Source organism: Paramormyrops kingsleyae, chromosome 5, assembly GCF_048594095.1.
Source record: "Paramormyrops kingsleyae isolate MSU_618 chromosome 5, PKINGS_0.4, whole genome shotgun sequence".
NCBI classification, from domain to species: domain Eukaryota; kingdom Metazoa; phylum Chordata; class Actinopteri; order Osteoglossiformes; family Mormyridae; genus Paramormyrops; species Paramormyrops kingsleyae.
The window spans coordinates 3,858,712-4,147,069 of record NC_132801.1 but is presented as its reverse complement, the minus strand read 5'-3'; the positions used below and the strand labels follow the sequence as shown (position 1 = coordinate 4,147,069).

Here is a 288,358-nt window from a genome sequence, read left to right as displayed (position 1 = left end):
GTTGTTTAGATGTAATCGGTTGGTTTATCTACGATGGATGGAGCGACCTTTTGAGAAAGCGAGCCTCTTCTCTCTCTCTACCCCGTATTCTGCTCTTGTGTATGCAGTCCTTGTCGCCCATATCCTTGTTTTTCCACTTCCTGACGAACGAAATGGGGACCGGGGTTGACAGCACATAATTTAAAAACCATTAAAAAGCGGATCTTCTATAGCCGGAGTTCATTTAGTTTCATGCCAAGCGGTAGGAATCGATGTATAAAATTTTAAAGGTATTCTTCACTATCTGCAGTCTCGCCGTAAGAGGAGCGTTAACTCAATTTATCGTTAGCTAAGTAAATACATGTGAATTAGCTGTACATACAGAAAAGCTTAATTAGAAACGAACTTGCTTTTCGGGTCGACGCTCTTTTGCATCTTTTATTCGTTATTTGGCAAACCTCTGTCTGCAAGGTACAGTGCGGTCTGGTCCGGTCGCCGTAAGCTACTGCGATGTTTCTCGTCCCCTTCGCTTCCCCAAAGTGCTCTTTATGTCCATAGGATTTATACAGTACATATATTCCAGTGACGTAATATGCATGTAAAATACTTCTGAAACGCTTCCAATATACAGGTATGCAACTTACTGCTTTAATGAGCGCTTTTGTTAATTTGATTCTTTCGCATGCCATTTATTTTTCTTTTTTTTAGTCTACGTAAAAAGCCTTTATCGTTTCATGAGTCCATTATAACTTTCCTCTAGAGTAGTACCTTTTTATCTATTACATTGTGTTCAGTTGTTTAATTGTTTAATGGCGTGACTCCGTAGGGTGGAAATTAATTACCGGGTGCACCTGTTCTGGATGAAGGCGGGTGTGTGAGAGCGGGAGGGGGGTGGGCAGGCTGAGGATGCCGTGAGAGCGGGAGGCGGGTGGGCAGGCTGAGGATGCCGTGAGAGCGGGAGGGGGGTGGGCAGGCTGAGGATGCTGCTTGTTTGTCTGCCGTGATTCGCCGGTCCCCCAACGTTATTTTTAAACTTCGCTAACGGAAGGCTGGTGCAGACCTCGTGTCTCTCTCTGCCTCACTCTCTCAAACTGATGTATTTGCAGTATTTAAGAATCAAATTTATGTGTGTTTATAGACATGTGAATATGCACTTGTGTGTATTATATATACATGTATGCGTGCCTGGACATGTGTAGCTGCTCCCCAGCTGGTCTGTATCCTGGTAGCTCAGTCAGAGAATAACCACTGTGGTTCTGGGCCTGGGGGGAGACTTATAAGGAGGATCCGGAAAAAGCAAATTGAAGTTCCTGTCTCGATGGCCCCTTTGGCAACCAGATGGTGGCTCTATGAGAGCCACCTCAGCGGAGGAAGTGGAGGGTGAGACAGTGTGTGCACCCTGGGGGAAGCGGCACATCTCACCCTCCGTGCCGGTCCCTGTGCTCCTGAGCCATGGAGAGCCCAGAGAAGAACCAGAGGATGTGTGATGTCATCAGCCTGGAATGTGAGAAACAATCCCTCGCGATTCTCCTCATCTCCTCCTCAGTACTGCCGTGCATTTTTCTGGCCCTCCCCCATCTCTATTCTCATCTGGTCATTTAGACCTGAGAACTAAAGCCTCATAGAGGAAACCCTCCCCCCACTCTTCCTGTCCGTCTCATTCATTTTTAAGTGCAAACTGGAAGCCTCCCAGTGTACTCAGGATGTTCCCCAGTGCAAGGACTCACTGCCGAAGCTGTCTCGTTACACAAGACTGCCCCAGATATCCCAGCATCCACAAGCCAGACTCTGTGGGCTGAATGGGGGGTGGGTGGCTTGGAGACTGGGGGAGAGTTTAGAGTGGCACCTGCGGATGGGGAGGCGGAGTTAAGTGGAAGGGATCGGATGTTCTGGGTACTGCAGTGGTGGCCAGAGAAAATGCCAAGCAGTATCACCAGGTAAGGGAATCATCTAGTTAATTTACAGCTGTATACCTGCCACTGCTTTATTGTGTGTTTAGTATGAACTACTGCAGGGCTGTGATTGGCTGTATGTCTGTGTGCAGGTAGAAAACAAAGGGTGTGTGTAGAAGACGCTGTGTGTTTGCTCGTGTGTGTAGAAGATGCTGTCTGTACTACACATACCGTTAAGGTCTCTCTGAAAGTGTGTCTTCAGGCAGATGGCAGTCTTAGTGCAAAGTTGACCAGCAGCTTATCTGTAAGACAGAGAGCAAAGAAGCATTTTCTGCCAACTAAAATATTTTCTTAGCAACTTTAGCAGTCAACAATCCAGAAATCCAAAGATATTTTCAAAACTGTAATCTTCAGTGATTTAGTGTACAAAACTGTAATCTGCAGTGCATCAGTCTACAGGACAGTACTCTCCAGGGCATCAGTCTGTAGGACAGTAATCCGCAGGACGTCACTCTACAGGACAATAATCTACAAGGAATCAGTATGCAGGACAGTAATCTGCAGGACATCAAACTACAGGACAGTAATCTGCAGGACATCAAACTACAGGACAGTAATCTGCAGGCCATTAGTCTACAGGACAGTAATCTGCAGGACATCAAACTACAGGACAGTAATCTGCAGGCCATTAGTCTACAGGACAGTAATCTGCAGGACATCAAACTACAGGACAGTAATCTGCAGGCCATTAGTCTACAGGACAGTAATCTGCAGGACATCAAACTACAGGACAGTAATCTGCAGGCCATTAGTCTACAGGACAGTAATCTGCAGGACATCAAACTACAGGACAGTAATCTGCAGGCCATTAGTCTACAGGACAGTAATCTGCAGGACATCAAACTACAGGACAGTAATCTGCAGGCCATTAGTCTACAGGACAGTAACCTACAGGACAGGAATCTTTGAAGGTTTGTCATTTCTTGTGTTTTTTATGTGCATCAGTTCATAGTCTATGGTTATTGCTTTTTAAAAAGGTAGTCTTGAGGATTCTTTGTGGTTTAATTTTTCTATATTAATAAATGCACTGCGGAAATATGTTTGAACCTGATTGTTTGTGTGGTGGGCTACAGGGACAGCTGTGTCCTTTGAAGATGAACTCGATGGTTGTTTGTGGGGCAGGCTGTAGGGACAGCTGTGTCCTTTGAAGATGAATTCTATGGCTGTTTGTGTAATGACCTATAGGAATGGTTCCTGTTGTGGGGAAGTATTTATGCTGTATGGCTGTTTGTGTGATTAGTCGTAGGGACAAGGCATTATAGTGTGTGTTCTGTGGCGTGTTGTCTGCTGTTGGCTGAGTGAAAACACATGTCACTGAGAGGCCGTGTGAAGGTCTTGGCCTGTAAGGAACCTTCTCAAGACACCGGATGCATGGGGTTTAAGCATTTAAAGGCAGCCTGGTGGGGGAGGCAGTACGGGGGGGATACTTCCTATTCTCAGAGCCCAGCTCTGTTGCAGGAGGTAAAGGCAATATATTATATATTAAAGCGCTATTAGCTTCCAAACAGCTGTTTCAGGTCATGCATTCCTTGCCATGAGTGATGGCTCACTGCTGCTGTTTCTTGTCTCACATCTCTCCTCTGCTGCTGTTTCTCGTCTCACATCTCTCCTCAGCTGCTGTTTCTCATTTCACATCTCTCCTCTGCTGCTGTTTCTCGTTTCACATCTCTCCTCCACTGCTGTTTCTCGTCTCTCATCTCTCCTCTGCTGTGCCTGGTCATTTCTGTCAAGTTAATGTCTCACTGTCAGTGCTTAATGTTGTCTGTGTTTTCCATAAACAGTTTAAAAATTCAAGTGGACTATAAAGCACACAGTGAATGACAAATGATGCCCAGTTAAAGCAGCTACAAAGCAGACACCCGCCTGCCCCCTGCTCTTGCGTGATCCTCAGGAATATAAACATGGTGTGCCATAGCTGAGACCCCCCACCCTGTGTGCGTGGAGTTTGCCTGTTCTTCTCTCTGGGAGCTCTGGCTTCCTCCCACAGTGCAAGGACGTGTGGTTATGTGAATGCAATAGTTCTAAGCTCCCATTGTGTGTGTGTCCTTTGATGGACAGATAGCCCCGGCAGGGTGTTCCCCTGCTTTGCACCCTGTGCTGTGTAGTTGGAAGATGGATGGATGAAATGCTGTTCAAGCACAATCACCCTTGGTGGCTTAAGTAATGTTTTCTTTCTAATGTCTGCTCTGTCGATGCAGCCTGGGGGTTATATATTGATACAGCCTCTCAATGTCGTTACTCTGTGTATTACTTCTGTTACTCCACCCTCAGTATTGATACAGTACAGCCACTCTCAGTGGTGTTACTCTGTCTATTACTCCTGTTACTCCGCCTTCAGTATTGATACAGCCACTCTCAGTGGTGTTACTCTGTCTTTTACTCCTGTTACTCCGCCTTCAGTATTGATACAGCCACTCTCAGTGGTGTTATTCTGTCTATTACTCCTGTTACTCCGCCTTCAGTATTGATACAGCCGCTCTCAGTGGTGTTACTCTGTCTTTTACTCCTGTTACTCCACTCTCAGTATTGATACAGCCACTCTCAGTGGTGTTACTCTGTCTTTTACTCCTGTTACTCCGCCTTCAGTATTGATACAGCCACTCTCAGTGGTGTTACTCTGTCTTTTACTCCTGTTACTCCACTCTCAGTATTGATACAGCCACTCTCAGTGCTGTTATTGTATTATACCTGTTACTATATTTCTCAACATTGATAAAGACACTATTACTTTATTTCACCTGTTTCTCTGTCTGTCTGTATTCATACAGCCTCTCAGTGCTGTTATTCTGTCTGTTACTCCTGTTACTCTGTCTCTCAGTACTGAAACAGCCTCTCGTTGTTGTTGCTCTGTCCATTAGTCCTATTATTCTATTTCTCGGCATTGATAGAGACTCTCGGTGTTGGTACTCTTTTATTTCTGTCTCAATGTTAATACTGCATCTCGGTGCTGATATTCTCTCGCTCTGTTGATGTTGTTACCAGGGTAACCACTGCTTGCCTAGTAGGCATGTACCAGGGCTCTAAAAGATGAATTTCATATGGCTGCACCGGTGCTCTACCCTCCCAAAGATTAAAGGCATCGGAAAATAATGTGTGCAAAGCAGTTTTTCCGGACTCTCATCTCCAGCAGATCTTCAAAAAATGTTGAACTGAACCTCTCAATATTAGACCTGTTAATTTTCAGCTGGCTCGTCAAATCAGTTATCAGCAGATGACAGGTGACTCTGTTGGTCACTCATCTCTGCATGACCGCTACTCTTGTATCTGTGTCTGCAGTGAATGTGGCTGTCTTCCTTTTTTCATGTGTGAGTTTGTGTTTTTCCTGTGAGAGTTAAATCTCTCTTTGTTCAGGAAGTCCGGCCGTTGCAGAGATTATCAGCTGGTGACAAATTGTGTGAGAGTTAACTGGCTGATCCCCTGCCACCCCCATTAACACCCCCTACAGGAGTTTGAAAACGCAGAGGGTGAGGAGTACCAGGCCGACCTCTCCACCCTGGCCTCCCCCGCCTCACAGACCAGCCCAGAGGTCTACATCCTGCCCCTGACAGAGGTCTCGCTTCCTGTCTCCAAGCAACCAGGCAGATCAGGTAGGAAAGCTGTGGCAACCAATCATGGCGTAAATCTCGCACATGTCCTTGCCAGGCAGGCATCTGCAGTGACGGTTGTTTACCGCCTCTTACTCAATCGTCTCATTATCGGCACTCGGTTTTGCCGCGAATGACCTCAGTGAGTGATGGAGAATGGAACGTAGGTGTCATGATGTCATGTGATTGCTCTCCTGCTCCAGTAACGTGAGAGAGCCCTGTCTGTAAAGCCTTGAACTACCAGTACCATCTCGTAGCCTGTCTGTCAGTTGTAGCCCTTTAAGGCCTCTAAACTGCACCTGGTTGGCCGGCGCGGACGCGCTCTTTCCATCCATCCAAGTACTTGTAGCGTGACGTTAGAGAGACAGGACGTGCCGTGTGGCCTTGGCTCCCAGGTCCTTTCATGTCACAACAAAACAGCCAAAACAACAATGACGGATCAGAGCTGAGAAAAATGCAGTTTCCACGTCGATCCCCTTATCAGGTTTCCTTCCGCGGAAGCCCCGTCATCACCAGCAGGAAGTATGGAAAAACCCCCGCTCTCCATCCTACCTGTGACGCTCCGGACTTGTTCTTATCCCTGCGGGAGGCGGAGTTCCCTGGCATCCGAGAGGCTTCGCGGTTCTTTGGCAGTCGTCCCGACCTTTGAGCCAATCAGCTTTGCCATTGCGCTCTAGCCTTTGAGGCAGAGCTGCTGGATTTGGCAGCACAGTCATTGTCGTTAGCCCCCCCCCCCCCCCCCGTGTGTGTTTGTGGGAGTGTCCAGGTGATCCCCCGGCTGGCATGTCTTTACACCCCCCCCAGCTGCTGACACCCAGAGTCAAACTCTTAAATCAAATTAAATTACTTTTACTTTTTTAAGTCATGTCACTTGACACTTGGTATGGTATAGGTGAGTGAAAATCCTGTTTGCACAGTTCCACTACAGCAGGCGAAATAGAGCAAATATTGGAAAATACACAAACATAATAGTAATAAATATAGTGTGCTAAAAAGAAAATAACTACAATCAACAGTAATACAGTAATTACTATTATTGGATGCAGTGGCAGTTACACAATGATCAATGTAGTATGGTGACAGCCATATGAGTATGGATGTGAGTATGAATGTGAGTATGGATGTGATGTGAATATGGAGGGCAGTGTGAATGGGGTCATAGACCAGATTTTGGCATGATGGTCTGGTGGAAGAATCAGTCCTGGAGCCTGCTGATCCCTGTGATTTCCTTGGCTGTCCACCCCCCCCGAGTGACAGCTTCGAGGGATGATTTTTGTCTTTCAGTATTGGAATCTTGGGTTTTCCTGTAACAATTTACATGTGAAAATGATACTTTTTCCTAAATGAATGAGGTGTTGATGTCCGTGGATGGCAGTGTCTGAGCTCTTGGCGCATCTCTGCCTGTCTGCCACCCCCACGGAGTCTCTGGTGGAGACAATGCCTCTGTTGTCCTTCAGTACATGGCACCCCCACATTCTGGTGACCGAGCCACCCAGACACTACACCTGAGTTCTTTATGCGTGCATCGTTGCCGTGGTGACTGTCCCAAAGGTGCCGTTGGGGCCAGGCTGTCTTCCGTAGTTTGGAGGTCAGCAATGTGACTCAGTCCTGGTCTGTGGGGTTTCACTCTCTTTGTCTCCATCCCGCCCCCTAGAGGCTGATATGTGAATAGAGGCAAGGATTGGCCTGGCCGTAACTGGGGTGTAAGAGAGGAGCAGAGCGAGGGAGGGTGAAGCTGCGTGTTTTGGGGGGGGTTTGTTTTATTCCTGAAACCCTCCCGGACGCCTCAGATCAGGGTCACTGATTTCCATTCTGAGGGAAATGGGCCCAGCTGTGCACACGCTACATCTGGGCTGATGTGAGCCAGACATGAGTTTGATCTCCTTCTCCCTTCATAGTCATCGGCAGGAAAAGACACAAGCAGCATCTGCACAGTTATTGGCAGTTAGAAGGAAGCAGAGCATTTCACCGACATGTGGCAGAGACAGCAGTGACAATGACCGCTGGTCTCTGGCCGCTGGTACTTGCTAACCACTGGTCACGGTCTGGCCTACATCTTAAAGGGACAAGGGCACAATTCTTGTCAGGCAAACAGGGAAACTGCTCGCTATGTTGGGATGGACTAAAAAAAGGTTCATTGACCACCCTATGATGTATGATATCAGATTACAGTTTCCTCCACTTGTTCAGTCTTTGTCAGACCTAGTTGGACATTTCATTGCACTAGTTTGCCATTTTGGCATTGTAGTTGAACAAGAACTTTTACTAGTCACTCTTTTTCAGCAACTAATTAACTAGTAACCTATTATTTTCTAATTTCTATACCAGTTAACTAATGAGAGCCAAAACACTCACTAGTTAACTAGTGAAGACCAAAATTCTCTCTAATTAACTAGTTGAAGCCTCTTTTGACTTAATTAATTACTCAAGCTCAAAAAGTTTATTGGTTAACTAGTGAGGTCTAAAACATCCACTAGCTACACTAATGAAAGACATTTTGACTAAAGTAGTCAACTAGTTGAACTACTGAAAATAAAAACGCTCATTAGTTCATGGATAAAAGCCTCTAATTACTAGTTAACTAGTGAGGCTCAGCATGTTTGCTAGTTAACTATTCAGGTATAATATATCCACTAGTTACACTAGTTGGGGTCTTTTTGACCTTACTAGTTAACTAGTTACACACATTCCCTTACTGGTAAACTAGTTAGGTCTAAAAATTCACTTGTGAACACTTGCGTGCATTAGATGATTTTTCATCAAAGTAATTAATGTTAATCTTCCTAGTTCCACAACACTGCTCACTAGTCAAACATGTACATGCAGCTAGTTCATGCAACTAGAAGCTTCAACTATTTAACTAGTGAGCATTTTGGAACTAGTGAAGGAAACTGACGTCTGATATCAAAGATACAAGGATATTAAATACATGCTGAGATGGCTTTCCATACACTATGACCAATGTCTACTACTACTATAAGTAGTTATCATGGTAATAGTAGTAGTATAATAATAACGTGCATCCAACTTTGAATCATATTAACTCATTCTGGCCACACTGCTTCTGCCCCCCCTCCCCGCCCGCAAGGGAAATATCTTCTTACCCGGCCTACACTATGGTGACCTCAGCCAGGTGACCTTTATGCACCCATGGGACCTTCTGGGAAGGGAGGGGGGTTTCAGCAAGCGGGAAACAGGAATACTTGATGTGAATTCCAGACAAAATGGGAAACAGTAATATAAGAGGTGCATTGTGGAGGGACAGTAGCAGAGAGGGAGGGACACAAACATGAGCAGAGATACCCCAGCTTGGGGGGCGGACTGGGGGCTGAGGTATTAGCTCAGCTGATAGAGTAGGGGCTTAGGGCTTAGTGTGCCAGCTGGGTGCCTGTACCATGCCGTGCCAAACGGCGGGACAAAGGGTTCGATTCTCCCCGTGATATGAGAGGAGGTCTGGAATGGCTGGCCTCAGGGACAGCACAGAGGCGTAAGAGTATGGGAATAATCCAGGACAGGGGCAGGAGGGGCGGAGCCTATGGTGGAGATGGAGGATCCATACTTGGGGGTGGATAGCTGCATGATAGAGGTCCTATTGCTCAACACAGAGCTCTGTTTGTTCAACCCATCGCTCGTAAAATGCGAGGAGACGGAGCGTGATGATGCCATCGTACTGCCCTCTCCGCCCCTCGGGGGTGCTTCAGCATGAGACCCCGGAGCCTGTCGGGTGTCTCTCTCAGGTCCTCATCTCCGTGGTTGACCATGGGTCTTGCCTCTCTAACTTCCTGGTCCGGCCCGTGACCAGTCTAAAACCAGTTTAAGAACGAGAGACGGTGAATATCTCAAACCTGATACTGGTATTACATCTCATCCGATTTAATCGCGTGGCGATGAGTCTTTGCACATGACGTCTACACCGAACATCTCCAGAGGACGTCATCTGAGGGCAGTTCTGGGATCATGCCGAGCTGGAGCATGCCCTCCCTATCCCCCAGGAAGAGGACCCTTCCATCTTCAGACAGACTGTTCTGTCTCTGTGCAGTTCTCGAAGACGAATGACCAATCACTCGCGGCATTATGAAGATTGGGTGGGGCAAACGTGAAGGTGACCTTAACTTGAGTTCTTTTTTTGCAGCGCATGTTTCATGCTCATTTTTCGAAGCCAGTCCAGTTTTGTTCGCGGTCAAAGTGGGGGGGTTAAATTGTGCTTTTAGCTCTGGAGGTTTGCGGGTCAAAGCTCCAAAAGTGCACTTGTGTTGGACTTTAAAACGAATCCAATCACACATAATGGTGAAAAGTTTAAATTTTATTGAGCTGTCTAGTTATGTAATATGATCTCTGAATATTTAATGGCCATTTAATTGAGCTGTCTTTCCAAGGATTGTAGAAACGTTGAATTAAATTACTGCACATTAAATGTACATGGAGATTGTCGGCCTTATGCTTAGGTACTTAAAGAGAAGATTGTCTTCTCTTAAAAGGCTCTCATTAAGTATCTAGTGCTTCTGCTCTTAGGACATTATTAGTTGTTTCTTTGGATTTTGAGAAGGTCCATTAAAGATGGTCTACAGACGTCATGAACGGTATCGTCTGTGCAAAGGGAGCTTGGACTGATCAAGGAAATCAAAGTGAAGATTACATTTATAGTTTTTCTACCATCATAGGATAATTTTAGATGTGTTTTTAGAAGGCAGAGCTGCTTTTTGGTTAGTTGAAAAAGCTCACTTTTTCACCTCAACAATTGAGGTTTTTTTTCCTGAATTGTGACCTGCCTTGACAGTCCATAAAGAGCAGGCTTTGTGCACTCTGCGACCTTCCAGCACTGCCGCGGTCTCAGCGTGACGCGGGGATCCTTTAAAAGGCTTCTCCTGCTCTGGGTTAATGTTCAATGGGGCAGTCTCTCTGTCACAGCGGCTCGTCCGCGGTGCGCTGAAAGGGAGCCGTTCTGGTGAAAGGTTTCCCAGGGACCGCAGAACCACGTAATTCTGCTGATCCAAGGAAACGGGCCACGAGTGAGCTTGTTTTATTCATTTCAGAAACCAAATGTAGGCAAAAATAGCATGGCTAAGCAAGGGATCATGTAAAAAAGTGGACCACATTTCTGCAGACCGGATACCAAAGACTCATTGCTCTGATACCTGCAGCCTAAATGTGTGGACTTACCCTGTCTTTGCATTGATTTGAAAAAAGATTCAGATTAAGATTCAGATTAAGATTCAGATTAAGATTTCTTCTTATGAATGTTGTTCTTATAGTGAGTGTCTAAGGCCAGCAAGTGAGACGATGTCCTCTGTCACGATGCTTCCTGTTGGGCCTGAGGCTGACTTACTGTCTGTGCCTGTCTCTCACCAGTCCAGCTGCTCAAGTCCACTGATCTGGGTCGTCACAGCCTGCTCTACTTGAAGGAAATCGGACATGGCTGGTTTGGAAAGGTGAGCTTGTCTCCTGACACACGTGCTTTGGGATTGGTCCGGATGTAGGTGGAAACAGCGGGACCCTCGGGATGAGAGGAGTATGGTTGTGCACCGGCAGTGTTTCTCATTGAAGCGGTGAGATCTAGAAGCTTCCGTGAGATCTGCCCTTTGTCTGCCTCCCTGCGTTACGGGTGCTGAGGAATGCACTCTTAATGACTGTCTTCTTCTCTGTCTCTCCCCTCGTCTTCCCTCGCTCTCTCGCCTGTCCGTCTGGCACCTGCATCCCGCGACTGGGGCGACCCAGGTTCTGCTGGGGGAGGTGAATTCGGGGCTTAGCGCCATGCAGGTGGTTGTGAAGGAACTAAAGGCCAGCGCCAGTGTGCAGGACCAGACGCAGTTCCTTGAGGAGGCCCAGCCTTATCGGTCAGCCCCCCCCCCCCAAGACAAACGTTCCTCATTGTTTTTGTCTGTCCATCTGTTTCCATTTGGACCCCCCCGCCTCACCCCCCACCCTCACCATCGGAGTACAGGCCTCATCTACTGACATCATTCAGCCCCGCTATTTTAAAATCTGTTCCCTATTTGACTGCCAGCCGTTCTCCATTCCCGTTTCACAGCTTAACAAAGCCGGCTTGGTTCTTGTTCTTCCTTTGGAATCTGGTCCTGTTTCGAAAGTGTTCAGAAACTGGGATTAATAACGAACAGTGATCCCGGGTATATTCCTCTCTTTTTGCTGTATATCTTCATTCCACCTAAACGTGCTGCCATCTTCAGCTCTGTGATCTGCATTATTATTATTATGTGCGTGTGTCTATGTGTGGAGATAATGAGAGCTGCCTGGGGGGTGGGTGGCAGTGTGGGCGGGCACTTTTGGGTGGTAACACTGCCTCGCTTCACCCCCCAGCACCCTGCAGCACCCAGCTCTCCTACAGTGTTTGGCCCAGTGCACCGAGGTCACACCCTACCTGGTGGTAATGGAGTTCTGCCCACTGGTAAGCACATCATGGCGGGGAAACCACAGCAGCAATGCCGCCTGTCAGCTTTGTTGTTGAATGTGTCAGAGAAAAAAAACAGCACCATCTGCTGTACAGGATGAGGGATTGCATGACAAAATAGTGAAAATGATATACTTCAGTGCCTCATGACTGTATCTGTTCCTTGGTTTACACCTGGTGAAGGAGCTGGATTATGGTTATTACAACAACCAAACCCACAGTAGGTGAAGTTACAGTGTGCTGTCAATCATTGGTTGTTTTGATTCAAAGGGAAACAATAGAACAACCAATGGGAATAGAGGGATAATTTTGTTGGTGAGCAACATGATACCCCTACCCACTGCAGGCTGCCTGTTTTCTGGATTTCAGTGTGATACCTGGTGCATTGATGACATCAACTGTATTATGTAATAGGTCTGTTTGGTCTTTCCTAAGCCTAACCCTATAGTTAAGAAGTATGAGGTTGCCCTCTGGTGTTCAGATGTTGTACCATCAGTTTCATATGAATGAATCAGACTTTATTTAGTATGAGGCATTTCAGAAGAATGTTTTACACCATAAAATGATTTATAGTCATATTGCAGAAGGCAAATATCCTTAGCTAAGATCTCAACATAGAGATTTGACCTGAGGCTTCTGACAGACATATATCTGTTGTGTTCCCATAATTCCAGTGGGGGAAGGCATAATGCTAAACTGAAGTTCTTGGTTTCCTGTGGTCTGTTGTTATCACTTCCTGTTACATGTCACTTCCTGTCACATGTCACTTCCTGTTCCCCCAAACTCAGGGCGACCTGAAAGGCTACCTCCTCAGTTGCCGGGCTGCTGACTCCATGACCCCGGAGCCCTTGATGCTCCAGCGGATGGCATGTGAGATTACATCTGGACTTCTGCATCTCCACAAACACAATTTCATCCATAGGTAGGACACTGTCTATGTACAGCTTTTTCATATTGTTGGTACGTTTTATTTTTATGGTGCATTACTGAGAATTTAATATGACCTGGTACTGCGTAATGCTTCCAAAGGCTAAATGTTTATTAGCCTCGCACACTGGTGACCATTAGTTCTTCCTTAATAGGACATGTCCTCTTCATTGCTGTGGGGTGTCGTGATATAGGGTGGGGGGTGTGGTACTTATCTGCGGGCTGCCCACTGGTATCTCCTGGCAACAATATCCTGGTGCTGCCTGAGTGTGCCTCACAGACTCCAGCATCAGTGATTTTGTTGCCAGGGGGGTTACCCCTCATCTGCAGATAAAAAAAATGTGGTTGCTACGGGTGCCTGTTACCATAGTGACATGATAACAAGAGAACAGGCTCGCGCTGCGAATCATTCTGTGACACCTCAGGGGCAGGATTCAGGGTGTTTGTGTGTCTGATGAGAGTCTAGATGTGGACCATCACACATTACTGGGGAATGAGTGTCTTGTGATTATATGTGTGCATACCGCTCTTCAGCCGTGTATAATAGTGGGTGTAGCACTGGTGGGTGGGAGCCGGATGGTCTCTTTAAAGTCAGGAGGACGGGGTGGTTGCTGGTGATGAAGGACTGTCTGTACCCAGGTTCACAGGTATGTTTAAACTGGGAAGATGTGCTTCTACCCTAAAGAGTGGTGGTGGGGGGGGGGTGTGGAGCCCTCTTTGCCCAGAGACGCTGACAAGGGTTAATTGTGGGCGGTGAGACAGTAGCTCGGGTCATGCCCAGGTAACTATGCCAGAGATGTAGGGCAGTGTTACCCAAGCCGGTCCTCTGGGACTGTCTGTGTGTCCCCGAGGACCGGATTGGCAAACACAGGTGTAAGGGGGTGTCAGGACTCCCAGAGGAGGCTCACAGTGTCTCTTGTATTTTGCCTAAACCCCACCCTCCCAGTGACCTTGCCCTGAGGAATTGTCTGCTAACTGCCGAGGCGACCGTGAAGATCGGAGATTATGGGCTCTCGCAGAACAAGTACAAGGTGTGTGGCATTTTTGATTCCTGTACGCTTTCCATGGTACTCGATACCAAAATGTGGTTCCTTAAGGGAGAGTAGCCAGTGGGTAAATTTATTGACCCCCCAGCCCTGTTTTTCCTCATGCTGCCCAACCCACGCCATGCAGGAAGACTACTTCGTAACGTCGGACCAGCTGTGGGTGCCTCTGCGCTGGATCGCTCCCGAGCTTGTCGACGAGGTCCATGGCAACCTGCTGGTTGTAGATCAGACCAAGCCTGGCAACATATGGTAAGCAGTGTGAGGTCTGCTTCCAGGACACTTACTCCAAGTTGCTTTTATGAATTCCTGATTATAACAGCAGTTCCCTGCTGTAGCCAGGACCTAATCAGTGTGCCCCCTGCTGTTAACACTAATCTGCTGAACACAAATCAGGCTTAAAAAAAAACAGACACATTCTCTGCCCATGTGAGAGAAAACAGGCCTTAGGGTTGGAACAATTATGGCATTTTCAGGCATCTGCATGTGTTTTTGTGACAGTTCTGCACCCCCGTAGTATAGAGAACCACAGTTTAGCATACTTTAGTAGCATATTTCCTACTTTCCAACAGCCTATTTTTTCACCCTAAGGCCCCAAATTAGGGTTAGGGTTAGCAATCTGAGGCTAGGGTTGGGGTTAGAAAAAGTATGGCATTTTCAGGCATCAATATGCGTTTTTATGACAGTTCTGCTCCCCTGTAGGATAGAGAACCACAGTTTAGCATGCTTTAGTAGCATATTTCCTACTTTGCAGTAGCCTGACCCATGGGTTGGAATGCTTGAGGTCCCTCTGGCCCTGTTTCAGGTCCCTGGGGGTGACGGTCTGGGAGCTGTTTGAGCTGGGGAACCAGCCGTACCGGCAGTACTCGGACAGGCAGGTGCTCACCTATGCCGTGAAGGAGCAGCAGCTGAAGCTGACCAAGCCTCTGCTAAAGGTGCCCCTTTCTGATCGCTGGTGAGTCATCAGTCTCCTGACCAATCAATGCACGTTTGGAACCATGTGCCACCCAGTCACCATCATCCATGGGTGTTGTTTAGGGAGACGGCCACCTATTCACCAGAGATCCATATTGCCTGGATCAAGTGACCAGTATTATGGCCAATAACCCATTGATTCACATTTTGTTTTGAGTTGTTCCCATAAGAGTGTTTCTAAAATGAGGGGCGCATGCGCGAGTGCTGACCCTCAGCAGTGGCATTTAAATCTCTCACTTGGAGTAAACTGGAATGATTTTATAACATATTTTACTTATATTTAGTTGCATTGACGTATGTTTATTGTGTATAGTGTTGTTTGTATTGTGTGTTCAATTACGTCACTGTCAAAGATGAATTTCCAACTGATGTAAATTTGATGGACATTCAAGAAATATTCTATTCTATTCTAAATTTTTCTGCATCTTTCCTGACCTTGTTTCTTCATGCCCAGGTACGAGGTGATGCAGTTCTGCTGGTTGCAGCCAGATCAGAGGCCTACAGCAGAGGAGGTACACCTGCTGCTCAGCTACCTGTGCGCCAAAGGCGCGAGTGAAGCCGAGGAAGACTTCGAAAAGCGCTGGAACTCCATGCGACCCAACAACAGTCATTGTGCCGGCCTCGCTGGGGGCCTGCCTCCATCCTGCTCCTCATCCTCCTTCCCACTGCTGGAACGATTCTCATTGGCTGACAGCTACCAGCCCGAGCCTGGTGATGATGTCCTGACAGTTACCGAGACCCGTCACGGACTCAACTTTGAGTACAAGTGGGAGCAGGCTCGGCATGAGCCGCCCTACCGCTCATCCTCCACCAGCGGACCCCTAGGTCAGGGTGATCCTCACTACCAGGACATCTACTATCCTTCTGTTGGCAGCTGTGGGGCAGATGGGCTCACACTTGGGGTCTCACCATCCTACTACGACTCGAAGCAGCTACACACTCCTGGAGTGGTTCCTGTGCTGAGTGCACACAGCCCATCAATGAGCAGCGAGTATTATATTCGCATTGAGGAGCCTGTGGACTGCCACATTGACAGAAACTATTCCGTATGCCCCTATAGCCCTGGATTTGAGGGCAGTGCTGATGGGGGCTTTGTGGTTGGGAGTGGTGAGCCAGTAGGCTGCATGAATTGCCCCTCAGAGGCTCAGCCCAGCTCCTTTTGGTCAACAGACGTTCACAAAGCCAGCGCTTATGACTCAGACAATAGTCCAGCCATCTCCCTGACCATGGAACCCCTTTTAGGCCAGGTGTGCAGCCCCATGCAACCATGGGAGTCAGGCCACTATGTGTCCTACAAGGATAGGGATGGTGGATACTACTATGACCATTCTCCCGCCATGGAGATGGACCACTATTTAATGGAGGACAACATGGAGCCCCAGGAGGAGAGCTGGGGATCCCGAAGCCTCCGTCAGGCATTGGGTGAGCTGGAGAATCCACTCGGTATCTCACCTTCTCTTAGTGACCCTAGGCAGGGGTACGGTGACCCCTGCATGGCAGGTGAGTGCTACTATGACATGATGGGCTCCCTGAGGAAGACCATGCCCCGGCCGCACTCAGTCAGTATTGGTCCAGAGGGCCCCCTTTTCAGGGACAGACGAGATAGTGACCTGGAAGAAGACGACCTGTTTGTAGAGAGGGAGGCCAGAAGCTGGGCCTCGAACCACTCCGCTAACAACAACAGCTTGAACTTCTCCCGGAGGCCAGTGAGGTGCAGCCAGGACACCTACGTGGATTACCATTATACCATGCCTTCTACAGATGTGGAGGATTTGTGGCCGCAGATGGACGTCAAAGAGAAGTCAATGTTCCGATCCAATAATCCTCTCTGCTACCCAGAGCCTATGAGAAATAATGCTGGTTGCCTCACCCTCAGCAAACACCACTCACTTATCAATCCCAGGGAGTGTAATACTTGTGTATACCCGTGCCACAAAGGCAGGGAGGATCCAGTATCACCAGTCAGGTACTGCCAGACTATGGATGGTCCACAGTCCGTCGATCCCCTGTCTGGTACACTTGTCAGAAACTATGGCATCAATAACTACTTCAGAGAGAAGAAAACTGAACCACTCCATGCAGACAAAGCCAAGAATCTGTCTACCTTACCCACATCCCTTATTGGAGAATGTGTTTTATCAAAATCCCAGATGTCAGATATGAACAGAACCCCTATTCTTCTGGAGCACTCAGAGCACCAAACCAGTCTTGGTGGGGAAATTTTGGGGAAAAAAGGTAAGGAGCAAGAAGCGTCATCTACGACAGATGTTAAATTCATGATTCCGACTGTCCATATTGGGACAGAGAAGGCCACCTCGCCAGATCCAGTTTCAGACAGCAGTCAGCTTGCGGACAGCGGTGTTGAGAGGGGATGCTCCAGCATCAGCCTTGTGGACATAGATGACTGCAGTGATGAAGATATCACAGACGTTACCTCAGGAATCTTTGTAGATTTTATAATGGATTATGCAGATTCGGGAAATGCTCCAGCCGCCTTAAAAAATCCCCAAGACCCGGCGGAAACCCCAGATTCTGTTGATTCCATTGATTTACCGTCTACTGCTGGCTCATGCGATGCCTTAAGCCCTGCTTCTTTTGATACCTCCAGCCCACCTAAAGCCCACGACAGTGGCTATGACACTGAGAACAATGAATCCCCAGAGTTTGTTATGAAGGAACCTCTTGAGCCACGGGACCCTGAAGGGTTTTCCCAGTGTCTAGGGAAGACATCTTTGTGTGGAAACCTAGCCCCAGGAGTCACTGAAGCCAAAGTGGTCCTACAGGCTGGAATGGATGATAGTGCAATTCCAGTTGTCTCAATGACTAACAGCACAGAGCTTGACCTTACAAGCCTATGTGAGAAAAACCCATATCGGGATTCTGCCTATTTCTCTGACTATGATGCAGAAAATGAGCGATTTTCCCAGGATAAGGAAGACAACCTTCTGGACAAACTAGATTCCGATGACTTGGTACAAAAGGAAGATGGTAATAAGTCCCCAACAAAGCCTATGGAGAAAGAGAGCTTGAAAACTCTGCAATTAGAAAAGGAAGAAGGAGATTGGAAGAATAATGAAGAGGATCACAGTGAAATTGATGTGGATGTTAAGAAGCTTTCCCCCCAACGAGAGTTCTCAGAGACCAAAGTATGTGTCTCCTCCACAGGACCCATGTTCTCCATGCTCTCCCCTTCTCCACCTGAAATGGGGGGTTGCCTGACAAAGGAATCTTCCCAAGATGAAGGCTTAGGGTTGGATTCTGAAAATCCTGGGGAGGAAGCATCCTCTGAGTCCTCTTCCTCCACAGTTTCTGAAGCAACATCTGTCCAACAACAGCCCTCAACTTCAGGAGATGGATGTAAAGAATCTGGGGGTGCTGACGACTCCCCGGCAGAACCTCTCATCTCTGATTCTGCCAGCACAGACAGCAATACGGAGATGCCCGCAGAGTCCAACGATGACAAGACGGACCCAGTAGAGTGTGAGCATCTCCAGGAGGAGGAAAATGGGCAAGATAACGTCTGTTCCAGATCCATAAGTGAAGATCAGGAAGCCCAGGCTACAGACACAGTGTCAGATGGTCTGATGAATATTACTAAATGTCCCTCATCTCCTCCTCCTCCACCCCTGCCTCCAATCGAAAGCAGGATATCACCAGGTGATGGGGAGGAAGCCGATTCAGAGGACAGCGAGGAATCAGATGAGGAGCTGCGCTGCTACAATGTCCAGGAGCAGAGTGAGGAGAGCGAGGAGGAGTCCTCAACTGTGCCCGTTGTGGTGAGCGACTGCAGCGATGCTTGCCACCTTCGCAGCCTCCTCAAGATGCCCACCCTGCTCCCAGAGTCCTTCAGTGACGAATTTGACCGCAAGAAGAAGGCCGTTTCCTTCTTTGATGATGTCACAGTGTTCCTTTTCGACCAGGTATGCCTACTCTACTTTTTACTTTCTTACACATACAAGATGTGTTTTTCAACCAAGACTTATGATGCTCTGAAGAGCTCTAATCTCTAATCTCTTCTCGGTGTTGTCTAGGAGAGCCCGACACGGGAGCTGGCAGAGGATGGCTTCCCCCCTGGGGCGGAGTCCTGCGGGCAGGGCTCAGGAGCCACGGAGCCACACCCCCAGGAGAAGGTCAATGCCACCTCTGATGAATCCTCAGATGGAAACATCTCAGAAGAGAGTAAGTCTGGTGACTGGTTTTTATTGCCAACAGCTACAACACACTGGGGGCGGGTTTCTTGTTTCCGGAGCTCCATCCAAAAAGTCAGACTATCACCCAAGTGAATATTGGCGGCCAACAGGGGCCCCCCAAACCTCCATGGGGGTTCAGTTATAGGCTTAACTGCCTTATAGCAGTCAAAAATATACTTATGATACTCAAAGAGAAATGACTGCATCAATACTCCAACATTATCTGTCTCTGTCTCGGGGTAGGTGCAGGTTTTGAGTGGGAAGATGATTTCCCCTTGTTGCCCAATGCCTCTTCTGTGGTGGCCACAAGAAGCACCCCAGAGAAGCCATCAGCCCCCAGGCAGTCTGCTGATCCTCCAGGGCCCAAGCCAGCATTGCAGTTCTCGCGCTTCACTGTCTCCCCATCCTTGGTCTCCCGCTTCTCCATCACGCATGTATCCGACTCCGACATCGAATCTGCAGGAGGTCTGTCTCCTTTTCACTCTTCACATTGACAAAGAGACAAGCCAGTCATGCTACCAAAATTTATGTGCATAACAATTTCAGGGTGTTGATTTAAACGAACGTTGTTATTTGACATGAGGCTGGTCAATGTTAGCATGCTAGCATCCCTATGATTTCATGTACTTTTGTAAGTTTTGAATCAAGAACATATACAGGATAGAATGATAATCATCCTTCATTCATTTACCAGTATCATTTTTTATAAAGAAAATAATCACATATTTGATTAGCATTGTTGGCCATGCCTGACTGTGTATCCTCTGTCCCACAGGGAGCAGTGAGGACGGTGAGAGAGAGTGAGGCATGGAAGTAAACCCCTCTGCTGGTCTACGTGTTAGGGACTCTGTCTCTTTTATTTGATGTTTTTGGAACATGGACAGCCACCCTAAGATGGCACGTCCTGGTGATTGGACACCATCAGTTGAAAAGGAGGCTTGAGTGAAGTCAGCAAAGAAAGAGACAAAATTAAATTTCTATATACATATTTATATATATAAATATATATAAACATGCAGATTATGACATCACCTTTTCATCTCTTCAAATTTGTGAAATGAGACCGAACAAAAAAAACACACAAAGGACACTTGCTAGATATCACTACTGTTTTTATTCACTGGCTCTTCATTTGCAGTTTGTTCACACAGTTACAGCAAGATTTTGACAAGTATGAATATTTTGCAAGTATTTATAGTTCTGGGAACCAGAATGATTTTATTGCGGGAAGGGAAAACCAATTTCTTTTCATTCATTTGTTAAAAGTACCTTTTCTTCATCATGGACATGAAATGGCGCAGATTTCCTCCTTTCACAGTGGTGACTGGATCCTGTGTCACAACCTCTCAAGGGACACCTTTATGTACACCTGGGCACACATCTGGCCCAGCGAGCTGAAAGACACCTAGGTGTGCACCTCGTTCCACACTAAGTCCATATGAAAAACAGACACACATCCGGCCTCACACTTGATTAAGAGATCTGACTGATCCTTTAATGGACAACCACAGAGGATCTTTTGTGTGGTTTCCTTTATGTGGACATCCTTTCCCAGAAGCATGGCTCGTGTGCAGCTTGTCGTATGGGTGCCAGTCCGAGGATAAAGGTCATAAGTGTTGACAGGCCGCATTCCCACCAGATCAGGCTGAGGGAGTTTTGTTCTGTTTGATCGTTTGTTTCTTTGTTGGTTTAAAGTGAATGTTATATGCCAAAAAGATGGGGGCCAAGACAACCTGCCTACCCCACCCACCCAAAGCCCTAGGATTTACAGGCATAAAACAGATGCACTATGGTAAAGAGTAGCAGAATTTAGAAATGATCTGTCACATCATGAAGTTTATAGGAAGATAATGATCTGTGAGCTGGCATGTTTTATGTTTAGCAGGCAGGATAAGAGAGTTGGACATGTGACCCCTGTACTATCCTTCAGTTTGAAATAAAAACAAGATGCAATTTGAAGGACACACGAAACTACAAACTTTTGTGGAAAAATAAGAGTATGTAAGCATGTCTACAACCCAGTGTTGGAGATCACAGTACAGATAATTCTGAGTCATTAAAGTTATCTTTCTGAGATATTTATAATATGTAATGATCATGCGGTATGTTCAGTGTTAACATTTTTTTGTATTTTTCTTTTCAGTTGTCTGTAGAACCTTTTAAAAAGTATGAAATGCTATGTGTTATATGAAGATGTTACTTTAGGTTCTGAAGGGAATTCCCACACAGAAGCTGCTGTGGGCAGGAGCAGAGTCCCTCTTGTCAGGACATCCTCTGGAGCTGTTTGCCACTGGCCTTGAAGACACCGAGTTCTCCGTTTCGAGCCGAGTGTTTTGTGTTACATTCGCCGTTCGGGTTCAATATTCTGTATCTGTTTGGCATAGATCTAGTTAGACTGCAGTCTGTACTATTTTTGTAACTGAAAAGGCTTTAAAAATATAAAAATTCATAAAGACTAAAACAAAATGTTGCCAAAGATATGAAATAATCTCTTGTGAAGGCATGGTGGATTGTGATTAGTTGAACCTGTTTAGGCGATGTGCCCTGCGATGGGTTGGCGCCCCGTCCTGGGATCTTCCTGCCTTGCGCCTGTAGCCTTCGGGATAGACCCCCCGCGACCGTGAATAGGACAAGCAGTTACAGAAGATGGATGGATGAATGGATGGATGTTTTGGCCATGAAACAAACGGGACCTTCCTTACACAGCTTCACTTTTAAATGGATTTAAAACAACAAAGAGTTTAAATGTGGATGCTGCTTACAAGATATGTACCTCGGTACATCACAACACAACCACATTCTCATCCACCCAGTAGGTTTGTGGGGCCTGGAGCCTATCCCAGTGAGCGTGATGGGTATGTCCTGGCCGCGATGCCAGTCCATCACAGAGAACACACACACTCAGACTTACGTGCACAGTCACAGACTATGGGCAATTTATAGACGACATCTACTATATACAAAAGATGTAAAAATACAGAGCTAGACTTGAAGCACAGGAGTTTTCCAGTTTTAAAGTAGTTTGTAAAGTGGCAGCTCATAGTGTCCCTCCTTTCCTGGATTAGGGGTCACCCTACCCTTAACGCCCAGCTCCATGGACACTGCTACAGGTGGCTGCCCTTCGTTGCCTTACATATGTGTCTTTGGGTCATGAAGAGGAAGGATGGGGTAGGTGAAAAGAGATTTCAATGAAGTGTCATCATTGATTGATTCATTCATAAACACTCAGACACAAAGCAGAAGCACTGGGTGGGTCAGCTGTCAATCACTACCTGGTTGAACCAATGGGAAACCTGCCAATAACTGATGGTCCATAATAATGAGCCATACAAATTTAAAGCTTAACAGTCACATGACCACATGATGTCTGTTTCCCATGAAAACTGCATCGATACTCTACATGCTATCAAATGCACAATTGAGAGTTTGGGGGAGCTATGTGCAGCACAGACTGGCGTCAGTGAGTCTCCAATCCAGACACTGTACCTTGGTACCACTGATAATCAATGATGACAACCACAGCCAGTAGCTCTCAGCAGTGCTTCTTAATTTATTGACATTTATTTCATATAAGTCATGTATTCTTGATTACAGCAAAGATAGTGACAATGTGAAACAAGTGGAGGACAGTGAATTTACATAGAAAACAGTAAAAAAAAAAAAGTTCAATTATTTGTTTACAAATCCGGCACTTGGCCAATAGGGCTGGGACCTCTTGCTCTCTCTCTCACACACATAAATATATGCATCCTGGGAATAGGATTTTGTGAATCTTGACTGATAATAATGCAGAAATATTGTATTTCTTCAGACCCAGTGTGTGTCGGTGAGGCTTTCAGTGTTACATTGCAAAGGGACATTGTCTTCACAACATTTTCTACCCATCATAAGCAAACACACATACTGAGGGGACCCTCAAACTTTGAGTCCATGTAAACAGCTGTGCACTGCGACACCTACGTGAACAGAGCAGTGTTTTCAGACATCGGCTGCTCCATTATATTCAACTGGTTTCTTTGTTCCGTTCCCAGCAGCTTGTTATGACTGAAAACACAAACAGCCTTGTTCATCACGCCACATTTTTGGCCTCCAAAATCGACTTAAACACAAAAATTTATTGCAATACTTTGGACACAAAATATTGCGCAGAAAATAAACAATTCCCTTATTTTGCGTTAAGACAATGATCTAGGCTTACGAAAATGTGCCATTATTTACAATTGGGTTATAAAAAGCATCTGACAGTTTTATCTACAAACATACAAGCATCTTTCAGTAATAATATAAACTATTTCCTCTAATATTTTACAACTGCTTCCGTTTACAAGAACACATAACCTCAACGGCTATATCTGAAATTCCACCTAATTACACGGAAAAAAACGAACTAAAACACGCTACAAAGAGAATGACCATGAGGAGTTCTGCATTAATGACCAGAACAGCCTTCAGTGTCCGTCACCGAGCACAGCGACACAGAGATGGTGGCTTGGCCATTTTTTGAAGCCTCCTAACATTTATACAGCAGCACGTTTCTCACAGAACACTAGTACTTCGGCTTATATAACTTGCCAAAAGATCCACCAGCAGGGCCCACCAGGGACCTTTCGTCACAAACACTGTTCTTTTAAACCCAGCGCTGGTCATGTACAAAGCATGTGTGTCCCTCCCTTTAACATCAATCCAAGCGATCCAACCGTTAGTTGTCTTTTATGGCACCCCCACGAGAACCTAAACGCGCCAGTTACACGGAGGAGAAGGAAATATGTATAATAATACATTATATCTGAATCCAGGCTTGGTTTTCGCACATCGCACAAGTGGCTGAGCTGTGTGTAATTTATCCCCTACCCTGATTAAAAACGCTTACAAAACGAGTCAACTCAAACAAACTTAACACCTTGAGGGGAAAAATCATAAGAGGCAACGAAATAAATGAAGTATGCGGACTTTGCATTGCGTGGACTTGTACAAGTTAAGCTCACGGCCCCTTCAGACGACTAATATTATTCGTCAAAGGCAAGACATGAAGGACGAGTGTCTGGTACCGTTACATCTAGCTGAACAGGTTTGACAAACATAATTACAGCGGCTCTTTCCATCGTGATCAGCGGTAAATCAATACCTAAAGTGCTGCAGCTCCAAACCACCTAATACACTTGTAAAACAAGATTAAACAATATTTCGTATCCTTTGCCAGGACCCATTGATGAAGGAGAATTACCTTCATCCACGCAAGGGATTAGTTGAGATCAAAATGCAAAATAAATGCGATTAAATAACAAGGTGAATCGTGTCTTTAAAGATAAGAGCGCAGTCGTGGTGGGGGAAGGGCGCCCAAACCGGCGGTGAGTGTCATTGCCGTGCGGAGCCGTGGAACCGGTCGATCGGACACAGCAATCCCATCCCATGAGCACCACTGAGCCCCAGTCTCCTGGTAGGTTGGTGCAAACGCGGGTTTTGGAAAGCACCAGTGCAGTGGGAAATTGTAACGGTTCGGTGGCAGCCAGTATCGTTACAAAAACTTCACTGCAACCCGGAGTAAAGCTACTTCAAAACATATAGATAATGTTTTAAACAATCATAATTCATAGTGAATGAACTCAAAAAAGACAGCTTTATAGAGCCGGTGGACAGACAGTTTCAAACCCACAGCTAAATGACAGTGATACGAACAGCGAGTTACTTGCATAGCAGTTGCGCTCACAGAACAGGCTATTGCGGTTCCATGGAGTCAAGGCCGGGCACAGAGATCGTAACTAAAGCGCCCACATCGGGCATGAACGTGTCTGTGAGGTCGGGGAGACTTAAGCTTCGGCTAAAGAGCCATCATCGCCGCAAACGACAGCTTTGCGAAGTACTAGCCAACTTCAATGGCTCCCATGAAGTCGTTAGTCAGGTACATACAGTAATTTCTAATTTATATAGTTACATTAATGCGTTTCCATCATAGCATAATCAACTAAGTCAAACAGCAACAGCAGCTACCCCCTTTATCAATTATATTCCTGTACATACTGTAGCAATAATCGACCATTACTTAAATTATGGCTTAAAACGCATTTGAATAAGCTAGCTACAAGTAAAGTGAACCTTTTAAAAAAAAAAACCTGATTTGTTTTTCACTTTCGTGCATGCCTAGACTACTCTAGATGTCTTTATACACACAATATTGATAAATACACATTGGTAGGATAATAAGCTAATAGGGAAGGACAGTTAATGTCAATCTGTTTCCATGAACGGAGGATTGTTAGGGTTTGAAAAGGAAGAAAATCCTTCAAGTTGAAGTACATTGTGGTTTCATACATGCTAAGGAGTTTGCTGGGGAACCCCCAGACTGAAGTGGTATGCCATTTTACTTTATAATAGTTATTAAGAAACAAAGACAGTCCCTATCAGTCCATACCGATCTGCAGCCTACCAATGCAGTGAACTGAATATTGAGTTGAGATCTGCCCTCGAAAAGCACAGAAATAAGAGCACAATGATAACATTTGAATTCCAGAGTAAAAACTTGAACATCTTAAATATATTTACATAGTTCTGTAGGAAAACTAAACTGCCTGATTGAAGAGACCCCTTCAACCTGCATCTCCTGCTCTTGACCGATGGGAACGTAAGAGGAAAGAGTGATGGGCTGCGACTGGGGTGGTCTGCAAGCCCCAAGGTTAATCGCTGCCAAAGTATCCGTTATGGGAATTCCCCCTCCCCTTGAGGAAGGAGAAGCACAAAGCCTGGTGGGAGAAGGACCGGCAGTGGTATCAAAGGACGACGCGTGTGAGATGGGCGGTGACGTCCCCGGCCATTCTGCTCTCACATCAGTGTGCCCGTTTCGGCTGCAGGACTCGCCCAATATTTTGCTTGGAACCCGTCTTCCAGCTCTGACCGCTCTGTTGTGCTGTTGATAGTAGTTTTACAAGGGAATTACAATTGACCTCTGAGCGGGCTTCTCTTAATAATAAGCCTGTCCAGATGCTATCAAGGAGACTATAAAACAAGAACAAAAATTGCACAGGTTAATGTTTCTGCCACGCTTCCTCCTGGGATTGTTCTATGGATTTGTTTGTTCGCCTTTGAAGTCTCATATTGTCAGTGGTAGATGCTGCACCCTTCGGGCTTACATGTGGTGGATTAAGAAGATGGGATGAATGATTCCTGGGAAGCCAAAGATTCGGTCAACGAGCGGAAGCGTGATCCGGTACAGGAGAGAGATGCTGAGACTGCTGGCCGTCTGCTCCCCCCACCCCCCACCACCACCTTCAAACTACCTCCCAAAGCTCCCCCCCCCCCTTGTGATAGAGGCCCCCGGCCGTTGGCAAGATGAGCTGGACGTCCTGGAGATGCTAATAGAGGATAGAAGCGGATCTTTCATAGCTGATGGCTGGCCTGATGCTATCTCCCACGACTTCTCTGCAGCAGGAGGGAGGGAAGTAGCTGTTAGAATGTGCAAACACAGCCCCAAAACACAAGGGGGCGCCAGGTAGCTGGTACCTTGGGGACTCCCACCGCAAAAAGTTCTACTGGTTTCTACAGACACTGACCCTTTTGGACTACCTCTAAGCAGTCATGCAGTGAGTACTGGATTCGAAGGAGTCAGCGATCGCTCTGAGCTGGCAGGATAACGTGGACATGCCAGGCCGGTTCGTGTGACTCAGGCTTTACCAACCAACAATCTCTTTGGATTCGTTGGTTGGCAAAAATGACATCTCAGCACAACGAATATCCGTCCTGAGATGCCACAGGGTGAAAATAACGAGCAGCTAAGCCACGCCCCCTTGATGGAGACACATAGCGTAACAGCCAAGTACAACAAAGAGAGGAAGAGTGAGAGAGACAAAGGAAAGAGAAGGAATGTGATTGGTTGGCTGGATGGCAAGGAAGGCCAATCACTTACGGGATGTTCTGCTCTTTCAAAACCGGGCAAACTCTGGACCCACACTGTAAAGAGATCCCAGGGATTTGTACTTTATTGTTCAACGCAAACAAGTGGTTTTATGTCATTTTATTTGGCATAATGGCTAAAAGACCCAAGCTATGCCTTGGAGTATAAAATAGCAAAACAAAAACTAATTTATATTATTTATAATGCTACACAAATGTCTTTGGTTGAAATACCCCGCATGATACACTAATAATTGCTGTTTTTACACTAAAAAAATTCATAAGTTTTGTCAGTTTTTGCACGGTGAATCCTACGAATTTTCTGTTATTGAGAATATTACAACCCTCAGCTCTAGTATACCGGTGAACATGGGTGAACATTCTCTGAACATTTCAGTTTTGGCAGCTTAAACATTAACCACATCTGCTAGCATACCTAACAGTTTGGTCAAATGAAACAAGCTAAAGCAGAGAATCTTCAAATTACAATAGTCAAATGCACCAAATGGTGTTTCATGTTCTAACAGGCATATTTAATTCTCTAATTTCACATTAGGAGGTGACAACCCTCCTTCAGCCTCAAAATAACATTACCACTTTGGCTATGTGAAGTCCTCAAAGAGTCTCTCTGACTTCTTAAGCAACTTCAGAAATACTGACTATGTACCACATTTAGGGAATGCTAAGTATTAAATGCTACGTACCACATTTAGGGAGTGTGAAGTAATAAATGCTACGTATTACATTTAAGGAGTGCTAAGTAATAAATGCTACGTACTACATTTAGGGAATGCTAAGTAATAAATGCTACATACCACATTTAGGGAGTGCGAAGTAATAAATGCTATGTACCACATTTACGGAGTGCAAAGTAATAAATGCTACGTACTACATTTAGGGAGTGCTAAGTAATAAATGCTATATACTACATTTACATACTACAGTATGCTTCACTCCATACTGTTATTGCACCACCCTCCTTTTTAAAAACAATAAACGAGTTTTAACCTTCATCGTTTACAAATGTAGCATATGCTTTTATTCAAAGCAACATGCAACTGAGAAAGCAGGGTCCTGGGAGCAACTGGGGTTAAGTGCCTTACTCAAGGACCTAACAGTGACATCACCCTGGCAACCACGATATTGAAACAGCCACCTGATCTGATCACGACACAGTGTCCTAACCCACTTAGCCACACACTGCCCATCCATCTATAGGCAGGCTTCATGCACAGACTCCTAGGCTAACATACTGCACCCTTTCTCAATTTCCATGGAGCACAAGTGCAGAGACTCCACAAAGACATGTCCTCCACAGAAGATGTCGCTTTGCTGCTCACAGTTATCTGCTAGGAAGAGGCTTTCATCTAAAGCAGCTTATATAGTTTCCTGTGTAAATGTTTTACCCATTCATGCATCTGTTACTGCTTTAATGGCAGGTAATTCCCTGTATTTTGTACAAATCCACTTCCATAGCTATCACAGCATTAGATACAAAGTGTTGAGTACACACAGGCATGGTTTTCCTGGAAAAATAAAACACCAAAATAAAAAAACATACAGAAATAAAAGGAGAGCCAGGCAAGCAGGCAACAAACACACACACACACACACACACACTGCTACACCATTGTACACACCAGTACACAAGCACACACTCACGGATCTGTAATCGCAAACACACATACTGGCCTGTGTAGCATTCACATCAGTCCATGCAGTTAAAGAAAGGTCCAGAAGCCTTGTGTGCTAGACTGTGACAATGGTGGGAAAGTGGGGAGGAGGGATGGGGGCCGCGGGTCAGGGTAGATGTCTTACTGCCTACCAGACACATGCAACATGGCCATAAATGGCAGGGCACCCTATTGTGCCATAAGGAAGCAGAAAAGGGGACACCAACTGTGTTTGGGAGCGGTGATTGGACAGCTTTCAGTTAGGGGTGGAGCTGAAGAAGGACGAGAGGCTCCACCCTAGTTCACAAATGAGAGTATGATAGTAGGAAGGGGTGATGGTGTCTTACACCACTACACGTCATGACAGGTGGCTGACAAACTTCTCTACTGTAGGCTACAGGAAAGCAACGTGGAGGGCTTCACTTCAGCTTCCTTTTTTGCTTTAATTCAGACGCATTTTTATTCCCACCAGAAGTCTTTGTAATCAACTGTGCTTTGGTGAGGTTTTGCCGAAAAGCCAATTGGAAGGACATATGGCCAAACCCAGGTTCATTCAGTTCATCGAACGGCAAAAAAGGACATGGCAGACACCAGTTCATCTATGGCTTCAATCAATGGGAAGCATAGACAAACAGGTCCAGCCTAGTTTATTCAATGGCTTCAGCCAATAGGATACACTGACAGCAGAGTCAGTGTGGGTACTGGCAATGGCTTTAGCCAATGGGAAACCCTAACAACAGGGTCAGGGCAGGTTCCAACAATGGCTTTAGCCAATGGCAAGCACAGACATCATGGTCAAGTTGATTTCAATCCTGGCTTCAGACTGAGGATTAATTTAGAGACAAAGTTCTTATGCAACCCAGGTGTCCCTGCTACCTCCATGGGAAATTAATCTTCTTAGTGTTTTATTTAGAAAAAAAAGACTAGAGGTGAAAATTGGTTTGGTAAGTTGTGGTAAGGCACCTTTACCAACAGAACATTACACAGCTTTGGTGTCCCTCCCAAAAGCATGCAAAATGAAGTTCTTCACATCATTTACATTTAGCCTGTTTTGACAATCAAAAATGTAACGTTTCAAAAGCAAAGGAAAACGCACACCAAGAGCTGACGAAGAGGTAGGTCCTGGGTCTGCAGACCTGGCATCATACCTTGGAGTTATTTTAGTGGAGAAAGAAGAAACACTGGCAGCTTCCTGTTGTCCCCATTCTACTGCTTTTGTCTCTAAATTTATCAAAACAGAGATGGACAGTGTTGGCAACATACAGCGAAGACTTGAGTGTCAGTCACAGGGAGAGCGAGAGAGAGAGCGAGAGAGAGAGAGAGATCCCCTTTGTGACTTCACGGAGGATGGTCTCTTGATATCCTTTCCTCAGAAATTTTCATTTTCTCATCAATGAATCTCTGCCTTTAAGTCTCCTTTTTCTTTAATAGTAAATTTTGGTGAAAAGCCATGAAATCAGTCATGACTTTTCCGCTTATTTGGTTTGACCCCTTCGGAAAGTGAGAATCAAGTGAATGCACTTCATTTTCAAGGGAATCTCTCCTTAAGTTACCATGAGCTAATCAAGTGGAATGACAATGAGACCCTCGACCCAAAAATGGTAGACAAACCGATAACATTCTTCATTTTGACAGAAGGTAACCCGACGCACAACTCCTTCAGCCGTGGACTCCAGAGGTCTGGCTCCCTCTGACCGTGACTGGCGTCAGCTGACCGCCATGGCCAATCCCACAAAAACAGACACACTTCTCATCATTCTCAATGCTCATTGCGGTCTTTCTTTTATTTAAGCCCATACTTTACAAAGACACTGGTTTCAGATGACAAGACAAAAACGAGCTGATGGGCTTCAGAGAGAATTCAAATCCCAGTCTCTTTTCAGGTGATGTATTTATTATTGTCTTTATAAAATGTGACCCAGAAGATGGACTGCTTTGGTTAAGTTGGCACACAGTAGCTTTCAAAGGGATTATAAATAAAATTGGCCAGAAAAGGCACCGCAGTCATCCACTGGTCCACCGGCTGAACACAAAAACTCTTTTGCAAGTCATTTAGCTAGTTAATCAGTTAGCAGGTTAGCGAGGTTTTTGATTAAATAATAGACAGAAACACTTTTGTTACTCATGGTCCTCAAAGCCAAAAAGTTGTGTATTTACAGCCTACAGAATGTGTAAAGCTATGTACAAGTGTGGTAAACTTTACACAGTGTTTCCAACTTGGTGGACCTGGTCTCCAGATCTAGAACCAAATGAGAACATCAGTGAAAGATCTGCGTCATTTGTCTCCTTAATATGTAGCTGGATTCTACTTCTGAGTCCAGGTGGTTATGGGACCACGGAGTGATTAATACAACCCGGACAGATCCAGCAGAATTGTTGGTGCCGAGTGGCCCAGATAAGCAGCAGACGTTCCCTTCATTAGTTGGGCACAGCTACAGTGGTTGCTGCAGTACACGTGAGGTACCGGTTGTCCGTCCTTTAACGGACGAGGTGAACAGCGACGGTTTAGAGCAGTGCTGTGGCGTTGAATCTTTGTGGGATGACAGCCTGTTTGTCAGAAGCAGAATCTGGGGGTGGGTGGGTTTTGGTGACAAGGGTATCAGGAAAACGTGTGACCAGAAGATCGTATGAAAGATGACATGTGGCTGTGCACGTCACAGTCTTCATGTCACGAGGAAGGTGATAATTTTTAGGTCATGGTCTCTTAGAGATTTAATTTCAAGCACTGGTTAGTCAAAATCTGACCTTTGATTAATAATGTATTTCCTAGGTGCAAGAAAAAAACTATTAAAAGATGCAGTTTCCATCAGGATAATATTTAAAAGTGGACAGCTTTGTTACAAGATCCAAAAAGCTGCCATCTAAGCAGCTTCAGAAGCACATAAAAATATGCTGACTGTCCAGGTTCCCAGAGTCATTCTTCATATTAATGGGCTCCAGTAAGAATCCCCGAACCCTTGGCTCGACTGCACACCTGAGACAGGTGATGTGTCTATTCCACCACCTGAAAGAAAAACTCCACCCCCTTCTATAAAGAGTTCACGTTCCTGGCAAATGCCCCCCCCCCATTTCAGAATGGGCAGGGAAATTTTGTCTTTCTTTTTCATGGCTTAATTTACAGGAGAGTGTTGGTAGTACTTACATGAGACTCAGAGGAACCTACTGAAATAATTATATTAAGTCCATAAGAGGCTAGCCGGTCCAGCAGGTCCTGCGTTCTGGTTCCCTTCAGCACACTACCTCCAAAGCCTCACAGCCCTCAAGTCTTAGAGCCCAAGTACTGGTGCTGCCCGATAAGAGAGAGTGAAAAAGCAGCGGGAGAATGGCCTCTTGCACGGGCAGGCTTGTTCACGTGGAAATGACTTGTATGCGGGGTAGGGGGTGGTGCTGTTGCACAGGGGAGGCGGGGCAAAGGAGAGCCACGGAGGCAGTGGCTGCCTGTCCTATTTCGCGGCTGGCTGACTGCCTGTGTGCCTGTCTGTCCTCACACTGTGGAGATCAGTTTGCCTTCGGAACTGTGGAACAGAGAGAGGGAGAAGCTGCCAGGGTGGACGGACTCAGACGGACAATGTGACATCAGACCACAAGGGGGCGGCATGGAGATGCGGGAGGAGGCCACCTCTCCCTCCCATCACTCCCAACATCACATCAGACAATCCTCCCCCATCCCCCCGACCCCACTGGACAACACCCCAGATATAGCTAATTCATCAACCAGCAGGACTGTTCATTAATTGTTCCCAAGAATATTTGAAAATATAGAAGTACATTTCAGAAACAGCATTGACTTGATGATTTTTCAAGAACGCACATATATCAGACACATTTTTATGAAATGAATAGATTATTCATACATATTTCAGAATAATTATGGAATAGTTGTGATGTGACCATTTTATATACATAGTAGATAATTTTCTGGCTCTCCATTAATACAGAGAGTTTTATCAAAGATTCTTGGGAAAAATGAATCGGTCAACATGATGCCGTATGCAAGTTATGGGGTAAACAAAGCCATGTAATTAGCAGGGTGTCTGTAACGACAATGACAGCATTATGGAATGAGGCGAGTAGCCAGCTGTCATGAGAGCGAGGGAAGGCCTCACTTTGGGCTCCCGCTTTCATCATCGGTGATGTCACATGGTGTCATGGGGCTGCTCACACGACAGAAAGCTGCTGTGGGGTGGCAGACAGGCCCAGGGAACACGGCGTGTCACGCCTTCGCCTCAAGCCCTGTCTAGTCAACCCCTAGTCACCTTCACGCCCTCAGCCTGCTGTTCCCGCTGAAGGAACGGCGTCACTTCCTTCTCAGACGCGGCACCGGGAGGTGCAGCCAGCAATCCCACGCACCCACATAACTGGGCTAACGTTAGCGAGGAGCGGTGCCCTGACGGCCCGGCCCGGCCCGGCCCGGCCACTACCCGCAGGCTGCTAGCGGGCAGCTGTCGGGCTTAAGCGGCTGCCTTTCCCTACGTGTGTGTCAGGATGCTGTCTGACGAAAACCAACACAGGGCAGAATCAGGGAGGGTGCAAACGTAGGAGAACATATACAGAAATCAAAGAATAAATAACAAAACCACGAACTGAATTACTTAAAACGCTAAAGTGAAATACTGAAAATGCTCAAAAAGGTATCAATTTGGCTAATGTGGACAAAGTGTTACTTAATTCCTTACTGCTTGCTAAACAAACACTGGCTAAACAAAACAATTAATAAGCGTATCAAACATAAAGTAAAAAAAGAGGAGTTTGTGAAGAGTGTGAGCAGTCACGGTATGTGATTGATTAGCTGTTTGCTTGTCACTCCCTTTAACATAAATTCCTGCCACTGGGACGGCTTCCTGCTGCTGAGGATTCTGGGACAGCAGTGCAGCAGCCGCCATCCCCACAGGCAGAGATGTTCTCCTAACTGGGACAGATACGCCTGCTCTCATCAACCACCACCTATGGTCACTCCCTGGCAGCATGCAGGAAGGGGGTAGGTGGTCCCCCAGCTGGCTCAGCCTGACCCCTGGACATCCCAGAAATCACCATGTCCTGTATTTATTTACATATTGCACCCCTGCCTTTCTCTGTGTCAGGGGCCCAGCCCAGTAACACGCAGAAGAAAGATGATAATTACCATGTGAGGTAAGGATGAGAAGCTTACCTGGTAGGAAACCGTGACTCGTAATCTGCCATTCCCTGCTGGAAGACAAAAAAAACAATGTCATTCACTTCACGGGAGAGGAAGGAGGTCCAGCTGTGCTTCTGCAGTCCTCTGAGGGGTGTTTGGTTTGATAGGTGATTTGAGTGAAATAACAACAGCTGTATGTCACTCCGTCACTGATAATCATGGAGGGAACTCGTAGACTATGACAACACTACACTAATACTAAGTGGACGAAGTTCATACCAAAACATCTGATCCATTACTATTGTCTGTCTTAAGCATTGTTAGACATCACATCGAACTCATCCAGTGCGGGATATAATATAAAATGAACAGCAGGTGGCAGTAAGGAACCAGCATCAGGGGACCTAAACAGTAACGTCTGGTGACTGGAAACCCTGAGGACCAGTCTGTTAGCCCCCCCCCCCCTTCCCACCAACCCACTTTATACCTTATTATCGTTTTTTCTCATACCAAACAGTCGCTCAGCTACACAAGGTTCACACGGCCTGCATGCCCCCAGCTGACTGTCACCAAACCCCCCCATGCGTCCCACCTACCCATTGCCATTCTGCTTTGCCTATCATGCCTAGCTGTGACCTTCCTCTTCTCATGTTAAAAGACATGGGGGGGGGGCAGGGACAGAGTGGGCCCATGGCCGGACGCCCACCTGAGAGAAGCCAGGCATGGCCATGCTGTAGGGCCGCTGTCGGCTATGGGCTGTGGGCTGTGCCAGCTGCCGGCTGGGCATGCCGTAGTCAGGGGGGGGCAGGGTCAGGTCGTCCCGCTCCAGCAGGTTTCCCGTGCTGCTGCTCCTCCCATGATGCAGACTGCAGGCAGGAGGGGGCAGTTTCAGTAAAAACAAAGGTACAGCGACCCACACACACCTACCCGAAAAACGTGTGCATGCACATGATGAGGCCGAGTGGTAACACACACCCACATGGCGACACCTGCTACACACACAGGCACGGTGATGACCCTCCCTCATGAAATATTCCCAAAGAGAAAAACAGATCTATTCAAATCAGCCCAGTACCATCCATACTGCCAGATAATGATTCCTCCTCTGCATAAATCGTTTCTCTTGTGGCGGGGGGGGGGGGCGGGAGGCATTAAGAGTAAGATTTGACCGAAGCCAATCAGACTTTCCCGCTTCGGTCAGAAAAAGTTTTTTTTTCAAGACCAGAGATTAAAAGCGGGTGAGAGGAGCAGAAAGAGCCCCCTACTGCTTCCTGCCAGTGGCGAATCCACATTTCCATTTTGAAGGATAAAGTGCCAACCAGCACATTAATATTAATATTAATACTGAGGCGGTATAAAGTATTTTTAAATGGAGCTGCTCACTGTGTCCCTCACTGCAGTAATTGGTGCCATTTGTCTCTGCCTTGAAAACAGCCAGTCATCCCTCATGCAAGTCTACCTCAGGGGGGGACCCATCACAGGACACACACACAAACATGCTCACGCCGGGCAGGCACCGGTCCCATGGAGTCTGTCATGCCGGACAGACATCACACACACACACACACAGAACACACACACACTCACTTGACATGGAGCCGGTCGCTTTCATTGGTTTCGGGGAGGACTCGCGTGTAGGAGAACGGGAACCATCCACGCCTGCAGCACAATGACAACCAATAAAAGACTAAGGCTGCTAATCAGAGGGCAGGGGGTGTAAATGCAGTACGCTGGCCAGTAGAAAGTCTTATGAATAATGAGACTGAGCAAGCAGATTGACCTCAGGTCTATCTGCATAACTATATTGTGTTTTCTTTCTGGGTCAGAGGTCACTCACATCTTGGTTTTTTCGCTCTCCCCATAGTGCCAGCCATCCCGTGCCTCGGGCACTAGCAGGGTGATGATGTCACCCTCGATGAAGCTCAGCAATGTGCTATTGTCACCAGCTGCATGGGAGAAGATGGCCTGGACCCGGGTTCGACCGTTGCGCTCCAGCCCTGCTGCCATGGAACTGGACCTTGGCAGTGTCCGGTTCTCAGCTGGAGTGGAGAGAAGCTGCATCAAAGACTGATACACCGTGGTATGAATCACACAACCCACACTGATATTAGACACCTAATCCTCAATAAAATCAAACACACAGTATTCACTGATATCAAATAAAACCCACACTGATATTAGACACCTAATCCTCAGTAATTTCAGACACTGTAATCACTGATAGCAAATAAAACCTACACAGATATTAGACACACATTTCTCGCTGATATCAGCCATTTCCTCCTCCCCAGCGTTCCATCAGCCTCTATTACATAATGTACAGTATGATGTGACTTTGCACACGTTTACTCTCCTCTTTCGGGAGACATTGTCCTTCTCCTCTGTCCTTCTCTGCCTCTTCCTCCCACTTCTCTTAGTCCTGTCTTGTTTTCATTAAACACCTCGCTCCTGGTTTAGCATCCTTTATGTGAAGCTAGGAATAGGTGGCTGAGGGTTCCCTTGCATGGTGGGGTTGGCGGGGTGGCTCGTACCCACGGCAGCCTTGCTCTTAGACGGAGTGGGCCTGCGCACTGGGAGAGTGTTGGAGTACACTTCACCAGCCTGCCGCTGCACCTGCGGAGAGGCCGGCTTCACCTGGGCCACCTGCTCCTCCGCCCAGTGTGCGTAGTCAGCTCCATGGAGGCCGGCTGTACCGTTCACCAGGGGCATCGCATCTTGGCTCATCAACCTCTGTACACACGCACACACACATACACACACATTAGGGCACCCACCTCGCACTTCTAACAGAGCTGACACTATCACCCCAAGTGACAGGCAGAGTTTAGAAGTTTGCAATTATTCAGTAAGCATTTGCACAGCTGAGAGGACACTGGAGCAATCGCAGACACAGACTCACACACACCTGGCAGTTTTAAATTATGCTGTTAGTGATAACTGGGCGTCACTGTAGGGAATTTAGTATCACAGACATGGATGTCACGGTTGACTAATTAGGTCACGTAAACACACGCCCACTAAGAGATTCCAAAGCTTCTCTCAGACGCATTACCCTGTAATAAAAGTCTTTGGCAGAGAAGTAGTGTAACACTGGGGTATCATCAGAGCCGGTACTGAACACTCATGGTAACTGACCCGTGTATGACAGCATCTGAAAAGCTCCAGGAGCCCAGGACCCCCCATTCTGGAAGACGGTACAGGAACAGCGGGTGTGTACACCTATTGAAGAGGCTGTGTCTGTATTTGTATATCTGTGGGTGTGTCCATCGGCGTGTCCTTATGACAGGTGACACCAGTAAACTTCAGCCGTCCATAACAACCAACTCTGGGGTTGGTATGTAAGTGGGTGGCGTAATGGTTAAGAGGCTCGACTCGAAACCAAAGGTTGCAGGGTCACATATGTGATCTATCTGCCTGCTACTTGAGCTAAAGCTGTAAGTAGACCCCACATAAAACAGCCATCTGCGTTCCCCCCCCCCCCCCCCACACACACACCCACACACCCGGCGGCGATGGTGACAGGGGGTGACACTCACCGTCTGCTGCCCCAGGCTACCCAAGTGTCCAGCCAGCTCAGGCGGCACCGGCAGTGGCTTGGACCCTGGCATGGGCTCAGCGATGTGCAGGCTGCCCTTGGAGGAATGCCGGGGGCTGGCCATGAGTGTGCCCCCACCCCCACACGACATCTGCTGGGCCAGGATCAGGGCCCTCTCCGGCAGCTTGGTGGGGTCTGAGCAGGCCTGTTGCCATATGGGCACCTTCTGAGTCAGCAGGTCTTTGCCCTAGACACACACACACACTGCAGATTATCACACATCCATACATCCATCAATCCCCGAGGCTGGCTCTCAAATATGCACCCCCCCTCCTCAGCCAAACTTAAAACTAATGAGCTTTTAAAATTTGCTTAAAGGGCTGATTAGATTTCTTACTTTATTACAATATTCATTATCAGGAAAATATGCCAACAACAAGCTCTTTATATTTGCAATATTTACAGAAAAATGCTCTTGGGATTAATTATGCTTTATCATCACTAATTAAGGGGTGGATTAACCTTGAATTCATATTATGCCAAAAGCAGAAGAACCAAGCATGAGCTGGATCACGACGGGCAGGAGGTCACAGCGCCTCCAACCACGCCTCATGTCGTTTTAAACTTTCCTCTTGAAGCTCCGCCCCATTTTACCATGAGCTGGACACCGTGTGTGATTCCAAGACAGAAACACCGAAAAGCAGGAGACCAGGACGTTCCGTCAGCACAGATGTTATTAGTAACGTGTTAAAGAAGGAGTTATAACGATAAGGATTTCGAACGTACACAGAACACAATATGGGAAAGCATTAACGTGTATGCACACACACAAAGGCACCCGGGCAGGATAGCTGAGCTGACATGGAGACATCTGGACAGGTGACCCATGGCAAAGGATGTCTAAGTGTGATCTTCTGGGAGGAGGTGCTAGTGATGCCCAGGACCCAGGAGGGTGAGTAGGGGCTCATCTCCGGTGACTCCCCTGGACCCAATAATCCCTGAAAGTGCGTGGCCCCAATCACGCCCCACCACCCCTCCATGTTAAGGGACAGATCAAATGCAAGGAAAGATTAGTAGCCTGGGCTCCCTTTTTGGGATGTGGTTGTACCGCTAGTGCGTTACACCCCCAGGAGGCTGATCCCTGGAGGTGCGCATGAGTTCCGGAGCATTCCATGGGGTGCACTTCATCTCCAGCAAAGGGGCCCTCCACTGGTGATTCATGCAACAGGTAGGAAAGAAGGCCGTGGTCTGCAACACCCCTCACCTCTCCCACAGATGCAGCTCTCACTCCACTTTCTCCTCCGCATGACTCATACCATCCGCCCCCCATCTCCCCGCCCCCCCACACACTCAGCATCTATGTCACTCGCTTCCCCGGCTCTCAGAGAGCACTTCAGTGATCTTTGAGAAAACACCTCCCACACACACACACACACACACACACACACACACACACACACACACACATACACGCTCCATTCTGGAAATCCACTCAGCCCTGACGAGTGGACCCATCACTCTCGGCCCCAGTCCCCCCCTCCCCCAGGGTTATTATAGTTGCTAAATTTACATTAGTTTTCATTTTTATTTAGGTTTCCATTGTGGTTTTCAGTTTTACTTCAGTTTCAGTTTCTTTTAAGTGTACAAATAGTTTTAGTGTCGTTTTTATTTCACGCACATTTCTAGTTTTAGTTCAGTTTTTATTTAGCTTCAGTATCATTTTAGTTTTCAAATACCGAGTTTGATATCACACTGGAAGGGACTTGCATGCTTTTACCTTGCACATGAAACAGCTAAGGAGAAAGTGAGAAGCATTTCGGTTTCCTGCCTTAACATTGACTTCCAAACCCCTCACCTCTGTCCTATAACACCATCATGTTTTTATAGCCATGAAGGACCTGGTGTATTGATGCTCCCAGTCCCCGGTTACAATATGCAAACAGGAATAACATATGATTTGGCACTTTTGGAGAAAGTAAAGTCTATCTGGGTGTCCCCGGTGAAAACCCCTAGGGGAGTCGTGGTTAAAGAGTGAGGAATTATTCCTAGAAATATTAAAGTAAAGCAATCAGACAATCATTGTACAAAGCTTAAGAAAATGCTGAAACAAAGATTAATACAACAATTTCAAACACTCAAAATGCCAAAATGAATAACATTTCATTCAACACTGATTGTGTGAAAGATTCTAACAGTAATCTGCAATGGCACCAGCCCTGTTTTAACCTTGACAATAGGGATAGGAATATGAAGAAATAAGTATAACTAATAAACATGAATCAAATGGCAAACCATTAAACAAAGCTTGGTAACTGGTGTCCATTTACCAGTAATCATATTTTAACAAAATATTAGCCTAGCAAAGCACATTTTCAATTACATAAACCACTGCACAGCACATTATGCGTGTGTCTATAAGACAGAGAGAAAGGAAGGAATGTGCTGCTTTGCTCAATAGAAAAAATTAATTTCTTCTCTCTGGATCGCGTTTTTTACAACTATTTTTGGATCCTAAAGAATCCTTTACCTTTGTCGCGAACACTGTTGTTATTCCTGTCAAAAACAGCACACCCAACCTTGACGAACACAGAAAAACACTATACATGAATAACTCAACCAAACGAGAAACGCCCTAACAATCATTGCTTCCTGTGGGCGTTACGATGAAACGTAAATTGCAGCCCACAATCACAGTATAAATCGAGGGAGTAAAAATTAAGCTGATTTTACCTGCAGTTATATTTTGTTTTAGTTCCTGTTGCGTTATTGTCATTTTTTTTAGTTTTCAATTTTTTTGAAAACCGTCCTTTGTACTTTTATTGCAGTTAACAAATAATTTTTACGCTCACTTTAATTTTAGTCTTAGTTTTCGTTAACTATAATAACCCTCGCCAGCAGGGGGTAGCTGAACACTTGTACCACAGAGGCAGAAGCTCAGTTTGAGTGACGGCAGAGATGCTACCCCCCTGCTCTGAATCCAAAAGCCCCCGCCAACTGATATGACTGCCGTATGACACTCAGCTCTCAAGGCAGCCCTGCTCTATGCAACACGGATTGAAAGCATGGTAGCCCATGGTTAGCATATGAATGCAAGCATGAATTGATGGAGGGGAAGGATTATATGTATAGGTGTAGATGATTGGCTGCCTGTGGGGAGAAAGCACCAGATACAAATACTGTGGCGTGATTGGGTGGTGCCGGTCACATGGGACACCACAGTTCCTGGCCTGTGGGCCCTCCTCACCTTGCCATGGTAAGCGATGCTGTTCTTGGCCACAGCACACTGCCGCTCCACCAGGAAGCAGTACCTCCTCCTCTCCTCTGAGAGCGCTGTCTTGTAGCCCTCGGCAATGTAGTTGTCCAGGTCACTCTGCTTGCTGCTGATGTTCTCCACGTACTGGAGGGAAGGGGGGGGGGGCATGGAGGGGGCACAGAGATGGCCAACAAGGCGGGATAGCGTTCAGCATCTGCAAGCCAGAATTTCTTAGGCGATACACTGACACATTCGTATCTGTTGGTTTCCCCTTGCTGAAAGAAAGGCCGCACTGCACATTGGGCCAGATGGACTGCGGATGAACAACGTCTCTGTTGATTATGGAAAAGGATCAGCCTGGCATTTATGATGCTTACATTTCACAAGCGTCATATTTGATGACAGATTAGAAAAATTTGCCTTTTCCCTGGCCCTGGGCAAGTTGCTGCTACACACAGGAAACCTGTGGTCTTCAAGTGCATATTCCAGTAGTCTTATTGTCCAGGAACGTTTGTCTGTGTTACTGAACCTCTACTATAACTGCCGAAACTAGCAGGCAGAATACAGCATAAACAACAGTTAAAGACCCAGATTGGTCAGCTGGTTCACTTCCCAGGGATTAACGGTTTCAATAAAACATTTAGCCGTGTACGTTGTTAAAGATGAAAGAGTCCCCTGAGGTCCAAATGAAGGGAAATTCTGCTTGTTGCGCCCACAAGGCACAAATGAAAGTCAGCATCGCTGGGAATACTTAGTCATTTTCGCTTGGACCTCAGCTCAGTCTCCGTCAGTGTCACTGAACAGCCACAGATTGCCAAGTCACAGCAAATGCTCTATAAATAACGGCAAGTTTGCTTGTGGCAAGACAAAACAGTTACGTATTTGCTGAGGCTGCCTTGTAACTTTGCTCTGACTCCTTCCATATAAAGTGTATTCACTGGAAAAGAAAAGTTTCAATATTATAAATATTTGATGCTGACCACACTACTGGAGTTTCCTCCAGTAAGGACAGAGTAAGAGGACAACATTACAACTGTAAGCACCATAATCTGCCTGGACTGTCCCATCCCTGGGGTCAATGAATAAAAGCATATGAATCAAACCTATACAAAGCAGACAGTCATTCACAGAAATTGGCAGTTACTGAAGAACTGGGCTGTAATGCTTCTTCAGATACTGTGGACAAGAGATTGCACTGGAGACTAATCTGAGACTCATTCAGAGTTACTGGAGACCAAACCTGAGACTCATTCAGAGTTACAGGAGACTAATGCTGAGACTTATTCAGAGTTACTGAAGATCAATGCTGAGACTACTTCAGAGTTACTGGAGGCCAACACTGAGACTCATTCAGTGATACTGGAGACCAATGCTAAGACTCATTCAGGGTTACTGAAGACCAATGCTGAGACTCCTTCGGTTACTTGAGACCAATGCTGAGACTCATTCAGAGTTACTGGAGACCAATCCTAAGAATCATTCAGAGTTAATGGAGACCAATGCAGAGACTCATTCAGGGTTAATGGAGACCAATGCTGAGACTCATTCACAGTTACTAGAGACCAATGCTGAAACTCCTTCAAAGTTGCTGGAGACCAAAGCTGAAACTCATTCAGAGTTATTGAAGACCAGTGCTGGGACTCATTCACAGTTACTGGAAACTCTGACACTCATTCATAGTTACTGGAGACCAATGCTAAGACTCTTTCAGAGTTACTGGAGACCAGATTTAGACTCTTTCAGAGTTATTGGAGACCAACACTGAGACTCATTCAGGGTTAATGGAGACCAAATCTGAGAATCATTCAGAGTTATTAGAGGCCGATGCTGAGACCCATTCATAGTTACTGGAGACCAATGCTGAGACTCATTCAGAGTTACTAGAGACCAATGCAAAGACTCATTCAGGGTTACTGAAGACCAATGCTGATACTTCTTCGGTTACTTGAGACCAATGCTGAGACTCATTCAGAGTTACTGGAGACCAATCCTAAGAATCATTCAGAGTTACTGAAGACCAATGATAAGACTCCTTCAGAGTTACTGGAGACCAATGCTGAAATTCATTCAGAGGTACTGGAGACCAATCCTGAAATTCATTCAGAGATACTGGATATCAAGCCTGAGACACCTTCAGAGTTACCGGAGACCAGTGCTGAGACTCATTCAGAGTTACTGGAGACTAATGCTGAGACTCATTCAGAGTTACTGGAGATCAATGCTGAGACTACTTCAGTTACTGGAGATCAATGCTGAGACTACTTCAGTTACTGGAGATCATGAGACTTATTCAGAGTTACTGGAGGCCGATGCTCAGACCCATCCATTCAGAGTTAATGGAGACCAATGCTAAGACTCCTTCAGACGTACTGGAGGCCAATGCTGAGACTCCAGCAGAGTTTCTGGAGACCAATACTGAGACTCATTCAGAGTTACTGGAGACCAACGCGGAGATTCATTCAGAGTTACTGGAGACAAATGCTGAAGCTCATTCAGAGTTACTGGAGACCAATCCTGAGACTCATTCAGAGTTACTGAAGACCAGTGCTGACACTCACTCAGAGTTACTGGAGACCAGCATTGAGACTCTTTCAGAGTTACTGGAGACCAGCACTGAGACTCATTCAGAGTTAATGGAGACCAATGCAGAGACTCATTCAGGGTTAATGGAGACCAATGCTGAGACTCATTCACAGTTACTAGAGACCAATGCTGAAACTCCTTCAAAGTTGCTGGAAACCAAAGCTGAAACTCATTCAGAGTTACGGAAGACCAGTGCTGAGACTCATTCAGAGTTATTAGAGGCCAATGCTGAGACCCATTCATAGTTACTGGAGACCAATGCTGAGACTCATTCAGAGTTACTAGAGACCAATGCTGAGACTCATTCAGAGTTACTGGAGACCAATGTTAAGACTCATTCAGATTTACTGGAGACCAGCACTAAGACTCATATAGATACAGTAGACAAACACTGAGACTCATTCAGTCAGCATAGATAGATGGAGGAATTCATTCACAAATACAGTAGACAAATGCTAAGACTCATTCAGCCAGTGAAGATAAATGCAGAGACTCATTCACTGTCATTGCATTTATAGTTACTATAGATCACTAGAGAAATCCAGTTTTTGCTGATCAGCACTGGGATTCACATTTACTGCACAAAAATGCTGTAACTGATTCACAGCTGCTATAGACTAACAATGAGATTCCTTGTACTGTACAGCAACCCAGCGATTCACATTTGTGTAGATGAATGCCTGATGTCTTGACTAACACTAAAATTTATTCAGTGCTGAAATTCATCCAGTTATCACAGACCAACACTGACCCTGACACATACTGCACAGAAGTACTGAAACTGATTTCCAGTTACTGAAGTCAAAGTGTGCGGCATACTCAGTTGGTGCTGATCAACACTGGGAGTATTTCACTGTTCGTGTAGATCAGTAATGGGACTTCTACAGTATTACTGGGAGACTCAGTAACAGGACAGGGGCTCTTGGCACACACAGGTAATGTATGGGCCTCACTTTCCAGAAGGATGCTACACTCATTACTTCACACCAAGCCACCGGACTGTGAAGATCTAAAACTAGCTAAGGAGCACTGGGGAATGGAGTGGATCAGATGAGGGTATACTTCAGTGTCTGGTCAGAGGGGCTTTGCTGTGACTCAAAAATGTGCAGGTGATAGTACACCCCTTAGAGAAGTTGCTCCCCTGTTCCACGATCCAACCATCTAAAACACCCAGGCCTCCATTCACCTTCAGTCTAATGTCAGACATATTTCTGTACTCATGTACGAGGGTCATTCACCTTGGCAGGAAGGTCATGGAAACCCTCCTCATGAATTCACCAGGGACACAGGCTTGTAAGCAGATGATTGCCTGTTCAAATCTCAGGAGGGTTTCTGACGCTGGTTAAGTCAAGGAGTCTCTTATTCCTGGCATGCATAATTCAACCATTACATTCTCAAGACATTAAATCTGTTTTGACCTTGTTCAGGATGCAAAACCAGTGGCTACATTCCAAGGGGTCTTCTTTGTGGGCAACAGGCAGAATTCCACAGAGCTCTGGATAAAAAAGAGCCTATGCCGGGTCCCACCACTAGAGGGAGACACTGTTTCGTGCCAGACATATTGATTGGAAAAAATTAGATCCCAGTTTGTTTTTCATCATGATTAAAACTGGCATGGTTTTTAGGTCACATGACTGGGTCCATAAAATCCATGCAACCCATACAGACAGTGGAAAAACCAGGGCGTGGGCAGGAAAAAAAACATGAATTTTTAATGTTGACCGGACGCGTGCATGCCCTGGCTCCTTCCTCTGGGGTTGCTAGGTCAAAAAAAAGACTGTCCGACAATAGCCAATCAGCAACAAATTCCTACCTGGGCATGTGGTCCCATGGTTTACTGAGACATATTGCCGTGGCAGAGTGATGGGACAAAGATGGCAGAGTGGAAAAAGATATAGGAAACAGGTTCATCCCAACCTTGCGGTTTGCGTCACAGAAAAGATGGGGCAACTCCACCAGCTTTTAAGCACCAAAAAACATATTATTATTATTACGGTCTCCATGGCATTTTAATACAGAAATGTCCTTGTCACGAAGTAATGAGTGAGAATAAGAGAAATGGCAAAAACGAAAGCGAACTTTCAGCCATGACATGCTGTAGACAAGTTAAATGCCTGATGCATTATGAGTCATCAGAAACTGATGGACAGAATAATTACACATCAGGAGCAAGCTGTGCAAATCCTTTACAATTCCTGCTTTAGAGGCTAGAAATGATCTCAAATGAGATCAAAATTCCCAAATACATGAAAACCGTAAGGTGGGCTCAGCTTTTGGGGGTGTAGATTCTACATTGCTTTCATAACAAGGTAGTTATGAGTCCTACAAAGACTCCTTATAATTGTCCTTCTGATACCAGTGTGAGTTTGACTGATCTGTTGACCTGGAATACCACTGCGGGGGTACAGACTGGTGGCCAAGAGGAGCTCATGCATTTGGTCATAGCGGAGAAGAGAATGGACCGGACATTCCTCAAGACTATATGCCACTTTCAGCTATGGGGCGGGGGGAATGAAGCTGTTGTTCCAGTCAAAGAGACGTCAGCAGACATTTAAGGTTCTTCTCCACTGGTAAACTCGAGTTACCAGAAATGTGATGGACGGCTCTAACCCCCCCACCCAGCCCTGGACACAGTGACATCACTGACAGGCTTCAGGGACAAATTGTGTGTGCAAAACCCATCCTCGTGATTTTTCTTTGACATCATATGTCTTCCATATCTGTGTGTGTGTGAGTGTGTATGAGAGGGAGAGCATACAGGGTATACAGGCAAATGCTGATGAATACTGTACGTGCATCCTATGCATATGAACACCCCACTGCTGCATTCTGTTGTTTTCCCTTGGGGGGGGGGGGTGTTTGCATTGTCACGCCCGTACAGTCTCAGCATTGCGGAGCGATAATGGAGTGTGGAGTGTTTGCAAGCACCCTGCGGCTCTGTCACCACCACCCCTCCTCCACTAAAGTTTCTGTTATATAGAAACTGCCACAGTAACACGGGAGTCTGGGTTGCCTATTGCAGGCACTGGGGGGGCAGGTGTTTACACAACCTACCCATGTTCATCTCCCACATCACCTAACTTCACCCTGATGCATTAAACAGCCATATTAATATGTTACTTTAGCTAGAGAGTTTATCCCACACCTCCAGTCCCTAGGAGCAAACACTCAATTAGGATCCAGTAGACAGGATGATGGGGATGATTTAAAAATTGTCCAGTGTTAGATTAAAGGGTAATTCAGCTCATTTTCATGTGACATAGGACACACTCGAACAAAGCAAAAAGCCCCACCGCTGTGCTATGCTGTCAAGTTTTCATATTACCTCAAAAGCACACAATGCAAAATTTTAATAAAAATCAATGTGAGCCAATGGGGATAGCACTTTCCAAACATGGTCTACCAGGTAAGGCTCCAACTATTGGAGGTGGACGTGTTGCGACATTACACACCGCCCCCTCCAGGCCCCTCTCATGCATGGCTAATTCACACATTACGCTGCCAATGTAAATGAATGAACATGCAATACCAGTTAACAAACCTGGCAAGGCCACGTTCAGTTGGCTGATATTTTGCTGTGGCTTTAATATTAATACCCTTGTCAGATGGACTGTAAATGGTAAGAAAATGACTTTTATCAATGAATCATCTCTCCAGAATGAGGGACAGTACCCCGGTAAGGGACATATAACATTGGCTAGGTGTCGACTTTCAGCACTGGGATCCACTGCCTGTGCATTTGCTGGGTCAGGCTAAATAATTGCCCCTGGCTTTCATTTTACACAACCCCCCTCTGAGAGTCTAAAATTAAACTCAACCTTGAGTGACTTGAATGTGTTTGACACCTGAAGTGTGTTCGTATAACACCAAATACTCATATCAAGTATGGTATGTTAAGTCATATTATTTCTAATAATCCTGATCCATCCCAGGCAAAATCAGACAGCATCTTGCTGGAACAAACCATTTAACCTGAGCCAGGGGGTTAAACACACTAGGGAATCTACCTTGATAGACGGCATACACACACACACAAACACACACACAGTCGTGTAATCATATCTTTTTGGGGACCACTCATTCTTTTACATGAGAAAAATGCTGATGCTAACTATGACAACCTTAACCCCTACCCTGCCCTAACCATAACCATAAGTGACCAAACAAAATACAAGTTTTTGCATTTTTAGTTTTTTCATTGCAGTCATGGATTTTTATAAAATAGAGTTTTATAAAAGGAGGAAACTGGTCCCCATAAGGTAAAAAAAATGAGTATTCATCATGATGTGGGAACATTTGGTCCCCACAAGGTAAGGTACAGTATACCTGGACCACACACACACACACACACAAACACACATATCCTCCAGAAAGCTAAAGACTTGCCTTCTATTCACAGTCCTCCCCCCACAGCACAAACAAAGCTCCCACAATCCCCTCCCATCATTACAGCATAAACAGAGTTGTGGATAATACTCTAAAGACTCCTACAAGGTCAACTGGAATGACTCGCCAGGACCGGTGAGAAAGACTGGTGCAGAGTGAGCTGTCAGGATTTCAGCTCTTCTGCCTGGGTTCCGTAGTGGTCCTCTGGATTACTGCTGTGCGGCATTAAATTCAATTATCCCAAAATTACCCACAGATACACATATATACATAAAGCTGGTCAGCTGATTACTGTTATGTTTTCAGGATAAACACGTCGGCCGTCCCACACGTCTGATTGATGTTTTCATGGAATTTGCTAAGAAACTATTCTCCAATTGTGGATGTTATCTCTCCAAAGAAATTATGCCTGAACTGACCAATGACAGCTCCTATCAGTAAAGAATAATGCAAATCAACAGAAAAATATCAAGCTCCAACCACAGCCAATACGTCAGGTTTGAGTGCAGTCCTCTGTTCGTTTGTGATAGTTTCACACACAAAGTACTGGGAAACCTGAGAATACCCCCCTCCCCCCCTCCGCCCCCACCAACAACACAACACCTCCTACGTCCAGCCTTCCCCCCACCTTCTGGCTCGATTAGCATGCTGTTGATTCTGCCAAACGCCTCGTACTTCTGACGCGCTCGTTAATAACCCCACATTGCGGATTCTAGCACAGCGCATGTACCTTCACCTACACGCGGGACAGAAAGCGGAGGCTTTAGCAATAATATCTGAGGCTGACCCCAATAGCAAAGCCCGCTCCAAACCAGCTGGAGAGTTTCCAAAGCAGCACCTCCTGGCTCCACATTAGGTTCTTCAGAGTGCCGACACCCTCTAGCAGGATAGCAAAAGATGCTGTCGACCCCCAGCCTCTTTACAGCCCTGGAGGGGAAGCGTCTCAGGTAGCTTCAACCACGCCCATACCCTCCATAATCCATGTAGCCCAGCTCACCTGCATCTCCTTGTCGCTGTACTTGGATGGGTTCTTGCTACCCTGGCTCTTTCGCCGAAGCCTCTTCAGCTCCGCCTGGCACTTCTCCAGACTCTCGCCTTTGCTCCTGTGCTCCATCTGATACTTCTTCAGAGCGGCCTGAAAAGGGGCGAGGGCAGAGGATGACTCCTGAATGGGACACGTCACCGAGTAGGGGAGGGGCACCCTACTGGCATTATGGGACAAACACAGGTGGTGCAGTGCTCTGTCCAGTTCAGGACATCCCAATCCCAAAATGGCAGCCATAGTGACTACAGTATTACGATTTTTTGCATAATTTCATTGTATGTGATTTTTTATTATTAATGTCTATGACAGTAGTTAGAGTAATGTCAGGGAACCATTTGGTTGCAAGTCCCAGGATTCCAGTGTTTGCCTAAAATAGCTAACCTGAATTTGTCTGGAAAAAAAATATGTCCAGCCCAGCTGGAAGTTCATGGGAGAAGCTGCAGCTCTGAAGCTTGTTAATAATCCAACCGTTTATTTGTTAGAGTCGAAGTAACTGACAAATCTGGACACACTCCTTCCCCATAGAGCCTCATGCAGAGGAAACTGCAAGGTCAGAATATAGGGCTGAACGATTTTTTCGTTTTCAAATTGGAATTGCGATTTGAAGCAATGCGATTAGCAAATTGCAAAGGCTGTGATTTAGGATATGTGTTATACAGCACGCTTGGCACAGCATTTAAAACTGTGGCGAGGATAGTTTTACAGATTCATGCCATCCTCCTTGTATGGCAGTCATTCTCACCAATCAGAAGTGCCATGCTTCTTGCATGCCAGTCATGCTCACCAATGTGAAGTGGCCCAAGGCAACTGCGTATATGCCCACAGACAACAAATATGTGAATCCAGAGGAAAACATTATATTCGTGGTGCGAAAAAGCTACTGAGCTATAAATGAATTGCTTACCTATTTCAAGGTCTGAGTAGCTGCAGGATCCCATTGTTTTTTTTTTCATACCAGAATTTTATTATTATTATTATTATTATTAGTAATAGTAGTAGTATTAATGTAACATTAATGTCACAACTTTTAGGATAATTGATTTATGTTTGATTGTTCTCTGCTCATTTAAAAAAGTGATATATACGCTTTGGAAGCAATTCATATCTTTAAGTTCTCATCCTTGCATTACAATATAAAGTTAATATTTTGATGGTATCTCATATCATGGTATCTCCTATCATCTACGTCATATGTTTTAAATCTATTACACACTGAATACTGAAATGAAGCTTGATTTTTAATAAATATCACAAATCAAATCTCAATCACGATATCTGTCAGAAAAATGAAGATGAGATATTTTCCCCAAATCGTTGGGCCCTGTCGGAATACCAGCCCACTCTGGGTTAGACAGGCCCTCCCATTAGGAGCTGATTTAAATTCAGTCGAATTGCTCCTTACTCTCAGTGTAAGAAAGAAATGGAGAGAAAATAACATGCAATTTCCTTAGAGTTTGTTTTAGCGGGTCGGTACTGAACCCGTGTGGGAAATTAGATTGACGTAGAAACAGGCCCTCGGACTCTCACAGCAGAAAGTAGAACTCTCTGCACTGCCACCGCCCAATCAGACAGCAGTATGCGCCACCGCCCAATCAGACAGCAGTATGCACGACACGAGGGCCCTGATCTATAAATACCCTACATGTGGAGATGTGCTTCATTCATCTGACATTAGGTGGCGCAGCAGTTAAGGGGCTGGAGGTTTGCAGGTTTAAACCTGTGGAGTGAAGCAGATATGGGAAGGAACAAAGCAAGGTAATAACCATCACTTTAGCTGAAGGAAATAAAGTCACTCAAAGCCTTGTTGGTCAAGTACGGAGGAAGCAAGTGGTGGTCAAGGAAGCAGGTTTGAGACCAGGGCCAATATTTTTATAAGATGCTCAGAATTACTCCTGGGAGGGGAACTAAAAACCAATTTGGGAAAGTGGGGGCCTTTGGGGGGAGGGAGGGGGGTTGGCAGATTCTCCTACAGCTCCTCATTACCCTAAGCACAGGGAAGGTTGATTCATGTCAGGTTCATTTTATAATATCTATTATTCCTTTTCCCATTTTCTGCAAAACTGTATGACACCAAATGGGAAACTATTTGAACAGAGAAACATGATTTTTGGCAAAAATACAATGATAATAAATAATAACACTTCATTGATCCCCATGGGGAAATTCTCCTTCTGCTACCCCATCTGGATCTCCATGACACACATGCAGGTGAGAGACAGCTTGGCAGAGAAGCGCATGGAGCTGGGGGTTAAGGGCCTTACTCAAGGGCCCACTGACATGTGACTATTCTGTCGAGGCCGGGTTTAAACCGGCAGCCTTCCGATCACAGGGACAGAGAGCCACATGCTGCCCCCTCAAGAAGAGCATGTCAATCAATTTTCAGAGAAATAGTTCTTATCAAATCCTTAACATACATGTAATGTTAATTATCTGAGGAACATGATTTCCCTGGGCTGACCTCCACAAGTGTGTTAGCAAATTCTCCCATTACATGAATCAAGTGTTATTTCTGCCAAATTATATAAGAAATTTACTTTATAATCTGCCATTTCAATTCATTATGACTGTGATCTATCTCTGCTCTATACACTTAATCGCAATAAGTCTGCATTCCTTCAACTATAAATAAAGTGAATAAAACGTCCCTCCTGGAATGGACCTCTCTGCGCGCTCTCCCAAACACAGGTCAGGGTTAGGAGGACGTGTGACGGATATGGGAACTTTAACAGTCGCCTTCCTCCTTAACTGGAGAAACTAGGGCCTCGCTTACGTCACTCTCTGAGAGAACAGCCACTCAGGACCAGTTTCCTATTCTGTACTACTTTATGAATACCGGCCCAGATTGCAAATTTATCTCCCGGAGGGGGGGTGGGGGGTGGCTGCAGCTGCTGTTGTCCCCTTTGGAGAAGGTACTCAACCTGAATTACAACAGCGAAACACCCCACTGTGGGTAAAGGAAAACTCAAAGCTCTGCTTTCTGTGCATGTGTCTTTTTCGTAGCTGGAATTTTCAGGAGATACAGATATATCAGTATGGACAAATTTAATGAGGGTGGGTCCTGGTTGTCTGGCACTGCCTGGTCACATGACCCTCCCCTGACTGAAGGGGGGCACCGGAGGCTGTGCTGCCAGCCTGACAGACACCGACTGGTTGGCGTGTGTTTTCTCATGCTCACCTACGCGAATCGCACTGCCCGCCAGCTGGCAGTGGACGACTTCGAGCAACATCAGAGGAGATTAATGTGTTTGTCTTGTTTTCTCTTTCTTGTCCTTCTCCGCTTGTGAGGATTCTAAGAGTGTGCACCCTGAATGGTTTCCTTCATCAAAGGTAAAGGTGACCAGGACAGCTGAGCTACAACAGCCTTGGCATAGTCTGACCATCGAATGACCTTCGACCCGGAAATGCATATTTTAATAATGATCAAATATCATATTTTAATAATGATCAAAGCTATCCAATTGTAGCTGACTTACTTAAAGATTTAGGTGGGAAGAGACCATAAAAACACCATTTCTTTACTGTTTTCCATAAGGCCCAGCGGCAGATATATAATTGGTAGATGACATTGGATGTGTAACCATGTGGGCGGAGCCTCCAAGAGTGGCCCTGCTGCCATGCCTGATATAAGTAGGTCAGGTGGTTTGGTACATATCTAGGACACAGACAGAGCACTGGGGACTCGGGACAGGCCGTCCGCCCCAGAGTAGAGGCATTTCAGGAAGAGCCAAAAGCTGTTACCCTTCCTGCTATGTGACAAGCAAAGTGACACATTGAAATACGGTGAAACAGAAACTGTCACCCGATGGAAAAAGGGCAGCTGAGGTATTACGTGGGGTGGGGGCATGTAGCCTCCCAAGGGTCTTCGGGGTGGGGTGGGGGGATTGGGGGGTACTCACGTTGAGATAGCGGGCGTCAAGCTCAACTTTCTTCTCCAGTTCTGTTAGCAGCTCATTGTGGAATGACTTCAACTGGAAGACAGGGGGTAGCGGTGGGGGTTAACAGGCACACGAATCGAGGCACCCTGCCCACCCTCCAGAGTACACCCGTGAGGCGCAGCGATGCACCGACGCAGCCATGCGCCGACGCAGCTATCCATTGTCTTCTTGCCGCTCGATTGTTTGTTTTCACTGCACTGGAGCTGCTATTTTTGGCTAGAAAGCTAGAGGTCTGGCAGGGGGCCATGGTCACTTCTGACAAGTGCAAACAAAACAAGCCAGTCATCCAAGAAATCAGTGTTTTGTTTTGTTTTTTTAAATGAACAATGGCAAGCACACGCTCAGGGAGGAACGACATCCTCATGTGTACGCTCACGTGTGCCTCTGTTTGTATACGGAACAATGAGCCAGCCGGGTTTATCCTGACTCACAGGCCGGAAATGTCACAGGAAACGAGCTGCCGTTACAAAGTGTTTTCTAAGGTTTGGAGCACTGTGGTCTTCATATGACTGACAGCATGACTGCAGAGTGCCCTCTAAGGATTAAATAACAAAAACAACAACTAAACGATTGATATTTGCTAAACATGGAGAAGGTTTAACATCCCAACTCAATTCTTCCAACCACTTTTCATTATTTTGATCATTCTCTTTTCACCTAATGATGTTTAGCACAAAGATGTTAGGGGCCTTGGGTCTCAATCCACTGAGGCCCCGAAGACTAGCGTGTCCCACAGAGGAGACAAACATCTCACAGTAATGACACCTTCTAAGCTTGGAGAGCTGGGCTTTGGCTTTCAGATGTAGCTAATATGCTTCTTTTTTCTTTGTGACACTGGGAAATAGACCTTCAAGGTCAACATCTTGACCATACACAATCCTGATACATTTTTTCAGGATGGGACAGTCATTTTAGGAGAAAAAAACACAAGCTGAGTAAAAAGACATCTGCTGTGTATAATAATACTTAGAAATGAAGTACACAGTGAAATATTTCTAACATTTACCTCTTTGAAGCTGTATGTATGACTCAGCTTAGCAACCTGCATGCTGCTCCATCAGCAGCGAATTGATCACAAAGGCTCTGAGTCTCTGGGGTGCAGCACTAAACGTACCTGAAAACTCAACCTCCATTGTCATGGTTTCAACAGAAAGGCCAGCCGTGACCAGAATGTATAGCTGTATTCTTTTGGGGGACTCATGCAAGGGGCAGAATGAAGTGCTTACAGGCTAAGCTGTATTTAAAGCTGCCGCATATTCATCTTGTCACTCTTGACTAAACGGCACACGAGTGTCAAATAAGATGAAAGGGTGGAAACTTCCTAGGGAAGTGCCAAGTTCTGATTAGTCCAGAATGTAGACTTCCTTTTCCTGCTCAGATGTGATTGGACAAGAGACACTATGTGATGGAGGAAGGATCTTTGATAGAGCAGGACATGTGCACGGTCTGGTTTAGGGAAAAGGCATCTTGGAATGGAGCAAGATTGGAGGGTGGGGGGCAGGGGTACATACCATCTCTTCCAGTTGCACCTGGATCTGCCTGTGAACCTCAGCCATCTGAAAGAGCACATCCCCTGTGGAGACAGAAGATGGGGGCAAGGATAAACAAAGGAGGGCATAGGGAGAGAGGTGGAGAGAGAGGAAGAGAGAGATAGAAGCACAAGTCTCTCCCCCCCAAACACTGATTCAGTAGGATCACCAACGTGCAGGACAACCATGCAGCCGCACAAACACAAAAGACAGGCGTCTATAAGCGAGGAGGAGGAGGGGGGAGAGGAGGAAGGTGGGCTGGATGGAACACAGGTCAAGTCACAAAAGAGTAGAACAGACAACACTGGGGGAGGAAAAAAAAATGAAAATCACAACAACGATATGGAATAAAACAGACAAACCGAGTGAAACGAAAAACCACTAATTAGTTAACTGGGAAAAATCATAAAACTATCCAAGCTTGCATTATAATTGTCGATTATCGGAGCAAAAAAAAAGAAAAGGGTTTTGAAACTTTTAATGGATTATCCCTTTTTATTAAAATGAGGGATACTTAACACAGCAAAAGGAAGTCAACTGAAGAGAAAGAAAGAAGTCTGAAGAAAGCGAATGAAAGAAAAATGGTGAGTCATGCAGGCAGGAATGTGCGCATTGGTTTACGATACCTACATGCTGCCTCTTCTGATAATGCAATGCATTGTGAAAAAAAGGAACAAAAAGATCTAGATTGAGCAAAGAACGGAAGTAAAAAAAACGACCTGGAGAGACAGGGAGAGAAGAGCTACCCAAGAGCAATGAGACACGAGGCAGACTCCTCCACGCGACTGAACCACTTCAGTGAAGGACCCGGGAGAGGCGTCCATAAAGTGCCCGCAGGAGGCCTGTCCGGCCCCAAGGGAGGCCAGTCCGGCCCCAAGGGAGGTTGCCCCAAAATGTTAGGCTGGATGTTATACAAGAGTTTTTGACTGTGATGACCCTTTAGAAAGAGCTGTTGTTTAGCATGTTGGGTATTTGAAATGAGGACATGGTCAAATTAGTTTGGAGAGGAGGATGCAGCTGACCAGGAGTGAGAAAGCGGTTCAGAAAATAGGGGCCAAGATTCAAGGTGACATGCCCACAGTGGGCAGCAGGTGGTGCAGTGGTTAAGCCCATGAACCTGGACCTCGAAACATGCCTATAATGTAATGTTGTAAGGTGCTTCCTCTGAGGTCCCCCACTACGAAATCCAGGTGTATGAATGGATAATGTTTGTATGTGGCATCTGTTTGTATGTGGCATCTGTTTGTATGTGGCATCTGTTTGTATGTGGCATCTGTTTGTATGTGGCATCTGTTTGTATGTGGCATCTGTTTGTATGTGGCATCTGTTTGTATGTGGCATCTGTTTGTATGTGGCATCTGTTTGTATGTGGCATCTGTTTGTATGTGGCATCTGTTTGTATGTGGCATCTGTTTGTATGTGGCATCTGTTTGTATGTGGCATCTGTTTGTATGTGGCATCTGTTTGTATGTGGCATCTGTTTGTATGTGGCATCTGTTTGTATGTGGCATCTGTTTGTATGTGGCATCTGTTTGTATGTGGCATCTGTTTGTATGTGGCATCTGTTTGTATGTGGCATCTGTTTGTATGTGGCATCTGTTTGTATGTGGCATCTGTTTGTATGTGGCATCTGTTTGTATGTGGCATCTGTTTGTATGTGGCATACCTTAGGTAACAAAACGCCTGTCTGCAGACAAAAAGGTACCTGTAATATGCAGAACTGAAATATTTTGAATAGTTGTCCTGAGTGCTGAATGTAAAAAATTTGGCTGGGCAAGTCTGTACTTACAAGAGTGAAACTGACAATATCGTGGGGGTGTGACAAAGGTGGGGAGGTCTTTCATTGGCCCAGCAGTGCTGGGAGGTGGGGCGCAGAGGTCTGGCACAGACATGGAATAGCACAGTCCCGGGTCCTTACTGATGGGGTTCGACCGGACCTGAATTCATCAGAACAGCATGTAATGCAAACTGTTACACACAGATGGGGGCTTATCTGAGTTTAACACCGTTAGCCGCAAACGCTTTAGACTTTAACCATGACACACTCTCCGCTTTCCGGTGACCATCTGTTGGGGGAAACTTACGCTTCGTTGTGCCTTCCAGCACCAAGGAAACGTGCAGCTTACTTTCATTAAAAACCAGTGGATAGTTTGGTAAACTCACTGTGGGGTCACCTTGTGGAGGGGCTTAGGGGGGGGCTGCCTGAGCTGTTTTATAGACATTCCAATTACGTTGACCTCCCCCCCCAGCTGCCCCCTGATGGTGATGCCTCAGACCTTGCGCACTGTATTTTCTCTGGTGCTGGTGTAAACACTCCCCCAACAATATGCACATGTAAATACACATAACAACACACACAGAGACGTACACACCCACCAGCCCAGAACCCACCCCGTTCCAGCTTCCGCCTCCACCTTTCTCACCCACCCCAGCAAACAATAACATGATAGGGCAGCTCTCTTTCCTCCCAAGGTCACAAGGTCACGCCGGGATAGGGGACAAAGGCATTGAGCATGGCTGCCCCGCAGGATCCGGCCACCTCGCCTTTATCGGTCCTGCCCACCCGCCCACACCTATGTCGCCCATGATGGTGTGAGGGATTTTAAATTACATGCATGCGGGAGTCTGAACATAAGCGGCAGTAACCCCCCACTCCCCCCCCCGAATCATCACCGCCCGCTGCATGAATTCACGGCTACAGGTCACCTCACAGCGACCAGCCACCCACTGAAAGAAACTGATAAAAGAACAAATAAATGACTCAGCTACACGGAAAATGATGTAATATTCACTTAGCCCTGATCCTCAAGGCACAGAAAGTGTCCATGGAAATAGTGACCCCATGGCCAAGCATGCTGTGTGTGAGTGGCTGGATTTAGAGTAGGCAGGCCCAGGGAGTGGAGACGATCACCCTCCACAACCTCACTCTCAGCCCTCACTCCCAGACCTCAATCCCAGCCCTCACTCTCAGTCCTCACTCCCAGACCTCACTCTCAGCCCTAACTCTCAGCCCTCACTCTCAGACCTCACTCTCAGCCCTCACTCTCAGACCTCACTCTCAGCCCTCACTCTGTCCTCACTCCCAGACCTCACTCTCAGCCCTCACTCCCAGCCCTCGCTCTCAGCCCTCACTTTCAGCCCTCGCTCTCAGACCTCACTCTCAGCCCTCACTCCCAAACCTCGCTCTCAGCCCTCAATCCCAGCCCTCACTCTCAGTCCTCACTCCCAGACCTCACTCTCAGCCCTAACTCTCAGCCCTCACTCTCAGCCCTCGCTCTCAGCCCTCACTCCCAGCCCTCGCTCCCAGCCCTCGCTCTCAGTCCTCACTCCCAGACCTCACTCTCAGCCCTCACTCCCAGCCCTCCCTCTCAGCCCTCACTCCCAGCCCTCGCTCTCAGCCCTCGCTCTCAGCCCTCACTCCCAGCCCTCATGCTCAGCCCTCGCTCTCAGCCCTCACTCCCAGCCCTCATGCTCAGCCCTCGCTCTCAGCCCTCACGCTCAGCCCTCGCTCTCAGCCCTCACTCCCAGCCCTCGCTCTCAGCCCTCACTCTCAGACCTCACTAACAGCCCTCATGCTCAGCCCTCACTCCCAGCCCTCACGCTCAGCCCTCACTCCCAGCCCTCGCTCTCAGCCCTCACTCTCAGCCCTCGCTCTCAGTCCTCACTCCCAGACCTCACTCTCAGCCCTCACTCTCAGCCCTCACTCTCAGCCCTCACTCTCTGTCATATGATGTCTTCCACTGCTCACCCATAATCAGGACCCAAGACCCCTCAGATTGTGTCCCAGATAAAGTTAAGACAAACAAATTTGTTTTAATGAGGCTCCAAGGATCCTGTGATATGTACAGTGGTATTCATTAACAGTCTGGCTGATTTCTCTGTTCCCTACTAACAGGTTTTCCATCATAACAATACCGCTTTCTTGGAGCCCCTCCCCGTCAATGGCAATCCACTGGATCAGCAAGGTCCCCACAAGGTCCCTGCTTTTAGAGAGTTTTGGATCCTTTATCTAAAATGGCAGTCAAATGTAAGCCCCCAGAAGCATGGTTCTACAGTAGCTAACTCTGCGTGTCTGTGGACAGGTTCTGCAGATGACTGATACTCTCAACAACGACAAGCTATGAAGGGAATCTGGGGGGTTGGTATCACTTGTTCTGTGCGACTTTTTAATCTTCCTCCCTCCTTCTTTCACACAGTTGGCTATTCCAGCCTGTCACACCTTCTGTAACCTTGGCCTTTTTTGTGCTGTGTGGGTGATAGCAGGCAAATGAATGCAGACAAGTTTACATTCGTAAATAGGCAGGTTTCCATGTCGCTATCATTGTTATTGTAATATAATCAAGTTCAGCCAAAGAGAACGTGTGGGGAACCAGTTTGGTGCAGGACACAGGACAGCCCCTATATTCTGTTTTTTGTCAGACTATTTGGCACGGGGTGACCGTTTCAGAATGATGTGGCTTATAGGACTAAATCTAAGGTGCTGGTCAACATGTTGCATCTTTCTTAGTCCTACTGATGTTTGAACAAGATGCCAATCCAGTATGACAAACCCAAGGCAAGGCAGAGCAGAAACAACTATCCAACACTGTCCAATGAGTCACCACAAGTGTCAATCAGGTGAGTCCTGTTTGAACCTTTGAGATCCCCTAGCAACATTGCTTGGCCTGAGGTCACTGTGAACCACTTAAAAAGACAAAATGAGCGCCTCTTCACCAACATCTGCTCGAGGCCAACAAAAGACATTGTGGGATACTCCCGCTGCTCCAAAAAGTCTAATTCCACTTTCTCCTTCATTTACATGGCAGACGCTCTGGTTTGAAATGACTTACAAGTCCATATGTGCATTCCCTGAGATGGGGGGGGGCAGTCACATGGAGCTCTAAGAAAATTTTTAACATCCCCCGGCTGTTGGAGCTGATAATGGGAAAAGGAGATGTGTGCGAGACACTGCCTCCTACTGGGACGGGGGCACAGAGCACACCAACTATGCAGCAGTCCCTTACATCTACTGGCAGCCAGCACATGGGACTAGACTGAGCTTGAGTTTGAGGGGGGGAATGAATGGTTGTGTGCTGTGGATGGTGTTTTGTGTGCTGACATCTTCAGAAGACCTTCATATTCTGACCTCCAACACTTACACTAGCTACTATTTTGCATTTCAGGTTCAATATCCTGAATGCATTGGTCTTCTTTACTACCCTCCTGGTAAAACTGACTGAAAGACATACAGAGAGAGGGGGGAGAGGGAGAGGGAGAGGGAGGGAGAGAGAGAGCAATAGACTCCTTTTTGAGATGACTGATGAGACAGGCTAATTACCTGTTAATGAGATCTGGCCTATGCTGTTAAGAGCCTTAACTACAGCACATGGTTTTCATGAAGGGGGTGTTATTTTGTGTTTCTTTGGCGGGGGGGGGGCTTTCCCGGCACAGTGGTATTAGCAGCAGGTTTTGGATGGGATTAGAAGGCAGGGTACGCCGGGGTACACTCCGCCCACTGCGATATCAGCGACAATGTCATGTGACACAAAAAGCCAAAGCAAACATGGGCGAGAGCTTAGGAGGATGACCTCAGCGCCCTTCAGTCTCCGCTGAAACCACAGAGGGACCAGAAAGAACCCGATGACTTGTTTACAGAAGGGTCAGGGGATGACGCCATGACTCAAACTGCTGTAAATACAGCACAGGGACAGAGTGAAAGCAGCCGCTTTGGTGACAGGTAACCTTCATCTCCTCCAGGCTTCCTGTGGACAGCCCTAAACTGGCCATGCAGGATTTCACTAAGAAGTTCTTAAGATGCCTCAGGATTATGGGTCGCCAAAGAAACGGCTAAGCTTGGATGGGGTGTGGGGGATAAATTATATGTTGGAGGGTGCATAAGATTCAGGAAGCCAGATGACACACACCAGAGAGGATTCCCTGAAAGATGAAGAGAGGCCACTTACCCACACATTATAGTTCACACCCATTTCCCAGCATGCACTGTGGCCAGGTAGATGGGGCAGGTGTCAGGAGACAAGAGAGAGGGCTAAAAAATGGTTTGTGTTCTCTTTAGAACAGGGCCAGGTATTAGGGGCGAGAGAGCAGCGTTTCAGTGGGAAAAAGCACACACCTTCACACACGCACCCACGTGCCCTCACACACATGGACAATCAGTCCAATCAGCCATGGAGAACATCCAGTTTTCTTCTGCAATTAACTTCACATCTCTGCACTATGAATAAGCCATCATTGCAAGAAGAGAACTACACAACATATGTTTTTCCTGCCCTGTTTTATGTTATTTTTAAAAGCAAATTACAGAGAGGGAAAGGTTGTATTTGCCCCCCACCCACTGAAAAATGGCCTAGTCACTGTTAAAGGAGAAATTCAGGGAGAAAATGGTCAATAAAAGCTGAAAGGTGGCACTACTTCATGTTTTGGCTTTTCTGTCCATCTTTCTTACAGGATAGCTCCCCAATGGACGCATTCATTGGAGGGCAAGACACTGTCCTTGCCCAAAATTCATTATATTAAGGCTAATTGCTTCCAGAACCCCCCAATTTCACCATTTAACTTTTTACGTTTTAATGAGGAGAGTCGGTGGTAAAACGTGTCGCCCTGAGGGAGGAAGAGAGAGAAGTATCACGCCAAACATGGAAGAAGGAGCAGCTAATTAGAGCAGCAATTGGAAAGTTAATTTGAAAAGGCTTTTTTTTTGGTCTCAAATTGTTTCCCCCATGAGATTCAGTGTGACCTTTCTCAGATGTTCAGCTTTCCAAAAGGAAGCGTTATTACGCAGTGAAGTTAATTCCCAATACTCATGTAGACCAACGTGAGGACAGCACAGTGAAACCATGATTCACACAAAGACAAATGCACGCACATTGATAAAAAATGTGAGGAAGACCAAAATGAGTTTAGGCAGATTAGACTGGCCCAATCGCTAAATCTGTCTGAAATCAAAGTAAATTACGCTGTTTTGGCAATACGACGCATGATGTGTAATCACCATGGTGATCACCATTTTGGCACACTGCTTGTGCAGAGTCCCCGAGGTGAACTTTTTTTGTTTGCACTGATCCCACCCACTTGTCCATGATTGGCTGACAAATGTGACGCCACTGTATTGGTCAGCAGAACTAATTAACATTGCTGGCTTCCCTGTCTGTGCCACTGCTAGCATTAACCCAAGCGCGGCCATTAATAAAGAGAGCAACTTCCATTTTAAAACAGCTGTCATCTTCTTTATTAAAATGACTCACACACACGCCGCAATAAATGTATTTGTGCTCTTAATGTGGGTTTTCTACATTGAAAACATTTGTTTTTAGCATGCAACATTGTTGTCACATGTGTTTGATTTCGTTTTGTCCGGACATCGTGTGAAGTACACAGTCACCTTAATATTTCACAGTCCAGGAAGTGTCTGTAAGTAGCCAGTGATGGCAGCCTCTTCTCCTGAACTCATACCAGTGCAGTTCACTGGGAATGTCACTCCTCATGCTGATGCCTTTGTGCTGTGACACTGGTGAGCTTAAGGTAATGTAACTAAAACACTGAGGCTGAGGGGCAGATCCATGCTGGTTACTGGAAGCAGCATAGCTACACAAAGAAACATGGATGGGCACACAGACAGATGTGTTTTATGTCTGTTCTTATGTAACATCTCGGTGTTCTCTGCTTAATGATCAAACACCACGAAACACACACATGCATGTACACATGCACGCACACACACACACACACACACACACACAAACAGGTTTGTAATTATATCCTTGTGGGGATCATCTATTCATTTCTTTGGGAAAACTCTAATCCCAACATGATGACCTTAACTCCTACCCAGCCCTAACCTTATGTAACCAAACATTGCGGAGGACATTTGATCCCCACAATATAATATAACATGCACGCACACACACACACACACACACACACACACACACACACAGCCCTGTCTCCCTATGCCCCTTCCCTAGCCTCCCACCCCCCTTTGGCTGATTGCATCAGAGAGGGACCCTGCAACACGTTTCGAGTGTGATTTGACAGAAGAGCATGCACGTGAATGCCTGAAAATAATCTCTTTCTGCTGGTGCTCGTCGTACTCCGCCGTCATGGACTTTCCTCCCCCGGCTCTCTCTCTCTCGCAATCTTTCTCTCGCCGGAATCCCTCCCACGAAGGCATCCATTGATCTATTTTCAACCACCCCCCACGCAAATCTCTGGGCCGCCCACGTCCAAACAACAGCACAGGGGTCTCGTGGAGACAGGATGGCCACACAGAGTCAGCGCAGAATTCTTCAGAACAATTTCGTTTCAATCACTAGACGCTATCCTGTTCCATGCGCGGTGTGACTTGCTTGTTCTTACCGCGAGCGCTATATTGCGTTCACGTGTGACTTTACAGTGGGATGTGATGTGTGGAGAAGGCACCTGAGCGTCTCCTTGTGCCACCTCCTGGACGCCCTTCCCACGTCTGCGTTCGCGGAGTGCTTCCGCACGTAGGCAGGATGCCTGCGTCACCCACTTGTTTCGAGTCAGACAGAGAGAGAGTGAGGAACGGCGAGTTCCCATTGCTCCGGAAGACGTCACGCACCACGGATATCTCTGTCCGGAGGAACTCAGGTGACGGATCCCGTCTGCCCCCATGCCGGCCATGTGACAGATTATATACAGCACACCTCGGCAACAGACTGTTTTTTTACTAGAATAATATGAAAGGGAAAAATGTTATGCTCAAATCTGAACAGATTTGACGATGATGAACTAATTTTGCCCACAAATTTCCATATCAATAATAAATATATAGGTCAAATTTGAAAAAGCTTGTACAGTATGCATGTACTATTTTGAGAAAAATGGAAAACTAACAAGTCTATTATTGTAGCTTTCATGGGACACAAACAATCGTTAAAAAAGCCCCCCACCTCCCCCAACATAATAAAGCTCGGATTTGTCTTTACTAAGAACTAGTAATACTGCAGTTTGTCTGAGTCAGAAGATAACTCTATGTTATTACAGATCTTTAAAATGTTTTATTTATCTTTTAACATTTTATAAAATTGAAAATGATCCCTAAAATATGTTCCGGTACACCAGAGCGTGGCTACAGGTAGCAGGCAAAGTGCCGTGTAACCGTAATATACAGGTACGTGATGTAGCATAGTCTCTCAAATCTCTGCTGATTCCCGACAGCAGGCCCTCTGCTGTCCATCCCGTTATCCATGCTGTGTAAAGCCTGTTACTCAATAATCAATAATCATGAATCATTTTAAATTTGATAAAACAATCTCATCGTCTTTTATCCACTCATCTTCTGTAACTATTATCCAGAGCAAAGTGGGGAAGCCTGGGTATACCACAGGGGATACCCATATAGACAGGAGGTCTAGGACACCAAGGGGCAGTCCATTTCCAAGGTGAAGGCTCCTGTGGGATTCCTCGTCTGTGTAAATTCAGATCATAGAAACTGCGATTTTCCCAAGATGCTAAAGATGAGTTTAATCATGACGCAGGGAATTAATTTTCCTGAAAACTCAATTACATCTGGTAATAGGACATTTCAGAAACTGTTGACCACAAAAATTACATGCTAAATTAACCACAAGAATGCACATCAGTCATGGTCTAAGCCTGCTCAGTTACCCAGCACTGAAGCTGCAGTGTATGTGTGTGTGTGGATTATGTTTTTATTACACTGTGGGGACAACATGTTTCCCACAACGTAATAAAAGCCTGTTATTTTCATATTGTGGGGACCATTTTTCAAGTCCTCACAAAGATCTGTGAATGCAATGAAAAAAGTAAAAATGCCAAAACTCTTGAATTTTGTTTGGTTACCTATGGTTAAGGTTGGGGCTGGGTAGGGGTTAAGGTTGTCATTGATGGGATTAGAGTTTTCCCCATAGAGATGAATGGAGAGTCCACACAAAGATATAATTACAAACCTATGTGTGTGTGTGTGTGTATGTGTGTGTTTGTGTGTGTATTGACACTTGGGACCACAAGATTCAGAGACCACCTGCAGGATCCCAGAATTCAACTGAACACCAAATCTATCAAAGCATCCTGGGGAGGCTGGATTCTGCACCAAATCCTGCTACAGTTAATGCTCTGACACAATATTCCCCAAGTTCTGCCTCCAATGAATCTGTTGCACATGTAAAGTGTTATTTATTGGAATTTATTATTGGCTGCTGCACATCACGTTTTGTTGTCTTGTATTTATTCTGCAGGATATTGGTCTACAGGAAGTGTTCATGCACTATGAACACATGTCATTAGAATTAAAAATGCCTTAGCCTGGACCGAATGTCTCCCCTGCTCGTAACAAGGGATCCCAACCATCCCAGTCGCAAACACTTCCTGCACGTTTTGTTTGGTTTGACTGTATTCCTGGGCTTAAATGATTACATTGTGTACTAATTTGATTCCATGCCATAGAACAACAGAGGGAGCCAGCTTACAGGGCATTTAACCCAGGAGTTTGTCAGCAGAATCATTCATTAAGGACTTATTTTTGGAACATTCTGCTCAGCCCTCTGGTCTTTTTGCTGCCACCTCACCAGTATGGTCAGACCCCATTCCAAAGCCAATCAGATTTTACGACATTGCTGACTAACCCCCTGGGTTCCACCAATCACTGGACAGCTCGTGCCAAAAAGGACTGCAACTGCAGCCTCTGCCCTTGGTTTGGTTGATCACCATCCCACCAGGATCCTAAGTCTCAAGGGATGGTAAAGGATGTTGTTGTTGTAGCAGTTCATTATGAGCAAGAAGACTGGAACCTGATACATTACAGGATTAGAACCTTACAAGTTGTAGGACTCGAAACTTAATCATAGTAGGATTGGAATTTGATACGTCACAGAATTAGAACATTGTGCGTCGTGGTGTTGAACCTGACAGGCTGCAGAATTGGAACATTACTCCTTTTGGGTCTGAACCTGATGTGTAAGATTGGAGTCCGACATGTTGTAGGATCGGAATCTGACACAGGTTGCTTCTTAATCTGTCCCCACGTCAGCTGAAAAGAAGAGCTGGTCAATGCAAACATGATTCTTCCAGTCCATTGCAAGACCTGAAACTATGAACCAGGAAATCAAACAGACAGACACACACAGGGATACACCAAAAAAACAGAAACACTCAGAAGGCGTGGAGTGCAGCCTTTTGGACACTAAAATGTTTTCAGCTCCTTAACAAAAACATCTTCAAGCAAAATGGAGGCAAGATGAGGACAGATTCAAATAGCATATGCGTAAATAAAAAAATGAACAACGGCAGAGGTTCCAGCTGGTTGTCTGTCGGCCAAAGCGAAAAAATGAGTCATTCCAGGGTTTGGGCTGCAGGAAGTCAAGCTAGCGAAAGCAAGGATCTCCAGGCTGCTCGGTCACCTGGAAAACGAAGGACTGCAACACGGGCGGGAGGGGGAGGGAATGCAGGCGGCTGGGGAGGGGTGATGTGGGCTGCTCAACACGGCACAGATAGCAGACACACACGGATATCACCAGGGGCTGACAGCTAGCCAGGAGTTTACCCACAGTCAGTGTAAAAACACACTGTGCCTGTGAGGACTGCGTAAGAAAGTGAAAGCTATGACACACAGGAACTTATACCTCATTTAATTTGCGTATATATGTGGCTCAGCAGGTTAGGTGCCCAGAGCTGGCAGAGGGATATTACCGCTGGGCCCTTGAGCAGGGCCCTCAAACCCCAACTGCTCCAGGGACTGTCTGACCCAGCTCTCTCAAACGTACGTCGCTTTACATGAAAGCGTCTGCTAAGTAAAGATAATTATTCATTTAACGTTTTTAATTCATGCAAGACACTTTCTTATGGATGGCTAACACCCCTGGCATCAATTGTGGGAAAACAGGACACACACGCACACACACAAATACATAGACACACACAGATACACACACACATAGACAGACGGATGACTGACTGAGAGGGGACCCTTGAGACAAGCTGCCATGATGTGGCGATGCCAGGATTGGCCTTGTTTTCCTTGGTTTTTTGAGAGCCCACCACAGGCACAAGCCCAGAGACCAGCTGCCCTGAAGTTCACCATGGCCTGGACAGAGCTCAACGTAGACTGACCAGTATCTCCATTCAGACCATAGCCATGGAGGTGTGATGATGCACGACGTCAAATGAGACCCCATTCAAGATGGTGACCGAGAGACAGGCATCAGGGAAAATGGGGAGCAGGACCTCCTTTCCTGAATACAAAGCACCACAACCTCTTTTATCTCTTCCACACTCTCCAAGAAAACCTCATAAGTCTGATTCAGAGGCCAATTTCAATTCAGCTCTGTTTCTGGGTCATAGAGACATTGCTCTCCGCTGGGGAAAGAACTCCACTGGTAACGTCAGACTTTGGTCAAATGTAGCAACAGTCCTCTTAACGCCCACCCAGTCCCACCACCATGAGAGAAAAAGCAGAAAACTTCAGACATGCCCTTCAAGCATGCATGTCTGTACCATAAAATGCCTAGAGATTCTCCTTGGTTCCAGGAGGTTCTAAAGACATTAATAGTTATCAAAAAATCCAGCTAATGGATCCTTCCAGATTAGAATACACAGAACAGAGAATGCACCCACTCTAAGAAGCAAGTACTAAAAGCTGCTAAGCAGGTCCTAATGAACCTGTCAAACAGCTTAGTATGGGAATGAGAATGAACACATTGCTAGAGAATTGCTACGATAGGTGTACAAATGGATGCTACAAATGGACCCTGGCAGCATTATAGAGAGCCATGGGGTCCTTCCTGCCTTCTGGGACATCAGAGCGGCACCCTTTACATGTGCTTCCTGAACCTGCTGGGTCTTTTACTCACATACATGACCAGGTAGGAAGCTAACATGTACACGTGAGCATGTGGGATTTGGGTACAGGAAGCTGCCACTATCCCCTTCCCCCACCCAGGACTCTATCCTTAACCCATTAAGAGGGGGGGGAGGTGTTGGGGCGCAGGGGGTTGCAAGGGGGGAGTGGCTGGGGAGGGAGAAGAGTGGCACTGCAACCGGACCTGCAACTCACCAAGATCCTTAGAGCCGTGACTCTCGCTGGCCAGCTCGCCCATCCTCACCAGAGCGTCGAAGTAGCCCTTGGCTGCAAATGTGACACCTGGAAACACGGAAGCATTTGCTGTCAGAAGGGAGGCGCCGTCGATGAGAGCGTGTGGAGGGCTCCGAAGTGGTGCTTAATCGGGCTACAGAGTGTCACCGACGACAGGAGTACGGATGTCCTGGGGGGCCTACACACTCTCCAGATCTTCCTATAGAAATGGCTGTCCTCAAAATGGGTAGCTGTGCTTGGCTAAATCAGAGAGGAACTACTGAATAAGCACCAGATTCAGAATGCCCCCCCAGGGCCACCCACAACTTAAATATGTATAATAATGATAATAATAATATTAATAATAATAATAATAATAATGATAAAGCATGAATCCCAGCTGCCATTCCACAGCTTCACTCACACTAATCGAGATTTAACTGACCTAAATCATATCACCTAATGCCCCATAAATCAAATCCACCAAAGTGAATGAGCGGGGCAGTAAGTCGTCCTACCAAACGGAAGCAGTTACAGACACTCTCTGGCTTAGTGCTTGATTTCAACTGTTATGACTACATCATTTTGGAAAATTAATTTGCCTAAAGCTGGTTGGGTTGCTGGTTGCATTCAGAGCAAGACACATAATGAAACTGGCATTACTAATGGGGGTGTAGAGAACCAATACCTGCTTTGTCTCCCTGTTGGGAACAGCTAAAGCAGGTAGCAAGTTAGTGACTAATCTGAATCCACACCTCCACACAACTAGCCACCCACAGACAAGCATGAGTTGCTTGGAGCAAGAGAATGCTACAAGGCTATTAGGTAGAAGTGGTGGTGGGTGGGACCTGGACTAAATCCAGCTGTTCATACACTGAATTGGATCAAATCCTCACCTGGCTGTGAAGTCCTGAGAACACCTTTACACAATCCTTGGCAATCGTCATGGAGATCTGATGCAAGGTCAGTTCTATGTCCAAATTGACTGTCTTTGAAGCCTTTCCAATACAAGTGCGGGTTTCCTTTAGCAGTGTGCTAATGAAAGGTTGTTGATAGTTTACACAAGTACCCTTTCACATAAACCCTGCTGAAACAGACCAAAATAGCCAGCTCCATAGAACCACAGATCTTCCATTCTAGCCCCTGAAGGTAGAGCCCAGTTCCGCAGCCCAGAATCCAGACCACTCCCCTAGTGCACCCTACCAAAATTTTTCTCACTGCAATACGATGATGAGCACCATACATGGGAACTGCTGTTTATGAGCAGCTGGTGGATGCAGGTTTGGGTTGTACCTGTGAGTCTTTAACTTCAACAGCTTCAGTAGAGACATATCAAAACACCCCCAGGTGTTTAAATGAGCAAAAACTGGAAGGATCTTTCAAGGGAAGCACATTCCCAGGTTTCACATCCTGTGGGTGGACACTGTTTCTCTTTTCAGGCTTGAGGCTGATTTAACCGGTGTGCCGCTCATTGGTTGTGCTGGTGATCAGAAAAATGCAGGTTCAGATCTGGTTGGCAGAATTTCAGTGTTGGGCTCTTGAGCACGGCCCATAAACACTATTTGCTCCAGAAACTGGCTGACCCTTTTTCCTCAGATGTTTGTTGCTTTGGATAAAAGTGTCTGTTAAAATAATGTATGTTTGAAGCTACATTAGGACATACCATTTGAACATTCTTTGCCTAGAAACTGGGCTTCACCTGCTTGAGGCCGGGGGCCAGGCATGGATCCGCAAAGTGACACAGGTGAACACAGTAGCATGAACCATCATCGCCATTTGGCAATGTGACCTGCTTGTGCTACAGGGGTCGATGACAGTGGTGACTCTCGAGGTCTTTGGTGAAGATCACATCTGCTAGCGTACTCAACTAATGACAGATTAAGCAGAAGTATCACAAAAACAGGGGTAGCACTCAGCTATCTGCCCTCATTCTTTAACAGATGCATTTGCGCACAGTGACGTTAACCGTTTCTCTCTGACCCCCTTTTTGTCCCACTTGGTCTGAGCCTTTCCACTCCATGCCACCACTCTGTACAGCTGAATACTAGAGATTCACTGAAGCCATATGAGTCCATACAACAACTCACAGGCTCCTCATCTCCTCAGCAGTAAAAAGAGGATTTTACATCTAACAGATCTGCCAGTGTTAGATCATAAGAGGCAGTGCAGACAAAACCTTAAGCTTGAGTCCCCCCCCCCCCCCCCCCCCCACCCCCAGTTAGCAGAGGATGGGATTTATAGCAGCTGGCACTTCAGAGTCTTCCAACGCCGGTTTCTTCCACAGACGATTCAAACAGTATTAAACACCTTTACTGCATAACTGAATTACAGACAGCCTTGCTCTCACTTCTTGAGATGGTTTAGGTTAAAAATAGACTGTGACTCCACAGTAACTGCTCGATGTCCTCAGGGGACCAACTCTGTCCCGCTTTCTTCCTTGCATGCAGTCGGACACAGAAAGTAGGTGCTGAAATATTAATTAGCCCACACTTAGAATCTCCACACCGACACTCTCCCTCATTACCATGGGTTTACAGAAGACCTCATTCTACTAGGCAGGATAACTATGCACCTCCCAGAAACCCCCATTTTATCGAACTCCTGCTGTATTGAAAATAATCACCATTAGTGCAAGGTAGCCACAGAATCCGTGTCCAGCCATTCTCTCGCCACTCCCTTATTCACTGGCTGCTTGTCACATGACTGATGGGCCACGAAAGGAAGACATGGACTCGCGCGAGAGGATGAGAGCAGTATATTACAAACATTACTTTTTGGAATCAGATTTTTGTGAGTTCCTTGACTCACTTGGCACACCGGATGAAATTCAGGATGTGATTCCAGCAAGAACGCAGCAACTCTCCATATTCCCCCTATGGAGACTCCACCCCCTTTCATACTGTCCCGCCCATCTCCTAGATTCCCCTACCAGCCAAGCCCTGATTTGGTATATTCCCAGATCCTCTTCATGGTCCCCTCTCCCAACATGAAAATCGGCGCAAGGCTGCGACCGGCCAACAGTCCGACATGCAGATGGTATGATGGGATGTCTGGGGGATGATTGGAGGAATATGGTTGAAGTTGGGGGGGGGACGTTACATTTTTTTCTCAGCAGGGTTTCAAACCCTGCCAGAGGAAGCCAGTATCCCCATCTAGTACTCAACAAGCCTGAAAACCTCTAAAGGTTCAAAAGACAGCCAGGAAAACAGGCTCAGTCTTCTCTTAAATGACATTAACAACATAACACTGTGATCACATATACAATTGCAGTATTCATATCATTATATACATTATAGAGTAACATCTATTGACATGTCATTATTAGATACATAAAAGTCACACCCTGTAATTATATCAGAACGAAGCACCGTATGAGGAAGCTGGCTGCCTCTTTGATAGGACAGGCAATAACTTCAGATGATTATTGGCCCATATCGCTCTCTCGGGTTCCAGAGAGTGCACCGATAGCCGGCCCGTACTTACTCGAGAGCGCTTTCTCATACGTCTTCCCCATAGCGACGAAGTTCCGCAGGCACGGGTTGAACTGCTCCATGATGGACTGCAAGAGAGAAGGCAGGACGCGCAGGTCAGTGGCGGTGGGTGGGGTTGCCGGCACAAATGCAAAATCCATGAGGATTTGTTCAAATCTGAAGCGGGAAATCCCGCCTGCCAAAGACAGCAGAGACTCGGGTCAGGTATGTAAGGGGAGGCACAAAGCCACACCTCTTCTGCCAGTCTCCTCCAGGCTCCACCCCCAACCCACCCCACCCTCCAGCCAAGAAAGAGACATGCAAACAAACACACACACACACACACTAAAAACTGCAAGGGCTGAGACAGAGAGTCACAACCACACATATTAAACAAGAACACACAGATAAAGACACACACACTTCACCTCTCCAAAATGCTCCTCGGAGCTCAGAAGCGGCCCTTGCTCTCCCGCCATTGATGGAAAATGAGGTGCGGTGTGAGCTTTAAGTGCTTTTGTAGGGCCGGGTGCGGCGGGAGGGAATAGCGATGCGGGGGGTGTGGTGATTGGGCTGCTGGGAGATGGGACTCTGAGGCACTGTGTTCGGTTGGCTGGGAAAGCCTGGAGGAGGGGGACTGAGTGTATGTGAGAGAGGCTGAGAGTGTGTGTGCAAGAAAGAGAGAATCATGGGATATGTGAGCATGTGTGTGTGTGTGTGTGGGTAATAAATAGCTATAGTGCATATATGTATAAAAATGCAGGGAGTGTGTGTATCTGTGTAAGAAATACAGGAACAGAGAATGCCTGTGTGCATTTCCAAGTATGTGACTGTGTGTGTATAACAGATAGACATGGTGTGTGTGAGAAAAAGAGATTGAGTGTATGGTATGTAAAAATAAATCGACACTGTGCAATGGAGACCACTGAGGACTATTTAGGTCAGCACAAAAGCAGCACTGAAATCCGCTGAGGCAACCAAAATGACGTCCTGCTCCAGATACAGCATGAGGAGCATGAGGAACGCTGAGCTAGATACCACCTGTCCTCCTCTCAGCACCAGCAGACCCTTTAAGAAGGTGAACTAGTTACTGAACATATTCTATCGAACACCTACAGGCCCTTTAAGAAGCTGAGCTAGATACAGAACATGTCCTACGAAACACCTGCAGACACTTTAAGAACCTGAACCAGACACCAAAGATCTTCTACCAAACATCTGCAGAACATTTAAGAAGGGGAACTAGATACCAAACATCTTCTACCAAATACCAGGACACCCTTTAGAAAGATGAACCAGATAGCAAACATCTCCTACCAAACGTCTTCCTATCCTTTAACAAGGTGAACTAGATAATGAAAATCTTCTAACAAACATCTCCCTACCCTTTATAAAGGTAAACTATATAGGAAACATATTTTAGCAAACATCTACCGACCTTTTAAGAAGGTGAACTAGATACCAGGGCAATACCACCATTGTGGATGCAACATTTAGTCATATTCGCAAAAAAAAAAAAAAAAAAACCTCAGGGACAAGCTTTGATTCAATGAATTAATTTGCATGTCTTTTCATGAAACCAACTGGACTGAATATAGATAAATCCTCAAAATTCATATATTACTTAGTTGTTAGAAATACATTGTATTTTATCAGTGTTATGGATGGTGACATCAAACGGACAGACTTTTATGGGAGACTACACATTTTCTACAAACTCTGTTCATTTTAAAGAGTTGCGGAAAGCACTGTACGTGTAGCATAAGACACGTGAATGAACACGAGAGTAAAGGGATGTTTCTCAATACCAAGGATGCAAAGATCATACTTGTGGTCTTGGCAAGAACGGTCTTGCGAACTTGCTTTCCAAGAACGAACTTGGGGCGCAATAAATGATGGGGTGAATCTCAATATGAATCTCAGTACTTCACAGTGCGCATATACCCGTGTACTCGTTTTACGTAATTTTGCCAGTAGCCTACACAAAATGGACAAAACAGGTATTATTTATTGTAAATAAAGATAAACAAATCATTAGTTTAGCTATAGGCCTAAATAGTATTTAAAACTGCAAATGAAAATATTTTATTTCAGTTAGTTTCGGAAGCAGTAATTACAGATTTCATCTAGTCCTTTATTTTCGTATCTTATTTTATTTATGTGTACGAAAATGTTTGTCTTATAGTTCCGTTAATGATAATAGTCATGACGAGACTCATTTCGTTCTACTTAAGAAAGATGTTTTCCTAATGATAAGTTGTTTTATATTTTATCTTACCGTTTTTACATTTTTGTGTTATCAGGCGACTTCAGCTTTGAACGTTAGCCAGCGCGAGCGAAGGTGTGCGCGCCCGTTTCCGCGCCTAATCTGTTTCCTCGTGCGTCTCTATTAAGAAATTAGAAGTGTTATTGTTAACATATCGCGATTTTTATGTTGCCACGGTATCAGTCTTTTCTTCGCATTTTTCTCGTTGTTGTTTGAAAATATGTGAATCGCAGGTGATGTGTTAATATGTTGTTTTGATTTGTTTCGCTAGCTTTTACTCGGTATTTGTAATAAGTATGTCATTGTCCGTTGTATAGATTGTCCGTTTTCGGCCATGCATCAGGGTAAAATCCGATAAAATGGCCCACAAGTTTTGCTGATTTATTTTATACTGTAAAAATGTGAAAGCATTCACATAATTGCAGTTGTTAAAAGAAATTAAGGGACACGATTTGTACACCATATCGAAGTTAGTTAGCTTCATACAGAACGTTTGGACACCGTTGTATGTATACTGTTTGTACAACATAAACGTCCTCTAAAGCCAGCTGGAAGTGACTTAGCTGTAGAAATATGCACATTGCTCTGTCATTCCCTTGTCATTTTTAGAAAATGTCAAATGATGACCTTTTGTAAGTCTTTTTAACCCTTTCTTGAAACAGCATGACTAGGGTGGGTGGTTGGGGGGCATGGAAGGGCTTAGCTCACCCCGAGATGATTTCAAGCCCTCCCCCCACCACCTGCACCTGGCCTGTCAGATTGAAAATTTGCAAAAAAATAAATAAATGTGTAAATATTGTATTCATCGTTAAATAAATAAGCTGAACTGAGATAAATTCTTTCCATGCTGATATTAAAAGTAGTTTAATACATAATTGTAAATGAAACAGGCATGACTGTTAACTTGGAGCTGGGCAGAGACTTGGTTTTCTCACTAACTAGCATACAGTTGTGGGCGACAGAGTGAATCTGGATAAATGTGGCAAAATGGACCTTAGAAAATATTTTAAGCAACAGAGATTCCACAGCTAAGCCATCCGCATCACCAGTCACCAAGTCTACCAGACGTCAACTCTTTGGACAGGTCAGTCGAGTTTGGTTTCTCAGCTTGCTTAAGATTAGCACATTTGCCTTAAACTTAAAATTTTGTTTTTTTTAGCAGCTGCTGAGTTGTATTATATGCACATGGTCTTCTTACTTGTGCAAACTAAGGTTACGATGTTCATGTTTCATGTTGGTTGTGCTGCCCCTGGTTCTGACGTGTCAGTTTGTCATTTGCTTCACCAATCAGTTTCTGTCAGCTGTGGTTTTAACATTGTTATAGCATCATTACTCTTGGTAAGTTAAACTGTGCCCCCCAGGTATGCTGCATAGCACATCGGGCAAAATGGGTCTGGCATCTGCTTATAAAGTATATTTGGACATCGTGTAAAAATTGTACAACTGTACTAAATTTGTGATTGTGTGGAGGATGGGAGGGTGAGTCTGGTTCCTCCCAAGGTTTCTTCCTTCTAGGGAATTTTTCCTTGCCACTGTCACCTCTGGCTTGCTCACTGGGGGCTTTGGGCAGGAATAATGTAAAGCGCTTTGAGACAATGTAATGTTGTGAAAATGCGCTATTCAAATAAAATTGAATTGAAATTCAATATATGATACAAAAGGGTGCAGTTTTCTATAAAATACAATCAGAGCAGTTATATAAAGTAAAATATAGACATAAGTGAACATTTAAAAAATAAGTCTGTTCCTGTGCTCGCTATTTTATTTTTCCATGATAAAGTTGACCTTACCAAGCATCTCTACCAAACACCTACATACCCTTTAAGATGTTTGGTATCTAGTTCAGCATCTCTACCAAACACCATTCTCTAAAAAGCTTAACCAGATACCAAAAACCTGCAGATGATTTAAAAGGATGTAACTAGATAGCAGACAACTCTACCAAACACCTACAGACCCTTTCAAGCTCACGTTGAATAATAATCTGCACTCCCCCATGCTTTCTTCCAGTGAGCTTTCTCTAATTAACACTGCCTGCAGGTGCCTTGGTAATTCGCCCACAGCCAGTGGGCAACAGCACCAGCAGGAAACAGGACACCATCCCACCTGCACCACACAACCTGGAGCTTTCGTTAGGATAAACCGTCGTGAAGGTCACTCTCGTTCATTTACTAAGTAGCTGATGTATGCAAAGTGACTCTGTATTTAACAAGTATCCACTCTGCACATTTTTACAGGTTTTCAACCAGGAACGTTCTGGTAAGAAGTGTAGTCCCTTCCAACCTTGCACTGCCCTTAGATGAAGGCCAATGAGAGGCCTGGCTCGCTGCCTACCAATGCCTGGTCTGGCCCAGCTGTTTGGTCTCTAAAGGTGACAAGTGTGTTTTACTGGTCTAAGCCATGCAGTGAAACAAAGAAACCAGGTAAATTTCCTAAACGCTGATTGGCCGACACAGTGGGTAGCCTTTTCTGCTGTCTCTTTAAGACCTGTGGCCACTAACGAAAGCGGGACATTTTGGGACTTTTTGGGTACAGAGGGTTGTAGGAGGAAGTAGAAAAAATGGCCAGGATGAAATGCAGGAGAAAAGGCAAGAGAAAAGATTTGCCAAAAAGATTGTTCCTGTGCAGGGGTCTCTGTGCAGCTTGGAAAGGTGTGGAATTTGGTTCTAGTATTTTGCAAGTCTGGATAATTATGAAAGATGAAAGGAAGTATGGAAACATTTTGTTATTTCCAGACCATTGCAACAAATTGGTGTACTATGTATTCTAAAAAAAATCTACATTTACTTGTACTTTTTGATGAGATCACAGATGTGAGCTGGTTGTCAGCACCAGAATATGCATAGAGGAGTACAGGTGTGTCTTTGGTGTGTGTGCTTGGTTAATCCCCAGTAAGAAATATTGATGTAGGCTTCCTTGCAATTTACATCTCTCACAATGGGGAAGTGCAAGTTTTCACTTGCTTGGCTTGCCATTCCCAAATATTGTGATTGGTTGGCTTAGGATCCCAGATGTGAACGGAACGCATAATGCAAAGTATGCGTAAAGTTCTTCAACGTTTCAAAAATGGACGAGTTGTTGGCCAGAAGTATTGCTATCCAGTCACAGCCAACGGCAGACCCTAGCAAGAGCAAGAAGAACAGGTACTGTAAAAGGCATCATCTGAGCGGGAGGGGGGGCTGACTTAGCAAACTGCCAGTGGCAACAGAACCCCTGTCTCCCCTCACTCTGACAACTGTCACCTTCATCACCACCACCCTCCCGTACAGTCCGTAAAAGTATGGTATTTTAAATTGGAAAGTGTATAGCAACTTTGTAAAGGTAGAGTAGTAGAGTTCAGAGTGAAAAAGTATTAAAAGGTGTGACAGAGGCTTTAAAGAAATTGCTTGCATGCCACACTGGAAGTCATTGACCTAGATCAGATAATTATAAATGCCCTCGTTTGAGACCTTTTGTGTTTCCTGCAAGCGGGTGACAGTGATAACCCTCACAGCACTTGAACCTACAACCTTCTGGTCACAATCTAATCTAGGAGAATGACCTGCCTTGAGGTCACACACACGGACGCATGGCTTCTCTCCATCCACCCTGGTCTTATTTTTTTCTCTTCATATACTCTCTCCCTATACTGCACTCTCTTAATGTATACACTAAGGTACACCAGCTTACAAACGTATACCTAGAAATTCTGGGCCCTTGATAAAATGTCACCTTGGGCCCTCCTGCCCAATTTTATGTATAATTTTACGTAAAGACCCCTGTGCTAGGCCCCCTGAATCTGCCTGATACTCGGTACACACCCACCCCTGATGCTTCGACCTACTCGTTACCGGAAACATTCTGCTTCTCCAAGCAGTGAATCATGTGGCGGAAACTGAATACATACAGCACACAGATTGGGTCAAGAGGTTTACTTACTGCTCAACTAAGCATTTCAACAGCTAAGACGTGTGAACTAAGTCATTTCGAACATGGTGTGATTGCTGGTGCCAGACGTTGTGATTCCGGTATGTCAGAAACAGCCACCTTCCGGGGATTTTCACACGCTACAGTGTCTGCAGTTTACAAAGAATGGTGTGATGATCAAAAAACATCCAGTCAGTGGCAGTTATGTTGCCAAAAAACACCTGATAATGAGAGAGGTCAGAGGAAAACGGGCAGAACCATTAACAGGAAGTCCACAAGTGCAAAAATAACAGCACAGTGCACCGCAGTGTGCACAAAGACATCTCTGAACACACCATTTATCATGCTTTGAAGTGGTTCTGGTGACATAGGACCCCCTTTGTCCCCGATGTTTTGTCTTAATTCTTTCAAAAGTCAAGTCTTGGGTAAACTTGACTTAGCCCCTGATATAAAATTTTAAAGTATTGTAGTTTTACTGTAGTTTGTCAGTGTGTTCTCTTCTGATACTCTGTATACTCTCTCAGTATACTCTTTCCTGATACTCTGTATATTCTGTCAATGTGCTTTCTCCAGATGCTCTGCATACTGTCAGTGTGTTCTCTTCTGATACTCTGTATACTCTCTCAGTATACTCTTTCCTGATACTCTGTATATTCTGTCAATGTGCTTTCTCCAGATGCTCTGCATACTGTCAGTGTGTTCTCTTCTGATACTCTGTATACTCTCTCAGTATACTCTTTCCTGATACTCTGTATATTCTGTCAATGTGCTTTCTCCAGATGCTCTGCATACCGTCAGTGTGTTCTCTTCTGATACTCTACATACTCTGTCAGTGTGCTTTTTCCTAATACTCTATATATTCTGTCTGTGCTCTCTCCTGATACTCTGTCAGCGTGCTCTCTCTTGGTACTCATCAGCAAAGCAATCAGCTCAGGGGCTTCTGTTGACAATGGCAGTAATCATCCTGACAACAACCAGTCAGGGGGGAAACGGAAAGGGGTAGAACTGAATAAATAATTAACAGCGGCGTTCCGTTTGCACACACTCAGTAAAGAGCTGACAGGGCCTTTTCTGGGGTTGCTGTGTGGGCCGTGTGGAGTGTTCAGTCATGCTGAACAGGACAGTCCTCATTTTGCGCATTCATTTGGGAGGAGGACTGATGATGAAAGGTTGGGAGACACATTAGGCCACCGCGGCCCCCCACCGTGAATCGCCAAGCTACAAACTACATTATTGTTTCATTGGCTCCTCAATATATGTTTTGTAGCTGCTGCTCCGATACTCCTTACACTATACCTGGGCATTCATCAGAAGCTCAGCCTACCCACACTTATGCCTAGTTGACTACTCCACAGCTGTATGTGGGTAATGTGCAATTTGTCTCACTTGAACATCACTTTGGACAAAAGCTTCTTCTAAATGTAAATGTAATGCAGAAGGCCAGACCCACTTTTAGGGTCGGTGGGATGCCTCATTTCCACTGTAACAACACACCAGCAGGTCTTCTCCTGTCCATGGAGACATAGGACATCCCCAGCCCTCAGTGCACCTCTGCTCCTTTGCTGTATTCAGTGTCATTCATGAGAAAAGCCCATACTCAACTCTCACAGCATTAGTGGTGAACCATGTACATGCCATTTAGCAGCCTGAAGACACGGACGGGAGACAGGAAGCCGTCTGTTTGGTCGCCTGGTGTCGACACCAACTTGACATTGACGTTACAGTTCGCAGACTCTGACAGACACAGTGACATTCAACATATTCTGTAGCTGGAGAATTTAACAGAGCTGTTCAGGTTATGCGTCTTGTTCAAGGGTACAACAGCATGTTCCTTAATCCCTGCTTCTCAGCTAATCACATGATGCCATAGGGAAAATCTGGGAAAGCAGCACATCGGTTGGACGACACTGAAGTAGCCTCAGTTTCTATTTTCATCTATGCTCTTGTACCACTGCATGAGATACACTACATCCAATGTGTTTTGAACTCGGACTTGTTCAATTGGACATGGCCGGGATTGCTACAGAAGAGTGTGCGTGTGTCACTGGCTCATTGCAAGCAAGATGGGGAGCTAGAGAGTCTGTCCTGGATTTACTCACGGCTGCCAGGTCACCGATTCCACACCATGTTCCCATCAGTAGCATTGCCAATGGGTTGCTTTTCTTTTTCTTTCACTAATCCTCAGCCAATTCATCATATTCTCTCTAATTAACAGTCAGCTCCCAGTCCGTTATCTTAGTGCCTCACATTGAGGTCTCACGGCGAGGGCGGCCGCACAGGAGCGCACAGCTGTCAGGGGAACACCTCCTGCCAGGTGACATTCTCCGCAGGTCAGAACGATGGAGGTGGCTTTAAATATAGGCTGGTTATAACACCTGATTATCATTTCCCCACTGAAACAGACCCTGGGATTCAAAAGTACGTTATTACATTATTTTTCTGATGTTTTACCAGAAGCCTAAATTAAGCAAAAACATGCTCAAAGTTATAAAAGCCGTGTCCTTGGGACTTGAAGCACAAGCAAGCAAGTCCCAGTTCTACTCCTGCATTCCACATGCCCTTTCTGGATGAAGAAAACATAGAGGCTAGTATAAGCCCACCTGTCCTGTTGGTATAAGCAACAGCTACACTCACCTAAAGGATTATTAGGAACACCATACTAATACGGTGTTTGACCCCCTTTCGCCTTCAGAACTGCCTTAATTCTACGTGGCATTGATTCAACAAGGTGCTGAAAGCATTCTTTAGAAATGTTGGCCCATACTGATAGGATAGCATCTTGCAGTTGATGGAGATTTGTGGGATGCACATCCAGGGCACGAAGCTCCCGTTCCACCACATCCAAAGATGCTCTATTGGGTTGAGATCTGGTGACTGTGGGGGCCATTGTAGTACAGTGAACTCATTGTCATGTTCAAGAAACCAATTTGAAATGATTCGAGCTTTGTGACATGGTGCATTATCCTGCTGGAAGTAGCCATCAGAGGATGGGTACATGGTGATCATAAAGGGATGGACATGGTCAGAAACAATGCTCAGGTAGGCTGTGGCATTTAAACGATGCCCAATTGGCACTAAGGGGCCTAAAGTGTGCCAAGAAAACATCCCCCACACCATTACACCACCACCACCAGCCTGCACAGTGGTAACAAGGCATGATGGATCCATGTTCTCATTCTGTTTACGCCAAATTCTGACTCTACCATTTGAATGTCTCAACAGAAATCGAGACTCATCAGACCAGGCAACATTTTTCCAGTCTTCAACTGTCCAATTTTGGTGAGCTCGTGCAAATTGTAGCCTCTTTTTCCTATTTGTAGTGGAGATGAGTGGTACCCGGTGGGGTCTTCTGCTGTTGTAGCCCATCTGCCTCAAGGTTGTGCGTGTTGTGGCTTCACAAATGCTTTGCTGCATACCTCGGTTGTAACGAGTGGTTATTTCAGTCAAAGTTGCTCTTCTATCAGCTTGAATCAGTCGGCCCATTCTCCTCTGACCTCTAGCATCAACAAGGCATTTTCGCCCACAGGACTGCCGCATACTGGATGTTTTTCCCTTTGCACACCATTCTTTGTAAACCCTAGAAATGCTTGTGCGTGAAAATCCCAGTAACTGAGCAGATTGTGAAATACTCAGACCGGCCCGTCTGGCGCCAACAACCATGCCACGCTCAAAATTGCTTAAATCACCTTTCTTTCCCATTCTGACATTCAGTTTGGAGTTCAGGAGATTGTCTTGACCAGGACCACACCCCTAAATGCATTGAAGCAACTGCCATGTGATTGGTTGATTAGATAATTGCATTAATGAGAAATTGAGCAGGTGTTCCTAATAATCCTTTAGGTGAGTGTATGTTCAACTTTCCATAAGACATCACAGGTAGACAGCAGTTCCCACGCACAGAAGAAACTGCAGAGACCAGAGCAATCATCTGGGAACTTTCAGGCCCCAGTGTGGTTACTGTCCCTTTTTTGTGGGAGAACAAACGTCAATTTCAATGGCTGCTAATGGAATTCACAGGTGTTGTACAAGAAAATACATTGGAATTAAAACAAAAAAACGGTAGAAGTTTAAGCTAAAATTGGAGATCAGGAGAGTAACACACGTACTTTGGCAGCTGATGACAGACATTGGTATTTTGATAAACTTCACGGTATTGGTGGTCAGTGTCCTTTAAACTGATAATCGTAACGGATTAATGATCCCACTTCATGGCCAGAGGTGCCGTATCCTGACATTTCTAACTACATCATCGAGTCTCCAGATATTGTCAGTTTCTGTCATCTCTGACTTTTATGTCTAGAGAGTTATATGTACAGTATCTGCCTCAGTCTAAGTTGTTTACTTTGCTGCCCTTAATGTGTGGATCCAGTTTAGCAGTTTCTTTATTGTATATCCTATTGCATACAATTATTGACAATTAAAAATGGTAATTATATAATGTAGACTATTATTAGTGACAAAGTGGTTGCTGCAGACATAAATATCGAAGTTCCATAGGTTTCCTTCAGGACCCTCCCTCTGAATAGCCTGAAGCCATAAGATTAGACTTTTGCCCTCCCTATCTCTACTCAGTAGCAAGAAGAACCAAATGTGTGTTTGCAGGACACAACACAGCAAAATGTTGGCGTGCTGAAAACCTCCTATTTGCTGGCAGTCAGTTTTTTGTTTTCCCAAAAAGAGGACTACTTCCCCCAAAACTACTTCAAGCTGATATTACATTGTTTGAGTCTGTATGTTAGTCTTTGAAAACATGGATCCAGGTAGACTGTTTTGGGTGCAGCATGAATCCAGATGTTCTTCTCTCATTACAAGTAGACTGTTTGGGTGGAGCACCAATCCAGATGTTCAGCTCTCATTACAGGTAGACTTTGGGTGGAGTATAAATCCAGAGGTTCATCTCCCAATACAGATGGAATGTTTGGGTGGAGCATGAACCCAGAGGTTCATCTCCCATTATGGGTAGACCATTTGGGTGGAGCACAAATCCAGATGTTCATCTCCTGTTACAGATAGACTGTTTGGGCAGATCAGGGTTAGGTCTGCTTAGGTCATTCCTAAAGAATATGACGGGGCAACACCATGCCCTACTTCCACTGTTGTGGAACAGACCCTATCTAGATGTTCCCCCGTGGCAATCCTCACTGCACACAGAGCTCCATGCTGCAGTCTCCAGAGCCCCCTTCTTTCCAGGAACCAGGAGCTCCTCTCCCAAAATGCAGAAGGTGCATTGTGGGATGCATCATCCTATGCAGACTGCGCCAAAGTTACTTGGAGAAGAACACTGCAACCTTGCTAAGGGGTGTGGTTCTAACAGAGGGTAGCCAATGGAGGGGGAGGGGGGGCATTTACATGGGGCATTTAGGCTTAGCATTCCAGAATGAGGCTGAACCGCACAGCAGGATGAAAACGCTGAGCAAAGCCAGGTTTGTTCAGGTGAGACAGTGTGCTGAGGTGGCACGGCTGTCAGCGTGGATGCTGCTTTGGGGAACAGGGAGGAATGACACTGAAAATACCACAGATGCCTCCACAGATACACTTGTTACAAGTTGAGGGTAACCACAGGAAAGGGGACAGGAAAAAAAAACCCTGACTTAAGTAGGGGAATTTGTTTTTTTTTACCTGCCTACTTTCAGAATGTGACCTTTAAAAAGTCCCCGGAAAACACTGTGGCTTGAATCAGGACCCAAAAAGAAATGCGGATGATTTCACTGATTGCATTCAATCTGCAGCCAGCTCTGTTTTGGTTCCCAGGGCAACGGAGCGGCACCTTTTGTGTTTGAGAAGGGGGGGGGGGCATGCTCGGGGTCCTGCGGCCACAACCCCCCCAGGGCTCACCTGAGTGTAGGTAGGTGGGTGGGCATGGACGTTACTGAGCCTTTGCATACACAGCTCTGGTGGGTGTGGGTGTGTGGGGGGGAGGTGTATGAGAACCGCAGCGCCCGGATTCAACGTTTTCCATGTTTTGTCAGAACAATCGGGCTTCAAATTAATCACTGCTTCCCACGCCTGATTACTCCCCCAGCACATCAAGAGCGCACATCATCAATATCATGCTCAAGCCGTTAGCTGACTGCTGGCTGACTGAGATCTGTCTTCTATTTCAACACTTTTATTGGTTTGAATGTCAGGGAGCGATCAACTAAGGCCCCCCCCCCCCCCCCACCACTGCCCAACCACACCCCTGTTCTACACACCCAGACCTGGGGGGTAGGCAGCTGCCTCAGCTTTCCTGTAACCTGTGACCTTGTGCCAGTGATCAAGGGCAGAGTTTGACACATGACCTGGTTTTCATACACACCAGTGGTTCCCAGCAACCTGTGGGAGCTCATCACAGTGGGGCTACCGTTATGTGGAGCCATCATTGGAGACAGATGAATCTCTGCAATGGGGCTATCACCGGAGACATCACTGCAGTGGGGCTATCACCGGAGACATCACTGCAGTGGGGCTATCACTGTTACTGTTATAAAGGGCTACAAGACATAACATCTCCCTAGGGGGTGTTACTGTTCTAAATGGCTATCACTCATAACAACTCTCTGGTTGTGGTGGTTGGGGTGCGGGGGGGGGGAGTTTTATCAATGCTGTCCCTAAAAACTGTCCTGCAGGTGCTGAAAGTCACCCCAGTTTGGACAGCACCCATTCCTCACCAGCAGGCGAGTCACATAGCTGGCTCCAGTCTCCAACTTCCTAAAATAAGCACTAAATGATCATGTCTGTATGTACACACCCACACGGACACACAGAGACCCACACGGCCACGGGATTCTCCGGGATTCACCTCTCCACCCTCCCCCCACCATTGTTCTCAAGGGAGACAGCTTCAGCGAATAGGAATTACGCAGCGGGTGGGGAGGGTGGGGGCATTTTTCTTTCAGATGAGAGCTCATCTGCACTCAGACAGGACCGGCAAGCAGAACTGCCAGAGCCAGGGCTTCCGCACCCATATTTGGACATATCAGCTTCCGCTCCCCCCCCCCAGCGATATCCATACTGCTCATTTGCAGTCATGTCATGCTTGCTATGTAGCGTTAGCGATGAACGGGGGAGATCCTCTGAAGACACCCAGCACAGTGCCAGAACACGGTGCTTTAACAGAGGGCTACACAGACCCACAGCCGCCACTATTCAAAGAACCAATGGGCAATGATGGTCCCTTGTGCAAGCTCAAGGTCGATGTCAAGGTCAACGCCAAGCTTCAGTGCAGAAAACATAGCTCCTGGCCCAGTACTACTCTCCATGTGAAGAAAAATGAGGGTGGTGTGTGGTTCTATGCCTGTGATCAGAAGGTCACCAGTTCAAATTTTGAGGTCAGCAGAATGATTTCAGTGTTGAGCCCTTGAGCAAGACCTTTGACCCTTCGTATGTTGCTTTGGATACAGCATCTGCTAAATAAATATAACGTAAACTTGAGTAATAACGACAGAAAGTTTATTACTACAATGAAATTACAGCCCATGAAGTACTCGTGTGCTTTTAACATCATAGATGTGTGTGTGGTCGCAGTTGCCAGTGTCCTCGGACAGGATTTCAAGGACAGCTCCTCTGCTGTGATTTAAGGCAGCATGATTAATATAATGACAAAAAGTCTGAAGAGCCGCAGGTGTATCATTCCATCACACTGAAGCTGTCATCTCTACACCTGTCCCACCCCCACCAAGCACATCCCCCAGCCCTACGGACACAATTTTTCAGAAACGACTGATTTCCCCGCGATTCATGGAGATCACATTCAGTTGCAGAATCACCCCCCAAAATGCTGCTTCCGGCCGTCTGCCTTACAGCAGCCTGGCTCTGCCTGCTCCTCAGGCTCCTGATTCCCGGCAGACAATCAATGTAGGAATGGCCATTTGCACTGTATTAAAAACGGATATTAAAAAAGTGGTATAAATTAATTTTTTCTTTACATTGTCTACTTTATCCTTTGTTGTATTTAATCCTTCCTAAATGATCCTTTTCTGTATTTATCCCTTCTGTGATAATGGTCACAGAAATTTTCCCGAAGAGGGATTCTGTCTTGTCTCATCTCATCTTCGGTGTGCGTTCATGGTGCCATAACAGAGGGTGGTCACCCTTCTGGGGCTCGGGGATCCTCCTACGGCTGATTCTGACATTACAGTCACCTTGCAAGGACAGGAGGTTGAATCAGGGAGGGAGGGACCGCCAGAAAACAGGTTTGGGTACATATTCTCCTGACCATCTCTCTCTCTTTCTCTCTGTCTCGCTTCCTCTCCCCCCCCCCCCTCGGACAGCTGCACCCACTCCCTCACCATCTGGCCCACACTATGCCCACTCCGCCAGCGCAGAGTAGCGAAACGGCCAGACTGGAAGCGCCATCTTGAAGGGGGTCCAAATTAGCCCCAAGCTTTCGCTCTGCTGATCCGGTTTGGCTCGGCCCGGCTTGTGCCGTCCGTTATGATAAATTACATCATCACTCTCATCAGCAGCGTATCCAGGTCAGGATCGTCCTTCATTATGATCGTTATTTTTATCATGATAATTGATCAAGTTCACATTTCTTATTCATGTTATTTATTTGAGCAAACCTTGGCCCCACCTCTGTCGCTGAGACCCCCACCCCCCACCATGCCAGAGACGACTTTAACACAGGAGGCTGCGGTCTGCAAATGCAGAAGTGCAACCTGACCACCAGAGGGCAGTCACGGGAGTTCATTCTAACTGGACCTCAGAATTTTAACAGTGCTGGGCTGTGATGAGCCAGCAGGGATTACGAAGGTAAAATCACCAGATGTGACAGGAGTTACGGGCATAAGAGGTCCTTTGGATTCTTATTTCCTCACAGGAACATTTTTAGTTTAATAAAATAAACCTGTTATTCATAACAAATAAATAAAGCCACTCGAATGTGGAGCTCCCCATTGCCTCACTGACCTTTCCTGCCTTTTCACCATCACACAGTCGGGGGGCGCCACTGACACATCCTGACACATTTTGTCCTGCTTATCGTGGGCAGCAAAGTGCAGATGAGACTGCTGGACATTGAGAAGCGCGGCGGCTACCCCCATCTGCGGGGTGGGGGGGGGAGGGGGTTACGCATTTAGTGTCACATATATACCCCTGGTTTTTCAAATCAATTTCACGCTCTCTTAGGCAGAGGTAGCAGGCCAGTGCCTCTGAAATCCATCTTTTCCAGTTAGTTGATTGGTCAAGGAATGGAGCAGAAGAGCAGCTTTCATGAAACATTAAAGAGGAGAGACAGAAGCAAAGGATCACAGCGTCCTGTGCACCGAACACACACACGCCGAAACGTAAAGATACAGCAACACATGAGCTCTGTGTCGCGCCCTTTGTTCTGCCTTCTCAGCGAAAGCTGCGCCTGAGTCCCTCTCTCACACACACAGCACAACCTTTAGGTTCAATCCTCTCTCCTTAATCCACTTCCACCCCAGTTGGTAATTCTCCTGATGTTGGCCAGCTGTTTTTTCCCCTGCAGCGCACACACACACACACACAATCCCAGGCACAGCGCTAAGTCACCATCTGTTATAGCAGAGACCAAAACAAACTGAAATTGTACAAAAGGAATAACAGTTAGAATCTGCTTTTTCCACATCGAAGGACATCAATGACATGGCAGAAGGCGGCTGGGCTTAGCCCAGGTCAGGCCAGCGCCCCCTGCTGGAGCACACGGGCAGGCCTTTTACTTCGCAGAAGATAACCAGAGCAGGCAGGACCAGCCACAAGGCCTGTTGTGCTGGGGGGGCATTGAGGATGCTTGGGGGGGTGGCAGGAACAAGGAGAAAGGAGAGAACGGGGACGCGACAGGCAGAACATGTTCCTGGTGGTAGTGTAATATGACAGGAACAGAAATTCCGGAAAGTACTGGTGAGTAATGGCACTAACCCCATCCACCCCCCCCCCCCCCCGCCACACACACACACACACACACACACACACACACACCGGTATTTCACATGCCATTTGGACGTACTGTAAGAGCTTCCTACTTGTCCGGTTCTGCTCCACATAAGGTCTAGGGAAGATGCACACAAGTGTTTACACAGCAAGTCACTCTAGTGGCGACACACTGATATGCGGGCATGTCAGCTGCATGGGCGGCCGTTTCTCAAAATGTTTTAGGTAAACAGGCATATCCCTTTTTGTACGTTTGGTTTGAGGGGGGGTGACAATGAGGCTGAATCAAGAGCACTGGCCTGGAGGAGATGGAGATTTCTACTGGTCTAAGAGCATGTTGGGAGGTGTAAGCTCAACACCTGGGTGTATGCAGGGCTCCTCAGAAGGGGGGGGGGGTGCCTTGGCAGCAGGAGACCTGGGAGGTGTGGAGGTGCAGACTACTGATGTCAGACATGGATACGGCCCCTACATACCCCCCAAAAGTGCACCACAGCATCTACCAGAGCCCACAGCAATTAAACCTCACAACAGCCCCTGTCCCAGCAGCCAATTAAGGGAATTAAGGGTGATCCAGCATAACGAGCTGGATGAAAAAAGTGTGGCTTTCTGTGGTTTCGTTAGGAATTTCCCACACTGAGGTCACACTCCCGCGGTTGACAAACCAAACAACAAGGGAAAACAAACGAATCAGTTCTGCGCGGGTCATCGACGAGCCCTGCCCAGAGCATCTGAACACAGGAAGGTTCCGCTGGACGTGAACAATGAAAAATCATTGTTATTAATATAGTAATAATTATTTGGGGGCACTTCTATTTGAAATCACTAATTAACCCAATAATATATTGAAAGGTGGTTATCTACTAGGAAATAAGCACTATATTTATTTAACACAGAATGTTTAGCGGAGAACTACAGCAGACCCGCTGTCACTGCTCCTAGGGGGCGCGCTGGGACATTCTGAAAAAGTTCTGGGACACTTTACACAGGTTCAAAGGTCAGCAAGGTGAACAGCTCCTAATCACTACAAGCAGGGGAAAGCCCAAGTCAACCCTAAGACGTTCCCATAACCAAGGTGGTCAGGTGGGTGAGCCAAGGTTAAAGCACATGTCACATGCAATGTAGCTGAAGATCACACTATGTTCCACCCTGTACATCTGACTGGACAGTGGGAATGACCAATCAGAAAGAGATGTGCTTTCTGTTTTTTTCAAACAATGCACTTTGACTGCATACCATACCGTGTGCGTGACACAAAAAAGCCCCCATTCTGCTCTAGTAACGAGAGAAGGAAACTCGTTGAAACTGCCTCATGTGACCAGTGGAGGCCGGCCCCACCCCAGGGCAAGACATGGCGGTGCCTCGGAAGGTACGCTGCTGTCAGGAAGCAGTGACACCCCCACTTAAAATAAGACCTAGCATTAAAACATCTGCTCGCGGCCAGTTGGGGGAGGGGAGGGGGCAGGTACACAGACATCAGCCTTCACAGAAAATTAACCACAGAATGAGAGTTCATAAAGACTGCTTGACACGACCAGCCAGTTCAACAAGTGGAAAAGGGGAGTCACCCTTTGGGACACCTCCACTGCGACAGGATTATATTTATGCTCTGTTACACCCCCCCCCCCCTTAGGGCTGTCTGTGCTGCATGCTATGTGCAGGCAGAACACATACACACACACACACACACACATACCCTCCAGCTTGAGCTGATTACCCAACAGCTGTGAGCCCCCCCACCGATTCCCCCACATGGATTTGCTGGCTGCACTGCAACCGTCTGCTGTCTGGGACAGTTGGAGACCCAAGAACTAGCACATCAATCACATAATACACTATGACCAGGCACACACACACACACACACACACACACACACAAACACAGGTTTGTGTAATTATATATTTGTGGGGACTCTCCATTCACTTCTATGGGGAAAATTCTAATCACCACATGACGACCTTAACTCCTTACAAGTCCTAACTTTTAATCATAAGTAACCAAACAAAATATGACACGATATTGGCATTTTTAATTTTTTGATTGCGTTCACAGGACATTTGGTCCCCACAATGTAAAATAAACCTAATCCACACAAACACACACACACACAGCCTGCACCTCAGCTACCCAGAAAATAGGAACCATCAAGCCCCCTCCCTCACAGGGAACACCCAGACTGTCAGGCGTGTCCCTCTGCTCCAATACAGTAACTCTGCCCCCCGTCTGCCGGAACATCATGTCCCAGAATGTCTCCTCGGTAATGATTAGGTAAAAACCCAGCCACTCAGGTCCCTGCTCTCACACTGCAGTTACTTGTATACGCCTTGCTCTGCTAAACTGGCACATCTCTGACATCCAGATAAGGTGCTGAACCAAGGCTGTCTAAAGCATGCCTGATGAAAAATGCTCGGGGTCTTTAGAGCATTCCCTGCTCACCGGCACCATGCACTGTTCCACTAAAACACCACGGTCGCCACGGGTCCAGTGTCACATGACTGCAGATACAGAAACCCCCGTTCAGAGGCCCTCAGGGCATTGTGGGCTTTCAATGGTTGCCACACCTCTTAATGCAGTGGTATTCAAACCTTGTTTGACAGGGTCGCCCAAGGGTTCATATAGTTGTCCTACCCCCCAACAGAACGGTATTCCAGATACGCAACATCATATTTTCTGTTTCCACTCATTAGCTTTCCTTTCCATCCCATTTTCCTTAAATGCTACCAGCAGCTCGAAATTTCTCCAAGGTTCCCCCAAGTATGTCAGCATTAAATGAGCAACTTTCCCAGCATAAACTTTCATTATATCGCTAGTCATACCAGTTCAGTGTATTTGTGTGGTGCCTGTCCATTTGGTAGATTTCAATTACATTCGCTAGCATCATGTAATCTGTACAGGCATATAATGTGCTCACATCATTTTTGATATTTTGGCAATTTCCAAATATATCTGCCCCCAACTCAAGCCCCCCAACCCAATTTCTTCGTGCCCAGCAGTTTGTGCTATGTTCCATTTACCTTGGAGGTCACAAGTCGGTACTGGGAATGACATCACACCTAAATCAACCGCGTTCCAGTACAAGTCAGAAAGCCATTCAGTAATAGCAGGGACCTGTTGCAGAAAGCAGGAAGTCTTGCTTAGCCGGATAACTTGTTGGATTTAAGGTATCCCAGTTTAAATGGCCTTTATCTTCATTCACTTACATTTAACCCAGAATACCTTAAATCCGACAAGTTATCTGGCTAAGCAAGAAACCCTGCTTTCTGAAACAAGCCCCAGTTTTACCCAGGTTCATTTTTAGATACTTTTTAGCAATACCAGTCAAGAACAACACATTATGTGGTATTTTGCCGATAAAAACACCGTAGCAACATATCAACAGATAAAGGTTGGACAAAACTGTCTGTACAACGAATTTATTAAGACACAGATAAGACGTAAGTGCTAATAAGCAATTTATAACTTTAGCTTTCACGTCTGCTGATGAAGGGTGCAGCCTTCATGAATTCTGAGGTTGGGGTTGCAGAGGTTCTCCGACTTTTTGAGTCAGAACTTTGAGCTCAGGGGATGTTCCAATTAAAATTTCTGACTTGGAAAATTCTGACTTCCCAGTTCAAATGGAACGCAGCATTGAAAAAATGTCTGTCTTAATGTCTTAATACTGGATATTTTTAGTGAGGAATCACCTTCTCCTAGTGTCTAAGGTGTAAATTAAACTGCAAAAGTCTTTAAGACCAGATGTTCACCAGGGATGAGATACAAGACCTTGGAAATTTGGGTAGAAATGATCCTGGGGTCAAAGGTCAGAACCCTGTGTCACAGGATGAGAGCAAAATGTATGTCACTATCCTCTTAACAGGAAGTGCAACAAATAGGTAACAGGCAGACCTGTCCAGTTATGCCAGAAGCCCACCCCCCTCCCATCAACTCCACCTTTACTGAGGTTTCACACCCTAGATAGGTTTTATTCCGGTTCCTTTACTGCATAATGCTTTCCCTAGGGGGCGGGCATTTGGCTGTGAAGAACAGGTGGTTGTTATAATCCGACCTCCAAATCCGCCGCATGCAGGCAGAGGGGAAACCGCACGCCGTCCCGTTTTGTCGCTAATCTTATTTCTCCGCTCGCTGAAGAGCCGCGGCGTTAAAACACCCCGACAGTCAGATATCCAGCGCCGTGCCGCTAACCCTCAAACCGCCAGGGGCCATAGGAACCCAGGGGGACGTGCCCCCCCCCGTATTTAATTTGGCTTCATTCATCCCCAAATGTATTTAAATTATTAAGTTGTGTCCCTTCTCGGTTTCAAACACTCTTCTACGCCATTGCAAATCTGCGCCTCTTTAGTGTTACCCGCCGGCCGGGGACGGGTCACTACCGCCGAATGAGTCACTCCGGCGGCCCCAGGACGGACAGGAAGATCTATCCTGGGTGACAGCCATCTGCTTCACCCCCTGAGCCACCCACCCTTTCCTCTTATTCTCCCCAGTTTTTTCTCCTCCTCCTCGTCATCCAGTAGGACACCACCCCCGCCATGCCTCTGCTCGGTACATGTAACCCCCCCCCCTTCCCATCCAATGCTTACCCATCATGTCGAGGCTTATGAGCAGCGCAGTTCAGCCCAGGGGTGCGGAGGCACGCGGGCATGTGCTGCGGTGACCTCGATAGACCCACGTCGCCTTCCCGCGTTTTACATAGTTAATCGCATGATCCAAAATAAACGACTTTGCCTCGATTTACTAGGCTAATCTAAACCAGTGAAAAGACCCCGGGAGGAAACCGAAGTCTATATTCAGCCCCCTCTGAAAGAGCGCAATTCCCAATTAATTATATTTGAGAAACACCGGCGAAGCGCCTCGCCGCTCGGGGGCTGGGATCTTATCCCGCACTATAGTATTTTCCCCTATTACTAATTAGGCTTCTCCTAACAGCTATTTGATGTTTCCTAAACATATACGGATGTTTCCCTATATGTTAGTTTTCGCGCGGGGACTCCGGATTCCCTTCTCCCTGACACATCCAGCTCGGCTTTTTATGCTTAAGCCAAATAAAGTGATGTCGCAAAGGAGTGTTTTCAGTTTATAAGCAGGAAAGTATCATGAACCTCAAACCTTTATAAATTAGTTCATTTGCGGGTTTTCTTCTGAGACCGGGTTACTCGCGGCACCGCGGGGGTGGAGCGCTGTAATGTTATTTCCAAGTTATTTGTAACACAATAAACTACGAAAACGCTAAGTGCTTCACCGGGGTCACCGTGTGATGCGAGACAACCAGATTTTGTCTTACCGAACTTAATGAAAATCGGAAAACACTGCAATATAGGTCTATATAGGTAAAATACTCTATGAAATAATGTAGGCTATAATAAAGAGTAATAGAACAAAAAAGTTACCGGTAGCAATGACAGGTTAATTAACCCAAATATTTTGGCACAGCGGAATTTAGGCTATTTCATTCGAGTATGAGAAATTACTCCTGGTGAATATTTTCAGGCAGGTCTGACTCACATCTGGTCCGCGGTCGTATTGCAGGTTCACGATAATAAAAAAAAACACATGAAATAAATCACAAAAAAGTACCGCGATCATAAACTGTCGAGTCTCCTACCTTGTAGACATTTTCCGTTATACGGTGCACCTCGTCCGTACGAGACATACTGAAATCTCCAGCCAGGACCATAGACTAGATGTTTTCCCCTTTAGAGATGAAGCGCTATCCGAGCAGAGAGTACGACAATGAGACTAATGCAGCGATGTCAGACCTCGGGGAGAAGCCCAAAAACACGGACGAGGCTCGGCGATCTCGCAGCTTTTATACGGAGCTCGCCCCCAGCGCCCACTCGGACCCACGCACTCTCTCACCGTACCGGGAGAGAGGGGACTAGTCATACCGGCAGCATTTTACAATGAACCGGTCCCCGCCTCTGACCACGCCAACTCCTCCCACGGCTACGCCTCCCTGCCCGGCGCCCTGGAGCCGCCCGCCTGGCCGACCAGCCGTCATTCATTCATGTGGCCTGTATTTACAGCGCATTTTCACGCAGCATCACGGACTGATACCGATGCCAAGGCCCATGCGTCTGCATTTACGCTACACATCCGGCTCTTCCAGCTGCCATTCAAAAATAATAATAATAAAAAAACACCCCCATTGTCTTCAACCGCAGTGTTGTCATATAACAGTATAAGAGCAGTCCTTGATCTTATTTTCTTCCAGCTCAGTCAAGCGTATTTATATAGAATCAGCATATTAATCAAGATGCCCCTGCTGTGTCTCAAGTGAATATTAATCGGCTAGTTAGGCACGTTCTACGCTGTCCCCGTGGGCTATTGAACATAAGGCATGGTTATATATTAATGGAATAGTTTAATCAGTGATGCGGAGCTTCAGTTTACCCGCAACCCGACGTCGTGGGGGGGGGGGGGGGGGTGTCATTTACAATGCGATTAATCCATCGCAGTTTGTACGTGAAAGGAGTATGGATATTGAAAGTGTAGCGGTGAGATTGTTATAAATGGGGAATATAGGCAGCGGACGTGATGGCGAAGTGTGTATGTGGGTATTTGCGGGAGGGGTGCCGGAGGTGGGCTGCTTTCGCTCGGCGGCCGGTGCCGGTACACTGTGCGGCGTGGGCGGGGAATCCTGCACCTCCTCTTCGGCGAGTCACGACGTCTTCAGAAAAACGATCTTCTCGCTGCTTCTTCCTCTTTCAGTATGTACTTCCCAAAACCCATTGAAATACCAAAATATCCACCGAAAGTGATATAAAAACACACAGCATTCACTGTACACCTAGTTCTCCCGCACCCTGCTGTACGATGCGGCAGTTTAAGAGTTAATGGTCCAGACTATTAACCAAAAAGTTGCCCGGATCAAAGACTAGTAAAGGTTGGTACCTCTGCGGAAGCACCTGCATCTGAACGAGTGAATAAAACGTAGACTATAGCGTGAAATAGACTATATATACAGCTGTGTCTACATAAAGTGTCCGCTAAGCAAACCATCACAGTAATAAAAGCACTGCGGCAGACACGCATTGTTAACCTCCTGCTATTCCTGACGGCGTATCCGGATCTCCAGCCGATATCGGCTCTTTGTGATCAATACCTACGAGATTAAGCCGTAAGCACGCTGCACCATCGCTGACAGGGGCGCCTTGCGGCAGCGGATCGGAACCAGCGGTCCTTAACGCCCGCTGTCACTCAGTCCGAAGCGGATCTCTAGTCCTTAGAGCGCACCGATGGCGAGCCTTGCCCCCCCCCCCCCGCCTCCCCTCAGCGCAGTCCGGTTCCTTGTTTAAAAATATCAGCTATAGACGTCATGCTGGAAGAGGACAATCAATCAAGATAAATGAAATACGGTTTTTGATTATATAACAAGTGCTCCATTGTGGAATACGCACAGGCCCACGTGCTTGAAGGAAACAATTGGATGCTTTTAAATGCGTAGGCAGCTATTACTAAAATACAAGTGCTTATGGTTTTTAGACTGCAGAGAGGCCGGGGTCTGCTGGAATTCAACAGTTGAGAAAAAATTAATCAGTCCCACCGACAGTCGAAAAATGTCCAGGTTAAAGTCCTCGACCCGATTTGCAGCATTAAACATTAAACTAATCATGTTAGTGAAACTGTGAGCTACGCAAGGTCTAGCTTCTAAAAGCACTTATATTAAAACGTAAAAACTATTTTCGGCGTTTATTACCTAGCCTCGGCCTACGTTGCTTGCTTAAACTGTTTCCTATTGGAAATTTCAATTACAACCATGAAATGTCATCATGTAGTGTGCAGATGTGCTTATTAACCAGAGCAGGACGCAGTTAACATATTCAGTACGTACATTATGCGCCTCAGTTTAACTTCTTCGGGGACATATAGGCATATGGGAATGACACGCTACGTTACAATTTGAGGGATTCCTGCATTATGGAAAATGAGGCTAGATCAGCCAAAGGGGACGAGGTGTTCTGCTTTAGACGCAGCATTACATGGCGGCGCAGTCAGACACTAATCCCCTGCAGTGATTTGGAGACTCCTTTTCATGCACGAATTCACTTTAGGGCTGAATTTACAGCCTCCCCCTCCAGCAAAATGAAAAAGGCGAACATAACGCTGCTAGCGCCTCCTGCTGGACACTGAGGGACAATCTGATCCCCGTTCCTAAACGCACCCTCCAATCCGTGCTGGTTGGTGCGATGTTATTTTTAGAGATGAGCCGGGAAACCAGGACTGCCTGCCTAAAATTAAGGATCCCCCGGTGTATCCGGAAGAAATATCACATTTTCCCACATTCCTTACATGGGGCATAGAATTTTAAAAAACACCTCCAATCCAAGGATGCCATACTTGGGTAAATATAAAAACGAAAATGCACAATTTTGCTAACGTCCAAAATACTGCGAAATATGTCTTGCATCTATAATACATGAAAAACGCAACAGGCAGCGTCCTTGGAAAATGAGTAGGTCTACATTCTGGCTCCGTCTGCACTGAAGTTTATCACATAGCACCAATAAGTTACCCCGCGGTAATGTCATCGCCCCCGTCAATGTGTGAACGCATCACCAATGAAATGTCAAAATCTCTGTGAGTCTTAGTGATGATAAAAAAAAACATCACTATATTTTATCCCATCTAAAACGGTTGCCCTGGAAAAAAACACTGTTTTACGACACTGAGCGCAAACGAAAAAACAGAAGTTTACAACAACCTCAACACCAACCGGGATCCAATAGTAACCCCAATACTCATAATTACTATCAATATGGAATGTGGTGAGAGGTAGAAAGATGGTACTCTATTCCTCCTTGTCGGACATCGCTGTTAGCGGTACGGAGAGCGGCGTGCTGCGCATGTGCCACCAGCCCCCGGGTTTCGGACCGGAGCCGATAAACGGCAGCGGCCGGTCGGACGGCCAGGGCCGGGGAAGGCCGGCGCCATAATCATCCGGCGTGCCTTAATATAGCCCGGTTTCCGAAAAATCTCCCAGGGAAACACTTTGTACCCCCGCCCACTCGTTTCATACTTTTTTCGGTTACATTCTCATTTCGTGATTCACCGGCCCACGGTCTTTCTGTCGTTCTGGGCTCCGTATTGGCAGAAAGCGACCCGCGCCGAGTCCAGCCGCGGCCGCTTTAATTACGGCTCGTCATCTAGGTGGCGATGATTACACCGCGGGCGGCGCAGCACCGGTTTTAATTAGCGTCGTGACATAATTAGATTTACAAACGGGGGTTCTGAACGAATGGAGGGTGTGAGCCATGGACCATCAGCCCGACCATAGGCCTGTAGAATATACTGTTTGGAAGCTAAAACGGACGCATAGCTGGAGTGGAACGTGGGGGAAAAACCACCAGTTATCTACCAGAACACAAGGGTTATCTGAAAGAATTAAAAACTTTTATTGTGCAGGAGGGACTGAAAGGGGGAGCACATTCTAAAAACGCAAACTTATTTTGTAACCACCGGCAAATGTTATCAAGAGGTCCACGGGTATAATTAAATTCCAGTGAAGTGGAACAGCTAGAATGTAGCCATTCCTGCAGGACTGAATGATATCCGCAAGTCCATAACAGACAGAAAAAGCTTGGGGGGGGGGGGGGGGGGTTGCCATTTTGGGTTAAACAGTGAATTCTGCATCAGTTACAGGGGTCCACTAATACCACTAATATCCTGTTAATTTTGAGAACATGCTGGTTTAAACAAACATAACACAGACTGAGCAGTTTGCTGCCTGGGTCACCATAACCAAACCAAAGGATGCTGACCCAAAGCCCAGGGCACAGCAGGGCACAGCAGGGCACTAACCCACTTCCTGCCAGATGTGGCTGCATCATCTTCGCTGTGGGAAACCCAGCAGTGATGAGGTGATATTCAGGAGCAGAGGTAAGCTGCCGAGGACAGGATCAGCCCCCACGTGGCTGGGAAAGCGACCCAACGCGCTCACATGACCGGGAGCAGGTAGCTGGTCAAGCCAGGAATGCGTTTTGGGGGGGGGGGCAGTCAGTCTGACACAGAACAGGGGTACGACAATGGGGAAGGAGAGCGGGAAGGAGAGCAGGAAGGAGAGCGGCAGAGAGCATAACAGCACTGAGGGCATTCTCAGTAAAGTCAGGCCTCCAGCCTAACTGGCCCCTGAGCTGGGGGGGGGCGGGGGTGTTATGCCACAGGAGCCACCCGCCTGAGCTCCAAGGGGGAGTCTGGGAGCAGAGGGGGGGGGGACAGGGGACGGCAGGCAAGGGCGAGGGTCCCGCTAGGGTCCCGCTAGGCCACCAGCATCTCCGACTGGGTCTTCACCCTCTTCCTCTCTGGAAAGCAAAAATAAATAAATAAAAATAGTTCTCTCTCTCTCTCACACACACACACACACACACACACACACACACACACACATCAGTGGAACAGCATCTTCTGAGCAGCAGAAACAGCTATGCAGAGTCTCCAAAGCCCCAGCTTAGTCAGCATTTCCTCCCCAAGCATCACAGCGTCTCAATGGGCAGACTGACCTTACAGAAGAAAGCCGTCCGACTCCCGGTTCCGTGTGGGACCCCCCCCCCCCCGGCACGCCATCTTAGGTGGCCCCTGCACCCATGCACAGAATCTAACCTCGTGTCACATGGAATTTAATCCTCGTAACTGACGGTACCTATTCTGCTTTTACAGTGCCGGCTGCTATTAAATCATTTTTAGTGATAACTAAGTTAGCTTAAACTGAAGTACTGTTACTCAGGCAATAGCCGGACACCTCAGCCCAGAACGCTGTACACTATTGGTCGATGCACTGCAGATGTACAATACAGTCTGGTTACGTGACGCGGGGTGGGGGGCAGAATGTGAAATTCAGCAACCTTCACACTCTCCCCAGGTTGGGGGTACAGGGAAAGGTGGTCATACCCAGTTCTTCTGCAGGAACCTCCGGCAGTTCCTCCTTAGGAACGTCAGGGAGGGACACATCTTCTCCCTGCGGAGCCCAAGAGAGCAACAGCCACGATCAGTTTGACACTTTCATTACGCAGCTGAGCGCCGTCACTGCAGCGTCAGGATCCCAGGAGTGCCAGTGTTCACCTCAGGGAGACTGCCCAACATGCTGGGGTTACTGTCGCTGTAAGGAGGCGACGAGAGGAAGGAGAGACGGGGCGGGGGGCGCGACCCACCTGCGTGATGGCGTCCAGCTCAGCCAGCACCGCGTCCTCGTCCTCCTGGGTCAGGGAGCCCGCCAGCATGTCGTCGATTTCCTAAAATGGGCACAGGAAACGAGCGCCAATTAAGACAAAGGTGGGTGAGGGAGGAGGCCAAACTCACAATAACGGCAATGTAGAAAGCCCACCCTCTGGTACTCAATGGCATCCTGCGTCTCGTCCATGATTCGCTCCACTTCCTCTATTGACATCACCTGGAAGGTAAGGGAAGGTGGCTCAGAGGCAGCCAATCACAGCAGTCACTGTAAAAGGCAGGGCTCCCATTGGTGGGCTCCAGAGTGGGATGGCCTTCCTGGAATATAGAGGCTTAGCAGAGGCGTCCCAGGAGATTTGGGCGGTGATCCATTAATCTTACTGATCATAAACTTAGGGGGGGATGGGGGGCATGACGACACAAACAGATCCCTGCAAGGACCTGCGGCAAGAGATACGTGCCACAACTGGCACTCTAACCCCCTGTATGAACATTAATGCCATCTTCCCCTCCCACTGCGTCAGCAGTGCATTCCCCAGCGACTGGGGGGCGGATTATCACACACCGGGTTAATCCACTGCCACCAATTAGCCATTCCTACATGAAGGAAGGTTAGCAATACACAAACAGCTGACTGCAACATGAGAAAAGCTGGCTGTACCCATGACAGGTCTCTGCTTTCTGCTACACAGTCAGCGGTTATCGCAGTTAATCAGTTCATCTCGTAACATCTGAGGAGCAATTCTAGCAAGAAAGCCAGAGCTCCAAAACTGTTGCCCCGGGGCCGCCGAGATGTCGGCTCCTGTTCCATTTGCGAGCACCAGCAGTACAGCGGACGACCAGCTTCAGCATCAATACCTCATGCATCTTCTTCAGACAGTCGTTACCAATCTTCAACCCCTCGATGACCTTCATCTCAATCTGGGCAAACTCAATATCTTGGACCTATACAAGCAACACTTGTGTTAGTTTCTTTCTTTGGTAAAACTTACCACTTCACAATAAAATTGTGAATATAAAACAATAATAAATATGCAAGACTGTCTTAACTGTCACCAAGTGGAAAACAGACAGATTATACTGAGTGTGCTGGCTTTTGTGAGAGTCAGTACTTTCCCACAAAGGGTGTACAGTGGTCAGGCCTGGGGGGGGCCACGGAAGCACCTCCTCACCATCCGCTCCAGGTTGCCGATCTGGTTCTCGGTTTTCTCCAGCAGCTGCTCTTGGTATCGCTTCTTCTTGAGCAGAAGTAGGGCCTTCCTGTGTCACACCAAGAAACCAGCACACATCAAAAACCAGGCAAACTCCCTTCGTCTAGCTCTGACGAGCGAGTCTTTGGCCATTACCCTAGCACACTTCACCTCACACAGTAAATTAAAAGCAGGTGTGAGAGAAACTCCAGCAAATCCACAAAAATATAACAGACACTGAAATCCATTATATTCTGTGACTACTGTGGACTGAAGGGCTTCTGCCACAAACTATCAGGGCCTGAAAAAGTAAAAAACAAACAGCGATAATATAAATCTGAATATCATGCATGTATCCTACTACACACTAATATAAATGCACACTGGTATTCACTGTAACAGTATTTCCCAGCTGGGAGCTGGTCTATCTTCCGGTCACAGTCTAACGTTGGAACATTATGACACGAACAAAAAGACACGGCGTCTTACTCCTTCTTCCCATCCTTGAGCAGCTGCCGGGCCAGAAGCCGCTCCTTCTCCAGCTGTAGGGTGATCTTTTTCTGGTACTGCTTCAGCTTATCTCTCTGTTGCTTCAGTTGCTGGATGCCAACAAGAACAGGAACAGAAAGCGAGGAGAGCCGGGCTCGTTACACACGGACGGTTCGCCGCTACTGTCAAAGACACTATGCACGATTTATATGAACCGACTCGCCTATTGATGTATATTTAATGCCTCTGCATGGAAACACAGACAAGGCCCTCCGCAATATGCAGGCAACACATGACGAAAATATGGTAACATCGCCCAATGGGAAACCCAACAATAGGATTGTGGGGACAACCTAACTAAGCATGGATTAGTGTGTTTAAATCTGCAGTGGTCATCCTGATGGTGGGCCAGAGCAGACGGTGAACCCAGTACGAGGTGCTGCATCCGACAGTCAGAAGCTCACCAACACCGCCTTGTCCTGCTCCGTCACTCGAGTGCGTCTCTTTCGGCCGAAAACGTTTCCCATCGTGAAGCCGCATCCCCACCGCCCTGGGAGCGAGATCCGGGCCCTATGGTGTCGCACAGCAGCGCTCCCTGACTTCCATAACGGCACAGCAAGGCGAAATAAAGACGGAGCGCGTCGGCCACGGACAGCAGCAGCGCACGTTAAAAACAATCGGAATAGACCACGCCCCTGGACGCGGAGGGTTACGGCGGCCGCGAAGTGACAATCCGCACGTGTGCGTGTCTGCGGCGACTGCGGTACAAGGGGACCTGCGATATATAACGTAAAATAGTTTACGAATATATAATATACTGACAATTATTAAACATTAAATATAACAGGAAAACTACCGAGTTATTAAATTTGCATGCTTTGATTTTACAGACTAAACAGCATCGTGCAACTTACCTGAAAATACTCCAAGCAAAGTTAATAAAAAAATTCGTTCTATTTAACTTCAGGGTAAGCTTTTCGGGGACGCGGTAACGACGGACGCCCAGTGTCATGCTGCTAGGTGCAGCAGTCGGGGGAGGAGCTGCGCTTGTCTTTTCAGTAAGATTCATCAGTAATACGAACTCTATTAATATACACCTATTACAATTAAAGCAAAAACAGAAACTTTGTAGTTACATGGTTGTTAGCACTTTTGATAAGTTATCTAAACATCCAAAAATGTAAAGTTGTAGAAACTCAACTAAACCCAAAATGAAATAAATCAGATGGAGTCTGGCTAACTGGGCACGGTGAGCTCACGCTGCTTCTGCTCTTCTTCTACCCTAAGTGCCGCTGGGTCGGGCAGGACTAGGGAGGAGGAATCCATAACACAGGCTTTTGGCGACAGATTGGTGCGGCTCAAACCTCTCGGGGGATAAAATAGTTAACCATCTTAACTAGTTACATCACCTGGTCCTATTTACATTTGTTGCCGTTAACTCTTTATAAAGAACGGGAATCTACACACAGTGAGGATATTAAGATTCAAACACCACTTCCTGAGAAAGCGGTGTCTCATAAATATTAACCATTGCGACACCACAAAACCATATAGAAACGGAGTAATTCATTACACCTTAAAGTGAAGAGATTAGGCTATTTTATGCAAGAAAAACTAAAAGTCCTGAAAGAGAGGCAAAGACGAGCCAACTGTAGTTGCATTTATTAATCAAATATTTACTTTAAAGGTATTACTGTATCGCACAAAGGTTTCAAAAGGTCAGAGGTCACCAGAACAAACTGTGAGCAGATAAACAAAATATAGTACACAACTTAATAAAAGTAATCCGAAAAATATATCAGTGTACACGTTATCTAAGAGATACCATGACCGGGAAAAAAATAAAATGACAAAATCTCATACATGAAATTGATCAAGGTCAGCCAAACCACTGTTTTCCCCAGTAACAGTCCAATTTGTTTCAAAACTATTTTTTTTGTGAACTACAGAGGTTGATCATTAAGTGGGGATTTTACAGGAATATTTTGGTATTTGTTTTAAAAATGGATAGAAAAACTAAAAAGGAAAGAGGGTGTACCTCCCCGTAACATGTCGTCTACGGTCTGGACCAGAAGGGGGTGTACCTCCCCGTAACATGTCGTCTACGGTCTGGACCAGAAGGGGGTGTACCTCCCCGTAACATGTCGTCTACGGTCTGGACCAGAAGGGGGTGTACCTCCCCGTAACATGTCGTCTACGGTCTGGACCAGAAGAGGGTGTACCTCCCCGTAACATGTCGTCTACGGTCTGGACCAGAAGGGGGTGTACCTCCCCGTAACATGTCGTCTATGGTCTGGACCAGAAGGGGGTGTACCTCCCCGTAACATGTCGTCTATGGTCTGGACCAGAAGGGGGTGTACCTCCCCGTAACATGTCGTCTATGGTCTGGACCAGAAGGGGGTGTACCTCCCCGTAACATGTCGTCTATGGTCTGGACCAGAAGGGGGTGTACCTCCCCGTAACATGTCGTCTATGGTCTGGACCAGAAGAGGGTGTACCTCCCCGTAACGTACCATCTACAGTCTGGACCAGCTGATGTGGTTTGGGCAGATATCTACAGCTCCATGTACTGGGCACTGTATCGGTAACGGTCAGCCTCAGACGGTGAGGTGTGTGCGTCACTGGGTGGCATGACACACAGCACAAGTGGCAACACAGAACAAACACACTGATATTACCACAGGCTATAGCGCCGTGACAACACAAATATTATAAAACATACCGAATGTATGGAGTACACTGAGCATACAAAGCATTGAGTTTGGCTTTCCCCAAATCAACTTCACATAACTATTACAGCAAGAATTTCATGTTGGTTACATTATAGTTATGCATTTATATAAGATGCATTGCATATGTAATTATATCCATAACTTATATCCACATTTGTGAAAATAACATCAACCAAACTCAGACCAAATCTTATCCACCACCCAGGTGAAAATCAGGGTTGAACCAACCAGTTACAGATTTAAAAAATTCTTACCAATAAACCCTTAACAATTTGCTGGCTTTTTACCAATTACAAGCATCCGTAATGCATCGCCTGGTACGTAATATAGAAATAAGTAGTCATTAGCTCTACTGAAAGGCAAACATGCTTATAGAGTGTCAGAGAGAAAAGGATGTAAACCCATTGGAATTCTCTGGATCTTTTCCTGAATGTAATGTCATCTTCATCCAAGTCATGGGCATCTACAACAATCAGCACACCCAACACTGTCATATCTACATTGAATAAATGTTTTAATAAAGTGAGGACAGCAATGGGGAAAAGGTCTGTGTGCCTTCAGGATAAGTGGAGCTCAGCTGTGGGTTGATCTGCTTGGATTTATAAAATATAACAGAACTGCAGGTATCTGTTCTTTAGTGTTTGTGGCACTAGAAGAGATTTCAGGGGACCCAGAAGAAGAGCCACAGAACCCCTGGGTGATCTGTAGCTGTCGCTCACATGATAATATCCGTTTAGGCGAAAAAAAAAAAGAAAAAAAAACACACATACAACTGGAGTGGTTATCAAGGGTGATTACAACACAGGAAACCACGAAGAAGTGGCTGCCCATCTCAGGTTTGCTGAAGACCAGCTGGCTGGTCCTGGAGTGATGTTCTGTCGACATCTGAAACACAAGTTCAGCATTCTGATAAAGTTACAGAGCATTGAGTTTGGAGGGAAAAAAAAAATCACCTCGTTGCTAATAAGAAGTGTTGGGCTGGGATTATATAACAGAGAAGTTCTGCTCTACTGCCTTAGGGCATCTGAAATCAAATGTCCCGACGTCCGCCAAGGATCCAAAACTCAAAATAAGCAATATGACTGAGCCAAAAGACGGGAGACGGTAGTGTGACTGGAAACAGGCTGTCCAAGCAAGACTGCCCAGAAACAAGCACTTCTACGTTGGGCAACTAGCTAATTTGCTTCCCAGCTGCTGCAGAGGTCTCAGAAAGCATTTCATTGAGGTCACTTATTAAAGGGGGGGGGGGGTTCCACCAATTAATAAGCAACAGCTTCACACCCCACCCCTAACCTTGACTGCCGAAAGCTTTCGTTCAATAAAGATAGAGCAATGTACAATTATTCTGTAGATGATCAAAACTAGACAATTCCAATGGATTCACCAACACTCACAGAACTGCAAACATATCCACATGCAGTGAGAAAACCCAGATGGAGTAAATCAGTCACCTACTGAACATCACTGAAAAGCTTCTCATAAAGCCAGCTGACTGGGGTGACGTCACGGAAATCCATTCCCATCGAGCTACAGTTTAAATTCAGCCCTTAGAACGCAAGCAGTGTGATTAAAAAAAAATAAAACGCTGACAATTCATGGGATGAACACAGCGGGGGTTTCAAAGCCTTTCCACTGCATTGTTACCCTCAGGCGTCTTTAGATGTCTCTGATACTGAAACTATATATTTTCCAAACATTCCCAATTCACTATATCGGAGGTGTCAAGCCATATCATTGACGTGTTGAGTATATTCTTCGTGCAACTTTTAAAAAAACCCTCATTCCTCACAGCCCCCTATAAAAACAGTGTGTATTAACAAGAGCTATTTCCCAGTCCCGTTTCTCCATTTGCCAATTCCTGCACCGAGACAATTGGTTCATCTCTCAAAAGGTGGCATCAGAGAGGAAGACCATTAATGGTCATTCCAGAGACCCACATAAATAAAACGGCACCAGCACCCCCCCTAGTCATTTCACTGACGTACCATTAAAATGTCCCCACAAATCACCTCAAATGTAAAATCATCAGTTAAAATCTGGTACAAGTCACCAGTTTCCAATAAAAAAATGTAGTAATAAAGAATTAATGAGCGTAAAATGCAGTATTACAAGACAAATGTTTCCCATGTCAACCAGGTAATCCAATCACATCACACGGCCCTCATGACTGGCTTAAATGCCCCCTCCGTTAGGAAATTGGGTCAGATCTGGCAAATGATGTACATCCACATGCTAGGTGACCATCAATGACACTCGCTGCTGCCAGATTCTAAACAAATAATAAATAAAAAGGCTGCTTATTTTCTGCCAGTTCACCCCCGCAACCCCCAAGGAAGGGGAGTGTGTTAATCATCCCTAATGCCCAGCTGTACTCCCTCGCCCCCCCCCCCCCATTCCAACAATGACACCCTTTGAATACTGCATGTCAATATTGTCGTCACATCAACAACACAACACGCAACCACGCACGCGTGAAACACCAGAGCAGCCCGATATCAGGTCATGTGACTATCGGGCAGGAGGCTGCGGTGCGAGAAGCCAACCAAGGGGCAGCAGAACATCAAAAACACACCCCGCAAAGGCCATTAACGTCTTTGGCTACTACATTCGAAGCAAACCAAGCCTTAGAAAATGAACACCTGCAGAACAGAATGGCTCAGCCCAGAGGCTAGAACCCAAAGGATGTGGAGAGGATGCAAGGCCCCCCGAGCCCCCAGCCCCGAGCCCCCAGCCCCGAGCCTGCGTCAGCGTCTCTGGCTGGGGCTGCAGAATGCTACATATGCAGGAGCCTTAGCGCTGTTAGCTTTTAGCATTCGCCCACCGCGCTTCCTCAGTGGGGGGGGGGCAGGGTCACAGGCTCGCTGGCTGCATCCACACCCCTGCTCCAACTTAGCCTGCCCTCCACCCCAGGCGGATCGTGTCACGACGACGCCGCAAGGCCCAAAACCCCCGTCACTGGCATGCAGGTTCTGCGTGTGCAAGCATGCGGCACAGAGACTGCTCCCAGGGTCTGTGGGAGCTCGGATGGTGGTGGCTGCGGCCAAGCCCACCCTCCACAGTGCAAGCTGACCCCCCCAGAAGAAAAAGTGCCCACTTCCCCCCTCCCCACACCCACAGTTCACCTGGAAAGACAAAAAAGAAAACAGGCCAAAATCGCTTGAAGGCAAAGGGCTCTCAGCAACTGAAAACAGAATTCGGAGGAGCACTTCTGAACCAGATGAAGACCAGAAGTCAGACGTCCTGGTTGTTCTTTATAAGGAATCACGGCTCACTTGTCCAAGACACGAGCAAAACACTAGTGGTGGTCTTCACTGTGGTCCGACTGAGCTCCAGCATAGATGGAGTGTCCTTAATACGAGACGTCTACGTGTGTCTTCATGCGCTGTATCGCCACCTAATGGTGAGTGACTGAAGTGGCGAGACACTTTGGTCAAATCGGGCGAGGAGTACGTTCTGATGTTCTCATGGGAGGGACATGGAGCCAAAGTGCGGACTGATGACTGATCCTCAGCTCCCGAAGAGGAAGGTGGACTATGATGCACGCCATCGATCGCCTCTAGGTGTGTCTCCTGACAGGACGCCACGTTGTCGGCTAAAGGCTAAGCTAAATGCTGGTGGGCTACATGGTTAAAAGGGATTTAAAAGGAGGCCCGACGGGAACGCGGCTCCTCGGTGCAGGAGAGCGGCTCAGGCCGGATGCTCGGTGCAGGACGGGAGACGGGCCGGCGTGCCGCAACTGGTGGTGGGGGCGTCTGAAACACCAGCATGTAGACACTCCCTTGGCACTAGAGGGCGCCATGCTGCCCCACCTCACCCGCACGCAGTGCCAGTATGGCCAGCCAGCCATCTGGAGGGTTTAAATGCAGTTCAGGGTGGGAGGCAGCGGTCAGGTCGGGGGAGGCGGGGGTGGCGGATGGGGGTGGGCGGATCACAGCTGGTTCACAACGCTGTCAGGGTGACTGATCGACACGGAGCTGTCCTGCTGAAGCCGCTGCCACTGGAAGGTGGTGCTCTGGGAGCCATGTTCGTCCTCCTCATCCTCCTGCTCTTTCGTGAACTCCATGAAGACCTGGGTGGGGGGGGGGGGGGTTAGGCATGGAGGATCACGGGTGTCGGACCTCATTTGTGGCTTTGATGAGCACGCAGTCATACCTGCTCTAAGGTGGACTGAGAGAAGTTGTACTCCTCGAAATTGAAAGTCTTCTTGGCTGCAAAAACAGAGAGGTGGGGGGGGGGGGTGTGCGGGGGGACAAGAGTCAAGAGTGAGAACCACGTAGAAGGCGGTGTGGGGTATATGCCGGTAGCCCCCCCCCCCCCCCAGCTGCTGACTCACCTCTCTCCAGCTGGGCGAAGGAGTTAGCTAGAGATATCACATCCTCCATAGGGATCTTATAGACCATCAGGGTTGTGAAGCTGGTGAACAAGAGGCGACAAATTCAGGGTTCGTCACTAACCCCCCCGGAGTTCCCCCAACGGCGCGAATGACTAAACGCCGCGCCGTGAAGCTCCCACCTTTCCTGCCGCGCAGCATGTGGGAAGATGGCCCGGATCTCCTTGTGCAGCAGCGCCACCTGCTGCAGACCCATCAGCTCCTCCCGCAGTTTCACCTCCAGACTGTAGCCACGCCCGTACTTGCTTTTCAGGTGCTGGATGGACCCGATGCACCTGGCAGAAAGGTGGTCAGAGCCCGACCGTGACAGGACACTGAATGTGGAGCCCCTCTGCCAGACCAAGCGCACAGGGAAGGCATCCATCTTGTCTGGGACCCCAAGGTTTCACTTTCTCCTGTAACCCGGTCAACAGACCCTCCTCTGCCCTCAGATGGCGCTCTTACACATTTTATATACTACGTCATCCAACTCTAACCACTGATCACTAACACTGATCACTGTTACATCTGTCCATGATGCCGTTCTGAATCTGTCACAAATTTACTGGAAACTCATTTTGGGAATGACACTACACTGAAGTTAAATAAACCAAAAATATTACAGATTTTAAGAGTTGGAGCCATTGTGCGCCCTCTAGTGCCGGAAGAGGGTACTTCTCATTGCGACTCAGCCGCTCTTGGAGGCTCCTCCCTCACCTCAGCTGCCCCGACACCATGATAGCCACCCGGTCACACACTGCCTCTGCTTCTTCCATGTAGTGCGTGGTCAAGATCGCCCCCCGCTGGCTATTCATGAAAGCGGCACGAATTGCCCTCCTGTGGACGAGCATGGAAACTGCGTGAAGAACGAGTGAGCTCAAAAAACGGTATCGTTATTATCTATGATTCAAATGTATAACCAGGAAATCAGGCCGGTTCCGGTCCAACCGGCTTCTGCTTACCACATACGCTGCTTAGACTTGGGATCCATGCCAGTGGAGGGCTCGTCCAGGAGAACGATCTGCGGGTTTCCCAGCATGCTCAGGGCGAAACAGAGCTGTGGGAAGGGGCAAACAGAGCTCGGGACCTATAACCCAAGGGCTGCACCCGTGACCGGACCGCCTGGGACCGGACCCGTGACTCGAGGGCCGCCTGGGACCGGACCCGTGACTCGAGGGCCGCCTGGGACCGGACCCGTGACCCGAGGGCCGCTTGGGAAAGGACCCGTGACCCGAGGGCCGCCTGGAAAGGACCGGACCCGTGACCCGAGGGCCGCCTGGAAAGGACCGGACCCGTGACCCGAGGGCCGCCTGGGACCGGACCCGTGACCCGAGGGCCGCTTGGGAAAGGACCCGTGACCCGAGGGCCGCCTGGAAAGGTCCGGACCCGAGGGCCGCCTGGAAAGGACCGGACCCGTGACCCTAGGGCCGCCTGGAAAGGACCGGACCCGTGACCCTAGGGCCGCCTGGGACCGGACCCGTGACCCGAGGGCCGCCTGGGAAAGGACCCGTGACCCATGGGACCTGCTCTTGCACGCAAGCGTAGTGAAACACTGGTGCAGCAAACCGTACCGCTCTGTGACAGCCGGTCACGCACCTTCCGTTTGAGGCCGGCGGTGAGGTGCTTGGCCTGCTTGTGGAGGTGCTCCTTCAGCTCCAGGGCGTTCACCATCCTGCAGGAGAGGGAGAGAGCCGCCCTGTCAGTCAGAGAGCCGCCCTGTCAGTCAGAGAGCCGCCCTGTCAGTCAGAGAGCCGCCCTGTCAGTCAGAACACCCAAAAGGCATGGGGATGTCGGTGAGTCCGCGGTCGAGCGCCTACCGCTTGATGACCCCCGGGATGTCGTCCACCCGGAGCCCCTTCACGGCGGCGTAGATCTCCAGGTGCTCCTGGATGGTGATCCTGGGCCACAGCGGGTTCACCTGGGGGCAGTAGCCCACGTGCTCCAGCGGATTCTCCACGGGCTGGTACTCTGTGCTGTAATCTCCCATCAGCACCTGCAGCACCAACAGGAGCAGGTGGAATCAAAACCCAAAGATGTGTTATATCTGATTTCTGTCCTGTTGGATGTCTGAGGCTCACCTGTCCAGCCAGTGGCTCCGAGTCCCCAGCCAGCATGTGCATCATGGTGCTCTTCCCAGCCCCGTTGGGTCCCAGCAGTCCAAGGACCTCGCCTACACAGACAACACCCCTCCTTTAGTGCTGCTCTGCCACCTGCTTCCTGCAGGGGGCGCCTGTCAGACACAGACCTTTGCGGACGCAGAAGGAGACATTTTTGATGGCCACCTTCCGTCGCTTGCTGAGGACAAACTCCTCCCAGCGGGTGTGGTATTCCTTCCTCAGGCTGCTGACCACAACCACGGGTTTCTGTAGGGATCAGAGAGCATGAGTGAGCATCTGCGCGCACACACACACAGACACACACTCACAGACACACACAGACACACACTCACAGACACACACACACTCACAGACACACACACACACACACACAGACACACACACACACACACACAGACACACACACACTCACAGACACACACACACTCACAGACACCGGCACACACCTGCACAGACGCAGACACACATACACAAAAAGACATTTCATTTCCTTTGGCTAATTTTCAATTTACAAACTGCTATGTAATCTGTGTACACACATCTGATTAAACGCATTCAATGGACAGACAGTTATTCCAAAGAGAGCTCCCATGTTTTATTATATTGGTTTGTTCCTGGATTAATTAGAGCTACGATAATGCAAATCAGACAGCGCTACAATACAACTCGCCAGTCACTATTTAACTGAGGCGTGAAACACATCATTGTGTTTTACGTCACTGGTCAGCCATAACATGACCCATTTCAGGGAGCCCCCTGACCAGCTGCCTTGCAGATTTACATCCAAAGATGATGTTGTTTTCCTTCTCTGTGACAGAGTGAGGTGGAGCAGTGGGGGGGATGGGGTACAAGCCTGGGTTCGAGGCACCCACCTCCTCACAGAGCTGGCAGGTCAGGGCTTCCTTCACCCGCGCCTTTTCCACCCTGACATCCTCATCCTCGTTCTCAAACTCCTCTGGGTTCCTCTGCATTTTTCCCCTGGACTTACCAGAGATCCTGCGGGGGGGGGGGGGGCAAGAGACACACTGGCTCCTTTATGTAGCAATGTCTAAAGTTGAATGCTAATGATTGGCATTTGTCATAACCCCAGCCCAGACTCCACCCCCGATGCAGACCCCCCGGAGCAGACCTGCACAGCTGGTCGTTCTTCATGGTCCTGCCGCCGTAGCGGACCTCCAGCCAGCGGAGCAGCAGGATCAGCAGAATGCTCTGCAGGTAGGGCTGCGGACACACGGGACGCGGAGGATCATGCGGCGAATCACATGGCATGCAGCGGGGGGGGGGGGGGGGGGATGTAACTGGGAAAGCAGCTGTAGCCAGTCGTACAAGCAGTCGGGGTTACGGGCCTAAGGGTGACATCACTGACCACAAAATCTGAGCCGCCGACCTTCCGGTCACGAGTCCGAACCCACAAAGCCACACAACACCACTGGCTTATGACCAGGCTTTTAAATATGTAACGCGACCCAGAAAAGGCAGCTTGTGGTGGGGGAAGACAAGGACAAGGAGTGACACCCAGGAACACGCCAATCAAAGTCACTCAAGCAGTCCGACCCTCAGGCAAAGTCCCACCCACTTTGCACACGAGCCAATCAAACAAACTCTCTCACTGACCCGCCTGTATCCTAGACACACCCACTGCGTGCACCTGGTACGTCCCCAATCGTGCAGATTCCACACATACAACCATTTCCTGACCATCCTCGCGGGTTAAAAGCGTGCAGGCCTTCCGGCTGCCGATCGCACAGCCGGGTCTGCAGGTCCGAGGCCGAGACTCACCGCCATGACGGTGACCAGCAGATTGTTTATGAGGAAGCCGTTGTAATCGTAGCTGACGTTGGCGAAGGTGGTCTGGGGAGCAGCAGCAGCAGAGGAAGAATAAAAACACAGACGCAAGGTCAGGGACGGCAGGACCAGGCCGGCGAGCTCGGCGGGGAGGCCAGCGGCCACGCGCAACAGCGCCTCACCCTGGTGATGTAGTTGAGGCAGCCCATGAGAGGGTAGAGCGGGTTCAGTAGGCAGACGGCATTGTGCAGCAGCCGCATGACGGTCATGCCCTCGCTGAATGACGACAGCTGCACCACGAAGGCCGAGACCACGCACACCTGGCACACGCGCACACGTGTCACGCACACGTGTCACGCACACGCCCCTCACAGCAGCACCGTGTGCCGTACATGTGCCGACCGGCTGCCATTGACAGTTAACTCAGTACTGCAGCCATTAAACTCAATACAAGCTAAAATCTGTGTTCCTCCCGTTTATAGACAGCAAGATAAGACAGGAAGGTTTTACCATTTTTTACTTTCCGAAGACAAAAAATGCAGACTCACCATCATGCAGAGCACGGAGAAGAAGTCGCGGTTACTCTGGACCCGGGTGAACATGAATGACACCACGTAGGTGAAGAGCACCATGGCCAGGCAGTAGCCAATCAGGCACAGCGTCTGGGGGAGAAGGCAGCCAGTCATCTTCCTCCATGGTGTAAAGGTTACGCAGGGTTTCTTAAATTTTTTTTGAAAAGCCAACCAAGAATATAACCACTGGGAACCTTCAACGCTGACCCTCCCCCACCCACAAAATCCCTCAACAGGCCCCGCCTCCAGCACACAAACCCCACCCCCTGATACTGACCACCGAGACGAGTGCTTTGGGGTAGATCAAGTCGCTGGAGTGGAAGGCAAACAGGGTGCTGGTCATGCAGACCAGGATGAGGTAGTAGAAGGGCACGTCCACAGCGGCCTGGCCACACCAGTACGCCGAGGGGGACAGACCCGAGACCCTCAGTGTCGAGCGGCACCTTATCTGGGGGGGGGGGGGCAGTCTGTTACAGCAGGGTGACGACACCGTGCCCCAGGAAACAACACTGTACGCAGTCATCCCCGTCCCTTCACGTTCCTACTTCCTACAACCCGCTACGTAGCAGTACGACGCGGTGTCAGGTTGTGGTCTGGACCCGCGCAGCGTGGGTGGTCACCTCGCGGTCGCGCGTGTGGTCCATGGCGAAGTAGGCAGGCATCCCGGCCGCGAGCATCCCCAGCAGCATGGCTTCGATGTAGACCAGCGTGTACGAAATGGAGTCCGGCATTTGCTGGGGGGGGGGGGGGCAACACAGAGCACAAGGCGGGGGGTTATTTTACAGCTAGCACGCAGACTGCAGCTTGATCACCCCCTCCCCCACCAGGGGAATATAGCCCCACCTACAAGCCCACACTCACAAACTCAAAGGGTTTGGTCCAGGTGCTGATCTGGCCGCTTCCGTTGAAGCCCCTTAGGAGGGCATTACTGAGGATGTTCACCAGCATGGGCAGGGAGTGCACCGTGGTGCTGTTGAACGCCAGATAGTACTCGTACGCCTGTGGGCAAAACAATACCAGTGATCCCCCAAGAGCACTGGCTATAGCCATAGGGGGACTGCATTTCCCAGAATCCACTTTGTTCTCAGCACTCCACTGTCATGTGACCTTGGCCTCAGGTAGAAGGCAGGAACAAATCAGCCAATCAGCTGGTACCGGACAACATCCCAGCCCCTGCACTAACCTTGCTTGATCCCGTCACGTTGATGGCGGCGCTGTGTGGGGCAGCGGCCACATAGTCCACGTTCTTCATCAGCTCCACCTTAATGTCCTGGGATTCCAGGTTGTGAATGAACCCGGAGATATCAGAGTCTGGTGGGAAGGAAAAGATGTGCAGTCAGGGCGGGGCGGGCGCACCCAGTCAGCTCTGCACGTGTCAGGAGGCGGGAGCGGAACACGTGATCCGCTGAGCAGCAGCACGACAGACACCCCAGAGAGGCCACGGACTCACCTGACGAGTTCTGCACCAGCAGGGGGGTGGCGTACCTCCGGGCGGCCTGGTGGCGGCGAAGCAGGTAGATGGGCAGGAACTGCCGGTCCGGGGGGTGGATCTGGATGTTCCCCGTGATGAGGGACAGCGCCAGGACCGAGGCCAGGAAGATGGCGAACAGGGCCAGGCTGTTGGGGGCCACAGGAGGCGAGTGTTACAACACTAACCCCCGGCGCACGGCACATGGACCCCCGCACCATTCCCACACCCCCCCCCTGCCAGGGCTCACATGTAGATGACGGACTTCTTCTCACGCTGCAGGTTGAGGAGGTGCAGCCTGGCCACGGTGCGGAACTGCTGGTACCAGAGGGCTCGGCCGCGCAGCGCCTCCTGCTGGCCCTCCGAGAAGGTCAGCAGTCTCTGGTCTATGTCGTCCAGTGAGGAGGCGTCACCCTCACTCTCTGCGGACTCCTGGTTAAACACGCTGTAGTCTGGGGGGAGGGAGGGGGACGCTATAGCATGAAAATTTACACACTCAGCTGTGTTTGCAGGCAAGAAACCACACATGATGACCCAGTCTGCCCCCTACTGGACATACAGGGGAAAACAGCCACCGGCTCTCCTGAGATGCTACACCTGCTGCTGTCCCTACAGCTTCATCTGGAATATTCCAAGGCAAACAACAGTGTCATTTAAACAGAAAAGGGCCCCAGCCCTATAATGAGGAGGTTTCTTTATACCGAGAAGCAGTTAGTCTCACAGAGTGCAGTGTCTCACAGAGTGCAGTGTCTCACAGAGTGCAGTGTCTCACAGAGTGCAGTGTCTCACAGAGTGCAGTGTCACACAGAGTTAACGCGAGTTGAGTTCCCCCCCCACCCTCTGACCTGCTCTGTCCACCTCCGCTTCAGCTTCCGCTTCTAGCCGCAGGAAGACGTCCTCCAAAGTCGTCATGGAAACGCCATAGTTGGCAATGCCCAGGTCAGGCCGGCAGTCCAAGTCAGAGAAGAGGTCTGCAGATGGCAAGGGAGGGCGACGTGTGAGACCGCGGGCAGCCAGAAGGGGGCGACGTGGCACTGAAAAGCAGGGCCTGTCATCCCACAGACGGGCGACGGGAGCGACGCTGCACCTGGAAAGGCATCGACGCTCTCGAAGGGCAGCGTGTAGGTGAGCTCCGCCTCCTGCTGCCGTGCCAGCTGGGCCTTGGGCACGTGCTGCCTGACCAGCGGCGTGATGGCATCTGCCCGGTAGGCTTCGCTCACTGACATCCTGGAGGGAGCCAGCGTGGGGCGGGGTCAGAGGTCACCAGGGCAACAAATTTCAACAAAACTAGTGGAGGCTTTATAGGAAGAAATTAGACAGGTGACTTATACTTCCTGTGGACTGGAAACCGGCTCAGAATTTAAATATTAATTATAACAAAGACCTGAGGTGGTAGCCGACCCCACACTTGGTCTTGAGGTACAGGGAGGATCCGACGCACTTCAGCTGGCCCTGGGAGATGATGGCCTTGCGGTCTGGAGGGTCAGGGGGCGGGGGGTGGAGGGCGTAGAGAGAGAAAGCATCAAGGAGACATTCGCGCTGGACCATCAGCCACGGCTGCCTATTCCTACACTCTTAAAGAAGCGAGAGCGAGATCAGGATTTGAGCCCAGAGACTCTCCGCGTTGGGCTTGGACGCTCTGGCGGGAATGGGGGTGTTTCACCTGCCAGGATGTCCGCCTCGTCCATGTAGTGCGTGCTGAGCACGATGACCCTCCCGGCCCGCAGACTCTTCAGCAGGGACCACACCTGGTGGCGGGAGCAGGGGTCCATGTTGGCCGTCGGCTCGTCCAAGAGGAGGATCTGAGGAGGAGAAGGCGGACCTTAACCCTTAACGTCTGCCCCATGGCGTCTCCCCGGGTACCAGCTGCTCCACCTCAGGCGTGTTACCTTGGGGTCCCCGAGGATGGCGATGCCCAGCGACAGCTTCCTCTTCTGCCCCCCGCTGAGGTTCTTAGCCTGAGCATCCATGATCTTCTCCAAGTCCAGGGCCTTCAGCACCTTGCTCACCTGGAAGTGACACGCGTGTTAGGTGCTGTGCTCCGACGCAACCGATTGGTGCCTGACCGCTCATGTGCTTCCCCAGGTAACACGGGTTCACAAACACATGAGAACACACCCCCCGATGGAAGATCAGCGCATTACCAACACTCAGCAGGACTATCAGGCAGCAAAGCCATTTGGGAGAGGGGCCACTAACGTCCAGCTACCAGGAGGGACCTTGCAGATGCACCTTTAACACCTCAAAAAACAAGCCCCTGCGCCCTATGCTTAGGCTTGGGGCGGAAGCTGCCCCAGTTGCCTTTGTCCTAGGGTTGAAGCTATGGTTGCCCCACGACACCCCCAACTGTGCAAAGTAAATCTCCCCGGATGAAACGGACATCACTCACAAAGCCGCACAGATATGAGGATGGAATCACAATCTTCCCCAGGTCCAGGACTTTTGGGCCGTTGTGAGGTATGTGAGGTTCTCCTGCCCACAAGGGGGCGCCCTCACCTCACGGTCAATGTCGCTGGCCGGGATGCCTTTGATGGCAGCAAAGATGCGCAGGTGCTCCTCCACGGTGAGGACGTCGAACATGATGTTGAACTGTGGACAGACGCCCACCAGCCTGCGCATGGCCACGCCGTCCGCCATGTCCGACACTGACGAGCCGTAGATGGTGACCGAGCCTGTGACAGAGGGCAGGAGCTCTCAGCACCCGGGGGCACCCCCGCCATCGCCCGAACCCGGGTGCACCCTATCGTCTCTGGGGCATGCTCGCGTGTGGCGTGGTCCCTCACCTTCAGTGGGCGGGCAGATCCCACAGAGGATATTCATGAGGGTAGACTTCCCCGCGCCGCTGTGGCCCAGCAGAGCTGTGATCTGGCCTTCGTAGATGTCAAATGTGAAGCCTTCAGATGGGGGGGAGGGGGGGCAGAGACTTTTAGATAAGCAATTCAAGGGCATCTCAGAATGTCTTTCTGGGTAATGCCACAGTACAGCCACCCAAATCAACTAATTCGGCCAATGAGCAGTAAGAGAGGGACGCAGGCTGTTTATCATGGGAGCACGCACTCACACGGGGGGGGGGGGGGGGGGTAATCGAACCCACGACCCGAGAGGCGTGATACAAGACTGCTGCTACCACAAGCCATCTATTGTATCTCAGCACAATAACCCCGAAAGACGAGTAGTCAGTCAGGAACGATCATCTGAGCATTTACACATCCGGAGATTTAAAATGACATACATGGGAGGTGGGACACGAATGGGAATCCCCCCCCCCTCCCGACCACAAGCAAAGCAGCCTGAGGGCAGAGTGTGATGGGCAGGGGGTGGGCGGGAGGAAGCATACCGCGCAGGGCCTCCACCGTGGCGTCCTTCTCTTTATAAATCTTCTGGATGTTGTTTATCCTTGGGGGGGCGACAAAGAGAAGCGTATCCTTTGGCATCATGATATCATGTGCATTTCTTGAGCAGATACTTTAATCTAAAGCGACATACATCTGAAAGATCAGGGTCAGCCAATACTGGGATTGATAGGAGGCTAAGGGCCCAGCAGCAAAATGAGTCTGTCGATCATAGGATTTGATCCAACGACCTTCTGACCAGAAGCACGGAATCACCCCCGGCAAGGATATAGAATTACGAGAAACTGACCAGAATCACATTCCTCGGAAGTGACCCAGCAGTGTAAACCGACATGGCAGCGCTTCAGGAGAGCATGTGGGCGCGGAAGAAGCGGGCAGACGATGACGATCGCACAGACCTCACCGCTAACAGGCTAACAGTGCCTCAGACTGCTAACTGTCATGTTGCTGCTTGAACCAGCTGAGCAACACACTCCAATACAAGACAAATATACAGTAAGAGATACACACAGGTCACATGACAGCTGAGACAGGAGAAAACTACTGGAGGAGCTTTTGATAACGCTACTGCATTATTAAATGTGTTTATACTTGTATGTGTTAAAGGACTCTTCCCTCTCAATATGTGTTCTAATTCAGCAGAAGTGGTTTTGTAATCCTATAGTGTGATTGTGATCTCTATCGCAGCATTTCCTCACTAAAGAGCTCGATCTGAACAGGCTTTAAAAATTTTAAAATTAAAAATTTGACCTAGAGGTCAGACCCGGTACTACACCCTTCTCTTAACCAAAGGTGGAATCACTGGAAGCGGAGAGGGTTAGACCAGTATCACACCTGATCACTTCTTTGCCCCTGAACTCGGGGGAAACTGGCTCCACGGAGTCGCTGAGGACAGGGCCGCCATTGACCTCCCCCTCGAACACAGAGGTCAGGTCCGCGCACCGCTTCCTGCGCCTCGACCAATAGGACGGCTTCAGGAAGAAGAAGAAGGGCCGGCGCATTCCGAACTCGCCTGTAGGATGGGGGGGGGGCCGGGGGGTTAGTGTCACCAGGCAGCTTCCCATACACTTATTCAAAAACGACTCGCGGGATGGAACCGGGCCGGTCCGAACACACCAGGCAGGACCTGGTCCAGGTAGACGGCGAGCTGCAGGTAGAGGATGCAGTCCAGCAGCAGCATGAGCAGGGGCACGTAGAGCGGGTGCGGCCCGTTGGCCAGCGTGGAGAACACAGCGCCGTCGCCCTGCGCCTCCAGGTCCACCACCTGCCGGGGGGGGGGGGGGGGGCGGTTAGGTTAAAGGAGCTGCCTGGCCTGAGACCCGCGGCGAGAGCGGCCACAGCGTCACCTGGGCGACGCCGATGGAGAAGGCGGTGGGGGACAGCAGGCAGAGCAGCCAGACGGCGTCCTGAGGGAAATCCTCCATCAGCACGGTGAAGAGCGACAGGCAGCCGAAGAGCACGGTCAGCATGGAGCCCACAGTGCTGGCCAGCTTGGGCTTCTTAAACAGGGGGGTCAGCATGAAGGAGAAGAAGATCTGGGGGGGGGGTTATCGCTGTTAGGACACGTAAATGGGGGGGTGAGCCCACACCAACATGCTTTTGGGCATGATTCACATTTCACGAGAACGGGAAGCGGCCCCCACATCACTCGTGCGACAGTGTAACCCAAGATAACACGCGTCTGAAGCCTCCCCCCCCCACCAGTCCAGAAGGTTCTACATTTCCTGCTCCATCTGAGCAACCAACGCCTGCAAATTATCTGAGCCATAAAATAAAATGTGATAAGACACGAGAGTGCAGGAGCGAGTACGGCCCCCCCTCGACGGCTCAGAGCGCAAACCAACGGCCGAGCTGTGGCCGTCTATGTCCGTGAGACGATTCAGAGGGAAAGAAATAGCCAATCAGACCAACACTAGAGCCACTATTCACTATTCTGATTGGTCGATTTTGTACTTCAGCCTTAAATTTAAGTATACAATTACTTAGTGCTAATACCGCGCAATTACACTGCGAGCAGAAATATCAGGCAAGAACTATTACTGGTGATAATTTTCAGCGAAACTTAGGCAGATATGAAAGAGAATTATGAAGTTTGTTCCACCAAGTAAATTTGAGAAAAAAATGTTACATTCATCTGGCACAAAGAAAAATGAAACAAAAACACTTAGTGTGCAAAATTATTTGGCAAACTGGACTTTTCTCTTTACCACCAAATAAAATAAACTTAGTTATTCAGTCCAAATAAGGAATAACAAACTACTGGGTGTTCTATACAGTCAGCCCACTTCACCAAGCTGAATGTCCTGTATAGGACACCTTTCTAACCAGTGACCTCCATCAGCCTGTCGTCCAATGAACCAGTCAGCCTTTTGATTTGGTGACGTCCCACATCGGCTGAGGCCTCCAGGAGCCTCCCAGACGCGGCTCTGAGACGTGCACTGAGCCACACTGGTAAATGTCACACCTCAGAAAGGCCCAGTAGTTCTCAATGGGAGCAGCTCATGTTTCAATCACCTTCCAAGCCGTTCTTAGCCAATCTGTGGAATCCTTTGACGCATGGGAAGGAACATCGTGCTGCATGAACATCACAACCTTTTAGAAAACAGCTGACGACTTCATGTCTTAAAGAAATTGGCAGAAGATCCTCTAGTTAATTTTTACACCATATAGGAGTTGTAAAGGTCCGGCGGGTCATGATAACTGCAGCCTGCACCCCCACACCTTGAAGGTGTCCATTTGCTGACCCGTCCACCTGCTCCATCCAGTCACCCATCTCATACACCCATGAGAGATATGCGGCTTGAGTGCCGTCGTGTGGGGTAACGTTTCAGGTTCTCTGACCGGAGCGTCGCCACGCAGCTCCTGCACCTGGTACTTACACAGATTCCGTTCAGTTTTGAAAACATGGTGGCACTTCGATCTAACGAGTGTTTGTTGGTCACCGCTTTAATTTGACGTCCATCTTTGGTAGTTAATTTGCATCTCGCTCTCTGCTCACTTCTTCCATCGCCTTCGACTGCTGGTCACAAAACGCTCGACTGTACAGTTATCACATTAGACACGTTCTGCATCCCTCCGACTGGAACTTTAACATTTTCTTTTTGCGCTCTGTCTAAGGTCCTTTATCAGTCCACTTTAGTAGCAAGAATAATTTGCCTAATAATTCTACACAGGTAAAAAAAAATCCAGTCTCCAAAATAGCCTCAACCACCATCCATTCTAAACTGGAGAGTCGTCTGGACTGAAAAGATTGGTCTGAAGTGAAGATGCAGGCAAAATCCACACGCAGCGTAAATGTCAAAGAGACTAACTCCAGTTTAATCACCACAGCATCAGCGGCTGTCCGGAGTAACCGCTCCCCACTAACGACTAAAAGCGACGCAACATGGCAGTCAGTAAGAGGGCAGAACCACACTCACAGAGGATATCCCGTAGAGGAAGATGAGGAGGAAGACAACCAGGAAGTTGCTGTTGGGGAAGAGAGCGGTATAGGTGGCGATGATGGACATCAGGACGGACATGGCTGTGACCAGGGCTGTGTACAGGAGTCCCCAGGACAGCCTGTGTGGACGGACACACACACACACACACACACAATCCGGCACCATTAGACTGTCAACCACAACCTGGTTCCTGCTAATCCCTTTTAAATAAACTAACGAATTCAGTTAATATGTAATGGAAAAACAGCATTAATGAGCGTAACCCAGACTGACCAGAACGCAGAGTCATAGAGCCCCATCATGGTCATGGTGTCTTTGAGGCGGCGCTCCTTCTCAGCCGCCACGTTGACGATGAGGAAGGAGACGAAGGGTGTGAAGGCCAGCACCAGGTAGATGGAGATCAGCGCGTGCGGAAAGGTCTGCACCTCCACCGAGCCCGGCTGGCCCATCATGACCACCCGCAGGTCGGACATCTCCCTCCAAACCGACCTCTTCGTCTGCATCTGTGAACGCAGCCGGACGGACAAACAGAGCGGTCACACCACCAGCAAGGAGCCCGGCGAGGGAGCTCGTTTAACTAACGAGAGGCGTGATTGTTCATTACATTAAGCCTAAGTGGGGGAAAAAAAAAACCACAAAAGCCTTCCTCTGCTAGCTGATAAAGCACAGAAGCCTTCCTTCCACACTCATTATATAAGAGGTTTATGGGTAAATGTGGACAACAGGGAGGAAGGTGACCTCTGACCTGTATGATGGCCGCGTCGATGAGAGCCTGGAGGCGGACGAAGCCGGTGAACCAGTAATTTGCCGCCCGGCAGTGCGCAGTGTAGGAGAAGCAGCTGGCTGAGGAGCGACACACAAGCATTTAGTCACAACACCGTCTGCATTTTTCACAAGAAAATTATACAAACTGTTCCCCAGAAAAAATCCTGAACGACGGAGAATACACAAAGCCCCCCCCCCCACTAGTACAAAGTGGTTTTTCCCACCAAATTTCGGAGCTATATAAAGGGACTCCACTCAGAATAAACAGACTTCTGATGCCGCTCTGGGGGGGGGGGGGTTCGTTCACGGCTGGGCACCAGCTCACCGATGGACTCAGTGAAGTCGCTGGGGAGGGGCAGTTGGCTGTGATGGAAACGCAGCCGGTACGACATGTTGTCCAGGAAGACCACGCCCACCAGGTTCGACGTCTCGTGCAGGCTGGCGTTCTCCAGGTCCTCTTCGGTGGAGAACATCTCCAGGTGGTCAATTTCTGCAGGGGTGGAAAGTCAGAAAAATGTAAGTGCGAGGGACATCAATGACTCACTAGGCACATTCATGGGACTGAAGAATGTTCTGGGCCCATTGTCTGCCTGACTCATCGTAATAAGTTTCACGCTTACTCCTCTGGTCTTCATTTCCCTGCTTACTAACCCTATTCTCCAGGCACCTCTGCACAGCCGAGAGGCACAATATGAAACCAAGCCGGGCATCTGATGGTGCTCATGCAAGCCCGCGGAGATGATGTTCCTCAGACCTGATCGTCGGTGCTCAGAAGACCCGAGACGGTGCCTGCAGCTGAGGAGGAAACTCACGCAACTCGTGGGCCACGTCCTCCATGATCTGGCTGGTGACGTTGCTGATGGGAGTGTATCCCAGGCACTTAAACGTGGGGTAGAAGTGTCTGTCCAGCTCCATGGTGCTGATGTCCTCATAGTAGATGTGTGGGTTCAGGATGCTGATGAAGATCAGGAGCCCCAATAACAGCAGGGGCAGGATTAGCTCCTGAGGGGGGGGGGGGCGGGGTGGAATGGGGTGGGAGGGGCACATTGTGGGACGACATGGCCAAAAAAATGCAACAAAAATAAGAATCTGAAGATCGGAGAGGCTGCACCCACATGGGGGGGTGGAAAAAAGAAAGAAAAAACAAAACAATGGCCAGCATTTCTTGTTAAGATTCTTCACGCTACAAACTAAGGAAAGACTGAAATCGCACTTTCTGTGTCATACTGGCGCAAATTATATTAACTATTCACAGGCCGTGCAGCTCGGAGCACGGTGTGGACCAGCTTCCTCGTCGCCCAAGGTCTGTCAGGGCTCCTCCGGCACAGACCCTCCTTTGCCCCCGATACACGGAAGCGGTTCTCCTGTATAACGTCCTCATAGTGAAGGAGGACCAAAAGGAGCCCTGAGACCCAGGCTGAGACGTCACACCTGCATGACCCGCACTGCAGGAGCCCCATGGAGATGTGGACCAACAAAACTCCACATGCTGCTCTTGGCTGCGGCCTCCCTTGGCTCGAGCCCCTTTCCTCCTCCCCCCGCCGATAGTGACGGATGACTTTGCAGATGTCGGCGAGTGACGGCATTAGCCTCATCGACGACACCCCCACCTGCTGGGCACCAAGCCCCAAAGAGTCCATCAGCCCATCCACACAAACCATCAATCTGCAGCCCCACCCCTTCCTATGGGATGTACTGCCCGCTTTCAGCAGGCTCTGCATCCTCGTCCCTGGACCACACCACTACGGTGTCCCTAAAGGTGTGGTCCAGGCGTACCCATAATCCCACTCTTTGAGGAGCAGGATCCTGTAAGTTGTAGGGGTTGTTCACCAACAACAGGGTACTGACCGAGAAAATGAAGGGGATTCGAGATCCTCACAAAGACATTTGTGGAGTCGACCGACATTAAGAGGCTTAGGGCTGAGAGGACACAGATAGGGCAAGAGGAGCAGAATCTTTATGCTTTTTAAACCCTAATGCTGTCACGGGGAAGCATAAACACAAAAGATATTCAAGACCATCCAAATGCTGAATGGGAGAACCACAGGCATGTACCAACCTCACTCGATCAACAAAAAGTCAGGTAAAAGCAAGATGTTCCACTCAGCGTGCAGGTCAAGGTGTCATGATTGTCCTTCCAGGAGAAGGTCATCTCCTTAACTCGGTGGTCCCATCAGAGACCATTGTCCCCATGACCTGCCTTCCGAAGCTGTCAGTCTCCATATGGTTTCCTCAATGCCATTACCTAACCACCTAACCTAGCAGCCTAACCACCTAACCTAGCAACCTAACCACCTAACCTAGCAGCCTAACCACCTAACCTAGCTGCCTAACCACCTAACCTAGCAACCTAACCACCTAACCTAGCTGCCTAACCACCTAACCTAGCAACCTAACCACCTAACCTAGCAGCCTAACCACCTAACCTAGCTGCCTAACCACCTAACCTAGCAGCCTAACCACCTAACCTAGCTACCAACTCTGATTTTCTGTGGGCTGAAGCCACAGAACTGCTTTTACCTTGTTATAACCTAAGAGAGCATCTTGCCGCTAGGAGTGAGCACCATCTACCTCGTTACGGAAACACCAGCGGGTCACATTACCCTCGTATTACAAGTCAAAGGTTCATTACAGAAAGCAGCTACAGGCCCCGTCGCTGCTGATGCTACAAGGGAATGAAATATGGTTTTATCCCAAGCAGCGTCAGACGCTCCCTGGAGCAACTGAGGATAAGGGCCTCACTCTGGGGGCCAACGGTGACATCACTCTGCAGAGCGAGGGATCTGAACCAATGACCTTCTGATCACAGACACAGCGACCTTATTTGTTCTGGTAAATTATCCAGCTGTATAAATAGGTAAAGCTATAAGTAAACTTATGTACCAAGTTTAGCACTGTTTAGTTATTTGAGGTGTGTGTTTCTCTCTTTTGGACAAGTATGTAAAACGTAACGAAGGGGAGATAGTAATTTGTCTATTTAAAGCGGATTAGGTCAGTGCTTTGGCCTGTCCGTGCTGAGCAGCAGAATGTCTTGTGACTGACCACGGTCACGTGACAGGATTATCACGAGGGATTCATGAGACGATCACGTGCCCCGCACCCCAACGCCACTTGAACACCAATGACCCCCCAGAGGAATGGATACTCGCGCAGGACGATTAAAAATGCAACAGAACAACAAAAGGTAAAATAAAAAAGCGCAGCCCCGCTTAACAGACAAAACAAAGACACGTGTCGCGCGCTGCGCTGTGTTACGGGCTCCCAGAAATGCAGCCAATCCCAGCATCTTCCATCACAGCGGCTTGGCGGGAAAGGCGTGCCTCCGTGGACGTTCCCGACAATCCACATGGGACAGGAATTCCCTGGAAATCTGCAGGTGCGGTTTTCAGTGAGGCCCTACCCTCTGACAGCACTTACAGCATAACTAAAATTCTTCGACATTTTGAAAAGCCCAGCCTATGACTGGCTGTTACACTCTCAAAGGCAGCCATCCATCCATCCATGACTGCTTCTCCAGGGTGACGGTGAGCCTGTCCCCAGGAAGCACAGGACACCCCAGACGGGATGACAGTCCGTCACAGAATCTCCCCATCATCAAGAAACCAAAACATGACAAGGCTGCCACAGAATCCAGACATGTTTGGGGTAATATCACGCACTGTCTGCAGGTAAGTACAGTCTAAACCAGTCTCCCAGCCCAGTCCTCAGGGACACACAGACAGTCCATGTACTGGGAGCTGGGAAGGAGCAGAAAAGGTGGACCACCTGTGGACTGGGAAACACTGGTCTAGACACTTCTAGGGTCTGATGAGATTCTCCAAGGTAGAAAATGGTCACTTACCCCCCCCCCCCACCACAAAGGAAAACTAGATAAGGACTAGATAAAGCCACAGTTCCACCCCCTACAATGCCAGTTTTCACAGCGTTAGTGACAATGTCTGATAAATTCTTTTCTCAAACACAAACTACGCAACACAGAAAACCTCCCGATATAAACAAAGTGATTCACACACAGATACAGGAGGCAAATCAACATATTCAGACTGGCAGCAAATGACTGTGGGCTCTTTCAGATGGGCGGTGTCACTTCTGCACCTGCAGGCTCTGCTGCTTTGTCCTCCATTTGATCAGCAGGTTCTTGTACAGCAGGCTCCTTGTCTGATGCCACAGGCCGGCATCTCTCCGGATTACCGGCAGCATTCTGCCAGCATGCTGGGGGGGGGGGGGGGCGTGGAGGCGGAGGGGAACCATTTCAATTACTAGACAAGTAATAAGGTTCTTCAGTTCTTAAAACAATTAATTTCATTAGCATTTAGATAAAACAAAATGCATGCACACTTGTAGTAGTAATGCTAAATCGATTTCTTCGCAATAAATGAGTTCTAAGGCACTCATACATGAGTCACATTAGGATTAAATTAATAATCGACATGTTTCCAATTGACAATATCAATAATATCCAATTACAAAGTCATATTATCAAAATAATACTAAAAGACAAGGAGCGACTGATTTAGAGATATAGTCATCTAAGCCATCCCTTGATCTTCAGCTCTGTGTGCGTTTAAGGAAAGGCATCCCTTCGACATTTGCATGGTGATGCCGGTTTTTTAATGCATCATATTAAGTTTACTTAAAACGACATATCACACTTAAAAATGTGACACAGAGCCATAAAGAAATTTACAATTTCGTTACGTTTATGTGACATAAAACTGCCAAATATGGATATATATAAATAATGTAAATCAATGTCATCGCATTAATAGTTTTTTTCGATTTGTTTGCTTATTAGTCGGTTACAAATAAATAAGTTAAATTATTATTTGCATGAAACTACAGGCACAGTATTAAGTATACTTAAAATAGACACACTGAACTAGGAACTGTGTAGAAACAGTGACACTAAATATAACAACGGGTTATCAACTTATCAACTTACGGGTTTCGTATTTTATGTCCCACGCAGCAAAAAATAAAAAGTAAAAAAAAAATGTAAAAATAAATAAATAAATAAAAATCCGGTTGTGATCGTTAATCAGTTAATTACCTTCACAGCAACACCAGAAAGCTAGCTAGCGCACTTTTAAACGTGAGAAACCAACCCAGACCCCGATCACGATATTAAAATGCCGACCAAATCTGAAAAATAAATATACATAAATTGCCCCTGCTTCGGTGCTTGTAAAATATATTTATGTTAAATATCAACCCCGGACTCTTCTGCATGCTGGCCAGCCATACAAGCCAGGCACCTCACTTTACTCCGTCCTCAGAAGACGTCTTTTTGGTTTGAATGCTGAATTAATCAGAATATTGTCATTTTGCCCCTAAAAAAGCCCAAATTACAGACACTAGCGCCTCCTAATCGCCCTGGCCGTCAATGTCTTCCTCCTCTTCTTCATATAAACACAGCAAACAAACCCGTCACGCAACCCACTCCGTACGTCGCACTTCCGCTCCACATCAAGCCCCGCCCCCGGACACCGGCGGCTACGACCACTCGCCAGCCGCCAAGGAAATACTGAGAACATGATTGGTCAAGCTCAGAATGAGGGCGGCGTGAACCTATCCCCGGGTCGGGCGTCACTCATCAAACTTGACAGTCCGTATGAAAGCTGACGGGGGTCCGGCTGTTCTTCTAACGCGGTGAATACGCACGAATGCCATTTGCCACAATCCTGTAGCGCAGTAATATGGATGCCTGTATGCAGGATGATATGTAATATGTAGCAGATTGTAGCATTGCGTCATAATTAATATATATGAGTGACAGTATCCATCCTGTAACCAATCAATTATCCTGGTCTAGGTCACTAGCCATAACCCAGTAAGGTAAGGACCATGTGCTAATACAGAATACTGCCACACCATGGGCCACCTCAGGAATGAGCTGTGTGGCAGATGATAACGATCAACGCCACACTAGTTTGACTGGAATGGTGTGAATTTTTTTTCTGGTGGCTAGAGTGCTAATCTGGCCACCAACCCTCAAACTTTCCCCTTAAAAGCTGAAAGACCTGTTTGTAGGGCTGGATATATATTAACATCATACCCAGGCCAAAGCAGTTGCAGGTTGAGGGTCTTACTCAAGGGCTTAATGGAATATATCACTCCTGGCATTCACGGGACTCGAACTGGCAACCTTCCGATTACTGGCACATATCCCTAGCCTCAGGGCAGCCACTGTAACCCAGGTTGCATAATATTATATAATCCATTGCATGTCACACATAATCAGACTACTGAAGGCTGGATTTAAACACCCCAACAGTCCTTTTCACTGATCCTCAAATGGCTAATGGAGCCCCAAACTTCACTTATGTGTTTTATACAACCTCCAAGAGCTGTCAAGTGAATGACAACGCACATCCAGTAATACTTTCCAGGATAACACTGAGTACTTGGCTTCCCTGGAAGTAACGCCACACCTTGGCCCGACATTCATAATAAAAAGAAACTTGTGACAGAGCAAGAATCGTAGCCGCACACAGTCTGATTTTCAGATTTATTTGGTTACAAAACATGTACAAAACAAAGTGTAGAAAAAAGAACCAGCGAATCTCTAATTATAAAAGCAGGTGAAGATTACAGTGTCAGAATGGGAGATGGAGGAGAATGTAACGGTGGGGAAAAGCGAGCATGATGCAGAGTAAGGGCGTGACACCCAATTCCATCCAAGAGGGCAAGTCAACAGGTATCTGTCCTACAGGTATGACGTTTAAGGGTCACCAAGTCGCATCTTCAGAATGAATCTCTGCAGAAGGGATGCAGTAAGATTGACATACATTGTCATAAAATCATGGGTTAAATAATCCATTCAAACCCTTGTCACTGCTAAATCAATTCAGGTAACTATAAGCGTATGACGGAGGCGGTTTATCAGTGCACCAGGCCTCTGATGATGTTCTTTCTGCTTTTCTTTGTCTACATAACTAGTTCTTATCCCACCAGATATGAATGGCAGGTCTGAACCATCCTCATAGTTAATTAAAGTCTTAGCAAGCCCTAGATTGGACCTTTGTTTGAATGGGCTTCTGGGAGTCGGATTATATGTAGCACTGCCAGGGTGCTGCTAAGTGACCGGGGGCGGGGCTTCTGTCTGTGGTCATGTAAAGGCGGGGCTTCTGTCCGTGGTCATGTAAAGGCGGGGCTTCTGTCCGTGGTCATGTAAAGGCGGGGCTTCTGTCCGTGGTCATGTAAAGGCGGGGCTTCTGTCTGTGGTCATGTAAAGGCGGGGCTTCTGTCTGTGGTCATGTAAAGGCGGGGCTTCTGTCCGTGGTCATGTAAAGGCGGGGCTTCTGTCCGTGGTCATGTAAAGGCGGGGCTTCTGTCTGTGGTCATGTAAAGGCGGGGCTTCTGTCTGTGGTCATGTAAAGGCGGGGCTTCTGTCCGTGGTCATGTAAAGGCGGGGCTTCTGTCTGTGGTCATGTAAAGGCGGGGCTTCTGTCCGTGGTCATGTAAAGGCGGGGCTTCTGTCCGTGGTCATGTAAAGGCGGGGCTTCTGTCCGTGGTCATGTAAAGGCGGGGCTTCTGTCTGTGGTCATGTAAAGGCGGGGCTTCTGTCCGTGGTCATGTAAAGGCGGGGCTTCTGTCCGTGGTCATGTAAAGGCGGGGCTTCTGTCCGTGGTCATGTAAAGGCGGGGCTTCTGTCCGTGGTCATGTAAAGGCGGGGCTTCTGTCTGTGGTCATGTAAAGGCGGGGCTTCTGTCTGTGGTCATGTAAAGGCGGGGCTTCTGTCCGTGGTCATGTAAAGGCGGGGCTTCTGTCCGTGGTCATGTAAAGGCGGGGCTTCTGTCTGTGGTCATGTAAAGGCGGGGCTTCTGTCTGTGGTCATGTAAAGGCGGGGCTTCTGTCTGTGGTCATGTAAAGGCGGGGCTTCTGTCCGTGGTCATGTAAAGGCGGGGCTTCTGTCCGTGGTCATGTAAAGGCGGGGCTTCTGTCCGTGGTCATGTAAAGGCGGGGCTTCTGTCCGTGGTCATGTAAAGACGGGGCTTCTGTCTGTGGTCATGTAAAGGCGGGGCTTCTGTCCGTGGTCATGTAAAGGCGGGGCTTCTGTCCGTGGTCATGTAAAGGCGGGGCTTCTGTCTGTGGTCATGTAAAGGCGGGGCTTCTGTCCGTGGTCATGTAAAGGCGGGGCTTCTGTCTGTGGTCATGTAAAGGCGGGGCTTCTGTCTGTGGTCATGTAAAGGCGGGGCTTCTGTCTGTGGTCATGTAAAGGCGGGGCTTCTGTCTGTGTTCATGTAAAGGCGGGGCTTCTGTCTGTGGTCATGTAAAGACCACCTCCAATACCCAGCAGTGACCCGTTGAGGGCCAACTGTGGAGTAAGTGCTGAGGGCATTGGATGGTATCGCACTGGGCTGAGGCAGTGGGTTCTGTGCCTGAAGTGTGTTCAGGTAAGTGCTCAAGAATTCATGGTTGGGGGGGCTACAGGCGGGTTGGGGGGCGTGGTCATTTTTAAACAGTGAAAGTGAGGTGTGGATAGTTGTCATGAGGTAACAGGGTCCTGATAGTGATGGACACTTGATCCGGGGGCTATGGAAGTAAAGTCAGGTTTGAAGAACTGAGGTGTGGAGTCGAGGCTGCATATTGGGGGGGGGGGGTCAGTGCTTGCGAGTGCGATGCCCCCCTGTGCCGGTGGTGGTGACATAGAGCACAGGCTGAGGATGCCTGAGGTGAGGCCCCCGCTTCACGCTGCCCAGGTGGCTGATGGGATAGTTGGATATAGAAATGTCAGAGGTGGCTGTTGTCAGGCCTGAAAAGGAAAGGAAAATCGATCACTGCCCCGCACAGACTAGGCACTATTCCTGTCTACATCTGACGGAGTGAGGAGAGTGACGGCCATTTATTCACATATTTACGGAAAGAGGAGTTCATCTGGCAGTTGATAATTGGATAAGAGGAAGACAGATGGACCAGTCATACTTTACTTATCAGATGTGGTGAGGCTGTCAGTCTCTCACCACATCAGTAATGGCATCTCCTCTGATGGCATAAAGCCTTATTTAAGGTTCTCACATTTGCCTGTGGTCACATCTGCGATATGCACTCAGGAAGATGGATGTGCTCGCATGTGTGCTCAGTCTCCCACACTGTCTATTGAAGCTAAAAGGATGCACTGCGGTTTCAAGCCAGGTTGTCTTGGAGCTTGACGAGTAGAAATTAGAATGATAACCAGTACATTTCTGTCAAATATTACCGATACCAGTAACTGGCTAAACTCTGATCTCCATAAATCTGCAGTGAATCTGATGTCAGTGGTGCAGTGGTGATACTTAAGATCCAGTGAATGTGTGTAGCAGCCACATCACATAAGGCAGGCAGTGAGACGTCAGCAAAGCAGCGGCGACCTGGGAGACTGTAGCGAGGTTCTAGGGGCAAATGAAGCGACGAAATCCCTCGTCCTCCACTATGAAAAATGGCTGATCGACCAATGCCATCACCTGCTTTATTTCAGTAGTTGTGTCTTTATTTGTGGTGCTGCTAGCTTTGAATACTGATAAACTTTGAATATCGGCTGGCAGTATTGGGCCAAACTGGCACATCGGACCGGTGCCCATGTCTCGATTTTTAACGAACATCAGCCGATACCGATACTCTAAGCGACATGTCGCATACCTCTAACTGGGAGGCTCACCTGCCTGGTGACCGTGGTGGGCTGGCTGGATTTTAGTCAGGGGGTGGACACCCCGAGCCTGGGGCCGCAACGGGGGGGCGGGGGGCTGCAGGCCGTGGAGATGGGGGTCCGAGGTGCTGTCCAGGGGCCGCAGACGCTGGCTAGCTGCCTTGGGATGTGGGAGCTGCGGTAGGCGAGGGGAGGTGGTTGGGGTGGATGTGGGGGGGAGAGAGACAGGGGGCGAGATTAAAATAGGAAGCGTCTGCAGATGGGGCTGGCGAAAGTCCAGTGGATGAGTCACACGGTAGCACAGAATGCGTCACTGAAAAGCAGCCAGGCATTCCAGCAGCTGCATGACGGTGTCTGAGTACAGGGTCCTATTTTACCATGATTTACCAGGTGCCAAATCATAAGGAACCAGCTGCAGGAAGTCATTAGATATGCAGATTATACCAAGCATATTATCCCCTCCCAGCCAATTAATGGACCTGCAGTCGCACTGCACATTGTTTGCACTAAGCACATTATTTTATTTATATATAAAATATAATACGCTAATTTTCTTGATTGTCCTCATTTGTTTTGCACGACATCCCAAAGTCAATCCTTTGTATGTGAAAGTACTTGGCGATAAATAAGCAATTCTGGTTTGATTAAGATATGCACTGTAAGGGTTGCGGGTTCGAGCCCAACAAGGTTAATGTCTGCTGTACCCTTGCATAAAGCTCTTAAGCTGAGCCGCTCACTCACCGCTTGCCCTGTGACCTCGAAGGAGCGGGACCTCCTCTTGCGACGGCGGCACTCGAAGTCCTTTTCCCGGGGGGCGGGGTTTTTGGGTGCGGGCAGGCGGCGGCAGCGCCGGGTCCAGGTGCCCCGCTGCCCGGGTCCCTCCCCAGTGCTGCTGGACAGGTTGTCGTCCGAAGTGGCGTGCCGTAGCTCGGGGCTGGGCCGGCGGCCGCACCGCCGCTGCGTGCCTCTAGGGGGTGCCTCGCTCAGGGACAGGCTGCTCTTGTGCTTCTTGGGTTCCAGTGGGGAGGGCGGTGGTGGCAGCCGCAGAGTGTCGATCTCCAGGGCCTTAGGGCGCCGGCGGGCAGCTTTTATGGCGATGTCCTTCACACCCTTCAGGATCTGCTGGCACTCTGCAAGCGCGCACACACACACACACACAGACAAACACACAAACACACACACACAGACACACACACACACACACACACGCACACACAGACACACACACACACACACACACACAGACACAGACACACACACAGACACAGACACACACACACACACACACACGCGGACACACACACACACACGCGGACACACACGGACACACACACACACGTGGACACACACGCACACACACACAGACACACACACACGCACACAGACGCGGACGCACACACACGCACACACACACGCGGACACACACACATATACACACGCACGCACGCACACACACGGACACACACACACGCGGACACACATGCACACACGCACACACACGGACACACACACACGCGGACACACACGGACACACACACATTTGAATATCCAGTCAGTACCAGGGACCGATTTCTGTGAACTCCATATTGAAACACTGCAGCAAGCTTTGCTGGTAAAGATCAGCCCCGAGTAAATCTGACAGCGTGCTGGATGGAAATAACTAACAAACATTTCCACACAAGCGCCGTCCTCTAATGCGAGCGCGGCTGCCTTCAGACGGCGACACAGTGCGGACATCTCACACACACAAGCGCCGTCCTCTAATGCGAGCGCGGCTGCCTTCAGACGGCGACACAGTGCGGACATCTCACACACACAAGCGCCGTCCTCTAATGCGAGCGCGGCTGCCTTCAGACGGCGACACAGTGCGGACATCTCACACACACAAGCGCCGTCCTCTAATGCGAGCGCGGCTGCCTTCAGACGGCGACACAGACACATCTTACACAGCATCTTCTAGCCTCATAAAACCTCAGTGTTTTGCCCTTATCATGGAGTTTGCAGCTTCCCCGCCGGAGAGCCCGCAGAAGGTGACCTGCCAGCAGCTCTGTCACCACTGTCACCCTCAGAACCGGGTAGGATTATGACCCGTGGGCTGGGGGACCCGTGTTTGCCCATCAGCCCTGTATAGGAACGGACTCGCTGGAGCTATTACCGCTTATTACCGCTATTAAAATAAACGCACATGAGATCACGCTGCACTAAAGTGTTCAAGCACATTGCAGATGGGGACAAACAGGAAGTGCACTGGGGGCGTCGGCAGTGGAAATGCTCATTTCCCAATATTCATTGTGGTCACGCCGGTTGGTGTCAAAATTTGCAGAAAAGTTCTGCCTCTTCCGAGAAATGCTGCAACCCACCTGCCCCCGCCCCCCCCATTCTCCAGGAAACACTTTGGCAAATGCTTGTCTGCTTGAGAAGACGCCCCCCAGAGGTGCCTCTGAGCCTCACCTCTGTGTGAGAGCGTGGCGTCGGTCCCATTCTCGCTGCTCTCAGGGGATGAGTCTGGCTGACTGCTGACACTGTGGCTCAAGGGTCCGAAGCGGGGGCTGAGGTCCTGGGGAGGCACCAGGAGGGTGGGGGGGGGCACCAGGGGGGTGGGGGGGGCACAAAATAGTCAGTAAGACAGAAGGAACCCTAACCCTAACCCTAACCCTAACACACACACACATACACACACATGGAGAATGAATGAAGTGAATGAAAGACAGGAGGACAAAGATACACAGCAACAGGAAAGAGAGGGAGGGAGAGAGAAAAATAGAGGGACATAGGGGCAAGAAGACAGAGAAATAGAGGGGAGGGAGGGAGGGAGGGAGGGAGTGAGAGGGAGAGTGACAGAGACAGCGAGAGGATAATAGAGAGAGAGGGGGTGGAAGAATAAGAGAATAAGAGAGTGGGAGGTAAAGAGAATGAGAAAGACAGAAAGATGGAGATGGAGGAACAAGAGAGAGAGGGAGGGAGAAAGAGAAGACAGTGCGGCTGTGGGGTGTGTGCGGGGCGGATGTGGGGTGTGTGCGGGGCGGCTGTGGGGTGTGTGCGGGGCGGATGTGGGGTGTGTTTGGGGCGGCTGTGGGGTGTGTTTGGGGCGGCTGTGGGGTGTGTGCGGGGCGGATGTGGGGTGTGTGCGGGGCGGCTGTGGGGTGTGCAGGGCGGATGTGGGGTGTGTGCGGGGCGGATGTATGGTGTGCGGGGCGGATGTGGGGTGTGTGCGGGGCGGATGTGGGGTGCGTGCGGGGCGGATGTGGGGTGCGTGCGGGGCGGATGTGGGGTGCGTGCGGGGCGGATGTGGGGTGTGTGCGGGGCGGATGTGGGGTGTGTTTGGGGCGGCTGTGGGGTGTGTGCGGGGCGGCTGTGGGGTGTGTGCGGGGCGGATGTGGGGTGTGTTTGGGGCGGCTGTGGGGTGTGTTTGGGGCGGCTGTGGGGTGTGTGCGGGGCGGCTGTGGGGTGTGTGCGGGGCGGCTGTGGGGTGTGTGCGGGGCGGCTGTGGGGTGTGTTTGGGGCGGCTGTGGGGTGCGTGCGGGGCGGATGTGGGGTGCGTGCGGGGCGGATGTGGGGTGCGTGCGGGGCGGATGTGGGGTGCGTGCGGGGCGGATGTGGGGTGTGTTTGGGGCGGATTTGGGGTGTGTTTGGGGCGGATGTGGGGTGTGTGCGGGGCGGCTGTGGGGTGTGTGCGGGGCGGCTGTGGGGTGTGTTTGGGGCGGCTGTGGGGTGTGTGCGGGGCGGATGTGGGGTGTGTGCGGGGCGGATGTGGGGTGTGTGCGGGGCGGATGTGGGGTGTGTGCGGGGCGGCTGTGGGGTGTGTGCGGGGCAGCTGTGGGGTGTGTGCGGGGCGGTTTAGTTGGTTTGATTTACAAAACTTAGAAAATACCATAAAGTTGGCCAGTTAACAAGTAAACAGTCACATTGTTTTTGTTTGCCCTCATTCAAAGAGAGAGAGAGACAGCACACCTGAAAACTACTGCACTTCACCTGATCTTCTGTTAACTTATCAACATAATTATAGCCTACACTGGAGTTTATAGCCTACACTGCGGTTCATAGCCTACACTGCGGTTCATAGCCTACACTGGAGTTCATAGCCTACACTGCGGTTCATAGCCTACACTGCGGTTCATAGCCTACACTGCGGTTCATAGCCTACACTGGAGTTTATAGCCTACACTGCGGTTCATAGCCTACACTGGAGTTTATAGCCTACACTGCGGTTCATAGCCTACACTGCGGTTCATAGCCTACACTGCGGTTTCTGCTCCAACTATATAATATGCAGGTACCCTCCACTTTCTCTTTTATATTTTCCATGTCTGTGATATGTAGCCTAGATATTTAGACTATAGTAAAAGGTGTCAGTTATGTATTTTTGTTGGCATGATATCAGTATGACTATCAGCAGGCCTTTAAACTGTCTATTTTGGCTGAGATCCTCTTACCGCGCTCGTGAAAAATAGGTGCCACTCCGACTCTCTAGCCGAGCTGCCGCTGCTACGAGGTGTGAACCACGCGTCTCACGCAGGCAGACTCATCAACATGGCTGTGTCCTGGGCTTTAGATGCCTGCAGGATGTCCCTAGACCAGTGTCTCCCAATCCGGTCCTACCAAGAGCTGGGAGGGAGCAAAAACCTGGGCCGGTCTGCATAAAACTTCTCAGAGTAAAATTTCGCTCATAAATGCGTCACAATTCTAAGAGTGACGTGATTTTGCTCCTACTCCCAGACTTAAGAATAAGTGGCATGCATAAACATTCTTAAGTGTTAAGACTTGGTCTCAGCTCCTAAATTATTTAAGAGAGCTGGAGAGGAGCCCTAAGCCAGTTAGGAGTTGAATGATGGCAGCTGCACTACGCGCACCCAGACGGAGACCGCGCACTTTCCGTCGAAGAAAGAACGTCCTGCAGACGTACGACAATAATGAATTGATAAAAAGGTACAGGCTGATCATGAGGGCATCCTTTTTGTTACCAACCTAATTAGGAACCGGATACAATCTCTTACGTCATCTAAAAATGCACCTACAGTTGAACTGAAGGTGATAATGATGCTACGTTTTTGGCAACTGGAAAAATATAATAATAATAATAATTATTATCATCATCATCATCATCTATTATAGCGAGGGTCATAAGAGCAATATAAGTAATGACACAAACCTGTAGCTTGCATGCTTGCTTTATAAACTTTCGCGAGGTCAATAAAACATTATACCACCTTTTTCACATTCCTCTGCTGAACGCCTTGTCCGAGGTGACGCAGCATTTACGGAGCTTGCAATAGCCTCCTAAGCTTTTTTGTCCGTGCTCGTAACAGCTGGGCCAAACTTTCCTCGCACTACCTCCTTCCATTTAAGCACCAACTGTGCCAAAAGAACCGTTTTGTTTGTCGTCCAGTTTGGTTTTCTTTTATAATCCAATGTCTTGCAGTGAGTTTTGCGTTTGACCCATAATTTATACAACATGCGCATCTATTAGTGGAAATTGATTGGTGGTGTGCTAGGTAGATTTTCGTACAACCAATTAAAGGTATGATCACAGAAAGGTATATTGTATAAAGCTCTACATTAACGGTTTAATGTCACTAATATATTCACCGTGCAGCTCCTCTATTGGTTGAACTCAGTATTTGGGGCGGGATTTTATTTGTAGTCCTCATTTCACGACACTTAAATACTGGCTCCGTCAGCACTTAGGAATTGGGCTTAGACTTTGCTGAAAGTTACTTTTAGCATCTTTATGCAATGCTCTTAGGTCCTACTTTTGGCTAAGATTTTTTTTAACTCTTAAGTCCAAGTGTACAACCATTCTTATGACCATTCTTAGGAAGCTTTATGCATACCGGCCCTGGACTGTCTGTGGTTAGGGAGCAAAACCTAGACTGTCTGCAGGTCCCCGAGAACCCAGACTGGAAAACACTGCTGTAGACCACTTGCAAGTGCTAACTGAGATGTGTATCAAAAGTCCCCGAGATGGCAGTTTAATTTGTAGAAATACTGGAAATACTGGATGGTTGCGGCCTCGACAGCACCTGCTTCCACGGTAACGGTGACCCACCCACCAGTAGAGAGGTGGAGTTTCAGCCATAAAACTTTGCGTGTGGATGTCAGTGGCTCAGCAAAGGTGACCGCACGCAGGTTTGAGGTCAATAAGGGATCTGTAGGCCAAACGCAGTCCATCACTGTGAGAGATGCCGGTGAAGATCAGTGTTTTCATGCTGGTTTTAATGGCTCGGAGGAGATGGAAAAAATGGTGGAGGAAACCCCTCCCCCCCCCGGGGGAGACCTGAGATGGGAAGGGATGAATAATTGAGGGATGATCTGCAGGCGGGGAGAAGGGTCGGGTTCAATTTTGGCGGCTGCATCTGCGAGGCCCCACCGGGCCCTGGAATGAGCATAGGAGCCACTTTACAGCTTCCTGTGCAGCCCCACCCACGAGCCCGGTGCCAGTGCAGGGCGGCGGCCCAGTGGCTGCAGGGGCGGGGGCCCAGTGGCTGCAGGGGCGGGGGCCCAGCGACTCACCTCGTTCAAGCAGAGGGGGGGCTGGCTCAGTAACGTGGAGTGCTTCAACTGCCGGGACTGAGCGCTGCTCCTGAACACCCTGTTGTTGTCACTGTGGAGGAAGAGGGGTAGGGGGGCTGTCATGCCGATTAATGACCTGGGGAGGTCGAGGTCGGGCCCCCCGAGCAGCTGCAATCCTGGGATGGAGCCTGGCCCTGATAATTAAGGTCATCGCTGGGAGGGGAGTTATGTTTTTTAAGGAGGGAGGCTTCCTTACCCTTCAGGCTCTGGAAAGATGGGAGGGAGGGTGCGCCTCCTCCCCCCCGAGTGGCCACGCCCACTCTCGGAGACCAACGTGCAGATGCTCTCCTGATGCAAGTCCCGGTCCTGTAGGAGTTCGGGCCCCAAAACAGGTAGGGTGATCTTGGGCAGGGATCCCTCCTGAAGGAACAGGGTACCGGGGTGGGGTGTTATTAGGCTTGGGGGGGCTACAAGCCTATGTGTGCCTTCCACATACAGAACACGCCGGCTTGGAACCTTATGCGTGTGTCTCATACATATTCAGGAATGTGTTTGTACAGTGTGTCTATGGTTTGGGTGCCTGTGTGTCCACCTGGTTTATGTGGCACCAAAGCGGATGTGTGAATGCATGCACCTCCTCTGTCTGTCTGCACCTCCCCTGTCTGTCTGCACCTCCTCTGTCTGCACCTCCTCAGTCTGTATGTACCTCCTCTGTCTGTACCTGCAGTGTTTGTACCTCTGCTGTCTGCACCTCCTCTGTCTGTCTGCACCTCCTCTGTCTGTACCTGCAGTGTTTGTACCTCTGCTGTCTGTCTGCACCTCCTCTGTCTGTCTGCACCTCCTCTGTCTGTATGTGCATCCTCTGTCTGTACCTGCAGTGTTTGTACCTCTGCTGTCTGTCTGCACATCCTCTGTCTGTACCTGCAGTGTTTGTACCTCTGCTGTCTGTCTGCACATCCTCTGTCTGTCTACACCTCCTCTGTCTGTATGTGCCTCCTCTGTCTGTACCTACAATGTTTGTACCTCTGCTGTCTGTCTGCACCTCCACTGTCTATCTGTACCTCGACTGTCTGTACCTCCACTGTCTGTCTGTATCTCTGCTGTCTGTATGTACCTCCTCTCTCTGTATGTGCCTCCTCTGTCTGTACCTAGAGTGTTTGTACCTCTGCTGTCTGTCTGCATCTCCACGGTCTGTCTGTACCTCCGTTGTCTGTCTGTACCTCAATTTTCTGTACCTCTGCTGTCTGTCTGTATAGTCTACACTGTACAAAGACTCCGTGTCAGAGCAGACCAGGTAAGGACAGCACTAGGGAGGCTGGTGAGCCAGGGTGGGACTGGACAAAAGCTGTTCACAGGATGCGCCAGTGAGGGGGGGTTTCAGTGCCCATGCAGTGACTGAAAACAGCATCACACTTTGAAACTGCAGTCAAGGACCACCAGGACCCTCTGAAGACTGCACTATATGGTCAAAAGTATGTGCACGCCCCCAAATGAATTAGAGGAATTGGCTAATTAACACACTGCTGACACAGTGTAGCCATGCAATTTCCTGCAACAAACATTAGCGAGTGGTTGTACGAAGAGGTCAGTGACTTTCCACTTGGCACCATCATAGGATGCCACCGTTCCAGCACGTGGTCGGCCAGACACGCTCACAGACACGGATACTTACTAGCACCCATTCCAGAAACTAAGCAGGTTTGAGCCTGGCCACTACTTGGATGGGAGACCACCTAGGAAAGTAGTGTTCCTGCTGGAAGAGGTGTGCGTGTGGCTAACTGGTTAACCAATCCTGTGATTGGTGATTTCCTTTGGATGAGACATAAAACCCAAGGTCCTAACCCTTTGAGGTCATATCTTTCGAAAGAGTAGCGGTGGTACCCTGATGCCCTGGCTAAAATTGCCCAATGTGGCCCTTTCAAATCTCACCTCCTAATCATCCCCTATATATAACTGGTGAATTCTCTCCTGCCTTCACCACCTTATCTAACTGTGCAGAATGGCTGCTGTTGCATTATCCAGGTGGGGGCTACACAGTGGTGGTTGAAGTGGCTCCCCATTGGTTCTGTAAAGTGCTTGGGGGTGTCTTAAAAACCACTATACAAATGCAACTTTCATTCATTAGTCCTCAATATCCAATCTGAATGGCAGCAAATCCCACCCACAACCCAGGGAATATTCCTAGAACTTTAGATTATTATAGAGAACATTATTTCAAGGTCTTAAAGTTGGCAGAGAACATTCTTATTGTAAAATTAATGGAACGTTATTTCCACATTTTACATTGTAACAAAGGTTCTGTCAATGTCAGCACGACAACATCCTTTTAATGCAATTAATGTTGAAAAATATTGTTTCATAATAAAATATTTTTTATTGAAAGTGCTATGTGTGTATGCATCAAAGACACCATCCAGCTTTGAACCCATGACCTGAGGAGTAAAGCCACAGTATTACTCATGGCTCTACTGTAACCTTCATTTGTTGCTACATTGTTATTTTTAATAGCAGTAGTAGTGGAATAACGTTATGGGAGCATCAGGAAAACTGGACACTTTGAACGTTTTCATACCTTAATCATAACATTTGGTAAATGTTCCTAGAAGAAAAAAACTGTTGGCAGGGAAGGTCCTCTAATGGAAGGCCGTCCCAGAAGGGGAGAGCCAATTACAGGAACAATGAGCCGACCACCTTCATATTAGTGCCCTTGGTTTCATATAGAGATGCAGGACTAGCTGAGGTCCTCATTCTTTTGCCTATATCGTGTAAAGGAAACAGCTTGTGAGATTTTGGGTTTGTGTGACAGAAATGACAGTCACACAGAAGCCATTCCAGTGATCCCCAGTGAGGCACCCTACTCAGCCATTCCAGTGATCCCCAGTGAGGCACCCTACTCAGCCATTCCAGTGATCCCCAGTGAGGCACCCTACTCAGCCATTCCAGTGATCCCCAGTGAGGCACCCTACTCAGCCATTCCAGTGATCCCCAGTGAGGCACCCTACTCAGCCATTCCAGTGATCCCCAGTGAGGCACCCTACTTAGCCATTCCAGTGATCCGCAGTGAGGCACCCTACTCAGCATCCTGTTCACCTCCAAACTGGCTGTCTTCAACTTGCACCATCCACACAATGTTAATGACGGCTCCTCCATTGTCGAATTTAATGACAACACAGATGAAAAGGTGAATCAGCTGTGGGTGAGATACTCCCATCGCTCCCGGGAGCCCGTGGGACCGTGCGAGTAGCTGGTGTGTGGCGTTTGATTAGCCTCAAAACTCGCGCACATAAAACCACACATGTGTATGCCCTCCCGAGCAGAAGACCCATCCTCTCTACACGCTCGCGCTCGCATCTGCACAGCACTCGATCGCTCGCCAGTTCGTTGATTGGTCACTTTGAATCCTATAATCGCCAGTCTTTGGAAGAAGAAGATTACTGACCAGTCGATGAGAGAACAACCAGTTTCGCGCTCTTTCGTGATGTCTGAGCAAGTCACTTTAGGGTTTCGTTACCACCTGCAATATTAAAATAGGATCTCTGAAAGATGTTAAGTTAGGGTTACACTTCTTGCTCCGACATCATAACAGAGCGTGAAACTGGTTGTTCTCTATGGACTGGTCAGTGATAGACCGGTCAAGGGGATGGGTTTTCTGTTTGCAAGCGCATAAGCTAGCATGGTGTTTATGTGCGGTGGTTCTGACACTAATTAAATGGCATAGATCCACTTAGAGAGCAGAACTAGATGGGCAGCATAAATATTCTGTACTACAGAGGGCAGGTCTGTGCTGCTGGAGGATCAACATCATGAAAAAGAAGACAAGCCAACTCAATAAATTAATCAGGAGGGATGGCTCTGTTACCCACTGACAGGACACTCAATATCCTGCAACGGCCCCCCCTCACGCCTGGCTGGCACTGCTCATTTTATTCAGGTCCACTACATCCACCCCTTTATGCAGCTGTGTTTATTGTTCACATATACATTTTACTATGTATATAAAGCCTTGTGTTATGTACACTGCTCAAAAAAATTAAAGGGACACTTTGAAAACACATCAGATCTCAATGGGAAAAAAATCTTGCTGGATATCTATACTGATATGGACTGGGTGATGTGTTAGGAACGAAAGGATGCCACATTGTTTGATGGAAATGAAAATTATCAACCTGTAAAGGGCTGAATTCAAAGACACCCCGAAAATCAAAGTGGAAAAATGATGCGGCAGGTTAGTCCATTTTGCCGAAATTTCATTGCAGCAACTTAAAATCGTACTCAGTAGTTTGTATGCCCCCCACGTGCTTATATGCATGCCTGACAATGTCGGGGCATCCTCCTAATGAGACGCCGGATGGTGTCCTGGGGGATCTCCTCCCAGATCTGGACCAGGGCATCACTGAGCTCCTGGACAGTCTGAGGTGCAACCTGGCGGCGTGGGATGGACTGAAACATAATGTCCCAGAGGTGTTCTATTGGATTTAGGTCAGGTGAGCATAGGGGCAAGTCAATGGTATCAATTCCTTCATGCTCCAGGAACTGCCTGCATACTCTCGCCACATGAGGCTGGGCATCGTCATGCACCAGGAGGAACCCAGGACCCACTGCACCAGCATAGGGTCTGACAATGGGTCCATGGATTTCATCCCGATACCCAATGGCAGTCAAGGTGCTGTTGTCTAGCCTGTAGAGGTCTGTGTGTCCCTCCATGGATATGCCTCCCCAGACCATCACTGACCCACCACCAAACCGGTCATGCTGAACAATGTTACATGCAGCATAACGTTCTCCACGACTTTTCAGACCCTTTCACATCTGTCACATGTTCTCAGGGTGAACCTGCTCTCATCTGTGAAAAGCACAGGGTGCCAGTGGCGGACCTGCCAATTCTGGTATTCTACGGCAAATGCCAATCCAGCTCCACAGTGCCGCGCAGTGAGCACAGGGTTCACTAGAGGACGTCGGGCCCTCAAGCCACCCTCATGAAGTCTGTTTCTGATTGTTTGGTCAGAGACATTCACACCAGTGGCCTGCTGGAGGTCATTTTCTAGGGCTCTGGCAGTGCTCATCCTGTTCCTCCTTGCACAAAGGAGAGGATACCGGTCATGCTGATGGGTTAAGGACCTTCTATGGCCCTGTCCAGCTCTCCTAGAGTAACTGATCTCCTGGAATCACCTCCATGCCCTTGAGACTGTTCTGGGAGACACAGCAAACCTTCTGGCAATTGGCATGTATTGATGCACCATCCTGGAGGAGTTGGACTGTGCTGTGCAACCTCTGTAGGGTGCAGGTATCACCTCATGCTACCAGTAGTGACTCTGACTGTAGCCAAATGCAAAACTAGTGAAAAAACAGTCAGAAAAGATGAGGAGGGAAAAATATCAGTGGCCTCCACCTGTTAAACCATTCCTGTTTTGGGGGTCGTCTCATTGTTGCCCCTCTAGTGCACCTGTTGTTAATTTCATTAACACCAAAGCAGCTGAAACCGATTATCAACCCCCTCTGCTACTTAACTGACCACATCAATATCACAGAAGTTTAATTGACTTGATGCTATACTCTGATTAAAAAGTGTTCCTTTAATTTTTTTGAGCAGTGTATATAGCCCCTTATGTATGTATATAACCCCTTGTGTTATGTATATAGCCCCTAATGTATGTATATAAAGCCTTGTGTTATGTATATAGCCCCTTGTGTTATGTATATAGCCCCTTATGTATGTATGCAAAGCCTTGTGTTATGTATATAGCCCCTTATGTATGTATATAAAAACTTTTGTTATGTATATAGCCCCTTATGTATGTATATAAAGCCTTTTGTTATGTATATAGCCCCTTGTGTTATGTATATAGTCCCTTATGTATGTATATAAAGCCTTGTGTTATGTATATAGCCCCTTATGTATGTATATAAAGCCTTGTGTTATGTATATAGCCCCTTATGTATGTATATAAAGCCTTTTGTTATGTATATAGCCCCTTATGTATGTATATAAAGCCTTGTGTTATGTATATAGCCCCTTATGTATGTATATAAAGCCTTGTGTTATGTATATAGCCCCTTATGTATGTACATAACCCCTTGTGCTATGTATATAGCCCCTTATGTATGTATATAACCCCTTGAGTTATGCATGTAGTCTTTGTGTCCAGCACCCCTGTTTCACTCTGTGTTCTGCACTGTAAATCCTGTGAAAACCCTCCCCCTGTCACTTGTGTCTGTCACACCGCGCTCCTGGGGGAAGGTTATTTCATGCCGCTGTGTAGCTCTATATGGATGGTAAGACAATAAAACCACTTCACTTGAGTAAGCCTGGATGCCGAAAGCATAGAAGGTATCAGCCAGGACAACCATCGCCGCCTGTAGATCTGCCTGTCTGCAGGTAGCGGTGTATATGTCCGTATGGGTACCTCCGGGTGGGACACAGACCCACCTTCAGCGTGTGGTGGGACACCTTGTCCAGAGCCACGGTCCGGTCCAGGTTTCGCTCGTCCAGCTCCCTCATGTAGATGTCATAGAGCTCTTGGAGGTGGGGTGGCACCAGGAGGCTATGGTCTGCAAACCAAACATGGGGCAGCATTTGCTTAGTCTAGAGGCAGTCTTTACCAGCACGCATTTGGTGGGGCCTCTCAGGTTTAGGGGCCCCCTGTTGGCCACTGACAGTCGCTACACTAAAAGGAGCGGAGGGCCCTAAAGTGACTATTTGAGCGGAGCCCCAGATATATCAAGCCCACCTCTGGCTCAGTCACACCTACAGTCAGAAGTGACATCCCAGGGGAGTTCTTGGGGGGGACATACCGTCGATGAACTGGCGCTGCTGCTGGATGATGTCATCGCACAGTTGCCGGTGGCGCTCGAAACGGCGTACCACAGCCTCCTTCTGCCGGATGACGTTGTCTTTCAGCAGGGCGTGAGACTGCATCTCCGCGTTCTCAATCTCCAGCTCGTGCACCTTGCAGAGCAGCCCCAGCACCTCCCGCTGCTCCTCGGAGCTCACCTGCCGCGGCAGCAGCTCCTCCAGCCGGCGTGAACGCTCCCGCAGCTCCCGGAAGCGGCGCTCCAGCGCCACCTGCAGCGGGGGAGGACTTCATGCGGCCAGCTGTAACACTGCATTGTTTTTGTTGAGTTCTGTTGAGTTTTTACCTTACGACCACTTCTTCTCACCATTGAGGGAGGGAGTTTCAAATTTAATTTTCATTAAGTTTTATATTCAAGTCTATAAAGATGAACACATTTTTACTCACAAATTCTTCTTTGAATTAATAACAAATATTAATATTCACCCACGGGAAGCGTACGGTTCTATAGATTTCTGCATGTATATTCAAAAAAAGGAAAAGTAAAATAAAATAGGTCTATTATTGTACCTTTCATAGAACACCATTAAGAAATGATTATTAAAAATGCCCCCCGCTGACACAGTATATCTTACATTTGAACCCCCCACAGAAAATGACTGCCCAGGCCTGCCCTAGACCTTGCATGAGGTATCTATGCCCCTCCACCCCTAACCCCCCCGGAGCTGACCTTTTCCTTGCGGATCTTCTTCTGCTCGGTCATAAGGGCCACCAGCTTCTGCCTCGCTAGCAGCACCTCCTGACTCTCCCCGCTGTCAGAGGGCGACTCCGCTGAGTCGGACTCCTTCCCGCTGTCGTCCTTGGCCGGGGTCTCCTTGCGGCGCTCCCCCCGTCTCTTCCGGGCCCTGCGGCTTCGCTCCTGCTCCCAGCTGAAGCAGGGGGGGTGGGGGGGGGGATTGCTTGTCACATCAGTAGTAAACATACTCTGTCTGGCTCTCTGTCCATCCAGGCCCCACCAGGACCCTGTACTGAATAAGAGGCCTAGGAAGTGTTTGGATAGATGCCTATAAGCGTGAGGCAGCAGTGAATCACAGTCAAAGTCGTCATGTTAGATTTCCACTTTGCTGGAGGATGTCGTGTAGCTCCTGCTCCAATCCTGCTTACACCCATACCTGTACATTCACTGGCAGCTCAGTCTGGCTGCACTGATGCCTGGTCGACTCCTCGACTGCCCTGAACCTGTAATGTTCTATCTGATCTGTACTTGTACGTCGCTTTTGTACAAAAGCTTCTGCTATATATTATTAATGCAAAACATTTTGCATGACACCAGTCTAATAAATTTTAATGTATATTTTTGTGTGCAACATGCAGCAAAGCAGTGATGGGCGGCCATGAGCAGTGATGGGGGGCCGTGAGCAGTGATGGGGGGCCGTGAGCGGTGATGGGGGGCCGTGAGCGGTGATGGGGGGCCGTGAGCGGTGATGGGCGGCCGTGAGCAGTGATGGGGGGCCGTGAGCAGTGATGGGGGGCCGTGAACGGTGATGGGGGGCCGTGAGCGGTGATGGGGGGTCGTGAGCGGTGATGGGGGGCCGTGAGCAGTGATGGGCGGCCGTGAGCAGTGATGGGGGTCCGTGAGCAGTGATGGGGGTCCGTGAGCGGTGATGGGGGTCCGTGAGCGGTGATGGGGGGTTGTGAGCGGTGATGGGGGGCCGTGAGCAGTGATGGGGGGCCGTGAGCAGTGATGGGGGGTTGTGAGCAGTGATGGGGGGCCGTGAGCAGTGATGGGGGGCCGTGAGCAGTGATGGGGGGTTGTGAGCAGTGATGGGGGTCCGTGAGCAGTGATGGGGGGTCGTGAGCGGTGATGGGGGGTCATGAGGGTGGGGGTTACCTGCCCCAGGGCCACTCACTCGGCAATGGTGAGGAGGTGCTTGGATGTGTCCATCTGGATCTCCATGTTGTTGCTCTCCAGCTCCATCAGGCTTCTGCGGATCTCCATCTGCTGCCGGAAAGCTTCCAGAAGCTGCTCCCGGAGCTGGTTCATCTCCGCCTGTGAGGAGTGGGCCTGGACCTCCGCTACGGGGGCGGGGACAGGGTCTCACTCTGACAGAACATCTGTAGGAACCGCACTGAACACTGCACTCATTAATACACAGAGTTAATTTGCATGTGGGTTGAAAATGCTTTTATATTTGACATTTTGTTCAGACGTTTGGTCTATCACTATGGCCCACCTACATAAACATTCTCTTCGCAAGACAAAACATACCGAAGTTTCACGGAAGTTTCTGGAAATCCTGTGCCTGTAATAACTGATTTAGGATCAGCACTCCTTCACCTAATCTAAATCTTAACTGTTAGGAGCTCATTTTTTAATTTGGTCTGGAGTCAGAAGGCCACCTTGGACGCTGCGGATGTCGGTGCGGTCAGAACTCTGCTGACGGCCGCCCTGCTCTGCGATCTTGGTCCTGAGGCGCTGGATCTCGCCGCGCAGGTCCGAGATGATGCTGGTGTACTGGGCGATGTGATATGACACGTTGAGGAGGTTCCTCTTCACCTGGCACCCCCAAAAGGAGAAAAGGATGAGCTGTTCATCCTGGAGCCTAGTCCAGGCAGCACTGGGCACGTCCCTGGATGGGATGCCCGTCTGTCGCATGGCAATTAAAAGGTGCCAAGTTGCCCAGCTGCATGTCTCTCCACCGCAGGAGGAAACCAGAGAACCAGGAGGAAAAGCGACTCCACACACAGAACAGAGGTGGGCTTCAAACCTGCAACCCTGGGGCGTGAGGCGAAAGTGCCACCCAGATACCCTGGCAAAAAACTCAGGAGATGGAAATAATTACAGATACAAGTATGAAAATTATGTTTAAAAGACTATAATGTGTTATCTAAAACGATTATTGAATTGTTGGATGAAATATTCAAAATATTGTCTTATAGAATGGACCAATGTCACTCTCTGCCAGTTTGAACAACAGAAGGCCTTACAGGAACCCTGCTTTCCCGCATCACATGACAGATGTGTGACTTAGCGAAGACGCAGCCTCACTGGAATGTACCACTGGCAGGCCTAGTGAGGGGGGAGCAGAGGTGACCGGGCTGCAGCGGGCGCTCACCCGCGTGCGGATGCTCTTGGCGCGGTCGGCGTACGCCAGCGTGTTACGCGACTCCTCGAAGGCCATGGAGGCGGGGCTGATGTGGGCGATCATGACGGTGCGGCTGTTCCCGCCCAGGGAGTCCTGCCAGTCGAAAAACCAGGATGGGTTCATGACCCGGTGCACACGGCAACTCCATCCGTGACGACAGCGGCAGAGCGTGTAATTTTGGGATGTGCTGTAGGCTGTACCTTCAGCAGACGCGTCAGCTTGCTGTCCCTGTAGTTGACGTACTTGTTGCCGTGCCTCTCGCTGAGGGCGTTGATGCAGTTGCCCAGGGCCAGGAGGGAGCGGTTGATGTGAGCCCCTTCTTTCAACCTTTGTCCTCGGTTCTGCGTCTGCGGGGACGCGATACGAGAGTGAGAGCCCTCTGCCCTTTCACCGGGGGTCCTCATCTGTCTACTTTGTGCAAAAAACCCTACACAAAGGCATTTCAACCCCCCAAGTTCAAGAGTGAGCCAACAGGTACCACAATACCACCCAAGGGCCAGCAGATGGCGCCCTTGTAACTCCACTCCCCCACAGCTCGCGATCACTAGCAAAGGGTCATTAGTCATCCTCGGAAGGAAGAAAACATGTCAAACAGAGTTTAACACTCTTCTGAAGCACAGACAAACATCTATATCCCTGAAGTGAGTGACAGGAAAGGAATTCAGTTTTAAAGCAAATGTGGAGATACACCCTAAGCCATCTGATTATTTTTTAAACAATTCCCATAATAAGACAAGTACTTTCCCTTCAAATAAATGATACGCATTTCCCATGCTGCATGTCACCTCAAACTGAGACACAGTCCTGTGTACATAAACACGCCATAAGGCTCATTACAAATGCCTTACTGTGCATTACGATAAATCCTGCAGTAAACAGGCTGGGCTCCGGGGGGGTTAATGTCCCCTCTGGATGGGGATTTTGCGCCGCGTCGAGGAGAACGAGCCCAGCTGCTCTGCGGCTCTTGATGGAGCCTCTCGTGCCGAATAATCTGCAAAGGATCCTGCAGATCTGTGCATGCCTACGTCAGCCCTGCTGCCTCACGACCCTGGACTTTCGGGTTTGATACCCCAGGCACGCCTGCACACGCGCACTCCGCGAGACTGACGGACATCGGAGACCCCATCTGAGGGCGTTCCATATGCCTACTAAACTGAGTCCTGATCAGCTTTTCCAGATGGGAATAGCAGCTTCCAAATACAAGTGGACCACAAAGTACTTCTACAGCACAGTTTTGATAACAGCCATAATTTAATGCCATCGTCTTCCTCAGGGCTGCAGACCCCGGGAGGAAGGGATGGATCGAGTGAAGCCATGATTATAGTTATGGCGTACTGGTCACCAGTCCGGCACCTAAATGTGTTTACGGCTATTTGTTAGGCAGCTGCTTTTATCCAAAACGATTAGTGTAGTCTCTGCCGACCCTGGGATCTGACCCGACGACATTCTGATAACTTGCAGAGTGATTGTCTGAGAGTTCTGTGTCGTGTGACAGACATTATGTATCAAGACTGTATAAATACAGGTAAATCCTTGCCACTGAGTATCAGACAGACAGGCAGGCAGGCAGACAGACAGGCAGGCAGACAGACAAGCAGGCAGACAGACAGGCAGACAGATAGACAGACAGACAGACAGGCAGGTAGGCTAGCAGACTGATAGGCAGACAGGCAGATAGACAAGCAGGCAGGCAGGCAGACAGATCGACAGGCAGATAGACAGACAGACAGGCAGATAGACAGACAGACAGACAGGCAGGCAGACAGACAGACAAGCAGGTAGACAGACAGACAGACAGGCAGGCAGATAGACAGACAGACAGACTGACAGACAGGCAGGCAGATGGGCAGGCAGACAGACACATATAGACACAGAAGGCATACCTGTGAGGCTCGCTCGGAGCCAGCCAGGTCGATCATGAAGAGGCGCCCAAAGCGAACCTCCTGCAGAAGATCCCGGCAGCGGCTCTGCTGCCGCACGGCCACCTGCAGCACAGCGTGCGAGCGTGACGACGTCTGATTGGCCGCCGTGGGTTCCTGTGTCCGCTGCTTATTCCCCTTCATCAGCAACTCCATGATCTGGCAGACCGACAGAGGAAGAGAAAAATGCACCAACACCACACCTTATTCACCACGACGCCTTGGCCTACTCATGTAGGGACTCCTCCTATGCGAGAGATGGCGCCCTGAAGTTGGACAGCGGTGGAGAAGTGTCCCTACCTCCTGGGCATTGATGGTGGACACCTCGGTGATGCCTGCAACCTGTATCTCGCCTTTCGAGTCTTCGCGCAGCTCAAGGATACCCGAGGAAGGGTTTAGAAGGTCCCGGATCATCTCATTGTAGATCTGAAGGTAGAGCAACGAGTAAAAATTGAGATCTAGGGCTAAGAGCAAGAGGTTCAATTGATTGAGAAATTTCCTCTCATAAACCCCTATTTAAGATATCCACTGCGCTTGGAGAGCAATATCTGCCCTCATAACCACTTGTATCACCATGTCAGGCACCTTCTTCGTGATCTCCGGAACATCTGAATGTTGGATCCTGTATGTACAGCAGAGAGGCTGGGACAGAGCTTTTGTCCCGCTGCAGTGCTGGGGATCCAAGAAAGACAAGCGGCAAGGTGGTTCTGACTTGTCTACACTTCGAACAAACTGTTCGGATGCTGTGGAAGGAATAAGATCTTCTCACCAGCTTATGGGGGAGGTGCCAGGAGGCCGGAGGAGAGAAGATTGCCGGTGGGACAGGGGCAGAGTGGAGAGGGCTGTCTGCGTGTGTGTCTGCGTGTGTGTCTGCGTGTGTGTTGAAGGCTGACCTGAAAGAGCAGATTTAAGGGCAGGGCAATAAAAACGCCAGCTGACTCCATGCGGGCCGGGAAATCACCGAACAGACCTATGGAGGCGGGGGTGGGGCAGAGCACAGCCTGCTGGGAACGCCCCTGACCCCGGATTCCTGCTCTTTGACGACACGCCTGCGTTTACGGCCACGCGGGATGCAAACCCATGACCTCCACGGCAACGCTGTCACCAGGCTGCCTGAGGATGGGGTGACCCCGGGAATGCCTGCGATTCGGCCGGACCGTGACCCAGCCCTGTTCCGCCCCCCCGGGCTCCGTTACGCCTTTAACGGTGTGTACATAGTTTTCTTTATTTCCTCTCTGGTCGTATTAAACAAATGTAAAATGGCTCTGTCAATCACCGCTCTCTCTCTCTCTCTCTGTCTCTTTCTCCCTCTCTCTGGCTGTTTCTGTCTCTCTCACTGTCTCTATCTCTCTCTCTCCCTGTCTCTCTCTCTGTCTATCTCTCTCCCTGTCTGTCTGTCTCGGTCTGTCTCTCTGTCCATCTCTCTCTGTCTCTCTCCATCTTTCTCTCTGTATCTCTCTCTCTCTCTCTGTCTGTCTTTCTCTCTCTATCTGCCCTCTCTGTCTCTCTCTCTCCCCCTCTCCTCCTCATCCTCACTCTCTCCTACTCCCTCAATACACCTCGAATTGGCCCTTACGATTAACCCTTTGTGCTTTTAAGCACAACCGATAGTGTCCTAAAATATGAATTCCCTTGTACCTTGACCAAGATATGCAGATGGGAGATGGATGGACGGAATTTGTCACCTGTATGATTAGTCGGTGCGCAAAATGCCTTTAAAACAGTCCCAATAAACAGCATTAGATTCTGTGCTGCAGGTGTCAGATGCTCAGATCCATTATTTAAAGAGAATGGGGGCTTCGAGTAACTTTGGTAAAAGGCCATCACCCCCCAGCCCCGGTAACTTATATGAAAGATCAACACTTCATTCCTGGGGGGGGGGGGCAGCCATTGTGGTTGAGTGCTAAGTCTGTTTGCCCAAACACATAAACTTTGCTGCCAGTGTAAACGGCAGGCAAGTCCACATAAGCACTCTGCAGGGGGGGGGGGGTGCCACCAAAGGCTCCTTAAAGCCCCTGTCACATGTGCTACAGTTGTCACATTACCAAGTGAAAACGAAGGGCTACAGTTCGAAGAGGACAACCCAAACCCCACTGATACTAAAGCTTCCTGAAGGCCAGGCCTAAAACAGCACCCCCTACTGCTCTCTTCAATGCATGACATGGAGACACATAGACATGACACCCCCTAGTGTTCACCTCCCGCTATGGCATATATGAAATGTATGACTCACCTCGAGATACGACATGGAAACGCGGTACTCCATGTCGTCGCTGGTCTCCTCGATGGCGTGGAAGAGGTCATTGAGGGTGCGAACGTATATGCCTGGTTCCGCGTCTGTTCCCAGCATGGTGTAGGTCTTTCCACACCCTGAACACACACACACCCCCATCTCAGGTCTCAGCTGGCGGGGGAGGGGACTGACCCTGTGCTATGACCCCAAGCTCGCTCTCACCTGTGTGTGTCTGTGTGTCTCACGGAGAGCAGTTCCCCATGGGGATGGTTAAAGTGTCACTATTCTATTCTGCCGTGAGACAGGGAGAGAGAGAGTGCCACTATCTGACGGAGGTGAAGACGAGCCGCACTGAACATAGGCACAGTTTGGTATCGGCACCTGGGGGGGAAAATGCTGCATCTTGCTTACCTTATGTGTTAATGCATGTACAGTATCTAACTCACACAGTCTGTTATTCTGTCTACCTACGGGGGCCAACATACAGATTATGCAAAGGTGCCAAATGCAGAACATGTGCAATGCCAGCCTTGCCAATTAATTGCGGGGGGGATGGTGCTGAGTAATGAAGGTCACTGATTTGTTTTAACAGAGCCAGTGTTGGTATTTGTTCGCATATTTAATGACGACTAGGCTTCTGAATTGAGTGTATAAAGTCATGATGCCTTCCCCCCATCCTCCACCCCCACTGATTCCTAAAACTGTCAGGCGTGAAGGACAAACGGGCCAAAATAGGCCTGGAGCGGTTCTGATTACATGAAACTCCATTCATTGGTCAGTATGAAGCAGCAGTCTGGTTCTGTTTAGGTACAGTAACGGTGTGTGAGACCCAACAGGATTTCTAGCTCAGCAATCTGTCTGAAGGCGCCTAGAATCTAGGGCTTTAAGCCGATTAAGACGGATTTAGAAACATACAATCTTATCCCAGATTTTGTGGCCCCGCCCCCTCCATATGGAGGATCCTAAATGATCCAATCGCACCCTATCTACCCTCAGCAAACAGTTTAACTTATCCTCTTAAATTAGGATGTGTCTCATTATCATCACAATCGCAACGAGCGAAAAAAGGATCATAAAACCGAAATCACAAACACATCGTGTTGGATTTAGACACCTGCTCAGGTAATAAAAGGTCAATGTAAGGCTGCAGGATCAGTTGCCAGCAGACGGGCTCCAGTTAAACGCCAACATTAATTAAGTAATCAGGGTCAATATTACAGGCAAATATTCTGCTGGATTCACAAGTGTAGACTTATTGAAAAAATTAAGTTAGGATCTTGTTATGACGGCGTTGGTGAGCGGCGACGCACCTAGCCAGAAGGACACACTGATCACACTGGCACTCACATCTACCACAGTTAATTATCACGTTAGGGGAGGGGGGGGAAAGGGACGGGGGCGGGGGTACCTGTGGGTCCGTAGGCAAACACGGTGGCGTTGTACCCCGAGATGAGCCCTTCAATCAGGCCCTTTGTGGTGGCCCGATACACCTGCTCCTGTGAACCAGAGGAAGGGATTCAATACCTAGCTGGGCCACCAGAGGGCATGGTGTTTAAGGTCCTACCAGCAAACTAAAATTGCTGGTGAATCTGCCTGCATATATTCTCAGACAGAGATTTAGGGACTGGAGGTCTTTTTCACAGCTAAGGCGACAAATAACAGGAATGCTGACACCGGTAAAATCACGGTAGTTTTAATGCAACGTCAATGTCTCCAGTGTCAATATTAAAAACGCATAATCTAATTACCTGCCATGTAATATAAACACAAACATATACAACCTCCTGGGTCAAAAAGTGTTAAGCATTCATAGATTAAATTAAATATAATTATACATAAGTTGCAATGAAAAAATCATGATGCCACATAAAAATGCACAAGCACAGAATGGAACCAGAAACTATCAAAGTATGAAAACTATCAAAACCACCAGTGTCTCGGGCTTGACGCCACACTGATATTACAAGCAGACCATCCTGTTTTTGCAGAAACCAGAGTCTATCACAGCATGTTTGGCAAGGTGGGCGGGGCTGGTGTGGTTTTGGGTGGGGCTTATGCACAAGAGGGCGTGGCCTGGCCCCTATGGACTGCTCACCTGCGTGGCAGCGTAGTCAAACGCCACGTCGAACATGTACGTCTTCTCCCGGGACCGGTTGGCACGGAGAACATCATCAGGGTCCTCCATCGGGTCCATCAGAACCACCATCTGGACAGCACGTGCAGATAAAATGTGAAACAGGAGGGCCAACCGCTGCGAGCAGAGCACACCCCTGAACACGGCGTTAACAAAGGCCCGCGAGGCCATAAACGCTCACAGAGAACCTCCCCATGTAACCTTAATTGCGTGCTGTTCTCCACGTTTAACTCAATGTCTTACACAGACAGGCAGCCTGGAACACATGGCAAATGTCACCTTTAAACAAATGAAACGATTAAAGGAATTACTGTAACATGAGGGGGTGGCACTGCCACAGGTGGGTTTATTAATCACATATCAGACACTGTCTCCGCCCCACGTGAGCCTGAGTCTCGCCCTCCTCCACCGGGCCCCGCCCACTGCACCCCCCAAGGTTTCCATGTGTAACGATGTGAGTCAAAGCAGCTGATCACAGATCAGCGTCTGCTGCCACCGCTCATTTACCATATTAACTGAAAGTTATCACAAGAGGACACAGAAAAAAACCCTGACATTTACAAGCTTTTCTCCTGTTATAATTCAAAATCAATGTCCTCCTTTAAGTTCTTTTATAAAACCTCCAGTATTATCAGAACAAGCAAAACCACCATAAGTTTTGTTTATTCATTTTTATTAAATTACTATGAACACAGACAGCTTTAATATGTCTTGTCCTTGTAGCTGCTAAATACAGTCATTATTAAAGCCAAAGTTGTCTGCCTGCTACCTTAGAATCTCCTTTGAATAAGTGTTTGAGAAAATGTTTAGGCTAAAATCTGGGTTTCATGCTGCGTGGACTGACGGTGCCGGGGTGTGTTCATGCGCATTAGGGTTGTTGGGACCAGCGTTATTATCGTAAACCAAGACTGAAACGAAAATGGACAAAAAATAAAAGAAAATAATTCACAAACTGAGATAAAAAAAAGAAAACTATATATGTATTTGTAAAAAGTGTCGGACTTTAATCAACAAATTAGCGCCACACCACCAACATCTTTTTACTTTGTTTATCCACAATATTTCCTCTTTTGACAGACGTGGTTGCTCTGTTGTCCTTTTCTTGACTTCACTGCTTATCGCTTCCATGATTTACCAAAACAGTCGCATGCGGCGCGCTCCGCTAACCGAACTTAATAAGCACAAGGATACGCCGAATTTATATAGATTATTAAGTTTTGGGCGTCGCAATACACATCTCATTAATATTTTAGGCATACTACTAATTTGCTTATGGAATTGTGGACGGAAATAATAATAGAGCTGAAAAGTCTGCGTCCAATATCTACAAAGCCCTGCAATAGCATACAGTTTGCTGCTGTCAAAATAAAATTAACTTAAATTAGACGATCTACTTGATTTTCTGGAGGAAAATTAATCGCTTAGATGAATCAACCAATCGGTAAAATAGTCGATAGATCAATCCATAGAAAAACAGTCGTTAGTGGCAGCCTTATCACAGGGGTGTGTTTATCTAAGTCAAACTTCATATCCCCCCCCCCCGCCCCCCACCCCAGGACTCATTACCTGGCAACTGAACAGTTAATGCCTGGAGATTGAGTGACTGAATCGCTCCTCTTTAAAATAATATAAATCTTACAACCTGCTTATGGGGAGGGGGACGACAGCAGAAACAGCTGAGCCCCAGCAGAACCCGGAGCAGGGGGCGTTCGAGCTCCGCAGCGAGAACAGCAGAGGATAAGGAGCAGGAACAGCACCAGGAAGCGCGTTCAAATCCCAGAGGTACAAAGTTATATGGGCAAACATCCAATTGAAACACAGCACCGCACAGCAGCTGGTCACCACAGACACAGGTGTCAGGAGTCTTGGTTCCAGATGGAGGATGAGACTCGACACGGAAGGAAAGAGGAGCAGGTGTCTGCTTCAGCAACCTGTGAATGTGGGGGAGGGGGGGGCAGCTACAGGAGCGAGAGGGCCAACTCTGCGGTTTCGCATACATCCGGGGTCACGCCAAAGGTCAGGAGACCCAGTCAAAGGTCAGGAGACCCAGTCAAAGGTCACGCCAAAGGTCAGGAGTCCCAGTCAAGTTTCTGTGGGCTCCTCCAAGCATGACGCTGGCATCCAGACAGGAAATCCTGTCAGCTGCAACCAATGTGCCTGAGGAAGCGAGGTGTGGGGGTCACAGCCGGTCATGACCGGAGGCAGACACACACAAACAAGGACACGCTGACAGACACACACAAACAAGGACACGCGGACAGACACACACAAACAAGGACACACTGACAGACACACACAAACAAGGACACGCGGACAGACACACACAAACAAGGACACGCGGACAGACACACACAAACAAGGACACGCTGACAGACACACACAAACAAGGGCACGCGGACAGACACACACAAACAAGGGCACGCGGACAGACACACACAAACAAGGACACGCGGACAGACACACCCAAACAAGGGCACGCGGACAGACACACACAAACAAGGGCACGCGGACAGACACACACAAACAAGGGCACGCGGACAGACACACACAAACAAGGACACGCGGACAGACACACCCAAACAAGGACACGCGGACAGACACACACAAACAAGGACACGCGGACAGACACACCCAAACAAGGGCACGCGGACAGACACACCCAAACAAGGACACGCGGACAGACACACCCAAACAAGGGCACGCGGACAGACACACCCAAACAAGGGCACGCGGACAGACACACCCAAACAAGGGCACGCGGACAGACACACCCAAACAAGGGCACGCGGACAGACACACCCAAACAAGGACACGCGGACAGACACACCCAAACAAGGACACGCGGACAGACACACACAAACAAGGACACGCGGACAGACACACACAAACAAGGACACGCGGACAGACACACCAAAGCAAGGACACGCGGACAGATACACCCAAACAAGGACACGCGGACAGACACACCCAAACAAGGACACGCGGACAGACACACACAAACAAGGACACGCGGACAGACACACCCAAACAAGGGCACGCGGACAGACACACCCAAACAAGGACACGCGGACAGACACACCCAAACAAGGACACGCGGACAGACACACACAGACAACGACCGACAGACACAGCAGAGATACTGCTTCAGCCAGCTGAGTCCTCACTCTTCATGTGAAATAGCTGTCCCCCCCCCCACGTACCCATAATCCTCAGACAGTTCACTCTCCTCAGTCTGGGTGCTCAGCATCACTATCAGGCTCTTCTGTAGGAGTGATTGCTGGCATAACACACCAGTCTTTCACAGCCTGACCCGACGGACCCCCGGCCGTTCATTTCATACACTCCCTTTTCAGGAATTAAAGGAAAACAAAGCATGGAGGAGGACATGACAGGACATACCACAGACAGGTCAGAGCGACGGCTGGCGCATGCGCCCAGAAGTGCAGCCCGTCAGATGGCTCTTTGGGTCTGTCTCTGACTGGAACCCGCTGCCAAACCACCGGGCGGCACTGTGCATAGGTGTCAGGGTGGGGCACAGCCGCTGCCACTCACACAGAGCCGGGGCCATCGGCTGACACCCCCTCCCATGGCAAACAGCAGGCCCACCCCCAAAAATGCCCTTTCTGCATGCAGCACAGGCTTCACCTCCTCCCACACAGACAGAGGCACGGACCCAGCTAAGGTCATGAGAAAATGGAATGTTGCTCCTTCTCAGACAGAGACTCAGACAGAGACTCAGACAGAGACTCAGACAGAGACTCAGACAGAGATTCAGACTCACTGCGCCCTCTACTGCAGTGTTTCCCACCCCGGTCCTCAGGGACCCACAGACGTCCCCACGTTTCTGCTCCCTCCCAGCTCCCTGCCACTACCAGGAGCTGGGAGGGAGCAAAAACATGGATTGCCAGTGGGTCCCCAGTGACTGGATTGGGAAATACTGCTCTACTGGACCATCTGTAAATCGAACCCCCCCCCAGCCCGAGATACAGTACCCTCCCCACTGGTGCCATATGACCATGAGAAATGTGTCATTATGAAACATCATTTTCGGACATTTCGCTGTCATGCTGAGCAAACTGGGTTGGGATTTGGATTCCCGAACGGCAAAGGTGCCACTCATGGAATGGGGGGGCCTTCTGATTAATTCACGGGCCCCAGACGGTTCAGGTAACTGGTCACACGGCCAGAGACGGCAGGTGCCGAAAGCGAACTTCCCCTCGGCGATGGCAGCCGGCGGCGTTTGGCGCGGGTTCCCAGGTTAGCGGGACGCCCCCCCCACACTTACCAGCTGCGCCGTCTGAGATCGCACATTAAACTTTCATGTGGGGGGCCTCCCAACCCCCCCAGCTGGCATGCACGCGAGGCCCCACAACCAAAAGCCAAAAGCTGTCAGGATAACTGTTAATGTGCTGGATCCTCGGGGGGGGGGTTTGAAGGGGTGGCTGGGGGTTTAGTCTTGTTACATAATTCAGTCCTCCATAAAGCAACAGCAGAGATCATGTTTTTACCTAATTTGGCCGGTCCCTGGGGCAACTGGGGGCAAAGGACCTCGCTCAGGGGGGGTAAGGGCCTCGCTCGTGGGGGTGTAAGGGCCTCGCTCGTGGGGGTGTAAGGGCCTCGCTCGGGGGGGGTAAGGGCCTCGCTCGGGGGGGTGTAAGGGCCTCGCTCAGGGGTGGTAAGGGCCTCGCTCGGGGGGGGTAAGGGCCTCGCTCGGGGGGGGTAAGGCCTCGCTCGGGGGGGTGTAAGGGCCTCGCTTGGGGGGGGGGGGTAAAGGCCTCGCTCGGGGGGGGTAAGGGCCTCGCTCGTGGGGGGTAAGGGCCTCGCTCGGGGGGGTGTAAGGGCCTCGCTTGGGGGGGGGGGGTGTAAGGGCCTCGCTCGTGGGGGTGTAAGGGCCTCGCTTGGGGGGGGGGGGTAAGGGCCTCGCTCAGGGGGGTAAGGGCCTCGCTCGGGGGGGGTAAGGGCCTCGCTCGTGGGGGGTAAGGGCCTCGCTCGTGGGGGGTAAGGGCCTCGCTCGGGGGGGTGTAAGGGCCTCGCTTGGGGGGGGGGGTAAAGGCCTCGCTCGGGGGGGGTAAGGGCCTCGCTCGTGGGGGGTAAGGGCCTCGCTCGTGGGGGGTAAGGGCCTCGCTCGGGGGGGTGTAAGGGCCTCGCTTGGGGGGGGGGGTGTACGGGCCTCGCTCGTGGGGGTGTAAGGGCCTCGCTTGGGGGGGGGGGTAAGGGCCTCGCTCAGGGGGGTAAGGGCCTCGCTCGGGGGGGGTAAGGGCCTCGCTCGTGGGGGGTAAGGGCCTCGCTCGTGGGGGGTAAGGGCCTCGCTCGGGGGGGTGTAAGGGCCTCGCTTGGGGGGGGGGGGGGGGGGGGTGTAAGGGCCTCGCTCAGGAGCCCGATGGTGACGTCACTTTGCTAATCCTGAGGTTTAAACTGGTGACCTTCTGATCACAGGCACAGAGTCCTAACCCACTGAGCCACGCGCCCCCCAACATGTCATAATATTGACCTGCACACACACACTGCCTGGGATCTGACCGGGTCCATGGTCTGGTCTGTGTCCCCGAAGGAGAAGCAGCTCCTAGATTCCCATAGACTTGCCCTTCAAAGCATCCATACCATCACCGAGTGAGTCTGCGCCAACAGCCAATCAGAGCTCAGGCCAGGATTATCCGAGGAGGAAGACGACTGTGTGTCCCGAACAGCCGCGGTGCTTTCTGCTCTTATCCCGGTCAAAGCTAAACTACGCAGCAGAGAGTGCTGTTCCAGTGATGGGGAGGTACGATCGAGTACACAAAACCGTCAGGGAAACAGGGAAGGGCAGCCTGAGGGGCACAAACTGCAGAAGGAGATGGAGGAGATGGAGGTTTGTTTGTACAGAGGCTGGGGGCGTGTGGTACAGAGGCTGGAGGCGTGTGGTACAGAGGCTGGGGGCGTGTGGTACAGAGGCTGGGGGCGTGTGGTACAGAGGCTGGGGGCGTGTGGTACAGAGGCTGGGGGCGTGTGATACAGAGGCTGGGGGCGTGTGGTACAGAGGCTGGGGGCGTGTGGTACAGAGGCTGGGGGCGTGTGGTACAGAGGCTGGAGGCGTGTGGTACAGAGGCTGGGCTTCGTGTGGTACAGAGGCTGGGGGCGTGTGGTACAGAGGCTGGGGGCGTGTGGTACAGAGGCTGGGGGCGTGTGGTACAGAGGCTGGGGGCGTGTGGAAGGCCGTCCCATCCGTGTTGAACAGCTAGGGGACGTGGATACTCTGCAGCTCTGCAGAAAGTGTGACCCTCACTGAGATATTAAACCTCCATCTTATATGACTCTATGCACATGCGAGAGCCTTGTGCTGTGCCTGATTACCCGGTGCCACTTTGGACTGGGGGGGAGGGGGCGTTATATTCACCCAGGTGGGGGGCACAGCTGAAAACAGGCTTGCTATCCTCAGTACTCATCAAGAAAAAAAAATAGAAAGGCAGACCAACTCAGACTGCAATGTTTTCCAGAAACTTCTGTCAAAGCCTCCCAAGAATGATCACCTTTTCTCCCCGAGCTCAGGTTCCGCACTGGCCGATGGGATTTACGCGACAGCGGTTTCAGGAAGAGTGGGTTCTCCGCAGTCGCTGAAAATGGACTCGAAGCGCCTGGGCCGTCTGCAACCCTTGGTGACTCAGAGCAGCCCCACATTCCTGCAGGAGGCGCAGCGCAGGTGTGGACAGCATGCTGGCCCTAAGACCCCCCCCCCCCCAAGTCATGAGCAGTATTCCAGGCACTGTGCTGCTGCTAGGACCCGTGGAGGTGCGTTACTTGAGGCGACAGGCAAAGATCTCTCAGATGGAGATTCAGTGACGATGACACTGGCAAACACTGGCAGACACTGGCAGACACCTTCATCCATATGCCTGAACTCCCCCCCCACGCCCTCTACAGCCGTTTGCCGTGCCCCTAACAGGGGACCTCACTCATCAGAGGGGCACTTCATAGTGGCCAAAAAGATGGGATCCCCTCCAAGCTTCATCCTTCAAGGTGATTTTTATTCTGCTACTTAGCTGAGACAGGACTGTGAAATTTACTGGGGAGATTCAGACCATCAGAGTGCTGACTGGTCCAACAGCCGGGCCTGCCCGGGCAGCTCTGCGGTCACAGACACTGCCCCGCCAGGGCTCGTCGTGTTGCCACTGAAAGCAGCTGAAACATCAGAGATGACGAACTCAGCTTCTGGAAGCTGGCAGGGATCCTGGGCCACTTTCGGCTTCCGGGACACTGCAGGATCAGTCCAGGCACTAAACGGCAGCGGGACTCTCCGAGCCGGGAAGGGAGGGAGCTGCAATGGTCGCTCTATGTGTACGTCCCCCCCCACCGGCGCTCCCCCGCCTTTACATCCCCCCGGCGACTCTGCGGTTGTCTAGGCGGCAGAGTCCCAGTGACAGACTCCTGGCCACCTGTTGCTGTTTTGCTAATGATGGCAAGTGGGGGTGGGGATCTGTGCCCTTAATGATAGGAGAGAGGGGGCTGTAACTGAGCAGCATGACACGCTTACCAATTGCTCCAGAGCGTACGCACGCATACGCACACACACACACACACACACACACACACACACGCACGCACACACACACACACACGCACACACACGCACACACACACACACACACGCACACACGCACACATACATACATGTTGGTGTACCTATCTAAATGGGGACCGTCCATTCATTTTTATGGGAAAAACCCTAATCCCAATCACGACATCCTTAACCTCTACCCATCCCTAACCTTAACCATAAGTAACCAATACAAGATTTTTTTTTGATTGTATTCACCGATTCTTATAAAACTGAGGTTATCCAAATGGGGACCTCAAAAGATGTCCCCAAAAGTAGGGAAATTTCAGGTTTTACTGCACTTTGGGGACAACTTGGTCCTCAAATGTGATCTATGCAAACCCACACACACACACACACACACATACATATACACACAGACACGCACACACACACAGACACGCACTTGTTGGGTATACCTATCCTTATGGTGTGTGTCTGTGTGTGTGTGTGTGTCTGTCTGTCTGTGTGTGTGTGTGTGTCTATGTGTGTGTCTGTCTGTCTGTGTCTGTCTGTCTGTGTGTGTGTCTGTCTGTGTGTGTGTGTGTCTGTGTGTGTGTGTGTCTGTGTCTGTGTGTCCTCACACACATGCCTGTAGGCCCTGCAGTCAGCCTGTGTGATGTACGGCACCCTGTGACTCTGACTTGCGTAACAGACTCCCCTCCTTGGTCCTCCTTACACATGCACCATTTCTCCCTTTCTCCTTTTGTGCGAGCGGGTACAGTATATCCTTATCCTTATGGGGACACAATGGCCCCATAATGTGATAAATACACATTGTTTTCCTGGTTTCCTGGTCCCCATAAGGGAAAACTCCATTTTATAAAAAATCGGTGACTGCTATGAAAAAACTTAAAATGCAAAAACTCTTGTATTTTGTTAGGTTACTTATGGTTAGGGCAGGGTGGGGGTTAGGGTTGTCATAGTTAGCGTTAGCATTTTTCCCATAGAAGTGAATGAGCGGGCCCACACACACACACAGTGCTGTCACTCTGGCTACACAGGCGCAGACCCCCCCCCCCCACTTGCCTCATGTGCTGTTGGGGTGCTGGTGCTCAGGGATTCCTCATGCCTGCCCCCCCCCCCCCCACCTCTCCTGCCTAGTTAAGATGCCATAGTTAATTAGACCTGCCAGAGCCTCCTTATCTCCATACCACACCAGCTCATGGGAGTTTTACTTACACGAAGGTCTTCTGAGGGCGAAAGAGATAACCAATCAGATCCTAGAGGAGGTGGGTCCAAGCAACTAGGAGAGGTGGGACCAGCTAATTAGATGTCTTGGTCCCGCCTCCTTCAGTTGCTTAGGCCTGCTGACTGGGGGCTTTGCGCAGGGATAATGTAAAGCACTTGGAGACAATGGAAAATGTGCTATACGAATAAAATTGAATTGAACAGAATTTTTAAAGTCACAGCTGTAATAAAACACAATGCAGAGAATCTGTCTTTAAAGTAGCTTAGAAACAAAGATCTGTTGTCTCTGGCATATTAAGCTTGCTAATGATTTCCCTTTACACCACAATACATTTTGATGGTATTTTCAAAAGCAATGCTATTCTAGCATTTTTGGATCTTGATATTAAAAATCACCTACTGGGGGATGGTGGCTTATTCTGTCAATAAAATTTCAAAACACCATGGTACCATGTTACTGTAATACATCTTAATCCTAGTAACAACTTTAAAACTGTTGATAAACGTTTACCCATTTCACTACATTTGCTGTGTTTGTTGCGATACACCTGCCCTCTGCTTTTCTGGTGGGATAATCATTTCTGTATGCATGTGCCAACCGCAGTCACCTGTTCCCATGGACACAAGTGCTCTCAGACCATAGCAGCACGCAGAAAAGCCATGCATGGACTAGACTTAAAACACACCAGCGTTAACATTGCTTGGTGGTGTCAAAATACACAAATTACACAGCAAACCGTAAAAATGCAACCAATCACTGACACAATTTCTTGTCAACTATTTTTATTATTGATCAGTTTCAGCATTACGGACTGTCGAATTGGAGCAACTTTGAAATGTTGTCTTTGCATTTTTATTTATGCATGTGAATTCAGACCATGGAATTTCCGATGCATATTTCCAATGCATAAATATTCAATGTTAGAATTTCAGTGGCATATAAAATTCAAATTGTGATGACAGATTTACTTCCATACACATTACCCAAATAGATTACCCAGCCCTTTTCTGTTCCCATCCTTTGATACATTACCCAATTAATAGATTACCCCCCCCCTTTTCTGTTCCCATCCTTTGATACATTACCCAATTAATAGATTATCCCGCCCTTTTCTGTTCCCATCCTTTGATACATTACCCAATTAAGAGATTATCCCGACCTTTTCTACTCCCATCCTTTGATACATTACCCAATTAATAGATTACCTCGCCCTTTTCTGTTCCCATCCTTTGATACATTACCTAATTAATAGATTATCCCGACCTTTTCTACTCCCATCCTTTGATACATTACCCAATTAATAGATTATCCCGACCTTTTCTACTCCCATCCTTTGATACATTACCCAATTAATAGATTACCTCGCCCTTTTCTGTTCCCATCCTTTGATACATTACCCAATTAATAGATTACCTCGCCCTTTTCTGTTCCCATCCTTTGATACATTACCCAATTAATAGATTATCGCGACCTTTTCTACTCCCATCCTTTGATACATTACCCAATTAATAGATTACCCCGCCCTTTTCTGTTCCCATCCTTTGATACATTACCCAATTAATAGATTATCCCGCCCTTTTCTGTTCCCATCCTTTGATACATTACCCAATTAATAGATTACCCCGCCCTTTTCTGTTCCCATCCTTTGATACATTACCCAATTAATAGATTATCCCGACCTTTTCTACTCCCATCCTTTGACACATTACCCAATTAATAGATTACCCCGCCCTTTTCTGTTCCCATCCTTTGATAATTACCCAATTAATAGATTACCTCGCCCTTTTCTGTTCCCATCCTTTGATACATTACCCAATTAATAGATTACCCCGCCCTTTTCTGTTCCCATCCTTTGACACATTACCAAATAAAGAGACCACGCCTCCTACTGTTCCCATCTTCTGATACATTACCAAATGAATACAGACTACAAACTCTGTTCCCATCCTTTGATAATTACCCAAATAATAGATTACCCCGCCCTTTTCTGTTCCCATCCTTTCATACATTACATTATACATTTACATATATCCTTTGATGCATTACCAAATGAATGCAGAGGCCCCGCCCCTTTCTGTGGCTACAGTGTAGAGGTCCAGCCTCCATTTGGCTAATCCCTGCAACACGACTGCCTGGCTCCTCCCTCTTTGTGGCACCAGTGATTCACACTTAACAACAGGAGGATACTGAACGTTACCATCGGGGATGACATCACCCCTTCGGCGGTGACATCATGGAGTCAGTCTTTCCATCCCCAAGCTGTGGCCATCTTGTGAGATGCCAAACCCAATCCCGAGTAGGTTAGACCCGAACCGTCGATGGCGTTTCCCCTTTCATGGGTTCAGCGGACGGGCTGCATACCTGATCCGCGGTGCCTAGTTTCAGATACGGTGCCCTAATGTAACCCTTCTGCCAGCCCCCTCCCCTCCGGCACGTGGCGTCGTGCTAAGGGGGGTCAGGGCCGTCCAGCCGCTATGGCGACGAGTGTTTCACGACCTGCTAAATTTATTGCAGGAGCTCCGTCCCTCCAGGCAGATTCCTCATCGATCCAAAACAAAACCAAGAGTTTGTGGTTTCTAGGGGGGGCTTATCGTCTTCACCCTGACTGCTCTGGGACGACTCGACGCCGTGACCCAAAGCTCTACTCACACATATGTCACTTTTGACAAAAGCTGCTGTTAAATAAATAAACGTAAACGCTTATTGGCAGGGCTGGATGCAGCTCTAAAGAAGATGAATTTACTGCAACGGCATCGAGGGGTTTTTTACCCGAAATTTACACAGCTGGTATCTTAATACTGCAGCTTATTGATACAGATGGATCCTTGGCATCTCAGGTCTAGAGCAGAATCGGTCCCCTTTTGACCGCGGAACTCTATCAAGACCCACACCATGTTCATGCCATACATCAAAGTAAACAGTGAAAAGGAAAAACCAACGAGCTACGACAGGGTAAAAAGTTACAATATAATATAATGATAAATATTTTATAAGCAGCAGGTGGAAGGATGAAGGATGAGCCCCCCCCCGGATCATCAGGCTGGTATGTGTGACACATGGTAACAAAGCTCCAACAGCCATTTACAGACATGTGAGGGATTTAGGCGGGGGGGGGGGGGTAGCATGGGGTCCTGCGGTAGGACCTGGTCCTTAACTGCCCCCCAGCACAGCCGGCAGAGGGGACCAAAGGGGCCAGTGCCAGCCTGATTAATCCATTAGGAGTGTGCCCCCCCCCCCGCATCAGAACAGCCTGATTGGGCGCTAATGACATGACAAGACCCGCCAGTCAGGTGACAATGACACACTCGGGAGCCCTCAAGAGGGCAAATGACAGTAAAGGAGAGAGACAGGCCCTGAAGTGGCTTCTGCTACCCCCCCCACTCCACACCCCCCCAGGACACTAGCCATGAGTGCTACTCCATGACGTATCACACCCCTTGAATTGCAGAGTACTGGAAGACCAGACAGTTGACTGCGGAGTGTCTAAGACGTGACTCATCATTGTACGGCCATTTGCAGTTACTCTGTATACCTTTTGGCTTCATTTATCTTTCAGCACCTACCAGGAAAACGAGAGCGTATAAGTCAAAGTGTGACAGAGACACAGGCTAAAGTGCAGCGTTTCTCTTACCAATAATGGTGCTTATAGAGTGCAACTTTGGGTACACAACCGTCGCAGTAACGTTTAAAAAAAACTCTTGAATATGAAGTGTTCAGGTGGCCGTTGTACTCCGTTGGGATCCGTTAATTACGGCAGTCCTCTCCATCCTCACTGGGGTGGAGGGCAGCTGTGACTCATGCCTTAATTCTCCCCCCACAGGCCCCCCGAGGTCCCCTGCGGCCCCGAGCCGTGAGGTGTAGCGACAGGACGAAAAACTGCAAACACATTGTTATGCTTCAGTCGGCTAATTGAGTATCGCAGGACCGGGCTTTAAAAAAATGCTGACAAAGGCCCTGGCCAGGGGGAAAGGGAGAAATGGTGCATGCCGGGGGAGGGGGGGGGGCGGAAAGTTCCATGCTTCCTGCTGTGTAAGGAGTACCAAGGAGGGGAGTCTGTTACGCAAGTCAGAGTCACAGGGTGCCGTACATCACACAGGCTGACTGCAGGGCCTACAGGCATGTGTGCGAGGACACACAGACACACACAGACACACACAGACAGACAGACACACACACACACACAAATGTCCCATAAACACACGCACACAGTAAACCACTCCACTGAAAGCAAATATATTCAGTATTCTCAGCACACACGACTTAAACATGCCTGCCAAGCTTGGGTCACTATAAGAACACAGCGTTCCCAGTACACCCAGTGTTCCCAGAGTGTCGACCCTCCCCTTCAGCTTCATCCACTCCCTCCCACGCAGTGCTGGCAGCTCAGTGGTGGGTCAGGTATCACAGGTCTGGAGCTCCACCCTGACCTGCCACCCCCTTCGCTTCTTAGGCAGTACTCCCCCGCTCCCGCACATGGGCCCCCTCCCGTACCAAAACAACCATGTGATGCGGACACTGCACCTTTAAACCCCCCCCCCCCCCCGCCAAAGCAGAGACACAGAGTGGCCTTCTAGCTCTATAGGAAACAAAGACCCAGCAAAGACATATAGCCCTCCTTTATTGGCGTGTAGAAAAAAGCGGGGGCCAACACAGCTCTGCCTTACACACTGTCACCCCCCCACGCCATGACAGGTCGGTCTGGGTTCAGCAACTGCTGTCCGAACTGGGGGGGGGGGGGAGGCTTTGCAAACCCAAGGCACAATCTTATCAGGTGAAGTCCTAGGTGCAGTGGGGGGGGGCAATGAATGAAACCTTTGTGCCGTCGCCCCACATCACTCCTCAGCAGACCCCCCCCCCCCTTTCCTTCTGTTTTTCACTCCTCCCCTTTTTCATTTTGAACGAAAACTGTGCGTTCGTGTCTCGCCGGTGTCACAGTGACCCCCCCTATGAGCTACCAGCACCTCAAACCCAGTAAGCAGATGGGCCTCCCTGGTCATAAAGCCTGTCCCTCCCCACCAGGACACCCCCGCATTCTGTGCTGCGTTCCCTCCCCTTCCTGTCACCCCCCAGCAGGTTTGATGTCCGCCGCGTAGTCCTTACTGTGCACCGGAGCCAAACAAAAGGCCAGCCCTGCCCCGGCCGTCACCATGGAGACGGGGCCTGGCTACGAGGCATGTGCCATCAGCTGACGAGCAGCTTAACGGCCTTTAACGCAGCGGGTGCCACATCCTCTGGGCGGGGCTGCCGGGCCGCTGCTCCGCTCCCGTGCCGAAGCGGCCCGGCCACAGGTCCCGGATAACCGGCCTGCCTGCCCGCCCGTCCGCTGCCCCGTCACCGTGGCTACGGAGCGACCAAACACAACCTGGACCACAGTCGTTAGAAAACACTAATAACTTGTATTTACAACAGCACATGTCACCCCAGCATTTTGCTCAGTGTCATGGGCTGCAACTGAACTTAACAGCCAGAAAAATGCACAGGGGCAGTGCGCACCCCCCCCCGGCATCAGACCTCAGGATGCGAGACACGCCCCCTGGCTGAAAGCTCTCCTCTATCCAACACCATCCGCAAACTTCTGTTTTCCGAGTCCCTGATTACTGATGAATTTCACCTGAGAATCAGAGGCTAGCTGCGATTCCAGATGGGTTTGGGAGCGCAGCTAAAATTAGAGGCAAATCGACTCTCATGGAGGCAGCGGGACAACTCTTACCTCACGCATCCAATTAGTCCCTCTGTAATTGAATGAGCTACCGTGGGAGTTACGGCTCCCGACCAGGTCCGCTGACGGGAAATTGCCTGCCGGAACACGGCGGGATCGAGGCCACGTGGAGCCAGGGCCACATGCCCCCGGTGAGTGCCGTGCTCATTAATGCCCCGCCTCCTCAGTATAGCTTCCTCCTCAGGGGGGCGCCACCCAGCACCGGTATCAGTTTTCGCGGCAAAGCACGGAAAGGCCCAGCTGGTCGAGACACAGCGCCCGTGACCAGTAGGTCATCAGTTTGAATCCCACCATCCACAGAGTGATTTCACTTAAATAAGGGTCTTAACCCGTACAGGGACTGTCTACCACTGCTTTCTCAAAAAATGCGGATGTCACTTTGGCCAAAGTGCCTTTTTAATAAATTAAATGTCACGATACTGTCCTGGTTCAGTCAAGGCTGATGCTGCTACTGGACGAGCAAGACAGCTCTGGTTACAAAAATCTGGCAGAAAAAGCAGCAGAAATAATTACTGTTGTAACATGTTTCCGGATCATTTCATCCCGGCTGATGAAACAGTTGGGCAGTGAAGAATGAAGCTCATGCTTTCAGATAGTTTCCTGAGATTTTCTGCTGATACTCGTGACCTCCAAGCCTGAATACAGACGCAGTGCTAGAATGTGCCGTACACTGGCACAAAGATAACCAACAGGGAAGCCGCTGGTGTTGACAGATCAGATCTCAGTAATTAGGTTAGTAATTATGATGTCAGCTGTGGGGACTCCCTCACCCAAATAAGGGCCAACGGTACACTGAAAGACTGCGGGAGCTGTTGATGATTTAGCGGCCCGCTGTGGTGGGCGTGACCGGAGCAGGTGGCGGTGGCTGTGGGCCTTCTGGAACCTTCTAAGCTCATCGCCTTCCCAGGGATTTCAGCCCGCATAAAGCAGATAACCAAGATGTTCACCATATGGACAGAGTTTCGCAAGCGAATTTGTCAGGGCAGCACTGCCATCCGGGGGGGTTAAATGCCTCTTTGGCACACTTGTGTCCACGTTGTGTCTCTTGGTGTGTGAGTAATCCATGGTGGTGGCAAAGGCAGCCAGCGTACGCGGGATGGACGGCAGGGAATGGGCCCTCTTCCCCGAAATAACAGCTCTGTTCCACTTTCTGCTCTTAATGAGAACGCTGCTTTATTTAAGGTGCCGACACCTCTATGCTCAGCCTTTTTTTTAAACAATCCAGGCCCAGCACTCGTTTGTTAAAGGAAATCAAACTCGATATCTTATCAATCCTCAATGTTTGCACCTGTGTTTTTTCCCCCCCGAGTGGCTTATGAAACGTCCTGTAATGGTTGCCATGACAGTTTCTAAGAGCCCGTTTGTTGACATCATGAATATAGCTGCAAATTTGCTCATTGGCAGCCTGGACCGTTTGCCTGGTAACTGGTTAAAAAATAACCAGCCAGCTGCTGGTGTTGGTCAGGAACACGCTGGGCCTCCGGTTTACAAACCACGACGGGACCACTCCTTCCACGGGCCTCTCTGGTCCCCCTGCTGGCTGTACAGTGAATTACCTCCAGCATCATCATCCTCAGCATCATCACACGCGGTCGCCTCACGGTCTGTTACTCTGGGATCTAAGTGAGCCACCTGTGTGATGAACTTCAGCCCCCCCGAAAATCCTGGGTTCACAGCAGCATGTTCATGCGATTGCCCAGGACAGGCCCGCAGCCTGACTGGTAGCCAACACATTTCAGGGTGGGGGTCAAACCCAGCATTTTAATACGTGGCTATATGTGTGACACAAGAACTGAGTGACCGCCACCCTGGGAAAAACGGGACCCCTGCCCCACAAGATCCCCCCAACAGAGGACAGGGTATGGGAATCACTCACCTGGTCGTCCACCCGATGGGCCACGATGGTGGTGGACTCCTCCATCTCCACATCGCTAAGGGGTCGGATTCGCAGGGCGACCTGGACATGGGGGGAGAGAGCACCAGTCAGACATGCAGCACCTCGCACAGGACCCAGGGGGCGCCGCAGAGTCTGAACACGATCTGCTACTGCCAGATATTCAGGCTCATATCAAACGGTGCTTTGGACCTTGTAATAACATCAGAGGACAGCTCTTGTTTAAAACATCTTCCAAGCCTTTATTTTAATATATTACACCGGTGCACATCATATATATATATAAAGTATAATAAAAAATATTTAATAATAATAATAATAATAACAAAACAACAACAACAACAACAATAATAATAATAATAGTAATAGTAAACTTCTTTATTTGGACGCTGACCCCGCTCACACCCAGCTCCCCGGCCCCGGACTCGGGACTGCGGCGATATCCGTCCTGCGGCGAATCTCGGAGAGCTGATGCCGCGGTCTAGCGCCCTGACTTTCCCCCTGACTGCATGGACCCCAGGCTAACTTTCAATCCCCTAGCGGACCCCGCAGCGGACTTTCCCCGCACGTCTCACTCTGCCTGCAGTTTGTCAGCCGGTATTAATGGGGGGGAAGTTACTGCGCCGAACTGTTCGGGTCCGCAAAGTGCCCCCAGTGCACGGATGAAGCAGACTGAATACCTGAAGATGGTATTTAATGGCTTTCCGATTTAAATATACGCATGTATTAGTAATGCATATTAGAAATGTGTTTTTACTGTTCATATATCGTTATATTATAATTCATAAGAGATTTCCCTGCTGTTCTCTCATAATGGTTTTTGATGGCAACTCAACATTTAATGTCTGTATTTAAAAAATGATGATCTTTAAAAAAGAAAGAAAGACAGAAATTGCATTTACCGTTAGCTGGTGCTCCTTTGACTCCCCGGCGTCCTTCATGACTCCAGCTGGCTCGCGCTGCTCTCGTGGGGGGGTCGCCGTCCGTCTCGCCCATCAATGCCCCTGCAGAGACCCGCACGCCGTCCGGCGGCTCACCTGCGCTGGCGCTTGGCTGCCCGTAAGATACAGCGGCAGTGCGGCTACCGACCGAGATGGTCCCGTAAAACCCAGCGACGCTTAATATGTTTTTAAAGCCCAGAGAGCCGCGTGCTGTGCGCCACCCGCCCTAGGTGAAGCTGCGAATATATGACGGCGAGCTCTCGGTCCCCTCCCGAGCGCCTCTTGGCTGCTCCCCCCGGCTCTCCTTGGAGATCAGCGGCGAGGCGTACACAATGACACTCTTGGTGTAGGAGGGGAGACGGACGCGGGAGCTTCGGGGGACCGCTACTCCACCTGCTGGTAGGCAGATGCACTGCACTCGGCGGGGTCCGCAAGGGGCGCATGCGGAGCTCGGCGTGGCGCTTATGTTGCCTGTCATGCAGGTGAAAAGCTTATTCGTCAAGGTGTTTATCTGTACGTGTAAATATATTTGCTTCTTTCGTTCATATTTAGAAAGTCTACTTTAATTTCATATCGCTCAACAAAGAGTGGAGTAATTGTTAGTAGGAAAGGAAGTTTATTGTCTGAAGAGAGACAATCGGTGCGGATACTTTGCACGGGGTCCATTGTCAGTGTCCCAGAATCCGACCTGCCGAGCCGGTAATGCAGCAGCCTGAGGCGCAGTGCACGCTGTGCGCGCGGCCGGTCCACAGCCGCGACTGTACGTATTACTGTGCCACCAGATACACCGCGAGGCAGCATGACCTGGATGACTGAAAAGCTCCGTAGATTTATTGTTTTGTGCATTTGTAAAATCACCTCAGACCTGAACCGTATGAGTGGTTAGGTAGAAATGCAGTTTACCCAAGGCTGAAAACCTTCCTTCTTTAGCATGCCATTTGGTATGGTCCATGTTGAAGGTCTTGATGCTGTGTTTTGTATGTACCCTGAAGATTAAGAGGCTTTGCTGTGTTCAAGAATGAACAAATAAAAAGTTGCAATCTAGACACCTTCTGTATCTTTAATGTGTTGCCTTCACCTGGCTCAACAAACTTATCCAACCTGTTATGGGGCCCAGTCACATGATTCTCTGTGCAACCCTCTCCCCCGTGGCTGTGGAACGATCCGAACTGTGTAAGTGCTTCTGGTCACCAGGAGAATCCGTTAGTAGCAGGTGTGTGTTATCAGTGAAGCCTTTATCCCTATACTATGTAAACTGTGCTGTAAAGAGGCCTTTGTCTGCCTGACCTCGCAGTGCATTGTGGGGGATGTAATCATTTCAATTAAGATAAGATGTAAGACAATAAGGGGGATGCATAATTCAAAGACAACCCATGTCACATGTCTATAAATAAACACACGCCAGTTCAGGGAAACTTTTACAACTGCAAGTCATTTTGAAATGAATAGGCAAACAATCTCATGACAACAGGTCTATCAATAGACATTTTATTGTTGTGTATAAGACAGCTTTGTAGCACACACAGTCATATAACGCGGCTCATTAGTGGGTACTCACCTCCGAGAGCGTAAGTTACAGTGCCCTGCATACGTCAGTGACCTCTGCACGGCACCGGGCAGCCCTCCATCATGGGGAGGAGGAATCACGTCACCAAGCGCTGACTGCGCTACCGTGAACAGGCTGCGTATCGATGTCCCGCAGGCCGCCTTGGGCCGTGACGGGTCCGAGAGTTATATATGGTTACGGCTAATCCTGTCGTGACTAAACGTTAGGGGAAATTTTCGGTGTGTTCCAGCTGTTTTAAATTTTTAAACCATTAGTGCCCTATTCGAGTTTCAGTCCTGTATTAAACTCTGTGGTGTACCAGGCCAATAGCCAGAAATATATCTTGGGGCTCCCATTTGGTCAATTTTACCACCTTGGGGGGGGGGGGGGCGGACGGCCCTGTCAGTATATTTCGTTAACTGAGGGGCTTGGTAGATTTCACCGAAAGCAAATTTCAAGGAGGACTCAAACTTGCCGGCTACATGCCAGATTAGCAGCAAACAAATTTTAAGGGGAAGAACAAACCTGTAATGTAACTGTGTGGCTACATACCTACTATGTGCTGCTTTCACAGTCATTTTTTCCCTTCTTTTCTACCCATAGTCCTTGTTGCCCTCGATGGAGGCGAGAGCGTGAATCAGAGGTGAGGTCACACAGCAGAAATGTCCTTTGGTTAAAGATACAGTTCCATCGTCCCTGTTCAGCTTCACTCTGATGTATGATTCATGTGTCGTCTCTTTACATTAAATAAACACTTGTACTGTTCCCTGATGACTTGATGGCGTAGCAGTCTCACGGTGCACATCCTCAGCGGTCTTCCTCGTCACAGACATCCTTCACCTGGAGAGGAAGACACTGCAAATTACAGTCCAGGTGCTGGTGGCCCTGAGCTCCCAGCTGCCATTGTGACGTTTCTCTTACACCCTTAACAGAACGATCTGAGAAAGGCAGGATCCGGCACTGGCCCTTGTGGCCCTTCTGCCCCTTCTGCCCCTTGTGGCCCTTGTGGCCTTTTCCCCTGTCAGTGGTGAGCAGCCGTCTGCAGCCGTACCCAGAAGCTCAAGTGTGCAGCCTCTCGCCAGAGCGGCCCGTCTGGCTGCAGAGCAGCTCTCCATTTCACTCGTCCTCTAGCCCTCAAGCCAGGCCAGCAGCTACATTTAGCCCCGTGAGCCCTTATCTCGGAGAAGCACTGCACAGCGACATGCAGCTATCTGTATCTGTGGCCCAAGTGAAAGCCGTTAACCCTGCAGGCAGCCATCACAGGATATGACACGTGCCCAGGGCTGTAGGCCACACCCACTGCCAATTTGTGATGTCAGAGCCAGACCAATCGCGTGGTTGTGGGAGACAGCGGTCCATCCAGACCAGCTACGACATGCTGTTAAATATCACCCATACAAAAAACTGGTGATTATGGAAAAAAAGACAAAACTACAACAGGAGTGATTCTACAGTTTTTTAAGGTGGAGGGAATAAGAGGGGCCAAGCTTTTCGTTAGCCCCTCCCCTGAGTGACAGGGGAGGGGCACTCTGGGAGCCAATCAGCTTTCAGCTCAGGCTAGTGTCCCTGTGACCCCGCCCCTATACATACCCCTGAACTAGAGTGAGAAAAGAAAGGAAGGGTTTGATTTCCAACTGCACAGCTCAGTTGTTCTGTAAGCTACGTGGCCCAGAGTATGCTTATGACCGACCTCTTCCGCTCCGATCTGCTCCTGCCCCGCCTCCAGCTCCCTCTTCTTCAGCTCCGCCCCCACGATCTCGAAGAAGTCCCTCTCTGCGCGGGCCAGCAGCTGCTCGGCGCTCTCGTCCCCGGCGTCGGTGTCCCGGCCCTCGTCCTCCTTGCTCTGCTCCGAGCGACTCCGCTCCTTCACCCGCATCTCCCTCTGCCGAGCCTCCAGGATCTTCTCACGCTTGGTCTCGCGCTCGAACATCTGCGGGTGTCAGTGCTTAAGCTCAGCTGCTGTACCCAAGAGTGACGTAAACTGCACCTTTACCTTTAAAATGCACCTTCACCTTTAAAATACACCTTCACCTTTAAAATACACCTTCACCTTTAAAATGCACCTTCACCTTTAATAACATTTCAAACTGCATCAGTGGTGAAATCTGAGAGTCCCGTAGCCTTAAATGAATCAAAGTAATTTTTACATGCACTATATTGCCAAAGGTATTGGGACACCCCTCCAAATCATTGGATTCATGTGTTCCAATCACTTCCATAGCCACAGGTGTATAACATCAAGCACCCAGGCATGCAGACTGCTTCTACAAACATTTATGAAAGAATGGGTCACTCTCAGGAGCTCAGTGAATTCAAGCGTGGCACCGTGATAGGATGCCTCCTGTGCAATAAGGCCATTCGTGAAATTTCCTCACTACTAAATATTTCACGGTGGTATTATAACAAAGTGGAAGCATTTGGGAACAACAGCAACTCAGCCATGACGTGGTAGGCTACGTAAAATCACAGAGCGGCGACAACGCATGCTGAGGTGCACAGTGTGCAGAAGTCGCCAACTATCTGCAGAGTCAATAGCTACAGACCTCCAAACTTCATGTGGCCTTCAGATTAGCTCAAGAACAGTGTGTAGAGAACTTCATGCAGGGGCGCCGTAAGGGGGAGGAAAGCTAGGACGATTCCAAGGGCCCCTGAGCGGCAGGGGCCCTAAAAAATTAGGAAAATAACTGGATTGGTTTGGACTGGGGGGCCTAATATGATATGCTTTCATGGGGCCCAAAATCTCTAGCAACGCCCCTGACTTCATGGAATGGGTTTCCATGGCCGAGCAGCTGCATCCAAGCCTTACGTCACCAAGTGCAGTGAAAAGCGTCGGATGCAGTGGTGTAAAGCACACTGCCACTGGACTGTAGAGCAGTGGAGACGTGTTCTCTGGAGTGACGAATCACGCTTCTCTGTCTGGCAATTCGATGGACGAGTCTGTGTTTGGCGGTTGCCAGGAGAACGGTACTTGCCAGACTGGATTGCGCCAAGTGTGAAGTTTGGTGGAGGGTGGATTATGGTGTGGGCTTGTTTTTCAGGGGTTGGGCTTGGCCCGTTAGTTCCAGTAAAAGGAACTCTTAATGCTGCAGGATTCAAAGCCATTTTGGATGATTTCATGCTCCCAACTTTGTGGGTACAGTTTGGGGATGGCCCCTTCCAGTACCAACATGACTGCGCACCAGTACACAAAGCAAGGTCCATAAGGACATGAATGAGCGAGTCTGGTGTGGAGGAACTTGACTGGCCTGCACAGAGCCCTGACCTCAACCCAACAGAACACCTTTGGGATGAATTAGAGTGGAGACTGCGAGCCAGGCCTTCTCATCCAACATCAGTGCCTGACCTCACAAATGCTCTCCTGGAAGAATGGTCAAAAATTCCCATAAACACACTCCTACACCTTGTGGACAGCCTCCCCAGAAGAGCTGAAGCTGTTATAGCTGCAAAGGGTGGGCCGACTCCATATTAAAGCCTATATATTAAGAATAATGTCATTAAAGTTCATGTGTGTGTAAAGGCAGGTGTCCTGATACTTTTGCCAATATAATGTATATTATGTAATTAAACCCAAGTTAACTTCCCTGAATAGTTATTTATATAGCAGACACGTTTATCCAAGGAAGGGTCCGCCTGTCCCTGGGGAAGTTGGGGGTTAAGAACCTCACTCAGGGGCCCAATAGTGAATTCCCTCTGCCCACCCTGGGATTTGAACCAGCAACCATCTAATTACAGGAACGGCACCCTAACCCACTGAGCCACATGCCAGCACTGTAACTTCTTCATTCTGACCACACAGCACTGTAAGATCTTCATTCTGACCACACAGCACTGTAAGATCTTCATTCTGACCATACAGCACTGTAAGATCTTCATTCTGACCATACAGCACTGTAACTTCTTCATTCTGACCATACAGCACTGGAAGATCTTCATTCTGACCATACAGCACTTTAAGATCTTCATTCTGACCATACAGCACTGTAAGATCTTCATTCTGACCATACAGCACTGTAACTTCTTCATTCTGACCATACAGCACTGGAAGATCTTCATTCTGACCATACAGCACTGTAAGATCTTCATTCTGACCATACAGCACTGTAAGATCTTCATTCTGACCATACAGCACTGTAACTTCTTCATTCTGACCATACAGCACTGTAAGATCTTCATTCTGACCATACAGCACTGTAACTTCTTCATTCTGACCATACAGCACTGGAAGATCTTCATTCTGACCATACAGCACTGGAAGATCTTCATTCTGACCATACAGCACTTTAAGATCTTCATTCTGACCATACAGCACTGTAAGATCTTCATTCTGACCATACAGCACTGTAACTTCTTCATTCTGACCATACAGCACTGGAAGATCTTCATTCTGACCATACAGCACTTTAAGATCTTCATTCTGACCATACAGCACTGTAAGATCTTCATTCTGACCATACAGCACTGTAACTTCTTCATTCTGACCATACAGCACTGTAAGATCTTCATTCTGACCATACAGCACTGTAACTTCTTCATTCTGACCATACAGCACTGTAAGATCTTCATTCTGGCCATACAGCACTGTAAGATCTTCATTCTGACCATACAGCACTGTAAGATCTTCATTCTGACCATACAGCACTGTAAGATCTTCATTCTGACCATACAGCACTGTAAGATCTTCATTCTGACCATACAGCACTGGAAGATCTTCATTCTGACCATACAGCACTGGAAGATCTTCATTCTGACCATACAGCACTGTAAGATCTTCATTCTGACCATACAGCACTGTAACTTCTTCATTCTGACCATAGAGCACTGTAAGATCTTCATTCTGACCATAGAGCACTGTAAGATCTTCATTCTGACCATACATTTCGCTGGAAAACAACTGGAAGGCTTTGCCCTTACTCAGGCCGCCTGAAACCCCATCCTGCTCCAGCGTGACCCCCCCCCAGCCACCCGGCCAGCCCGAGGGGCACCTCACCGCGGTGGCCAGCGCCTTCTCGTTCCTCTGCATGGTGCTCAGGTCCGGAGATACCTCCAGCAGCGTGGCCGTGCCCAGCTGGGAGCCACAGGCCAGCAGAGCTCCGCTGTCCTGGACCCGCAGGCTGAAGAGGCCCTCGTCACACACCTGAACGGGAGTGTGAGACACATACAGTACGCACACACACACACACACACACACACACACAGGCATGCGCAGACACACACACACACACACACATACACACACACAGGCATGCGCAGACACACACACACACACATACACACACACACACACATACACACACACACAGGCATGCGCACATGCACATGGATCAGGGTCATACACCGTAATCACTGCTACATTACTAGGGGGCCATGGGGGGGTGAGGGGGACTCAGAGGACCCTATAACAACACTGGAGGCCACGAGGGGGGGGGTGGGTTCACACCTTCAGGCTGAGTGTGGGGTCATTATGCTTGAAGAGGTAATCCCACACATCCAGGGTGCCATCCATCTTCACGGTGAAGAAGACAGAGGGCCTGACGGGGCTCCAGCAGCCGTCCATCAGGTAGGACATGTGGTACCTGCAGCGGACGGCAGCGTCACTGTCCCTGTCAATGTGTCCGATGCGCCTCTTACCGCGCGGTACCTGCAGCGGACGGCGGCGTCACTGTCCCTGTCTATGTGTCCGATGCGCCTCTTACCGCGCGGTACCTGCAGCGGACGACGGCGTCGCTGTCCCTGACAATGTGTCCGATGCGCCTCTTACCGCGCGGTACCTGCAGCGGACAGCGGCGTCGCTGTCCCTGACAATGTGTCCGATGCGGCTCTTACCGCGCGGTACCTGCAGCGGACGGCGGCGTCGCTGTCCCTGTCAATGTGTCCGATGCGGCTCTTACCGCGCGGTACCTGCAGCGGACGGCGGCGTCGCTGTCCCTGTCAATGTGTCCGATGCGCCTCTTACCGCGCGGTACCTGCAGCGGACGGCGGCGTCGCTGTCCCTGTCAATGTGTCCGATGCGCCTCTTACCGCGCGGTACCTGCAGCGGACGGCGGCGTCGCTGTCCCTGTCAATGTGTCCGATGCGCCTCTTACCGCGCGGTACCTGCAGCGGACGGCGGCGTCGCTGTCCCTGTCAATGTGTCCGATGCGCCTCTTACCGCGCGGTACCTGCAGCGGACGGCGGCGTCGCTGTCCCTGTCAATGTGTCCGATGCGCCTCTTACCGCGCGGTACCTGCAGCGGACGGCGGCGTCGCTGTCCCTGTCAATGTGTCCGATGCGCCTCTTACCGCGCGGTACCTGCAGCGGACGGCGGCGTCGCTGTCCCTGTCAATGTGTCCGATGCGCCTCTTACCGCGCGGTACCTGCAGCGGACGGCGGCGTCGCTGTCCCTGTCAATGTGTCCGATGCGCCTCTTACCGCGCGGTACCTGCAGCGGACGGCGGCGTCGCTGTCCCTGTCAATGTGTCCGATGCGCCTCTTACCGCGCGGTACCTGCAGCGGACGGCGGCGTCGCTGTCCCTGTCAATGTGTCCGATGCGCCTCTTACCGCGCGGTACCTGCAGCGGACGGCGGCGTCGCTGTCCCTGTCAATGTGTCCGATGCGCCTCTTACCGCGCGGTACCTGCAGCGGACGGCGGCGTCGCTGTCCCTGTCAATGTGTCCGATGCGCCTCTTACCGCGCGGTACCTGCAGCGGGCGGCGGCGTCGCTGTCCCTGTCAATGTGTCCGATGCGCCTCTTACCGCGCGGTACCTGCAGCGGGCGGCGGCGTCGCTGTCCCTGTCAATGTGTCCGATGCGCCTCTTACCGCGCGGTACCTGCAGCGGACGGCGGCGTCGCTGTCCCTGTCAATGTGTCCGATGCGCCTCTTACCGCTGACGATGCGCTCGCATCATACCTTACATCTCACTTAATAATGTAGGTCCTTGCTTAGGCAGAGACCCGCAGGCAGAAATAAATGACATGTGTCGTCTAGCATTGCTCCCCCTCAGTAACACTTGCCGACCGACTTGGGGGGGGGTCCTTACTCAGGCCTAACTTAGTCCACATAAAGCAGGTCCTTACTCGGGCCTAACTTAGTCCACATAAAGCAGGTCCTTACTCGGGCCTAACTTAGTCCACATAAAGCAGGTCCTTACTCGGGCCTAACTTAGTCCACATAAAGCAGGTCCTTACTCAGGCCTAACTTAGTCCACATAATGCAGGTCCTTACTCAGGCCTAACTTAGTCCACATAAAGCAGGTCCTTACTCGGGCCTAACTTAGTCCACATAATGCAAGTCCTTAAACAACCCTTAATAAGTCCACATCATACAGGCTCCTACTAATCTCTAATCAATTAGACACAATACAGGCCCTTGCTTAGACTACATAATGTGGGCCCTTACTTAGTCCACATGATGGAAGATTCTTTGATGTCCTCAGACCAGATGCGTGCGGTCCAGTCTGCCACAGTCAGGAAGTTCTTGGGGAAGAAGGGATTTCTCTGCAGGGCATAGATGGGACCGTGGTGGCCACTGTAGGTGCAAACAATCTTCTCTGCTGGGGTCTTGGCTTTGCGGTTGCAGGACACCACCAATCCCTGCTCCGTCCCCACCATGAACTTCGTTGGCTAAGCGTGTTGGAAACATAGAGGAGTCAGATCCCCAAAATTGGTGAGAATACACTGGTTACCTTGTGGTAACGGTGATGGCCCCACCATGGTGCTCTCGAACTCCAAGGAGATGGCCCCCAGTGCATTGTCCAAGTTGCCCTTTCTGCCGAGATCCAGCACCAGCCTCTCGGTGGGCTCGCTCATCTTCCGGATGTCCCACCACAGCACCTGTGTGGAGATGGTGAACAAAAGCCCTTCAACTGGCTCGAACCCCAGACCCCGGGCTGAAAGATTAAGCAGACCACTCCTGAAACCGCCCGTGAGCACAGGAGCATCATCTCCCAACACGACGGCGGCCGGGCGTAGGCGATGGTGACCCTAGAGTGATGACCCTCACTTGGCCGTCGGTGGAGGCGGAGAAGGTGTCTGTGCCGGTCTTAGACTGCAGCCAGATGGCCTTGTACACGGGGTCTCTGTGACCATGCTCGATTGCCGAGGTCTCCACCGGCTGGCTCCCTTTACGGGTGTCCCAGTAGCCTGTGCAGTAACCAATCAAACCAGTTAGGTTTAAAGGACAAAATGCCCCTACAAGGCAGCATTAATCTCATACACTCAACATAATCTCAACATAAAGTGTATCGTACTGCCAAACATGTAGTTAAAGATCTCTGCAGTCACTAGGGACAACAAAATGTGGCCCAAACCATGGGCTCCATAAGCCGCAGATGAACATAGACATTTCCATTTATGGCACTGTTACAGCGAGCTTGCAGAGAACCATGGCTGATTTCCGGTACTTTCTGAACAAGCATCCCACCTATCTGCCCGTTGTAGCTGCCCCCAAGTAGGATGTGGGAGTCTTTGGGATTATACTCCAGGCAGACAAGCGGGGACGCCGGTTTCAGGGTCATCTCAGGACAGCTGGGATTCTCTGCAGTTGGGACAGAGAGACAAGGGTCTGATCCCGTTGGCTGTAGGATAGTGTACCTGTGACCAGAAACCTGAGGTCTGCTGCTGAAACCTTAATTTAGAATGTGTCTTCAAGTAAAATTTATTTGTTTTTATCCAAAGTAGTAAGTATCCTGCTCAAAGGTACAACAGCAGCGTTTCCCTGCAGCTTGAACCCCAACCTGATTATGACACCATATCCTTCACTGCTTGATATCAGCTAATAAATAATAATACTAATCAGTGATTATTAGTGATGGTGAAAATGGCGATTTATGAACCATTTGCTATATTTTCTGATCCCACTAGATGGTGCTCTTGGTTTGCTTTTGGCACATGCTTTGTGTCCCTTTTTTTTTTAACAAAGAGCACCATCTACTGGGGTCAAAAAATACGGCAAATGATTCATGAAGCGTCATTTTGCCCGTCACTAGGGATTATCCGAACAAACCAGAAGGAAAGACATCCCTTTCCTGTAACCGGGTCAGTCAAAACAGGAACATATTGCTGGTTCAGCCTCACCGATGTCCCATATGTAGGAGTCAAAGCTCATGTTCTTGGCAGCCCGCTGGAACTCCAGGCAGGAGTAGGCGATGGCCAGCTTGCGGCTGCCGTCCGGGTGCCAGGACAAGCTGGTGGCCGTGCGCTTCACCTCGTTGGGGTCCCTGTAGAGAGATACCCTGACATGAGTGCAGGAGCGAATGAGGTGGACTTGTAACCAACCCCCAGCTGGATCAGATACCAAAAGAGGAGCTGCCCCATGCCCTTGTGTGAAGCTTGTTATTTGTTGGTGAAAAATCACAGCATATAGAAGATGCTTGGGTTAAAATTACAAGTAAAGTAATTGCACCTGAAGACATTAATGGTCTTGGCTGAGGGCCGTTCCCTGGAGTCCACCATCTCCTCTTCATCCTCAAAGTATTCCTGGTAGATGTCTATGGCGTTGTTCTGCTTGATGCAATGCTCCATGAGCTGTGTGAGGGAGGTGTGTGGGTCATGACTCAGGGTGATGCAAGGAGCCGATTCGCACAATCAGTGGGTTTCTCACGTTTCTCACATGTTCTCTCAATAATCACATCATCTAGGTGCAATCTATCCACCCAGGGGCAATTCCCCTCTTCCTGTGTCTGGACATTTCTCTTTACCAGTATCTGCAGTACAGTCAACAACAGTGTTTGTTGTTGTGCTACTTCAGGATGTTGGTCTGTTCTGCGTCTGTGATATCTGCACATTGCTCTTAGTGGTGTTTCCTATATACTTTGCAGTTATTTACACATGGCATTCATTATTTTTTGGGCTTTGTACTGTTTTCTTGCTAAGAAATGAGGCACATAACCTGCACAGTGAGGGAGCGTCAGTTACGGCACTATGGCCATGTGGCGCGTTTCCCAGAGGGAGATCCGGCTGGCAGGATCCTCATTGCTGAGGACCCGAGCAGCTGGACCAGGCCGAGGGGACGCCCATGTAACACCTGGCTGCGGCAGATGGATGGCCATTTCTGGAGGGTGGGACTGGACCGTGTATCTGCCTGGGGGGTCACCAGCTGGGATCCCGAGGAGTTTTGCTTTGTGGTGGGTGTGGCATAGGGTGACCAGATAATCCATGTCAGGGAGGACACTTTGAGCTACTTCAGGTTTTACAAACTACTTTCAAATTGAAAGGCTCCTGTGCTCGGCTAATTAGTTCAGCTCTTCTTGTGCTTTGACTGGTTTATTTCCTTGACTGAAAGACTCATCCAGCTGTTTCACATTAACATTAGTGACACATGCATGATTATAGGAGACTGACCAATCAGCACACAGCAAGAACTCAGTGCTCAAGTGAAATCCAGGTCCGTTTAATTGAAATGGTAATTTACAATTCCTGTCCTAGCTCAGAGTGTCCTCCCTGACATGGATTATCTGGTCACCCTAGTGTGGCAACGTGCTGCATCAGCGCAAGTCCCCCAACCTGACCTGACCTGACCTGAGCTGACTGTTTCCTGTAAATTTGTAATTTCCATTGTGTTCTTTAATTTTGTGCATATTGTAGAGTGAAGTGTTTCTGCTCAATGTCTGTAATAATGTCCGGTATTTCATGTTTGGCAGTGAACTGCAACCAGCTCTTGTATGTTTACACGTAATGACAATGAACTGTTCTGGATTGTACCAGGTAGTGAAGGACAAAATGAGGCTTCATGAACCATAAAGCCGACCGCTCCATCTCCGCTGCTTGGTACTCACGGTTCCCAGCTGCATTACGGTGTTGAGATAGTTCTCGTCCTTCTCCACCTTCTTCCGGAAGCGAATGGTCTGCTCCATTTCCTGGGGGTTGATGTCCTTGGGCCAGCCCCCCTCCACATGGTTTATCCCACGAGCTTCTGACTCAAAGCGTTCAGTGTTCACCTGAAAAACCATGCAGATACTACATTAATCATGATCATCGTTTGTCATCATCATCATCATCATAATAATAATAATAATAATATTTCAGTGCATAGCTATTGTAACAGTGTAATTCAAAATGTTTACTTTTTTTGGGGAGGGGCAGGGGGAATATTCTTTAGGTACTTTGAAAAGCGTTTTAAGTGTTTTTCAAAAGCCCTCGTCTGACAGGTACAACAGAAATGTCCATTACACTGATTTAAATTTCATACTTTTACACCGCCAGACCAACGTCTTACCCATAAAGCTAATGGAAGAATACAGACTAAAAGAAATTGAAGAAAGGGGTAAAGACGTTGTGTGAATCGTGCAGGTGCACGGGGAAGTTGGTGTGTTTTCGCTTCATTCTGCCCGACCTCGTGCTCCGACATCTCCTGCGCGCACTGCACGGCCACGTCGCAGGGGTCCCTGCGAACGAAGTCGGCCGCCAGCGCAGGGTCCGGCAGCACGTCCACATGCAGCTCGGCCGGCCGGTCCGAGAAGTTACAGGGACGGCCGAAGTCGCAGCGCCGCCTAGCGTACACGTACACGATCTCCATGGCGACGGCCGCAGCGTCACGCGCTCTGGGCTTAAGACACAAGCAAGAAAGAGACAAGTATTGAAAATGAGTTGACATAAACGCAGCAGTGCAACAGTGATCTTCCACATACAAACAAGTGCTGTTATAATCTATTTAAACAAGCACCATCGATACCGGTATTGCAGACGTCAGCGCCACTGAAACGTCAGTGGCGCTATAGGTCGGAAGAGGACCAGGATATTTAGGGTCCAAGCGGCGGAAAAGCACGTAAAGCTTGAATTCTTACCTTTCACAGGTATGATTTATTAGGTAACACGCTAAAACCAGTCCTGAGGTGCACGCAAGCGCCGGCAGCGGTTTACTGTATCCTAGCAACAACGCACAGTACGTGATCCCATGAGGCACGTGCTACGCTGCGCGCGCTGCATCCGTCGGGCGGTGCGGACTTTAGTCAGATTCGCTGTTTAATCCCGAGGCTTTGATAGTGATGAATTTTATACTGTTTTCTTCTGTAGGATACCATGCACCTCAGTACAATGGCCAAACACCAAAGAACCTGCGATAGCAAATATATGTACACGTACGATTAGACCCGCGAGCTCGCAAAAACCAGCTAACCCCTTCAGGAAGTTTGCCTTTAGTAACATGACCGACCTTAATATTTCTTTATTTTAATTCAGGACTGATGTGTTAAATTACTTTATCATACTAAAGTAGTAACATGCTTGCAGAGATCGCAGAAACCCTTAATTGGACAACAGAGTGGTGGATTTATATAGTACAGCAGGGCAGCCAACTCTCACGCATCTGGCGTGACATCGTGCATTCAGACTTTCACGTAATAAATATTATTTATTACAATTTATATTATTGTATTATAAACCTAAAATGAGCTACATCAAAAGCCTTGGGGTAGTTTGCAAACCCTACAGACTATTTGCAAGGTAATAACACTCTTACATGTTAGCGCCTGTGCATGTGTGTGTAAACTTGTCTCAAATTGAAAATCTCAGTCCAGTAAGCTGCCCAAATTGGCAGCCCTGTGTACAGTGTGCATAACTAAGCATCATGATGTTACGTCTTTCCACTATAAATTCACAACTGGAGTTAGTAGAACTAGCCGTGTGAGCGGACTGGTATTGTTAGGCTTCTGGGTTCTGGAATCCAGTTCCTTAACCACTGCGCCTCGAGGTGGCTTTAATCGTGCGATATTTCTGCTAAGTTCACGGAAGCCTGGAACAACCATACTGTAGCTGTGGGCCGAATTTGCATTACACCCGGTTTTGCGCTTCAGCTTGTAAAAAAGCAGGCACGTTCAAAGAAAGATTTTTTTTATTATTAAATCTTCAGAAGCATTCCCCAAAAGTTTCAAATTAAATAGAAATCGAATACAGCTCAACAAAAAATATATCAAAATTAGAGATAAAAATCCAATTCATTATAAAAAAACACAACATGTATAATCTTATAATAAGGTAGCAATATTTATTGATTCATTACATCCTCTATCCGAAGTATCAAGGATTACATGATTTGTGCCAAAATGCAGACTATAATAACACACAAATTTCCTACTTAAATGTATCTCATTAACACCTTTTTAAAGCCCAGCCAGTAGGGGCGCTATACACAAAGCACCGTTATCAGTGGTTGTAGGCAGTGCTATATTCAAACACCGTTACATGCAATGAGAAAAAAACAGATCAATGTAATCAGGAAATGAACACACGGGAATCAGGATTCTTTCCAGATCATATTTTCATAGAACTTGGCCAATTTTAGACAATGGAAGACAGGGTTAGTAAACATAGTAGTTCCACCGAGGGATGAAACAATTTGCACCACAATCTTTCCAAAAAGAAGCAACTTGTGTTTTTCCCAGAATGGTCTCAGCTCCTCGCTTCCACAGTCCTCTTCAGGCAACATCACAAGTGCTGCTTTTCTGTCCCTTCCTTGGATTGATGGCTCCAGTGTTTGGGGTGGGGGGGGGAGGGGGGGTGATTGGGCTTGGGAGCCGTACAGAGACAGGCACACCGCGCTTTCATAAAGCACGCATCAAGTCATCATGTGTCAAACTCCTGCCCAGAAACTCAGTGGCCTCCTGCAGGCTGTCTGAGCTCGATGTGCCCGGCGTACTGATATCCAGACACGGCGTTGATGTAAAGTGATGACAAAATAGCTTCCGACACACAACACCGCTTGTGCACTACACATCACGCACGTCAAGTTAGCATGGCACAAATCAAGCTAGGTCTTTAGAACTTTAAATTAAAGTTATGAACTTCAGAAAAGCTGAGAAAAAAGACAAATCCAGTACTTGACTTTGGAGTAGGGTCATGCTAAGTTGTCCAGAACTGAAAAATGGGAAAGAATTACCAGGGAATTTTCGTGCATGGACTGGGGGGAGGAGGTACCCAGAATCCCATATTAGGGGCATGTCCACCCAGCCTGTGTTTACGTACGGAGCTGCAGGGTAAGACACAGCGGCACTGTACAGGGGTGTGTGTGTGTGGGGGGGGGGAGTCAGCTGAGTACTCATGGTGGGGGGGTAGGTCTGCCCAAAGCTGCCAGTGTGGGGAGATGCTCTTTTGGGGGTCATTGTGCTGATCAGATCCACACTAAGGTCCTGAGCTGGAAGGTCTAAGAGCCTGGTCTGGTCCCCCAGTCAACCAGCAGCAAACATGCGAGTGTGCAGCATCTGGCAGACAATACAAACACCAGACCCCCCCCCCCCCCAAAAGAGCCATCAGGTGGGGGTTACCTTTGCTGGCCATAAGACATAAGCACATAAAATGTCCGCAGAGCGCCCCCCCCCCAATCAGCCTGCCTGGACTGGAAGGAAGATGACGTATGACAACTAGGTTAAACAACCTTTGCTTAGGGCCCCGAATAGGGTTTGGCCGGCCCTGTTCCCATTGGCTCTGCAGCGTTTTGGTGTGGCTCGGTACGGCGTGTTATATATATATATATATAAAACAGCATATAGATTCTGTAATCGAGCTTCTAATACTCAGTTATTACAACAACTTCAGCCATATTGTGTAAACTTTTCCTTTCATAACAAACTTCAAAGAGCTGTTTATTACAAACTTACAAAAATTCAAATCAAATCAACTACCTAATGGGAGAAATGTTACATATTAAACCCCATAACCAAATGTCACTGGTACTGCTTCAAATGTTAAGCCAATAAAGGGGAATCTCAGATTCTACCTCAGATCAAAAAACAAAGCTTAGTATTTGTTCCCTGTAACTCAGCGTTGGATAACTGGAATAATTATTTTGGCTTTGTCATGTATATTAAGTATCACTTAAAAGATGTTTTTTGACATCTGTCCAAAAGGGCCGAAAACTTTTATTATACGAAAAAATTTAGCACCAGTGCCTATATTCACGTGGATCGCTTTCCATTTTACTACTTGGAAACAAACACATGTTTACAAACCAGAGGAATATTGTTCAAGATTAGAGAAAAACGATTTCCTAACTCTGTCAAAGCACAGGGAATTCATGCATGTGCTTGAAAACCGTGCTGCTGATTTACCTTGTCCAAGGTGTTTGAAGACACCATGGCTATTGGTAGCTGTCAGCCTCGAACCCCACGTTGGAGATTAAGGTGACCTTAAGGTGACTACACCCCATCCGTGCACTGTCTGAAGCAAGACGTAAGAAGATTAATTAATTTACACATCACTGTGACCATTGCTGGGTTCTGGGTAGACCGTAGTTCGTAATGCGTTACGTGTGGACCGCTGACATTAAGGTATAACAGCAGTTGCAGGGTTTACGTTGTGCTCTAGAATGTTCTGTGGTAGAATCACCAGAAACTTCCTTCCAAAGGCCACTGGGGGAGACAGCAGTCCATCTCAAAGCCTGGAAGGTTGTGATTGGGGGATAGTGGCAGGGGGCGGGGCTGAGGGCGGGGCTGACGGTGGTGCTGGGGTGCAGGGTGGGCGTAGGCCTACGCCCGTAAGTCAGTCCCGAAGTGTCTGACTTGGTCTTCTGTCATAGACAGGTAGTTGGCCCTCATGCTGGGGGAGTACTGTGGGAGGCAAGGGGGGAGAGCGTCACATGATTAGTATGGGGACATCACCATGGAAACAAACAGGTAAAAATAATAATCTGGGCATTATGCAATGGCCAACCTCCCAGTGAAGGGAGTATTTAATTTGTCTAGAGATTTTTAAAAACAGAAGACAGGGCAACAGTCATAAGTGGAGAAAGTGAGGGGGACAGCAGGGCAGCCCTGGGGGACAGACGGGGGACAGATGGGAGAGACCAAAGGGGACAGTGTCTGAGTTTGGGGCGCGAGGATGGAGAGGCGCATCAGGGAAAGGCTGCAATGTCCTCATCTGACCCCCCAAAAACACCGGTAAGAGAGGAGAGGCAAAAGCAGACCGTCACAGGACAAGTGAGCTGGGGAGGGGTGGAGTTAGGGAATGAAGCGTCAGTCTCGCTCGACACAGAGATCCGGAGAAAACTTACTGCGTTTCTAAAGGGCTGAAAGTACACCTCCAGAAAGGGGATTCAGGTAAGGAGGGAACGAAAAAGGAGAAAGACACAAACATACGGACAAACAGAAAATAAAAGAAACTATTAGCTGAAGACTCCTAAGTTTTCTGTATATATGAAAACCCTCCAGAAAGGGAAGAGAGGAGAATTATGGGAAAGGGGGTGTCCCTGACCAGCCTGTGTTAAACACACGTGGTTAAAAGCTTTTTTTGGTCCTTGAAAAGTTAAAAGACCGATAAAATCTACAGCATGTGAAATTAAAATGGTACTGATATCAAAATGCCCGGTGCTGTATTATGTATATATAATGGTTTCTTAATGCAAAACCCAGTTCTTAATTCTTGTTAAGTTTAAAATTTTTTAAATAAATATATTTTTTTATTATCTGAAATGGTTTTAACAGAAAGACGCCTGTCTTTGTTTATCCACAGTGGCTGTTTTCTGGTATCTGCTCCCCAGCCGAAGGCCAGAATCCAGAGGGACAATGGGGTCCAAGCATGGCGAGTCTCAGGGAAATGGCCAAGATTGTCCAGCAGGAGGCGAGCTTAACACAACAGGCAGGGCGCCGAACTGAAAGGAATCCACAGCTTTGCCAGAGAGCACAGGGCTGAACCAGCCCAGGCAGCCATCTTGTCTCAAAGCCAAAGGGGGTTAAAAATGTAATTAATACAAAGGGGGGGGGGGGGGGGGGTGTGTGTGTTAGAAAGGCTGATGGGGGGGGCCCTCCTAAGGGACCATTAATCCCGAAAAAAGCCACATAACACCTGAGCATAATACCTTCATTTACACTAATCAGGAAAACCAGCAGTGGTCACTGTAACAGACCAAGCAACTGTGGCAGTGACCAGCAGGGGGCAGCCTAAGGCCTCATCTAATCATGTCACCAATCGCCTTGTGCTTGTCGTTCCCTCTCAGATATTACGTATTTATGGCAAATGCCTCACTCAGATGTCAGTGCTGCCAGCGGCGATATATATGACCCCCTGGCCACGTCGAAATGGCGCTGATGCCACTGTGCGCTGATGCCACTGTGCGCTGATGCCACTGTGCGCTGGGCCACTGTGCGCTGATGCCACTGTGCGCTGGGCCACTGTGCGCTGATGCCCCTGTGCGCTGATGCCCCTGTGCGCTGATGCCCCTGTGCGCTGATGCCCCTGTGCGCTGGGCCACTGTGCGCTGGGCCACTGTGCGCTGGGCCACTGTGCGCTGATGCCACTGTGCGCTGGGCCACTGTGCGCTGATGCCCCTGTGCGCTGATGCCCCTGTGCGCTGGGCCACTGTGCGCTGATGCCCCTGTGCGCTGGGCCACTGTGCGCTGATGCCCCTGTGCGCTGATGCCCCTGTGCGCTGGGCCACTGTGCGCTGATGCCACTGTGCGCTGGGCCACTGTGCGCTGGGCCACTGTGCGCTGATGCCACTGTGCGCTGGGCCACTGTGCGCTGATGCCCCTGTGCGCTGATGCCCCTGTGCGCTGATGCCCCTGTGCGCTGGGCCACTGTGCGCTGATGCCCCTGTGCGCTGGGCCACTGTGCGCTGATGCCCCTGTGCGCTGATGCCCCTGTGCGCTGGGCCACTGTGTGCTGATGCCCCTGTGCGCTGGGCCACTGTGCGCTGATGCCCCTGTGCGCTGGGCCACTGTGCGCTGGGCCACTGTGCGCTGATGCCCCTGTGCGCTGATGCCCCTGTGCGCTGGGCCAAACCCGCAAACACATGCAGAGGAATTTGAGGAGTGATCCTTCCGGATCCCATTCTAGTGTTCCGGTGTGGCTCGGTGCTGAAACTCCAGGCTGATCAGCAGAACCTTTCCGGTACTTTCCCACTAAGCCACATGTGTGCGGTGTATCGTCACGGAATGGGCGCGGCCTCCAGGACCCAACACACCGAGGGGGGAGGGGATCCTCGGCCAATCAGCGGCACGTTCTCGTAACGAGGGTTCCCCCCGAAGAGCACCGATTGGTTCCTGGGTGGGGGAGACAGGAGAGGAGGGTGGGTTATTTTCTGGACACTAGTGCCACCTTGTGTTTCAATTAATTTACATTCACAATAACAAGTAGTGAGTGTGAGCGTCATGGGGCGGAGTTTGCACGGCGCTCACATGTACTCGGATACGGGTGCATTGCTGGCTGCCTGTGTGGGCGGCTGCAGGCTGGTCTGGCTGCCCAGGCTGCTGCTGTAGCTGCAGAAGCTGTGCAGGTTGCTGCGGGCGGGGTTGCGTGCCGCCATGCGGTGTGCTTGCGGGTTGAACGGGTCTCCCTCGTCCATGTCGTCGTAGTCGCGCTCCCTGGGCCAGAGGGACAGGGCACAGTCTCAGAGGGAGGGGGGGAGGGGGCGGGGCACCGAGTCTCAGAGGGAGGGGGGGAGGGGTGAGGGGGCCGGGCACCGAGTCTCAGAGGGAGGGGGGGAGGGGTGAGGGGGCGGGGCACCGAGTCTCAGAGGGAGGGGGGGAGGGGTGAGGGGGCGGGGCACCGAGTCTCAGAGGGAGGGGGGGAGGGGTGAGGGGGCCGGGCACCGAGTCTCAGAGGGAGGGGGGGAGGGGTGATGGGGCAGGTCACCAAGTCTCAGAGGGAGGGGGCTGGGCACTGAATCTCAGAGGGAGGGGGAGGGGTGAGGGGGTGGGGCACTGACTGTCAGAGGGAGGGGGGAGGGGGCAAGGTACCGAGTCTCGGGGAGGAGGGGGGGGGAACCGAGTCTTAGAGGGAGGGGGAGGGACATCGAGTCTCAGACAGAGTGCGGAGGGGGCGGGGCACCGAGTCTCAGAGGGAGAGCGGAGGGAGGGGTGAGGGGCGGGGTTGCAGACTCACCGGGCGGCGATGTGTCTGAGGACCCGCGGCACGATGCACAGCATGGCACAGGATGCGCCAGCCACCAGCAAGGAGAAGAGGCACAGGTAGAGCAGGCCCTCTACGCCATCGTAGCACAGGCCCAGCAAAGCTTCTAGGTAGTCCTGCAGGCCACAGGCACACGCACGAAGATACAGGCACATGCGCAGACACACACATACATGTGCAGATGCACGCACAGACGCAGACACACACACATACATGTGCAGATGCACGCACAGACGCAGACACACACACATACATGTGCAGATGCACGCACAGACGCAGACACACACACATACATGTGCAGATGCACGCACAGACGCAGACACACACACATACATGTGCAGATGCACGCACAGACGCAGACACACACACATACATGTGCAGATGCACGCACAGATGCACAGACGCAGACACACACATACGCACCTGTTAACATTACTCCCAGATTCACAGCCCCCCGCGTGATGCCGCCCCCCAGCGAGAGGCCACCCCTACCTTGTGCAGCCCCCGGCAATCCAGCAGGGCGGTAAGCTGGTGCAGGCTGGCCTCCGAGGAATTCAGCAGGTGCTGGATGCTCAGCAGGTCCCTCTGCAAGAAAGAGTTGAGGAGGAGTGAGATCTGAGTACTCAAAACCCTACTGACAGGGTCCTGACAGAGTACTCTACCCACTACTGTCAGTGCCTGAAGAGTACTCCACACCCTACTGGCTGCCATAAAAGAGTACTTGACACTTTACTGACAGTGCCCTGAAAAGTACTCAACACCCTCCTGACAGTTTTGACAAAGTGCTCAACACTGTACTCACATTTCTGGAACAGAGTATTCAACACCCTCCTGACAGTGTCTTGACAGGGATCTCAGCACTCTATTGACAGTGCTCTATCAGGGAACTCAATACCCTACTAACAGTACCGTGATAGAGAACTCTGTACCTTACTGACAGGGTCCTTACAGAGTATTCAACACAGTAACATCAGTGTCCTGACAGAGTACTCAACGCATACCAAATGAGAGAGAAGATTCTGTCAAATTAGTTTGTATATTTCTGAAGAGTATACTTTTTAAAAATGTACCCGACTGCTGGATGAGTTTAATCCGGAAAGTGTAGGTACAGTCAGGAAAAAACAAGCTAACATGACTGTAGCTTTATCCTGGGACAAATTAATGTAGTCAATTAGTACCACAGGTGTGTAGGAACTCAGTAATACCCTATATACACCCTAAACATTGAATCAGACTTTTGAGTTGAATGTTTCTTTCTGTTGATTGGTGGCACATATTCAGAATATGCCTTAAACACAAAGGTCGGCTCTGTTGGCAAAAACGCCATCAGAAGGCTATTAGCATCATTCGTGAGTGACACTAATTACGTGCCAATCACATGTCTAAAATGATCTTCTATTGATTATTATTTCACAGCCTGACAGATGTCGCTGCAGCTATTTGGGCTTATAGCCCGCCCACAGAGTCTTCCAGAATGAAATGCATTAGTGAAGCGTATTTTAACCAGCACGGCTCACCAACTGGATCTGCCATCCCGAAAGCAAACAGCTCAGTCGCACAAACTGAGACCAAGCGCTAAGAGGCAGCTTGTAGTTAAGACCCCCGATGAAAGTGCAGACACACATGCGGGTTGTCGTGAGGGAGTGTTTCCCGGCATTGTGCTACAGAGATGCCCTGTGAGCGCTAACTGTGTTCTGCGGGGGAAGCAATCAAACGTTAGCCTTTAGGCAACGTTTGTTTCTGTCGACTGCTCGTTATCCCTACACAGCAGTGACAGAGGATGCTGGGAAAAATTTGCATTGAAATTTATAAAGGACTGGCAAGCTTTCAGCATACCTAAAAGGGGGAGATTGCAGCTTTCATCCAGACTGTTAGGGAGCATTTCATATTGCTTGGGCTGGGCTAGACCGCCACGCTGCCAGCCCCAAGACTCACCTCCGCTGTGGGGAAGAGAGGCACGGCGAACTGCAGCAGGCCCTGCACCTGGATCTGCATGGTGGTCAGCGACCGCTGGAAAATGGTCAGCGCCTGCGGAGCGGGCAAGGATACTGATCACTCACTCTGCTGCAGTTGCAGCTATCAGCCAGCAGATGGCGCCAGGTCCCAGGGTTCCATCCCAGACTGAACTCTACAGACTCCAGCCAGCCCTGGCCTTCATGTGCTGGCCAGTACCATTAGTCCAGGACACCAAAACCCCCTGAGAGGGTGGGGGGGATGGAGATAGTGGACGGTGCTATTGTAATTTAAATCCAATTCAAGAAATAAAAAACATGGTCTGACTTTTAAGAGAAGAGGGTTGTGGAGGAAGGTACCAGAGGCGGGGGCTTTTACACGCACCCAGCCAGTCATCCGAAAGCGGATCTCCTTTGATCTCCCAATCGCAGTTCTTCCCAATGCCATGAACCACGTACCTCCCCCACCCACCCCCCCAGAATAAGGAAGTTGCCTCTGCCACAATCCGGATTGTTTTGATCTCACTCATTAAAACTTCTCTCATTTTGCCCACAGGGACTGAAGAAGCAGATGGAGGAAGAAAATGAAATCCGAGCTGTGAGTGGCTGAGGGGCGGGGCCTGTTGGAAGGGGGCGGAGCCTGAAATGCCAATTACAGGGAGCCAATGGGGAAGAACAGGTGGGTGTGTGTAGTGAGAGGGGTTTGGGCTTCTCAGAGCCCTGTATTAAAAACCTTGGGGGTTGTGAATCACACTCAGATTCTAATCATCAGTAATTACAGACCATTTAATGGGAGCACAGTGCAGAAATGCTCCGGTGCACAGACAGACACAGACACAGATCCCCGGCTGGTCTTTCCCCCGTACGCAGTTACCTGCTGGAAGGGGCTGGGCAGGGTCTGGCTACAGTACAGGTAGTAGTGCATGATGTCTGCAAGACAAGACAGTCACTATCAGAGACACGTACAGACACAGACACAGAGACACACACAGACACACACAGACACAGAGACAGACACAGAGACAGACGCATGGACACACACACAGACAGACACAAAGACAGAGACAGCACAGACACAGACAGACTCGGACAAAGAGACAGAGTCAGCACAGACACAGACAGACTCAGACAAAGAGACAAAAGACAGTACAGACACAGCACAGCACAGCCCCCCAACCCGCAACACCCTGTCACTCACCGTTGGTAATGAAGTCCTTGGTCTGATTCATGAGGAACTTGTCAGGTGAGACGCAAAAGTCACTGATGCCCTGGGGGCGTAGGACAGGACAGATCACTCTTATGGCACAGTGACAGGACACATCACTCATGGCACAGTGACAGGACACATCACTCTTATGGCACAGTGACAGGACACATCACTCTTATGGCACAGTGACAGGACACATCACTCTTATGGCACAGTGACAGGACACATCACTCTTATGGCACAGTGACAGGACACATCACTCTTATGGCACAGTGACAGGACACATCAGCTCATACACCAGTTTTAATTTTAGGAATTTTAGGAAACCAATTACCAGAGAAATGCTCTGCAGACACAGCGAGAACATGCAGACACAGCGAGAACATGCAGACACCGCGAGAACATGCAGACACAGCGAGAACATGCAGACACAGCGAGAACATGCAGACACAGCGAGAACATGCAGACACAGCGAGAACATGCAGACACCGCGAGAACATGCAGACACCGCGAGAACATGCAGACACCGCAAGAACATGCAGACACCGCACACACAGCAGGGAGGCGTGAGGCTGCTGGTGTTCCCCATGATGCTCTCCCCCCGTTAGGTAAGGGGATCACATCCCAAAAATCATTGCCCAATTCCCAGCACCTCTCGCTAGATGCCGTCTATAGGCTTGGCGGGATCAGAACCCCAAAAGAAGACTGCGGACGATACGTGTCTCTTGGCGAATGCAGTTAGTAGATCAGGTAAACACAGCGGCTTGTGACACAGCAGTGACTGTCGCATTGTTTGTTTTATACATTTTATAGGACTAGAGAGAAATAAAGAGAGACAGGAAATCAAACAGACGCTAAGCAGAGTGAGGAAGCAGGGAGGACGAGCCCTGCTCTGTGGGCGGGCGGCGTGCTTCACTGGGCCTGTAAACATCAGACCCCTCCACCCCAGTGTCTAATGGCTCTGTGGGCATGCGGCGTGCTTCACTGGGCCTGTAAACCTCAGACCCCTCCACCCCACTGTCTAATGGCTCGGTGGGCGGGCGGCGTGCTTCACTGGGCCTGTAAACCTCAGACCCCTCCACCCCACTGTCTAATGGCTCTGTGGGCATGCGGCGTGCTTCACTGGGCCTGTAAACCTCAGACCCCTCCACCCCACTGTCTAATGGCTCGGTGGGCGGGCGGCGTGCTTCACTGGGCCTGTAAACCTCAGACCTCTCCACCCCACTGTCTAATGGCTCTGTGGGCATGCGGCATGCTTCACTGGGCCTGTAAACCTCAGACCCCTCCACCCCACTGTCTAATGGCTCTGTGAGCGGGCGGCGTGCTTCACTGGGCCTGTAAACCTCAGACCCCTCCACCCCACTGTCTAATGGCTCTGTGAGCGGGCGGCGTGCTTCACTGGGCCTGTAAACCTCAGACCCCTCCACCCCACTGTCTAATGGCTCTGTGGGCATGCGGAGTGCTTCACTGGGCCTGTAAACCTCAGACCCCTCCACCCCACTGTCTAATGGCTCTGTGGGCATGCGGCGTGCTTCACTGGGCCTGTAAACCTCAGACCCCTCCACCCCACTGTCTAATGGCTCTGTGGGCATGCGGCGTGCTTCACTGGGCCTGTAAACCTCAGACCCCTCCACCCCACTGTCTAATGGCTCTGTGGGCATGCGGCGTGCTTCACTGGGCCTGTAAACCTCAGACCCCTCCACCCCACTGTCTAATGGCTCTGTGGACAGGCGGCGTGCTTCACTGGGCCTGTAAACCTCAGACCCCTCCACCCCACTGTCTAATGGCTCTGTGGGCGGGCGGCGTGCTTCACTGGGCCTGTAAACCTCAGACCCCTCCACCCCACTGTCTAATGGCTCTGTGGGCATGCGGCGTGCTTCACTGGGCCTGTAAACCTCAGACCCCTCCACCCCACTGTCTAATGGCTCTGTGGGCATGCGGCGTGCTTCACTGGGCCTGTAAACCTCAGACCCCTCCACCCCACTGTCTAATGGCTCTGTGGGCATGCGGCGTGCTTCACTGGGCCTGTAAACCTCAGACCCCTCCACCCCACTGTCTAATGGCTCTGTGGGCATGCGGCGTGCTTCACTGGGCCTGTAAACCTCAGACCCCTCCACCCCACTGTCTAATGGCTCTGTAGACAGGCGGCGTGCTTCACTGGGCCTGTAAACCTCAGACCCCTCCACCCCACTGTCTAATGGCTCTGTGGACAGCTGTGTTCCTCTGCCACAAAAACGCATCCGCTCCGGCTGCCAATGCCTCCCCCACACAACCTGTGACCCAGACCCATGGCCCGGAAGTTACACTAACCGCAAAGCGGGGTTAAGGTGGAACGCCCGCCTCAGTTTAGCCAGCACCCAGCATGCAGAGCGAAAATCCACCTTAAACACGAAATGCGACTAAGGGTGCCCTCCGTAGCACTTAATCTTTGCTTTTCCAAACGGAACAGGTATGACCTTTGCATGACCCTTAACATAACATACGTCTTTGCTTTCAATCGACCCCCTGAAAGCTTATAACATGCCTTTAATAGATAACCCTAAATCCCCACTTCTACCCAAACATCCACTAATCTTTTATTCATATATAGCTAGCACTCATACAAATCATTCATGACGTGTCTCCAATAGTTTCCCCCATTAGCAAATCAATTATTCAAGCAGCACTTCAGATATGTGCTGATTCTGTCTTGCTTGACCCACAGGTCGCTGACCTTTGACCCACAGGTCAGAGACCTTAGATGTGGGTGCCAGAGCTCCTCCCATAAACACACATCTGCTCCCCTTACGTCCGGCTCACATGCGACACTCGAGGTCTGTCTGCGCTTGTAGCCAGAAGGTGGTCGGCGGTGCTGCCTCAGCTTTAATCAGAGTTTTAATGGCATTTCACAACATGCCGATTTCTGCAGGGACACCTTGCTGTACGTCCTTGCAGTACGTCCCCCCCCCCCCCCCCGCCACCTTCAAACCCCTCACACTGACAGGTACGTGACCCATTCCCCATCCTCTGAGAGTGCAGGCAGTGATTCTCTGGCTGGATCAGAGCACCTGCTTCTTGCCTCTCCGTAGTATGGGGGCCAGGTGGCCTTGAGGCGCCCCCCCCGATGCACGTAGGCGCGACTCTCTGACACATAGAATGGATTCAGTCCGTCTGGGAGCTACCCGCAGGTCCCTCACAAGTCGCATGGCCGAAGCCACATGGGAAAATGGGTGTGTCCCTCTATTGATGCCCCCCCCCCGCCTCGCCATCCCGCTGTATTTTTACGACCCATTCCCTCATCAGACTGCTCTTTACGTCTTCAATAAAAGCAGCCCTTCTGACCACAGCACACTAACAGCATAGTAAACGCACATCTATGCACGGTGACCTGTGACCCGAAGAGCAGATAACAGGAAACAGATCTGAGTCCTCAGAACGGCCTCCACACTTTAGGGTTTATTCTGCCTCAGCTGCAGTAGTAGATCAGTTTAAGAAAATTGTATTATGTTGTAACATTCAAAAGGACCTTATGACATTTCAGGTTTAGGATTACCATAACTGTAGGATCGCAGGAGTGTGCATATGGCAACCCAAGCTGTAGCTCTGATGTCATAAGGAACAGCAGTGACATCATAATGAAAATTAGTGATGCAATAAAGAAAGGCTTGTCATGGGAAAAAAGTTTTGACACTGTGATGTCTTGGGGAAAGGCTTTGATGTCATATGGAGGCTGTGATATCATAATGAGACTGTGGCATCATAATGTTACATAATGTTATATGAAAACAGATGACATAAGAGGTCATATGATGATATAAGAAGGAGACACAACTGGAAGCGAGAGGCATGATAAGGTGGAAAGATGTGAGGAAATGTGAGCTCTGATCGTCTCCCACCATGACATGACACCTGTGCTTTAGGATGAAAAAAGCTTATGTACATACACACAGACACAGACACAGACACACAGACACAGACACAGACACACAGACACAGACACACACACACAGACACACAGACACAGACACACAGACACAGACACATACACACAGACACATACACACAGACACATACACACAGACACATACACACAGACACACACACACAGACACAGACACATACACACAGACACACACACACAGACACAGACACATACACACAGACACAGACACACAGACACACAGACAGACACACAGACACATACACACAGACACAGACACACAGACACAGACACAGATACACAGACACATACACACAGACACATACACACAGACACATACACACAGACACAGACACACACACACAGACACAGACCCACACAGACACATACACACAGACACAGACCCACACAGACACAGACACACAGACACAGACGCACAGACACAGACAGACACAGACGCACAGACACAGACCCACACAGACACAGACACACACCCACACACAGAGACACACACAGAAGTAGACACACACACACAGACCCACACAGACGTAGACACACAGACACACACACACACATACATACACACATGGAGAACATGCGCACACACACACACACACACACACACACACATGTAGGGTATACATATCCTTATAGGGACCGCTCATTCATTTCAATGGAAAAATACTAACGCTAACTATGACAACCTTAACCCCCACCCTGCCCTAACCATAACTATAAGTAACCTAACAAAATACAAGAGTCTTTGCATCTATAGTTTTTTCATAGAAGTCACTGATTTTTATAAAATAGAGTTTTCCCTTATGGGGACCAGGAAATTGGTCCCCATAAGGGAAAAAAAACGTATATTTCTCACGTTATGGGGACATTATGTCCCCATAAGGATAGGTAAACCCGCTCACAGATACACACATACACACACATACACACACGCACACACAGACACACAACTGACGTTCCTTGCAGTTATCAGTTAAAGTTATTTCCAGCTCATTCCGCCGGCATGTGACCCAATGACAGGGCTTCGTTATTCTGGCAAAAACAGGGCATGTTTTATTTTCTCTGTCTGCTTTCAGGCTCCTCAGGAACACAAAGCAACTGTCAATCAGATGGCAGCCCACGGGTTCGAATTAGACTCACAGAAGTCACATGACGCGCTGGGCGTGATGATCATGAAAGATCTCGCTGGGGGAGAGATGAGGAGAGAAGACAGAAGCCGCTTCCTGTCAGCGTGCACATGCACAGGCATGCACTCAGTCACACGGGGGATGGGGGGGGGGGGCGGGACTCACTGGTGCTGGGTCCATTAATATCACAGCATTAGGCATCCAGTAACTATATTGTTCAAACCGCACTTTACACAGAGCAGGAGGTTAATGATAACTGCCTGATCACAAAGAGCTTCAAAGATGAGCCAAGCACTGTGTGAGAGTGCTGAAGCCTGCGGGCACAGGGACCGGGGGGGGGGGGCATTCAGCCAGTATCATCATTACCATGAAAACACAGAAGAGCTATGTGATGTTGATCCAGCCCAATAATCCCGGCAGCCTTTCCCCCCGAGACCTCGCCAATGTCTTATCATGTGAAATTCGCATATTGGCACTGACTAAAAAAGCCCTGCTTTCCCCCCGAAGGCCCATAGGGGGCGCCGCAGCCTCCACGTCACCTTTTTATCCACACATCCCCAGCCTCCCACTCCATGATGGAATTGGGCCAAAAGAAAAGAAAAAAAAGCCCAGTGACAATGAAATTCATTCAAATAATAGCCATCAAGCCTAGAGATGTCTGAGCAGCAGTCTGCCTGTCCGTGTGTAATTGGGCCGCCTCAGTCAGGCTGTCAGTTTCCCGTGCTGCGAGGGAGGGAGCCACACGGCCTCGATAAGCTCCCAGAACCGACGTCATACACACCGGCACAGCGGCGCCCATGTCAGCAGGGAGGTGCTCCCTCTGATCTTCTCAGGGAGTGACTTTCAGGAATATCTGCGGCCACCCGACATGATGGACCCGCCATTCTGAGCTCCCTCGCTCCCTTGACACAAACCAGCCCTTTCAGAACTTCGTGCTGCTTTTCGCATCCTGTGGCTCCGGGTGCTACCACTGTCTCCGACTCCGTCTCAAACCTTCACCTAACGGTGGTCCTCAGCTTGGTTGTCCAAACAGAAGCCTGTTGCAAAACGGCTAATCTGCCTTTATCGCCCTCCGCCTTCAGGGCTGTAATACGGCATTTTATGCAGTCTTAGTGGCTTAACTAGAAAAGGAATTAATTCTTTGACATTATTAGTGGTTACTTAGGCTTAATTCAGCCCTGACTGTGCGTGTTAAATCACTAACAGCTTCTGGGATGTTGCCTAATAAACGACAGTCTGTTTTCACAGCCCGGAGTAAGGTGAGCTGCTCAAAGGCCACAAGAAATGTTGCCCCCCCAGGACCTCGGTGCGGCACACAGACAGCGTGATGGGGGGGTTGCACAGGACTAACAGTGCAGGACACAGGGCAGAGTGAAACAGAGGGGCTGAACACAATGAGTTATATACATAAATAAGGGGCTACATACGTACATAAGGGGCTATATACATACATAAGGGGCTATATACATAACACAAGGGGTTATATACATACATAAGGGGCTGCATACGTACATAAGGGGCTATATACATAACACAAGGGGTTATATACATACATAAGGCACTATATACATAACACAAGGGGTTATATACATACATAAGGGGCTATATGCATAACACAAGGGGCTACATACATACATAAGGGGCTATATACATAACACAAGGGGTTATATACATACATAAGGGGCTATATGCATAACACAAGGGGTTATATACATACATAAGGCACTATATACATAACACAAGGGGTTATATACATACATAAGGGGCTATATGCATAACACAAGGGGCTACATACATACATAAGGGGCTATATACATAACACAAGGGGTTACATACATAAGGGGTCAAATACATAACACAAGGCTTTATATACATATATAAGGGGCTATATGCATAACACAAGGCTTATATATATATTTATATAAGGTGACCAGTGCCAGTTGGGTTGGGGGTATTTCTAAGCAATGAGTAGGGGGCCAAGATGGGCACCTGATTTGTTTAATTCAGTCCCCACACTCATACATCCTACCCTCTCTCAATACCATTTGGTGAATTAGGTCCTAGAGTCTAACCAGCGACCATCATGGTTCCAGCATGGAGCTCTTTACCACCGTGCTACCAGACTCCCCCTCTGTTTGTCTTTCATGCACACATGTCAGGTGCACTTCCTGTTCTGGGTGTCAAGTTCCAGGCGGCTGATGAGCAGACAGTGAATGTTTACCACTGACTGCTGTCTCACAGGCAATTAACAGCTGAAATAATTAGGTGCAATTTGTCTTGTGTTGTAAGAAAGTGTGGACACTTTGGTCCCCCTCCCACACACACACACAGACACACACAGAAAATGAAGAGCAGCAGGAATTAGGTGCCATCACTTAGCCTCCCTGAGGAGGGCGATGTTTCTCACCACAGCCGTGGCCAGGTCGGCTCCTAGCGAGGCCCAGCTGAGGATCAAGGTGAGGACGCCAAACACCATCATCCTAGAGATAGAAGGCGGGGGGGGGGGGGGGGGGGATGGGGGAGGGTCCTGTGGTCAGAAATGTCACGCCTCCGTGAGGGCTGAACAACCATTGAAATTAGTAGCAAAATGAGTAGAAGCCAGGACCAGATGTATTTACATTTAATCTGTTTAACAGACACTTCATCCAAAACATACATTTTTTTTCAAAAACAGGGTCAGCAAGTCAGCTGGAGCAACTGGAGTTTTAGGGCCACATTCAGGGGCCTGACCGTGACGTCACTCTGGGGGTTAAGGGCCACGTTCAGGGGCCTGACCGTGACGTCACTCTGGGGGTTAAGGGCCACGTTCAGGGGCCCGACAGTGACGTCACTCTGGGGTTAAGGGCCATGTTCAGGGGCCCGACAGTGACGTCACTCTGGGGGTTAAGGGCCACGTTCAGGGGCCCGACAGTGACGTCACTCTGGGGGTTAAGGACCACGCTCAGGGGCCCGACAGTGACGTCACTCTGGGGGTTAAGGGCCACGTTCAGGGGCCCGACAGTGACGTCACTCTGGGGGTTAAGGAACACGTTCAGGGGCCCGACAGTGACGTCACTCTGGGGGTTAAGGGCCACGCTCAGGGGCCCGACAGTGACGTCACTCTGCCGACAGCCGGATTCGACGCGGCAGCCTTCCTAACCCACAGAGCCGCGAGGGCTGAGGGCTGCAGGACAGAAGCAGGGGGCTGTGCGGCCCGTCGCAGGGAAACCCGCAGATCTGCACACACCAGCGCAGCTTCAATCTCCACAGGACCCTAGTATAGGACATGAGGTTCATGATAACCTACAGACACCAGCTACTTTTAGGACCACAGGTATCTCTGAAGAGACTATTTTCTGATCTGTGAGAGCCTACATACAGGGACTATTTTCACCAGGGGTACCTATAATCAGAAGCTATTTGCGGCATTGTGGGAATCTCTGAGCCACACCGTGACAAAGTATAATATACCAGTGCGGTGACTGACCGCTGGGTTCAGCTTCTTACTGTAGGAATAGAGTGAATTTATCCTGAGCTTAATGATCTTCATTGGACAGCTGAGTCAAACATAGATAGAGTATGATGTGTGTGTGTGTGTGTGTGTGTGAAAAGTACATTGTGTGTCAAAGCCTCTATTTTTCAATCAAAAATCCACAGAACATGATCCCAGAACTCTTGAGGACCAGACAGGTGGTGGTTTGCCCCCTTCAGAAGATCACTGATGTTCTCCTCAGTTTATAGTGTCTGGACTGCTGCCATGTGTCCCACTTTTGAAGAATGTCTTTCAGATGGTGGAGTCAGAGCGCTGAGCAGATCTGCAGCTGCAGCTCCCGGATTCTATGTGGCTTTCTGCACCGTTTGCTACCTGCAAATGTCTGACCCATTCTCCGTTTGGACAACATAACAATGGTACCGCGAGGCCCAAGATCCCAGAAATAGCTCTGTAACTTTTCAGACAGACAGGCATCAACAACTTCCCAGAGGAGTTTCTTCTGATCCCGGAATGATTAAAAGTTCCAGTGTGAGGACAACTTCTCCCTGATGGTCTTGACCAAGAGGAGTAAGAATTATACCAGTTTGGTGGTCTGCTCCGCATCAGGTACAGCTGCAGTAAAAGTAATTAGACGGGTCTCCTTTTATTTGGGCTGATTTAATCTGTTTAATAACTTCACCACACTCAGTGTTGGACTCCCTGTACATATATACAGAAAGATTTGTCTCCTGAAAATCGATGTGACATACAAGTGCTCTGGCCCAGTGCTGTACACCCCACGCTACATCCACGCACTCCAGCGCTAAGCTCGTTTGCGGTGTTTGTATTGTGTTTCAGCGGCAGGCTATTCGCATAACCAATCGACAAAGAAAGCCTTTCAAGTCCCACCCCAAAGCACTGAAGTACCAATGAAATACCCCAGCTGGTTTGGCACTCTTGGGACTGGAACTTTTGAGATTGGTACTCAACTGGAAGTCAATGGAAAAGGGAGAGAACCAAAGGTACGGTACCTGGTGCAGTGGAAAAGCACCCTAATGAGTCAATTTTATTCCAGGGGGCTTCACTGTCATACCATCCCTAGTCAGGTACACAGTGGCAGGAGAAAACATTCCCGCAGGACCACGGTCGCACATACAGACCGTGAGTGACAATAAAAAGAGGGATTCTCTTTAAAAACTGCAAAAATACAGCACAGTAAAGGACACAGGGGCTGGATTTAATGATATGATATAATGATATAATGATATGATGATACGTGTTTGGGTCCCTCTGTCATACGTTGGTAGCAGGGTCTGTTCCCACTGGTGCTGCGATAAACATTTAAACACGCTCCCTTCCAAAGGGGGCTCAGCCAATCAGGCCCCTTTAAACGATCACACACCTTCAAAGGTTTGCTAATGCTACATTAGCATAACGAGGGTACCTTTTTAAAGATGTGATGCCGTATCGTTGCTTATTAATGCGCTTGATTAAGGTGACCTCCTGCACCATTCTCACGACTCCACCATGCAGATTGGATGCTCGTGGCCAAGAGTGAAGTTATTTCGTTGGCGGAATGCTAAAGAATGTAGCATCCCTTCACCCCAGAGAAGTTCTCTGCTTTTCCCTCGTGCAGAGGGACGTGCCGCATGGTGTCTTTGCAGGAAAGCCTTCAAACCAAAGCCAAATCTCATCTGGATGCTAAAGATATCATATTTTATGTAAAATATGGTTCATATCCTTTGTATTTTTTTCCTATGCTGTTGCTACATTTACCACAATTTCAAGGGCTGAGTCAGTTCTTATTGGTTCATTTAAAATTCAAATACAAAACAAAAATAAATAAAATGCAGTACAAAGCATCCTTAATGTTTATACCGACCATTATAATGCATTATATATATATATCAATAGTGCATTACAGAGGAGAGTTGCATAGAGCATTCATAATGTATAATAGACATGGCTATAATGTCTATTATTATTTTGATAAATATTTATAACCATGCTTATTATGCATTATGAATGCATTTTTCTTTGCTATGAATGTTTTTTTACTAGAAACATGGCCTCAAGTAAAGTGTTATCATAACATTTGATCTTGATTGATCTGCTTAAAGCTTGTCTTATTTTAATTATCTCTTGTTTTTTTTAATATCCAGAGGTAAAAATTTCAGGTTCAGAAAGTACAAATCCGGACCAAGATTTTGTTTCAACCAGTCAGTTGCATACTCTGATTCTGTGACTGTGACTCTTTATACTCAACTGGTTGGCTGAAACTAAACCTTGGCCTGGATTTGTACTTTCTGGATCCAAACTTTTTACCTGTTTAGTTTCACCTGAAGGGGGGGAAGGGGGGTCGTTTTATCACATTTTATGAACACTGGTTTTAGCTTCTCCAATCCAAGTTATTTTACTGTTTGATGTATTTTGTTTTTATCCTTTTACTTTTAAGATGGAAGTTATTTTAGCAAAAAAAAAAATTCTGTTCTACTTAACTATGTCATAGATGTCATGGTCGGTCACTTTTGAACATCTTCTAAATATAGTTCTGGTTTAGCTACTTGTGTAGCGTAGCATTGTACCCCACAGATACATTACAGATACATTACAGATACATTACAGATACATTGCGTCTTTACTGGACGCATCACCAGCCAGATTAGCATTTATCCATGTCCCACTTAGTTCATTACATTTCCTTCTAAGGTATCTTTTTTTTGGTTACATACCATATTCACCTTTTTCTAATAGTAATACTCGAGTCCCTAAATGTAATGGTGGACAGGAGTCCAGCCAGATGACAAACCACTGGGGAGAAGCCAGGATTCTGTTCTGGTCTGTTGGAGTGTAACTTACAGTGTAGGGATAAGGGTTACACGTAACCACCTTTAAGCACAGCTATAACAAAAACAAGAAAACAACACGGTTTGTGCACACAAAAGTCATCCTGTGGTCAGAAATCCCTAAATTAGATTTTTATCTGTTGCTAAAATGTTCTTTTAGGCTGCCGAAACCATCCATGATGGGTAAGACCACAATGCGCATGCAGTTTGGGAAACCAGAGCCTGTCTAGAGGAAGGGTAGAACCATGCCCACACAGGAATCCACAAGTCAGGAACCACTAGGGGGCGAGAGAGGGCGGCTGTGGCAATCACGGCACACTCACGTGGTCAGCAGCAAGCGGGACTGCTTGGCCAATCCCAGGCAGGTCACCAGGCAGATCACCAGGTCCAGGATCAGCAGTATTAGGTATGTGAGCCACCTAGAGGATAGGAGGGAGTATGACAGCATGGGTGCCTGGAGCCAGTGCCAGTCAGATGCTTAGTTATGCACAATGTGTATGTTTCTCACTGGCTGTTAGGGGTCAAAGGCGATGCCACTGCCCCCTTCTGGGGAAGGTGGTGCTGAAACATTACTGGAAGCCTTTCTGGCCCAGTGTCTCGCTCTGGATGGCACAGGACGGCTGTCATCATTGTGAAAACATTGTGACTCCTTCGACTGGCTTGTATTCAGTTGCCAGGCCACAGGAGCAGAGCCAGGGGCGGTGGGTGGGTTTGTATTCACTCAGAATCACAATCATCACACTGCGGTCTATACTCTCATCGAGGGACAGGATGTATGACAGTTTTTAACGTGGGGTAGTGGGGAGAGAGAGAGGTAAGGAGCGTGAGCTGATACCACACGACAAACCACCTCAGGGATGAGGGCCTGAGTGAAGCCGTGTGACACCTCAGCACCACACCAGCTCCAATGGAATGGAACAGTGTGAAGATTTTTCTGGTGCCCTGAGGGCCAAACCTGCCACCAGCCCCCAAATTTTCCTTGAAAGTTGGAGGACCTCCTTGTGTGATGCCCCACCCACCTCCCCTGCCAATTGTACCACCCCTCCCACCTTTGTGTGATGCCATGCCCACCTCCCCTCCCAATTGTGCCACCCCTCCCACCTTTGTGTGATGCCCGCCCACCTCCCTTATGGGAATCTGCAGCCTCCTCCCTGTGAGAAGCCTACATCCCCCAGCCCCCGTGCTCCCCCTCACCTGTAGTACTCGGCACGGGCGATATGATCGGCCGCCTCGGCCAGGTCCACCTTGCTGTTTTCCCAGTCTGGCAGGCCTACCAGTTGCCGGATGATGTTGTCGGCCATTTGCTGCATGAAGCGCAGCGTCTGCACATAATCACCGCGTGTGGCGAAAATCTCGTCCAGTCGCTCCAGGTGCTGATTTAACCCGCTCTGAATGTTTCCCATGCTGTTTCCCACCTGCAGGGGGCGGAGTGAGGCGATAGGTGAACAAGGGATGCACAGGAGGCCTGCCACAGCCTACCTTCACAGCACACCTGCCCTACTTCCTGTAATGCTTCTCTGTGCTTCTCTGGCGATAAAACAATCAGTTCATTTTCAAAATAATAAGCTATCCCAGTGGCTGTAGGATTATAGGGTGAGTTATGGGTTAATCGGAACTGACACGTCCCTTTCTCAGATCTGCCTTTTGAGGATTCGCTTGCAGGAACTATTTTCATGTAATATCCTCACATGTCTGGCTCAGCTTTGAATGCAATTTCAGAGAAGCCATCAGTCCTGTGGGGGTGGGGGGTGGGGGTAAGGTTCTTTTTTATTATTTATCTGATAGGACAGGGGAAGCACCTGGACAGCATGCATCATATCAAATAGGGGTCATGTGAGGTCATGCTTCTTTGCTCATGTATGGACATGTGAGATTTTAATACATAAATGGCAAAACACGTCTCGCTGGACAGTATTTAGCTGTGAGTGTAGAGCCATTGGTAACAGGTGTGGTGCTGTGTGGATCAGTGGGCCAGGCCTTTGTGCCTTGGATCAGAAGGTCACGGGTTCGAATCCTGTGCTCAGCAGAGTGGCCACGTTGGTGTTGCCGCACACTAGCTCGAATGTAATGGAACGTGCCAGTGGTCAGACTGACCAGACATGTTTCCCGCACTACGGGGACGAAGGCATCAGGGTGAACAAAAGCTAAATCACACACTGGATATGAGACGCTGACGAGGCTATAGCTCCATAACGAGCAGCTGCTGCAGGCCGATGAGTTCAGGCGAACAACTTTAATCCCACATCTGGATACTGAACATGTGTTATTACATTATTATAAGACCAATCAAATTCTTAGCACTAATTTCGAATCCACAGCCTAATGAAATGTACTCCTCACTCGGTAAGTTAATTTAGTCTCACTTGATTGAATGGTGTCTGTATATAAATCCTCTTTTTTGTTTTTTATTTTATTATTGTTTTTATTATTGTTATATGTTTCGGTTCAAAATATACAAGCGGCCTTAATGAGCTATGGGACCAGCTGACGTTATCCATAAGGTGAACTTAAGGAGGTTTTAAACTGACGTTTGCGGTTAAATGATGAATATTTGAGGGGGGGGGGCAGGTTCTGGTGGTCCCACTCATGTTTCTGGGGGCAAACGAGGTCCACATGACGGGATGGACGGGATCCTCACGTATCTGATATTTTATCATGCTCTTTGACGTGACAGATGGTATCTGCTTTCGAGAGTAGGTGCTGAAGGGTCCTGAGGTCTCGGGGGGGGGGGGGGTTCCTGCTTAACCCCCCACCCCGCTCCATCTTCTGAGATACTCCTGCTCAGGTTTGGTTTCATTTTTAATAAATGTCTCTGTTCCCGCGAGTGAGGGGCTGGAACGGGGAGGTGGGGGCCACGCGAGCATCCCGGGGCCTGGCAGAGGGGCAGGAACGGGGAGGTGGGGGCCACGCGAGCATCCCGGGGCCTGGCAGAGGGGCAGGAACGGGGAGGTGGGGGCCACGCGAGCATCCCGGGGCCTGGCAGAGGGGCAGGAACGGGGAGGTGGGGGCCACGCGAGCATCCCGGGGCCTGGCAGAGGGGCAGGAACGGGGAGGTGGGGGCCACGCGAGCATCCCGGGGCCTGGCAGAGGGGCAGGAACGGGGAGGTGGGGGCCACGCGAGCATCCCGGGGCCTGGCAGAGGGGCAGGAACGGGGAGGTGGGGGCCACGCGAGCATCCCGGGGCCTGGCAGAGGGGCAGGAACGGGGAGGTGGGGGCCACGCGAGCATCCCGGGGCCTGGCAGAGGGGCAGGAACGGGGAGGTGGGGGCCACGCGAGCATCCCGGGGCCTGGCAGAGGGGCTGGGAGCATGAAAGACGCTGATTTTCAGCATGACCATCCTTTTTGGGGCAGGAAGAAAAGCTCTTTCTGTTGGGGCCGAAATCGGGAGAGCAGCTGGGGCCAGACGCTCGCCTTTGACGGAATGTCCTGGAATCTGCTCCTTCCCGTGAGAAAAAAAAAACAGCGGAGGGAGAGAGAACGGCATTCTGGGTCCTCAAAGAGTTTCGATTAGAAAAGCAGCAGTGGGCAAATGGATGCCGTCAAACTGAAGCTGCTTGGTCCTCATTTGGAGGGGCGGCGGGGAGGGGGGGGGGCATTCATCCTGAGGAAACCTATTCATCGACACCTCTTTGCCTTGGCTCAGCGTAAAAGGAATACTGAGGGAGGGAGGACGGGGCAAGCGGGAAGCGAAGAGGGCCGGTTCGGCCCGGTCCGCTCGCTAGTGAAAGGGACAGTCGGATTTCACCCGAAAAGAGCAAAGCGAAGGTGCCCCATTTGGTGCCGGTTACTATGGTAACAGCAGTGTCTGTCAGCTGTGCGTGCGGTGGGCCATGTGACCCACTGGTGCTAACGGGGGCACATGGCCTGGATACGCTGGGGTTCTGCCTGCACCAGCCCCACCCCGGTCATGTGACTGCTGCTGGGCGAGAACAGGCTAACTGCCATTTGGGCCCCTGGACCTTCAACGGATGCTTTTTTTTTTCTTTTAGCTCTGAAAGAACATTCTTCATCATTCTTCGCAGATTTTTGTCTGTTGACACGTGCCATCTGTGATTTTTGCAGAGTTTACCATCTTCTTTAAGAGGCCAATAGCAGGGACAAGATAACAGGAGAGAGCCCCCCCCCCCCCCCAAGGGCCTCAAACCAACAGACAAATTAACAGAAATAAACCTTTAGAAAGTACAGCAGGCACAAAAAGAGCTGATTTAATGTCAATGCACCAAATATAATTTTCTCTTGATATTTAAAATACTGTTGGGACAAATACGTCTAGGAAATCTTTGACAGGTTTTAGGCTGTCCATGTACAGAAAACCGCCCCCCCCCAGCACTCCCCCAGGAATGTGTTTTACCACATAAGAACACGTTAACAAGGCAGTACACAGATAAGGAGTGAACAGGAAGCTTCAGTGGTCCTGGGACAGATCCCAGACCTCCAAGTCGACCTGCTTTAAAAAGGCTTACGGCTGATCACTCGTGCCCCCCTCCAGAGTGCCACCCTCACCATCAGTCAATCCCATCATGCACTGCCAGAGACAACCTCGTGGCGAAGCTTGCCACAGTCAAACCTTTTTCTTTTGAAAATATCTTCTTGTTATGTAATTAGTGTAGAAATGATCTGGTCTAACTCTGAACTGCTTTAAAGAATCTTTGTGTTTGTATCTTTTAAAAGAATCCATAAATGATGAATAATTCTTGAATGCTATGGATATCACACCCTCCTGGGGACGGCCCACGGTGAGCCTGAACCCTGACCTCCCCCACAAAAACACATCACTCTGAACTCCAGTCCACAAACTCCTCCATACTCCACTGTACATCTTGTGGTTTTATGAACCTCTTACTGTTGAGTGGCCCCGCTGCCCACACACTCAGGCTCCACAGTTAACGTCGGGTGTGCCCCCCCACCCCCCACCCCATAACTTTTAAATAGGCTGCATGCCCGTTTATGACTTTTGTTCCAGCTTGTTTGCCAGGACCGTAACGAAATTAACTGCTACTTATAAAACATTATGTTCATTTCCTCTGGATGGAAAATGACACCAAGTCAGCTGGATCTGAGTACTTTGCTGTTATTCTAAGCACATGGGGGGCAACGCAGATGGAGTCTGGTGTGGGAGGGGCTTCCCCTGGAAACAACAAATCAGATGTCAGCTGGGAATCGGTTTCTAAAGAGACACCATTTAAATTCCCAGTAGGGAGAGGATTTTGGAATGTGGGGTGGGGGATGGGGGGTGGGGGATGGGTATGTCAGTCCTCATTCCCCCCTAACGGTCCAACGGGTTCCACTGCAGCACATACGACTGCCCCCTCAGGCCTGGCAGCGGGTGAAGGACAGGGAGGGAGTGCAAGTCAGACTGCGACTGTGAGTCAGACTGCGACACTGAGTCAGGTCATGTGACCGTAAGTCAGGCCATGTGACCGTGAGTCGGGCCACGTGACCGTGAGTCAGGCCATGTGACAGTACTCCTCATCTCTCTTCACTGGCCTCCTATTGGAGCTCACGCATCACGTTCAGGTCCTTGGTGCTGGCTTACAGGGCCATCTCCAGTGCCGCCTGGAGTTCCCTCCATCACGCAAGGAGCACCACCCAGACTAGGGGTGGGCAACCCTGATCCCAGAGTGCCGGCATCCAGCAGGTTTTCCATCCTACCTGATGAGTTACTATCTGCCTGAGATCAGGGGTGGTTCATCGGAGACCAGGTAGGATGGAAAACCTGTTGGATGCTGGTACTGCAGAATCAGGGCTGCCTACCCCTGCTCCAGATGTTGTCTTGTGTGGCTCCCTGGTGGTGGAATTAGGCGTCATCTGTATATTATAGTCTTCACCAGCTTCTACCAGTGTCCTGTGGAGTCCCATTTATGGTGTATTACGCCCTGGTATGGCAGTTTCTCGACACAGGACTAGAAAGCCCTGCAAAACATGATTCAGGGCCAGCATCTGCCCCAGTGCTCTAAGACCGTCTGACACACACCGAGGTGCAGTATTAATACCAAGCGCTGCTAGTGACTCTCTTTTGTACTGATCTGCCCCAGTGCTCTAAGACCGTCTGACACACACCGAGGTGCAGTATTAATACTAAGCGCTGTTAGTGACTCTCTTTTGTATTGATCTGCCCCAGTGCTCTAAGACCGTCTGACACACACCGAGGTGCAGTATTAATACTAAGCGCTGTTAGTGACTCTCTTTTGTACTGAACTGCCCCAGTGCTCTAAGACCGTCTGACACACAGCGAGGTGCAGTATTAATACTAAGCGCTGTTAGTGACTCTCTTTTGTACTGATCTGCCCCAGTGCTCTAAGACCGTCTGACACACAGCGAGGTGCAGTATTAATACTAAGCGCTGTTAGTGACTCTCTTTTGTACTGAACTGCCCCAGTGCTCTAAGACCGTCTGACACACAGCGAGGTGCAGTATTAATACTAAGCGCTGTTAGTGACTCTCTTTTGTACTGATCTGCCCCAGTGCTCTAAGACCGTCTGACACACACCGAGGTGCAGTATTAATACTAAGCGCTGTTAGTGACTCTCTTTTGTACTGATCTGCCCCAGTGCTCTAAGACCGTCTGACACACACCGAGGTGCAGTATTAATACTAAGCGCTGTTAGTGACTCTCTTTTGTACTGATCTGCCCCAGTGCTCTAAGACCGTCTGACACACACCGAGGTGCAGTATTAATGCTAAGCGCTGCTAGTGATTCTCTTTTGTACTGATCTGGCCCAGTGCTCTAAGACCGTCTGACACACACCGAGGTGCAGTATTAATGCTAAGCGCTGCTAGTGATTCTCTTTTGTACTGATCTGCCCCAGTGCTCTAAGACCGTCTGACACACACCGAGGTGCAGTATTATTGCTAAGCGCTGCTAGTGATTCTCTTATGTACTGATCTGCCCCAGTGCTTTAAGACCGTCTGACACACAGCGAGGTGCAGTATTAATGCTAAGCGCTGCTAGTGATTCTCTTTTGTACTGATCTGCCCCAGTGCTCTAAGACCGTCTGACACACAGCGAGGTGCAGTATTAATACTAAGCGCTGTTAGTGACTCTCTTTTGTACTGAACTGCCCCAGTGCTCTAAGACCGTCTGACACACACCGAGGTGCAGTATTAATGCTAAGCGCTGCTAGTGATTCTCTTTTGTACTGATCTGCCCCAGGCTCATCACTTTGCCCCGTCACTTATGTTTAATTATTTATTGCTAATTCTGTAACACTGCTCCAGGATTCTCTATATTCTATCCTCTGCATGACTTGATGGTGCTACTTTGCTGTGCCACATATCACTTTACTGCCTCATATTGAATGTTGTACTACGTTGTCAGATGTTATACACTGTTAGATAACTCATAGTAATTAGTATGTTGCTCTTAATATTTATTGTATTGTAACACTGCACTGTCCTGTTAATTGTCTGTAGAATGCGGAGATGGAATTCAAGATTTTCATTGCACCGTACTGCACCTTATACGTATGACAATGAAACCTGACTCTTATGTCTAGTTGGATCCTTGACAACTGAATGTTTGTAATGTGCGATTCACCTCACTTGTATGTCACTTTGGACAAAATCGTTTGCTGAATGTGTTAAATGTAAATGTAAATTCAAGAGCTGTCCTCTCAGGCTGTGACCGGGAGTCAGGCCATATGACCGTGAGTCAGATTGTGACCGTAAATCAGGCTGTGACCGTAAGTCAGGCTGTGACTGTAAATCAGGCTGTGACTGTAAATCAGGCTGTGACCGTAAGTCAGGCTGTGACTGCAAGTCAGGCTGTGACCGTAAGACAGATTGTGACCGTAAATCAGGCTGTGACCGTAAGTCAGGCTGTGACCATAAATCAGGCTGTGACCGCAAGTCAGGCTGTGACCGTAAATCAGGCTGTGACTGTAAGACAGACTGTGACTGCAAATCAGGTTGTGACTGTAAATCAGGCTGTGACCGCAAGGCAGGCTGTGACCGCAAGTCAGATTGTGACCGTAAATCAGGCTGTGACCGTAAGTCAGACTGTGACCGTAAATCAGGCTGTGACTGTAAATCAGGCTGTGACCGCAAGGCAGGCTGTGACCGCAAGTCAGATTGTGACCGTAAATCAGGCTGTGACCGTAAGTCAGACTGTGACCGTAAATCAGGTTGTGACTGTAAATCAGGCTGTGACCGTAAGAGAACCATCTATCGTCAGATTCTAAAACTGGTTGATAGTGCAGTTTCATCAGCTCGATGTCCTCAGCCAAAGCTTAAAGTGGGAATTAAAAACAGACAGATTATTCCATGGAAGCAGACGCTGGACTCTATGATTTGAGTGAACCAAGGCCACAAACGAGTAATCAATAAAAACATAATAAAACTGAATAATTTATGTAAAATTTTGAATTGTTTAATGGTTGTGGATTTGGCTGAGCTTGACTCCGCCTCCCCTGTGACCCCAATTAAGTTGCCATGCCAACCAACTAAGCAGGGCGCCTCAGACCAGCACCCAGAGAAAGCGATTAGTCACTGGCCGGCTTGTCATGTGACTCCCGAGAAAAGCCTGTTTTGTTGGGTTTTTCACATCCAAATGATCCACTTCCCAAACACGTGCGCAGGGGTCCAGGTTCGATGATAGTAGTAGCTGCCCTGAGGCATTCTGGGAGATGCAGTGTCTAGGGGAACATGGCTGTTACGGTACTGCGCATTCGTAAGATGACATGCTTCAGGCCTAGGTGAGGTCAAGGGTCGCATTTAAGGCAGGGGGTGTCATGTACAACCCCTACACCCATTAAACTACACCCAAAACACTGTCTTCTTCTCAAGAATGACGTGACCTGTTTAGCCTGAAATCAGAACAGGATGTCACCTCCCAGGGGTCGGAGTCGGCAGCAATGCAACACCCCAGCACCGAGGATTTTCTGAGAGTGGGTTTTTGTCACCTGCCCTGTGGGTGTGCATTCCTGACCAGCGTCACCCGTACGAGGGCCAGCAGGAGACCCGAGGGCCACAAAGGCAGTGGTCACTTACCAGGTTATCCACGCCGCTCAGCGTGTGGTTGACGTTGTACAGCGAGTAGGTCAGCTGATACACGCCATCATTAGTCTCGCTGTTTCCATAGAAACCCACACCTACTGCGGTGCTACGGAGAAAAAAGGAAAAGAAATGCTTTTTAATTAACATCCCATAATATTACAACCAGCAATAGACTGTCAAAGAAGATCTGGTGAATCTCCTCACGCCTGCCTGATAAGATACCAGATGAAACAGGAAGTGGATGTAAGCGAGTTTGAAGGGGAGGTTACAGAGTTCTCTGGATGGAGAGATCGCTGGTCGTCCTCTGATGATCCGATGTTATTCCCAGCCAAGATGTTAAACCCTGACACCCCCCCGAGCCCAAATGTACAATGTGAGTAAAAGCAGGAGGACACAGATTAGCCAGCAAACCGTGTAAAGCTGCTGAGCAGGCCTTCGTCTGTCTACCTCAAAGTTCAGTCAGGTAGTCTGACAGGCGTCGGTCCCCATCGGTCCCCATGGGTTTGCAATGTGTGGATGGGGGGGGGGGCATTGCCGGGTGTATAATGAGCCATTCCACTTAATCAGGGGATGGGACCCCATGCTGAGCCTCTGCGGTGATTAGGGGGGCACATGTCCAGGCTGCCGAAAGACCACCCACAGCTGTGTGTTTGGGGGGGGGGGGGGGGGGGGTGAGCTGTAACGGATTAAGGGCAGCCATGTGTACCACTTCCAGGAATATCAGGCAGTCATGAGAATGGATTTGCCCTCCCTGTTCTAGAACGTTCTATAACCCCCACAGCCTGTCATGGCCCCCTGCAACACGCATACCCACAGTGTCAGGTCACCTGGTCTCATGCTGGGCTAGCTGCACCCCTTAACGCCCCCAGGGCACTTTGGGTGTGTGGACCTCCTGCTTAATGTGTGCTGCAGAGCGGGGCATTGTGTGCACATGTGTGTGTGTGTGTGTGTGTGTGTGTGTGTGTGTGTGTGTGTGTGTGTGCGTGACTCAGAAGACGCCCGGTTGACCGATCGTGTGAGGATGATGGCCGATGGTCTCGGATCTCTCTCTCGTCCTTCAGTGTTAAGTGCTGTTATGAAGGAGTCAAGCTGCAGAGCAGCCAGCCAGATGGGCTGGTGCAGCATGTGTGTGGCTGTGGTTATAGCGCCCCTCATAGGCAGCCCACTGCACCTCCAGACACCAAATGAAACGTGCAAAGAGTCCGTCTCTCTCCATTTGCCATCTCGGTGTGGGGGCTCAGGAATGCATAACCCCTGATGGCTAAAGTACCCCCCCCCCCCCTAGGAGTTAGCTGTTTTAAGTTTAGGGGTTGGACAGGGTCCACAAAAGGAAAGAATCTGCATTAGAATTCTAATGAGTTTTTCACCCCCCCCCCACCAAACCCCAGGCTAGGGGAGGGAACAAAGCTTCATCTGGATTTTGCAAAGATTTAGTCAGTCACCAGTATCAGCCAATCAGGAGGCCGATAGCAGCAAGCCCATGTGACCCAGCCACTGGTGAGAATGGACGGCGCGTTGTGGCCCCACTCAGATCGGCAACAAAAATGCCTTTCAGTTGTCGGAGGCTCCTAAGGAATCTTGACACAAAAGGAAACATCAGACATTGAATGGAATGGAAAAAAAATCATCTAAAAAGCAACAAAAAGAGAGAGTGCTTTCTGAAGCTGTCACGGCGAATTGGTTACGAAATGCCAGGATGACAGCGGGGGTGGGGGGGGGGGGCAATGGCCCTTCATTCAGAAGGAAATTCCACTGAGTGGGAGAGATAGAGAGACTGAGAAAAAACACAGTGTTTCGATTTGGAGCAAATCTACTGCACAAATATTGGGAAAGTACAGTTACACTCTGGAGATGAGGCCAGCCAATCACCATTCAGACATAACCTTGTCAGTCACCAACTTATCAATAAGGGAACTGAAATCCCTGAAAGACCAGTTACCAGAGACAGGAACACGAGGAAACGGCAGCTCTAACAATTCACAGTCGTTTTAAACCCATACTCATTTATTCTAAACCATCACTAGGTTACCTGATCCAGCTAGTGCAGTGTTTCTCACCCCAGTACTCGGGGCCCACAGACGCTCCATGTTTTTAGTTCTCTCTTAATTCCCTGAGAGTTGGAAGGGAGCAAAATCGTGGACCGACTGGGGGTCACCGAGGACCGGTTTGCGAAACACTGACTGCTAGTGACCCTTCCATCATGTCCTAAGTGGAAAGGGAGTGTGTTGGAGGCAGTAAACGGACCCCTGAATGGAATGACTGTGGTCCCCCCAGGGAGAAGATGGTGATGCACCGACCAAGAGAATTCAGCCTAATTCAGCAAGGCCTAATATATGATTTAGCCTGCTGCTATGCTAACATCCTTCATAAGTACTATGCTGTGTTTTAGCCTGCCACTATGCTACCATCCCACATACGTACCATACTGTGTTTCACCCTGCCTTCAAGTCATGACGGAAAATCGTAAATACGAGACGAGAGCACACAAATGCCACTACAAAGTCGTTTTTGCAAGTGAGAAACTCGGGATTTTCTTTAAGCCCCGAGTTCCCGAGTTGGGGGCGTGTCATTACAACAATCACGGTGGAGGCCATGGACAGCTCCACTGTGAAAGGCAAATTATTTTGAAAGCAGTACATTTTATGTAACGTGCCGTTGTGAAACTGAATTGTTTCGAATGCTGAGCTGATTGAAGTGAATGGTGTACCGTGAAAAAAAAATTCTCACAAACTTGTCTAGGAGTGATTTAAACAGCAAGGATGAAAATTATTACGATTGTCTCGGAGAATGCATGCAGAGCTCATGCAAAAGCAGCGGAGGTAAAACTTTAGACTGATTTAAAAATATATACTAGATAATCTTGAAAATGAATAATCATTAAGACTTGCTAAAGTTCTTTTTCCTATAAGAGTAAAAGTGTTTTAGTGAGACTTAATGTCCCTGTAACAATGTAAGAATTGCATGTGCATAACTTGTGATGTTGGTATTAATATTGCACATCATCCAGCCCTATAATATACTACAGCCATTGTTCAAATTCAGTACAAAATGCCCAGCCTCGCGCTGTGAGGTCATTTGGTGCTGGTACCAGTTTTTACGGCAGTGGAAAACCAACACCTTGAAGTACAGAAAGTTCAGTACCTGGTCCAGTGGACAAGCGCCCTTCAGCTGAGCAGTGATTCGGACAGCTTTACAGCGCTGTACACTGTACATATGTTCTTTTTTTACAAACGAGATGCACACTACTCCTTGTGGCTACGGTGTTATCCGAAGGCGGACGACACCGCCGTATGGAATGCGCTGGAATGCAGCCTCTGCTATGGTCCAGGCTTCTTCTGTTACTTCTGGGGCCAAGCCCAGGGGGAAGCTGTGCAGCATGCGATGCGCAGAGCGCCTATGCCAGCTCGAGTCCCATTGAATGTATACATGCAGGAGTAAATCGACTCCCAATCGCATTATCTGGGTGCCTTAGTCCGAATTTGATTCAGCATGATTTCAGTCAGATTAACATGTTTATAGGCACTTTAAAAGTCTGTTTGAGTCGGACTAACACAATAATTCGATTAGCGCGCATGTAAAGGTACCGACAATTTCAGCTACCTGCTGTTTGCGAAAAGTTCAGTTAACGCTACAAATGCGTCTTGGCCTTGGGGGAACGAAAATTACAGCAAAACAAAAAGTTGCTTTCTTATGTCCTCCATTTTGCTCTGACTTAACCACTCGAACGTGTATCATATTGTACTTACGATTTTCCAACACTCTAGTCGGATCTTCCGAGTAGGACTTGAAGGCAGCATTAGTCTGCCGCTATGATAACATCCTCATAAGTACTATGCTGTGTTTTAGCCTGCTGCTATGCTAACATCCTCCATAAGTACCATGCTGTGTTTTAGCCTGCTGCTATGCTAACATCCTCCATAAGTACCACGCTGTGTTTTAGCCTGCTGCTATGCTAACATCCTCCATAAGTACCATGCAGTGTTTTAGTCTGCTGCTATGTCAACATCCTCCATAAGTACTATGCTGTGTTTTAGCCTGCTGCTATGCTAACATCCTCCATAAGTACCATGCTGTGTTTTAGCCTGCTGCTATGCTAACATCCTCCATAAGTACTATGCTGTGTTTTAGCCTGCTGCTATCCTAACATCCCCCATAAGTTCCACGCTGTGTTTTAGCCTGCTGCTATGCTAACATCCTCCGTAAGTCCTAGACTATACTATGCTGATATCCTGCATAAGTTCCACACTTACGTTTTAACATTGGCCTGATTGGCCATGTGTGCAGGCCTTTGCTTCCTCAAATGGGGCACCTGATTGGCTGGGTGTGTGGGCCTTTGCTCAGTAAAACGGGCACCTGACTGGCCGTGTGTGCAGGCCTTTGCTCCCTCAAATAGACACCTGATTGGCCATTTGTATGGGGCTTTGCTCCCTCAAACGGGGCACCTGATTGGCCGTGTGTGCAGGCCTTTACTCCCTCAAACAGGCACCTGATTGGCTGTGTGTGTGGGCCTTTGCTCCTTTAAACGGGGCTCCTGATTGGCCGTGTGTGCAGGCTATTGCTCCCTCGAACAGGGATAGGCTGCATGTGTGCGCCTTTTCTCTGACGCCATTCCTTCATTAGTTCTGTCAACCGGTCAGTTTTGGTTCACAGTTTCTAACTTTACAATGACTCCTATTTATGGGGATAATATCTCAAAGTGGTGCATATGTATAAACACCACAGACCATTAACTACTAACTGGACCAGTTAAAGCCAGGGAGAGAGTGTACCAAAAGGTCACCGAGGGTGGGGGCTGCCCCCCTCCCCCATCCTGAGTCACATGTGCTTTCACAGGAAAGCTTTGGAAGGTTTGTCTGCCAACACCTCTACATTATAAAAGTCAAATAAAAACAAATTACTATCCTATCCATCCTATGTTCAACTGATAATCCAGTACTGGGTCATGGGGGGCGGGGGTGCTGGAACCAATGCCAGATACACACCACACACACACACACACACACACACACAAACACACACATAGCAGGGCTGGCAATTCACAGTCTGGACTGAAAGGACAGCAGAGTACAACAAGAGAGGATAGTTATTTAGTTTTATTACTTTAACTTCTAGTAACACAATTTGTGTAATTGTAAGATACAGCGATGGCATTCCATCGCTGTTTATGCCACAGCCGTAAACACTGGTGCACAAAGACTCAGTCACAGGAGTACTGATTACTGAGAGACAGCTTATAGCCATGACACTGATGGTTAAACACCCTCCATTTACACAGAGAGTGGCCTGTTTGTGCGGCTCTTTGGCTGCTGTTCCCGTCCTGCAGTGCGTTTCCCAAAAACATAGTTGCCACTGAATACTGCAACTGAATGATTCCAACTACGCCAGTTACGAACAGGAGCTTTTGGGAAACACACCCTTCTGTGTTTATACAGGAACTCCTACAGCTGCCCCTACATTCTTTGTTTATTTAGTAGACACTGTTATCCAAAGCAGGGTCAGAGGGTCCCTGGAACAGCTGGGGATTAAGGGCCCTGCTCAGGGACCCGGTGGTGGCATCACACTGACCTTCCGACCGCAGGCCCCCCCTCCTAACCCACAGAGTCACACACCGAAGCCGCACCTCCCCATTTAATTGGCAGAAGTGGATTTAATCAATGAGCAAACAGAAAACCAAAATGCAAAATGTCACAAAGGAAGCGTTTAAGTTTGGGAGCAGATGGTTCAGGCTTATTTTAGGGAGCCGTCTCAGTGATGATCCAGGAACAATACGTTAATGAATTAAAGAGCAAGAATCCCTGGAGAGAAACTCCAAACTCAAACTCCGTTTGAGCTCAGGGGCCTGTAAATGTCAGCCGTAACACAGGGATGTTCTCTTCTTAAACGTGTGTGTGTGTATATGTGTATGTGTGTGTGTGTGTGTGTCTGTATGTGTGTGTGATCGCTCCCCTTCCTTGTATTGTTCTATACTGCCTGAAATTAATTCAATTTATTCATTCATTTCCCATCACCAACTACAAGGTTCAGGACAGGATAACAGTTAGCAAAGAGGCTATCCCAGAATGCAAAGCGTACACAGAGCACCCTACATGAGATGCAGACGCACACACACACACACACACACATATGCACGCAAACAGACCTGAAAAAAATTGTCCCCCATAACATCAAAATAACAGGATTTATTACATTATGGGAACATTATCACACGCACACAGTATGTGTGATAATCCCAATTACCTGCCAAAGGAATGACCAGCTCCCTTCCTGCTCACTGACCATTTTTCATTTATGTCTTCTTCGTGTTTGTATTCCATCAGTTAACCGTGTTTCAGATTTTAAAACTTTAATGATCTTTTTGTATCGAGTTCCTGCTAAAAATTAATGACAGAGAGAATGGTTCCTGACCATGAGCACATGAAAAGCGTGGGGATTAACGCTGCAAATGACAAACAAAACGACCCCCCCCCCTACCCCCCCGCCAACCACTACCACCTTCACATCATACCAAAAATCAAACCACCCCTGGAAAGGCACTATGACCTCCTCCTAGGACAAGGGAAGGCCAGCACACCTGTCAGACGGCGCTGATTCTGCAGGATCCAGGCTTTCAGGACACACTCGGCGCCAAGGTCACCACTTCAGCTCAATCTGTGCGGCCCAGTGTCCATCTGGCCACTTAAACACCTACATCCATCGTCTAAAACTCTAAATGCTTATTTAGGATAGAGTCATGGGGGGGTGGGGGGCACCATCCTGCCTGAGACACAGGTAGGCTGACCAGATAATCCATGTCAGGGAGGACATTTTGAGCTAGAAACTACCATTTCAATAAAAAGGACCTGAATTTCACTTAACTGACTTTGTTAGTTCACCTGTGCCCTTTACTGTACGTGTGTACAGTATTTTAGTGAGTATTTTAGTAGTAATTTAGTGAGTGGGACATTAAGCCTTTGGTTCTGCAGTCACATGATGAGGTATAACTCCCTCCCGGAAGCAGAGAGAGCATGACGAGGTCATGTGACATAGGACAGTCCTCGGCAGTCCCATTCAACCGGCGTCACGCTGTGGGGCAGGAATGTTGAAAGGACTGTAACCATTAGGATTGTGGCTCGATTGCAGATCCCAGTGAGACACCCCAGAGAGACACGCCCCCCCCCCCGTCACTGGTGCTACGGACATTGGACTACAACCGCAACCAACACACAGCCTCTGTGGAATGACATAGTAACTGCAGTGCAAGGAGTGATGAGGGGTGACCAGCTTTCGGAGTGCCACTGTTCTCACTGTCACAAAATTTCAAGAGTGTCCCCCTGGGATCAATAAAGCCTATCTAATCTAATCTAAATCTAAACCTAATCTAAAACCTGTCATAAAATCTAATCTAAAGTCTCATGCAGGCTTCCTGGATTAAAAGGCTTAATGAGTCAGGATGCACAGGGTGTCATTTTAACTAAGCGATGGCTGCTGAGTCGCTTAATTGCAGCAATTGGGTGTCATATGAATTTGATGAGTCTGAATGTGAGATCCGGTTTGAAGGAGGCCTCTGATCAGCAACACTGGATGATGGATATTAAGGGGTTAACCCCCCCCCCCCCCCCAGCCACCCACCCCCAAGCATCCGTCTCCTGACCTGCCCACCTAATGCATGTCTGAGCCTAATGCATTCTCTCTGTCTCTCTCTGGGCCTTAAATTCAATCTAAGTGTCTCTCCACTTAGATCCCCCAGCAAATCCACAGCTATCTCAGGATTTCTTGACGCCCCCACTTCCCAGGGTGTGTGGGCGGGGTGGGGTGGGGGGGTGCATTTCTACAGCTCCACCCCAGTCTCATGGGAGATGCTTTAGTAGCGTGTCATAGAAAGAATTGGCTTGGTGCCTGTGGGGGCGTGGTGGGGGCGTATTGGGACAGTCTGGACCTTTCTTTACGGTTCTGATTCTGGTGTGGGGGAGTGTACCAACCTACAAAACAGGCTGCAGGAAGACCTGCCCTAACCCCTAATCTGAGGCCTGGCTTGGTTGCCCCCCATGATGTTCTTGTGGTCCCCATGCCGCCCCCATGTGCTGGAGAGGTCCGAGTTGATGGCCCGGCTCTCACTCTGGTGATTGCCCCCTAATCCAGGGAACATACCACATGCCAATGGCCTCCCCCCACTTTGGTGGCATGTTTGTGGTATATTTCGGTTTGGCTGAGTCCTTGCCACCCCCTCCTGACCTTGCCCCCCCCCCCCCCCCGATCCGCCACCTGCTCCCAGCTGCCTCTTCACATTAGGCTACATCGCATTATGTTACATTCAGTTACATCAGGGGGGGCTTTCAGACTCTCTTAGCCAGAAGGACTAAGAGCCTCTGGCCCCCCGGGCTACAGCCTTAGCAGATACACCATCCAGTCTGAAGCCTGCCCTGGGGGGGATATAAAGTCGGGGCAGGGATTGAACCCCCAAGCCTGTAGGCCTGTGTTTCGTAATGCCGTCCAGCTGGTCCCCACACCCCTCACCAGCTGATGAGGCCAGCAGTGATGGCCGCCCAGGTGACACAGCAGGACCTCGGCCTTTTGCGATCCTCCTCCTCCTCCTTGTGGCAGCAGCACAGGAAGCTCAGGTAGACAGCCAGGAGGAGCAGGTTCAGGCCCAGGGCAGCGGCGGCCACGCAACCCAAGAAGATGAGGGACTGGGGATGGAGAAAAGAGAGACAACCATTAGAGAGATGGAGACGAGGGACAGATGACGAGAGAGACAGCCATTACAGAGATGGAGGTGAGGGACAGAGACGGAAGAGACAGCCATTACAGAGATGGAGGTGAGGGACAGAGACGGGAGAGACAGCCATTACAGAGATGGAGGTGAGGGACAGAGACGGGAGAGACAGCCATTACAGAGATGGAGACGAGGGACAGAGAGACGGGAGAGACAGCCATTACAGAGATGGAGGTGAGGGACAGAGACGGGAGAGACAGCCATTACAGAGATGGAGATGAGGGACAGAGACGGGAGAGACAGCCATTACAGAGATGGAGACGAGGGACAGAGAGACGGGAGAGACAGCCATTACAGAGATGGAGGTGAGGGACAGAGACGGGAGAGACAGCCATTACAGAGATGGAGGTGAGGGACAGAGACGGGAGAGACAGCCATTACAGAGATGGAGACGAGGGACAGAGAGACGGGAGAGACAGCCATTACAGAGATGGAGGTGAGGGACAGAGACGGGAGAGACAGCCATTACAGAGATGGAGGTGAGGGACAGAGATGGGAGAGACAGCCATTACAGAGATGGAGACGAGGGACAGAGAGACGGGAGAGACAGCCATTACAGAGATGGAGGTGAGGGACAGAGACGGGAGAGACAGCCATTACAGAGATGGAGGTGAGGGACAGAGACGGGAGAGACAGCCATTACAGAGATGGAGGTGAGGGACAGAGACGGGAGAGACAGCCATTACAGAGATGGAGGTGAGGGACAGAGACGGGAGAGACAGCCATTACAGAGATGGAGGTGAGGGACAGAGACGGGAGAGACAGCCATTACAGAGATGGAGGTGAGGGACAGAGACGGGAGAGACAGCCATTACAGAGATGGAGGTGAGGGACAGAGACGGGAGAGACAGCCGTTACAGTAGGAGCTGTGCTCAGGGATAGAGACATGGTGCTATGCACATAGTAGTAGTAAAATAACATGGAAATTTGGGAAAGACTATGAGCGCATAGTGCCATTATATAATCACAAACTAAACATGCTCTAAACTGCCACCATTGTTATCATTTTATTAACATAATTATCCCATCCATCCATCTTCCATAACTGGTAACCCAGTGCAGAAGTGGCATATTCACAGAAATAATGTTTTATTAATGTTTTTATTGCGTCACTAAGATTGCCTCAGATGGCCTGTGAATGGTAACACCACAGCGGACCCGGCGTAAAGGAGCGAAACGATGACATTTTAGCGGAAAGCTGATCGCCAGCTAAACGTATGGCTTTAATGTAGCAAATTGGAATCAAGATGGACTTCCTACAGCATCCAAATGGAGCAGCTCAAAGCAGCGTCCAGCATCGTGGGCACAGGCAATGTCCTGCTGCCCAAACTGGCACCAGAACCTGGGCATGTTTTTGTTCTGGGACACAAGAAGCCAGAAATGGGTGAATTGAAGGGGGCGGGACTACTTTGTGCTGTCAATCTCCTCAGTGGCTGGCTTGCCACAGTACCCACGGCCATTGCTGTACACGGTAAATCCTGCACACAGCGGGAGATTGGGCCCCATTTCTGCCGTCACTCCACTGTGTACAACGAGGGGAAGTCAGTCCATGGGGGGGTGGGGTGGGGGGGGGGTGCACAGCACTCTGATTATCCCTGCAATCAGGGCTGAGAAGAAGCAGATGCACACCCCCACCCACGTTCCTATAGAAATCCAGAATTGAGGGCAGGAGAGAGACCCACCCCAGCCCCGCCCACCAGGCACATACACGGCAGCAGTAAACAGAAGCGCGGACAGCAGGGGGCGCCCTAGCGCTAATTCATCTGTGCAGATAGATGTACCGGTTTGTCTTTTTAAACACACCATCTCTGGCATTGATTAAATTCTTAATGCATGTTAATTGCTGTAGCTATAAATATCCTGGCAGTCCTAACACTACTTCCCCAATAAAAAGGATTGTTTTTATAAGGGAGGAAGAGAAAAATGCTGCAGGAGGCTGAGATGGCCGGCTGCAGGTTGAGAAAAAGAGAGACTCGAGTCAAAGACGACCTGCAGATGGCAATAACCCTAACCTTACCTCCTAAATCAGCAGAACGGTTCAGTTCTACTTCAGTTCGGACTCGAGGACAATGGGAGGACATCACAGAATGGCAAGAAAAAAAATCAGCTGACACAGAATGAGCAGGCTGGGGTGGATCTGTGAGCGCCCCCTAGTGGCAGGGGTTACTCAGAGTGCCTCTCTGCTGCCTGTACCTCCCTGACCCTCCCAGCTTCAGTGGAACAGTGTAATGGCAGGTTCCAATCCCAAGAAAGGTGATTCTATTCTATCCATCGAAAAGGTGAAGCAGAACCACAAACACCAACCAAATAAGGAACGTAAAATGGAAATAAATACTGATAAAAACAAAGCAAACAAATCCAAATTGGAAAATGTAAAAGCGTCACCGCTAGGTTATGGGTTTACATCCTTCATTACTGCTGCACTTTTGATCAAGAGTCTTTCCTTCAGTAACTGCTAACACTCAGAAAGAGGGCAGTTGTAGCGGAGGCTGAGTCAAACCATGCTGATGAACTCATGTCCCCTTTAACAAGGAAGAACGATCCGACTGGCTGGTTCACACCCAAGGGCCATACCAAGGACGGACAGAGAGACAGGAAGGTATTACAGCTCACGGGTGATCAGCGAGAGTGCAGGCGGCATCCTCTTCATCACGGGGAGGCTCCCTCACCCCACCCCCACTCCTAATCACCCACCCCCACTCCTAATCCCCCACCCCCTCATCCCCTGTCTGACTGATGAGGGATAGGTATGTCCCAGAGGGCACCATCTGTTAAAGGGAAAGCGTCTTCATTTTGAGCATCCGATCAGCTGCTCATATCGTGAGGAATCTGCTTCCTGGAGGGAGGAGGGAAGGCGCGCCCCCACCCACTCTAAATACGATTTTGTTTTTTTGTTCATTTTGGATGGGGAGGCACTCCTGGCATTGCCATGGCAACACATGGCTGTCACACACCTTACAGGAAGGCTGTGGGGGGGTCACAATCTGTTCAAATTAATCACCATGTTCTGAGTAGCAGAGACCCTCCCAGGATCTGGGGGGGGGGCGGGGGGGTAGGATTGATAGGAAAAAAGTGGGAGAGAGTGAAGAAAGAGAGGGAAACAGGAAGAGGTTTAGAAGATGGAGTCTGGAGAAGGACACATATTCGGTGAGCTCAGGGCCGCCAATAAAAAGAATCCCCCATACTGCCCTTGACCAGGATAAGCCGTTAGGAGATGAACAGGCAGCCGGATGGATGGATGGACAGACAGATGGACGGATAACCCTATAGGCTCCTTCTCTGTAGGCCAGGTGAAGCGACGCTCGGTCTTAGACACAGTGACACGTGAGACAGCTGCGGTTCCACCGATGCCTTCGACTGTCCCGCTGGGTTACCCTCCTCCCTGAGGTCATCACATGATGACACACAATGTGGGGCGATTGGGTTTCATTTGCGGAGGTATTTCCTTGCGTCTGTGGAATTTAAAGAAAAACAGATCTTTGTTTCTGTCTAGCTAGTCCTCTTCTGGGCCGCCGTTAGAGGTCACAGAGCCCCTGCTTCGGCCGGCTCTCTCCTCTGTACCCTCCGTGAGGTAAAGGCTATCCTCTGTACCCTCCGTGGGGTAAAGGCTCTCCTCTGTACCCTCCGTGAGGTAAAGGCTCTCCTCTGTACCCTCCGTGGGGTAAAGGCTCTCCTCTGTACCCTCCGTGAGGTAAAGGCTCTCCTCTGTACCCTCCGTGAGGTAAAGGCTCTCCTCTGATACTTCCTCTCACAATGAACTCGCCTCCATTTTCCATTTGGTTCCAGCCACAGTGGAGGACTTTCTGATTGGCCATGTGTCACACAGGCCAGATGCACCAATGGGCCCCCACTTCTGGGAAATCCCACCAATGATCTGAATCCGCACTGAAAAAAATGGGTGGGTTCCAGGCTTTACTTGGCCGGTTGTGATTGGCAGAAATATGGACATGGGGCAGCACCGAAAACGAACCTGAAAGCATCTGAAAGTGGAGGTGTGGGCCGTCGGGGACAAGGAATTCATCATGGTCTTGGGTTAAATGTCCACCCCGAGGGGTTCAGGGGTGTTTATGTGGAGCAGGGCTGGATCCAGGAGCCACAGACAACAAAAAAGGAACATGGGGAGAGGGCGACCTCATGGAAATTAAATTCCAAAGAAGTGAGTGGGAGTTGTTTAGGGGGGCGGGAGGGTAACACTGACAGATATAGAGGAAAACTGAGATCCTTACATGTCTACACATGATCTGCCAGTGTAGTCATCTCGTGCCTGAGGATTATCAGTAATCTATAATGTAATATAAGGGATCGTGACACAATTACTGTACAGTTCAGGTCATGGCTCTGCATAGGCAGGAGGCCATGCTGTTGTACCTTTGAAGATGCAGATAACATGAATTACTTCAGTATGACATAAAGGAGTGTGAACAGGTGAAATTCAGTAAGAACTGCAGTGCCAGGCAACGTCCCAGAAGGCGAGTCCCAGAGAGTCCCAGAAGGCGAGTCCCAGAAGGCGAGTCCCAGAGAGTCCCAGAGACTATGTGATTTCCAGTACAACCTGCCCTACCCCACATGATCAGGGTTGGGGGGGCATTGAGGTAACAGACACCATTGTTGTTTAACCCTGCTCTCTGGGAGCGGCAGTGTCTGGTTTTATAATTAATAAAGCCTGATTGAAAGCGTCACGTAATTAGCTTCACATCGACCCAAACACAGCAGCTGAAGACTTGCCTTAATTTGCCAGTCACATTAAACTGTTGACAGAGGAAACGCTAATGATGTGAAATGACTAGATGACTTCAAATATCTTTGGTCCTCATTAAAATAACTAAAGTGCTGTTCATTTAATCAACCGATTGTTCATGGTCCTTCAACAATCAACTGAAGAACTCACCGGCAATTCTGCTGAAAAATGTCAGACATAATCGGGTGAGAAGGCCTTCAACAAAGCAAAGCTTGATGTATTTGTAATAAATGTGGCTCAAGCGACATACCGCATAATATGATGTTAGCTGTGCTGTGTGTGTTACGTTTCCCAGTCACGCTCAGGGGTTTATACAGGTGTGGGTCCAGGGCGCACTGAGCCCAGCTGAAAGCTGATTGGTCTCTGCACTACTCCCTCCTCTGTCTCACACTGGTACAAATCACATCATTGGCTAAGTATAAGGTTGGCCCCACTTGTCTACCCCCTTAAAAAAAAGGGCGGCCTAACAGCCACGCCCCGGACCACTCCCACTAAACCCAGAGGAGCACCTTCTGGGTTTAACCCAAGGCATGAAGCTCAGATCCAGTTTGAGGAAAACGTTAAAAATGGCCAGTCGTCAAGAAACAGAAGAATGCCTTTAATCAAATCAGCAATTGATGCCATCTACCCACGTATCCATCCACCCACCCATCCATCCATCCATCCATCCATCCACCCATCAATCCATCCATCCTCTAACCACTTATCCTGGTCATGGTGGGGCTGCAATTTGATGCCAGCATGAAAAATGAATCCAGCTGGAAAAGCTGATGATATTCTGATGATGTGACTCGTTTGTTGAGGGTCTGCGAGGCAGATCTCTGCAGCTTATCATCATCCAGGGCTTTGGTATGACTTCATAAACACCCATTACACATGCACACACGTGCGCACATACATGCCACCCTACATTTATTCTTCTGTTAATTTCTATGTGCTACTTGTTCAGAAGCTTGGGTGTCAAGTGATTATTAACGGCGTTCTGAGTAAAAGAGTCCTAGCAGTATGGCTCTGGCTGGTGCCCCACCCTCGTAATCCGGATTTGCTAATGGTAATGTGTAGCCCCGCCCAAATAATCCTAATGGTAATGTGTAGCCCTGCCCCGATAATATGGATTTGCTAAGGGTAATGTGTAGCCCTGCCCCGATAATATGGATTTGCTAAGGGTAATGTGTAGCCCTGCCCCGATAATTCGGATTTGCTAATGGTAATGTGTAGCCACATCCCCATAATCCTTATTTGATAACAGGAATGTGTAGCCCTGCCCCGATAATCTGGATTTGCTAATGGTAATGTGTAGCCCTGCCCCGATAATCTGGATTTGCTAATGGTAATGTGTAGCCCCATCCCCGTAATTTGGATTTGCCAACTGTCATGTGTAGCCCCACCCCCACAATCCAGATTTGCTACTGGTAATTGTGTAGCCCCGCCCCCATAATCTGGATTTGCTAAAAGTATTGTGTAGCCCCTCCCCCGTAATCCGGATTGGCTAACGATAACGTGTGGCCCCTGCTGGCTGGCAAGGGCTGGAGACCGTCACTAATCCGCTCTGCGAGGAAGCCAAAAGGCCCCTTCAGCACCACAAGCTGCCGAGATCCTCACGGGTTTGTATATAAATAAACATTATAAAAGTGATGGCAGCAAATTTCATAATAATAATAACCTCTGCTGTGCCAGTGGATATAATAGCGGAGTCGGCCTCACCCCTCTGACTGGGCGTCTGCCTCCCTTGCTGGAAGCTGTGGTGTCACCCCTGAGGTCGCCATGGTGACTGTTAATCAGAGTCACGCGGTAGGGCTGCTGTTTAACCCCCCCATTCCAGCACCACAGCTGTAGAGCCTGCCCCTCACCCTTTCCGCAGAGTATCTACTGAAATATCGCCTTGGGGACAGCTGGTAAGCAGTCAGAGAGCATTCAGGATCCCCCCGCCCTGTCTGGGCTTCACTGATGGGACACCAGCACCTGCCTGTAGAGATTATGGAGGGCGGGGCCAGGGATGTGAGTTTGGGGGGATGTGCATCACCGCTACAGGGAATGAGGCACCGCAGTGTTTCCCAATCCGGTCCTTAGGGACCTGCAGACAGTCCACGTTTTAACAGAAATGTAGACTGTCAGGCAGGGAGCAAAAACAAGGACCGGGCTGGGAAATGCTGACATACTGGGATCAGTACAGACACTCTGCTTTACAGGCTGGGCTGCGCAAAAACATCCAGACTGATTCCAGACTATTCGCAAATATACACAAAAAGACACAGCAGAAGCAAGCGCTGTGTTTAACAGAGATTTAAAATTAATTACTACTACATTTATGTAATTAAGACTGCAGCAGGAAACGTCTCTAATTATGTGTTTTGTCTTACAATGCAGCCATGCAAAGATTACTGTTAAAACGGGAGAAGAAGAAAAAAAAATCAGCTTCAGTTTTTTTCATGTTCCTGGAGGATTTTTTAAGCTGCGCTGGACAAACGTGAGCAGAAGATGTGGGCAATGAGATGTTTACGGTCTCTGCATATGTTTGTCCCATAAACAAACAAAAACGTCCCACACCAGGAAACCCGGTCCTGTGAAATGGAACCTCCCCACTAGGGCCGCACTGCTCAGGCACAGGACGAGATCTTCCTGAAAATGACCAGCTGAGACAGAGAGCCAGACGTCCTGTAGGGTCCCCTTCCCAGACATGCATTAGAACAGTTCTCCTGGTAATCCCAGTCACACCGCTGCTACAGCCAGGTCGTGGTGGGCATTTTACTTCCCAGCATGCTTTGCTTTGCTTACTATAAGGACAGAGGATGTCAGACTGAAGGGAGAGGCTTCAGGGGTGAGGTTGTAAGATTTATGCGATGAACTAAACAAGAGCTGCCCAGTCCCAGAAAAAGGATGGCGTGTTTAATATTTTCCTTTTATGTAATGGAAGTCAGGGAGGGGGTCTAGGCAGGTCTGCCCGATACGTATAACACCGTTAATTCCAGTTTGTTTCGCTCGAGCCAGGATGGTCGATAAGCTCTGTGTGAACAAGGGAGAAGGATAACAGCAGAGGAGATAATACAAATGGAACCGTCGGGTTCCTCTGTTTGTTTGAAGTTCACCTCAGTAGCACAGTCCTGTTGTCCTCCACTTCTTATATACTTCTTGAGAGACAGGATGCAGGCAGGCAGAACTGTATGGGGGGGGGGGGGGGGTTCACAGGCTTTAACACGGCGGCCTAACACGCCACCAAATCCAAAGATAGATGCGAAAGGGATTTCCGTCTGCTTCACAGGGAGAGGCTAAATCGAGGTGCCCAAACAGAAAGGAGGGGGGGGTGGGAAGATGAAAATAGCACACCTCCAACCGGTCTGGAGGCAGAGAAGGAGCAAGACGGGGAGAAAAAAAATCAGGAGTATGCGGAGGGCAAGGAAGTCTCCCTCCTCACATCCTGTCACTTTGGATACGCGACTGACCCTCAGGCCGCTGGAGATGGCAGAGCAGCCCTCAGCGCTGCCAAAGCTCAGTTACGAAAACATCGCTCTTTATGCTCCTCTTTACTGACTCCTGTGAGGCTAATTAAATGCATTCTGGGAGATCCTTCGTTTCTTGTAACGACTCCCATTTCCCGTTATCAAACAATGGCGAGGCGATCAGGCCACATGCCTCTGCCGCTTCCAGAGGCCGGCGGAAAGCGGTGACTTGCCAAAGGCATCGAGCCTCCGGTGGGTCGGCTTGCCTGTGCCAGTCGGTTCTAAAGAGACGGAGACATTGACAAATGGACCCTCCAGGGCCGAACTTCATTCGTGATCAGCCCTCGGCTCTTCTAAGACGTACGGCTCACTCAAAATGGTGACCTCTTTGTGCAAAGGAGCGAGAGCGAGAGAGAGAGAGAGGAGGTAAGGAAAGGAAAAGAGAAGGAGAGAGGCCAGAACAGGCCTTTTGGGATGTGGAGGTTATATTAACGCACCCAGGCGGATCGCCAATCCCAGAGAGTGCCCTCGGGGGGCGTTACTGATGCAGAAAGATGTGTGCCCAGCCCAGTGTCGCTGGGTATACAGCAGCACGCACGTGTGTGGGGGGTCTCAGTTCATAACCAGCCCCCCCCGCCAATGCTGTGAGCGAAAACCCCAATATCATTTTGCACTTAGATGAGAGGACAGTCGGGGAACGTTCAAAACACAAACTCCTGCAAGGTGTGAGCTCAGACCTCCTTTTAGGGTAAATGAAAGGCAAAAATCCCCCAGTATGTCACATCCCTTCCTGAGGAATTCTGCCACTGGTCCATTTGCTCACCATCTGCTGAAAACATCAATAAGTATGATGGAAAATCTATTTGCTCGTGAATGTAGAGACCTGGGGCTGATGTAGTAACTTCAGGGGGAGGATCTGAAATTCCTGGACAGGAAAAAGGAAATAAGATAAGGTCCTGAGTCACGTTCATCGGTTTTTGGTGGCCATATCTGAACATGAAGATCCAGGAGGACATACATCATGTTAGGAAAGGTGTGGCACATCTTACTACTGCTGAGGACTGTGGACCATGGGTTTAGAATCACTGGTACATCGGTACGAATCCCATGAAGACAGACTAGCAGAACCTCTTATGTCAACCGCCGGGACGTTGGGCAGATGGACGTGGTTCTCGCAGCATTGACGGGTTCCTCCTGGGCTCCCTCACAGGCTCACAGAACACAGCTGTGGCCTGTCAGCATGACAGGGAATAAGGTAAGACGTTTCTCCCGCTCATCTGAGCTAATTATAGGAGAAAGAAAGCAGAAACACATCCCATATGGATCCTGGGGAAAGCAGAGTGTTGACCTAATTTCTGAAAGACTGGCGCCTACCCAGCAGTGATCAAGCCGACCGAAACCTGCCTCCAAGCCCACGGCCCCTATCAAAGCACCATGACACAATGTCAGCCTTATTATAAACATACAGGGTCATTCTGACATACACGACATAGATCCCCGGCTGAGGAACCCGCCTCACCTTACAAACCCAGGAGATGCCCTTAACAACATTCTGCACATGGGGAGATATCAGAAATCACTGGTATCTCAGCGTTTTTGGACCTGCTGGGCGGGGCAGAAGCTCACTCTATCACCCCCCCCCCCTTATTGTCAAGTTGCTTTGTTGAGGAATTCACACAATCACACACTCATTCAATTCATCAGCCCACTAGCTTCAGAGTTCAAAAGGTTCGGACAAGGAAAGACACTGTATAGCTGTTACGCTACAGACTGCTCGCAGACGCCCAACTCTCCCGTTTTATCCTGCTGCAGACTGCTCGCAGACGTCCAACTCTCCCGTTTTATCCTGCTGCAGACTGCTCGCAGACGCCCAACTCTCCCGTTTTATCCTGCTGCAGACTGCTCGCAGACGCCCAACTCTCCTGTTTTATCCTGCTGCAGACTGCTCGCAGACGCCCAACTCTCCTGTTTTATCCTGCTGCAGACTGCTCGCAGATGCCCAACTCTCCTGTTTTATCCTGCTGCAGACTGCTCGCAGACACCCAACTCTCCTGTTTTATCCTGCTGCAGACTTCTTGCAGACGCCCAACTCTCCTGTTTTATCCTGCTGCAGATTGCCCACAGATGCCCAACTCTCCTGTTTTATCCTGCTGCAGACTGTTCGTAGACACCAAACTCTCACGTTTTATCCTGCTGCAGACTGCTCGCAGACACCCAACTCTCACGTTTTATCCTGCTGCAGACTGCCCGCAGACGCCCAACTCTCCCGTTTTATCCTGCTGCAGACTGCCCACAGATGCCCAACTCTCCTGTTTTATCCTGCTGCAGACTGCTCGCAGACGCCCAACTCTCCTGTTTTATCCTGCTGCAGACTGCTCGCAGACACCCAACTCTCACGTTTTATCCTGCTGCAGACTGCTCGCAGACACCCAACTCTCCTGTTTTATCCTGCTGCAGACTACTCGCAGACGCCCAACTCTCCTGTTTTATCCTGCTGCAGACTGCCCACAGACGCCCAACTCTCCTGTTTTATCCTGCTGCAGACTGCTCGCAGACGCCCAACTTTCCTGTTTTATCCTGCTGCAGACTGCCCACAGACGCCCAACTCTCCTGTTTTATCCTGCTGCAGACTGCTCGCAGACGCCCAACTCTCCTGTTTTATCCTGCTGCAGACTGTTCGCAGACACCCAACTCTCACGTTTTATCCTGCTGCAGACTGCTCGCAGACGCCCAACTCTCCTGTTTTATCCTGCTGCAGACTACTCGCAGACGCCCAACTCTCCTGTTTTATCCTGCTGCAGACTGCCCACAGACGCCCAACTCTCCTGTTTTATCCTGCTGCAGACTGCTCGCAGGCGCCCAACTTTCCTGTTTTATCCTGCTGCAGACTGCCCACAGACGCCTAACTCTCCTGTTTTATCCTGCTGAAAGAGAACGAGCATCCTTGGTCTCCATAGTCCATAGCAACAAATGAGACTCATTTGAGGACTGCACTACTGAACACACGTTACTGTCATCTCCGCTGAATTTCACCCTGAAATTGAAAGTGCTTCTGGCCTACAAAATGCAAATTAATATTTCAAAGTAAAATGACAAGAAAAAAAAACACTAAAGACAAATTAATTTATTCGCTTTTTTTGGATCTTCTCCATGCACAGGGTCCAGAATTAAGTATGGCAGTCAGGTAAGCATCACCCACCTGACGCTCTGCTTCCCATTGGTCCATTTAACCAGGCAGCTAACTGACAGCCTGATATTGTGGCTATAATGAAGTTATGCCATGACACATCAAATCTGAAAATGGGCATGTGATAGCAATCAGTGCGCTTTGGTAAGCAATTAAGATCCCTATGACCCTCTGCTGGCTAAGCTGTTACGGTGCAGGAGGACGGATGGACTCATCACTCAGATAATCTAACGCTGCCAATAGCTGTGAGCGCTGGATCCAGACACATACTCACTCATTCTGCAATAAGTGGCCTAGATACTGATTTATGCACTTTTATCAAGAGATAATTCATGCTAACATTTTTTTAAATGTTTAATTTCAGGGTATAATATTTCACGTTTAAAGTGTCGGTCAAAGAGAGGATTGACACGTCGCTGCTGCACCCAGAAGGGGCTAGTTAGCGTCTCCAAATTACACCTCCCAGCTGACTCGATGGGGGCAGCGAGACACGCCAGGTTTAAACATTTCGCCATTAGCTTTCCAGCTAATCCCCACATTAAACTGATAATGCTTTGATGGTTCCCCGCAGCTTTTGTTTCTATATATGCGAACAGCACACATACCTCCTTAGAATACGAGTCCGCTTATGTTCCCTGTTCCATATTCCCTATTAAATGCATTTGATTCATGATTTTTGAATGTCTTTCCCCACCCCCGAAAAGTCACGTGCCTTGCACATGTTGTGCTCTTACAGGAACATTTCTACTCGCATCTGCACTTCTGTAAAACAATTATCAAGCGAGAAAGGCGGAGGCTGTTATCAAAGGGGAAAATGAGAGATACCAGAAGAATGCAAATTTGCATACAATTACGTTTGGGTGACATTTGCGGGACTCGTGCATTAAAAATACAGCAGCCCTGACACACTTAGCCGAGCGCTGCTTGTGGAATACCTCGTATATTTTACGACTGATATGCAAAGTTGAAGTTGCATCACCTGTACGGTGTCACCAGAATAAACTGTAATACATAAATGCTCGGTTTGGTTGACAGTTCATAATTTATTTATGACAGGGTCTGTTCGTATAATATGATTTGTTATGGCAGGTTCTGCGTTAATGTTACTTTAGCGCTCAATAGCTCGTTTGCCGATTCTGAGGCTCAAATGAAACGCACAGTATATGAAGTTCATAACGTTATACACGGCGTAGGTTATTTACCCAAATGTTATTGTTAATGTATCAGAAACGATCAATTATGTAATGCAGTTGAAAGTACGTGGTGCGGGAAATTATAAAGAAACAGGACTTTTAGCAGGTCAAAACTACTCCTGGACCTTACAGGGAGTACTTCAAAAATTACTTAAACTGCAGAAAGGCGGACTGTCATACTATCAGATGTACAAGTGGCTCTGGGCAGTAACTCCATGCGCGATTTCAATTTGCAATTCATAGCGCAGTAGGCTATAAACAAACCGATGTAAGCGAGCTACAGTAAATCCTTTAAACAGGTCTGACACCGTCCTTGGACATAGAGGCTGCAGAGGGGACTTGGAGAACAGGCGATAGGAGCCTCTTTCGGCAGCCTTGATACCTAACGATAAGGAAGGCAGGGGGGCATGTCAAGGACGCAGCGGACACCCCCGGACCCCGAAGGCCAGCCGTCGACGCATTAATCCTAAGCTGATCGAGATCTGGAGCATTTTGTCCAAGAAAAGTCCGTGCTGAACTTCGACTTATTGCAAAGCAAAGCCATTTTATCAAAATCAGAGCAGAGCAGAAAAATAATCACGTTTTCGCACAATCTGCAGATCTGCCGCTTTGCTCCTAAGTGACCCTGGTCTTCTCCGACTGGAGCCCCTTCCGGCAGGATAACAGCCCTCACATGACCCCGGCAGCAACTCCTGTGGACAGCTGCTGGAAGCATCCCAGAGATACGAACAACATCAATGTACCCCAATGGTACAAAAATGTTCCTCAGTTAATTTCTTTACCTTAAAAGGTACAATTACCTACAGCTATATGGTACGAGTGACAAGCAAAGGTACAAACTGGTACTCTCTTTTTCTGACGGTGCATATATGTAGTGTTTTGATTTTTTATGTTGTTGAATGTGCCTGGAAGAAAACTACTGTGCCGTCTGCCCGGTTGGTAACCGAGCGAGCTGTATCTGATGTGGCATCTCATGCAATCTCCACTCACCCCGCTGATAATAAATATTTTAAATCTCTGAGGCGGAAAGTGGCTATTCTCGGAGGACTGGGGGCGCCTCCGAGGCGATCTGCCTCCCAGGCACTCACCTGCTGGTAATCTTCCTCCTGCGGTCTGAAGGTGTTGTCCACCGGTTGGAACCTTAGGTTTATGTGGGGGAAATTGTGCAGCCAATAACTCCACCATGGTGCAATATAGTCCACCCGTGTTGTAGACATTCCTGCGTCTGTAAGAGGAACCAGCCGCAGAGTTTCCGTTTTCTTGTCCTTTTTTTTCAGGATAATCTGGAAGATGTTTAGCTGACGGTCCGGTTCGCGATAGTCAACCTAAACAATGCATATAGCCTGGAAACCGGCTGCTTATACCTACAAGCGGCGACAAGAACCCATGTGGTGAAACAGATCACTTAATTCCCGCAGAAACAACGATAAAAACTTCAAAAACGTTGTGCGTGATTGACACCAAGTGCCAATAAACAGGGGATAATGTGCAAAACACAAATTAACTGAAAAAGCGGCTGTTCCGCAGCGCACTGCCAAACAGAGCCATCCTTCCTTCCCCCAAGTCACTCGCCTAGTGAGATCCGCTGCACGCTAGGAAAAGAGCGCCTGCGGGAGCGCGCTCGAATCAAGGCCACTGGGAGCGCGCTTCGGGAAAATAGAACGGGAGCGCGCAGATAAAAAAAGACCAGGAGTACTGGGGATGATTGGGAGGGTTGGTCTGGTGAAGAGGTCATTATCGGTACTGACGGAAAGGGAATACGATGGGACGCTTGGACTTTATAGGATAGATCACGGTCGACGGGGAGTATTATATATTCAGGTCATGTTAAATCTCAAAGGATGTAGCTTGGTAGTTAGATGTCTGATAGATGTGAAAAGCCGCTCTACACCCTCCCTCGTACTGATGATGAAGTGGTGCAAGCTTTTATACCAAAAGGAAAACCTATGTCCAATGAAAATGAAATAAATTGAATTTAAACTTTATTTGTAATTTTTACACTACGTGGCTTTAATCGGGGAACGATACCAGTCGGAGTACTGCTGATATTGTGATGCTTAATCCCCCGAATGATCTTTGAGCAAATATAGTATAGTATATAATAATGAAATATTTGTTCATAAATGTTTTATAGAATCAAACCATCTTCCAACGCGCACACCTACACGATGATAGATTTACTTGGCTAATCTGCCAATGACACACTGCACCAAGTGCTCTCCAGCGGTACATCACGACCATTTAGCGATATGTCCCGTATTTTTGTGGACAATTCGTATTACCCCGGTTCAGCGAACTTTATAGGGGGGGGGGCTGAGTCCCCAAAAGGTCAAATCCTAGAATCTCCCCAGATCACGACTTGGGGGGGCCCGGCGCCTCCGCTCTTCTGCAAGCGGACAGATTGAGGTCACGTCATGATCTTCATGTGAATCTTTCCAGCGTCGATATGCCGCAGGGGGTATCACTGTATTCTGATTACTTGATTAATTGGTTTACGTTAGATTTACGTTATGTAATCCTTTCCATTTTATAACGTACCTTGCACTGTGTATATACACCATTCTCTCTTTAAGCACGCAGTCAGCCGAGGATGTTATTAACTGAACCAATAAACTAAAACACAAAAAGTGTCACTGCTGACAAAAGCACGATATATATACAGGCCTGCATAAGTCATAAGACTTAGACGCGTTGCTTCTCTGTTTATATGCATAGGTATAGGTATCCCCCACCCAGACACACACACACACACACACACGCATATATACACACACACATATATATATATATATACATATATAAACTGAGAAGCAACGTATCTAAGTCATGACTGAATAGCTTTCTTTTTATGGGAAAATGATCGCGTTTTCACTTTCAAGCTTTTAAAGGCGTGGGTGTGAAATTGACGGGATCAGCTCAAGGCTGCCACCTTGCGGACAGCAGTGGCTAATACCTCAATAAGTGCCGAGGCAAGACACGCCGCGGTGACCCTGCGGAACAGCGGCCGGCGAATCCACACATAACCTGATTGAAAAAGATGAGTAAATATGAGGACATATAAACCTTCGCCGTGATCCTAAGCAGGATAAGTGGCTGGAAGATGGATGTATCCCGGACATACGCCCTGTCCACCACATACCAGACATACCAGAAAGCCTCGCCTCCTTAATTAGCTTGAAATTGGACAATTCCACACACACGTAACACTGAATAATATGTTTTTAAGCCCGATCGGCCCGTACGCCGCTGTGTAAGTGATTGGACCCCATTGAGACGCACTCCATGAGCGCGGTCTGTCGGCCCAGATTTCATTAAGGGTTTCATGGGCTATAACGCTCCATTTGGGAAATTTGGGGAAAATAAAGCGCCAGCGCACCATCCAATGGCGACGCAGACATGTCTTTTAATAATTCTTACTGAAAATTGCAAAAATGTTAATAGTGTCCTAGATGTAATGAAAATCTTAACTGCCGAGAAATGCCTTTGCAGTCTCAGTAATACAGAAACGGGCCACGCAACCCCAGGGTGATTAAAACGTTAATATGTTCGGTTTCGGGCTGACTGAACCGTCATCCACTATGGTGACAATCTACAGCAGGCAGATGTGACCTACGGCAGACGTGACACAGGAAACCCCAGTCATGGTGCCTCGACAAGCAGTGTAAACACCCCAAATTTCATGCGGAATCCTAAGGTACCAGCTAAGTGTTAAAAGCCATTTCGAAGCCCTTCGTAAGGGAACCTGCAGTCAGCACGTTTAAAACGAGCCGTTAATCTGGGCGCTACCTGGGGATCGCTTCCAAATATGCGTCATAGCATAGAGAAATATGATACAGCAAAACCTACTCAGCCATTAAAGATACGTTTGCCCAAGTTTAGTGTTCAAGCTTGTGCAGGGAGGAAAACCATCCGTGCCTCATGTCCATCGTCATTAGGGTGAAGCTGAAGGCCTCACCTGAAGCCCAATGCACGTTACACCCCCACTAACTTGTGGCACTTTGCTTGACAGGGCAAATGTGCAACAGAGTGCAAATGATGTACACTCACCTAAAGGATTATTAGGAACACCATACTAATACGGTGTTTGACCCCCTTTCGCCTTCAGAACTGCCTTAATTCTACGTGGCATTGATTCAACAAGGTGCTGAAAGCATTTTTTAGAAATGTTGGCCCATATTGATAGGATAGCATCTTGCAGTTGATGGAGATTTGTGGGATGCACATCCAGGGCACGAAGCTCCCATTCCACCACACCCAAAGATGCTCTATTGGGTTGAGATCTGGTGACTGTGGGGGCCATTTTAGTACAGTGAACTCATTGTCATGTTCAAGAAACCAATTTGAAATGATTCGAGCTATGTGACATGGTGCATTATCCTGCTGGAAGTAGCCATCAGAGGATGGGTACATGGTGGTCATAAAGGGATGGACATGGAAACAATGCTCAGGTAGGCCGTGGCATTTAAACGATGCCCAATTGGCACTAAGGGGCCTAAAGTGTGCCAAGAAAACATCCCTCACACCATTACACCACCACCATCAGCCTGCACAGTGGTAACAAGGCATGATGGATCCATGTTCTCATTCTGTTTACGCCAAATTCTGACTACCATTTGAATGTCTCAACAGAAATCGAGACTCATCAGACCATGCAACATTTTTCTAGTCTTCAACTGTCCAATTTTGGTGAGCTTGTGCAAATTGTAGCCTCTTTTTCCTACTTGTAGTGGAGATGAGTGGTACCTGGTGGGGTCTTCTGCTGTTGTAGCCCATCCGCCTCAAGATTGTGCGTGTTGTGGCTTCACAAATGCTTTGCTGCATACCTCGGTTGTAACGAGTGGTTATTTCAGTCAAAGTTGCTCTTCTATCAGCTTGAATCAGTCGGCCCATTCTCCTCTGACCTCTAGCATCAAGGCATTTTCGCCCACAGGACTGCCGCATACTGGATGTTTTTCCCTTTGCACACCATTCTTTGTAAACCCTAGAAATGGTTGTGCGTGAAAATCCCAGTAACTGAGCAGATTGTGAAATACTCAGACTGGCCCGTCTGGCACCAACAACCATGCCACGCTCAAAATTGCTTAAATCACCTTTCTTTCCCATTCTGACATTCAGTTTGGAGTTCAGGAGATTGTCTTGACCAGGACCACACCCCTAAATGCACTGAAGCAACTGCCATGTGATTGGTTGATTAGATAATTGCATTAATGAGAAATTGAACAGGTGTTCCTAATAATCCTTTAGGTGAGTGTATATTTAAATAGGCCTTTGCTCCTGATGGTGGGCTGTCCCCCCCCCCCGCCTATTGCTGCACCACACCCCCCCCCCCCAACCCCATTCCATCCCGCTAAAGGAACTAGCCCCCCCACCTGCCTGTCCTGACCTCAGCTGGACCTTCCGCATTTATATCTGGACAATACAGTTTTACTTTAGAAACTGGGAGTCTGCTATTCTGAACTTCCTCTGCTGCCCCCTGGAGGATGCATTGGGTCTGGTTCCTTCCAAGGTTTCTTCCTACTGGGGAGTTTTTCTTGCCACTGTCACCTCTGGCTTGCTCACTGGGGGCTTTGGGCAGGAATAATGTAAAGCGCTTTGAGACGATGTAATACTGTGAATATACACTATATAAATAAAACTGAAAACAGACAGGCGTTGTCTTTTTCAATTTTTATTACATTCTGTACACAGCAGCCTTTACTTCAGCTCCTTCACTGCCAGACCTGTGGAAAGAGAAGCAGCCCGATTAACAGGGGACACAGTAACCATCCACTTCTGCAAGCAGGACTCCAATGAACTGTGTGATTAGCAATGTGTCCGGTCAGACTCTGCGCTGTAAGACAGGGGGCACTCTGCAAGGGCGCCCCCAAGAGGAGACCTGGTGCAATATCAACTTCTCCATGTGAAGAACAGTGTCAGCATTTCCACCATGAAGAAGCCTCCCTTTCCCAAATCCTGTACTGTAAATCTGCGGACAGACCCCAGTAACAGAGCGGAGCAACAAGCCTCTGGTACGCAGACGGCATAAAGAGCAGCGGCCGGGCGCCCGAATCCTCAGCAGGGTGTGTCGGTGGACCGGTGGAACTAAGGTCTCCTGTTAAGATGAAGCCTAGCACTTGGTCCATCGTCGCTCTCGCAAGCGTGTAAATGCAATGGCAGGCACGGGGCAGCCTGCCATGCTTGGACATCTTGCGTCGGTGACAGAGTGGGTAGCAGCTACAGGCCCTGAGCAAACCAAGTCTCCGAAGAGGCACGTCTGATCAATCTGGCGTTTCACGCCACACATGGGCTCGCAGACGCCGTCTGTCCCAGTAGGAGCAGGAACATAAGCTGCACTAACACTGTCATTCATCAGCTGTGACACCGTGTCCTGCACAATGATGAATACTGCAGATGGGACTGACAACCAACCAGCTAATGCAGATCAACAATCCTCTAATAGCAGATAAAAAAAACAGTAGTTTCCATGTTTATGATGACCCCTACAGTTTATATTTGGAAGTACATCAAGGCGTAGACACCAGACTGAACTAGAATAGTGATACTTCATTAACCCTTTGGGGGAATAATCCTTTTTGCCTTGACCCATCTTGATCTCTCTGCAGAAGAAGCTTGTGGTCTCAACAAAGGGAGCTGGGGGGTTAAGGGCCCACAGACATGTGACTATTCTGTCGAGGCCAGGCTGAGCCCACTATGCCACACACCCCCTAAATACTAACACACCCAGGTAATACACGGACACACAGCAGGTAACCATATTACCCCACTGCACAGAGAAAATGTTATCAAACCAAAACACGTGCAGAATGCTCGTCTGAGGACACAAGGCATGGCCGCTCTGCACAGACTGAATGCCAAAATGGTTCCAACAGTTTCAAAGGGACACTGCATGCAGGGTGTGTTCTAATAACATCTCAATTAGCCTCATTTATAATATCAAGTACCAGCTAGACAGCTGACAGACCTTTCAACACTAACAAGACAAACGGTGAGATGCCCTCTTTCAATCCTTGCACCTCATACTGATTGCCTAGGGGAATGTAGGTTGGTTCACTAAAATAAACTGCCCCTCCTGGCCAAGAGAGGCCCCCAGTTAAACACAACAGAACCAAGAACAAACTGAAGACCCTCTTGGAACCACAACATCCACATGAAGGCGTGGACCCCAAATACATGCAGCCATATTTCCCGCAGTCAACACTCTTCATAAGGATCATGACATTATCCCATAAGCACCACTAGAAATTATGTCTTAATCTGCACCAAGCAGGCTGATGGGTGACTGGTCCGCCCACCCAAACTCCTGGCCAATAGAAACGGCGCCTCCTGGTGTGGGCGGGTACCTGGGGGCAGTGACTGCTTCAGCTTCTCGGCCTTCTCCTTGTCGGTGATGACCAGCGTGTACAGGTACCGGCTGCAGCGCACCTTGAACTTCACATTGTCCTTGTTCTTCTTGATCTTGACGGCTGCGCAGACGACACTGGGTCAGCCAGTCCCCACAAACCCCAAGAGCTCAACTGTGCACACAACCTCCGAGATACACAACCTCCACCCCCAGCTACACCAACGCAGCGCTGTGGGATTAAGCGTTTCCGTGTAACAGACCGCAGGCAGGACACCAGTGGTTCTGAACTCAGTCCCAGGGCAACAGCTGCATGCCCAATGCAGAACAGCCGATGGTGTGACACGACTAAAATCAAGTGTCTCACAAGACTAGCATCACTGGGCCAAGGAAAACGTCCTCTGGTCTCCTACTGAGACATGCATGGGGGGGCTGATTTTCTGGTTTATCAATGTCCCTACAAAGATGTAGAACAGAAAGCCTTTGTCATTGTATAGGTAGGACATACAGCACTACATCCTGGTTCCCTGCGACACGCAGAGAGATACAGGTGAGAGAAGCTGAGAGTCAGAACACATGATCCTATTATGCTCAAGGGCCAAACAGTGAGGTGATGACTCTGCCAGAGCACGGGCTTCAAACCGGCAACCTTCTGATCACAGGCAGAGCCTTTACGTGCGCTCACATCACTCACCTCTGCCTTAATCAGACAAGCCACACGGGGCCAGGTTAAGCAAAAACATGGCAATGAAGCTGAGGTCCCCCTCAGTGGGCTATGCCTCTGAGCCGGTGATCGGAAGGTCACTGGCTCGAATCCCGTCCTCTGCAGAATTCTCAAGTCCCATGAGCAAGGCCCTTAACCCATAAAAATGTTCCAGGGGCGGCTGATAAACGGCTGACCCTGCGCTCACACCGCACGCTTTGCTCTCACTTCTCCGTGTATGCAAACGTTAAAAGCAAGAGAGCAAAATAGTATATGTGAAAATTATCCAACGCACCTGATCTCGAACTTGTGTAAAAGACAAATTAAGCATTATTCGAAACAGAGACTCACACTTTGCATCTTTCCTCCTGGCTGTGAGCAGGAAATCTTTGATCTCTTCGATTTTCCGCGGCTGAAATTCAGAGAGCAAAGTATAAGGTATGAGCGGCAGATCCGAGGATTTAACGCAGCCGTACCCCCACCCCCAACACAACAGCCTCAAAGCACAGCGTGCTCGTCCCACTGCGCCCGGGGGGCCTTTCCGGGTTGGGTGGTTGGACACAGCGTGTCGGTGGAACCAAGGTTTCGGCCAGAGTCAAGTTTCAGTACTTTATCCACCAATGATCTCGCAAGCGTGTGAATACATCGCAGGTTCCGCTGCCAGCCTGCGCTGGATGATCGGGCAACCCGAAGACTTGAGGCTTTGCGAATGACGGGACTCCCAGGGACCGGCACCAGACGCTCGGCCCGCTTAGTTAGCGCATGCGGACATGCTAAGTCTCCGCGCTTAATCACAGCTAATGACAGAACTGGACGGTACCGCTTGCTGACATCTTACACAAGCGCGTGCTACTCCGTCAGACTTTCCCACAATGCACTAAAATTAAGACTGCCCGTAATACATAAACTAACGGCTTCATTTGAGTTCATCTGAAATGCCAAATGTGGAGCAAAAAACTGCAGCTAATACTGCTAAGAGTAGGGCGCCTGGGAGGTACGACGGCAGCTGCCCGCAGCCCAGGGTAAGACGCAGGCCTAGCGGCCCGTAACGCTACGCAGGCCGGCAACACGGCGCTTTTAACGGCAAGGGTGAAACAGATTATTTCATATAACGCCCCCGCTTAAAAGCTGAACATCATATATAAACCTACTTACCATTCTGTTGCGTTTGCCGACTGAAATGGAGCCTAAAACAGAGGGAAAGATGGTGTCAAGCTACCAATCAAATTCAAGTGCTTAAAATGTTATGGAACAGCAACAATTACCAAAAATATGTTTATAGTAGGCTATAATATACATTGATGTATGATTTCAGTGAAAAACCGGTATTATCTGTTAGGATGGAAAAGGATTTTAAATGTTAAAAAATGGCTCTTTCATATAAGCTACTTACAATCCGCCAGCGAGGGGTAAAAGGGGTGGGACTTCCGCTATACGTCATTTATAAAGGATGTACGGATAGAAAAGAGGGACAAAACTGGCTGGAAATTCGTATCAAGATAGTGGTTGGTGGATGGGCACGGAAGTCAACCGCGATCTAGTACGATGTGTGATGCCTTTGGTTAAAATACTGCCATCAACTCCATTATTATATGCAAGTTATATTATTAAATATATATAGCATTTATAGTATCTATAGTAATACAAGTCCTGAAATGGGCCTTATAAAGAAGGGAACCAAATCTTGCGGATAGAATGAATGTACATCGTGGGCAAAAGTATGTCATATTTATTCAAATAAAAAGCTGTCGGGAGTTATCCAGAAACTGACATTTCGGCTGTTTTTAGACGGAGGGGGTGTCTATTAATGCATTTTCACTTAGGTTGAATACCATCATAGCTGCCCCAAAGCACTTAACGAAAATTTATCTATAGAACGACGTCTCGGTTTGAACTTTATTGGAGCTGAACCAGAACATAGATATAAAATTCCGAAGTTCCACTTGCAAGAACATCACTAGCCACATACACTACGTACGACTTTCAAGCATGTCTTTGGGCTGTGGGAGGAACCCGTATACATCATTAAAACAGTATTGTTTTATTTCCATTTACATTAATTTAGCTCAGTGTTTCCGAATCTGGTCCCCACAGACCACCCTAGCAGTCTAGCTAGTCCCTCCTAGCAGACACCACCAGGGAGACAAGGTGTGTGTGTGTGTGTGTGGGGGGGGGGGGGGGGGGCTGAGGACTGGCTTGGGAAACACTGATTTTGCTGACACTTTTGTCCAGTATTATATTTTTGGTATATTTCTGTATATTAGTATATATCAAAAGCTGGGTCACACAGTCGCTGGAGTAACTGAGGCATAAAAGCTTTGCTCAAGGGCACAAAGCTGAAATCACTCTGCTGAGTCTGGGATTTGAACCAGTGACCTTCTGCTGACAGGTAGAGTCCTAACCTGCTGAGTCTCACACCACCCATTTTAATAGCGTATATTGCTACAGCTCTTCCCAAAGACTTTCCAAATATGTATCAATTAATGTTTTTATTGTTTATACACTGTAACACTATGAGTACAATGCACTGTAAAACTATGAGTACAATGCTCAGATGTAGGCCTGTCTCGCAGAGCAGAAACTTTAATCAGTTAGGCCACATTGTAGATGCACATTATTTCATCCAGGAAGCAGGTGGGAAGGCATTTCACTGCACAGCGTTACAGAGTCTGATTCTGTATGTGACAAATAAAACTTGAAATATATTCATTTGTGAGTGTGATTTGATGGTCAGAATTAAACATGCGGAATAAATGTGCGATGAATTATTGTTATTATATTCAACAAAACTGCAGCATAAATTTTTATAAATATCCAACAGACCAGACAGATACACTATACTGCCAAAAGTATCGGGACACCTGCCTTTAAACACACATGAACTTTAATGACATCCCATTATTAATACATAGGCGTTAATATGGAGTCGGCCCACCCTGTGCAGCTATAACAGCTTCAGCTCTTCTGGGAAGGCTGTCCACAAGGTTTAGGAGTGTGTTTATGGGAATTTTTGATCATTTTTCGAGGAGAGCATTTGTGAGGTCAGGCACTGATGTTGGATGAGAAGGCCTGGCTCACAGTCTCCGCTCTAATTCATCCCAAAGGCGTTTTGTCAGGTTGAGGTCAGGGCTCTGTGCAGGCCAGTCAAGTTCCTCTACACCAGACTCGTGCATCTGAAAAATGTTTTCGTGTTAGAATCCATTAAAATATTCATGCCAGCCTCTTGGAACCCCATGCAAAATTTTCTAAGACCCTCCCAACCCCACACCAATGCAGTGGACCTTGACTTTGTGTTGCTGATGCAATTTGGCCCTCAGGAAAATGGTTGGGGCCTCCTGTATTACGGGATAACCCCTGTGTGTGCAAATACAGCTGATTTATGGCTTCATATCATATCATTTTCTTTTTCCGTGTTCTGTTTTATGGTTTTGAATAAATAAACTCGTACTATCAAAATAAATCATAGCTATGAATTACAGAGGTCCTTGATTAGTTTAAAACTGTAATGATAGAGGACAGAAGCAGCTGTAGATGTCTCAATACGAAAGATTTGATAATACAATAATAATAATAGTAATAATAAAGATCAATGTAGAAGGAAAGATCTGGCACTGAGAAGTTATATTTTATTTTTTTAGTTTGAATATCGGCCTGCAATATCAACACACCGGATCGACTTTGACGTTAATCGATATACCGCGCATCTCTAAAAGCTACTTGTGATCTTTAGTAAGCATATTGTCTTTTTTGCGTCACTCATGGTTATTTAGCACAACGGTCACAGTTCCTGTTGTGCTGTGGAAAGCGACAGGCGGAAGTGTCTAGGAACTACAAAAGTTCCCCGTCCAGACAGTCTGCAGCGCCTCGGAACCAGAAACAAGATTCATGAACTTAGGTTGGCAAGCGCATATATAGTGTCAGTGCTTCCTCGCTTAAAGCATATACCATTAGCCACCACTAGAGGACGCCCATTACACAGTCAGTAACCCACCTTTCTTCTCTCCAGAAAAGAGCCCCCTTTTAATGCTCTCCTTGTCAATAAACCTATAATCAGCATTAACTGGCCGTCTCCAGGAGGTTATTTGGAGAGGCTGCTGGTGGCCCTTGCCTTTACCCCCCGCCGGTCCTCCGCAGTTGTTGGTACGTCCCCCGGCCCAGGCCCCTTCCCGAAGTCCGGCGTGGTGCCGTGCCTCTCCGATCTTTTACACGTGCCTGGGGCTGCAAACAAAGGCCCCTGATGGCCTTGACGGCAGTGCAGACCGATTACTCAGCGAGATGCAGATTTACCATAATGCCTGCTTTCTGTGATGGTCTGGCTGGCCGCTCCGTAGCACAGACGTGCCGTGTGGGTGTAAAATGACTTTTCCTCCTTTCAGAGGCGCAATTACCCTGTGATTCCTGTCTGCACTCCCTTATCCTGTGGAAGGTGCCGACTGCCCGGTCAGCAGGCCTGACCGACACCGGCTCTCCACTAACAGCCTAGTTACGCTCTTAACAAGAGCCACGTGCAGCGAAACCGCGGCAAAAAGACGCCCCTGGAGGTCAAGTACCGGGCATTAGCCTCAGTCTTTCTCTAAATCCGCTGCTTGTCCATGCTTCCTGTTCATTTGATCTAAATTACGGCTCACGCTGGTGTATTTGAACATCCACCAGATGTAGCATGTAGCACGTGGTTATGGGACCCATTTGATAGAAGACTGAGCGCTTAAGATGCCTGTTTGGGGCTTCAAACACCAGTTCCTGAGTACAATGTAGATATGGAGCACCCTGATCCCCCTGTGTGCCATGGCTGGATCCGATTACGAACCTGGCCAGTGGGGCCAGGGGCCCCGGGGCCTCGGTCTGGAGGGGGCCCCACAGCACTAGTAGCTGTGAGTAACAACCTTTACAGTGTGATCTAAGCACTACGACCTTCACATACAGTGTGAGTTCACCACCAAGGCCTTCTGCATATAGAGCCAGAGATGAGAGCCGGGGCCCCGGGCCCCAGGCCCCTTTCCACACACAGCGAGAGGTAACTACCTAGGCCTCCAAGTCCCACAGGACATACATTGTGAGGAAACTAGACCCTTTACGTGGTATGAGCACTATGGGGGTATGTCCCCCCTCCCCCAGGTAACAGGGGGGCCTCACAGGGCTGTGATCTGGCTCTGCTGCTCGCTCAGTTCCACTGGCACCGTTTTGGTGCCCAAGGCACAAATCTTTTTAACACGTGTCTAACAGGGGCATTTGCATGCCATAGCAAACTGTATGAGTTTTATAAGCAATATCACATGGAGATTATTTGAAGAGATAGATATCAATGATTAAACCAGAACTGGGTGCGAAGGGAACCGTATGTGCTGCAATACCTTTTGGGTTTTATAGATATGGCCGCAGGAAATGAGTGCAGACAGAATTAACCTGTCCCTTTACCACACGTGTCATGAAATGCTGAAATGTCACCTGTGAGTTTTCACCAACTTCATCACATGATAAGCTCTTTAGCTGTACTATTACTAAGAGTGTTGCTCGTTGTTTTGTAGTGTCTGGATTAAAACCCCCGTGAATTAAACCTGCTGAAATCTAAATTAAAAGTGTGCAACAAGCTCCTCTCTTCTCAGCCCTCATTACGTCTTTTTTTCCCTTTGTAAGCACAGTTAAATATTTCCATGTAGACAACTGAAGGAATATATCTATTTTAAAAATCTGCCAACGCTAATATTGTAAGACCTCAAAATGAACTATGAATAACCTTCCACGTTAATGCCCAAAGAAATTAAGCGGTTTGTTATGGATTAACGAGCTACACGGCACTTTTATACAACGGAATTGATTAAGCGCTTGACAAAGATATTTGCTAATTGTTAATTCTCCTTACAGTATATACGTGGTTATGGAAAATGGATTGGTGGACAGACTGATGGTACGCTTTGTTAGGCAGTACCTACCTGGGACTTAGACCGGCAGCATCATGTGCCGATGTTACACGGTGCTGTATTCTGTTTTTTTCGTTGCATTCTGAATTATTGCGTGCGGTCGATTCCCCGTTGCAGTGCTTCCGTTATTGCAGATAATCTTATCGGTCTTACAACACGGTTTCTGAGATTCCCGAGCTAACAGTTACCCACAGGAGGTGGTGCCGAGCTGCCCTGTGTTCAGTAATAATGCAAAAGCGTATGCTGTAGGCTGACATAGCTGTTCTTCGATCTCTGCATGATCTGAGAAGCTGCTCCGGAAGAGGGAGATCATCCCAATGTGTCACGAGGACCCACTGTGTGTACTGGGTTTTTGCTTAAAAAAATAACTTAAACATTCAATAAAGACCTCATGCTTACTAAAGATCACAATAATACCACCCTTTAAAGTCTAAAAAAAAAATCTATCTCCTCTCTTAAATGTTGTTTACTTTCTAACTTCAGACTCAGGCGTAAATAGAAGTAATCGTTTACTAAATTGGTAGCTTTTTAGAGCCTGTAGCCATGCTAAAATGGTCACTTTGAAGTTAAACACGTCAAATCCATGATCAATATTACTCATATAAGTGGAACATGCCAATAGGCCTAATTATTTAATATGTACTGCACGAATAATCCCTACATAAAACTATCGACATGCGTAGACAGGAACTGGTATCATCAGCTAGCAGGCCTACCTGCAGTGGATAGCGGCGCTTCATCGAGATTAAAAAGTCTTTCCGGGAGCCACGCATGTAAATGAAGACACCGGTAGTGTAAGTCGGTGCAGACTCGTCAATTATTCACGCCCTGTTCGCGATCGCTGTTTTAGCGTCTGGAAGTGTGACTGACAGGTCGGGCCCTCTCCCGGGGGCCCCGCCCTGCGCTACCGTGTTAATTAATAAAGACACCGCAGTTCGAGCGCGTGCTAATTAACACCGGCGGAGCGCGCGGAGCTCCGGGGCCGCTGCCTGCCCGCCCGCCGGTCACTGCGGAGATGTCTTCATCGGAAGCAACCAGACATTTTAATTTCCATTACTCCCCGAGAAAGCCTTTCGGGGGCCCCACCGCCCGAAGAAATAGAGATGTGAGACTTTGAAATGACATATGGATTATTGATGTTGCGTAGGCCTATACAGCGAACCGTTAAATAAAAACTATATCTCGGAAAAATGCTGCACTGATTCCGCAAAGGGGATATTAGCGTACTGTGCAGATAAAATACGGTGCTTGAGCTTTTTAAAAGGATCAGTGAGGTATGAATAGGCTTACAGAACAGATAGTGTCTGAAGATAGCCGGTCGGTGTAGCTGTTTTCCTATAACAAAATGTTTCTGAATCAGTGCGCTATAAGCTTTAACCAGCGAAAAGGGATTCAGACACGAAGTCCGTACAGGGGACTGTCCAGCCCGGTCATGCTGTCATCGGCGCTGCATTATCCAGCCACAGAGCGCTAAAGAGCGTGAGGAGGCTGTTCCGTAGCAAACGATTTAAATGAAATCGATGCCTGATCTCCCCATTATGTCTCCATTCTGTGGGCCTATTCTATCTTGGTACCTTGCCGAAGTCGTATTTAATACAACCGGTCTCGAAATGAAGAATAACTACGTTTAAGTTTAAAGACTGGGCGCTGGCAACACGAAGGATATCAGTTTTTAAGTTTTTTTTTTTACTCTTCATTTCTTCACTGAGGAAATTAATACATTTGATGCATGGATATGATTTCTCACGCCCGATACACGGCCTCAGTATGTCTAAAAATAAGATGGACTTTTCTAGGTTCAGTACTTCCATGTGAAATTACCATCCGCGACTTTTGCGGAATTTAATTATAGGGTCTTGGCAGCAGATGGCCACAGAAACGCGGATACCGCAGGAGCGCATGTGAAGGCTTCCCCTGATCGAGACGCTCCGGCTGCAGCACACGGACGCAGGGGGGCGCTGTCGACTCGAGCAACACCGCAGAAAAATACAAACGGGCTTAATTTAAAGGACACGGGAGTAGAAGGGTAATTTTAAACGCTCATATATATTCACTAGATTAAGACATTCACTTTTCGATACACTAGCTTTGGAAATACAGCGAGCGTATTTTTATGAGTTTTGTATAGTCGTGAGTGGTTAGTAGCGCAAACTCGGCATCCCATCAGTCAAGTCAGTCCAAGGCTTCTTCAGTGCAATCTTACAACGTAATATCTGTTATCCAAGTCGGCAGCCAGCAAATGACAAGGGGTAGGGGGGTTGCTTGAGTTGACTTGCAAACGTTTATTACTCCATTTTGTTTGCAGCGGGCGATAGAAGACCGACGCGCTTATTATGGCTCGCATTACGCTCACAATAGCGGCCGGCGGCTCATTCATATTAAGCAGTTCAGCACCACGATCGGTCTAATAGAAAGATTTGCTCGTTTTTTAGTTCGCAGATACATACACCACTTGATTTTCTCTCGTAACTAATTTCCATCCGCTGGGGCAGAATATATTAGGCCTACAGACGCCAATGCATTTTTATTTTATCAGTGTATAGAGAAAATCCTGGCCTCCCATTCCCCTGTTGCATTTATAAAGAGTTGTTTCAGATAGGTATTTAAAGCATACCGTCAGGACTACATGAAAAACAGCAGGAATTCTGCTGGTCGGCGCCCGATGGCCCCCACATTTATAAGGGCCTTCCAGGCATGCGCATTCATCCAGGTTCTGCCTTTTGATTTAAGATAATTGCACGTGCATATAAAGCTGCGCCGTAAATTAATCGCCAGAATACGCAATTTATTTACCGTGACACCAGACGACCAGGACAATCACTGCTCTTTCAGTTTTAGGTTTCTGGGGCCCGTTATATAAAAAAAGTTGCCGACACAGAAACACTATTTGTATCTCCATGACATCACGTGTGAGCAGAATCGAGAAACAATGTCGTGGGTTGGCGCAGGATAATGCGATGTTACATGTAAAATGGGATATCTATGGTGAAACCCATTTACACTTATTTTAAATAACGGAGCTCCCCCGAAGATATGTAATTATGTAAGGCAGCCTATTATATATTATGATAATTAGTGTTTGCTTATTTCTGTAACATTACAGGCTACTTTGAGCGCCGTTTATAACTCAGGGAAAACAAAGTTAATCAGTTTTGAATTCTCTCTTTCGATCAAGACCCGACATGATCCCCGTTTCCAGGTACAGAAAGCAGGAGGACATGCGCGCGTTCGCCGTCACATTCCGCCGCTGTATTTCCCGCGTGTCCCGCTGTCACGGGCCATCACTTATTACACTGCCATCATATTTCCCACCCAGATCGCTCCCCATCCCTGTCACTTTAACCTAAGTTAACGAGGGAATCTTCTCGGGCGATTTATGCTGATACTTTTCTGCTGAAGCTGTTTTCACGCCGTGAATCACGCTGGGTGCGTTTTATTTTGCCACGTTAACCACAAGGGATCGTAAAATATCCGGATGAATATGGGATGAATATGTGAAAATGTTGACGTGAACCCGAATAATCAGCAGCACAGGTGAACGCGCGTTGCCTTTCTGCCCTGATGCGCGTTCCGGACGCTCGGAGGCGCGTTGCCGCATGCGCCCTTGGCTGTAATCGCGCTCCCCATGGAGCGACATGAAGGCACAGGCTTTTAATAAAGCGTTTTTGAAGTGAACTACCTTTTCAGAGGTACGACAGAAAGCCCCCTACTAGGTATGAACACTGACCCTGTGTTACACCTTAACCCTCTTTACCCGGTATTGTTATCGCGAAGCTGGAGGGGAAATGCGACCCTCAAAAGGTCTTTTTGTTGGTTTTTTTCCTGTCAGGTACAAAAGTGGAGACGCTCTGGGGGCTGAAACCTAGAGCCTGTTCTCCATTTTTAGGTCCCTCTTTCACTGGCTGATCCCTATTTATGTATCTTGTGACAGGACCACACCACATTGCCATGGGTAACATGTTGGCATGGCGACAACGTCAGTCTAACACAAGCCAATCACAGCAAGTCTGGCTGAGCCCCCGGTGGGGGGGGGGGGGGGGGGGGTTGATTCTTGAAATTATTATCAGTGTCATTGTGCTCTTGCGATTATTTATTTTTACATCTATATTATTGGCCTGGGTTTCTGAGTCCACATCTCACCAATCCTGAACAATCACAGGACACTACAGCCTGAACCTGAACAAACCCCAAATATCCTTAGGTACCAAATTTAGGCATTTTTAAGGCAAATTTAGGCTCATGTGTGGCACATGACAGCTTTTGGATTTCATGTCCTGAGACCGAGAACCGGCTGATAGCGCCCCCCCTCCGTCCGTCAGCCCCACGCTCCTGTCAGTCAGCCCCCATCCCCTCCGTATTCACACCTGTCCATACGTCCTGCCCCGGCCCTCTTCATTACACTCATTTGGATCATTACCACTCTTAATCGGGACCTTGAACCATCACTGGCAGAGGATTCTGGGAGTGCAGTCACACTGGCCAGGTTTTCATGTAAGAAGCAGATTCATATGAATTTTACATTACACATCGCTTTGTTAACTGACACGATTTTCCACCATATTGTTGAATGTTTTTGTTTGTTTTGATGTGAATTAATTATTTAAAATACACATTCATAATACATGCACCGTCATAAAACAAAACCATGTTAATAAAGGCAGCAAAACAGACAGTCATGTCTGAGTTACGTGGGATGAATTTGCACAATTGGGAAGCCTAAAAGATTGTTTTTTCTTGTTTGGTTTCTCTGTCAGTCCTTTGGAGGGATCCTGTATTGTCAGAGCAGGTGATGTGGCCTGTGATGTGGCCAATCCACACACGGGATCGCGGTGGGAATCCTGGTTCCATCCAGCAGAAAGCTACAATGTCTCGCGATGCTCTTTTCCCTGAGACGGTCCCTGGGCAATCAGCGAGATGAGATGAGACACTTTCTTGATCCCTGGGGAGACCCTCTGCTGCATACAGCAGTGAAGTATGTAAAGTGCAAACAAACAAGCATATAGTGCGAGAACAAGTGCAGAGAAATAAACAGCTTAAAGAAATGTAAAGAAGTACAAAACATCCTGAAAAGATATTAAGGAGATAAATATTAATAAAAAATTGGCATGAGGTTTATGTGCAAACATACTCTGCTGGACTTTTGCCCCTTTTTAGCGTGATGCTGCCCCTCCAGGACCCGCCGTCAAGGTGCTCTGCCACAGGCCCGCACTCCATCATTTGGGCTCGGCTGAGCTCAATCTGGGCTCCTCTGCCCTTCGAGGTGCATGTTCCTAGAAATCCAGGCACCTTCTCCACGTGGCTTCCTAGGTCCCGCGTGCAGGAGATCGGATGATACAACGTTAATATCATGTGAAATGAATTCGCAGAGGGCCTGTTTTGAATTATTCACAGTTGCGTTCGGCACACTGCTGCTGCAGGATGTCACAGGTGCATTCGATTTTAATCCAGCCGGATCTCTCAGTCATCGATCAAATGCAGGGATGCATTATGGGATTGGATCCCTAAGCTGATGGCCTCGCTCCCTGGCTGCAGGTAGAGCCAAAATCCAGCTGCTTTAGCATCATGCAAATCGCCTTGGAGGTCATTTTGCTAAGCAATGACATAAGTGACAATTTATCCAGTACTGGTGAGCCTGGTGCCTGACCGTGGAAGCATGGGGCACGCACAGCCCAGCACTTGGCATGCATCCCTTACAGTGGGTAATATAGCGGCGCCCATTTGTCCCAGTGTTTTTGTGACGGTGGGACTCAAACCAACAACCTTCTGGTCACGACTCTTACACACAGTTCGGCTCACTGGCACATTCCACGTTAAGTGAGTGATTCTTCACACGCCAGCTCTGTAACAGGGGTGTCCTGTCCTGAAAGAGCGGACTTAACCAGGTTTGAATAGCGATCCATAACAATTTAACTCACCTAATCTTTTTTTTTGTGCATTACAATAAGTCACAGCAGTGAAGGTCATTATTTTATGGCAGTGAAGTAAGGAAGAATTAAGAGTTCGACACTCAGCCACAGAAACTGCTGAAAGAACAGAATATAAAAACTGTGATTTTAGAATTCAGATCGCCGAGTTCAGTGGTACGAGGGCTGAGTGTACAGCGATTGGCATTTAGCCCCTGGTGGCTGTAAATGCACTCCCTCCCTCTCTCTCTCCCCACCAGAGGTTGGTAGTTCGGTTACAGAGAGTAAAAGTTCAGAACAAGATTTTGTTTCAACCCATCAGTTGAATATAAAGAGTCACAGACACAGAGTAACTCACCTGGGTGGTTGAAACAAAACTGAAGAACCTTTGCTAGCACCTATACCACTCTGCATTTTGCTCTTTTGTAGGGGGGGATCTCTGTGAAACTTGTGACAAGTCTTCAATACTTAACACTCACAAACATACAGTCAGCATGAGGAAATAAGTGTTACAGTACATGTGCACCTCCAACTTGCCAGTAGAAGACAGTTGCCCAGTTTCCTTGTATCGCCTGTGTGCTGTTGACCGGTGGATTGTTGTGCCGTTGACCGGTGGATTGTTGTGCTGTTGACTGATAGTCTGTTGTGCTGTTGACCGGTGGTTTGTTGTGCTGTTGACCGGTGGTTTGTTGTGCTGTTGACCGGTGGTTTGTTGTGCTGTTGACCGGTGGATTGTTGTGCTGTTGACCGGTGGATTGTTGTGCTGTTGACCGGTGGATTGTTGTGCTGTTGACCGGTGGATTGTTGTGCTGTTGACTGGTAGTTTGTTGTGCTGTTGACCGGTGGATTGTTGCGCTGTTGCCCGGTGGATTGTTGTGCTGTTGACCGGTGGATTGTTGTGCTGTTGACCGGTGGATTGTTGTGCTGTTGACCGGTGGATTGTTGTGCTTGCTCGCTGTGCCTAATCTCTTTCTTCTCTTTGTTTGAACTTTCTTCTTCAAAATGGGTCAGGAGACTGGAAAGACAGAAATGAATATGTCTAGTTAGTACAGCTTCCCACTACTAGGGGTGCTGTTCATATTGTCTTAAGTTAAAGATGTTGATGTAATAGACCAAAGTGAAGAATAATGGTACTCTGGCAGCATCAGAGCATGATTGGAGTTGTGTCGGTGCATCCATTTATTTGCCTTCGAAGCTCAGCCCATGAACTTCAGCAATGTCAGAGGGACCAGCACTGCGGTTCCAACAAGGACGATGACAGATGTGTTACCCCTATTGAAGCTCGCAGCCAGCACCGCATCTTAACTGCCCTACAGATTATTCTGGAATTCTGAGTGGCAGCCATGTGTGCGAATGATGGTTTAACTCTGACAACTATCATTCCTCTGTGTCCATTTACAGTCACCTGTCTAGCTGTTCTGGTTGGCATTGGGGGGGGGGGGGGGGGGGGGGGGGCGCAAAGTAGAGGACAGCAGGTGTTTGCAATCGCTTTGAAATTATGGGTAGACTGTGAGTTGGGGGGGGGGGGAGGTCCAGGGAGGGTATGGCACAGCTGCAGGGGGCTCAGTCCCTGCTGCAGACCCAAGCCTGTCAGGCCTTCTGATCACTCAGTCTAACTGCACCATTTTTAAAGAGATTTATGTCCCCTTTAAGTGTCACACCCTCGTCCCACACACATGAACAGTGCCAGTCCTGCACTGTTTATATGCTTACTTCCTTGTTTTATTTTGATCTGAAATATTTTATTCCTTGACTTGAAATGGAGTGAACAGCAAAAGTCAGGGTCTTTGTGTCAGAATCAGTTTTGTGGTCTGTGGACAGAGGTTTGCTAAGAAAGTGTTATTTTTTAAGTTCTTAAGGTGATTAAAAACCTATTGCTGGAATGCCTGTCGAAGTTAATTCCCCAGATAGCCATTGAAAGCCTGCTAAGGACTCTGAGGTCTCGGATTAAGCAAATGATGGGTATTAGAGGAAGATATTAACACAGGATCGGCCAGCTGATGCTGTGGCCCTGGGCCCTTGCTTTGACTCAGCTGTGCATTTGTGTGGGGCCCCTGGGGGCCCCCTACTGGCCTCAAATAGTCACTACAGCAAATGATTAATAAACACGTTCCATATTTAGGAGATGCTAGCCAGGTTTTTGAACATCTAGGGGAGGGGGGCATGGGGGACGGAGGGTCCAAACCTGACTTTTTGAGTGAGGGCCCCAGAAACAGCAAACGGGCCCCGCACACAAGGTGCCCACTTTACTTCGAGATTTACTGAGCTGCAGTTTGTCTGTTAGAAACGGTTTATTTAGCTGGATCAAAACTGACGCCTCGTTGGGGAGCTCAGTTTGAATATAAGGGCGCCGTTCAGAGCCGACAATACCCGTAATTCCTCTCCGAGCGTTAAAATGACATGGAGACGGCAAAGAAATCAATCCCCAAATCCAATCACACGGCGAGCCTTTTATTTTTAAGGCACCTTGCCGCTGTTGCTCTTTTATGCTATAATAGATCTTTCACGACTGCAGAGGGAAATCAAATATCAAAGACAGCCGTCCGCAAACGAGTGATTTAAGAGACGCGAAGGGAAGGCGTGTTGATAATGTTGCCCAACACTGACATCTCGGTTAATGCTAAATCACGAAGGCCGCGTGAAGGCGGCTGTGTCCGCAGCCTGGTCCTTTGGCTCCGAAATGAAATGACATCAGCACAGTTTGACTTCCGCCGGGGTTGAATCTCTCTGTCTGCACTCAGGCCATGTCATGTGACCCAGGGAGCCGCCCCCTGAAATTAAGCTCCGCCCAGAGCTAACAGTAAGAATGCGTAAGCAGCTGGAATTGACATGTCTGTTTTCCTGCTGTCCAGCTTCCTACCCAGTGGGGGTGTCCAGCTCTTGAATTAAAATTGCCCTGCTGAATTGATCTCCCCCTCCCCACATCTTACCATCTGGTTACTAGCTTGGGCCAGTCTGTGCTGGGAAGAACTTGCAGTGAAGCCAGCAGTGAAAATTGCTTGAAATATTTATTTGGTGAAAGCGAAGCTTGGGGTCTGAGCACAGATATTTATCCAGTACCCCCCGGAGCAGTTTTTTGGGGGTTAAAAGGCCTTGCTCAAGTGCCTAGCGGTGCTATGATTATTTTGCCAGACACGGGATTCGAACCGGTGGCCCTCCTAACCTGCAGAGCTACACTCCAGCCTAGTGTGTCTCCACGTGTACGTGTGCATTAAGTTTCCGCCCACATGTTTGGTGTACAAAGTAAAACAGAGTTAAATAATCCCCCTTGCTGTCAAGTTAGTCTGTTAACACTGTTCACTGTTTGTTCACTGTCACTGTTCACTGTCTGCAGGAGCACATGCAAGCAAGCATTTCATTGTACACGGTACTTGTACACATGACAATAAAAGAATTGAATTGAATTGAATTAACAGAGAGCCTCTTGGCTGGCGCCCTCTGCATTGATGTCCCGCCTTAGAGCTCACTGGGACCCGTGTTAGCGCCGGGGGTCAGTCAGGTCCCCTCTCACCGATAGGCAGGGACTCAGCCACTATTAACTCCATTTGTCACTAAAAGATGCCCCCCCCCATCACCCATCATGGGGGTAACTGTGGAGAAGTCTCAGTGCACATTGGAGAAAAGCAGACCCACACCAACTATGGTCTGAATCTCTGAGGATGTGGACCCAATACCCACCTGTAGATAATTCCTGTACTGAGGAGACCCCACATGCAGCTTTTGTGATCCATGGACCCCATGTGACCCAGTGCTCGTGTTTCTTCGTTGTTAGGTCCCATTTTGAGTTTCTTCCTCTCCTCCAGGTCATTGTCCCCCCCCCCCATAAAGACCCCCGGCGGTCCCCATTCCACGTAGATCTCAGGCTCTGTCCTTCAGCAGTCTGAAGACAGCTAGACAGACGCCTGCCGGCCAGCACCCCCCCCCCCCCCCCCCGTCCGTCCTCTTCATTATCCAGGTCTTGTTCGTTATTATGCTGCTTCTGGTTCATTACGCTTCTCAGCACGTCTGCTAATGTTTGCTCAGGCACTCGTCTGCTCAATTTTATTATATTTGTTTATTTCCCATCTGCAGCCATGTTTTTGCCAGTACTTTGCCCGACCTGGCTCTCGTCACGGGTGTCGCAGACATATATATGCTAATTAAGCCTTGACGCCAGAGCTGGATTTTTAAATAGCTCCTTGGTGGGGTGGGAACATGGTTTCCCTCGGCGGAATTCGGGATGGTGTCCCTCGCCTTAGTGACTCACGCCTGCTCCTTATCTCCTTAGTTTGCACTCTGAGGTCTTCCATTATTTTCCATTTCTTTTATCCCTCTGCTCTGCCTGCTTTTCAGCATCTCATGTTTGAATCCCTCAGATGGGTGGTGAATGAAGGGGGACCTCTGTGTCACATGACTCAGGGTGCCTAATATTGTGTGGGTCAGTCTTGTGCCACTTTTGCAATGAGATAATCAATGTCATTCACGTCACCTGTCAGTGGTTTTAATGTTATGGTTGATGGGTGTTTGTCTCGTTTCGATACATTTTTTTTTGATGATCGGAGCAGGAAGGTTGTCATATTCTGAATTCTATCATGCCAAATATGTCCGTGGATTCATCGAGGGGGGAACCTAAGAAAGGTTATCTGGACATTGCAGAATGAGAGGAAATAAAAAGATCTGTACCTTTAAGACAACCAGCAGCAAACCACCTTAAAACTACAGCTAAATGATACGGAGCCCTGGAACCCGGGCCTCAAGCAAACCACCTTAAAACTACAACTAAATGATACGGAGCCCTGGAACCCGGGCCTCGAGCAAACCACCTTAAAACTGCAGCTAAATGATACGGAGCCCTGGAACCCGGGCCTCGAACAAACCACCTTAAAACTGCAGCTAAATGATACGGAGCCCTGGAACCCGGGCCTCGAACAAACCACCTTAAAACTGCAGCTAAATGATACGGAGCCCGGGAACCCGGGCCTCGAGCAAACCACCTTAAAACTACAGCTAAATGATACGGAGCCCTGGAACCCGGGCCTCGAGCAAACCACCTTAAAACTACAACTAAATGATACGGAGCCCTGGAACCCGGGCCTCGAACAAACCACCTTAAAACTACAGCTAAATGATACGGAGCCCTGGAACCCGGGCCTTGAGTGGTGGCCTTCTTCAGTCACCTTCTGCCTGCGACTGTAACAGAGCCTCTAGCCTGGGGGAGCTTCCCTCCTCTCCCCCCAGCCTGTCCTCCCTTCTTCAGCCTGGCTGGCTGTCTTGTCACTGCCAGGTGCCAATCAGCTGAGGCCAGGGCAGCTGGGCGTCATTAACGGCAGCGCATGTGCGGGGTGGCACATGGTGGCACTCCTAAGGAAACCTATCAGCGCGTCCGAGACGGACCTTTGCAGGGAAAAAAATTATGACTGTGAAATATTCTTAAGGAAAATTTTCCAAATGATGTTTCTGTTTATGCTTTTCTCTGTCCCTCGAGGTTATGAGATTTCTGGCAGGAGGAAACAAAGAGCTCAACAGAGAAACTCATCATGTGTACGGGAGGACGGAGTCCTGGCCTGTCAGGGAAAATGCCCCCCCCCCCGTCTCCCTCCTCTATATTCGCTATATAGTTTTTCTTTCCGAATCGACAGGACTGATGCTTTCGCTCTCGCTGTAATGCAATGGCATTTAAACACAGGTCGATTCCTGTCCTTTACTGTGGTGCTGGAGGGGGGCAGGTTTATTAAAGCATTGTGGGACAGACTGACGACAAGACAGCTGCAGTTAGCGGCCAGGGAAGGCGGCGATGACGTTTCCCCCCTCCAACCCTTTTCTGATAATGCGGAAGGCGGTGGGTGACCTTTTGCACCCCCAAAAGGCTCTGCCAAGCCGTCTCTACTGTATCTGACCCATTCCAGCTTGAGGGTCATTTTAAAACAAGAGAAAAAAAAATCAATAAATCTACCAAGACCAAAGAACCGTCCCTGTGTGGAAATGCAGGTCACTTTTGGGGACATAAGTGACCTTTGACTCGCCTGTTTGCACCTTCTACAGCAGTGGGGTTTAGGGACCTGGTGCCTAATATATGAAACTGCTCAAAAACATATTTGTGGGGGAATAGCAGAGCTGTGGGAAGCATCCCCAGCAGGTGTGTGAGGTGAGATCCAGACGCACCCGTCCTCAGTGCTGCGGTCAGCGGCAGGGGCAGTGTGAGAGGGTGGAGCGTGTGCCAGCTGCGGGAAAACTGGCCATTTAAGCACAAAATGCAGGAGCATCACATTCCGTGAGTGAAGTAAAAACGCAACACTGCCGTTAACCGTGAGACAGGACATTAGGTGGGTCACATGCACAGGAATTCTTCACGGTCTGGAGCGTCTCACAGAGCGCATGGATCGCTGACACTGTGCGTCTTGTCAGAGCCGCGCCTGACTTCGGAACAGGACCGCTGTGAACAGATCTACGTCCCTGTGTGACCCGGTCATAAGTGTCACCCCCCCCCACACCCTGGGGTATGAAATGAAGCTGCATTACCAGTACAGGAATGTGATTTTTCACATATCCCATCGTGGCCTCCATTTAAGGACATACACACATATGGAGGGGGTTCTTGGAGCATTTTCAGGGGGGTAAGGGGCTGCTTGCTCAAGGGCCCGTCAGGGATGTGGCTATTCTGCTGAGCGTGGGATTCAAACCACCATCCTTCTGGTCACAAGCACAGAGGCTGAACCCATTGAAGCACACACTGCCACAGATGGATTCTCATATTTTCCAAATGTATGCTTTCGTGTTTTCCATCTCACTCCAGAAAATACCTGTAAATGTCGACTGCGAAGCTCAGGGCAAACTCAGACCTGCTAACTTTGAGTTCTGCGTCTGGTGCCGTTAATAAAAACATTCTGTGGTAATTACACACTGCGCTGTGAAAAAGGCAAATACAGATATAAGGGTTTGGGAGAAGGGTTCTTTATTAGTAGACCTTTTTGCTTACTCTTATTATCTGCTCTCCGATTTTCATATCTAAGTTATGAATGCAAGGCTGAACCTTCAGTAAAATTCTCTTCAAATCCTTTCCAAGGTCTCCGGGAAAAGAATTTATGCCTCCCCCCACACTCCGCACACCTGCAGGTGTGTATCAATCCCATTTAAACTCCTCCCCCCACCTCTCCCCTAGCTTATAATGCTACCGCTGTGTACCTTTCTGAGTAATAACTACACAAATCTTTAGAAACCCACATACAAGGGCGAAGTTGGGCCATTTGCCGACCGATGCAGCTAATCAGAGCCCGATTGCCTGTGTAGGGTTTGAGGGAGTGGCGCCATTGGCCAGTCAGCTGTCAGTAATCAATCCCCGCCCACTGAGTTTCCCACATGACTCTCAGAACGCGTTGCCCTCTAAAAATAGAGGTGCCATCTAAATGACAACGGGGAGGGGATCTCTGCCTAATTGCGGCATCTGTTTTCATTAATATTCAATCCGAGGCTTTAATTAAAAGTTTAATTTCAGTTAAAAATGACCCCCCGCCCCTCTTGCTTTCCCAGAGAGATTTAAAAATACTTACAAAGTGTTGTTTCGAGATGGGGGAGGCAGATCAAACGCAGCAGCTTTCTGTGCGCCTGCGAGCCTTAGCCGGTGCTTTCGGGGGTCTGAGGTTTTCATTAACTGATCCAGGTCCGGGGACTCCACAGAACACTTACTCCGGGGGGGGGTCAAAAGGGGGTGATTTAAATACCAGTCTTTGATAATGTCTGCTGTACGGGGGTGACGGAGGACTGCAGTTCACTGTAAGAATACCGGGCCAGGCTGATGGGTGGGGCTATGGGGGGGGTCAGTGTGCCGTCGCAGAGAATGCTGGGAATTAGTTTGCCATCGGATATCGGCGCTGGGCTTACAGACATCCAGCACATTCCCCCCAACGCTGTAATAAATAGTTTATTGACCATTCGCAGTAGATTTTTACTATAACAAAGCTTTTGAAATCACTTCGTTTGGGCCAAGCAGAGCCCTGCGGCTTTGTGAGCCGCCCGCAACTGGAAGGTCGCCCCCATGTGGAGGGGGTGGGGGTTACCCTACTTATCTGCACATAGCAGGAACCTGGAGATTTACCATGCGGCAAATCAACCAATCACACGCTGCTCAGCCCCCCCTTGATGGGACTCGCTAAAATGCAGAGGGGGGCTAATCTATTTCAGTGACCTGAACAGTTGTGTGTCTGTAGGAGCGCTTGGTGAGATCTGAACCCCTCCCTAACACCACCCTCTCCAAATACACCAATCCCTGGGTTTTTGGCCAGTGATGTCACAGAGAGGGAACAGAAACACTGTCTGTCACTTAAACGAAGACCCGCAAGAGGATGCTGGAAGTGAGGATGGCCTGGGACAACGAGGGGTGGGTGGGCACCCTGAAATCGAGACCCGCTCATTAAATAAAGGAGACAGGGCTGCGGATGAGATAAGGAAACATCTCGCAATTTCGGGGTGTGAGATTGGCTCCGATGCGGCTGATTTGAGTCCACTGAGGATGCCGCCCATTTCGGGGTCGTGGTGGTAACTGCCCGCTATGTGCTCACAAATGGCCCTGCATCCCTAACAGTCTCAGTCTCCTGAATCTTGTTTGGAATGAATCTCTTTTTAATCTGCTTGTTTCCCCCTTCAGTTCCATCAACACAAGTCTGGACTTCACCGCATCGTACGTCAAGGAGATCCGGCCAATCAGCCACGTCCTGCTTCTGTTGCCGTCCAATAAGCCACCCTGTGAGGTCGTCTTTGAGGGTCGATGCCCCTAACAAACAGAGAGAGGGGGGGAAAGAGAGAGCAGGGCACTTCTGCCGAACAACAAGACCTTCGGCTCAAATAAATTGAGAGGTAGGAAAACAAACAAGCGACTAGTTTCCTGGAACACATGTCACTGGTCCAGACAAACACCATTTATATGAGCCGGCTTACGGGAGAACATCTCCTCTCCTCAGCCACCCCAGCTTCTGAAAAAACATCACAGCATCTTTGTCTGTGGTTGTGTGTGTTTCAGCCCGCATAAGCGTGCCTGCGCGCACACACATCACTCGGAATTAACCTCGCCCCTCTCCCTCGGCAAACCGAGGCCGGCCGGCGTCACGTGGGGGCTTGGCGCCGTGTTAGCCAGGCGCTAATTAGAGCTGGCGCCCATCCCCTGTGAAGATGGCCCGCCGCGTTTACCTGCCGGGTTCGAAGGGATTTGAATTAAGGCGGAACGAGTGAAAGCGTGGGAGAGCGAGACTAGACGGGGCGCCTGTTTCCCCGGTGAGTAAACACACGTGTGCCCCCGTCCTGGCGCTCATTAGCTGTTTATTTGCCTTTTATGATCTCATTACGGCCGGGTTAGGGAGTCGTGGGCATTGCCATTAGTGACTATGCGCGTGCACGGGTGTGCGTGGGTGTCAAACAAGTTAGCATATTCGGGGCTGTGATCTTGCACTCCACCCCACCTGGAATGAGATGACACCCCCTGGCTGTAATGGAACATTAATGGAGCAAGTGGACAAAGACCCCGGGTTAGAACCCTAAGCTGCAGGAAGGGCTCCCTCTAGTGTCAGATCATAGGGAAAACAAGTATCCGCCTGTAAATGGCGTTCGGGCGTTTGGGTTTGATTTGTCACCTGATTGCCCCCCACAAGATGCCTGCAATCTCCCCATCTTACATTGTCAGATTCGTATTATGTTGTTCATTAGCTGGCTATTTGATTCACAGAAATTCGCTCAAATACATCTTTGGGTTAAATACCCCAATCAAAGGATCCACAGCACTGCCCTGCAATTAATGGTCCAACAGCTGTGCCCTCCTGACAGCTGAAGCCGCATCCGTCTGTCCTAAGTGAAATTTGTAATGCATGTAAATCTAACATGCATCTGGATCCCTAACCCTCCTGGCGGCACCAGACAATCAGCACAGACCCGGCGTAACGGCGCCCCCTAATCTTGCCGCTGAAGTGAACCCGGTGGGTTGTTTTATTTTGCACTGGATTATGGACACGCCTGACGAGACTGTGGGGCGAGTGACCGGGAGCAGGCGAGGGCTTCGGAGCGCGCGGATAAATCGCAATAAGCGGCTTAGGGAGATCCGCGTCTTCGGGTCGCCGGATCGATACACACGTCACAAAAGAGGCCCGGATTGTTTTGTGTGGGGGTGTCGCTGTGTCACACAGGATTTCCTGGGCCCCGGCTCCCCCCCGAAGCTGACTGTGCTATGTAATGGCGGATGCGGTCGTCCCTCAAGTGGAATCACAGCACGTCCGTCGCTGGCTCCTCTCCCAGAATTCCACAGGTAGGGAATCACCCCGCCCCCCCGCTCTCCCTACTTGTCCTCTCCCTGCTCCAGAGACTCCCCCCCCCCCCATCTCACCCTCTGCTGCCCTCCCGTTTCCCAGACATTTTTGTGGGAGGACATCTGCGGAATACAAAGGCCACAGTCGCAGGAGCCCCAGGGATAAATCGGAAGCAGAGGAGCCACCCCCCCCAACGGGACCCGCTCTTATTGCGATGCATCGCTTCATCCTCCATTATGCAGCGGCTGCGTCGGGTATAAACTCTGTATGAATTTTTAAAGCGACTTCCTTTGTGTTTTCCGCGTTCCCAGTGACCCCTCGTTATCTTCTGAGGTGAATACCGCGGTTTTGGTCGGATCTGGTCGGACGCGGAGACCTGGGGGGGGGGAGCCTGATGCAAGCTCTGAATAAATGTGGGTCTCATTAAACCGTCGGTCAAAGACAAGGAAAGCGCGACCTTGCTGCGGGGGGGGGGGGGGGGGGGGACGGGACTGGCATTTGCATATTTACGGGGGGCGGGATTGGCTGCTGGCCAGTGAGACGCTGAGGACTGACTGGCCAGCCTGTCGCTGTGTGGACGAGCCGCTCGCCTGCTGCTCTTTGGATCCTTTTTGGCCCTGATCGCTCGCCGTACCCGACCAGACGGCCAGACACCTGCGGCCATTGCGCTATTGATTTGGGCGGCTTTTTCAGCCGTTTGATGGGAAACATGCGTGGGTGATGAGCCCAGTTATTGCATGTGAATACACGAACCTGCATTAATCAGGAGTGATCTATCTGGATAAATCTTACAACTATTAAAATATGTGAATTATATAATAAACGAATAATGAAAGACCGAGAGTGAGAGAGAGACAGAGTGAGAGAGAAATGCTAATGTGAATATGAATTATTTCAATGTAAAAATGTTTCTTAGGTGAAAAGTGGGTTCTTATTTTCAAATTTTGAATTCGTTTGGAAACAGTCATCTAGTTATGTGGATAATGTTAGTCTGTGCGTGTGTGTGAGTCTGCACATGTGTATCTATGCGTGTGTGTATGTCTGTGAGCCTGTGTGTGTGCGTGTGTGTGCGCGTGTGAGCCTGTGTGTGTGTATGTCTGTGAGTCTGTGTATGAGTGTATGCATTTCTGTATGTCTGTGTGAGTGTGTATTTGTGTGTGTCTGTGTATGATTGTGTGTGTGTTTGTGTATGCGTGTGTCTGTGTATGTGTCTGTGTATGTGTGTGTGTCTGTGTATGTTTACCCTACATGTGTATGTGTGTATGCATGTCTGTGCTCCGTCTCCTTCGCAGGATAATGACTAGTCCTGGTTTAACAGCTTCTCCGCTTTCATCCAAAAACCAAAGACAGTATATTTCCAGCCTCCTGTTAATTACAGTACCGAGTGTATATTCATGTATGTGTGTTAAAGCTCCTTCCCCGCTCTTCTTCTTTTCTTCCTCGGTAATTAATGTCCCCCCACCTTGACCTGTGCCCCCCACCTTGGCGCTAACACAGCACTTTGTCAGAATAAGCCGTCATAAAAGAGGAGCAAACTACACAATTGGGCTTCAGATCCCTGCGCAGGTGGGATTTCTATGTGCTGTCAATCACCTTCCGGCCACTCTGCATTGGCTGGAATAGGAGTGAGAGGTGGGGCATGAGAAATCCCACCCACTCCATCCATTATCCAATCACAGACCTTAGTGAGGGTCACAGGGAGCCTATCACAGGAGGCAGAGCACAAGGCAGGGACACAACTGGAACGGCAATTAGAGACACCAATTATCCCAAAAGCATGTCTTCAGACTACAGGAAAAAGTACAAATATGATATGCAAACTCCACACACACAACGGAAACCTCGAGACTCAAACCTACAACCCTGGACCCTTGAATCTGCTTGTACCCACAACAGCCAACTACTAAACCAATATGTAATATGTAATATTAATTGGGCTAACAATGCAAAGGTCATGGGTTTGACTCCCAGGGACCATGCATAAATTAAAACCCTCTCCTCTACTGTAGCCACGTCGCTGTGCATTAAAGCGTCAGAAAGATATGTAACGGTTTATTGAAATTAATAAGATGCAGGAAGATGACCGAGTGACTTCGAAACTGAATGTCCACCCTGTATGTACATAAAAATAAAAATATATCATTTTAAAATACACCCAAAAAAGATACGATATTTCTCACTGCGCACATGCAATTTCAGCATTAAACAGACGAGACTGACCGAAAATGCATCGAAGCAATGCGTTTCAAAGTGCTGCGTCCCGAAGTCTATCTTCCTCTAAAACAGGCTGGGAGGTGCACGGCGGATACCTGCGCTGATTTACGGCGGGACCCGTTTGCGGAAAACTCGGCTGCAGCACGCGGAGGCTGCACATTGAGATGCGCGCCATGTCGCGGGGATGCGCCGCCGCCGCCGTTGTGCGCGCCCGGAATCGCGATCCATGTATAATTCATAAATTCATGCGAATGCCGGAGGAGCATGTACCTGCAAGTAATTCCACAAAGAGAAAATTGCCGGCTGAACGAGGTACAAACGCGTTGGAAGCGCGTCGGTTTTAGAATATAACCTTATTAAATGCGAAGCTGCGTGGTGTAAAATTAGAGGGGTCGGGAAGGGGGATGAGAGCATGAAAGCAGTTGGGGATGGGATCGGGGGAGCCGGTGCGTTGGGGATCGGGCTCGCGGAAAATGAGACCACTTACGTTCCTTTCATTCCTGTTGTCGCAAACGGGGCAGGGCGGTTAAGTAAGACTCCAGTTTGATGGGCCTCGAGGTCCCCGGGCTCTCAGGGAGCAGACGTCAAAAAAGAGAATCAGACTGCAGCCCCCTGCTTTTCAATTTATAATTTTTTTTTGGTGGGCTTGGAGACAGCGATATGAGTAGTGGGGTAGCATGTTTGCTGGGTTCCATAGTGGAATGTAATGGGAAAATGTATTTGGATTTTTTTAGGTTCTTGTAAACTATAGAAAAAAAGATGAGAGGAGAAGAGAAAATTGTGAAAGGAGGAGAGATGGAGGTAGGGAAACAAATTGATGTCCTCCGTCTCGCACATTTGCTCTGGCTGCATTTCCCCGGAGACCCAGTGAAAGAAAAAATAAGCGGGCTTGTTTTTCCGCCATCCTGATCTCACCGTCCCATTCGCTTTTTCAGGGACCTGCGGCTGTCCCCCTGAGGGGTGGGGGGCGAGGGGGGGTCCCTTGACGAAGAGCGTGTTAGATTTAAGCTCGCTCCTATGCTGTGCTGGATTCAGAAGGTTGTCTGATCCGAGCCCACCCTTGTTTTTTTCTGGCCTGGTGGTTTCTGTTTATTAACTTTTTAAAAACTTTTTCGAGTTTGAATGCATGACACGCTACTCAGCCAAAGCAGCCAAAGACCTTGTGGGTTAACGCCAGGGCCTGGTCAATGCCCCGTTCAGCTTGACCGCTCACAGAGCCATGGCAGGTGCTGTAACGGAATCGCTGCCGGCTCTGGACCCCTTCTTCAGACGTCCCAGGATTTTGACGATACGAATCGCCGTTGACCGACCCCTCAGAAGAGGAGACGCATCTCAAGAGTTCCCGTCCGACTCGTGCTGTCGGTGGAGCGAGGCGATCGGTATGCATGGAGAAACAGCCAGTGAGAAATGCGATCATCTGAGCCTAACTCAAAAAGGACTATTCTGTATAGCTTTCATTGGAAGAATACGGAATTTTAGCTGGAAAACAGACCAGCTGGAAACGCCGCTGGTCCAGTCCATCTTACAGGGAGGCTTAAAGCTGATTTATACTTCTTTGTAGAATCCACACCTCAGGGAGCCGTGTACCCTATGCCATAGTTAGCTGTGTACCCTACGCCGCAGATACCCTACGCCGCAGATACCGTACACCGCAGATACCCTACGCCGCAGATACCGTACACCGCAGATACCCTACGCCGCAGATAGCCGCGTACCCTGCGGCGCATATACCCTACGCTACAGATACCCTACGCCGCAGATACCGTACACCGCAGATACCCTACGCCGCAGATAGCCGCGTACCCTGCGGCGCATATACCCTACGCTACAGATACCCTACGCCGCAGATAGCCACGTACCCTGCGGCGCATATACCCTACGCTGCAGATACCCTACGCCACAGATAGCCATGTACCCTAGGGCGCAGATACCCTACGCTGCAGATACCCTACACCACAGATAGCCGTGTACCCTACGCTGCAGATACCCTACGCTGCAGATACCCTACGCTGCAGATACCCTACGCCACAGATAGCCGTGTACCCTACGGCGCAGATACCCTACGCTGCAGATACCCTACACCGCAGATACCCTACGCTGCAGATACTCTATGCCGCAGATAGCCGTGTACCCTACGGCACAGATACCCTACGCTGCAGATACCCTACGCCACAGATACCCTACGCCACAGATAGCCATGTACCCTACGCTGCAGATACCCTACGCTGCAGATACCCTACGCCACAGATACCCTACGCCACAGATAGCCATGTACCCTACGCTGCAGATACCCTACGCTGCAGATACCCTACGCCGCAGATACCCTACGCCACAGATAGCCATGTACCCTACGCTGCAGATACCCTACGCTGCAGATACCCTACGCCACAGATACCCTACGCCACAGATAGCCATGTACCCTACGGCGCAGATACCCTACGCTGCAGATACCCTACGCCACAGATAGCCGTGTACCCTATGCTACAGATACCTGTGTACCCTACGCCGCAGATACCCTACGCCACAGATAGCTGTGTACCCTACGGCGCAGATACCCTACGCCGCAGATACCGTACACCGCAGATACCCTACGCCGCAGATACCGTACACCGCAGATACCCTACGCCGCAGATAGCCGCGTACCCTGCGGCGCATATACCCTACGCTACAGATACCCTACGCCGCAGATACCGTACACCGCAGATACCCTACGCCGCAGATAGCCGCGTACCCTGCGGCGCATATACCCTACGCTACAGATACCCTACGCCGCAGATACCGTACACCGCAGATAGCCGCGTACCCTGCGGCGCATATACCCTACGCTACAGATACCCTACGCCGCAGATACCGTACACCGCAGATACCCTACGCCGCAGATAGCCGCGTACCCTGCGGCGCATATACCCTACGCTACAGATACCCTACGCCGCAGATACCCTACGCCGCAGATAGCCACGTACCCTGCGGCGTATATACCCTACGCTACAGATACCCTACGCCGCAGATAGCCGCGTACCCTGCGGCGCATATACCCTACGCTGCAGATACCCTACGCCACAGATAGCCATGTACCCTAGGGCGCAGATACCCTACGCTGCAGATACCCTACACCACAGATAGCCGTGTACCCTACGCTGCAGATACCCTACGCTGCAGATACCCTACGCTGCAGATACCCTACGCCACAGATAGCCGTGTACCCTACGGCGCAGATACCCTACGCTGCAGATACCCTACACCGCAGATACCCTACGCTGCAGATACTCTATGCCGCAGATAGCCGTGTACCCTACACCGCAGATACCCTACGCTGCAGATACTCTATGCCGCAGATAGCCGTGTACCCTACGGCACAGATACCCTACGCTGCAGATACCCTACGCCACAGATAGCCATGTACCCTACGCTGCAGATACCCTACGCTGCAGATACCCTACGCCACAGATACCCTACGCCACAGATAGCCATGTACCCTACGCTGCAGATACCCTACGCTGCAGATACCCTACGCTGCAGATACCCTACGCCGCAGATACCCTACGCCACAGATAGCCATGTACCCTACGCTGCAGATACCCTACGCTGCAGATACCCTACGCCACAGATACCCTACGCCACAGATAGCCATGTACCCTACGGCGCAGATACCCTACGCTGCAGATACCCTACGCCACAGATAGCCGTGTACCCTACGCTGCAGATACCCTACGCTGCAGATACCCTACGCCACAGATAGCCGTGTACCCTACGCTGCAGATACCCTACGCTGCAGATACCCTACGCCACAGATAGCCATGTACCCTACGGCGCAGATACCCTACGCTGCAGATACCCTACGCCGCAGATACCCTGTGCCGCAGTGAGGCTGAGCAGTGAGGGCCACATGACTCCTTAATCTGCAGAGGACCTTCGAGGTTGCTGCATTAAGGGAATCAGGCCCCCTCCTCTTCCTCTCCTGTCTTCCTCCTCTCTGTAATAATAATAAAAAACAATAGTAATAATGATGATGATGCTGATGATGATGAGGCTGCCACTACTGCGTTGGAATACAGGCCCACTAGGTCTGATACAAACAGAGGAAGGTCAAAGACCAGCAGTGTTTCACACAGACACTGTGAAGGTGTCTCATAATAAAGGGTTTAGCATCCCCCCCCCCCAATCAGCTTTCGGTTGTTGGACTGGGGGCAATCTCCTTAGTCATCTGTGGTCCATTGTAATTATTATTAATTGGAAATTCAATTATTTAAAAACTATTATTATTGTTATTGTTTATTGTAGAATTGCAGTAATAGGGCTGCAGTATCTGCCTATAACATATCTGTATGCGTACTTTGGTTGTGTATTTACATGCCTACTTTGTACTGTGTTTACATATTCATTGTCGTAAATCTGTCGTATTGTGTTTTGTGTTTAATTTGTGTTTATCTGTGTCTTCATTGCATTAGGAAACTGTTCACTCTGCATATGACAGAAAAGTCTCGATTCTATATTAATATTATTGGTCATCAATATTATTTGATTCGTTACTCATTAGCAAATGCTGATACCCTGTAGACCACTAACAAGGGAATGTTCACTGAGTATTTAAGCCTTTTTCATGTGCTCTTGTATGTACTCAAGGTCCACTCTGCTGTCCCTCACCATGCACGTACGCCACTGACCGGGGCGGTGGTTGGAACCCTGCAGATCAATACAGTCCTTCACAGCCCCCTCCCCCCCCCACCCACACAAGGAAGTAAACAGCTCTCCGTGGGCTGGGGCTTAATTGAATGGCCGTGATCTGATGAGTATGTCAATGAGAACTCGGTAGACCCCTCTGCCCCCCCCCAGCAATAACGCAGTCCACTTCTTAAGCAGCTTGTTTCTGATTCCCGTACACGGCTCTCCAATAAGAGCCTCAGTTGAAATCCCCCCGGGTCAGGCGGCCAGTCCCAGGACCCGCCCCCGTTCACGGTTTCTGGCTCCCTGACGGTAGGATGTTGGCTTGAGAGGTTCTCTGAAGGACGGCGAGGCCGCTCTCGTGGGATTAGAGCTGCCGCCCCCTCAGCCTGCCGCTCAGGGCCCATGACGGTGTTTGTTTTTCACAGACAAAACATCGCTCACAGCTGGACACCAGGGCCTAGCGGGTAGATGCATTATCCAGACGTTTAGCGGGAAGGGTAACCGAGTCAGGTGAAAAAAAAACACCCGCGTGTGGCTCAGAGTCGGTTTGTGGCGGGTCTCTGGTGGCGGGTCTCTGGGGTGACTCTTCCTGGAGGAGCATGGGGAGGTTTCTGAGTGGGGAAGGTTCCGGAAAGGATACTTAGTCCCGCTGGCATGGTTACTGAATTATCAGTCAGGCTTCTTTCTCTCCGGGTCTATGCTATATGAGCCCCACATGTCATATCCCGCTCCCTTCTGAATCCCTAATGCAAACCGTATCTCACGTTAATCATTCCAAGTCTCTTCGTAATCTGTGACAAACCGAAGTGCTGTGAAATGCATGGCCCTTATAGTGGTGCTCACTCAGATTGCACGTTTGCCTGTGGCCCCGAGGCCCCCTGTTGGCCATAAACAGTTACTACACAGTATTACACACCTTCCTTATTTAACAGATGGTGAGGCAGTATATCCTGCTAAGCAGCTGGCTAGCTTATTGAAGCATCTAAGGAGGGGTGGGGGGGGGGTGACTACAGAAACAGCCAGCTGCAGGAAGCGACACCTCCCTCCCTTCCCTCTGCTGAGAGAAAACCCTCCCAGTTAGCCCAGTGTCGACCCCCCCGTTTCATCCCACGGCCCAGTGACGGGAAAGTCCATCAAGCGAAAACCAGGGCAAATGAGGAGCATGCTGTCTGCTATTCATAACAGGCACACACTCACGCTCTTTCATTACCTTTTTTCTTGAGTCTGATTCCTGAATCACTTTGCTGAGGAATTTATGCAAGCGGACCAAGACTTTGGATTATGACTGTGCTCCTTTTTTGAGGGCGGGGTTAAATGCCAGGCTCTGACTGGGCTTTGGGGGCGGAGCCAATATGAAGGTCAGCCTTGTGGGATTGGCCGTTGATCACAGGTGGGGGCCTATGAAGAGACTGGCCACCTGACTGCAGCCTGACGCCTGGTTTTCTTCGGTTGGATGTCAGCGGCCCAGTTTCGATTTACTCAAACAGTTCATAAAACTGTAGAGGTGTGATCACATGACCCACTGTTAAATCCGTAAGAGGTGACTGGGCAGCATGCATGTTCTGCTGTGGTGAATCGTATCTCAGTTCTGTCTCGCAGGGCCACTTATACCGGTGATGTGCCCCCCCCACCCCCACTTGCAGAAACGTCTGCTGGCAAATACAGATATAAAAAACCTGTCATTTAAACACTCACATATCCACAGGAAGAAGGATGCAAACACACACACGCATGCACACCCTCTCTCTCAGGCACATACACACACATGCATATCTGCATGCACAGATACACTCATACAGATACAGATACATATGTACACATGTGTAGGGAGACTATTCCCTTCATCCTCACCATCCCTGAATGTGTGTGTTTACACACATTAGTTCCATTCAAACCATCCAATCAGAAGGCATTTCAGTAATACTCTTTTTCCTGAACTATCAGCCCAAGAACAATAACCCCAATAACCCCAACACACCCACAACCCAGCAAGCCCCAGCCAGCAAGTCTGCAGGAAAGACCTACCAGTTTTACCTATTGTTCTTTAATGCCAGGTAAGTGTACCTCTACATATTTCTCCTGTTTTGCACTAATTTTCACCGAAAATTGAATCTCGAATCTTGAATTTTCCTCCTTATCCGTCCGATAGTACGCTGTGTTCTTTTCAAAGTCGCGCTGTTATTATACTGAGAAGTACCAAGTGAACCCAGAGAACAGGTGCACATAGTGACAGGTCAAGGCGAATGAAGCCGATTCTGCTCCTGGTGCTGCCGGCTCCTCCGGCCTCCCTGTGTCAGGCAGAAGGGGCCCACAGACTCACAAAGCCTGTGCAACTGAGAAAAAGAGGAACCAGAGAAAGATGTTCTGGGAGGTTCCGTTCCCGCGCCTGCAGTGTGTTAAACTCCCTTCGCTTCATACAGATATACGTGCAGCGCCTTGCAACGAGCTGATCCTGTTGCAGATAATTTATTTAAATAAGCTTGTTTTGCTTAGATGCGGAGTGCAGCGCTCCCATGTTTAATGGGAATCACAGCGCATGACTATGGACGGTGAAGCGGCCTCCTCTTTCTGGGCTGCTTCGCCCGCTGCCGACGCCTGGGGACTTTCTGTTTTTATCACGATGTTGCGGAGAATTAAATTAGCGTGCTGAATAAAGCATTGTTATTCCTGCAGCTTTTTTGTCAGCTCCGGCCGCGTGTCTCCTGCGCTGTCTTTGGTCCAGCCGTGTCTTTCCCTTTGAATGTTCATACCTTGATATTTACATTTAAAGAAAGTCCCGTCATACTCAGTCTTCTCATCCTCAGTTTTCCTTGGATTCCCGGTGCTGCAAAAAGGTCGAGAGAAGTTCATTTAAGAAAAACTTCTGAACACTAAACAAATACCATTGTTTTGTGGTACCATAAACGTTGAACAACATATTATATAATGTTCAGTAGAGGTGATTTTAAACATTTTATCTATAGTTGGAAATTTAGGCTGGGAAATTCTGAGGGTGGATTTCAGATTTGTGAGCATTATCTTGAGCTAAAAATAGAAAGCTTTTGATTGCGCGGCTGATTTCAGACACTCGAGCTTGATTGGGTGACAGCGTTCTTTCTGAGCATGCTCAGTCCACCTTCGCCTCTGGAGCAGTGAGCTGCTGCCTGTCCCTGTTCCTGTGAGGGACTCTGGGATAAAGAACAGTCGTCTGTCCATGGATCCCCGACAGGATTCCAACCCAAACTCAAATTCCATGGATAAAGATATTTATCTGCTCTAGCCGTGCAGTACTGTCAGCTCTTTAACACAGACTCTGTGCTATTTTGCTTCTTCGTTGACCTTGAATCCTCTGCATTTTCCTTTTTTTCCCCCCATCAAATCACAGTGCGTGACACCAGGCAAACCATCAGCGCACAGGGACAGTGATCAGGAGTTATTACAAATTTTTTTGTTTTGCTCGCGTGTGTGACTGTAATCGTGTGTGCGGGCCGTCAGCCAATGGACTCACCCTTAAGCCTGGCCCCCGGATGGCAGAAATCAGTTCCGCCAGCCCTAATCTAATGCACTGTCACCGGTATTAATGCCACTATGGGGTATATCCGCAATTATCCGTCAGCTAGACGGATGCAGACCCAAGCGGGATTGAAATAAAACCGGGGTGATCTTTTATCACCGGTGGGTGGGTCACTAACCGGAGAGGTTTGGAAGCCACCCAGGGATGAAGCTTCTGCTAAGGAGGCAGTTAACAGATACGTGCTGAAAAGGGGCTGCATTTCACACCATTCAAACCACGCATTTCTGTGGGGGCCCTGATGTTTGGGGGCCCCTTCTGGCCACTACACTAAACATTAAATAAACATGTGACTTATTAAGTGTGTTCTGCTCGTCCCTACTATCTAGCAATAAATGTATTGTATTTTTAAAAGATCTGAGGGGGGACAGGGGGCCCCCAGAAACCCACCCCTGCTGACTGTTTATGACATCAGCTTCGGGGGCAACTGTTGCCAGGCTACCTCGTTTTATCGGAAGCCCCGTTTGTAGCCGCATATCTCGCTCCAGCGCATCAGGGCTGCGTTTCCCGAACGACGACGGAAGTTAACGTCTGAAGTATGACTGTTTCCCAAAACCGCCGTTCTTCGTCAGTCCCACTGTAGTTCGAACTGCAATGGTTCCAGAGGTGATTGGTCTCTGCTGGCCGGTCGTGGGCAAAAACTAAAACTTTGTAACATTATTTCTAAACAGGACAGCTGTATGTCATGGAAACGGGGCATGAGGCAGGTGGCAATAGGAGGAGATAATCCACTAGCGGCTCTGAGACATAAAGGGGGTTTGTTACGGAAACTAAACTCACTACAAAAGAAAAAAAACCATGAGGGGTGAAAAGGCAAAAAGGGAAAAAATAACTAACAGCAAGGGACCAGGCAACAAACTCACAATACAACACAGAGCAACATCTAACCTTCTGACACAATGAGCAGCTAAGGAACAGAACTAAGGCAGGAACATAAATACACAAACTGAACTGGGTAACTAAGCAGGAGGAGTGAGACATTAAACAATTAACCAATCAGGCTACAGAACAACGAGCAATCAGGCCGAAAAACCATGATGCAGAGGGAAACAGGTGCGTCAAATAAACTTAATCAAGGGACCCAGAGGCCAACAGGGAAGCTAAGAGACAGAAGAATATAACAAGGAGCAGTAACACATAATGACAGACAGGCGACTAGCGAAACCCCAGACAGAACACAAAGCAAAAACTAGGAACAAGAAAACTAAAATAGAAAATAAAGGCTGGGGAGCAAAATCCAATAATTACAAATAAAGAGGAAGCTGGTCTCAAACTCATGACCTGAGGGCCGGTAGCCGCACACTCGGCCCATAGAGCTGTGAGGGCCGGTAGCCGCACACTGGGCCCATAGAGCTATGCAGCAGCACACTACGGGCTTGAAGGACAACAGGGAGGACAGGATGGCCAGCGACACCTGCTGGCCAAATGGGGGAGGGGCACGAAAGGTTGAGGAGGACGGGTGCTGACCCTGACATTGTGCCAATATTGCATTATTAATTTATTGTGTCAGTCCTATAACAGCAATAATAATAGTAATAACTAAAAAATAGCAATGGCATCATAATAATAATATGATTGGCTTACTTGTATGATGCTTTTTGTAGAGGAAAAAAATAGAACTATTAGCTGTTTGGCTACAATTTATTTAGTGACATTGGGCTCTATCTGTATTCACATCTATTTATATATTTATCTGTTTGTTTATTTATTTATTTAAACTACTCTATAAACGCTTATAAATTCTTGATCCGTGACTGTTTCCACAGCCTATTAGTGGCTCAGTGGTCCTGGTGGGAACGCATAACACTCACCATAACATACCAGTAACACTCACCATAACATACCAGTAACACTCACCATAACATACCAGTAACACTCACCATAACATACCAGTAACACTCACAATAACATACCAGTAACACTCACAATAACATACCAGTAACACTCACCATAACATACCAGTAACACTCACCATAACATACCAGTAACACTCACCATAACATACCAGTAACACTCACCATAACATACCAGTAACACTCACCATAACATACCAGATTCCTCACCTACCCAGCTGCGGATTTGTATCCAAGCACTGCTGTGTTTATTTTTTAATCTTTTTTTCATATTGCAGTGAAAGCTCTCAGTGATTAAGAAGTGATTCATTATTTGTAGCCATTCATTTGCACGTGTGTTATTCCCTTTCAGCATGTTTTTCCCCATTTAATACTGTATGTACATAAGCGCTGAATGAAAAACCGTTTCAGCATCGCCATCGCGATGTGTGTGTGCAGTAATAATCACACCGCATTTGCCGGAACTGATTTGTCTCCGATAACTTAACTCCCGACAACACCACCAACTTACTAGACACACTTTACTGTTAAGTTCTATTTGGCAATAGTTTATTTTGGGTAATTTCAACTCTTTTTGGTTTTATAAATATTGCAATATTACTCGATAATTGTGCAGCCCTAAATATTTACAGATGCTCCTCTACTTACGAACTTTCAGACATACGAACGAAGAGGACTGTAAGTCCAAATTGTGTTCAGTTGGGCTCCTATTTCCTGTCCCCAACATCAATTTTTTTCCTGCGCACCAATTACACTTTAGTACGACTTCTGTCCACTACTCCCGCCGCGCAGCAGTGTAGTGTACGAACTCCCCGCATGCTAGATCGTAGTAGTTGCGTAAACCCTTAAAATGATGTTGAATAACGACTTACTCACATGGTACTACCCTCCTTCAACTGCATTTTCTGCCGCTGATGATGTAGTCACACGGCAATAAGCTTCGACTAATAGCTGTAGTTTGAGCTACACAACTTAACGACATTGTTTGCAAACGTTCGTTAGAACTTTCGGGAAACACCTGCATCATACTTACATAGTTCCAACCACCAAGTTGCTAACATAGTTAGCAACTCCGCTTCCGGGAAAGACACCCCAGGCTGAGTGCTATTCTCCGCTCAGGGGGTGGGGCTGGCAGCCAGGTGGTTAGCAGGCCTCTGTGCTAGCCTGCTACTGAAGGGAGGGGGCACCAAGCACTCCGGCGCCTTGAATGGACACCGGTGCCAGTCTGCCCATTAGGAGACATGGGCAACTCCCTAGGGTGGCATCTTCTGAGGGGGCGTCGACTTAGCAGATCCTGGGTGGTGAAGCTCGCCACATGGGCTGTGACTGATGAACGCGGATGTCTTTCCGTGAGAGTTTCTGGGGTCGACACGCCCCGGTCTGCAACAGTGCGTAGGCATAATGGCTGCGAATACCATAGCAATGCATACATATGGCATTCTTGCATTTTTGCCTTATGTAAGAGACTGTAGCTATGGGGCTAAATAAACTGAAGACGGAGGCTGAATGCACCGCTTATAGCATAAGTAGAGTTTGGGGTTATTGCACCCTGGGGGGAGGCCACTCCGTGTGTGTGGAGGGGGCTGGGCTTAAGGCCCATATGAGAAAATGCTAATTGTTGAGAAACAGATGTTTGATAAGCTAGAGAGTGGTATCTGCGGGTGGGTTTAAGCACAATGACCTGCTACGTATCTTTCTTCTGAGAAAACTGAAGTTTCAGCACCATGAAATGTGGGCAGATCCTTCTGGAAAATGCAGAGAGTGCAACTGTAGGAACATAACCTGCGGATAACTTTCCTCTCTGGGATGGGAAGCAGATGGAAACGGCTCTCTTATTTTAGCCAGGAACAGTCAGCTTAACGTTTCTAAGAGGCAACTAGGAGAATGCTTCGTGAGATAGGTGTCATTACCAGAAATGATTCATGAGCAACCCCGACCCCCATGTGGAAGACCATTCAGATCCTCAGCCTGTGGACAGACCCTCCCTGATCTCCATGTGGAAGGCCTTTCAGATCCTCAGCCTGTGGACAGACCCTCCCTGATCTCCATGTGGGAGCCCTTTCAGATCCTCAGCCTGTGGACAGATCCTCTCCTCTCCATGTGGTAGTCCTTTCAGAAGTTTTCACACCGTGAAGTTTTCACACCATAATCTCTATGCTAAGGGTTTTGGTTCAGCACCAATTCGTTATGTAAACCGCAGCTTTCAGGACACACATCCCTCACACCACTCCTTTGTTAGGAAGAATGGTGCCTGTCTAAATCCGTCAACCCGCTGCGTTCTGTCAGTCACTACCTGGTTCACACAAATATGAGACAATAGCAGCACCAGGGAGAGCTGGATTGAAGCCGTCGGTGATTAAACGGCCATGATAATCCCGCCCACTGTCTCTCCCTCCTCTGGAACCTGTATCATATCCTGCGTACAGCTGCCTGCCTGTCGAACCTGGGCTTTCATCCATTTGATTCACTAGCAGAAGACAGGACCTCCCTCATGCAAGCTGACCTGCTTGGCCCACAAACCTGGGTGTTTACAAGGATCTGGGGCCCCGGCGAATGACCGCACATGGGCTACAGCCCAGATCAATAGAGCGAACAGGCAGGTGGATCCGGCTGGCTCCTTTATTTATGCCGTGTGAATGTGTATGTGTGTGTTTCTGTGTGGTCTGGGGGGTGGGACGTCTTTCTGTGCCTCCGGAAAAACTGATGCCTCCCTGCGAAATTTCTGACAAGTTCATCCCAGACGCACTTCCTCAACTCGCCTCAGATCCGTAAAAAAGGAAACCTGACAGGATAGAGAGCTGGACCATGAAAAGCAGGTGTTTCCCCCCCCCCACCTTAAATCTCGGGGAAAATCTTCTGTTGGCTGCACAACCACATAACTGGAGTAGCCAATCGATAGCACAAGGCCTTGCCTCGCAGGGCAGCAGACGGAGCACATCCTCTCCAGCGATATCATCCATCGCCTTCTGCAAGCTTCTGCCCTTTGCAAAATGAAACCCAGGAAATGAATCTCGTGAGGACACAGAGCGGGCTGTGTTTAGCATTCGCGGCTGGCCTCTAGGGAATGGTGCGGGGGCGGGGCGGGGGCTGGCAGACGAGTCCACTTCCCCAGAAAGATCTTGTCTAAAAAGGTTTTACTACCTGAGCAGCCTGGACGTCGTCACCTCATTCCGCAGTGGCCCTCATGAGATGGCAGTCTGGGGGGGGGCAGCAGGTAGGACTATTTTGAGTCAGGTCAGTAGGTAATATTTTTGGGATGGCACCCCCCCCCGCCCCCCCCCCCCCCCCGCAGCCATGCTCCTGTAGTGTCTCAGTCTGTGCGGTTTTAAGTGGCTTTGTGGTTTTCCAGCCCTGAAATCGCACCGCACTCTCCTGGCAAACATTTCCCGTTTGCCCCGTTAAATAAACGTCATTGGGCATTAACACGCTCATCTATTGAGGGCCACTGTAGCCCTCGCTGATCCCTCATGCCACCATGCCCCTCCCTATGACCCACCCGCCCCCGCCCATCAAGCCCCCGCCCATCAGCCTCTCTACTTGGGTTATGAAAATGATTATGAAAAATGATGGGGGAAAATTATGTGACAGCATTATCTCGACGCTGAAGTGGCTGAAGAAAATAATAACCTTCACTTTCCAAGCCTATTAATCAAGGAATTAGAGGTTAAAGGCCTGCCAGGTCCAGTTAAATGTCGCTGTCAATCTCCGCCAAGCTCCATCACCTTCCGGCAGCTGGGGCAGCACCCCGTCGCATGGCAACAGGTGCAGACAGCCGGCATGGGGGGGCGGGGGGGTCCTTCAGCTACATCAGTCTGCATGCAAATGTACCTAATAGCCCACATGAGGGCAAGCAGTGGACTGGGATTAAAATGAGGCCAGTGTGCTCTCAGGGAAGGGCTCGGCCGTTGGACCCTTGACACTGATTGTTTTAGTGAAATTTCCAGTGGGAAACTGGGAAACAGCTGCAGGCCAATACACTGAAAACAGTCCATATCCAGGGCCGGGGCCACAGGCCTTGGCTGAAAGCTGATTGGCCCCCGGAGTGCCGACTCCCCTGTCACTCACTGATTCAGAACATATCTTTGGCTAATGATTATTATGGCCCCTTCTTATGTCCTCCCCCTTAAAAACTTCCCAGAATTGCCCGTGTGCAGCCAGAGATCTATGGGGATGCGGGTTTTTAAGAGCAGGAGTCCTGCTTTCAGCCTCTTTTTTCTTTAGGAACATTCATACTAGTCAGGTGTCATGGAGGGATTTCCAGTGACAGTCAGCGCGGAAAACGTTTATAACTGCTCCGTAGTCCTTCAAGGGGTGGGTCTGGGACACCCTGGCATGGCAATGCATCCACACAAAACTCAGGATATGGGTAGATGCCCTTCTGGAGGTGCACGGTCTGACCTGTGTTAGTTAGGAGTGAGGGCCATATCCCCGGGTGGAGACCACACATTTCCAGTGTCTCAGAGAGCAGGGAATGGCAGGAGACCCCTAATGAGAGGTCTGCACCTGACCGCATGCAATCAGCACTGAGCGCGCTCCTCACAGAGAGCCCCCCCCCCCCCCCCGCCCCAGGTCGTCCACCACTGGCTTGACAGATTGCTCAGCTTGCCTAGTGATGCCTGTGATGTCACACTGAGCCCCCGCTGGATTTATACCCTGAGGGAAGAAAAGCGTTTTGTGCCTCCGAGCGGCTCCCATTGTCACACGACGTTCCCAGAATCCTGTTCCGGGAAGCTGTCACCTTCTTCCGGAGTGAAGGGACTCAGCCGGATATCTGAGGCGGGCCACCGGCGCCGTGTCATTAGTGCCGCACATAACTAGTTATTAGCAGGTATTTACTTTGATTGCCCAGCAGGTGTGCGTGTTTTTTCGCAGCACATGAATGATTTAACCACAAAATCCACTATGCAGCCCCATGGATTTTCCCTGGAGAGGTTGTAGTGTTTCGGGAACGAGCCCCATTACTGCTAAGGCAGCAGGTGACTGTTATGCTAAAGCAAGAAGTTTGGGAAATAAGTCAGACTGCATCCTTTCGAGAACGACAATCGATAAACCTGTGCCCGGGTTTGCACTGCGTCACGAGGCGATTAAGGGGCATTTGGAGAAGCAGATGCTGCGTTCAAGGAGCTGGCAGAGGTGGAAATGAAACGGGGACGAATGTTGCAGCTTCCTCCAGGCTGGCCGACTTCACTGAGAATACAGGCGTCCTCGCAGATCGCTTCTGCTGCGTGTGTGCATGTGCGTCAGCCGCAGAGAGAGGCAGAGACAGGCGGACCACTCACCTCTCATCTGAAATGCCATCTGCAGGTTGGGTAATTTCACCCAGCTTTTCGGGGCATAACCAATGAGGAGTCACTTTGCAATGACCTTGGGGGTTTAAAGCCTTAGAGCCATACTGTGCTCCCATATGATTGGCCCATGTGGGGGAAGAGGGGCTTACGTGATGACGGGCACTTTGCCTGACCAATTGCTACAGGTGGGTATCCTCTCCGGCCACTTATCTCCCATCGCGTCATGGTGACCATTAACAGTATAATCCCCTGCCTTTCAGCACCGGCGTTTTAATGGCTGCGTTCTCCTTTTTATTTGAGGCTTTCTGGGAAACTTACGGACGCGCAAAGAGCTCCTGTTAACTTAGCATGAGTAGCCCGCAGCCTCAGGCAAAACACGGCCTTGGGAAGGATGCGGTCAGGAGGGGGGCGGCATCACAGGGAGTGGTATCGCACCGCGCCATCGGGCCCGGAGAACGCCTCGGGGTGCCGGTGTCGTTCAGAGCCGGGCCACGGGCCTCGCACCCGCGCTCTACGTGGGAGGGCACAGGCTCGTGTCAGAGGAGCGTGCGTATGTGAGAGTGAGATAGTGAGAGAGACCCCCCCATTAGGAGGCAATGGCACAATGGAACCAAGGGGGGCAAGGGAGGGGTGGGTCCGGCACAGAAGGCAGCGCCAGACGCATGCTGCTCATGTTTTGCTGCGCTGCGAATGCCATACCCATGCGTGGCATAATTAGTAGGCTGGCATAATCATACGGAGAGCGAGTTTAGCTGCGTGTCCCGGGCGTGGGGGCTGCGGGCGTGGGGGCTGCGGGCGTGGGGGCTGCGGGCGTGGGGGCTGCGGGCGTGGGGGAGGAACAGGTTCCCAGGGCCGGCTCACTTCAGTACCCACCTCTCCTCGCCATGTCCAGCAAGTCGGAGGGAGTCATTAATGCACCACGGTGGCTGTTTTGGAGCGTCGCCGCATTTCCTGCGATGGAATGTCACCTATGTCATCTAGAAGTAATGATCATCCAATCAAGAGTTTAGGTAAGGAGCATTCCTATTGGATAATCATGATTTCTAGCTCGGATAAATCCTGATTTATGGAACACCCCCCAGGTCTTGTAACACAAAAGCAATGAACTCCAATCAAGCGAGCTATGAGGGTATGCACTGACATCACTCCCCTGCTGGAACACAGCCCCTCGGACAGTCTGGGTGGTCAAACATACTGCAACATGAGGAAACTGCGAAACAAACAATTATTTGCTCAATTTAAAGGCAGTTGGACTCGACAGGGATCTGTCCAACTTCCCAAAGGACCAGTGGACCATGGACATTGATATATAGGCAGCAATCAGGATTCATGACAACCAACTTTTTTGGCTAACTGTCTAAACTTCCTTTGTGGAATTCCCCTACAGAGGCAAACTGGGTTTATCATACCTAGCTAACGCGATCTCACTGTCCGCCACTGTGCTTTTAGAACACAAGACTCATCGTCATGGATGTTATTCAATAAAAACTGACAAAAAACTCACAGAATATAAATGATTGACGCAAAATATTTAATTTATGAGTAGCCAACACAGTGTATAACTTAAGTTATGATTTTTACCCCAAAATCCAGCATAGCTCACAGGAGATGACAATCACAGATCCATGTTTCATAGCTCACAGGAGATGACAATCACAGATCCATGTTTCATAGCTCACAGGAGATGACAATCACATATCCATGTTTCATAGCTCACGGGAGAGGACAATCACAGATCCATGTTTCATAGCTCACAGGAGATGACAATCACATATCCATGTTTCATAGCTCACGGGAGAGGACAATCACAGATCCATGTTTCATAGCTCACAGGAGATGACAATCACAGATCCATGTTTCATAGCTCACAGGAGATGACAATCACATATCCATGTTTCATAGCTCACGGGAGATGACAATCACAGATCCATGTTTCAGAGCTCACAGGAGATGACAATCACAGATCCATGTTTCATAGCTCACAGGAGATGACAATCACAGATCCATGTTTCATAGCTCACAGGAGATGACAATCACAGATCCATGTTTCAGAGCCCGGACGGCAGCTGTTGCTGCAGGTTGCAGTGCTCTGTCTGCTTCTCCTTTATTTGGTTCTTAGCTCTCCTTACAAAGGTAGCTCACATTTCTTGTTACACCAATTTGTACGATCAGTAGCACAACAGCTGTTTCCCATTTTATTTTTGTGGCATTCAAGCTGAATGCTGACACACAGTCTTTTGCCACTCACTGGGTGTAACCACAGAGATGACGCCCACTGTGATATCATGGCATACTCTCTATAGGAGGCGAGGACGCGGTAGTTTCCTGATTACCGTTATTACAGGAGGATTTCTGTGATACAAAATAATTTAACAAAGTAATATCACGTAATCCTACAACTGGTATCATGAAATATTGTAAAATGAAGTAAATGACCAAACCTCAGCTGTGATCTAATCACAGAAAAGCCTCTCAGAAATATCAGGTACCTTTTTCCCAGAATGCCGTGAGATATTTGTACTTTGTAATTTCATAAGCCCTTAACAGGGCAGTATGATTAACAGTTAAACGAATCAGTACTGTGAATGTAAGTAAAAAACAAGCATAATGCTTATTTACCTCTAAAGCACTTTATGAATATTTATATAATATATAAATATTTACACCTTCTCAGCCAGGAAACATCAGCCATTCCCCTGAGGTCCGATGGTTTCAGTACCAAACCCAGATGGTGTGTGACGGAGCACTAAAGGAGAACCTAAACGTGGATCAAATCCAGAGAGGGATATTGTAATAATCGAAGTTGGACAGTCCGGGTCAAAACCCACAACAGGCCAAACAGTATCAAAAATGTCAGACACAAGCAGAGTCGGTGAACAAGCGGAGATCGGACAAATAGCAAACAGGCGATCAAATAAGCAAAGGTCTAGAAACAAAAGCAACAATCATAAAACCAGGTGGACTCAGAAGGAGAATCACTGACAAAATGCTCAAACTTGCAGACGCACAGAAGATCTCGCAACAGCCCGATGTACCTCTGGAACTAAAATAAGGGGAACAATCGACAGTCCGTTGGGGATCACTGTGATCCCAGGGTGTGGACTGAGCGTAGTCTCCCAGAGTGGGTGGGATTTGTCAGCAGGAATCCCTTGGGGGACGCAGTTACAGTGGATGGAGTGGTGCAGGAGGGGATCTCTGGGCAGGTCTGTCACTGGGGTTAATCTGGATCTGAGAGGTCATCAGGATTCACAGGAGTAGACCCATGCTTGAGGTGACACTTGCAGATGGACGATATCTTCTGCCGACAGATGACTTTGGGTCACTTTCACTCCCCTGTCCCACTCGACAGAGACCGAGCACTGGTCCACACAGCTTTAGAGCAGAGGCACAAAGACTCAGCACCATGGGCCATCCCTGGACTATCGGGACGGCTGCTATGTTTACAAAACAGAGCAAAATCATCCTCAAAGCACTACCTGCTTCCCTGTTAAGTTTCCTCTGCTTCTATGATGGAAGGACGCTAAAGTAAAACTCCTTTTTGAGAACATCTGGCAAGCAGATAGCTTTGCAGACACTGTGCTGGAAGAGTGCGGCGAGACAGAACAATCCCATGTGACATCAGACACAAACAAACAGAAATGGCGGCACATAGTGGGCTTTTCGTTCGAGATGAACCAGAGGAACCGACGTGGATCCAAATGAAACAGCAACAAATTCAAGCCCTACCAGCCCAAACAACCAAGTCTCTCAGAACCGTTTGAATGAGAGTGAGAAAGATGGAGAAGAAGGGAACAAGAAAGGCAGGAAAGAGTGCGCTAATGGTTGGCGCAGACTGCGAATGATGTGAATACATCTCTGTGCACAAAGTCTTCCTACGCCAGTGAGATTTAGGCTGAGAGCAGTAGCATATGTGCATGATCCACAGCCCAATAACAAAGGTAAAATCAGCAGGTGCCTGGGGTGCTTGCTGATGCAGGGGGGTAGCGTCACGTTAGCCACTGGACAAGTTAGCATGGGGCTTCAGAGCGTGACACTGAACCCAAGACTTCAAAGACAAATAAACAATGTTTCCAATTCACTTTTCTTCAATACTGAAGAGGAATTTTACTAGAAAATCATGATATGTGATGTAGCTGAAGTTGAAAAACCCTGCAATGCTAATCCTGTTAAAAGTGTATAGGGACTAAGGTCAAATCAATGGCTAAAAGGAAGTCAGACAAGCACCACGAGTAGACCTGGACTCATCTGCATAGTGGCTTCGAAATTGACAGGATTTTAAGCACTTTTTCCTGGTTTAAGCGTGACAGATTGAATAATTAAAGAGCTAACAATGTAAGCCAAGGAAGTGGAAAGACGGAAGAAAAACCAAACATGCATCTCGGCAGCAACAGCCAGATGTATGGCTGAGCCGTGGGAGCGTGGACTCCTTCTGAAACCTACGCCCCAGTTCGCCTCTGCAGCTCCTGGACTAGATCAGCCCTATCATCCATTCTACATTTTCCTCACTCAGAGCTGTTCCTCCACCTCTTACCCTCACACAGAGCTGCTCCTCCATCCCTTACCATCACGCACAGCTGGTCCTCCATCCCTTACCCTCACTCAGAGCTGGTCCTCCATCCCTTGCTCTCATTCAGAGCTGCTCCTCCACCACTTACCCTCACAGAGAGCTGCTGCTCCATCCCTTTCCCTCACGCAGAGCTGCTCCTCCACCCCTTACCCTCACTCAGAGCTGCTCCTCCATCCCTTACCCTCACTCAGAGCTGCTGCTCCATCCCTTACCCTCACGCAGAGCTGTTCCTCCCTCCCTTACCCTCACTCAGAGCTGCTGCTCCATCCCTTGCCCTCACACAGAGCTGCTCCTCCATCCCTTGCCCTCACACAGAGCTGCTGCTCCAACCCTTACCCTCACACAGAGCTGCTCCTCCATCCCTTACCCTCACGCAGAGCTGTTCCTCCATCCCTTACTCTCACTCAGAGCTGCTCCTCCATCCCTTACTCTCACTCAGAGCTGCTCCTCCACCACTTACCCTCATGGAGAGCTGCTGCTCCATCCCTTACTCTCACTCAGAGCTGCTCCTCCATCCCTTACTCTCACTCAGAGCTGCTCCTCCACCACTTACCCTCATGGAGAGTTGCTGCTCCATCCCTTTCCCTCACGCAGAGCTGCTGCTCCATCCCTTACCCTCCCTCAGAGCTGCTCCTCCACCCCTTACTCTCACTCAGAGCTGCTCCTCCACCCCTTACTCTCACTCAGAGCTGCTCCTCCATCCCTTACCCTCACGCAGAGCTGCTCCTCCATCCCTTACCCTCACTCAGAGCTGCTACTCCATCCCTTACCCTCACTCAGAGCTGCTGCTCCATCCCTTGCCCTCACACAGAGCTGCTCCTCCATCCCTTGCCCTCACACAGAGCTGCTGCTCCAACCCTTACCCACACACAGAGCTGCTGCTCCATCCCTTACCCTCACTCAGAGCTGCTCCTCCACCACTTACCCTCACGGAGAGCTGCTGCTCCATCCCTTACCCTCACTCAGAGCTGCTCCTCCACCCCTTACCCTCACTCAGAGCTGCTCCTCCATCCCTTACCCTCACGCACATCTGTTCCTCCATCCCTTACCCTCACCAAGAGCTGCTCCTCCATCCCTTACCCTCAGACAGAGCTGCTCCTCCATCCCTTACCCTCACCCATAGCGGGGCCTCCGCCTCTTACTTTCACCTCCGTGCATAGCTGAACACCATTTCCAAGGTACGCGAGCTCTCTGCAGTTCCCCATTTCACTATAGGGGGTGCTCTGAGCCTGAA

At 48.8% G+C, this 288,358-nt stretch overlaps 8 protein-coding genes and 1 long non-coding RNA gene across 41 annotated transcripts in view; 2 read left to right on the top strand and 7 right to left on the bottom strand.

Annotated features, from left to right (window-relative positions):
• aatkb (apoptosis-associated tyrosine kinase b) overlaps window positions 1-21,532 on the top strand; it is a 39,782-nt gene extending 18,250 nt beyond the window's left edge. The window contains exons 1-13 of one of the 5 annotated variants that reach the window (XM_023817008.2): window positions 975-1,916; window positions 5,377-5,518; window positions 10,865-10,944; window positions 11,231-11,349; window positions 11,831-11,918; window positions 12,710-12,843; window positions 13,795-13,879; window positions 14,022-14,143; window positions 14,697-14,846; window positions 15,321-18,786; window positions 18,898-19,045; window positions 19,300-19,521; window positions 19,832-21,532. In XM_023817008.2, coding sequence (XP_023672776.2) covers window positions 11,267-11,349; window positions 11,831-11,918; window positions 12,710-12,843; window positions 13,795-13,879; window positions 14,022-14,143; window positions 14,697-14,846; window positions 15,321-18,786; window positions 18,898-19,045; window positions 19,300-19,521; window positions 19,832-19,860 — 4,527 coding nt within the window. In that variant the 5' untranslated portion in view covers window positions 975-1,916; window positions 5,377-5,518; window positions 10,865-10,944; window positions 11,231-11,266 and the 3' untranslated portion in view covers window positions 19,861-21,532. Of the gene's footprint in view, window positions 1-973; window positions 1,917-5,376; window positions 5,519-9,212; window positions 9,618-10,864; window positions 10,945-11,230; window positions 11,350-11,830; window positions 11,919-12,709; window positions 12,844-13,794; window positions 13,880-14,021; window positions 14,144-14,696; window positions 14,847-15,320; window positions 18,787-18,897; window positions 19,046-19,299; window positions 19,522-19,831 lie in introns of those variants that run through there. The other 4 variants (XM_023817005.2, XM_023817009.2, XM_023817007.2 and 1 more) reach the window with 4 other exon arrangements.
• Window positions 21,533-22,586: 1,054 nt separating this feature from the next.
• On the bottom strand, window positions 22,587-92,460 carry baiap2b (BAR/IMD domain containing adaptor protein 2b). Of its 20 annotated transcripts, none has more exons than XM_072711903.1 (15): window positions 92,159-92,458; window positions 70,527-70,602; window positions 67,026-67,112; window positions 53,978-54,039; window positions 52,428-52,499; window positions 48,484-48,621; window positions 40,509-40,661; window positions 37,266-37,511; window positions 36,261-36,459; window positions 35,567-35,768; window positions 35,317-35,388; window positions 34,436-34,595; window positions 33,763-33,800; window positions 26,954-26,997; window positions 26,364-26,469 (listed from the first exon to the last, which is right to left on the bottom strand). In XM_072711903.1, exons 1-14 carry the CDS (start codon window positions 92,228-92,230, stop codon window positions 26,970-26,972), a joined length of 1,605 nt encoding a protein of 534 aa, XP_072568004.1. In that variant the 5' UTR covers window positions 92,231-92,458; the 3' UTR covers window positions 26,364-26,469; window positions 26,954-26,969. The 20 variants fall into 20 exon arrangements, 18 of the variants coding, with proteins under 18 accessions (XP_072567994.1, XP_023672782.2, XP_072568006.1 ...); XR_011991671.1 differs by lacking the exons at window positions 26,364-26,469; window positions 26,954-26,997 and adding exons at window positions 30,370-32,128; window positions 32,870-33,105 and having other exon boundaries at window positions 92,159-92,459; XR_011991673.1 differs by lacking the exons at window positions 26,364-26,469; window positions 26,954-26,997 and adding exons at window positions 30,370-32,128; window positions 32,870-33,105 and having other exon boundaries at window positions 33,763-33,797; window positions 92,159-92,459.
• LOC111846631 (uncharacterized) lies at window positions 72,886-85,560 on the top strand. Its single transcript, XR_002838918.2, has 3 exons — window positions 72,886-73,012; window positions 73,722-73,863; window positions 84,938-85,560. It is a non-coding gene; the product is annotated as an uncharacterized lncRNA (long non-coding RNA).
• Window positions 92,461-95,924: 3,464 nt separating the features above from the next.
• Window positions 95,925-100,099, bottom strand: chmp6b (charged multivesicular body protein 6b). The gene is made up of 8 exons (XM_023816934.2): window positions 99,863-100,099; window positions 99,399-99,508; window positions 98,892-98,979; window positions 98,578-98,664; window positions 97,874-97,939; window positions 97,701-97,781; window positions 97,441-97,507; window positions 95,925-96,854 (listed from the first exon to the last, which is right to left on the bottom strand). Exons 1-8 carry the CDS (start codon window positions 99,923-99,925, stop codon window positions 96,811-96,813), a joined length of 606 nt encoding a protein of 201 aa, XP_023672702.1. The 5' UTR covers window positions 99,926-100,099; the 3' UTR covers window positions 95,925-96,810.
• Window positions 100,100-101,044: 945 nt separating this feature from the next.
• Window positions 101,045-125,472, bottom strand: abca5 (ATP-binding cassette, sub-family A (ABC1), member 5). The gene is made up of 39 exons (XM_023816933.2): window positions 124,945-125,472; window positions 124,098-124,214; window positions 120,815-121,004; window positions 120,328-120,492; window positions 119,983-120,080; window positions 119,511-119,740; window positions 119,214-119,355; window positions 117,141-117,329; window positions 116,911-117,058; window positions 116,629-116,806; window positions 115,779-115,837; window positions 115,225-115,335; window positions 114,938-115,113; window positions 114,331-114,450; window positions 114,105-114,243; window positions 113,826-113,916; window positions 113,529-113,668; window positions 113,287-113,412; window positions 112,692-112,893; window positions 112,424-112,590; window positions 112,157-112,284; window positions 111,835-111,972; window positions 111,594-111,707; window positions 111,251-111,421; window positions 110,950-111,063; window positions 110,584-110,721; window positions 110,396-110,467; window positions 109,746-109,837; window positions 109,489-109,612; window positions 108,745-108,862; window positions 108,578-108,669; window positions 108,317-108,492; window positions 108,096-108,171; window positions 107,462-107,556; window positions 107,217-107,336; window positions 106,643-106,795; window positions 106,464-106,543; window positions 106,283-106,338; window positions 101,045-106,199 (listed from the first exon to the last, which is right to left on the bottom strand). The coding sequence occupies exons 2-39, from the start codon at window positions 124,200-124,202 to the stop codon at window positions 106,059-106,061; spliced, it is 4,974 nt and encodes a 1,657-aa protein (XP_023672701.2). The 5' UTR covers window positions 124,203-124,214; window positions 124,945-125,472; the 3' UTR covers window positions 101,045-106,058.
• Window positions 125,473-127,999: 2,527 nt separating this feature from the next.
• On the bottom strand, window positions 128,000-170,063 carry kif19 (kinesin family member 19). Of its 4 annotated transcripts, XM_023816925.2 has the most exons (21): window positions 169,638-170,063; window positions 168,718-168,798; window positions 152,322-152,432; window positions 151,635-151,722; window positions 150,227-150,363; window positions 148,294-148,419; window positions 147,958-148,152; window positions 146,275-146,421; window positions 146,045-146,167; window positions 145,329-145,485; window positions 144,839-145,004; window positions 143,659-143,857; window positions 143,129-143,200; window positions 142,930-143,011; window positions 142,565-142,686; window positions 136,394-136,557; window positions 136,138-136,228; window positions 132,079-132,184; window positions 130,369-130,757; window positions 129,640-129,802; window positions 128,000-128,757 (listed from the first exon to the last, which is right to left on the bottom strand). In XM_023816925.2, exons 1-21 carry the CDS (start codon window positions 169,674-169,676, stop codon window positions 128,606-128,608), a joined length of 2,910 nt encoding a protein of 969 aa, XP_023672693.1. In that variant the 5' UTR covers window positions 169,677-170,063; the 3' UTR covers window positions 128,000-128,605. The 4 variants fall into 4 exon arrangements, with proteins under 4 accessions (XP_023672693.1, XP_023672695.1, XP_023672692.1 ...); XM_023816924.2 differs by having other exon boundaries at window positions 128,001-128,757; window positions 142,930-143,200; window positions 169,638-170,062; XM_023816926.2 differs by having other exon boundaries at window positions 128,640-128,757; window positions 129,621-129,802; window positions 142,930-143,200; window positions 169,638-170,062.
• A 1,075-nt stretch (window positions 170,064-171,138) lies between these two features.
• Window positions 171,139-183,080, bottom strand: dnai2b (dynein, axonemal, intermediate chain 2b). 3 transcript variants are annotated; one of them, XM_023816974.2, is made up of 13 exons: window positions 182,984-183,080; window positions 182,533-182,745; window positions 181,976-182,137; window positions 180,604-180,725; window positions 180,276-180,418; window positions 179,623-179,736; window positions 179,203-179,342; window positions 178,911-179,033; window positions 178,600-178,823; window positions 176,660-176,795; window positions 176,210-176,356; window positions 172,913-173,152; window positions 171,139-172,077 (listed from the first exon to the last, which is right to left on the bottom strand). In XM_023816974.2, the coding sequence occupies exons 2-13, from the start codon at window positions 182,713-182,715 to the stop codon at window positions 172,030-172,032; spliced, it is 1,782 nt and encodes a 593-aa protein (XP_023672742.1). In that variant the 5' UTR covers window positions 182,716-182,745; window positions 182,984-183,080; the 3' UTR covers window positions 171,139-172,029. The 3 variants fall into 3 exon arrangements, with proteins under 3 accessions (XP_023672742.1, XP_023672743.1, XP_023672745.1); XM_023816975.2 differs by having other exon boundaries at window positions 171,139-172,062; XM_023816977.2 differs by lacking the exons at window positions 182,533-182,745; window positions 182,984-183,080 and adding an exon at window positions 182,416-182,483.
• A 931-nt stretch (window positions 183,081-184,011) lies between these two features.
• Window positions 184,012-236,461, bottom strand: ttyh2 (tweety family member 2). 5 transcript variants are annotated; one of them, XM_072711889.1, is made up of 15 exons: window positions 235,948-236,460; window positions 222,046-222,218; window positions 213,547-213,658; window positions 205,752-205,972; window positions 204,881-204,976; window positions 200,668-200,740; window positions 193,188-193,257; window positions 192,864-192,919; window positions 191,973-192,065; window positions 190,530-190,622; window positions 190,011-190,153; window positions 189,305-189,490; window positions 189,091-189,169; window positions 187,183-187,209; window positions 184,012-186,739 (listed from the first exon to the last, which is right to left on the bottom strand). In XM_072711889.1, exons 1-15 carry the CDS (start codon window positions 236,074-236,076, stop codon window positions 186,659-186,661), a joined length of 1,632 nt encoding a protein of 543 aa, XP_072567990.1. In that variant the 5' UTR covers window positions 236,077-236,460; the 3' UTR covers window positions 184,012-186,658. The 5 variants fall into 5 exon arrangements, with proteins under 5 accessions (XP_072567990.1, XP_072567991.1, XP_072567988.1 ...); XM_072711890.1 differs by having other exon boundaries at window positions 187,183-187,197; XM_072711887.1 differs by having other exon boundaries at window positions 184,012-187,209; window positions 235,948-236,461.
• Window positions 236,462-240,516: 4,055 nt separating this feature from the next.
• Window positions 240,517-244,350, bottom strand: rpl38 (ribosomal protein L38). The gene is made up of 5 exons (XM_023816920.2): window positions 244,295-244,350; window positions 244,057-244,088; window positions 243,253-243,313; window positions 242,200-242,322; window positions 240,517-240,579 (listed from the first exon to the last, which is right to left on the bottom strand). Exons 2-5 carry the CDS (start codon window positions 244,057-244,059, stop codon window positions 240,554-240,556), a joined length of 213 nt encoding a protein of 70 aa, XP_023672688.1. The 5' UTR covers window positions 244,060-244,088; window positions 244,295-244,350; the 3' UTR covers window positions 240,517-240,553.
• Between the last annotated feature and the right edge of the window lie 44,008 nt (window positions 244,351-288,358).

Bases quoted from the DNA above. Each gene is read 5' to 3' on its own strand.
- abca5 (XM_023816933.2), bottom strand. From the start codon at position 124,202: ATGCTGCCGGTAATCCGGAGAGATGCCGGCCTGTGGCATCAGACAAGG. The intron at 111,708-111,834 runs GTGAGTGTGGGC...CCCCCCCCCCAG, and splicing joins GGACCAAACCCTTTGAGTTT to CAAATGCCGGACTCCATTTC. The intron at 106,796-107,216 runs GTGAGGGAGGAG...CCTTTCTGCCAG, and splicing joins ATGGTGTCGGGGCAGCTGAG to GTGCATCGGGTCCATCCAGC.
- rpl38 (XM_023816920.2), bottom strand. The intron at 242,323-243,252 runs GTGAGTCTCTGT...TCGTCTGCGCAG, and splicing joins CAGGAGGAAAGATGCAAAGT to CCGTCAAGATCAAGAAGAAC. The intron at 240,580-242,199 runs GTACCCGCCCAC...CTCTTTCCACAG, and splicing joins GAAGCAGTCACTGCCCCCAG to GTCTGGCAGTGAAGGAGCTG.
- ttyh2 (XM_072711887.1), bottom strand. From the start codon at position 236,076: ATGTCTACAACACGGGTGGACTATATTGCACCATGGTGGAGTTATTGG. The intron at 222,219-235,947 runs GTGAGTGCCTGG...CTCCATCCCCAG, and splicing joins AGGAGGAAGATTACCAGCAG to TCCCTCATCTTCTTGGGTTG. The intron at 192,066-192,863 runs GTAACTGCGTAC...CCCGCTCCGCAG, and splicing joins TGCCCAGCCCCTTCCAGCAG to GCGCTGACCATTTTCCAGCG.
- dnai2b (XM_023816974.2), bottom strand. From the start codon at position 182,715: ATGGAGATCGTGTACGTGTACGCTAGGCGGCGCTGCGACTTCGGCCGT. The intron at 179,343-179,622 runs GTGGGATGCTTG...GTTACTGCACAG, and splicing joins CAGCTACAACGGGCAGATAG to GCTACTGGGACACCCGTAAA. The intron at 172,078-172,912 runs GTCGGTCATAAG...TGTAATTTGCAG, and splicing joins AGCAGATCGGAGCGGAAGAG to TGTCTTCCTCTCCAGGTGAA.
- baiap2b (XM_023817014.2), bottom strand. From the start codon at position 92,230: ATGGTCCTGGCTGGAGATTTCAGTATGTCTCGTACGGACGAGGTGCAC. The intron at 52,500-53,977 runs GTATGTACCCCT...CCTGTCTTCCAG, and splicing joins AGGTGCAACTGGAAGAGATG to TTGAAGTCATTCCACAATGA. The intron at 35,769-36,260 runs GTACGAGCCACC...TCTCCACTCCAG, and splicing joins TAAGAGCAAGGCTGCCGTGG to CTGAGAACCGGACACTGCCA.
- kif19 (XM_023816924.2), bottom strand. From the start codon at position 169,676: ATGAAGGACGCCGGGGAGTCAAAGGAGCACCAGCTAACG. The intron at 146,168-146,274 runs GTACAGCCTACA...TTCGACTGGCAG, and splicing joins AGCTGACGCGTCTGCTGAAG to GACTCCCTGGGCGGGAACAG. The intron at 136,229-136,393 runs GTAAGGAAGCCT...CTTCCTCCACAG, and splicing joins ATCTTTCCAGAGCCTGAAGG to TGACAACAACAGGGTGTTCA.
- chmp6b (XM_023816934.2), bottom strand. From the start codon at position 99,925: ATGGGAAACGTTTTCGGCCGAAAGAGACGCACTCGAGTGACGGAGCAG. The intron at 98,980-99,398 runs GTAAGACGCCGT...GGTGTGACACAG, and splicing joins CTCAAGGATGGGAAGAAGGA to GAAGGCCCTACTTCTGCTCA. The intron at 97,508-97,700 runs GTGGGTCGCGCC...TGGGCTCCGCAG, and splicing joins AGCTGGACGCCATCACGCAG to GGAGAAGATGTGTCCCTCCC.